Raw genomic sequence first — 227065 nt, forward strand, 5'->3', positions numbered from 1 at the left:
GTTTATTAATTAATCAATTTTGTATTTTGGGTCACACCCAATGAGGCACAGGGGTTACTCCTGGCTCTGCACTCAGGAATTACTCCTGGCGGTGCTCAGGGGACCATATGGGATGCTGGGAGTTGAATCTAGGTCAGCCACATGCAAGGCAAATGCCCTACCCACTATACTAACCCTCCAGCCCCTTAATTTAATTTTTTAGTTTGTTGAGGCCAGTATTGCAATCTGTACTAATTAAATCACCTTGAAGTGTGAGCCACCGGTGGCCCACACCTGGTGTTAATGTCAAGTTTTAGAAATTGTAGAAACAAAGACCAGCGAAGTCAGTTTCTCCAGCAATTTCCATCTGAGGGCCTTTGCCTGCATCCCTCACATTTGACAGTCAGGTGAGGAGTGGGAGGGCAAGGTGAAGGCCCCGGGGGCACCCTGCTGGAGGCTGGGCTGGGGCAGAGCCCACACTTGGCTTTCAGCCTGGGACTGAAGGTTGAAAACAGGAAGGAACGAGGGGCGGTGGCCGCTGGGCATTGCTGGAGTTGACTGCCCGGGCCGGCTGACAGAGAGCAGTGTGGGTTCCCACAGGGCCCCCCTCAAACCTGAATTCGGGTTCCCTTGGGTGATCCTAAAACTCAGCCGTGGTCTGAGAACCGTGGGTAGGGGCTGTGCCCGTGGAGAAGGTGCAGATGACTCGTGGAAAGCGGTGATGACCGGGGAGAGGGAAAACTGTCCACTCATTTCTATGAGAAAAAAATATTTGAATATTCCCAGGCTCCCCTAATAACCTAGAAATCAAACAAGTAGCAACACCCTACTTTCAGAGAGAAGGGACACATGTGTCCACTGTTCTTCGGGCAGCTGGGAATCAGGCCAGGTGCTCGGAAGAGCCATAAGTCTGTCACTTAGAACCTTGAACTTGTTATTTTTGTACGAAAGGGAGTGTTTTCCCTTCGCCTGTTCTCTATAATTGAGCAGAGAACAGTGAAAATGGCTTTTGCCTTCTGCAACTCATTTGGTGAAACACTCAGCATCGATCACCTCGGAATGGATAAGTGTGTTCGATGCACTCACTAGAGCCCTAGAGTTAATTAGCATCTGGATCATTGTTTATTTCTCATGGCTAAGCAAATGCTTTGAAAGGAATTAAAGGAGAACTCTCTTGCTAAGCTATAGACTTTTAAAATCATGTGAAAGTTACTAACCTGATTGTCTGTTTCCTCCCTCCCCCCCAAAAAAAAAATAAGTAACAGCGCCATGAGTAAATATTTGATTTTCTTCGATCCCAAAAGGACAAAAGCCACATATAAAAATCTTCTGACTAATCAATCTTCCAATTAATCTGGAATCACTATTTGAATTCTAGTCTTGAGTGACGGATCTGGGACACAATTCTGACCTGTTCTACTCAATGGCAGGTGATGGGAACAGAGTAATTGAATAATCTTTTTATGCTGTTATCTGTCCACATTAACTGTTTAGTTTCCCGCTTTATCTGTCTGTTTCTACATGGTTACGGAGAAACTACCTTGGTTTGGAAGGACCCTATCATTTTAGCTAGAGTTCATCGGTCCTGGCAAGCACCCCTATCTCCATGGCCTGCCAGCTCTCATTCAAAGAGGGACAGTCCCTGAGAACCAGCCTTTCAGTGTTAGAAAGTTTAACATCCACAACTTATTGGCTGCTGGGAAAGCAAAGAAGCCCAAAGAGAAGACTGAGGGGGATTCTGACCTTTTCAAGGCCCTTGGTTGCAATAGCTCCTGCAGCCAAGTTATAATCCTGGTCTGTTGCAATTTGATTGGCTCATTCTCCTTGCAATGCTGTGATCTGAGAATTCCTTGGGCTGGAGAGACAGTTCGATCAGGACGAAGCTTGCCTTGCATGTGGCCGATTCTTGTTTGATCACTGGCGGCCCATGTGGTCCCCTGAGCTCCACCAGGCTGATTATCCCTGAGCTTCACCAGGTGTGGCCAAAACCAAACAAAAACAAAAACTCCTTTTATGGATCAGAGGGATGGTACAAAGGATCAAGCACTTGCCTTGCACACCACTGATCCCTGGCACTGTATATAGTCCCCTAGGCACTCCCAGGAGTGATCCTTGAGTGCAGAGCCAGGAGTAACTCTTAGGCACCACTGGGTGTGTCCTGTCTCCAAAGAAAAAGGAAGATGATAAATAATTCCTTTCGGCTTCATCAAGATGAATTTTCAGTCTCTGGGCACCAAGAGTACCAAAAGTGATAATGTACCGAGATTCAAACTCTCCTGAGAAACCAGACCAGATCAGACCAGATTGAGCAAGAAGCTCAAAGGGGTGGATCCCCAATACCACATGATCCCCCCAATCCCCATCCCAAAGAAAAAGAATCTGCCCAGTGAGATGGTTCATTATAGGTTCAAGGTTTTCCCTGCCCCAACCCCCCCCCAAAAAAAGTCATATAGAAATTGTAACCCTCTATCCTTCAGAATTCAGCCTTCTTCGGAAGCAGGGTCACTGCAGATGTAATTAGTTAAGACGAGGTCGGTGGCGAGCCGGGGTCATGGTCTCAGCACAATGTGTTGTCATCAAAGACGAGACCAAGAGCCAGAGGGAGAAGGTCACACAGCACCAGAGTCATGGAATGCAGGGACAGTGGGCCAGAAGGCAGATGGAGGGAGGCCTGGCTATTCTCCCAGCGGGAGTGGGGCGGGGGAGCTTAGCTGACAACCTTGACTTTGGACCTCCAGAGCTGTAAGCCAATGAGTTTCTATTCCTTGAAACCCCCAGATTGAGATACTTTGCTTGGCAGCCTGGGAAATTATAATAGTCTCCAATTTTGTACTTTTTTGGGGGGTGTGGGGGTGGAGGGGACACACCTAGTGGTGCTCAGGGCTTTCTCCTGGCTCTGTGCTCAGGGATCAGTCCTGGAGGGATCAGGGGGTCACAGGCAGTGCCAAAGAGTGAACCCAGCGTGGCTGAGTGCACCTTAGCGGCTCTACTATACCTCTCGCAGCTGTTTTGTACTATTTTAAGCAGTGCCTGTTCCACATCCTTGAGAAATAAAGAGCCCCAGAAAAATCTCCTTTTCCTTTCAGTGTTCAGGAAATACATGTTTGAGGAAGCAGGTACTAAACTCGCGGGAGGAGGCTTTCCATCCCACGTCAAGGAGAGCGTGTCGATGGACGCTTGGCCAGGGGTGACCCGGAGGTAGCCCCAACGTAGCAGACCGCCCTCAGGGTCTCTTCTCTCATGTATCTTCTTCCAGGAACAACAACTTCCTTCTCCAAAGAAGTGTGCTTATGGCCTGGGAGACGGCTGAAGGGGTGAAGTACAAGCTCAGCACGCAGGGGTCTCAGGTTCCAGCCCCAGCACCACACTGTCCCCTGAGCACTGTCGGGAAGGACCCTTGAGCACAGAGCCAGAAGTAGTCCCCAGCCACCACCGGGTGTGGCCCAAGCTGCAATCTCACCCACAAAAGAGGGTTACTGAGAGTTGGACCCTCCAACCCCGAAACCTACCTGAGCTCCGAAAGACTTGTATTCACTTCTCTCTTTGTTTTTTTAAGCTTTTTTTCTTTTTGGGTCACACCCATAGATGCACAGGGGTTACTCCTGGCTCTGCACTCAGGAAATTCCTCCTGGCAGTGCTCCGGGGATCATATGGGATGCTGGGAATCGAACCCAGGTCAGCCGCATGCAAGGCAAATGCCCTACCCGCTGTGCTCCAACCTCACATGCATTCACTTCTTTATGGATTTTTGCTAACGTTTCAGGATATTAAGACTTCCTCTCTGCCTCCCTCCCTCTCTCTCTCTCTCTCTCTCTCTCTCTCTCTCTCTCTCTCTCTCTCTCTGCTTCTCGCTCTTTGCTATTTTGTTTTGGGGGCACACTCCACAACGCTCAGAAACTCCTGAATCTGTGCTCAGGGGTCACCCTTGGCAGTGCTTGGGGGAACAGGTGGTGCTGGGGATCAAATCCAAGCCCCTTGCATGCAAAGCCCTTACTGAGCATTGAGCTATTTCATCGGCCTCCAACCTTCCCCTTTAAGAAACGCTCATTCAGGAAGACTCGCCTTACCCCAAGCATAGGTAGCACTTGGTTGGTGTCATGCTCTCTAAACCAGAGGAAAAGTTTGCTGACAAAAACAAAAGATAAACCAACTCTGGTCTTCCTCACAGCCCCGCGAGCCCCCGAAGAGCAGTTTCTGACACATCTGCTGGTGTCAGACAGGCTGTGAGTGTGATCACACAGCGTTGGAAGATGAGGTCATGTGATCTGTGGCCGTGGGGGCGGACCTTCCGGCACCAGCCCTGTCAGTCAAGACTGACAGAGCTTCAATGATCCAAGACTATAATGTATTTACAAAGGTGAGAGGTGGACGGTTCCGTAGTTCCTGTAAGATAAGAAGAAGATATGTCAGGAACACAGGAGATCTGCAAACATTTTTCAGGACACTAAGAGAATAATTTATGACCAGGTGATTAATCTCCCATCCACAGTTTGTATGTAAAAAATATATAAAATTCAATATAACTGTTGTTTTCTTTGTTTTTGTTTTTTTTTTTGCTTTTTGGGTCACACCTGGCGATGCACAGGGGTCACTCCTGGCTCATGCACTCAGGAATCACTCCTGGTGGTGCTCAGGGGACCATATGGGATGCCGGGAATCGAACCCAGGTCAGCCGCGTGCAAGGCAAACGCCCTACCCTCTGTGCTATCACTCCAGCCCCATATAACTGTTATTTTAATATAAATATTTCCCCTTTTTTCTTTCTTGCATCTGGCATGGGGGAATAAAATGTCTTTAGGGTCTCACATGAATATGAATCAGGCTAACAGTTTCTGGTCGTCTTTTAAAGAACAATAGATTTTGGCTACCCTTCGGTATACTTTGTTCACTCTCCTTCCCCCATATTTTATACGACTTAATCTTCTTTTATGAAACTAATGTGAGCAATAGTGAGACAAAAGCCCCAAAGAAAACATTTCACCGCACTCTGACATCATCTGATCCACTTAATATAAATAAACATTTTCTGAAGCACTGAGCCAGGAGTAGCCAGGGACCGGCCCCAGCACAGGCCGGAGAGATAGTACAGCAGTCAGCTACTTGTCTGCACGCTGCTGACCCTGGCTCCATCCCCGGAGCTTCACAGGGTCCCCTAAGCATGACCAGGGCCACTCCTCGGCACTGAGCCAGAAGTGGCCCCTGAGCCAATGTGGCCCAAAGCACCCTGGGAAACCAGGGCTCCTCTGGTCGGGCTGAGCGTACCTTAGAGGAGGGAGTAGCTTCTGGGGCTGCCACAACTGTCTGCGCCCGGGAGGCCTAAGCCACAGTTGAATTTCCTCTCAGTTCCGGAGGCTGGGAACCTGGCTCAGGATGACAGCAGGGCTGCTTCTTCCAGAACCTTGGCCGGGAGAAGTTTCTCCTGGTGTCTCACATGGACTTCCATTGCACACCTCGATCCTGCTCTATTTTCCCCACCTCCTCTCCTCTTTCAGTCCCTCTCTCCTTTCCTTCCTTCCTTCCTTCCTTCCTTCCTTCCTTCCTTCCTTCCTTCCTTCCTTCCTTCCTTCCTTCCTTCCTTCCTTCCTTCCTCTTTTCCTTTTTACCTTCCTTCCTCACTTCCCTCCTTCCTTCCCTCCTTCCTTCCTACCTTCCTTCTTCCTTCCCGTCTATCTTCCTCCCTTCCTCCCTTCCTCCTCCCTTTCTCTCTTCCATACTCCCTTCCTCCCTTCCATTCCTTCCCTTCCTTTCTTCCTCCCTCTCTCCTCCCTCCCTTCTTTTATTCCTGTGTTCTTTCCTTCTTTCTGTCTCTCCTTACTGATTCTGGGCTGTACTCAGTGATCCTCAGGGGCTACAGCCGAGCTGGGGCCCAGGAGTGACTTTTGGTGGTGCTCGGGAGACCGTGTAGGGCCAAGACCTCGTCCAGGACTCCCATGGACAGAATACGCACTCCAGCCCCAGCAACAGTGTGTAAGCACGTGGGACTGCAGGGATTTGCACAGGTGAGACGCTGTTTTCCTCCAGGAGGAAATTCTGAGAACTGAATCAGGTGTAACTCCTGAGAATAGCCGGTGTGACACCAAAAAAGCAAAAAGAAAAAGAGAGGGGGAGTGAGAGAGAGGAAGGAAGGAAGGAAGGAAGGAAGGAAGGAAGGAAGGAAGGAAGGAAGGAAGGAAGGAAGGAAGGAAGGGAGGGAGGAAGGAAGGGAGGGAGGGAGGGAGGGAGGGAGGGAGGGAGGGAGGGAGGGAGGGAGGGAGGGAGGGAGGGAGGGAGGGGGAGAGAGGGAGAAAGGAAGGAGGGAAGGGAGAGAGGGAGAAAGGAAGGAGGGAAGGAAGAGAGGAAGGAAGGAGAGAAGGAAGGAAGGAAGGAAGGAAGGAAGGAAGGAAGGAAGGAAGGAAGGAAGGAAGGAAGGAAGGAAGGAGGGAGGGAGGGAGGGAGGGAGGGGAGAGAGGGAGGGAGTGGAGAGAGGGAGGGGAGAGAGGGAGGGAGGAAGGAAGGAAGGAAAGAGGGAAGGAAAGAAGAAATGAAGGAAGGAAGGAAGGAAGGAAGGAAGGAAGGAAGGAAGGAAGGAAGGAAGGAAGGAAGGAAGGAAGGAAGGAAGGAAGGAAGGAAGGAAGGAAGGAAGGAAGGAAGGAAGGAAGGAAAGCATACAATGGGGTCAATAGCTAGTACTACAGATAAGGTGCTTGAGTTCCTATTGGTCTGGGGAGAGGAGATTTGAAGGTGTGTAAGGGACACTCCATCCTGCTCTGGAGGGTGAGTCCTCTCAGGGCCAAGGGTAGAACAGCAGACAGCACCAGTGTTCCCGAGATAACAAGGCCTTGGGGGGTGGGAGGAGCGATGGTCACAGACTGACCCGGCCACTGTGTTTGCTAACCTGTTTAACCACAGACCCCATCGCAGCGAACATGACTTAGTGAAGACAGAATAGACAATGTGAGGCTGACCGAGCTACCACCAGCCCATCAAGTGGAATTCAAACTTGAAAACTCTAAAAAATCCATGCACACCTTTCATAACAGAAATAGAAATGTAAAGTTTGATAAGTGAGTGTGGGTACAGTATTGGATAAGTGGAGAGACTCCATGGGAAGAGACTGCCCTTGGGTAAGGAAACGTCCACTGCTAGTGAATTAACTATAAATTAATTCATAATTTAGGGCTTTAGGACACTTCCACCTCAAATGACAAAGGAAGCTTGTAGAATTTCATCTCTTTTGCAGAAAGAAGAGTCCAAAAGTAGGAGAATGGAACCAGAGCAACAGTACCACAGGGAGGGGGCTTGCCTTGCATCTGGCTGACCAGGTCCGAGCCCAGGCACCAGGCATGGTCTCCTGAGCCCCACCACGAGTAGCCCGAGCACAGAGTCAAGGGTAAGCTCTGAGCACTGTCAAGTGTGGCCCCAAAACAAAAACAAATGTAGAATAATGCTAACATTGTACAGGATAGCATAACAAATACATAACATAGAAATGAATTACTGTCACTGTCATCCCATTGTTCATTGATTTGCTTGAGCGGGCACCAGTAACGCCTCCATTGTGACACTTGTTACTGTTTTTGGCATATCGAATACGCCATGGGTAGCTTACCAGGCTCTGCCATTCGGGCAAGATACTCTCGGTAGCTTGCTGGGCTCTCCGAGGGGGGTGGAGGAATCGAACCCGGGTCATCTGTGTGCAAAGCAAACGCCCTACCCGCTGTGCTATCACTCCATGGTCATAATATATGTATATAAAATATATAGTAAAGCTATCATCATTTGTATTCTATATACTTTCCATCATAATCCTATTAAATTTCATAGTATTCAACAATGTGATAAAATTATTCAACTGAACAGACAGATCAAAGGAGCACTCTCTAAGGTTCACATATGACTTTGTCACAAAACAAAATCTACTAGGGCTGGGGAGATGGCTCAAAGGGCTGGAACCCCTGGTTAGGCCAGCACTGCCAGGGGGACCCCTGAACTTGCTCTGAAAATAGCATCCAGCACCACAGAGAAGTCTTAAAGTGAATGAAGAGGTAAAGGTGGTAAAGGAAGAGGAGGAGGAGAAGGAAGAGAAAGAATAAAATTAACTTTCTAAGATAGATCATTTGTTTTGGGGGCTCATCCAGCATTGCTCAGGGGCTACTTCCGGCCCAGGGTTTGGGGATCACTCCTGGTGGTGCTTGGGGGACCATGTGGTGCTGGGGATCAACTCTGGGCCTCCTACACTTAAAAACATGTGTTCAGCCCATTGAGCTATCTCTTTGGTACCTAACTATTCTTTTTTAAAAGCATCACCCAAATCGCTGGGGGCAGGTGGAGAAGGGGTGGGGGAAGAACAATGGAGCTTTCTTGGGAAATAATTGGCAGGCCACCTCAAAAGGAAATTCTATTAGTTATTCACTGTAAGCCTAGACCAAAATACATTCTTGATGATTTAAAGTGATATATTAAGATGCTCCCTAGATTTTGAAATATGAGAGAACTAAGTAGGTAGTGAACATCTGGATAGAGAAATGGCATTCAGTACTGAGAGGCAGTTGATGAACAGCTTATTTCCTAGATGTGAAATTGCTCTAGGTCAAAAATAAAAATAAAACCAACAACCAAAAATAAAACACCAACAGGCTGAAAAATGATATGAATAACATGACATAAAGTCAGCAGCCTGCCCATACATGTTCATAACAGAGACAAGAAAAGTAGATAAGGGGCTGGAGCGATAGCACAGCGGGTAGGGCGTTTGCCTTGCATGAGGCCGACCTGATTCCCAGCATCCCATATGGTCCCCCGAGCACCGCCAGGAGTGATTCCTGAGTGCATGAGCCAGGAGTGACCCCTGTGCACTGCCGGATGTGACCCAAAAAGAAAAAAAAATAGGTAAGACATTACTCCTGAAAATAAATAACCCACAAATAAAATTAGTGAGCACAAATGTGAGATGAGAGGCTGGATTGATAGTATAGCGGGTAGGGCGTTTGCTTTGCACAAGGCTGGCCCGGTTTTGATTTCCAGCATCCCATATGGTCCCCTGAGCATTGCCAGGAGTAATTCCTGAGTGCATGAACCGGGAGTAACCCCTAAGCATCGCCGGGTGTGACCCAAAAGGAAAAAAAGAAATGTGAGATGAGCAAACATATCAGTAGTCAAAGAAATACAAACTTTTTTTTGTTTTTGTTTTTGCCATTCTAGCCAATTTTTTTTTCTTTTTGGGTGTCACTCCCAGGGCTCACTCCTGGCTCCTGGCTCTGAACTCAGGAATTACCCCTGGCGGTGCTCAGGGGACCATATGGAATGCTGGGAATCGAACCTGGGTCGGCTGCTTGCAAGGCAAATGTCCTACCCGCTGTGCTATGGCTCCAGCCCTAGCCAATTAACTTCTTAAAAACAAATTCAAATGAAGTTCCAGCTAGCCTAAAAATGCGAAAATGTGAGGCGAGTTGTTCATCCAAAGAGATTTGGGGCGTTTTCATCGACAGTAGCGGAAAACCAATATGGCAGTGAATGAGGGACCTGGAGGAACAGCTTAGCACCTTTGAACTTCTGCTCTGCAGAGCTGTGGTTGAGAGTTCAGTCCCCCGTGTCCCATATGTGCTAAGTGTGACCCTGGCAACTCTTCCGTGTGCAACCATCAGCGCCAGTGTGTGATTTCCAAATGCACACATGGCACCACACCAAAAGGAGGCGAGAATACCTCGGCTGAAAGGTGAGCACTGGACTGGGGACTGGGGAGAGAGTGCAGCGGGGAAGGTGTTTGCCTCAGATGCGGCAAACCTGGGTTTGATCTCCGGCCTCCCCTACGGTGCCCCGAGCACCACCAACAGCGATCCCTGAGCATAGAGCCAGGAGTAAACCCTGAGCACCACAGGAAGCACATGTTCTATTTATTTATTTATTTATTTATTTATTTATTTATTTATTTATTTATTTAATTTTTTGTGAATCACCATGAGTTACAGTTACAGATTTACAAACTTTCATGATTACGTTTCAGCCATACAATGACCGAGCACCCATCCCGTCACCAGTGCCGATTCTCCACCACCAATGGTCCCAGCATCCCTCCCGCCACCTCCACCCGACCCCCCACCCCCCCCCTCTGTGGCAGGCACATTTCCTTTGACTCTCTCTCCTTTGGGCTGTTGTGGTTTGCAATACAGGTAGTAAGTGGCCATCATGTTTGGTTCATAGTCTATTTTCAGCACGTATCTCCCATCCCGAGTGGGCCCTCCAAGCATCATTCACTTAGTGGTCCCTTCTCTATCCCAGCTGCCTTTTCCCCCCAGCATGTGAGGCCGGCTTCCACACCTTGGAGCGATCCTCCTGGCCCTTATCTCTATTATCCTTTGTGTTACTCTTCCATTCTGTTACTTTATAGTCCACAAATGAGTGCAGTCTAGGTCTGTCACTCTCTTTCTGACTCATTTCACTGAACATGATACTCTCCATGTTGATCCACTTATATGCAAATTTCACGACTTCATCTTTTCTCACAGCTGCATAGTATTCCATTGTGTAGATGTACCAAAGTTTCTATAACCAGTCATCTGTTCTTGTGCACTCTGGACGAAAAAACACTGGGTTTTTTCCAGATTCTGGCTATTGTGAATAGTGCTACAATGAACATACAGGTGCAGATGTAATTTTTACTGTGCTTTTTCTTTTTTTACTCTCCAGGATATATTCCCAGAAACTACCAGGAGCACATATTCCTGCACCAGAATAAGAGAGGACAGCACTGAGGTGAGCCCTGCGGCTGTGCCACCACCTGATGTGCCCCCTAGGGAGCATACAGGCATACAGGAAGTACGAGCGTCACCATCAGTGCCATGGGAGCTGGGGAGGGGGTCTGCTCACAGCAAGAACAGCCACAGGGGAAGAGTTGTTCAGTAGTGGGAGACCCAGGTTGGCTTCCAAGCACTATAGGGTACCCTGAGCATCCTTGGGAGGGATCCCCCAGCACAGAGCTGGGAGTGGTCCCCAAGCCCCACTGGGTGTGTCCCCCACAAAAAAAAAAAGGGAGAAAAGTGAATGAGTAAGTGAGCGCACAATCCAAGACTTAGTTATGAGACTTTGTCAGCTTGATGTTGGAATACGGATTCATCGAAATCATTTCCTGGGAATTCCACGTCCTAGGCAAGAGGGTGGCGTTGACGCTCAGCGCGCCATGGATTGCCTTGTACGTGTGAGGCCTTGTGCTCAAGCCTTGGCAACCCCACGATGGAAAAATAGGAGAAACACGGGCTGGAGGCCCCTCTGGGTGGTAGAGCACCTGCTTCAGATCTCGACTGTGTGTGGCCCTGGGTCCCATTCCCCGCCACCACAAAGCAAAATGTGGAAGGGGATGATGTAGTGTGCCGAGGTTTTCCCAGTGCTCAGCTCAATGCCTGATCCATAGGATGGATTCCATGCAAACCACAACGGGACAAAAATGGAACTACACAGGATGACTCTTTATTTTTTTTGCTTTTTGGGTCATACCCAGCAATGCACAGAATTACTCCTGGCTCGTGCACTCAGGAGTTACTCCTGGCGGTGCTCAGGGGACTATATGGGATGCTGGGAATCGAACCCGGGTCAGCTTCATGCAAGGCAAATGCCCTACCCGCTCTGCTATTACTCCAGTCCCTACACAGAATGACTCTTGAACCAAGTAAAACAAAACTAATGGCAGAAGAAGGAATGAAAAGAATATAAACAAAGGTAAAAATATCCCAAACGTTGCCTAAGATACTTAGCATTGTAGGGACCAGAGCTTTAGTAGCATGTAGGGTGTTTCCCTTCACACGGCCTACCAGGTTCCACCCTGGCACTACATATGTTCTCCCTACGGTGGACCAGAGATCACTGTGGCACACTGGCAGTGCTCAGGGCTTATTCCTGACTCTGTACTCAGGAACTAGTCCTGCATGGGGTTGCAGAGGTGGGGTGTATGGGATGCCAGAGATTGAACCCAGGTCCATCATGTGCAAGGCAGCATGCTACCCTCTGTCCTCTGTCGTTCTGGCCCCAAGCCCAGCAGTTCTCAGGGCTTGTTCATATCTATCTTTAGGTTTAAGGACCATATCCAATGGTGCTCAGGGATTTCTCCTGGACCTGTGGTCAGGGGTCAATCCTAGCAGGGATCAGGAGATCATCTGTAATGCCAGGGACCCAAATGGAGTCGGCCACATACCAGGTGAATGCCTTGCCTGCTGTATGATCTCTCTGGCTCCAGAGAAAACTTTTGACATCTGTAGAGCAGAATACTTCTCTTGAGGTCTATTTAATTGAGAAATATGGGGGCTGGAGCAATAGCACAGTGGGTAGGGCGTTTGCCTTGCATGCGGCCAACCTGGGTTCAATTCCCCAGCATCCCATATGGTCCCCCGAGCACCGCCAGGAGTAATTCCTGAGTGCATGAGCCAGGAGTGACCTCTGTGCATTGCTAGGTGTGACCCCCCCCAAAAAAAAGAGAAATATGTGCTATCTCTTTTTGTCTTCACAGACAACATAAGTACACACACGCACATATTTTTCTGTATAAAAGAGAGTACAGAGGAAGAAATCACCAAATCCTACTGCCCAGTGATACCCCGCCCCTTACATTTTCTTTAAGACATTCTACACCCAGATGCACATACAGATTTATACACACAATTCCACAAACACATGAAATCAGACTGTATATGCTTTCCTGTAATCCTGCTTAGGCTGTTTATGTTTTTCTTGACTTCCAATTGCACTGCCTATCCAGAGGTCTGACTTCCATAAAGTCCCATTAAGTTCTGTTCCCAGGAGGCCACCAGCGCATTGGCTACATATGCAGATGATTAACTAGTAGTTTGTTATTTTTATGGCCAACCCCACGGGGCAGCTTCCACGGGGGTCTCACTCCAGAGAGCAAATCCAGAACCTATTATCTGAGCCTTTGAGGCTTCTTGAAAAATGATACATATTGTGTGAGACATCCTTCCTGTTGATTGGAACGGCTAAACTTGGTCTATTTCATCTAGCTTCACTAATCTTGTTCCAGAAGCTTACTCAATAGTTAGGAAAACATGAGAAGAGTGGATGTGTATGTATATTCAGGAGAGAAGCTAATCACCCAATGCAATGCTAGGATGACTTAATATTGATTGAGCTTTAATATAAATATACATTTATTTATTTATTTATTTATTTATGTCAGCTAGACATGTAGGCTACCTACTACACAGTTAGGTAGCCAAAGATTAAAAATACCAAGAGGAATATTAAATGACTTAACATATAATGAAATGGACTTCCAGCCCTGATTTTACCACTCAGAAATACAGCTATTTGGTACTGCAGGTATAGTACAGCAGGTAGGGGACTTACCTTGGAGGTGGCTGACCTCGGTTCAATTCCCAGCATCCCATATGGTCCCCTGAGCACTTCCAGGAGTGATCCCTGAGCCCAAATCCAGGCATAAGCCCTGAGCACCGTTGGGTGTGACCCCAAGGGTTTCTCTTTGGGTTTGTTTTGGAGCCACACCCAGCAGTGCTTTTGGAACTACTCCTGGCTCTCTGCTTGGGGCTTGCTCCTGATGGTACTGTGAGGTGCTGGCAACGGAAGCCACGCTGTCTGCAGGCAAATGTGCGTTCAGCACCTTGAGTTTTCCTTCTGGCCCTATGATGATCTGCTCTAAGAGTTTCACTCATGTCATCCTCAAAATAGCACTGCAAGGTACGATTCGTTTGTTTTTTGTGCCACACCAACAGTGTTCAGGGGTTACTCTTGGTTCTGTGCCAGGGATCACTGCCAGGAGTGATCACTCCCAGAGATCGTCTGGGATGCTGGGGATCGAAATGGGGTCAGCTGCATGCAAGGCAAATGCCCTCCCCACTGTACTATGACTTCGGTCCAACTAGGTACTATTTTTTTTTTTTTGCTTTTTGGGTCACACCTGGCAATGCACAGGGGTTACTCCTGGCTCTGCACTCAGGAATCACTCCTGGTGGTGCTCAGGGGACCATATGGGATGCTGGGCATTTCCAGGAACCCGGGTCGACTGCGTGCAAGGCAAACGCCCTACCCGCTGTGCTATCGCTCCAGCCCCCCCAGCTAGGTACTATTTTTATCCTCATCCTACAGATGAAAAAAACTAAGGCAAAGAAAGATGATTTAATTTGGGACCAGAGCAACAGTACAGGGGTCAGGGCACTTTCCTTGCATGTGGCCAACCCAATTCAATCCCCGGCACCACATGACCCCCAAATATCATCAGGGGTCTCTCCTGAGCACAGAGCCAGGACTATCTCCTGAGCAACGCCAGATGCGGTCCCAATCCCTACCACCTCCCCCAAAAAAGACTCTTGAAGTTGCCTAGATGATGGCTATAAATTAGCAGCTCCAATATTCAAATCCGATGCCTCAGTGAGCTGATAAACATACATCACATTGTTTCAGAGACGAGATTTGAAGCAAATAGCAGAGAGCATTTATTTGGAGCTAATCGCTGAGTTCAGAGTTTCACATGTGTGGATGCATTTTATCCATAAAGCCAGCATGTGCAAGTGATGTCATCCTGACATTTTCAGAGACCACAAATGATTCTGAAGAACCCAGGACCAGGGCTGGAGAGATAGCACAGCAGGTAATGTGCTTGCCTTTCACACGGCTGACCTGGGTTGGATCCTCAGAACCCCAGATGGTCCCTGAGCACTGCCAAGAGGGATCCTTGAGCACAGAGTCGGGACTAAGTTGTGAGCAGTGCCAAATGTGGCCCCCAGACCAAAAATAAAAATAAAAGGAACTTCTAGGGAGAGAGAAGGCCAAACCGACCTAGGGTTGCCCTCCTGCAAGGCATCAGAACATCTGGAAGTTCCAGGAGCTGCACTCCACCCACAAACCCAACTTCCACAGAACCGTTCCTACCTGTTCACTCAGCCTCCAGGCTCCGAGTCAAATCTGAATGCCCTTTGCTCTCAGTCCGTCTCCAGAGGGTTCAAGCCTAACTGATGAACGTTCACCCCAAGGGATGCCACAGTCCACAACCTGGAGATGGGAAATTGAATCCACAGAACTGAAGTGAGAACAATTTCACGACGGTTTCACGTTTACCAATGCTCTGCCTACAGTGCGTGGGGGACTTTTACAACAGGATTGTAAAAGGAGGGTGGGGACACAGTACAGTGGGTAGGGCACTTGCCTAGTGAGCAGCCTGCCCCGATTCAATCCCTGGCACCACACAGGGTCACCAGAACACTGCTAGGAGTGACGCTTGAGCAAGGAGCCTGGAGTAAGCCCTCAGCACCTCAGGCTATGCCCCTATGTCCCCCAAAAAACACCCCAGGATTGCCAGGCCAGGGATGTGGCCTAGTGGTAAAGTGTAAAGTGCTTTGCATGCATTCTAATGCATTCAATCCCGGGCATGGCAAAATCAATCAATCAATCAATCATGATCATGTTCTCAGAAATGAGCAGGCTGGGTCGGAGTGATAGTACAGTGTATGGGGCTTGCACGTGGCTGACCTGGGTTCAATTCCCATGTGGTCCCCCAAGCACCATCAGGAGTAATTTCTCCCTCTTCAACAAGTGGTGCTGGGAAAACTGGATAGCTACCTGCAAAAAAATGAACTCTGGGGGGCCGGAGCGATAGCACAGTGGGTAGGGCGTTTGCCTTGCACGCGGCCAACCCGGGTTCGATCCCCGGCATCCCATATGGTCCCCCAAGCACCGCCAGGAGTAATTCCTGAGTGCAAAGCCAGGAGTAACCCCTGAGCATCGCTGGGTGTGACCCAAAAAGAAAAAAAAAATGAACTCTGACCTCTGTCTAATTCCAGGCACAAAAGTCAGATCAAAGTGGATCAAAGACCTCAATATCATACATGAATCTATAAGGTTCATAGAAGAAAATGTAGGCAGAACTCTCCATGACATTGAAGCTAAAAGCATCTTTAAGGACGAAACAGCACTGACCATGCAAGTGGAAGCAAACATAAACAAATGGGACTACATCAAACTAAGAAGGTTCTGGACTTCAAAAGAAACAGTGACCAAAATACAGAAAGAGCCCACGGAAGGGGAAAGAATATTTACCCAATACCCATCTGATAAGGAATTAATATCCAGGATATACAAGATACTTGTAGAACTGTATAAGAAAAAAAACCTCCAACCCCATCAAAAAATGGGGAGAAGAAATGAACAGAAATTTCCTCAAAAAAGAAATACAAATAGCCAAAAGGCACATGAAAAAATGCTCCACATCACTAGTCATCAGGATATGCAAGTCAAAACAACAATGAGATATCATCTCACACCACAGAGACTGGCACACATTCAAAAGAACAAAAGCAACCAGTGCTGGCGTGGATATGGGGAAAAAGGGACGCTCCTTCACTGTTGGTGGGAATGCCGACTGGTCCAGCCTTTCAGGAAAACAAAATGGACAGTCCTTCAAAAACTAGAAATTGAGCTTCCATATGACCCCGCAATACTGTTTCTGGGAATATATCCCGAGGATTCAAAAGAGCATAGTAGAAATGACATCTGTACCTCTATATTCATTGCATCACTGTTCACAATAGCCAAAATCTGGAAACAACCCGAGTGCCCTAAAACAGATGACTGGTTAAAAAACTTTGGTACATCTACACAATGGAATACTATGCAGCTGTTAGGAGAGATGAAGTCATGAAATTTGCTTATAAATGGATAAACATGGAGAGTATCATGCTAAATGAAATGAGTCAGAAAGAGAGGGACAGACATAGAGGGACTGCACTCATTTGTGGAGTATAGAATAACATCACATGAGGCTGACACCCAAGGACAGTAGATACAAGGGCCAGGGGATTGACCCATAGCTGGAAGCCTGCTTCATGAGCGGAGGGGAGAATAGAGAAGGGATCACTGAGAAAATGATGGTTGGAGGAACCAGTCGGGATGGGAGATGCATGCTGAAAGTAGATAATGGACCAAACATGATGACTTCTCAGTGTCTGTGTTGCAAGCTATAATGCCCAAAAGTAGAGAGAGAGAGTATGGGGAATATTGTCTGCCATAGAGGCAGGAGGAGGGTGGGAAAGGGGAGATATACCCAGGATATTGATGGTGGGGAATGTGCACTGGTGGAGGGATGGGTGTTTGATCATTGTGAGATTGTAACCCAAACATGAAAGCTTGTAACTATCTCACGGCAATTCAATAAAATTTTAAAAATTAAAAAAAAAAAGAAGTAATTTCTGAGTGCAGAGCCAGGAGTAACCCCTGACCATCGCTGGGTGAGGCCAAAAAGAAAAAAAAAATTGAAATGAGCAGGCTTTCTAAGAAAAGGTTATGGAGAGGGGGCGCTGTCCAGACCCCCTAAAATCCAAATGCATTTAAGGCTCCTGTAAGCCTCATGCACCAGGCACAGCTTTAATTTCCTCTCCTCTTTTTCTTCCTCTTCCTCTGGGCAAAATCAATCATAAAGTTTACGTTCATTTTAGTATATACATTTAAAATCTACTCGGGAAAAACACACTTAATGAATTCAAGATGCCCCCGCACACCGCGGGGCTTGAGGATTTGCAGTCAATCAGCGGGCTTCGGAGTTTGGGGCTTTTTTCGGCAGAAAGAGACTGCAGGCAGCCAGGAAAATGTCCTGGGGAAGGCGAGGACGCTTCAAACGCTGTTTCCGACAGGGATTGTCCAGGAGCCTGCAAATGAATGACCAGAGGACACGAGCAGTGCCGCCTGCTCCCCTCTGCAGGGAGCGGGGTCTCCAAGGACAGAGAAACAGAATTCTGGAATTTTCTTAATAAAATGGAACGTGTGTGTGTGTGTGTGTGTGTGTGTGTGTGTGTGTGTGTGTGTGTGTGTGTGTGTGTAGGGGAGATGCCTGGGGAGAAAACTCTGGAGCCCATTGAGATGCGTCATCCTAAGTGACAATGACACCTTCTGCCCCATTAGGTAAGGACATTCCATTTTGCAGACCTGGATATTTGGGTTTTCATAGAGAAGTGATGAAGGCTATGCCATGCCACCCTGTTCCCATGCCAGCCTTAGAAGGGGTGTGATGGGGCTGGAGTGGAGTGATAGCACAGTGGGTAGGGCATTTGCCTGCATGCCGTTGATCCGGGTTCAATTCCCAGCATCGCATATAGTCCCCTGGGCACCACCAGGCGTAATTCCTGAGTGCATGAGCCAGGAGTAAGCCCTGTGCATCGCCGGGTGTGATTAAAAAAAAAAGCAGAAAAAAAAGAAGGGGTGTGATGTGGCAAATGGAGGGAGCTCAGAATCCTCAACCTCGGCCTGGCCTGTCCTACACGGCAGCCGCTGACCACTGGGACTGTCTCCACTGCATGTGGGGCTAGTCTGAATCAAGAGCTGATGTGATTTCAGAGATTTAGTATCAAGAATAGGAGCCGAGCAACAGGACAGTGGGTGAGGTGCTTGCCGTGCATGTGCTAAATCCAGGTTTGATTTCTGACCCCCTATATGGGTCCCCCACGCCCCCCAGGAGTGATCTGTGAGCACAGAGTCAGGAGTAAGCCCTGGGAACCCACCAGATGTGGCCGAAACAAACAAAAATTTTGATTTATTGAGTTAGAAATTATAAATGGACTCTTGGCCAGGTGAGACTCCATAACCCCAGTTCTGTGCCCTGACTTCAGCGGACCCCATAACCCCAGTTCTGTGCCCTGACTTCAGCAGACCCCATAACCCCAGTTCTGTGCCCTGACTTCAGCGGACCCCATAACCCCAGTTCTGCACCCTAACTTCACTAGACACCCTGGATTGTAACATGGCACATGTGTGTACTTTCCGGGACCGCTCCATGAGACGGGGCCAGAGGAATATCCTTCCAAGGGTCAGGCTGGCCATGGTTCTAAAGAGAAGCAGCAAGGGAGAATTCTTCCAGAAGGATCATTCCCGCCCAGGACCCCGAGAGCTGCTCAAAGGGCTGAGTCCATGTAGCACTGCTGGTAGGAGGCTTGGGTGTAGTCCCTTGCACCCCAAACGATCAGTGTGTGTGGGGGGGGGGGCTGGAGTGATAGTACAGCGGGTAGGGCATTTACCTTGCACACGGCAGACCCAGGTTCAATGATCAGCATCCCATATGGTCCCCCAAGCACCTCCAGGAGTAATTCCTGAGTGTATGAGCCAGGAGTAACCTCTGTGCATCGTCGGATGTGACCCAAAAAGAAAAAAAAAAAGGATCAGTGGGGAGCAGCCCCTAAACACCACACGACCCCCAAACTAAGTGTGAGCTCAGGTCTGTGGCAATGTGTCCTCACCTACTCCCCCACTTCCACTTTGTGGGGAAACCCTGACAAGGCAGGAACCCCTTCAGCAGCTCCCACCCCAAATCTCTGGCCCTCAGGGAGCTTGCGCTTGCTCCAAAGTGGAGTTCACCCACTCATTCCAAACAGCAAGGCTGTCTCTCCTCTCGGGGGAGTCTTTAAGAATGGGGGACAAAAAAAAAAGAAAAGGAAAGAGAAGAGGAGAAGAGAAGAGAGGAGAGGAGGGGAGAAGAGAGAAGAGGAGGGGAGGGGAGGAGAGGGGAGGGTAGGGGAAGGGAGGAGAGGAGAGGAGAGGAGAGGAGAGGAGAGGAGAGGAGAGGAGAGGAGAGGAGAGGAGAGGAGAGGAGAGGAGAGGAGAGGAGAGGAGAGGAGAGGAGAGGAGAGGAGAGGAGAGGAGAGGAGAGGAGAGGAGAGGAGAGGAGAGGAGAGGAGAGGAGAGGAGAGGAGAGGAGAGGAGAGGAGAGGAGAGGAGAGGAGAGGAGAGGAGAGGAGAGGAGAGGAGAGGAGAGGAGAGGAGAGGAGAGGAGAGGAGAGGAGAGGAGAGGAGAGGAGAGGAGAGGAGAGGAGAGGAGAGGAGAGGAGAGGAGAGGAGAGGAGAGGAGAGGAGAGGAGAGGGAGGAAGAGATGGATAGGAAGTAAGGGGTCAAGGGGACCCGTGGGTATCAGCGGTGTTAAGCAGAGGCGTAGCTAAATATGGAAACGCTGAGAACAGAGAGCCAAACTTCAACAGCCAAACTCGAAGCGGTGCCCGTGAGGGTGTGGGGCAGGGGCTGGGGGTGGCAAGAGAGAGCCCGGGATCCCTGGTGGAGGCACTCAGCGCCGGAACAGAGCGTGTCTGAAAGCCGACTACGAGTAATTTTGTAAATCCTGGGGCTTTAATAAAATTAAAGGGGCTGGTGTGGTAGCACAGCGAGGAGAATACTTGCCTTGCACACGGCCAACCCAGGTTCTAACCCTGGCACCTCATATGGTCCCCCGAGTACCACCAGGACTGAGCCCTGAGCACCGAGCCAGGGAAGTCCTGAGCACTTCCGGGTGTGGACCAAACCCCCCAAATAAATGAACTCAAATGTTTTTTTTAAATGTGGGGGAAAAGGGCTGGAGGGCGAGTCCAGCAGTGAAGGGATTTGCCGTAGATCCTGAGTCATGCCAAGAATAGCCCGGGCCCAAGTACCTCGGGGTGTGGCACAAACCCTCCCCTTCCAAAAACACAGGAGGGTTCTGTTAGCTCTCTGAGGGGGTCCCGTTTCCTGACTGCGATTTTCTCACGGACATTCGCGAATGTGGCAGGGCCCAACGCTTTGCCGTGCAAAGGTCCCAGTGATATGTAAGCTTTCCTTGTTACCCTGGAACTCCAGAGACGCTCTCAAAACACACTCTCTGCTCGGCCGGCAGCGGGAGGCAGCTGCTTGCCGCAGATGGAAGCGAAGACTGTGTACCCCCCCCACCACCAGCCCCCCATGCCTGGGGGAACACAGAAGGGCAAGATGTCAAAGCGAGACCACCCAGAGAAAATTAGAGACAGATCGACTTTCGATGGCTTGTGTGAACGCCAGGAGAGAGAGTTTTGATCTCCGCAAAAACAAACATCCCCAACTTTCCCCCTTAATCTCTGTTTATCGGGGCCCGGCCAGAGTAGCAGGAAGGGCCCCTCCCCGACCCCAGTGAGTTCAGGGCTTCTGTTTCTGCTGTCACTCAGCCCGTCTGGGGCGGCTGGGGTGCAGGCTGGAAGCCGGAAGGCTGAGAGAGCGGCCAGCCCTCAGTGGTCCGCCCTCCTCCCCCGCTTTCTCAAGTCCAGGGTAAGACCAGGGGTCACCTGGGGAACCTCCTTGGAAAGGGGGGCAGCTCAGCCACTTCTCCACCCACCCAGCCACCCCGTCTCTCTCTGCCCACCCCACCACCCCCCCATGGCCTTTCCCACCCAGGTTACAGGCTACTGACCCTCTCAAGCTCCAGGTTCCCCAAGGAGAGACGGTTACCCCAAAACCCACATGCAGCAAGGATGGGGTTTCACCCCCCGACCTCACCCCCTCCTAAGGCTCTCTTTCTCCCTTTCTTTCTGTTCAACAAGGTTCCTGGCAGTGGGGGGACCACCAGGCCACACGCAGGTGGCGTCTCACAGTGTCAGGAGCCAAGGCTTTGCCGGGTACGTGGCTGGGCCATGTTCAACCACGTTCAACCACGTTCAACCCTCTACGGTCCCACAAACCCTGCCAGGGGTGAGCCTTGAGCGGAGCCAAGTACCAAGTGTGAGCGGCCAGGTGTGACCCCCAAACCCAAACCCAACCACACAAGCAAAACCTTCGAACGTCCCAGTTTTTTAGTGCCCCCCCAAATCCGGGCCTGGGTTTTTGGGTTGTTTTAGGGCCACATCTGAAAGTGCTCAGGGGACCATGTTCGAAGCCCAGGGTCAGCCGCAGGTGACAGAATGCAGGTGAGGCAGATGCCTTTCCCCTGTTCTGTCTCTCTACCTCCTCCCTGCCTGGGGCTCAATATTGATGTCTTCGTTTCTCTGCTGGGATTACAAGTGTGTTCAGGAGTGATTTGATGGGGATTGTTCTTGCATGGGGGCGGGAGGTGGGTGGGCCATTCCTGGTGATGCTCAGGGGTTACTCCTGGCTCTGCACGCAGGAATCACTCACTCCTGGTGGTGCTCAGGGGACCATATGGGATGCTGGAGATTGAACCCACGTTGGCTGTGTGCAAGGCAAGCACCCTCCTCCATATACTGTCGCTCTGGTCCCTCTTGCATCATTTTTAATAGAAAGGATATATTTATGGAACTGAAAATCAAATGAACCTAATGTAAAATAATTTTATTGTTTTATTTTATTTATGTATGTATTAGTATTTTGACTCATACCTGTCAGTGCTCAGGGCCTACTCCTGGCTCTGTGTTCAGGGGTCACTCCTGAACACAGGTGACCGCTGGTCCTTTGAGGGCCCTTATACAGTGCTGGGGACTGAACTGGTGTCGGCTTCACACAAGGCAAGTTTCTAGCCCCTTGGACTATCTCTCCAGCCCTCACCATTTGTTGAACTGGGAGTCACAATTTTTTAACAATGAACTGGTGGTATTTTTCTGGGGCCACTAAATTGCCTTTTACTCCTATATGATTTATGACTGTTATAAATGAAACTAAGTTCTGTACACTGATGCTAATCAGAATATTTTATTTTTTAATTGGATTTTAATTGAAGTATTCTATTTTACTTTAAATTTTATTTTTTACTTTAAAATTTTACTTTAAAAATTTAATTTTTACTGAAATATTTTATTTTCAATTGGATTTTAATTGAAGTATTCTATTTTACAATACTAATTAAATATTATTTTATCATCATAAAACTACCACACCAATCCTTCTAGCAGCATTTCAAGACCAATTGTAACATTTTAAAGAGGAAGCAAATTCTATTTTAAGAGACACTTTGCTGAAACAATGCAGAGATTAGCTATTTGGGGATTAGACACTTTTATACCCTGAAGAAAAGACTATCCTGTTTCCTGGATAGCCGTTAACAGGAAATTTTAGCTATTAGGAAATGCAATTCTATTGTTTTGCTTGTTTTCTACAAATAATTTTCCTTGCCAGTCTATTGTGTTATCAAGATGACATTTCTCCTAGTGTCTAGAGTGTTAAGTTTGGGTGTGAAGAGATGGAACAGCAAGCTGGGCACTTGCCTTGAATGTGGATGATGTGGGTTTGATCCCTGACCACCCAGATGGTCTCCCAAGCCCCTCCAGGAGTGATGCATGAGCGCAGAGTCGAGAGCAAGTCCTGAGCACCACTGTGTGTGATGACCCACAAAAGCAAAAGCACAAATAAATAAATAGTATTAAGTTTGGGCGTGAGTAAGAGGACCAAATGAGATGCCAGAGACTGGGCATCAAAGTTAGGAGAAACATGTTTCACTTGTGGAAGCCCAGTGTTGAATCCCTAGCAATGCAGCGTCCCTCAGGCACAGCCAGATGTGGCCTCCAGATAGAATATTAAATTTAAGGGCCCTGACCACCAGGTAAAGGGTGCTTGGAGGGCCCGCTTGGGATGGGAGATTCGAGCTGAAAATAAACTATAGACTGAACATGATGGCCACTCAATGCCTCTATTGCAAACCACAACACCCAAAAGGAGAGAGAGAGAGAGAGAGAGAGAGAGAGAGAGAGAGAGAGAGAGAGAGAGAGAGAGAGAGAGCAAAGGGGAATGCCCTGCCACAGAGGCGGGAAGGGAAGGGGTGGGGAAGTGGGAGGGATACTGGGAACATTGGTGGTGGAGAATGGGCACTGGTGGAGGGATGGGTACTCGATCATTGTATGACTGAAATGTAAGCACAAAAATTTGTAATTCTGTAACTGTACCCCACGGTGATTCAAAAATAAATGATGATTTAAAAATTAAAAAAATAAATAAATAATCACGGTCACGATCACGAAATCCTGTTATTCACTGATTTCTCGGGCGGGCTCAGTAACTTCTCATTTCGTCCTTTCCCTGAGATCTTAGAAGTCTCTCTCAACTCGGCCCTCCCAACGATGTCGATGTCGATGTGTCGTAGCACTGGGGGCTCTTTCAGGGTCAGGGGAATGAGATCCAGCTTGTTACTAGATTTTAGCATATGAATACACCATGGGAAGCTTGCAAGACTGTCCCATGTGGGCAGGAAACTCTCAGAAGATTGCCAGTTTCTCCCAGAGGGAGAAGTAGGCTACAAGACATCACGCAGCCGCTTTGCGGCCGCGCCCTTCTGAGAGCTTGCTTTTAAGTCTCTCTCTGGATGTTAGCCATTGATGGGATTACACACACCTGGGTTCCTCTGCCAAATAAACAAATGCATTTAATTAATTAAATAAAAATAAATTTTAAAAAATAAAGGGCCCTGATGGTTGGCTCCAGTGACCAAAACAGCCTGTTTTATATGGGAAAAATATTCATCATCACTTGTTCTCAGGGAAACCCGAAGGGAGGCAACAACAAGATACCACCTCACCCCCGCGAGAATACACTTCTCAGAGAAATTGGGAGCAATTGTGATGGCAGGGATACAGCGTAGAAACAGTTCTTGCTGGTAGGAACGTTAAGCCTATGGAGAAGAGTGTGGAAATCTCTCAGAAAAGCAGAAAGACAGCTGCCATGTGACCCAGCAATCCCACTCTGTGGTATTTACCCCAAGGGCGTTGAGAAATGATTCAACCAACCAAGGTGCCCACTGGCAGATGAGAGGTTAAGGAAGGTGAGGTGTGTATACACAATGGAGCACTCTGTGGCTGCAGAACGAATAAAGTCATGCAATAGGCTGCACCCTGGATGGAATGGAAGTGTCTCAGGCCAAGTGGAGTAAGTCAGAAGGCCTTATTCCTGTCTCTGCACTCAGGTATCACTCCTGGTGGTGCTCAGGGAACCATATAAGAAGATACCAGGAATTGAACCACTTGCAAGACAAGCATCTTACCTGCTGTCCTATCTTTCCGCCTGCCCCTCGCCCATTTATAGTTCTTATGTATTAGACTCTTCCAGTTCCAAATATCAGGAACTTGGACTTGAGCTGAATGAAACTCAAATTAATCTTTTGATTCACTGAGAGGAAAGTTTAGAAATAACAGACAGTTTCCTAACCAAGGGTTGTTGCTATTCCAATTTTGACTTTTGGGATCAAGAATCTTTTATTTAAAAAAAATTCTTTTTTGGAGGGGCTAGAGCACAGAGGGTAGGGCATTTGCCTTGCATGCGGCTGACCTGGGTTCAATTCCCAGCATCTCATATGGTCCCCTGAGCACCTCCAGGAGTAATTTCTAAGTGCAGAGCCAGGAGTAACCCCTGTGCATTGCCAAGTATGACCCAAAAAACAAATAATAATAATAATAATAATAATAATAATAATAATAATAATAAATTCTTTTTCCAAAAAGAGCATCTTAAATTTTTTTTTAAAAAGCATCTTATTTGAGTTGCAATAGCCTTCTAAGTGGCTTACTAAAAAAAGGCCCAGGGATTGCTTTGTTTATGCTGCAGAGAGAGGCGGGAAAACTAAAGATTTGAGTGGGTAATTAGGTCAGAGTTGCTATTTGCAAGTCCCAGAGAGGAAATCTACCCAGAGACGGTCTTTTCTCAATCTGTGTACAAAATTAGGTTATTTTCTGCATCAACATTGTTGTTCTATTTTAGAGCATCCTTTGCGTCTTGAAGGATGAAGACTGGGCTGAAATGCAGAAGTGAGAGGAGAAGGCCGTTTCTCACAGCCAGGAGTCGCCGTCCCTCCCTACCTGCTGGAGCCACAAGGCGCGGGGCGGGGCTCTGCTATGCACCAGCCGCCAACTCACCATCGCTGAGTGAGGACGGGAGAGGGGAGCAAGGAAAGCCGCAACTCGCCGCGGTAAACACAGCAGCTTCCGGAATCCCAAGGCTGAAAGGCGGGCGGACGCAGAGTGGCACAGTGACCGTCATCCTCCTGGTCATAGCAACTCACATCAGCAACAATGAAGGGAAAACAATAAGTGGAGGGAGGGAAATAAAACTTCTGCCAGCGATTCAACGTCTGGGAGAAGTGGCATGGACTGGAATGAATGGGAGAGAAAATATGCGCGGAAAAAAGGCGTTTCCGGGGCCGGAGTGATAGCACAGTGGGTAGGGCGTTTGCCTTGCACACGGCCGACCTGGGTTCGATCCCGGGCATCCCATATGGTCCCCCAAGCACTGCCAGGAGTAATTCCTGAGTGCAAAGCCAGGAGTAACCCCTGAGCATCGCTGGGTGTGACCCAAAAAGGAAAAAAAAGGCGTTTCTAATGGCAACCATAGAGCACAGAACTCAAACAGGACAGGCCCGGACTCATGGTCCCCAGAGCACCCCTGAGAGAGGCCCTTTGAGTACCAAGCCAGGATGAGCACTTCTTATTTTAAGTTTTTTAATTTTATTGAATCACTGTGAGATAGTTACAAGTTTTCATGTTTGAGTCACAATCGTACAATGATCATGTTTCAATTACAATCATACAATGATCCAACACCCATCCCTCCACCAGTGCACATTCCCCACCACCAATGTCCCCAGCATACCCCCCCTTTCCCACCCTCTCCCCCGCCTCTGTGGCAGACAACTTCCCCCATACTCTCTCTCTACTTTAGGGCATTATGGTTTGCAATACAGAGCACTGTATCACTGTCATCCTGTTGTTCATCGATTTACTCGCGTGGGCACCGGTAATGTCTCCATTCGTTCCAGCCCTGAGATTTTAACAGCCTTACTCGTTTTTCTGTTTTCTCCTTAATTTCCTTACTTGTTTTTCCCAACGATTGGAGGCTCTTTTCTGGGCTAGGGGAATGAGATGTGTTATTGTTACTGTATTTGGCATATCAAATATGCCACGGAGAGCTTGCCAAGCTCTTCCGTGCAGGCAGGATACTACTCTTGCCGGGCTCTCTGAGAGGCATACACACACACACACACACACACACACACACACACATATATACATATATATATTCCCTTTATGATGATGTGTCATCATAAAGGAATACATTCACTCATGCGTGAGGCTCGATACTCGATACAGATACCGAAAGGTTATCATGTTTGGTCCTTTATCTACTTTCAACACACATCTCCATCACGACCCATCCCTCCAACCATCATTTTCTTAGTGATCCCTTCTCTATTCCAGCTGTCTTCTCCCCCCGCTCATGAAACAGGCTTCCAACTATGCAGCGATCTTCCTGGCCCTTGTCTCTACTGTCCTTGGGTGTCGGTCTCATGTGATATTATTTTATACTCCACAAATGAGTGCAGTCCTTCTATGTCTATCCTTTTTTTTGGGGGGGGGATGAGCACTTCTGGGTGTGACCCACATTTGGAGGGGGAAATGTGCTTCCCAGGGATCCCCTTTTGCCCTCACTGATGCTTTCACTAGGGTCTGGGGTAAGGAACTGGGGGCTTGAGCAGAGGGATGCGCCCTGTACACTCCAGAGGCAGGAGGACACGGCCAAGGGGCTGGCAGGGCTGCTCCTTCCAGGGCAGTGGAAGTTCTCCTCTTGCCACTCTCGTACATACAGGACTGTTCCCCCACTGACACACACCCTGGGGTTTCCGCACAGACATTCATTCATTCAGGGGTCTAGAGAGATAGCACAGTGGATAGATATCTGCCTTGCACTCGGCCAACCCATGTTCGATGTTCGATTCCCAGCATCCCATATGGTCCCCTGAGCACCGCCAGGAGTAATTCCTGAGCAGAGCCAGGAGTAACCCCTGTGCATCATCAGGTGGACCCAAAAAGCAAAAAAAAAAAAATCATTCATTCATTCTATGCACACCATTATTCATTGCTGTGCTCAGTATAATCACTAAGATACGGAATCAGACTAGGTGTCCAGTGACAGATGAACTGAGTGTGAAGATGTGGTAGATGTACACAGTGGAATACTAGACAGCTGCAAGGAGCAGCAAAATCAAGTAATCTGCTGCAACCTGGTTGGAACTGCAAGATAACAGGTTGAAAAGGTAGAGAGAGTATGGGAAAATTGTCTGGCATAGAGGCAGGGAGAGGGGTAGAATTGGGGGGGAATACTGAGGGCATTGGTGATGGAAAATGTGAACTGGCGGAGGGATGGGTGTTCGATCATTGTATGACTGAAACTCAAACAAAAAAAAACTCAAAAAAAAAGTTTTGTAACTGTATCTCATGGTGATTGAAAAGAGATCCGGTTGAGTGAAGCAAGTCAGAAGAAGAAAGACAAACACAGGATAATCTCGTTTATCTGTGGGATATTAAAATAACTGGGTGAGGAAATGTAAGGTGGAAAAGGGTGAATGCGGGGGCAGGCTGGAGCAATAGTACAGCAGCTAGAGCCCTTGCCTAACATGCAGCGGACCCAGGTTCAATCCCCAACATCCCATAGGATCCCCCAAAGCACCACCAGGAGCAATTCCTGAGTGCAGAGCCAGGAGTCACCCCTGAGCATCACTGGGTGTGGCCCAACAAAGAAAAGGGAGGATGCCTAGATCAGCCTTGAGTCACAGAGGTTAGGAAGGCAAGAAATCAAGGAGTGAAGGGAGAAGATGGGAAAGGGAAGGAAAGGGGAGGAGGGATGGGGGTTTCAGTCCCCCCCCCCCGGTGATGTGGGAGAGTGGTACGGCCATACATCCAAGGCACAGACTCAACAACAGTGAAAACAAGAGATCTAAGCTGCAACCACAAAACTTTGTAATGTGCTTGTCAAGGCAACAGGCATTGGGGGGTGGGGGGAGAAGCAGGGAGGCAGGTGGGAGGGAGGGGAGATGGAGCATGGGAACACTGGTGAGGGCAGTTGATACTTGATGGTGGGGTTTCTGTTGAAATTTTACCTACCTAAAACCGAACTATCAATTACTTGGTAAATCACAGTTCTTTTTTTGGCATTTTCTGTGGGGAGTCACACTTAGTGATGCACAGGGGTTACTCCTGGCTCTGCACTCAGGAATTACTCTTGGCAGTGCTCAGGAGACCATATGTGATGCTGGAAATTGAACCCGCGTCAGCTTCATACAAGACAAATGCCCTACCCACTGTACTATCGCTCCAGCCCAATCACAGTTCTTTAATCAGATTTTTATTTTAAATAGAGTCAGAGTAATAGTACAGTGGGAAGGCCACTTGCCTTGCACATGGCCAACCCAGTTCAACCCATGACATTACATATGATTCCCCGAATACTGACAGGAATAATACCTGAGAGCAGAGCCAGGAGTAACCCCTGAGCATCATGGGTGTGGCCCCAAAGCCTAAATAAATAAATAAATAAATAATAAAATAAATAATAAAATAAAACCAAAAAATACCCTATCTATGGCTATAATCATAAAAAACAATTAATCATCACAAATTGACTTTTCTTGATTGATTTTCTGCTAATTCCATTTGCCATTCCTCTAAGTTTTGTCAGAGCAAAAACAATAGGAAGTAAATTTATTATGTCTGGGTAGGGGGCAGGTTGGGAGGTGGGAAGGAAACTGGGGTCACTGGTGGATGGAAGGTCACTGGTGGGGCAGTGGTATTTGAATATATTGTATGCCTAAAAACATCCCTGTATTATGAACATACTTGTAAATTACGGTGTTGTAATAAAAATTTTAAGTATCGTAGCTCTGTTGTTCATCAATTTGCTCGAGAGGGCACCAGTAACATCTCCATTGCGAGACTCGTTATTGTTTTTGGCATATCGAATATGCCACGAGTACCTTGCCAGGCTCTGCCATGTGGGCGGGATATTCTCAGTAACTTGCCAGGCTCTCTGAGAGGGACGGAGGAATCGAACCCGGGCCAGCCGCATGCAAGGCAAATGTCCTACCCGCTGTGCTATCGCTCCAGCCTAAAAGTAAATAAACATCCTATCTAGAACCATATTCTGAGTCACTGAGTATTAGTGTTTCAGTAAGAATTGGAGCGGGGGCGCGGTGGAGAGACAGCACAGCGGGTTGGGCAGTTGCCTTGCACACGGTCAATCTGAGTTGGATCCCTGGACCCCATATGGTCCCTTGAGTCTCCCCAGAAGTGATCCCTGAGTGCAGAGCCAGGAGTAGGCCCTGAGCACTACTGGGTGTGGCGCCCCCAAACAATAGAACTTTGGGGGATTGGGAGTTGGAGGAAATACCCAGGGCCTGGGGGTTGAGGGAAGTTTGGCAGCTCTGGATGCATGTGTTATCTTGATTTTGGTGCTATGTGGGTGTTTACACATGCCAAAGCATATCATCTGTACTCTAAATATATCGAACAGTTTGTTATATGTCAATTAGACTCCACAAAGCTGTGAAAGACAGTCAGCAGAGCCAGAGTGGTGGCTGTCAGCTGTAACACAGACACTCACATTACCTAGTGAAATACGATGACGAGGGTGATTAACATAAGTATCCTCGGTACTGCTGGAATGCAAATTTATAGAGTCACAGCTACAGAAAGTAAGCAAAAATAACCACTAGATGTTGTAAAACTGAAACCTGCGGAGTATATCATGTGGCACAAATGTAATCAATTTAATTCTGAACTTAATCCTGTGAATGTGGCACTTCTATAGATTTTACAATGTCGTGTTGGGGGACTGAAGAGATAGTACAATGGGTACCAACCCAGGTCTGATCCCTGGCACCCCATCGGGTCCCCCAGCCTGTCAGAAGTCATCCCTGAGCACAGCCAGGGGTGGCCCCAAAACAAAACAAAAAAGCAAAGGAAGTGTTCAGGGAGTCGCAGGCCCCTCTTGGGAACAGGGGCAACCATCCGCTAGGACAACTGGTTAGGGCGATCGGGTTTGGGTGATCTGAGGTTTCTCAGGGCCGGCAGTGTTCAGGGCTGCACCGTGGGGTGTTGGGGGGAGAAGGACGTGTGGCTCAGAGGTCACACTCTGAGCCTCCTGCATGCATGGCGCCCACTCCAGCCCTTGCACCCTGTCCCACTCCAAGCACAAGCTTCTCACGTGTGAGGCCCTGGGTTTGATCTCCCTCTCTCTCCCTCTCAGGCCTCCACTTCCCACCTGCTGGGAGGAAATGCAGCACCTGCGTCTGAATGATGGAGTCAGTTCTCGGCAAATCTCCACAGAGGGCCCATTAGGAAACGTTCCATATTAAACATAAATCTGTCCTGCTCAGAAAGAAACCACAGGGGCCAGGGCAACAGCATGGCAGGTAGGTGCTTGCCTTGGGTGTGGTCAACCTGGTTTGATGCCCAGCCGGATCTCATGGCCAGGAGTGATGCCTGAGCACAGAGTCAGGAGTCAACCTTGAGTACTGCAGACTGTGGCAAAAAAAAAAAAGGAAAAAAACTAAAGAAATAACAGTGCCAGAGAGATAGTATAGCAGGCAGGGCACATGTCTTATACACAGCTGACCCGATTTTGATCTCCAGCACCACATATGGTGCCCTGAGTCCAGTGAGCACAGAGCCAGGAGTAAATCTTTGAGCACTGTTGGGTGTGGCTCAAAAAGGAAGAAAGGAAGGAAGGAAGTTAGGAAATAAGGAGGGTGAGAGAGAAAGAAAGAGAGAAAGAAAGAAAGAAATAGAGAGAGAGAAAGAAAGAAAGAAAGAAAGAAAGAAAGAAAGAAAGAAAGAAAGAAAGAAAGAAAGAAAGAAAGAAAGAAAGAAAGAAGGAAAGAAGGAAAGATAGAGAGAGAAGGAAAAAGAGAAAGAAATAGAGAGAGAAGGAAAAAGAGAAAGAAGAAGGAAGGAAGGAAGGAAGGAAGGAAGGAAGGAAGGAAGGAAGGAAGGAAGGAAGGAAGGAAGGAAGGAAGGAAGGAAGGAAGGAAGGAAGGAAGGACGGACAGTGGAAGAAATGCCACATTTACAGCCAACAGCTCTCTGGGGTCACTTTCACTTTCACCTGCAATTAGCAAGTGACACTTTCCCTTCCTGTGAGATATGAGTCCGCCTTGACATGAACGTGTAAAGGGAGAAAGTCGTCACAATGAAATTTGCATCTTTCATTTCTAGCTTGCATTTGCTCTTATCCTCTTATCTTTCAAGATTATAAATTTGATGGGGAAAGAGATCATTTATTTTTATAGCATCATGGTATCTAAAAATGTCAGGAAGCAAAAAAAAAAATCAGGATTCCATTTAGCCCAACACATTTAATGCACGCCATTTGCTTTTCGCTGATGGTTCTCTTATTTTATTCATATGTATGGCTATCAGTCCCCTAACCCCCTTACCCCCTACCCACCCCCCAAACACACACATTTAGTCGCTGGAATGAAGTGGCACCCGACAAACCACACACCAGTCTTTGTCAAAGCATCAGATTAATTAAGGCGGCTCGCTTAATTAGTGTCTAGTCTAGAAGGAATGGAAAACAGCGTTTGCAGGCAGAAAAGTTATTTGCAATCTGTTTCTCGAAATAAAAAGTCAGGCTTGATTTGTGCCTGTCCGCAGCACTCAACAATAGAGCTGGGGGTGCTTTCTGCCAGACGCGTTTGCAGTGAGGCGTTGGTGGTGGATTTATGCTTCCCTCCGATCTAAACAGCGACGCAGCAAGGCTGAGCCGTTCCCTGCAGGAGTCACAGGACACGCTGCAAGCACAGAGCATAGTTATGGCCAAATTAGAGAGAATCGCAAGCAGGGAAGAAAAACGATCAGATTCACAAATTAGCCTCCTGATTAGCCCAAGTACAATTATTTTTAATATATGAATTTAGCTGTGATTTGTGCATTTGGAGAAAGCCTTGTGTGGATGCAAACAAAGCTCGCAACGTTTCGTGTTGTTTCCTCTGCGCAGAATGAGGAAAAATTGGATCCTAAAGCACTTCGCAAATTTTGTTTTGTGTTGGGCCATTCCTGGCGCCTGCACTCAGGAATCACTTCTGGCAGCTTCTGGGGGGTTATATGGGGTGCTGAGGGTTGAACCTGGGCCGGCTGCATGCAAGGCTGGAGTCCTACCCGCTGTACTATCGCTCTGGCCCCAACACTCTCCATATTTTGACCCACAATGGAGACGGGAGTTATTGTTAGTGATTTCATTGTTGGTAAAGTGTTACTTAAAGGGAAAAGAACAAAAGAATCCCTGTAGTAGCTCATTTTCTTCATCTATTTTAGAATTTGGTATATTTTAGCTTTCATTTCCTAGGCATTTGGAGGAGGGGTGGGGTTACAGTGTTCGATGCTCGGGGCTGATTTTTGGCTCTGTGCTCAGGGAGCACTCGTGGCTGGGTTCAGGTTCAGAGGACCATATGCCAGCCCAGGGATTGAATCCTGGTTGGCCTCACTGCAAATGCCCTACCCACTCTCTGATCTCTCCAGCTCCTAATATTTTAACAGCTTCAGACAGAAAATCCATTTCTTTCCCCACTACTCTACCAACCACAAAACTTTTTTTTTATCACTATTTTTTGAATGAATTTATTTGTCATGGTAATTTGGGGAGTTTCGTTTGTTTGTTTTTCTTGGGCCACACCAGGTGATGCTCGGGAGTTACTCCTGGCTCTGCACTCAGGAATCACTCCTGGCGGTGCTTGGGGGACCATATGGGATGCTGGGGATCAACCCTGGGTAGGTTACATGCAAGGCAAATGCCCTCCCTGCGGTACTGTCACTTTGGCACTGCTGTGGTCATATTAGTTCACAGCATTTGACATGTTTCAGGAGCACCTCCTCATCTCAGCAGCTCTCTATTTTTGCATATTTGGGCCACACCCGGCAGTGCTCAGGGGTTACTCCTGGCTCTGTGCTGATGGAATTAGTCCTGGTGTGATTGGGGGACCATATGAGATGCAGGGATTGAGTCCCAGGTCAGCAGCCATGTACAAGGCAAGTGTCTTGCCTGCTGCACTCTCTCTCCAGCCCTGTGCAAAGATAGATAGATAGATAGATAGATAGATAGATAGATAGATAGATAGATATGTATCTGTCTAAAGACTGTAAAACCAAAGAGAGCTCCCGGAAGAGAGCGACGCAGAGTCTCTTACCCCCATGCCTGGCTGTCTTCTCCTGGGCCCCTTGGAGTTGGGTGGGTTGAGTTTCCCTCCCCACCCTCAGCAGAGCCCCGGCAGCCGAAGACCTCCGGAACCCAGCCACAGCCATGCTCAAGGCCCCTCTCCACAAGTTCGGACGAGCCTTATTCATGAAGGATCCAGCAGAGGAACCCAGGTGTGTGGGATCTCCAAGACTGCTCGAATTGGGACTGGGCCTCCTCCACCAGACCCCCCATTTTCCAGTAGCTTGGCAGCCACACCCACAAACTGCCCCAGGCGCCATGTAATCCCACCAATGGCCAAGATCCAGAGGTGATAAAACAAAGCTCCCGGAAGAGTGCGGCCGCATTTGAGGCCGTGCAACCCTTATAGCCTTGTTCTCCCTTCAGAGAACCTGGCAAGGTACCGAGAGCATCCTGCCCACATGGCAGAGCCTGGCAAGCTCTCCATGGTGTATTCGATATGCCAAATACAGTAACAATAATGGTTCTCATTCCCCTGACCCTGAATGAGCCTCCAATGTGGCACCGCTGGGAAGAACAAGTAAAGATAGGCTGCTAAAGTCTCAGGACTAGGATGAATGGAGACATTACTGGTACCCACTCGAGCAAATCAATGATCAATGGGATAACAGTGAAACAATGATACAGTATATATATATATATATATATATCTTGAAAAGCAAACAAACAAGGGACCTTTGAGATGGTTGAAGGGTCAAAATCTATGCTTTGCGTGTAGAAGCCCCAGTTCCAATCCTGGCAACACATTGTCCCCTCCACCTTCCCCCCACCCCCGCCTCCGCCCCCCACCCCTGCACCACTGCATGTGCCCCATCCCACCCCAAACCCCAAATAACAACAATAAAAGGAGAAGGAGCCAGTCCAAGTGGTAGAATACAAGCCTAGCAAGTAGGAGGGCCTGAGTTCAGTGGCTCCTGTCCAAATCATTAAAAAAAAATAATTAGGGGCCAGAGAGACAGTACAATGGGTAGGGTGTTTCCCATGCATGTGGCCAACCCAGGTTCCATCCCCAGTATATCCCACGTGATCCCCTGAGCACAGCCAGAAGTAGTTCCCGAGTGCAGAACCAGGAGTGAGCCCTGAGCATCACCAGGCATAGCCCAAAATCAAACAAACAACAAAATATTTGAAAAGTCAGAGAAATCCTCTGCTTTCTTGAGTCTCTGTGGGCAAGACAGGCCCGAGTGAGTGAGTGCGGGACATGCTCTGTGCGGACAGAGAGAGCACTCAAGGGCCAAGGAAACGGGAAGGAGGGCCGGGTCGGGCAGTGGCGGTGCTGACCGGCAGAGAGAAGGCCTGGTTGCTCTGTGCCCCACAGGAAGGAAAAGGAAGGGGAGAGGGAAGGAAGCTGGGTGGGGGAAGGGGGGAGGCGAGGCCGGCCCTTCCACTGGGCCGCTAGAGGCCGGCAGGAACGTTTGCAGAACAAACCCCTGAAGGCCCCGGAGAGGAAGGGCAGGGCAGGGCTGGTCGGTGTGGAGAGGGGCCGGGACCAAGGAGGCCCTGGAGGCTGCGAGTGTTCCCTCCCCGCCATTGTCCCCCTAGAGCACAGCAAGACCAGGACGTGGGAGTGCAGCTTGGATGGGAGCAGACAGAGGTTGGGGATCAAGCTGGGGACAGGCTGGGGACGGAGCAGGATTCAGAGAACACGAAACAGTCTGGAAAAACCAGCTCCGAGCCTAATGCCCAGAGGCACGTCTGAGTCTGGGTGCCGACGGGCGACCTGACCAAAACACACACGCCGGGTTGCTGTTAGACCCTTACAAAGCTGCTCGTGGTTGGGTTTCAGTCATCCAGTGTTCCAGCACCCACCTCTCCACCGGTGTACAGTTCCCAGTCCCCAGGTTCCCTCCCATCACCCCCACCCTACCCCCTGTCAGACTCCCCTGTCAGACTCTCTCTCTCTCTCTCTCTTCTCTCTCTCTATCCCTCTCACCCACCCCCGCCCCCGCATTGTGGTTTGCAATGTAGATACAGGTTGCTGTGTGTATCAGTTTACCTACTTTTTACATTCAGTTCTAACTCATTATCATCATTTCCAACTATTATCATCATACTGGTCCCTTCTCTTTCTACCCTCTACCCCACACGCACTTGTGGTAGATCCCAACCATTGACCAGTCCTCCTAAACCCTGTTTTCCCTGGCCTTGGATATTAGTCTTTATATATATATATACATATATATATATATATATATATATATATATATATATGCAGAGTCTCTTGCCCGCATGCCTGGCTGTCTTCCCCAGGGCCCCTCGGAGGGGATGGGCTCCAGCTTCCCTCCCCACTCCAAGCAGAGCTCCCGGCAGCCAAAGACCACCGGAACCTAGCTACAGCCATGCCCGAGGCCCCTCTCCACATGTTCGGATAGGCCTCACGCATGAAGGTACCGACAGAGGAAGCCAGGTGTGTGTAATCCCATCATCAACGACCAACATCCAGAGACTTAAAAGCAAGCTCCCAGAAGCGATATCCTGTAGCCTACGTCTCCCTCTAGGAGAAACTAGCAAGCTTCTGAGAGTTTCCTGAGGATTTCTCTAACGTTTTAATTATTTTGTTGTTTGTTCGATTTTGGGACATGGGACAGCCTTGCAAGCTTCCCATGGTGTATTCATATGCTAAAGCCAGTAACAAGCTGGATCTCATTCCCCTGACCCTGAAAGAATCTCCAGTGCAACATCGTTGGGAGGGCCAAGTTGAGAGAGACTTCTAAGATCTCAGGGAAAGGATGAATGGAGAGGTTACTGAGCCCGCTCGAGAAATCGACAATTAACAGAGAATTCGTGATTCGTGATTTTTCCTAACAGCTGTGTAGTATTCCATTGTGTTGATGTACCATAGTTTCTTTAACCATTCATCTGTTCTCGGTGCTCAGGTTGTGTTCAGATTCTGGCTGTGGTGAATAGTGCTGCAATGAATGTAGGAGTGCAGATGTGTGTTTTTGGGTCCTCAAGGTATGTTTCCAGAAGTGGTATCACTGGGTCAAATGGGAGCTTAATTTCTAGTTTTTTGAGGAATGTCCAGATTGTTTCCCCTAAAGTCTGGACCAGATGGCATTCCCACCAACAATGAAGGCTAGTCCCTTTCTCCCCGCATCTGCGCCAGCACTGGTTGTTCTTGTTCTTTTGCATGAAGACACACACTCTGGAGTCATCAGCAGACTGGAAGTCTGTGTGAAGGCTGGAGCACAGCCTGGCAGACGAAGACCTTGGGTTCGATTCCCAGTACTATGTGGTCCCTCAAGAAACTCTGGGGTGGCTCCCAGCACCGCTGGACCCGGCCAAATTTCCATGCCTGGCTCCTGGGCCCCCTGTAAACAAAACACATTTTATTTTGTTGCTTTTCTAATTGGGGCCTCTCCCAGCGGTGCTCAGAGCTCAGAGAGGCAGGGCCGGGATCAGACTCAGGGCCTTGCACGCACCAGGCATGGCTGCTCCCCCACCCCCACCCCCAAGCTCCTCCCAGCTCACAAAAGCCACTGTCGAGCCACAAGATGGTCGGAGTCAGCTGCAAAGTGGGTACAGTGTTGCTCTCCATGAATTTGGGTCCACACAGGTGGAGATCCTGAACAGAGAGCATGCCTGAAAGTGAAGACTCAGGAGATAGGAACACATTGGCAGCGACTGGATCGCAGAAGTGTATAAGATAACATTGGGTTTGTTCTTTCAGCCTTGCCACAGGGAACTTAGTTTACCTTAGAGCACTGTCCTTTCTGTATGGACACAGGCAGACAGTTAATATTATGCTTTGTAACTTGGGAGCTGATTGACTCCAATAATATTTACCCCTGGTCATCTTCTTTCTCAACTCAGTTACCCTTAGTTCCTAGCACCCCAAAAGCAAGATCCTGACGAGGGACGGAATGGACCCAGGGCAAGCTGTGAGCTACCCTGGCATCGAAATGGGCCAGGCCAAAGCACCACAATACTCAACTATAAGTTGAGAGCATGGTCATAGACAAATGCTGTCATGATCCAAAAGTAACAAGACACTAGGATCCTGCTGGGGTTGGGAAGACTAACCTGGCCTGAGGACTGTGGTCTGGAATATACAGTGAATGTCCTCAGGAAGAACCAAACTTGATATAGTCTGATATATCTCTTCCTGTGTCCATACAGAAAGGACATTGCTTTAAGGTAAACTAAGTTCCCTGTGGCAAGGCTGAAAGGACAAACCCCATGTTACCCTACAGAAGTGGAAAGGCAATAAGTCCCCGGTGAGCGGCGAGTTCGGAAGGGCCACTGTGGGTGCAGAGGTGGCCCAGGAGAGAGGGGTCTCCTGGGGCACCTAGGGAGCTTCAAGGGTGATGGCACAGAACAGGGGTAGGGGGCAAACTGGGGACCCTGGATTCTGTAATTAGGAGAATGGTGTTGATCTTAGAACTCAGAAGATGGAGGAGTAGGCAGGAAGGGAGCGCGCAAGGGAATAATTTTGTTTTGTTTTGTTTGGGGGGGCCATACCCAGCAGTACTCAGGGGTGACTCCTGGATCTGCACTCATGAGTCACTCCTGGTGGTGCTCAAGGGGCCATTAGGGATGTCAGGGATCCAACCTGGACTGGCCATGTGCCCTACTTGCTGTCCTGCCGCTCCCGCCCTGCAGGGCATCATTCTCTGCAAGGAAAATAAATTCCATCTTCCATCCTCAGCACCACACACGGTCCCCTTACACTGCCAAAAGCAGGCTCTGAGCACAGGGCCAGGAGTAAGCCCTGAGTACGCACGGGTGTGGCCCCAACCACCCCACCCACTCCCAACAGGAACAGAAGGTCAGGCTGATAGCTGGGTGGTTGACATCTAGTTTGTCCAGGGGCAACCAAATGGGAGCGGCCACTTGACCAGCTGAAGAGATGACTGTGGAGACGGAAGTTGGCAGAGCTCAGCATAGAAGCCACGCTTTGTTCGGATGAGGCCCTGCGTCTGATGCATCCCCAAGGGGAAGGGGGGCAGGGAGGAAGAGGAGGAAGATGAAGGGGAAATAGAAGAAGGGAAGTGGAGGAGGAGGAGGTGGGGTAGAAGGAAGAGGAGGAGGAGAAGGAAAAGACTTAGCCAGTGCGTCAAAGAAAGATTTTCTCAAGGGGCTGGAGCAATAGGACAGTGTGTGGAACTCTTGCCTTGCACGCACCCAACCTGGGGTTCAATCCCCGGCATCCCATATGGCTCCTGAGCACCGCCAGGAGTGATTCCTGAGTGCAGAGCCAGGAGTAACACCTGAGTATCAGTCGGCATGAACCCACCCCAATAAAAAAGATTCTCTCAGGGGTTGAAGTACTTGCCTTGTTTGTTGCTGACCCCAGTTTGATCGCTTGCACTCCAACAACAGCCTCTGAGTATGGCCAGTGTGGTCCAACCCTCCCCTCCCCCCTACCAAAAAAATTTTTTAAAGGATGTGCCAGAGAGAAAGTACAAAGGGTTGAGTGCATGCTTCCATGAGGGAGATTTGGGCTCATTCCCAGTACCCCTTATCTGCCAAGAAGTGCCGGAAATGAGCCTGAGCACCAAGCCAGGAGTAGTCCCTGAGCACTGCTGGGTGTGACCCTAAAGCAGGAAGGAAGGAAGGAAGGAAGGAAGGAAGGAAGGAAGGAAGGAAGGAAGGAAGGAAGGAAGGAGGGAGGGAGGGAGGGAGGGAGGGAGGGAGGGAGGGAGGGAAGGAAGGAGGAAAGGAAGGGAGGGAGGGAGGGAGGGAGGGAGGGAGGAAGGAAGGAAGGAAGGAAGGAAGGAAGGAAGGAAGGAAGGAAGGAAGGAAGGAAGGAAGGAAGGAAGGAAGGGAGGGAGGGAGGGAAGGAAGGAGGGAAGGAAGGAGGAAAGGAAGGGAGGGAGGGAGGGAAGGAGGGGAGGGAGGGAAGGAGGGGAGAAAGAGAGGGAAGGGGAGGGAAGAGGAGAGGAGGGGAGGAGAGGGGAGGGGAGGGGAGAGGAAGGGAAGAGGACACTTGGTTCCTCAGTGCCACCTGGAGTGATCTCTGAGCACAGAGCCAGGAATAAGCTCCAGTATGCTCAAAAAAATTAATTCATAAAAGAAAAAAAGAATTGCATGTCAAAATCTGTTTATCTATCAGTGTAGGTTTGCCAGTTCACGCCCAGGACTGCGTTGGAGAACCAGTGCGTGGGTGTTTGCTCGTGGGGCCACCTGCCTCCCGTCTGCCCCGGCCAACAGGCACGGGCCAGGGACTGCCAGCCAATACACAACACGCTGCCCCACCGCATTGTAATTCCCTGAGTGCTTGAGAATTAATGTCATCAATCTTTCTCTTCTGTTTTCTTTCTTTTTCACTTAAAAAAAAAAAAAGAAGTGCTAGGCAAGCCCACAGGAACCGTCCTGGCATGGTGATTAGCAATTTTAGGGCAAAAAATAAATAATCAAGATTTCCAACACAGCTGCAGGCAGACAGACAGCAGAACAGCTGGGGAGATCTTTTCTATTTTTGCTTCCATTCAGTTGGCAAAACAAAATTCCCTTTTGGAAAGAATCTTCCCTCCCGCCCGCTCCAGCTCATGCCGCCCGATTCACCCTCTCGCTGTTCTCAAGTTCCCTTTCCCTCTTCCTTGATCGCTGCTGTCTCACAGGCCATTTGATTTTTTTTTTCCCACCCATTTAACAGTGATTTATTGCAGGCGGAGGACTGGGCCAGCAGTAGGAGGCTGTATAAGGAGAAATTAGACATGACGGTAACATCTCTAGCATCTCAAAGTTTATTACCCGGGGCTGAGGCTGGCTCTAAGGCACGGAGCATATGCTTTGGATGCGGGATGCTGGGGTTCAATTCCCAGCACCACCTGGTCCCCAAGCATGCCAAAAGAGCACAGAGATAGGAGCACCCCCAAGCATTGACAGCTGTGGTCTGAAAACATACCAACAAAACACCCACAAAAAACACAAATTGGGTGGGGGGGTCAGAGAGTTGAATGGGTAAGGCACTCGCTGTGGCACTCAGTGTGATCCTGCCAGGGGTGACCCCTGAGCACAGAGATAGGAGTCAGCCCTGAGCACAGCCAGCTAAGGCCGCACAACACAACACAACACAACAGAAGCAACAATGCCAGCAAAGGAACACACTCCCAGCAAAGACAAGTGCGTGAAGAGGGACAAGGGGAAGCTGGTTTGCTATGTGAGCGGGTGAGGGTGCCCTTGGCATAGATGCCCGGCAGCGAGCAGAGATACGCATGGTGGCTCCGGGGCGCTGAGAAGGCTCGTGGAGGAGGGACCCCAAGGGCACCGGACCAGAGCCAGCAGCATGAGCGAACACCGGCATCAGTGTCCCTCAACGGAGATGCAGTCCTCAAGGACCACTCCGGACCCACGGAGCCCACCTCAGCGATCTGTGGTGGGACAAGCCCTATGGGGACCTAAAGGTCATGGCGGTCGGGGAATGGGGAACCAGCCCTAAAAGCTGGACTGAAATCATGCTGGGTGAAGTGAGTCAAAAGGAGAGGGACAGACACAGAACGGCTGCACACATTTGTGGGGTATAAAAAATATATATAGGGGCTGGAGCAATAGCACAGCGGGTAGGGCGTTTGCCTTGCACGCGGCCAACCCGAGTTCGATTCCCAGCATCCCATATGGTCACCCAAGCACCACCAGGGTAGTTCCTGAGTGCAAAACCAGGAGCAACTCCTGAGCATCCCTGGGTGTGACCCAAAAAGCAAATATATATATATATATATATATATATATATATATATAATAGATGTCTAATAATATCCAAGGCCAGGGAAAGCAAGGGCTGGGAGGACTGGTCCATGGTTGGGATCTGCCATGAGTGTGTGTGGGGCAGAGGGTAGGTAAGATAGAGAAGGGACCAGTAAGACAGTAACAGTTGGAAATGATCACACTGGACAAGAACTAAGTGTTGAAAGTAGGTGAAGGGATATATACGACAAGCTTTCAGTCCTCAAGGACCACTCTGTGTTGCAACCCATAATGCTGAGAGAGAGAGAAAAGAAGAAGAAGAAGAAGAAGAAGAAGAAGAAGAAGAAGAAGAAGAAGAAGAAGAAGAAGAAGAAGAAGAAGAACAAGAAGAAGAAGAACAAGAAGAAGAGGAAGAGGAAGAGGAAGAGGAAGAGGAAGAGGAAGAAGAAGAAGAAGAAGAAGAAGAAGAAGAAGAAGAAGAAGAAGAAGAAGAAGAAGAAGAAGAAGAAGAAGAAGAAGAAGAAGAAGAAGGAGGAGGAGGAGGAGGAGGAGGAGGAGGAGGAAGAAGAAGGAGGAGGAAGAAGGAGGAAGAAGAAGAGGAGGAGGAGGAGGAGAAGGAGGAGGAGGAGGAGGAGGAGGAGGAGGAGGAGGAGGAGGAGGAGGAGAAAAGTGCCTGCCAAATCCAACCAACCAACCAGCCAACAAAACAAACAAAAAATCAACCAATAGGGCTGGAGCAATAGCACAGTGGGTAGGGCATTTGCCTTGCAGTCGGCTGACCCGGGTTCAATTTCTCCGCCCCTCTCGGAGAATCTGGCAAGCTACCACCGAGAGTATCCCGCCCACACGGCAGAGCCTGGCAAGCTCCCCATGGCGTATTCAATATGCCAAAAACAGTAACAAGAAGTCTCACCATGGAGATGTTACTGGTGCCCACTCGAGCAAATCGTTGAGCAATGGGATGACAGTGATACAGTGAATAAGGGCTGGAGCAATAGATAGTACAGTGGGGAGAGTGTTTGCCTTGCATGCAGCTGACCCGAGTTCAATCCTCAGAATTTCATATGGTCCCCTGAGCAACACCAGGAGTAATTTCTGAGTGCAGAGCCAGGAATAACCCCTATGCATCGCCAGGTGTAACCCGAAAAGCAAAAATTAATTAATTAATTAATTAATTAAAATTTAAAAAATTAAGTTAAAATAAAAACAATAAACTAAAGGTTTGGAATCTCCCCCTTTGGGGTTAGTGGAGCAGAACCCCAGAATTTTTCTCTCTCACAAACCAGGAATTCTGCACTTACCGTTGAGCTGCCTCTCCCCTCTGTGCCCACCCACCTGACCCAGGCAGCCCCGCCCAATTTCTGCTGCTTTCTATCCCTCGTGTCCATGGAATGAGACCGTCATTGTCTGCTTTACCCGGCAAGTCTCAAGGCTCTTCCGGGGTCACAGTGATGGGGAGCAGTGCCCCCACACCACCCCACCCCACCCTCGAGGCAGGTGGTTTTCTTCCCCTGAGCCACGTTCTGGACCCAGTAGAGACGACTCTGGGGGGAAGTGGGGGCCAGGGGACACAACCAGCAGTGCTCGGAGCTGTCCCCTGCACTGAGCTCAAGGAACCATGCAGGGCTGGCAGGGGGTGGGGGTTGAAACCCACAAAGTGGGAACAGAGCGATAGGGCAGCGGGTAGGGCATTTGCCATGCACACGGCAGACCCAGGTTCAATCCCCGCCATCCCATATGGTCCCCTGAGCACAGCCAGGAGGGATCCCTGAGTGTGAAGTCGGGGGTAACCCCAGAGCATTGCCCGGTGTGGCTCCCCGCAAAGCAAAAGCAAAACCAAACCCAAAACCCACCAAGCACATGCCCAAGGACTCAGCGTTATCTTGTTCTACAAGATCCTCTACCTGCAAATTAAATGCTGACTCCTGAGGGGGACTGCAGGTGAGCAGAAGAGCACCCGCCTCTCAGGCGCTAATCCTCGGCTCAACCCCCGACACCGCACCAAAAAGTAAAAATGAATTGAATGTCAAAGATTATGACTCACTGAGGGCTCAGCTGATGAGTAGGGTGTAAGAATAAAATGTGGGTAATCATATTCACTTGGAAACCTCCAATAAAGATTAAATACAGTAATGAATGCATCTGAAATGCCCAGTTCCCTGTGTGCAGAACTGTAGCGCTAGATAATAATGTCACAATTATCTCCGTAAACAGCATACCAGGAGCGCACAGTTGGTGCTGAGTACGTGATGACAAAACCAACACACACACACACACACACACACACACACAATTTCTCTTTTTGTTTGTTTGTTTTTAGGCCAACTCAGTTGTCCTCAGGACTTAACTACCTTCTCTACCCTCAGGGATTATTCCTGGCACTGTTCAGGGGACTGTGGGATGCTGAAGATTGACCCCGTCAGCTGTGTGCTGAGCAGGCACCCTACCACCGTACTATTTCTCTGGTGCTCCTCTCTCTCTCTCTCTCTCTCTCTCTCTCTCTCTCTCTCTCTCTCTCTCCTCTCTATCTCGCTCCTCTCCCTCTGTCTCTTTCTCTCTGTCTCTCTGTCTCTGTCTCTCTGTCATCTCTGTCTGTCTGTCTCTCTCCCCCTTTATTAAGCAAGCCTTATGCCCCCAAACCCCAGATCTAATCCAGATGCCTTTGTTTTGAGCCCGTTGGGAGAACGAAGCAGGGTCGTAACTACACGTGACCATGGTGCCCCTTTACAGCCGTCACCGCCACCGGCCCAGAATCCGTCTGCTCGGCCCGGCTGCCCTCAGCCTCTGGGCGGCCACTGGTGCTCTGTGATTGCCCCTCGGGCTTCTCTCCTTGCCTTCCCTTCCCAGGAGCCTTCACTCTCTGGGCACTGGTCGGCAATGAGCTATGAAGGTCAAGGTCTGTGTCAGGGGCTCCGGGAACAAACAAAGGCTGGGTTTGATGGCCACGGGGGATGCTGTTTTCTGAGCTGAGGAAGCGAGGTGAGGGGAGCAGAGATCACTATTAATACATCTAAACCAGCGGGCAGGGGGGTGCTGGGCCGACTTCCGGGTTTCACAAAAGCCTCCCCCAGGACGCCGACCCTGAGTCCTCTCCAGCTCTGCGCTCTTGCTTTGCTTTGCTTTGTGTGGATCATTATCTCCTCGCTGGATTTTCCAGATTCCTTTTCTCTTCTCGGTTCCCTTGGTATTTCCACGGGGCCCTCTGCTACTCATTACAGATCTTTCAAGGTTATTTCTTTGATAGCAAAGACAGAAGGCACGTCGGACAGCCCTGCGGCGGTGGGGAGGGGGGGCGCGAACACTGAACAATCAACCCTGGGCACATCTGCCCCCCTGAGCTGTGGAGAGATGAGAACACGGCAAACGGGCAGAAGGTGGGCGAGGCTTGACCTCAGGGACCTTGGCCGGCTCTGGTCCTATCAAAGTCACACACTTCCTGTACGGCCATTTGGGTCCTTGGAGGGGCTGGGCTGGGCCCCACTGGGCAGTGCTCAGGACTTAACTCTGTGCTTCGGGATGACTCCTGGCATTGCTTGGGGTGGGGGGTGGAGGGACCATGGGAGGTGCTGGGAATCGAACCTGGGTCAGCTGTGTAGGCGGTACTGTTTCTGGCCTGGAGATTTTTTTTTTTTTCCTTTTTGGGTCACAACCGGCGATGCTCAGGGGTTACTCCTGGCTCTGCACTCAGGAATTACTCCTGGCGGTGTTCAAGGGACCATATGGGATGCTGAGAATCGAACCCGGGTCGGCCGCCTGCGAGGCAAACGCCCTACCCACTGCGCTATGGCTCCAGCCCCTGGCCTGATGATTTTAAGAATAAAGGAGACTTGAACTAGGTCCCTTACACTCTCCACTTCCTTGTGACAAGAGGAGGGTGTTTGTGACAATGAGAAGTGAAGACAAGAACATGGAAGAGGGTTCCGGGAGCCGGAACTCAGGCTCTGCAGCGGGAGTCTCGGAGTCAACCCCTGGTCCCACGTGGTCCCCGAAGGAAGTCCCCTCCAGGACCGAGCCCCACCCTGGCCTAGGAGTGGCCCCAAGCATCCCCAGGAGTGGCCCAGATACCAGAGGGAAAGAATTTAAACTACACGTGTGACCAAAATTGAGGCCTGACTCATCTCCCTGGGCTCTGGGGGCAATTCCGGGTTGGCCGAACACACGAGGGCCCCACGCCCGGCCTCCAGCCGGCCTCCCCCTTCCGGAGGCTGTCACGGGGTGTGGGAGGCAGGGCTCGGGGGAGTGGGAGGCAGGGCTCGGAGGTCCGGGAGGCAGGGCTGGGCTACCTGAGTCTGGAGATGCCTCCGCAGATGCTGATCGCTTTCCCCGTTAGATAAGGAGGCCAGCCCTGCTCTGGGATGAGCCGGGCTGGCCTCCCGCCCCTCCTCTGGCCGACTTGCCCGGCATCCTCAGCTTTCCAGGAACGGCAGACCACGCAGTGGGAGCACTGCTGCTGCTGCCCAAGAGGCCGCTCGGCCCAAATTAGTTTTGTGAGTGTTTCCACGGGGAAGGCAGTGGGCAGTGTTTTTCTCAAATGAAAAATGACTGGGCTGGGACGATCGCTCGGCAAACTAGTGGCCTGCTTTGTATGCGGTGTGTCGGTGTGTTGGTGTATGTCAGCGGTGGGGGGGGCGGGGCGGGGAGCCCTGGCTTGACCCCTGGACACTGGTTTCCTAGGACAGCAACCAGAAGCAGCTCCCAAGTACTGCATTGGCTGTGACCTCTGAGCACCGCTGGGTGTGGCCTCCACCACTCAAAAAAAATTCAAGAAGGAGGCAGGGGAAGGAAGGGGAGGGGAGGGAGAAGGGGAAAGGAAGAAAGGGGAGGGGAGGGGAAGGAAGAGGTGGGGAGGGGGAGAGGGGAGGGAGAAAAGAAAGAGGAAGGGGAGGGGAGGGAGAAGGGGAAGAGAAGGAGAGTGGGAAATGGAGGGTGAAAAGGAGGAGAGGAGAGGAGAGAGGAGAGGGGAGGGGAGGAGAGGGGGAGAGGTGGGAAGAGGAGAGAAGGGGGGAGATGGGAGGGGAGAGAGAAAAGAAGGAGGGGAGGGGAGAGGAGGGGAAAGGGGAGGGAAGGGGAAGGGGAAGGGGAAGGGGAAGGGGAAGGGGAGAAGAGGAGGGGGAAGAGAGGGGAGGGGAGAGGAGTGGAGGAGAGGGGAGGAAAGGGGAAATGAGGGGAGGGGAGGGGAGGGAGGGGAGGCTTCTCTTTACAAACTCACCCTTGGTCTCCAACTAGTCCAAGTGAAACTTACCCAAAGGGAAAGGAAGACCCTGGAGCATGTCGCCTCTTCCTGGCCCGCATCTGTCACAACAAAGCAGCCAGAGGCCCCGGGCAGAGCCTGCCCTCCCCCCACCTCTACTTCAAGAGCTCCATAGAGGTCATGGGCAAAGTTCACTGGCCCGAGGACAAAGGTTCCGTCAGTTCCAGAACACTGGGATGTAGGAACTACGCGTGGCTCTAACGGGAGTGGGTAGGACCAGTGGGCTGGGCGCTTGCCTCGCACACAGCCAATGTGGGTTCAGTCCCGGGCATCTCGTATGGTCCCCCCGGCACCACCAGGAGAGAGACCTGAGCACAGAGTCAGAAGTCAGGCCTGAGCACTGTTGTGAGAGTCTCCCCTGAGCACAGAGTCAGGAGTCAGGCTGGAGCTCTGCCGTGTGCCTCCCCCTCCCTAAAGAAAAAGGGGATTCTCTTCTCAACAGAGGGGACCGGAGGGGACTGTCAGGCAGCACAAATACCGCTGATGTCTCTCTCTCCCCGCGGTGACAGAGAAACAAACCAAGGGTGTGGACACTCTCGGTGGATGAGCAAACTTGGCTACTGGAGCGCAGCCCTGCGGGGCAGGTTTGGGGGGACGAGTGGGCTTACCGGAAGGAACCCTTGCTCACTCAGCGCGAGGGGCGTGAGGACCTGGTGCCACTGAGGTGACAGTAACTGCAGGGGGGAGGGGACCACAGAGACTGAGGGAGGGGGGTGCTCATAGGCACTTTGGTTGGTGGGGGGGGGGGCGGGCAGTAACTTAGTACATCAACACCACAAACATGAACACTGCTATGATCCTACCACCTGTCATAAAAAATAATTCATTTAAATAAATATCTATATAGTTTCCTGTTTTTCCTCTTCTTTATTTTTTATTGGGGACATATCCAGCAGTGCTCAGGGCTTACTCGTGGCTCTGTGCTCCAAAGGTGTGCAAGGAAAGCATCTTAACCTCTGCACTATCTCTCCAAAGTTTCTTTCTTTCTTTCTCTCTTTTTCTCTTTCTGTCTTTCTTTCTTTCTTTCTTTCTTTCTTTCTTTCTTTCTTTTTCTCTCTCTCTTTCTTTCTTTCTCTCTCTCTTTCTCTTTCTTTCTTTCTTTCCCTCTCTCTCTTTCTTTCTTTCTTTCTTTCTTTCTTTCTTTCTTTCTCTCTTTCTTTCTTTCTCTCTTTCTTTCTTTTGTCTCTTTTGGGTCACACCCCATAATGCTCAGTGGTTACTCCTGACTGCACTCAGGAATTACTCCTGGCGGTGCTCGGGGGAGCATATGGGATGCTGGAATCGAACCCAGGTCAGCCGGGTGTAAAGCAAACACCCTCCCCACTGTCCTATCTCTCTGGCCCCAACAAAGTTGGTTTCTTACACTATGTTCCACACTGTCTAACTTGGTGAAAATGACATTAGATACAGAACAAACAGAAAGGCCAGCCTGCACGAAGAGAGAATCAGAAGAAACACATACAGTGTTTGGAGCATTATGCAGAAGACAGATGTAATGGGCTGAGAATTAGTAAAGCGTTTAAGTTCCCCTGCCTAATTTGGTCTCTTTGCTTTTCTTATAAGCTAGCTAAACATTGTCACTGTCACTGTACCACTGTCATCCCATTGATCATCGATTTGCTCGAGCAGGCACCAGTAACATCTCCATTGTGAGACTTGTTACTGTTTTTGGCATATCGAATACGACACAGGGAGCATGCCAGGCTCTGCCGTGCAGGCGGGATACTCTTGGTAGCTTGCCGGGCTCTCCGAGAGGGATGAAGGAATCAAACCCAGGTCAGCCGCATGCAAGGCAAATGCCCTACCCGCTTTGCTATCGCTCCAGCCCAGCTAAACATTATTTTGAGAAAATCAAGAGTTACAGATAGTTTTAGAAATCTATTTCCAGGGGAGAGGAGTGATAGTACAGTGGGTAGGGCATTTGCTGTGCACCTGGGTTTGAAAACCTGCTTCCCATATGGTCTCCGAAGCATCACCAGGAGTAATTCCTGAGTGCAGAGCCAGGAGTGACCCCTGAGCTTCTCCGGGTATGACCCAAAGACAAAAATTTTTTAAAAAGCTATCATGCATATATCACTTTACCTCCTGTCAGCACTGGGTTTGTGTCCAGAGATATCATTTCCAACTCTGTAACTGTATATCTCATGGTGATACAATTTTTTAAAAGTTTAAAAATACATTTGAAAACTAAAATTAAAACAAAACAAATGAAATCTATTTCCAGATCAGGGCTGGGCCTGAACTGGAAAAAAAATTTTTTTTAATACTATAAGAAAATAAATAAATGAAGGTATCAAGTTGATTTTTTGGAAAGGCCAGTTCCCACTTCCCTTTCTCCTCTGCTAGTCTAGTCGGAGCAATACCCGGCCCACTCACCACAAGCTTTCCCGAAACCCATCCTGCTATGTGGCATCAAGGACACACAGTCACAAGGACCCAGGGCAGAAGGCCAAACCCCTGAGGCAGACCGGACTGTGAGGGGAGGGAGGCTGGGGTCACAGGAGAACCTCCAGCACATCCCACCCGGCCCCCATCACTGGGGCGGGGCACAGCGGCAGACCCCGAGCTGAGGTGTTTTTCTCCTGCCCTCCATCCTGTCCCATTCTCTACCCCGCTCCAAGGGGCCCAGAGAGCCCATTAAGCATTCCCCAGGGACTCTGGCAAATTAGTCTGCAGGCACCAGCGCTGCTTCTGCCGGCTCAGGAGAGGAGACCCCAACTCAGCCTACTTGGGGGATGTGCAGGAGTGAAGGGACTTTTTTTTTTCCTAATTGAATCACCATGAAATAGTTACAAGCTTTCATGTTTGGGTCACAATCACACAAATGATCAAACACCCATCCCTCCAGCAGTGCACATTCCCCATCACTAATATCCTGGGTATACCCCCCCTTTCCCACCCTCCCCCTGCCTCCATGGCAGACAATATTCCCCATACTCTCTCTCTCTCTCTCTCTCTCTACTTTTGGGCATTATGACTTGCAACACAGACACTGAGAGGTCATCAGGTTTGGTCCATTATCTACTTTCGGCATGCATCTCCCATCCCGACTGGTTCCTCCAGCGAATGGACTTTTTGTTACCAGGGACAGCATCAAAGCTGTTCCTGGTGGGGCTTGGTGGGGCTTAGTGGGGCTGGAGAATTGGAGCAGGGGTGAGGCAGGTAGTTCCCCCCTCTGGTTCTATCCCTCCGACACTGAACATGGTGCCCAGGGGCCCCGCCAGCTCTGCCAAGAGCAATCCCTGACCACAGAGCCAGGAGTAAGCCCTGAGCATCGCTGGGTGTGGCCCAAATCCTGCCCCCACCACGCGAAAGGAAAAATTGCCTTGGAAATCCCCTACAAACACCAGCTCTGTAGGAATTGTAGTGTTGGCTGGAGACCTTTCATCTGTTCAGGAGGTTGCCTTACCCCCACCTGCCCTCCCTGTTGGAGTCTCTCAGGGTCATTAGGGTCCCCAAGCACCAGCAGGGATCCCTCTGAGCACAGAGCCAGGAGTAGTCTCTGAGTGATGCCAGGTATGACCCCCAAAGCAAGCAACCAATCAAACCAATGCAAAGGACAGTGAACTCACACCCAATTTTATCTGCACTCCTAAGCCAAGGGTGGAGGGTCAGGAATAAAGCTCAGTGGCAGAGTGTCTGCATGTCACTGTCATCCCATTGCTCATCGAATTGCTCGAGCGGGCACCAGTAACATCTCTATTGTGAGACTTGTTGTTACTGTTTTTGGCATATCGAATACGCCATGGGGAGCTTGCCAGGCTCCACCGTGCGGGTGAGATACTCTCGATAGCTTGCCGGGCTCTCCGAGAGGGGCAGAGGAATTGAACCCAGGTCGGCCGCACGCAAGGCAAACACCCTACCTGCTGTGCTATCGTCCAGCCCGTCTACATGTCATGTCAGAGGTTCTGAATTCAACCCCCAGCACCTGGAGGAATAAAAAGGAAATTTGGCACCTAAGGGAAGGAAAATCTAGACCAACACACTTTTCGTGAGCAACAGTACAGCAGGTAGAGTGCTCACCTTGCCGGCCGGTGGCCCACGGGTGTTGGATTCCCAACACCTGCAATGGTGCCCCTGAGTCCCTCCAGGCCTGATCCCTGAGTGTAGGTAGAGCCAGGAGTAAGCCCTGAGCATCATCAGTGTGACCCCCAAAAAACAAAAAAGCGAAATAATTTTCCTGTAAACTAGAGGGACCTCGGGTCTTGTCATTTCCCTGCCTGCCTTCCTTTCCTCTTGTGGTTACACTTCTTCCTCTTGGAGAAATCAACTGTTTTGGCTTTTGAAACCCTTTGTTAAAGGTGGTTTATTGTCAAGTTGCCTCGCTGGACTTTAAGAGGCCAGGTTGCTACCCCAGTTCTTCCCCCAAGCCCAGCTGAGCCTCCCAGCGTTGGAGATGGGTGTCACGTGGTGTGTCCAGGTGTCGGGAAGTATCATTTGCAGCCCAGTAGCCAGAGAGATTTCACTAGCCTGGAAGCCAGAGGCCTGCCTGTTCCCTAGGAATTTCGTTGCTGCTTTGGGGCAGGAAAGGCTAGGTCAGCTCAGGCCCAGATAAGTCTCTCCTCTGTTCTCTGTCTCTGACTCTCCGTTTCTCCCCCCCCCCCCCCGCCCTTCCCCTCCCATCTATCCCCAGTGTCCCAGCTGTACTATCTTTCCAGCCCTCTCTGACCTTTCCAAGTCACTTTCAAGCATTCCGTGGCATCACACACTGTACTGTGCAATGTTGCAGGGCCATCAGTACTTTGCATTTCCATACTTTCTCCTGACCCCAAATTGAAACTCTGTATCCATTATACAATACCCGCATTCCACTTTCCCCCAGCCCTGCTGAGCACCGCCCTCCTTCCCCGCTCTGAGTGTGATAGTTCTATGGGCTTCATCTAAGTGGAATCCTGCAGATTTGGCCCTTCTGTGCCTGGTTTATTTCACTTAGCCTAATATTTTCAAGACTCGCCAGTATTATAGCATGTGTCAAGATTTCATTCCTTTTTAAGGATGAAGACTACTAGGCTCAGGGTCTTTGAAATGTCAACTAACCACGCGTAGAATGTAGATGAAAGTTAATTTGCACAGACACATGTCAAATTGTGTATGTCCTTGTCAAAGATGTAAGTTAGGACAGTGCAGTGGAGAATAATGAAGTCCCACATGAAAACTCCTGCAGCCCTGAAAATGAATGAAAGGGAACAAGTATCAAAACTTGCAGGCAACAGAATTTATCAAGTTTGACAACTGGGAACTGGAGAGATAGTACAGTGAGAAGGGCGTTTGTCATGCATGAGGCTGACCCGGGTTCAATTCTCAGCATCTCACATGTTCCCCGAAGCCCACTAGGATTGATCCCTGGGTTCAGAGTCAGGAGTAAACCCTGAGCATCTCTGGGTGTAGGAGAGAGAAAGAGAGAGAGAGAGAGAGAGAGACAGAGACAGAGACAGAGACAGAGACAGATAGACAGATAGACAGAGAGAGAGAAAGAGAGAGAGGGAGGGAGGAAGAAAGAAGGAAAGAAAGAAAGGAAGGAAGGAAGGAAGAAAGAAAGAAAGAAAGAAAGAAAGAAAGAAAGAAAGAAAGAAAGAAAGAAAGAAAGAAAGAAAGAAAGAAAGAAAGAAAGAAAGAAAGAAAGAAAGAAAGAAAGAAAGAAAGAAGGAGAAAGAGATGAAGGAAAGAAGGAAGAAGGAAGGAAGGAAGGAAGGAAGGAAGGGAGGAAGGAAGGAAGGAAGGAAGGGAGGGAGGGAGGGAGGGAGGGAGGGAGGAAGGAAGGAAGGAAGGAAGGAAGGAAGGAAGGAAGGAAGGAAGGAAGGAAGGAAGGAAGGAAGGAAGGAAGGAAGGGAGGGAGGGAGAGAGGGAGGGAGGGAGGGAGGGAAGGAGCCAGAGTGATAGTACAGCGGGTAAAGGAACTTACCTTGCATGTAGCCTACCCAGGTTCAATCCCCAGCATTTTATATGGTCTCCTGAGCACCTGCCAGGAGTAATTCCTGAGTATAGAGTCAGGAGTAACCCCTAAATATCACTGAGTGTGGCTCACAAACAAACAAAAAGTAATCCCTCAGCACCAGATGCCGCCCCAACCATCCCCACTCAAATAAATAAATATTCAGCCTGAGCCCTGCCAGGACCACTCTTACCCCTTTATTTATTTTTGTTTTTTCAAAATGAGAACTTTTAATTTCACAATCCCAAATTGTTAAGACACCAACAGTCATGCCAAGAAAAGCAATGATGAATGCAGAATTTGAAAACTTTATTCAGCCACAAATAATAACAAAGTTATGCACATATGAGAAAAAGTTAATAAAACAATAATTAGCATTGAGGCCAAAACCCCTGGGAAGGCTATATTTGATGACGGACTATATTATTTACCTCAGAAGGTGTTACCTCCCTCCCGCTCCTCCCAAGACTTATTTATATACAGGCTGGATTCCAGAAATGAAGGTTAAAGGAATAAATATCAATAATTTCAGCAATATTCAGAATGGTTTCAGAAACATGAGACACAGCAAATTAGAATAAAACAAAAGAGAATACCAATATAGTTTGGCTTATTTGAGATATACATATAGTACAGCAAATTATTCTCTTTAGGATCCTTCTCTTTCTCTTGAGGAACAAGCTAAAATTAATTCTTCTGATTAAAAGATGTCTTTAGGGGCTGGAGCGATAGCACAGCGGGGAGGGCATTTGCCTTGCACGCGGCTGACCCGGGTTTGATTCCCAGCATCCCATATGGTCCCCTGAGCACCACCAGGAGTTAATTCCTGAGTGCATGAGCCAGGAGTAACCCCTGTGTATTGCCAGGTGTGACCCAAAAAAGCAAAAATTAAAATAAAATAAAATAAAATAAAAAATAAAAGATGTCTTTAGATATTAACAAAATTTAAAGTCAGAAAAGACTAATATATATGTACATGTGTCGGAACTTAGAATGCATGTGTATATATGTGTATATACATATATACATCATATATGTATACATTCACATATACTTTTATTTGCATTCAAAGAGGGGCACACTCCCCAACAAAGCCCTCCAGGTCACCCCCTCGTTTTGTTTCGTTAGATGGCTTGAGTCATTCACTCTCACAGAGTAATTGACCTCTGCTGGACAAAATTTTTCCTGGGAAAACAGTTTTCACCATTCCTACCAAAGCCTGGCTCATGTCTTTATCTTGTGAAAACAGGTCTCTTCTTCACAAGCTACTCCCTAAAGCAACCTCCCAGCCACTCACACTCCCTAACCTCAGGCTCCTCGTTCCCTTTCAGAGTCCATCCGACAGGTCCTCTTGGCCTTCATGCCACCTCACAGCCACTCACGGTCACTGACCTCAGGCTTAGCTCTTCCACTTGCATTTCCCTTTGTAGGTATCAGCTGTCCACTTGGGCCTGAGGCCACTTCAGCCCTGGGCTGTGCGTCCTTGCTTTCCCAAAGGCCTCCAGCCACTCTCAGCCTGTCCCGGAGGGAGCCAGGGGCAATCCCAGCTGAAGATTCAGTGATGGCCGGAGAGAGGAAAGGTAGGACAGTGGGCAGGGCCTGCAGCTGACCCCAAGTTGCTCCCCAAGCACCTCAGGGAGGGAGCCCTGAGCACAGAGCCAGGAGTAAGCTCTGGAGCACTGCCGGGCGTGCCCCCTAAAGCAAAGCAAGGAGCGGGTGAGTGTGTTCACCCCTCGAGGGTCAGGTTGGCAGTGAGGGTGTGACACCCCGCCTTGGGGGCAGCCACAGCCGTGGCGTACAGCCCTGTCGGCACTGGCTGCACGGAGCGTTTCCTGGGTGTCTGTCTGCGTAGGAACCCACAGCCGGGGCCCCTCATAGCAGCGCCTGCTGTGGTGGACAGACGTGTTCTGGGTTCTGCCGGGTCCCGAAGGACCCTGTTCCCCAGGCAGGCACCTGCGCGGCTAGTTCTGAAGCCAGTGATGCAACAACCTCACGGAGTTTGTGCCACCACATGGTGGCCCGAGAAGTTCTGGGGCCTCAGCTCACAGGGGACTAGCGGCCAGTCAGAGCGAGTGGCCACCTCCACTCCCCTATGGACACCCAGTTCCTTCTCAACTTCTCCTTGACCTGCCACTTTGCCCTCTGGTAACAATTCTCTCGTGTTCTTTTTTTTTTCTTTTTTCTTTTTGGGTCACACCCGGCGATGCTCAGGAGTTACTCCTGGCTCTGCACTCAGGAATTACCCCTGGCGGTGCTCGGGGGACCATATGGGATGCTGGGATTCGAACCCGGGTCGGCCGCGTGCAAGGCAAATGCCCTCCCCGCTGTGCTATCGCTCCAGCCCCTCTCTCGTGTTCTTAGGGGCTGTGCTGACTCAGGGGAAAGAAAACTAGATATGACGTGTTCCCAGGCCAATTCTGAGTTTCTGGTTATAAAGGACAAGTCATTCTCCTCCACTTCCTCCTCTCCCCCGCCAATCCCCCTGCTCCTCCTCCTCCTCCTTCTAGGTTTTCAGGTTACTCCTGGCTCTGCACTCAGGAATCACTCCTGGTGGTGCTCGGGGGATCAAACGTGGTGCCGGGGATCGAGCCCAGGTCAGCTGTGTACCAGGCAGGCACCTCACACTCTGTTCTATCTCTCCGGCCCCAGAGCACAGCCCACATTTCCTGTGGGCTTGACTGAGAAGACTTTCTTCATCTTCAGCAAAGGGGTCTCCGGGGCTTCTGATTGCATTCTCCATGACGTGGGGTGTGAGGAGAAGTGCACACCTAGCAGTGCTCAGGGGCGATGCCTGGTGGTGCTCAGGGGGCCAGACGTGCTGCCGGGGATTCAAACATAAAGCAGGCTCCTCTCTCCTCTGCTCCCCCCCCCCACACCTCTCTCTGTCCCTCCGTGTGTTTTCCTTACTGTTTGGTTGGTTTGGGGGCCACATCCAGCTGTGCTCAGGGCTTACTCCTGGCTCTGTGCTCAGAGATCACTCCTGGAAGTGCTTGGGAACCATGTGGTGTCCAGGGATCACACCCCAGTCAACCATGTGCAAAGCAACTGCCCAACCCATTGTACTACCTTTCTGGCCCCACTGTAGCACTGTCAGCACTGTCGTCCCGTTGTTCATCGATTTGCTCGAATGGGCACCAGTATCGTCTCCATTGTGAGACTTGTTGTTACTGTTTTTGACATATCGAATATGCCACGGGGAGCTTGCCAGGCTCTGCTGTGCGGGCGGGATACTCTCGGTAGCTTGCCGGGCTCTCCGAGAGGGATGAAAGAATCAAACCTGGGTCAGCCCTGTGCAAGGCAAACACCCTACCCGCTGTGCTATCGTTCCATGAAAAATTTTTAATCAGCTTTTCAGATCTGATCCACCAGTTAGTTTCTTATGAGCCCAGGGCTTCACACATGCAAGACCTGTTTTTTACGCTTGGGGCCACATCCTGGACCCTGATATACGGATTTCTCTTTATTTAAAATACCGTACTCAGGGGCCTGAGAGATAGTACAGGGGTTAAGGTTGACCCAGGTTCAAAGCCCCAGCAGCACATTTGGCCTCCTGAGCACCGTCAGGGGTCACTCTGGAGCACAGAGTCAGGAGTCACCCCTGAGCACTGCTGGGTGTGACCTAAAACTCAAAAACAAAACAAAAATATTGCACCTGTGTTCCTCTGTGTGAGGTCTCCGGCAGCGTACTCAATGATAGGCAATTTGGTTGGGATGAGACTGAATGCAGAGAAATAGAAATTTTCGGGTTTCCTGCTTTCCTGAGAGCTGTCTAGCGATTCGGGGAGGCCCCTCTGAGGGAATCTCACCCTCGGAGTTCCTGTGGGCTGAGAAATTAGGCTGGCAAGCGCAGAGCAAGCTACCGAATGGCTTCAGATAAGGCTGTTCCCTGACTTTTCAGGGCGAACCAGAGGCCAAGATGTGGGGGGGATTCCCACTCAGACCCTCCCCCAAGCCCGACGCCTTCCTGTCGGAGCAGGAAGTTTGTTTGATGCCCCAGTCCTGGACTTTCAGGGCTGGAGCGATAGCACAGCGGGTAAGACGTGTGCCTTGCTCGCAGCCAACCCGTGTTAGATCCCCAGCATCCCGTATGGTCCCCCGGAGCACCGCCAGGAGTAATTCCTGAGCATGGCCAAGTCAATCGCACAAGTCCCTCAGCTCACAGCTATGAGGCAGGGCTGAGAGCCCACGCGTGCAGAGGGAAGGGCCAGGATGGTGACGGGATGCTGGGGCTGTAGACCTCTGTCAGTTTGGTTCCAGGGGAACTTACCCTGGGAAGCCAACCATGCATTCAGTCATTCATTCGTTGTCGTGCCAGGGATCGAACCCAAGGCCGCACACAGTCTAAGACAAGTGCTCGGCCACTGAGCCACCCCCCCTCAGCCTTCTGGATCTTTCCATATACTCATGGGCCCTCCCGACTCTGATATTGTGGTGTTTTGTGACTAGAAATGAAAAAGGGAAGGCTCTTGAGAGAGTGCTCCTTGGCAAAAACTGTGCCCCCTCACTGGCCTCAGTGTGAGTGTTCTCTCGGCATTCCTCCTGGGATCCGATTCCTTTGTGGCCCATCAAATGGGAGAGTTAGAGGCGGAGGGCTGGTCGATTTTTTTTTTCTTTTTGGGTCACACCCGGCAATGCACAGGGGTTACTCCTGGCTCATGCACTCAGGAATTACTCCTGGCGGTGCTTGGGGGACTATATGGGATGCTGGGAAACTAACTCGGGTCGGCCTCGTGCAGGGCAAACACCCTACCTGCTGTGCTATCATTCCAGCCCCAAGGGCTGGTCTTTCTATGAGGCCAGCCCTGGTTGGATTTTGGGGGCCCCCAAAAGGTCCCCCCAGCTCAGAGACAGACAGAAGCCTAAACAGAGACGTGGGAGTAAACCCTGAGCACAGCAGGGTGTGGCCCCCACGTAAACAAGAAGCCAGGGCTACCTCTAGGTGGGTCCAGCAATGCCTCATAGGACGGTCCACTGTTTACACAGCAGGGCGAAACCAGGAAACGTATTGTCGCTGTCTTTTATCAACTCTGATTGTTTCAGGGTTAACAAACAATACGAATTCTCCTATCCCTCGCCTGTCCCTTGACATCTCAATGTGGCTTAGTTTTCATTTTGAAGGGTATTGCAAGGACCCTGGTAATTAGAGGAGACAAGAATGGAATAACGATCCCCTATTTTAAGTCTTTGTTTCAGCCATTTGAAAACCTGTGTGTAATTACTCTCCCCTTCTTTTCCAGTTAACCCAACGCGTGCATTGGTTGTTAAGAAAAATAACGGGAGAAATCCCATACCCCCAGTTACCCAGCATTCCCCATGGAAAGCATCTTGCAAAACTCTAGCCCAGTATCACAATGGGGCTGGACATTGATACAGTCAAGGGACAGCGCACTGGGGTCCCACAGGACTCTGAGCAAAGCCCACCCTCCGCCCCCTCCTCTTAACCCTTGCCTGCCCCTAATCTCTTCCCCGTTTCTCCAGGTTGTCATTTGGTGAGTGATACCGACCTGGGGTCACTCAGCACAGAACCTGTGGGATTCACCGCTCCTTTCAGCAAATTCTCTGGGGAGGTTGTAGCAGAGAGCAACTATTTGTTTCTTTTGCTTGGTGGGTGATTTTTTTTCAGGGGATGATTTGTTTAAGCATTCAACATGTTCAAGGCCATCTGGATTGTCTCCACTTTGGGTCTATTACAAATTCAGCTGCTCTAAACACTCCTTAGAGTGTTTCCAGTCAATATCAGTCTGTCCACGTCTGCAAACTCAGAGCTGGGTCCTGGGATCATTGGAGATTTGGTGCTTTTAAGAAACTCTTTTTCCAGAGTTTCTGCCCCAGAGCGGAAGGGGATAAGGCTCTTGCCTTGCCAAGTTCAAACCCTGGTTCTGACCCTGGACATTCACTACAGTGGTCCCCAGTGAACTCCTGCCAGGGGTCACCCTGAGCACTGTAGGGTGGAGCGACCCTCACCACCAACTCAGAGTCTGTCCCCTTGTGCAGACTGCCACCTCATCAGCATTCGAAGTTGTCACAAGTTTGCATTTCGCTATCCTGCCTGCTAGCTATGGTGTGGCATCTCGTCCGGTTTTATTTTGTTTTTCCCAACTCGCATGCTTTGGACTTCCTTTTTGAAATGTGTCGAACTAGTCTTTGGCCCATTTCTAACTGGAATGTGCATTTCTGGTGTACTTTTTTTTTTTTTTTTTTTTGCTTTTTGGGTCACACCCGGCAATGCACAGGGGTTACTCCTGGCTCATGCACTCAGGAATTACCCCTGATGGTGATCAGAGGACCATATGGGATGCTGGGAATCGAACCCGGGTTGGCCAAGTGTGCAAGGCAAACGCCCTACCCACTGTGCTATCGCTCCAGCCCCTCTGGTATACTATTGACTCTTTGAGAATTCTATGTCTGCCTAAGACTAGGATATTTTTTTTAGTTTGTTTGTTTACAGTTTGGCTTCTCGAGCCCCACCCGACAGTTCTCGGGGCTTGTACCCGACTCTGTGCTCAGGGATCACTCCTGGTGATACCCAGAGGGAAAGGTACACAGTGCCAGTGATTAATCAGGGCCAGCCACATGCCAGGCAAGCTCTTCAACCCTTGTAATGTCTCCCCCGCCCCAAAACTAGTTTTTTATTGCATGTGCAGTTTGCAGATATTTTCTTTCTCTGTATAGCTTATATTTTTATTCACTTAGGAGGGTCTTACACAGAACAGACTTTTTTTTACGCAGCTGACCCAGGTTCGATTCTTCTGTCCCTCTCGGAGAGCCGGGCAAGCTACCAAGAGTATCCCACCCGCACAGCAGAGCCTGGCATGTTACTCGTGGCGTATTCAATATGCCAAAAACAGTAACAATAAGTCTCACAATGGAGACGTTACTGGCGTCCACTCGAGCAAATTGATGAGCAACGGGATGACAGGGACAGTGACAGTGAATGAAATTTAGTTGATGAGTGTTTCCTGTGATGAATCATGTTTATCATGTCACATTTAAAGATTTTATTCATTTTTGGAGGGGGGAAGGGGGCACACCTGGCTATGCTCAGGGATTACTCCTGGCTCTGTGCTCAGTGATCACTCCTGGTGGGGTTCGATGTGGTGCCGGGGATCGAACTGGGTTAGTCAAATGCAAGACAAGGGTCTTTCTCTGCTGGATTATCTCTCCAGTTCCCATATTGGAGACTTTGTGCCTTGCCCTAGACCTCTAAGGTTGTCTCTGATTTTTTAAGATAGCTGCATTTTATTGGTATATTGCTGGCTCTGTGCTCAGGAGTGAATGCTGGCAGTGCTCATGGGGACCCTATGTGGTGCCAGGGATCAAACTGAGGTCAGCTGGATACAAGACAGGTGCCTAACCTCCTGTACTATCTCCTGCAATTGTTACAAAATTCGTTTTGTTTGTTTACTAGAGCGATAGCTTGCAGGGTGGGCATTTGCCTTGCACGGACCCAGGTTCGATTCTGTCCCTCTCGGAGAGCCTGGCAAGCTACCAAGAGTATCCCACCCGCAGGGCAGAGCCTGGCAAGCTACCCAGAACTGTATTCGATATGCCAAAAACAGTAACAAGTCTCACAATGGAGATGTTACTGGTGCCCGCTCGAGCAAATCAATGAACAACGGGAAGACAGTGATACAGTGCTGCAGTGTTTGCTTCTGTACCACTCACAGCAATGTCCCAGAGTTACTCCTGACTCTGCACTCAGGAATTACTCCTGGCAATGCTGGAGGGACCATTTGGGATGCCAGTGATCAAACCCAGCTTGGCCGCATGCAAGGTAAGTGCTTTACCTGCTGTACTGTCACTCTGGCCAGAGAGACAGCTCAGTGGCCTGTACATGCTTTGCACGTAGGAGGCCTGGGTTCAATCCTTGGCACCTCAGAGTAGCACTAGGACTAACCCTGGAGCACTGAGTTGGGAGTAGCTCTCAAGCATTGTCAGGGATGAAAAAAAATTTTTTTATTTTTCTTTGAATTTTACCTCTATTTTAAAATCATGTAACAGGTCAATTTCAAGGAATGCAAATGAGACGTCAGATCAATGTATCTGCATCTCTTCAGTGTATCCTGGTTAAGATGTTTATCGATTCACACTGATAATCTCCTGTCTTAAAGCACATCGGTCTGACTCACCAAATACTTATGATAGCTTTTTTCTCTCGCAGGGGGAGGGGTGTCAAACCCAGGTCCCCACAAGGAAGGGCAAGTCCTCGACTGCTGGGCTTCATCCCAGCCTCACTATAGTTGTCCAATTCTATACCCACGAGCAAATATTCAGTATTGCACAATACGGTGGTTTTTCTGTCTAGAGATAAGGAGTCTATATTTCCTATAGATGATTTTATATTTAAATATAAAATTTAGAATATGCATCACCTTTGGTGCGATTTAGAAACTACAGCCTTTCCTTCAAAAACTAGAAATTGAGCTTCCATATGACCCCTCAATATGATTCCTGGGAATATATCCCGAGGATGCAAAAGAGCACAGTAGAAATGACATCTGTACCTATATGTTCATTGCAGCACTGTTCACAATAGCCAAAATATGGAAACAACCTGAGTGCCCTAAAACAGATGACTGGTTAAAGAAACTTTGGTACATCTACACAATGGAATACTATGCTGCTGTTAGGAGAGATGAAGTCATAAAATTTGCTTATAAATGGATAAACATGGAGAGTATCATGCTAAATGAAATGAGTCAGAAAGAGAGGGCAGACATAGAAGGACTGCACTCATTTTTGGAGTATAGAATAACATCACATGAGGCTGACACCCAAGGACAGTAGATACAAGGGCCAGGGGGATTGCCCCATAGTTGGAAAACTACTTCATGAGTGGAGGGGAGAAGGCAGATGCAATAGAGAAGGGATTACTAAGAAAATGATGGCTGGAGGAACCAGTTGGGATGGGAGATACATGCCGGGGGTAAATAATGGACCAAACCTGATGACCTCTCAATGTCTGTGTTGCAAGCCATAATGCCCAAAAGTAGAGAGTATGGGGAATATTGTCTGCCATAGAGGCAGGGGGAGGGTGGGCAAGGGTGGGTATACCCGGGATATTGGTGGTGGGAAATGTGCACTGGTGGAGGGATAGGTGTTTGATCATTGAGTGATTGTAACTCAAACATGAAAGCTTGTAACTATCTCACAGTGATTCAATAAAATAAAAAAAAAAAGAAAGAAAAAGAAACTACAGCCTTGGGGCCAGATAGTACAGTGTATAGGGCACTTGCCCGGCAAGCAACTTAACCCAGGTTTGATCCCCAATACTCCATAGATTGGGAACGGGGACAGATCCCCTGAGTCTGTCAGGAGTGATCTCTAAGCGTTAAGCCAGGAATTAGTCTGAAGAAGCAAATGGGGAAGAGGGAGAGGAGGAAGAAAGAAGGAGGAGAGGGATGAGGAGAAAGAAGAGGAGGAAGAGGAAGAGAAGGAGGAGGAGAAAAAAAGCGTAGAAGGAGGAGAGGAGAAGGGGAAGAGGAAGAAGAGGAGAAGGAAGGGAAGGGAGGAGGAAGAGAAAGAGGAAGAAGGAGGAGGGAGAAGAGGTTAGGGAAGAGAAGAAGGAGGAGGAGGAGGAGGAGGAGAAAGAGGAGGAGGAGGAGATGATGACTACAACTTTATCCTGAGCTATTCTTACTGTGAAACAAGCCGTGTTATTGTCGTAAGACCCTCTATGAACCCCTTGCGTGTGGATTGATTTCCTTGGAAGGACCAGATTGAGTATAAGTAATTATAGTGATTTCAGAGTAAAGACCTCTCCCTCTCCCGGTGTTATTAAAAAGTAGTGCAAAAAGGAAATTGCTTTTCTCCCATAGCCTTGTTTAGCTGGCTCTTTATTCCCACAGGAACCTGGGCAGCATTGGGAGGATTCAATCGCAAGGTCCTAGAGCGGTGGTCTGCAACCCTGGCTACACTTTAGCATCGCCCAGGGAGCTTTTTACAAGCCCCGTACCCAGGCCGCCTGCTCGGCAAATTCAATCAGCTTCTCTGGGGTTGAGATTCGAGCTTCGGGGTCTGTTAACACTCCCTAGTTACTGCAGGATGCAGTTTGAGTTGCGGCTCTGGGGCTGATTTTCTTGCTGTGTTTGCTTCTCTGTACAATGTGATGTCAACACGATCTCGCACTGAATATGGTACCAGGTTGTCATAATGGATTCTATGCACAGTACCTACTTCAGCGTTTCATCTTCCTTTGATAGCCCTGTAGCACTGTCGTCCCGCTGTTCATCCATTTGCTCGAGTGGGCACCAGTAACGTCTCCATTGTGAGACTTGTTACTGTTTTTGGCATATCGAATATGCCACAGATAGCTTGTCAGGCTTTGTTGTGTGGATGGATACTCTTGGTAGCTTGCAGGGCTCTCCAAGAGGGACAGAGGAATCAAACCTGGGTCGGCCGCGTGCAAGGCAAACGCCCTACCCGCTGTGCTATTGCTCCAGTCCCATCTTCCTTTGATAGTTGAAAGAATTCTAACATTTAAAATATTTAAATGTTAGATATTCCCAATGCTCCCACACACATCGGGAAGAGTCCCCGAGCATTTGCAGGTGTTGCCCCAAACAAACAAAAGAGTCATTTTAGAACCAGAGAGATAGTACAATGGGTAGGGCGTTTGCCTTGCACGAGGTCAACCCAGGTTCGATCCCCCGTATCCCATATGGTCCCCCGAGCACCACCTGGAATAATTCTTGGGTGCAGAGCCAGGAGTGAGCCCTGAGCTTCACCAAAAAGCGAAAATAAATAAGTAAATAAATAAATCAATAAAGCCTCACTTGACCTGGTCATAAACAACATTTAAAGCACCTGACTGTGCTTTCCAGAGTAATTTCTTTCTAAATTGTCAGATGACTGCTGGTTCTACTTTTATTGTATCTCATTTGAAATTATGGTGAAAGTACTCAATTCTCAGACAAACTAAGAGCTGCTACACTGAGATAGCAAAATGATCACTTCTCCCCTAATTCCTTTAGCCACTAGAGCGAAAATAAGGATATCCACCAGAAAAAATACATAAAGTGAAAACAGGCTTACTACAGAAAATAAAAATCTTCCTCTATACAGACGCCAGTAGGTTCTATTCCTGGAGTTTCAATGGGGGGAGCATTTATACATGCGTATTTCATGTGAGAAATCCTTAAGCCTTACTGTCACAGGGGGAAGTTCAACACAATTTCACTACTGAATATTTAGGAAAGCCTTACAAGCAACATTTACTTCCATACATATATGGGTGTGGGGGGGGGAAGGAGAGGTGGAGGGTGTGGGTGTGGGTGTGGGTGTGTGATGTCAGAAATCAAACCCAGGATCTCAAATAGTCAGGGCATGGGCTCTGTGGCTAACCCATCACCCAGTTCTGACACAGTGCATTTTAAGCAATTATGCTGAATAAAATAAGTCAAATTGGGGGGGGTGGGTGCTGGAGTAATAGCACAGCAGGGAGGGAGTTTGCCTTGCACGCAGCCGACCCAGGTTCAATTCCCAGCATCCCATATGATCCCCCGAGCACCGCCAGGAGTAACCCCTGTGTATCACCAGGTGTGACCCATAAAGCAAAAAAAAAAAAAAGTCTAAATGGGTTGGATAGTACAGGGTTCATGCTCTTGCATGCAGCCAATTATCCTAGTTTGATACCCAGCACCACATACGGTCCTCCAAGCACCTTCAGGAGTTAGGCCTGAGCACTGAGCCAGGAAAGAGTAAACCCTGAGCACCCCTGGATGTGGCCAGAAGGAGGAGGAGGAGGAGGAGGAGGAGGAGGAGGAGGAGGAGGAGAAAGAAGAGGAGGAGGAGGAAGAGGAGGAGGAGAAGAGGAAGAGGAGGAGGACAAAGAGGAGGAGGACAAAGAGGAGGAGGAGGAGGAGGAGGAGGAGGAGGAGGAGGAGGAGGAGGAGGAGGAGAGAGACTGATATCTCATGAAGCAAAGATCCATAATCTATTTCTATGAATCTCAGTACACTTCAGACAATGCAAACTAATGTATAGTGACAGGAAACAGGTCCTGGTTGCCTGGGGAGGTCCGTGGGACCAGAAGGACCAGCCAGAGGCATTACCAGGATGCAGTGGTTTTTTGTGGGTTTGTTGGAGGGGGGTGGGGAGCACACCCAGATGGCCTGAGAGGCCTTGTCCCAGCTCTGTGCTCCTGGTGGTCTTAAGACCAACCTGGAACCCAGAGATCAAGCCTGGGCCTCCCGCATGCAAAGCCTGAGCACTGCTTGCCGAGTTCTCTCCAGCCCCGCGATGCCACCTCAACAGAGCAGACACAGAGACTGGCAAGAGTCTGCTGGCCACTTGCACGCATGGAATTTGTTCTGTCAAATTTGGCTTCCGGTACTGGATATTATTTTTCCTAATCCACCCTCATCAAATATTTTCCCTGCTGACTTTCTCATTTTACTCCGGAAAGCACTAGGAGATCGCCAGTGTTTTCTGTTCCCCATTCATCATCATCATCATCATCATCATCATCATCATCATCATCATCATCATCATCCTGTTGATCGTTGATTTTCTCGAGCAGTCTTAGTAACGTCTCCATTCGTCCTAGCTCTGAGATTTTAGAAGCCTCTCTTTACTCACCTTAGGATGGAAAATATAGTCCTTTGAGTCATGATTTCTGGGGTGCCGCAACACCCCCAGAGCACTCTTCCCACGTGGAGTGATGGATTTAGTACAGCGCAGATTGCCGCGGGCTTGGGGACTTGTCCTGCCATGGCCTGTGTTCCTAATGACATCTGGCAAGGGGTGAGGCAGAGGGCCAGGAGGAAGTGTCATCAGCTTTCACTAGTGACCCGCTTCCATGCTGATGGGTCAGGTCAGACCTATCAGCCTCAAGAGATGGCCTTTGTAGAAGCGGGTGGAAGTCACTGGGAGAGAAAAATCAAGAGAGTGCCCTACTACGGATAGAATAGAGGAATCCCCAGGAATGCAGGCTCCCCAGCACAGACTGGGCTCTGGGTGCAAGTCAGGATAAAGGGGGAGGGGGAGGGAGAAAGCACAGAAATGATGGCACCTGCCCTTTCCTTCCTGGCAGGGCTCATGCCTCACACTCCAAGGGCTAATGCACATCCTTCTGTGTGAGTGACACAAGTTCAACAGAGGAAGGGAAGAGAAGGGAGGGAGGGAGGGAGGGAGGGAGGGAGAGAGGGAAGGAGAGAGGGAGGGAGGGAGGAAGAGAGGGAGAGAGGGAGGGAGGGAAGGAAGAAAAGAAGGAAGGGAAAAAGGAAGGAGGGAGGGAGGCTGGAAAAGAAGGAAAAATAAAAGGAGGGAGAGAGGGAAAGAAGGAGAGAAGGAAAGAGGGAGTGAGGGTGGGAGGGAGGGAAGGAAGGAGGGAGAGGGAGGGAAGGAAGGTAGGAAGGAAGAAAGGAGAGGGAGGGAAAGAAGGAAGGAGGGAGGGGGAGGGAGGGAAGAAAGGAGGGAGAGGGAGGGAAGGAAGGAAGGTAGGAAGGAGGGAGAGGGAGGGAAGGAAGGAAGGTAGGAAGGTAGGAAGGAGGGAGGGGAGGGAGGGAAGGATGGTAGGGAGGAAGGAGGGAGAGGGAGGAAAGGAAGGAAGGTAGGAAGGAGGGAGGGGGAGGGAGGAAGAGAGAAAGAGAAAGGAAAAAATGCATCATGCAATTGTCTATATTAGCCCCATCCTGAACAACCTGGTGGCCACTCTGTCAAATTCTCTGTATAAATCATTGCTTTTGCTGACAATCAGATCCAAGGGTTCATGCACACCAGGCTGGTCCTCTGTCACTAGGTCACCTCCCTAGCCTGCGACGAACCGAACGCTTCCCCAAAGGCTTCTACAGTGGCTGAGAAGTAGAAATAAAAATACAAAAGTCAATGACATGCGAATTCCCTCTTCTGTGACTTTAGCCATAGATTTGAGTTAAGAGCCAGTCTTATGGGGCCGGAGAAACAATAGGGTAGGGCAATGGGTAGGGCACTTGCCTTGCACACAGTCACCCCGAGCCCCCAGATGATCCCCTGAGCCCACCAAGAGTGATCTCTGAGCACAGGGCCAGGAGGAAGCCCTGAGCACTGCCTGGTGTGCCCCAAAAACCAATACAATAAAGCACACAAAAAATCCAGAAACAAACCCAAAATAGGAACCAGTTCTAAATTCAGATAAATGAAAGTGATTTACAAAGAGCTTTATTATTGTGGGGTAGGGGGGATATAGGGGGACACACCCAGTGGTGCTCAGGGGACCACATAAGTGGTGTCCAAACAGGGTCACGGTCATTGCAGCTGCTTACGAGACAAACGCCTTCTGCCCTGCACTCTATCTCTGGTCTTGGTTATTGTTTTGGGGGTCACACTTGGCAGCATGCAGGGGCTACTCTTAACTCTGCTCTGGCGTCACCCCTGGTTGTGCCCTGAGGACCATCTGGTCCCCGTGATTTACCCCAGGCCTCCTGCAGGCAAAGCATGCAAGCTGAGTTAACCTATCTCCCTGGCCACAAATACCTGATTTTGTACGCCCCAAACAATAAATCCCTTAAAAGTTCGAACAGCATTTGCCTGCCAGATATAGGATGGATATCAAGAAATGGTTCATCTTTCAACTTCATCTCTATCTGGAACTTTTTTTCCTGCGTTTCTATGTAAATGTCCAATCTCCAGGTACTTGTGAGTTGAATAGAATCGGTTATTCTTCTAGTTTTTCTAGCCTGTGATTAGCAAATGCCAGAGGGAGGGGGAGTTGGGTTCCCGGGTGATTTAGATAACTAGCTGGAAGCAATTGGTTTAGATAAAGGTAGGCCTTTGTGTTTAGGGAAAACAAAGAAGTGATAAGTGGTCCTTTGAAGGCCAGAGAGTTTTGGTATTCTAAGTGTAACTGCCTGAAGCCTTCTAGTTTTGGAATCAATCGGAGGTAAAAGTTCCCCTTCACTTTGCAGGCCTGAAGCTGTGGCTAAGGAGTCACTTGCCTTGTCAGGGTTTGCGCCACTAAACTGTAAAAATAATAATCAGATACAGTTCTGCTTCCGTATTATAAGACCCTGACTTTGATCCCTGGCATCCTCCCCAAATCACTGTATCACTGTCATCCCGTTGATCGTCGATTTGCTTGAGCGGGCCTAGTAACGTCTCCATTTGTCCTAGCCCTGAGATTTTAACAGCCTCTCTTTACTAGTTCTTCCCAACAATGCTGCATTAAAGGCTCTTCAGGGTCAGGGGAATGAGACCCATCATTGTTACTGGTTTTGTGATATGAATATGCCAAGGGGAGCTTGCCAGGCTTTGCTGTGTGGGCAGGAAATTCTCATTAGTTTGCCAGGTTCTCTGAGAGGGAGAACTAGACTTGGGAACTTGGTTTTATAGTCTCAGGGTGTTGGTCGTTGAATCCAGGTGTGCAAGACCCGGGGCTGAGATCTCCAAGCCTGCTCGGATCAGGACTGGGCCTCTTCTGCCCAGATCCCCCGTTTTCCAGTAACTAGGTGGTCACACCCACAAACTGCCCTCAGTGCCGTGTAATCCCTTCCCAAATAAATAAGAAATTTCTAGTTTTTCAAAATAAGTTTGGTTTTGTTTTTGGTTATTGGGCCACACCCGGCAATGCTCAGGTATCTTTGGCTCTGCACTCAGGAATGACACCAGGCTGTGCTCAGGGGACCACATGGGGTGCCAGAGATTGAACCGTGGTCAGCCACATGCAAGGCAAATGCTCCATGAGCTCCAGCTTCAGAAATCTGCTTCAGTCGTTGCAATTGCCATTGCTCTTTGATATACAAACTCAGAGGTAAAATGTTTCACATTTGAAAGTATTTTGTGTTACCCTGGATTTCTAGCCTCCACTCTTCACTTCATCTTATTTTCTTTTTTTAGTTAGACTGTGCTCACGGCTTACTCCTGGCTCTGTGCTCAGGGATGACTCTTGACAGTGCTCAGGGGCCTATATGAGGTGCTGGGGATCAAACCTGAGTTAACCACGTGCAAGGCAAGCACCGTAACCATTATACTATTTCTCTCGCTCCGTCTATTTATTTTAAACTACTGGGGCTAGAGCGATAGCACAGTAGGTAGGGCATTTGCCTTGCACGCGGTCAACCTGGGTTTGATTCCCAGCATCCCAAATGCTCCCCCGAGCACTGCCAGGAGTAATTCTTGAGTGTAGAGTCAGGACTAACCCCTGTGCATCACCGGGTGTGACCCCCAAAAAGCTAAAAAATAAATAAACTACTAATTTATCGGACTATTGTGAAAAAACATATTGTGGAAAAAAGGCCACTCCTAGTGGCGTTCAGAGCTTACTCCTGGCTCTGTGCTCCCTTGGGCCAGGGGTGGTGATGGAGAAGGGGGACAGGAGGGACATGACCATATGGGGTGCTGGGGATTGTAGCCAGGTCAGGTTGGCCGACATGGAAACCAAATTCCTTACCCACTGTACCATCTCTCTGGACCTGTGACCCTGTTATTTGGTGTTTGGGGGAGGGGGACACACAGGCGATGCTCCGGGGTGACTCGTGGCTCTGCACTCGGGAATCACTCCTGATGGTGCTCAGGGAAGCGTATGGGATGCCGGGGATCAAAGCCAGGCAGCTGTGCGCAAGGCAAGCGTCTTACCTGCTCCTGCTGTCCTGTTTCTCTGGCCCATGGCTCTCCGTTATATTTGTTCTTCATCATCATCATCATCATCATCATCATCATCATCAAAATTCTTAGCATCCTACCTGCTATACTTGCACTCTTTCTATAACCCAGTGACTCTCTGTTTAATTAGTAAATCTTACATAGTCCATCTTGTCGGAAAAGCCAAGATGTCAAGTGTCAGCAGAGGTCAGCCTGCTCTGCTGTGTATTTGTTTTTGAGAAGTTTCAACTGTTCGCATGAGCCCCTCAACCCCCTCAGGGGAGCAGCTCGACCACCAGGCGCCCCCTGGGAGAAGAGGTGGGCGGGCAGCTGCATCCTGCTGTTCCGAAGCAAAGGGGCTGCTGGAAAGATGTTGGGGTAACAGGCGGTCTAAGCCCCTGAAGTGGAAACAGAACAGCTGCTGCCCTTCCCCACCACTGACAGGCAAACAGTTCTGCAGTGCCTGGGCCTGCAGAGAAGCTCAGGAACAAGGGGCTTGCCTTGCGTACACTGAGCCTGCTTTCATCCCAGCACTGCTGGGACTGAGCCCTGAGTACTGCTAGGTGTGGGCCCAAACCAAAAAAAATTAAAGGAAGGGCAGGAGAGTTAGCACTGCTGGTAAGGCCCTTGCCTTGCACACAGCTGACCCCGGTTTGATCCCCAGAACCAAATCTGGTCCCACTAGCTCTGTCGGGAGCGAGCACAGAGCCAGGAGTAAGCCCTGAGCACCACTGGGTGTGGGAGGAGATGGAGGTGGGGAGGAAGGAGAAGGAAAAAGTGAATGGATTTTGCCAGGATCTGAAACATATCCAAAAGGTCAGACAGTTCCTCCTTAAGGATGAAACAGAACCTACCTACACTTTTGTTTTCTTTGGTTTTGTTTGGGGGTGACACCCAGCAATGACTCCTGGCTCCGCGCTCAGGAACACTCCTGGTGGTGCTCAGGGGACTGTATAGGATGCCAGGGATCGAACCCGGGCCAGTGGCATGCAAGGCAAACACCCTACCTGCTGCACTACGGCTCTGAACCCTACACTTTCTTATTTAAAAAATTGCTGGAGCCTGAGTGATAGATTGTACAGTGGCAGGGTGCTTGCCTGGCACCTGGCCAACTTGGTTTCAATCCCCGGCACCCCGTATGTTCCCCTGAGCCCACCAAGAGTGACCCCTGAGCGCAGAGCCAGGAGTAAGCCCTGAGCACCACCGCCAGGTATGCCCCGCCCTCACCCCCCATCGCCAGAAAAAAATACATTGCTTTATAAAAGCCACAACCAATAGCCTGACAGCTGTAGGGGCCACCGGGGCTGTACCCGGCATCCAGCTGACTGTGCTTAGTGGGGGGCGGGGGGGGGGACTGAGGTCACACCTAGGGGTGCTGGGAGGCCCCAGGCTAGTGGTGTGGGGGCAAAGGCGGTGTGAGAGGCACATATGTGCTCACCGCTCGACTTAGCGCCGCCGATTTCCCTAGGGGACACTTTCCTCAGCAAAAATAGCTCCCAAATTAAGTCCCCTGTCTATAAGAGGGTTGGGCAGGATTTCTTAATCAGCCCCCAACCGAAGCTAATTACATGTGTTCCTTTCCTCTTTCTTTTGAGTTTGGATCACACCTGTGGGTGTTCAGGGGCTACTCCTGGCTTGGAGCTTGGGGCTTGCCATACCTAGTGGGTTACTCATGTGCCCAGGGATCACACATGGTGGTACTGGGGGATCCTGTGCAATATCGCTGATGGACTGAACTAGGGCCAGCTGCGTGCAAGGCAAGTGCTTTACCACCTGTCCTCTCTCTAGTCCAAAAGGCCTGTTGGGAGGGGGTGGGAAGGAGGTCACACCTGGCAATGCTAAGGGGCTACTCCGGGCACTGCAGTCAGGAATCACTCTTGGCAGTGCTCAGGGGATCATACGGCATGCCAGTGATCAAACCTGGGGCAGCTGTGTGCAAGGCAAACGCCCTACTGGCTGTACTATGTCCAGCCCAGTGTTCTTACACTCCCTCAGCCTGGAGCTGCTGTTGGTCTAGGAATTGTGGAAAGCACACATTCCTTATAACTGCAACAGTGTAGCACTGTGCTATAAGAAAGCATACGTTGTAAGAAAGCACAGTTATAAGAAAGCACAATTTCTTATAACTGTAGCACTATAGCACTGTGGTCCAGTTGTTCATCAATTTGCTTGAGCGGGCACCAGTAACGCTTCCATTGTGAGACTTGTTGTTACTGTTTTTGGCATATCGAATATGCCACGGGTAGCTTGCTGGGCTCTCTGAGAGGGGTGGAGGAATCAAACCTGGGCCAGCCGCGTGCAAGGCAAATGTCCTACCCCCTGTGCTATCGCTCCAGTTCAAATACATTAAATAATTTTAACAGCGGCCTTTGGCGCATTGGAGGTCTTTGGCCCAATGCGGCATCGCTGGGAAGGACGAGTAGAGAGAGGCTTCTAAAATCTCAGGGCTAGGATGAATGGAGACGTTACTGAGACCGCTTGAGAAGTTCGACGATCCACGGGATGATGATGATGATGATGAACAGCGGCCTATGTTCCCAGCCTGGGGGAATCGCAAGCAGTTCCTAATCTCAGCTGCCCCTGGTGATATCTCCCGCAGGGCAGGCGAGCGGGGGCTCTGCAGTTGGCTCAGAATCTTTGATCTCCTTGTCCTCTCCAAATGTACCTTTTTGTTCTGCTCTGGTTTTGCTATCTCTCCTGCCCAGCACACAGCCTTTTGTTTGTTTGCTTTTGCGGATCACACCTAGCGGTGCTCAGGAGGCATTGCTGGCTCGGTACTGGGGGTCATTCCCAGCAGCGTTCAGGGGACAACTAGGACAAGGTCTTCTGCGTGCATTCAGCCGTTCAGCCAGCTCGCTGACTGGTGGGGCCAGAGTAACAGTATAATGGGTGGGGCGCTTGCCTTGTACCCGACCGACCTGGGTTCAATTCCTGGCACCCCATCTGGTCCCCTGAGCCTGCCCCGACCATTTAGCACAGAGCTGAAGTAAGATACAATGGGCAAACCCCCCCCACAAATTTTTTTTTCCCTTGAGGGCTGGAGAGATAGTACAGTGGGTGAGGGGCTTGCCTTGCATGTGACTGACCCATGTTCGGTCCCCAGCCCCCTAACTGGTTCCCCAAACCCCACCAGGAATGATCCCTGAGCACAGAGCCAAGAGTAAGCCCTGAGCACTGCTGGTGTAGCCCATGACTCCCTCTCCTCATTTCCCCCTATTTTCTTTATTTTTGGTTTGTGGGCCACATCTGGCTGTGTCCAGGGCTTACTCCCTGCTCTGTGGCGAGGGTCCACTCCTGGTAGGGCTCAGGGAACCCCATGCAGTAGTGGGGACCAAACCCTGGTCCACTGTGTCAAGACAAGTAGCTTATACCCTGTTTTATCTCTCTGGCCCTCTCAGAGTTTAGAGAATAGCACGTATGAAACATTTTGTTAAGAACTTCCCAGCAGAGGGGAGAAGGCAGATGAAATAGAGAAGGGATCACTAAGAAAATGATGGCTGGAGGAACCAGTTGGGATGGGAGATGCATGCCGAAAGTAGATAATGGACCAAACATGATGACCTCTCATTGTCTGTGTTGCAAGCCATAATGCCCAAAAGTAGAGAGTATGGGGAATATTGTCTGCCATGGAGGCAGGGGGAGGGTGGGAAAGGGGGACGTATACCCGGGATATTGGTGGTGGGGAATGTGCACTGGTGGAGGGATGGGTGTTTGATCATTGTGAGACTGTAACCCAAACATGAAAGCTCGGTAACTTTTATTGAATCAATCTCACGGTGATTCAATAAAATTAAAAGAAAAGAAAAGAAAAGAAAAGAATTTCCCAGCAGAAATTTAACTTTGGGGGCCAGAGCAACAGTATAGCAGCACACAGCCAACCTGTGTTTGATCTCTGGCATCCCATGTGGTTTCCTGAGCACTTCGGGGAATAGTTCCTGAGTGCACAGCCGGAGTAAACCCTGAGCATCACTGGGTATGCACCCCCCCAAAAAAAAAAAAAAACAACCAAAAGAGAAAAAGAGATTTTTTTCCCAACAGGGACTAGAGAGATAGTCCAAGGTTGAGGTTCTTGCTTTGCACGGATGACCCCAGATTCATCTTCCCACCCCCACCCTGGAATGACTCCTGAGCACAGAGCCATGAGTAGCCCCTAAGCACAAAAGGTGTGGCTCAACTCTCCCCCACCCCCCAGCCCCTAAGAGAATTTCCCAATCTCACAGACCAGGAACAGGGAGTATTTGTTCTACAGACTGATACATTCTCTTCTGTGCTGATTTTAATCTTGCCCGAGCAGGCCAGCTCAGCTCTGCACGAAGGGCTGGGGAGATGACCAGTTTCACGAAACTCCCCGGAACACAGAGAAAATGTTTCCTTTCAGCCGGAAGCTGCACCTGAGTGTTCCCAGGGGGCCAGCCCAGCCTGCTGGGGGTATCCTGAGTGCTGGGGAGCCCACCCCCCACCATATGCATGCAGGGCATGAACTGTCTTTGGGTGGGGTGGAGACGGTGGGTCACGGCCAGCTGTCTCCCACCTTACTTCCAGGTCTGCACTTAGGAATCACTCCTTGAGGGTCCTTGGGGGACCATATGGGGTCCTGGAGGTCAAACGGGGACAGACCAAGTGCGAGGAAAACTCCCAAATGGGTTGACTCTCTCTCTAGCAAGATACTGTTTTTATTTTTAAATTCTTTGCTAATGGGGAAGGGTGGGGGGTGGGGGTGGGCAGGGCTTACTCCTGGCTCTGTGCTCAGGGGAGGGGGGCCGTCACTCCTGGCCAGCTAAGGGGATCTTACAGGGAGCTGGGGATGGATCCAAGGTCAGCTGCATGAAAGGCTGTATGCACTATTGCCCCAGCCCCAATATACTGTGTTTTTTTTTTTTAAATAGATAAATGCCAAAGAACACGATCTTCAAGTACTCCTTCACATATAAACAATTCAGAAAAATCATTGTTTTTTCTGAGAATAATCTATGGCTCCCAGCACACCATGACAATTAGGCCCAGCATATCCTGCTGAAACGCGCCTGGGATTAAGTCCTTACTAAATAGTGCCGGACTACGGGCAAGGGGACTAAACCTGCTGTCCAGTGTCAGTACCTGAAAGTCCCCTCGTTCATAATGGCCACTTCAGAGACTTGGGGAAGACCAGGCCCTGAATTGCCAGTTAAAACCGGCCCAATTTGGGGCGGGGCTCAGAGGGCTGCAGCCCCTGCTGCGCGCGCACAGCCCTGGCGGTATCCCCACCGCGTGGCCCTGAGCACTGCTGGGTGTGATCCCCCCACAACAAACCTACTGGGAGACAAAACAACAACGGGGAGAGTATCTTTTGACCCCATCAGTTTTGGCCCATGGGCCCCCAAACCAGCATCATTCTGGTCGGGGTGTGTGTCGGGAGGTGGGGGTGCGGGGACACCCGCCGATGCTCAGGAGTTACTCCTGGCTCTGCGCTCAGGAATCACTCCCCGCGGTGCACGGGGGACCATAAGGGATGCCGGGGGGATCAACCCAGGTCGGGTACATGCAAGGCAAACACCCTCCCGTCTGAACTTGTTAGTTTGTTTTTTTTAAAAAAAAAAAAAAAAACAAAAAAAACTCCAATGTTTATGTCCCGCTGCTAGGTTCTGCTGAAAGAGCGGTGGAGAGGAGGAGGCGGCGGGCGCCGTCGGCGGGGCTGAGATCAGGGTAGCAGAGCCGCGGCGCGCTCCGCATCCCTCATCCCGCGCCCGCATCAGGCAGCCCCGGCGCGTTGCCAGTCACAGCCGCACTTCCCCGAAGTCCCCCGGGGGGACGCTGACATCACCGGCTCGGCTGGGCCCACCTCCTCGGCGGTGGCCTGACTGTGACCACCTCTCGGTGGCCCCCGCCGGAGCCACGTGAGGTGCCCTAATATGGCCAGAGCCCGCGGGAAGCCGGGGCGGGGAGCGGCCGCCGTCGGGAAGGACCGCGCGTAGGGGGCGCTTCGGGCGCCGCGGGCAAGTCGGCGGCTCTGCACCAGCTCCCGCCTTCGGGGGATCCATCAGGAAATTAAGTCCAGCCCCCCGCAGGCTCTCTGCCCTCTCTCTCGGCCACCTCTCACCACCCTCACCTCTGGCCACCCGGGTACGGTTCCCCCCACCAACCCCAACACACACCGTGGGCGCGGCTGTCCGGTTCCCCGCCGGGGACGCGCCCAAGGTGGGGGGCGCGGAGGTCCCGGCACTGGGGGCGCGGGCGTGCATGTGTGTGCGTGTATGTGTGCATGCATGTGTGTGTGTATGTATGTGTGTGTGTGTGTGTGTGCGCGCGCGCGCGCCCGCGTACGGGGCGGGGTGGGTGGGGGTGGGGGATGCTGCTGCAAGGCGTGTCCCGGGCTGCGCTCATGTGATGAAGCGAGGGAAAAGCAGGGGGAGGAGGAGGAGGAGGAGGACGCAAGAGGTGGCGATTTTTTTTTCTTCCCTTCTTTTCTTTTAAGGAGTTTGCAGCGGGAGCGTCTCCCTCATTCGCAGTCGCCGCGCGTCCGGAGCGCACGGTGGACACGGCCCGGCGTTTCGGGAGCTCGCGGACGCCCGTCTGTCCGTCTCGTCGCGCGTCCCCGGCATTTCGGGGGAACCCCGAGCGCCAAGCCGAGCCATGGGAGCCGGGAGCTCCACGGAGCAGCGCAGCCCGGAGGCACCGGAGGCTGCGGGCAGCGCCGAGCCGGCCGAGCCCCAGGCGATCAGCGGCGACCCGGCGGCCGAGGCGACCCCGGGACAGCCGGCCCTGGACCCCGCCGAGCCGGCCACCAAGGTAGGGGCGCGTCGAGCCACCTGCCCGGGAGTGGCGGGCGCGGGGAGGCGGGGAGGCTGCGCTGAATGGCCGGCCGCGAGCGCGACCCAGCTGGCCTCCCGGCAGAAGTCAGCGCCCGGAGAAGCCCTTTCCGGGCTGGGGAGGGTCGTCCTGGAGTGGCCGGGGGCAGCTTTGTCCCCAGCTGGCATCTTTGTCCCGGGACTCCCGGGGGCGGAGTGTGTGTGTGGGGGGGGGATGCTGGCCGCGCGCTCCGCAGCCCTCGCACCCGCCCCTTGCCGGGACGGACTGGCTGCTTTCTCGGGGCGACCGGCCCGCCAACCGGCCGGGCGTCGGGAGCCCCTTCTGGCTCAGATGCAGAGTCCGCTGGGAGGTCGAGACCCCCGCTTGCAGCCAGGCGAGGCGCCCCCGCACCGCTCGACCCCGAGCGCCCCGCGCTGCCGGCTGCAGCCCGCCGCTGCCGCCGCCTTTGGTACCCAGCCCCGCTGCGGCAGCTTGGGCGGAGGCCGCCTTCCGGATGCAGAGAAAGGGTAGGGGTGTAGCCCGCTCCGAGCGCGAGACAACCTGGGCGGATGCGCCGGTGCCAGAAGGAACGGCAGGGCTGGAACACCACGCTGCGCCCTCCTGTTCCCCCTCAGCGGCGTTGGCTTGGCCAGGGTCCGGGACTGGGCTGGCGAAACCCGGGCCAGTAGTTAGTTCTGCAAGGACGCGACCAGAGGCTCCCGCCCCACATGCCCTGATGCTCCTTTAGCGACGCAGTCCGCTGCCGCCTAGGAATGATGTGTTTTATAGCCTCCAGTCTTCAAGGCGGAAATACTCATTCCTGGCCCTCTCCAGCCGCCGCGGCGGACCTGTTCTGACTGTTAGGGAGTATCTAGATCCCCGCCGCCCCCAACACGTGCTCAAGCAGCGAGGTGGCATCACCAAAATCCTTTTGTAGTATCTCAGTAGGAAGATGGAAATAACCATACTTACTACTCGGGGTGGGGGCGGGAGGCAAAACAAAAAAAAACACAACGTTGGCGGCTCAAAGAGTTCTCAATTAGGGGACTTATCTCAGGCGGTATAAATGTTTACCATGTGAGAAGAAAATCAATCGCAGTGTTGGTACATTTGACAGAATTCCGACTTCTCCGCTTGGACCTGTTAGCTGAGATCTGGTGTGGGCGGAGACTGCTCTGGGTAGCCAGACCACCGTCTGCTGAATTTCTTGTAAAACCTCTTGGCCAGGCAAACGCTTGCAAAACCCAGAACTGTAGTGCCCAGCAAGTGTTAGGCGTTGGACCTAAAATATGTAGTGCCTTTTGGAGGTATAACTCACATATAAAATTAATTTGGGGGCCACTCCTAGAGATGGTGCAAAATTCACATGCTCTGGCTTTGCTTTGGGGCCACACCCAACGGTGCTCAGAGCTTACTCCTGGCTCTGTGCTCAGGAATTGGTCCGGACAGTGCTTGGGGGACCAAGTGGGGGGATTAGGAATCAGATCCAGGTGGGCCACATGCAAAAAGCCCTACCTGTTATACTATGGCTCTTGCTCCGGGAAAGTCATTTTAAGTTCTAATCGCTAAGTGCTTGCAATCTGGGTGCATTTTCCTTGTTTTCCTTTTTACCAAACCTTTAGGTGTTTTTTTAATTTGGTTTTGGTTGGGGCTCACACCTGGTGGTACTCCCTGGCTACTCTCCAGGTCTTCTGAGGTGGGTGTGAGAAGGAAAATCATGTAGAGGGGGGTACTGATGAGGGGGACCCCAAGGTTCTTGCATGAAAAGCATTAGGTCTGATGCGCAGTTCGTGCTGAACTGTGGCACTTGCTCCTTTCCCAGTAAATTAGATGTGTTTGTTAAAAAAAAAAGTCTTTATTCTTAAGAGTATAGCGGGTAGAGTGTTTGCCTTACGTGCAGCTGACCAGGGATTTGATCCCTGGCACCCCAAGTGGTCCCCCGAGCCTGCCAGGAGTGACCCCTGAGCATCACTGGGTGTGGCTCCCAAACAAACAAAACCCCAAAGTCTTCCCTTTTTGGGGTGGGCAAGATAGCTTAAAGGCCTGAGGGTGTGCTTTGCTGGGACAACTCCTGATTCTTCCAGGGTTTGTCCCCCCCAAAAAAAAAATCTCAAAGGAGAATAAATAAATAGAAAATATTCCTTCATTCTTTCATCCTTCTTCCATAACCTTGCCTTCCTCCCTCCCTCCTAGACGCCGCCATCTTGAGATAGACAATCTCCCTGTGAAAATGACTTTGGTAACATCCACAAGATCATGGAACTCTTTGGCAGGCTGCCCAGTTATCAATTTGGCGACAATCAATGTGCTTCCTCATTTCCTTGGGAAATGGGAGGTCGTTTCCCCCCACCCCTGCTCCGATCAGCCAGCAGAATTGATCACTCAAGTTCGGGAGACCTTAGTCTTTTTTAGGGAAAAGGAGCCCCCTCGCCTAATTCAGGATGACTCAGCACGCAGTGCTCGACGTGTGAGTCATCTCCTCGGCCATTATGGGTTCCCACCATACCGGGGACCCTACCCCGGTGGCTTAGAGATCAGCCTGGCTGCTGGCAAGTGTCCCATGGGCCGCCAAGGCTTGTGTTTCTCCCAGGGCGGTTATGTTGCTGGCATTCTCCACGCGCAGGAGATGGGAAGAAGGGCAGAATCCCGGCTTCCCGGTCCCTGATTGATGTAAACCACACCCAGCAGTGCTCAGGACTGTCTGCTGGCGCTCAGCTCGGGCCCTGGGCAGCAGTGCCAAGGGAGTGGGTGGCACTGCTTTTGCACGTAGAGCACGGAGCTCCCGCCCATGACTTCCTGATGGTCAGTGAAGGCGACCAAGCTGGACGTTTCGGGAGCCCCCATTCCGTTTCATTGTTTCACGTTTGACCTTCTCCTTCTCCTCCTCCATCTCAGTGCCCTTGGCCTCCCTGCTCTTTATCGGGACCGACTCTTTGTCTAGAGAGGGAGTAAGACACACCAGTCTTGTTTGGTTATTCAAAAACAGACAAGTGAGGGAACCTGGAGATTCTATTTCTCTTAGACACACCAGCCTTGTGCACCTTGCAATTTGGAATTCCGTTTCTCTCTCTCTCTCTCTCTCTCTCTCTCTCTCTCTCTGAGAGACACATTTGTGCAAGGTGAGGACCTTAAGTGAGATCACTTGATTCATTCATCTGGAATGAGTTCATCTAGAATTCATCTGGACTTGCATCTAGAACCTCTAGGAATTCATTTAGAGGTTCTTTGACTGGGTCTGGAGTTCTACTTTTATCTTGGGAGAGTGGAGGCTTAAGCTAATACAGGCTTAAACTCTGCCCCTCGCTGGGTTTTTTGTTTTGTGTTTGCTTGGGGGGCACACCCAGCAGTGCGCAGGGCTTATTCCTGGCTCTGCACTCGGGGATCACTCCTGTTGGGCTTGGGGACCATCCAGGGTGCTGGGGACTGAGCCCGGGTGAGATGCGTGCAAGGCAAGTCCTTCCCCTGCTATACCGTCTCTCTCCCCTCTTGCTGTTAGATATTTTCCCATCTAAATGAGAGTGTTTATAGCATGTCCCCACCAGCCAGCCAGCAATACAGTTTCTTTTTTTTCCCCTCCTGCTAACATTAATCAGTGACTCAGCAAGCCAGTGCTCTCACATTAAAGACTTGAGGCTAATTGAATTATCATCCTTCTCAGGCCTAATGGAAAGTTGAACAAAAGGTTCCTCTAGCCTAACATTTAGATGCTGGGAGACAGCAGAAGCCTGGTCTTATCTACCGCCTTCCTGCAAATTTGCAAATTGGTAGGAGTCTTAGCTTGCAATCCATGTTTTACAACCTTAATCTGTAAATTCTGGGGAGAAAACTTGTGAGTTATTTTTCAGGTTTCTGGTTGAGACTGGACTACCAGGGGCAGAAATGCTGGACTTCTTATACGTGAGTGGTAAATAAAGTCCTTTTATTGACAGTTTTATAGATGATCCCTCAATTGCCTTATTTATTTTTTTTAATAGAGCAAACTAGTTTTTATTAAAAGAAATGTAGAGAAATGTGAGGAGAGAGAGAAAGGGAGAGAGAGAGGGAGGGAGGGAAGGAGGGAAGAAGGGAAGGAGAGTGGGAAGGAGGGAGGGAGGAAGGAAGGAGTTCATTCAAGAAAGAACACAGGCTTTTTCATAGTGAAAAAATAGCAACTGAGAGACAGTAGAGCAGGGAAGACCTTTGCCTTGCATGCAGCTGACCCGGGTTCGATTCCTGGCGTCCCATATGGTCCCCAGAGCACTGCCTGGAGTGATTTCTGAGTGCCCAGCCAGAAGTAACCCCTGAGCACCAATGGGTGTGGTCGCAAAACAAAACAGTTGCCTTTTCAAAAAAATGTGTCACTAGGGCGAGAGAGATAACTCAGTGGTCTGGAGCTGTGTTTTGTCATCAGGGTCCCTGGCACCACATGATTGTCCCGAGCATCAATGGGTATTGCCCCAAAACAAACTAAAAAAATGTGCTCAGGTGGCAATATGGGTGGGGTGACAGGTGACACATTTCTCTGGTTCCCTGACAAACCTTACTCGGTGAGGCTCACCTCCAGGCTGCTTCTGGATCCTCTGGTGCCTCTATTTTTCTGATTTTTTTTTTTCAACCAGAAGACCAGGAATGCGCAGCTGGAACTTGGTTGACACCAGTGCGTGCCCCTGGCAGATTCACAGCGGGTCGATCCCAGGCCGGGCCCCTCCGCCTGGTTCTGTCTGCGTAGGGGGACTGCAGAGTCCCCGAACAGCGCGAGGAACTGCGTTAGAAGCAGCGCTGTGCGGCGGGTGGGAGGGTGTGGGTCTCCAGCCCCGGGTGCTCTGCTTGCTTTCCGCTGCCCTCCCTTCCCGGGGGCGAGTGGACAAGGTCGTGACTCCACTGGCTTCGAGCCCCAGCTTTGTTTGGGGGCCACACCTGGTGTGGTCAGAGATTGCGCCTGCACTCAGGGATCACTCCTCGCTGGACCTGGAGGGAACATACGGGGGTGCCGGGGGTCAAACCCGGTTCATTGCCGGCCAGGCAAGTGCCCAATGCGCTGTCCTATCTCTCCGAGCCCTCGAGCACTGACAGGCTGGAACTGGCAGAGATGAGAGAGTGTCCGTTCTCAAGCGGTTCCTCTGCGTGTGTCTGTGCATCTTCTCCCCACCCCCCCCCCGCCCCCCCGCCCCCCCGGCTTGGAAGAGATGCTACTTTCTGATGAGAACAGTGCTGGAACAGTACTGGAGCGGGGCTGGAGCGATAGCACAGCGGGTAGGGCATTTGCCTTGCACGCGGCTGACCCGGGTTCGATTCCCAGCATCCCATCTGGTCCTCTGAGCACCGCCAGGGGTGATTTCTGAGTGCAGAGCCAGGAGTAACCCCTGTGCATTGCCGGGTGTGACCCATTAAGCAAAAAAAAAAAAAAAAAAAAAAAAAAAGAACAGTGCAGGAGATGGGAAATGGGGGTGTGAGGCTGGATGCTTCGGAAAGTTGTCACCTGTGCGTCATTCCCGTTACGCCACTTTAACCTTTTAGGGCAATCGATGTGTGAGAGAGGTGAGACTGCTCTTTCTGAGGAGCAGTGAGGGGCTGGGGGGGGGGGGGTTGGGGCCAAACCCGGTCATGCTGGGGAGTCGCTTCCTGCAGAGCTCAGGGAATTCGTTGTGCAGTTCTGGGGACTGGGTCAGGGCAGGCTGCATTCACCCCTGTCCTAATCCTCCAGTTTTCTGCTCCAAACATTGTCTTCCTTGAGGAGCAGACCTCGCAGGGTGTGTGTGTGTGTGTGTGTGTGTGTGTGTGTGTGTGGGCGTGTGTGGGCGTGTGTTGGTGGGGTGCTGGGCAGTGAACCCAGGTCTCGGGCATTCATGATACGCGCTTGGTTTGTCATGTCCGGTTGTGCCCCTTTAGGAGTGGGTCCGTGAACCTTTTTTTTTTTTTTTTGCTTTTTGAGTCACACCTGGCGATGCACAGGGGTTCCTCCTGGCTCTGCACTCAGGAATTACTTCTGGCGGTGCTCAGGGGACCATATGGGATGCTGGGAATCGAACCCGGGTTGGTGCAAAGCAAACGCCCTACCCGCTGTGCTATCGCTCCAGCCCCCAAGGGTCCGTGAATCTCTGACTTGATCACTTGGGATTGAGTTTTCTTTCTTGGTTGGGGCGTGGGCGTGGGGCGTGCCGCTCTTAGTGTGGGAGTAGCTCAGGGGTGACTCCTGGCTCTGCACTTAGGGGTCACTCCTGGAGGACTGGAGGGCTACAGGGGGTGTCGGGGATTGAACCCTAGTCGGCTGTGCACAGGGTACATGCCCTACTGGCTATTCTGCCTCTGCAACCCCCAGACTGATTTCTCCTTTGTGTTTTTGGATTACGCCTGGCTCTGGGGCTGCCCAGAGCACCAGCCTTGTGGGACCAATCGAAGCCAGGCCTCCAGCCCCGACATGAGGCCTGCTCTTGGCCCATTGAGCTAGCCCTCCAAACCAGATATTTGGGTTTGGGTTTTTTTTTTTCTTTTTCAAGAAGGGTGGGGCACATCCAGTGATGCTCAGGGCTTATTCCTGGCTCTGCACTCAGGAATTATTCCTGCAGGTGCTTGGGGGACCATCTGGGATGGGATGCTCAACCCTGGGTTGGCCGCATACAAGTCAAACATCCTACCTGCTGTACTATCGCTCCGGCCTCTTTGGGCTTCAGTTTACTTGGGTTACGGTGCCAGGGACAGAAGCAAGGACCTCTCACGTTAGAAGCTTATACTCTGCCGCTGAGTCACATCTCTGGTCAATACAATGAGTATTCTTCTTCTGGGGCTGGAGCGATAGCACAGTGGTAGGGCATTCACCTTTCACGTGGCCGACCCGTGTTCGATTCCTCTGCCCCTCTTGGAACTCTCTCTCGGCAAGCTACTGAGAGTATCGAGCCCACACGGCAGAGCCTGGCAAGCTACCCGTGCATATTGGATATCCCAAAAAAAGTAACAATAAGTTTCACAATGAGAGACATTACTGGTGCCCACTCAAGCAAATCGATGAGCAACGGGATGACAATGATCAGTGATTCTTCTTCTAGTTCGGTGTGGAAGCAATACAGTGGAAAGACGGCCTGAGGAGACGGCTCAAAGGGCTGGAGCACATGCTTTGTACTTGGAGAAATCCCAGAGCACTGAGCCAGGGAGTAACACCTGAGCTCTGCCAGATACGGTGCTGGGAATCGAACCGGTGATTGCATACCTAACTCCTGCCCTATCTCATCAGTCCCAGACTTCAGCATTTTTTTTTTGTTCCCATGCGCCTCCTTCACCCTCCTCATCCAACACGTATGGAATGATTTCCAAAGCACAAAGATTATGGTTTTCACTATGACTATTTTTTTAAGGATTATACTTCCTCCCCCAAATGACTAAAATAGGGGGAAAGCAAGTTTAAGGGCAAAAGTTTCTCTTAAAAGTTCCCAAGCAACCCGTCCTTACCGTTTGCCCCGCCCCGCTCGGCAAACGGCACTTCTTGCCTTTGGACAGTGACCTACTTCTTTAGCCATCCGTTTAAAAATGTCTCCGCTGGGAACAATCTCGAATGATCTTGTTTGCCAGACATTTCTTCATCCTTGTGATCCATGAAATGCTGGAGTCAGGGACTGGGAGCGGCTGAAGGCAGGAAGGCTCCGCAGCCTGCAGTATCCTGGGAAAAGCGTCAGCCCTCCCTCAGCCCTCCCCCTGGGGGAACCACTGCAGCTGGGCTATGGGCTCTGGATGCGGGAAGAGACCTTCTCCCAGAAGGGTCTGGGGGCTCCGAGTCCAGATGCAAACAAACCGCAGGGCCTTTCCGGCTCTAGCACCCGGAAGCCGCTCTCAGTCCGAGCCCACCTTCAGACTAGTAGGTTTTGTCTTGTATTTACTCCGGGTTACTTGGGGGTGGAGGGGTGGGGGGTGGGGGGTGCTGCCGGAAGAAGCTCTGTCTGTTCCCTTCTGTCTACTCTTAATCCTGGCTTTAGGAAAACGCCAATTCTTCGGTCTGATTTGTAAACGAGAGAGGCCAGCATTCAACAAGGGGAGATTACTGCAAGGCCTTGGCCGCTCTCCTGTGGGTGACATGCAGACGTGACGAATGGCAAGGAAGACTGAGATTAAATGTACTCTGGTGGGTTCCCCAGTAGCCTTGTGCAGCCTGATCACCTGGGGAAGTTTGCATACAAGTGGACAGGGGAGGGGGAGCCCCCTAGGAGGCTCCCCAGCCCCTGGGGGATTGAATCATCATCCCAGGTCAGCCTGGGCTGAGGTTTTCAAGGCTGTGTAAGGCTTCATGCTGATCAGGTCTTCAGGCCTGTTGAAGAAGGTCCCTGAGTTTAGAGGAGTTTTTTTTTTTTCCCTCTCTTATGCGCAGGGAGTTGGTACAGGATTTGGGGTGTAGATTTAGGGGGTGGGAGTAGGTACAGAACCTTCTGTGGCATTGAGTGGAGAAGGCGGTTCCTGTTGAGATAATAAGCGATGCCCAGGATGGGGGGAGGATTAGGTGACAGGCTCCTAGGAATGGACACAGGGAAATATTTCTCCTACAAGTGAGTTCCACCTTTTTTTGTGTGTGTGTGTGTGGAGGGAGCTTTTTGGGTCACACCCGGCCATGCTCAGAGGTTACTCCTGGCTCTGTACTCAGAAATTACTCCTGGCAGTGCTCTGGGAACCATATGGGATGCCGAGAACTGGACCCAAGTCGGCAGCTTGTACGGCAAATGCCCTCCCGGCTGTACTATTGCACCGGCCCCTCATTTTGTTTAATTTTGGGCCACACCCAGTGATGCTCAGGCTTCTGCACTCAGGAACAACTCCTGGCCGTGCTCCGGGGACCAGAGCGGGTGCTGGGGACCTGATCCAGGCTGGCCGCACGCAAGGCCCGCTCAGCCCCTGCAGTAGGAGAGCTCGGGCGAGCTTCACTCTCTGGGGGAGTAGGGGCCAATGTCCTGCTTTAACTCTGGGGAGTGAGAAGGCCGCTATCTGTCCTTCTCACACCCAGGCTGCCTCTTAGACTTCTTCCCTCTTCCATCAACTTATTTTTTGAGTTTTGTTTTGGTATCGATCCACTCCCGTGGGTATTGATCCACGCCCATTGATGCTCAAGGCTGACTCCTGGCTTTGCACTCAGGGATCACTGCTGGCAGGGCTCAGGGATTTGTGGGGACCAGATGGGCTGCCTGGGATGGAACTTGCCAACAGCAAGGCAAACACCTTAACCACTGCAATACTCTCTGCCCCCCCCCTCATTGGTCAATTTATTTATTTTGCCTTTGGGGCCACACCCAGATGGTCAGGACTCACTCCTGGCTCTACACTTAGGAATCACTCCTGGCCCACTCAGGATACCATATGGGATGCCCGAGATCGAACTCAGGTCTGCTGCGTGCAAATACTCTACCCTCTGCACAATCTCTCCGGCCCCCGTTTGTCAATTTAAAACTGGCTTTGTGGGAACTCAGTGGACATTAGCCCAGAACCTCTCTTATGGCACTTGGCAGATCCCAAACCCGGGAAGGCAACTTTGCACCTCACCAGGCCACAGAAGATCTTGGTGAGGCCTGGCTGCTCCGTGCTTGGCACCTCAGTCTTGATCATAAACATTTCTTACTGCTCTTGCCGTCCAGGAAGCCAGTTTGGAACAAGAACTCACAGTTTGTTTCATGTAGTCAGTCAGCTCTTAAATCACCTGGAAATGGATTCAGAGGTCTGGAGTGAGAGCCCTAAGCTCATTTTCCCTTCTGCTTACCTGTCCTAGTACTATGAACTGAACTCTATTCAACTTCTGAAACTCCTTTACTGTAAATATATCCATTTCTTTTTACCTAGAAAATGTCCCTACTACATCCATCTGTACGCTGAGTGTCTTTGTTTGCTTGCTTTTTTGCCTTTGGGCCACATCTAGCAATGCTCAGGGGTCACGCCTGGCTCTGCACTCAGGAATTGCTTCTGGTGGTGCTCAGGGGACCCTATGGGATGCCAGGGCTTGAACCTGGGTCAGCTGCATGCAAGGCCAACACCCTACCCACTGTACTATCTTTCCAGTCCCGTGTACACTTCAAATGTTTAAGCATTAAGAGCATGGCTATGCATCTAGGCGAGCAAATCAAAAATACTTTTATAAGGGGCCTGGGGAGGTGGCCTAAAGGCCGGAGCACATGCTTTGCAAGGGGCAGACCTTGGCTTGATCCCTGAGGCTGCATAGTTCCCTCTCGGGCTTGAGTGTAGGCCCTGAGCATCCTTAAGTGTGACCCCCAGACAAAACAAAACCATCCAACAAAAAAAGCCCTTTCATAGGGATGAAGCTCCGTGGCAGAGCACCTGTATGAAACCCTGGGTCTGATTCTTGGCACCTCAGACATGAATAAAGAGACTGACACATTTAAAAAATATTTTTATGTATACGATATATCATATTCCTGAAAGTATAGTCTGGAGCGATGGCACAGCAGGTAGGGCATTTGCCTTGCATGCGGCCGACCCGGGTTTGATTCCTCTGCCCCTCTCGGAGAGCCCGGCAAGCTGCTGAGAGTATCCCGCCTGCACGGCAGAGCCTGGCAAGCTCCCCGTGGCCTATTGGATATGCCAAAAACAGTAACAAGTCTCACAATGGAGACATTACTGGTGCCCACTCGAGTAAATTGATGAACAATGGGACGACAGTGCTACAGTGCTATATATCATGTTGAATATGTGGGATTGGGATGAGCACATACTTTGCATGTGAAGGGTCCCATATCTGACACCACTTGGTCCCCTAAGCACTTCGAGGATCAAGCCCAGAGCAGAGTGCTGCCGGGGTGGCCCTCCGAAGCAAGGGATAGGTCACGATCACGATCACGAAATCCCGTTAACCGTCGATTTCTCAAGCAGGCTCAGTAACCTCTCCATTCGTACTTTCCCTGAGATCTTAGAAGTCTATCTCGACTGGGCCCTCCCAATGATGTCACACTGGAGACTCTTTCAGGGTCAGGGGAATGAGATCCAGCTTGTTACTGGATTTTGCATATGAATACACCATGGGAAGCTTGCAAGGCTGTCCCATGTGGGCAGGGAAACTCTCAGAAGACTGCCAGTTTCTCCCAGAGGGAGAAGTAGGCTACAAGATACAAGCACTTTGCGGCCGCTTTGCTTCTGGGAGCTTGCTTTTGTCTCTGGATGTTGGCCGTTGATGGGATTACACACACCTGGGTTCCTCTGCCGGTACCTTCATGCGTGAGGCCTGTCTGAACGTGTGGAGAGGGGCCTCGAGCATGGCTGTAGCTAGGTTCCGGTGGTCTTCGGCCGCCAGGAGCTCTGCTTGGGGTGGGGAGGGAAGCTGGAGCCCATCCCCTCCGAGGGGACCCGCGGAAGACAGCCAGGCATGCGGGCAAGAGACTCTCATGTCTTGTTTCAAAGCAAGGGATAGGTAGACAAATAAATTTAAAGCTGGGGGACTGGAGTAATAGATAGTACAGCGGGTAAGGTGCTTGCCTTGTACATGGCAGACCCAGGTTCAATCCCTGGCAACCAATATGGTCCCCAAGCACTGCCAGGAGTACTTCCTGAGCACGGAGCCAGGAGTAACCCCTGAGCATGGCAGGTGTGACCCTAAGACAAAGAAAGCAGGGAAGTGGTGGGCTGCTGATGCAGACCGAGTGATCAGTTGTGCAGGGGCAGAGATCCCAGGCATTCCGCCTGCCCCTCCAGGCTGGGCCGGGAGGAGAGGTCAGGGGTCAGGGGATAAGGAGGGTGGAGGCCACAGTGAACTCTAATGCCCCAGAAGATTCGATAAACAGATGCCTCTGCTGAATAGCTCCGGGCTCCCTGCTTCCTCATGCAACTGGGACTGCTTCGTCCCAGCACATCCGACTCCCCCTGAACAGGGCAGTGTGCGGGCTCGCTCGCATTCCTTCCCTTTGTACTCTGGGAAACCCGCTCTCCGGCAATGTTATCTTGCGGTTCAGGGAAGATCTCTCTCTCTGCCACTGTTTCCCGTCTCCAGGGTCCACCTTCTGTTGGGCGTTCAGAGGACAACGTATGGTCCGCGCTGTTCTTTCTCTCTCATCAGTCCGTGTTTTCTTACTGAATGGACCCATCAGGTGTTTTTTTTTTCCCCCTCTGGTTTTGTCTGCCACGGTGATCAATTTTCTGTTAGCGCACCCAGGTATCGACCTGCTTTATCTAGGACGTGCTTCATTGAGTGCTTGATGGTTTTCTTTATTGGAAAAAAAGAGCACATCGGGGCTGGAGAGAGAGTCCAGTGGGGGAGGCGTTTGCCTAGCTCAGAGCTGAGCGCGGTCGGGTCCCCAGCACCACGTACTGCCTCCCTTCCCAACTCTCCTGCGACCCCCACTTCCAGCCCCGGGAGGGGGGGCATCCCGGAGCTCAGAGCCCACAGTAAACCCCGAGCACAGCTTGCATGTGTCCCCCCCACCCCCCAAACATAATCAACAAAACAAAACAAAAAAAATGCATTGGTCCAAGATGGGACGTGATAGATTGCTTGCCTGCACGTGGGAGGCCCTGGGTTCGATCCCTGATACTGCAAAACCGAGAAACACTCCTTAGGGAAGCTGGGGAGAGAGAGAGTGAGAGAGCGTATAGGGAGCTTGCCGTGACTCTGCAGACCCAGGTCTGATCCCCGGCACCCTATCTGGTTGCCCAAGCCCCGTCAGGATTGATCCCTGAGCACAGAGCCAGGAATACACCCTGAGCACAGAGCCAGGAGTAACCCCTGAGCATGGCAGGTGTGACTCTAAGACAAAGAAAGTAGGGACATTCCCGAATATGAACACCCCTCCCCCAGAAAAGAAAATTAGTCTCTATAATGAGTTTTTCCTAACTTTGGAAATGCCTTGTTTAACCAATATTTTAGACATGAGTTCTTCATTTCTATAGTGTTTGTCTAAATATGTTATTTATTTTATCTATTTATTTTAGCTTTTTGGGTCCTACCTGGTGATGCTCAGGGGTTCCTCCTGGCTCTGTACTCAGGAATTACTCCTGGCAGTGCTCAGGGACCATATAGGATGCTGGGGATCGAACCTGGATTGGATTACTATCTCCCCCAGATAGTATCTCTCCAGCCTCTGTTCATCTAAATATTGAAATGGGAAATTATTTTTGGTGGGGTCACACCCGGCAATGCACAAGGGTTACTCCTGGCTCTGCACTCAAGAATTACCCCTGGTGGTGCTTAGGGGACCATATGGGATGCTGGAAATCAAACCCGGGTCAGCTGCATGCAAGGCAAGCACCCTACCCGCTGTGCTATCGCTCCAGCCCCTGAAATGGAAATGGAAATTTTTGTCTTTGCTGTTGTGGAGCTGATGGAAAGCAGTGGACAGTGGTGTAACTAAAGTTTACGGAGTTGGAGCGGGAGAGACAGTGTAGCAGGCAGGTTGCTTGGCTTACATACAGCCGATCCAGCTTCACTCCCTGGCAGCCCGTAACGGCCCCCCACAGAGCCAGGAGCCAGCCCTGAGCACCACCAGCTGTGGTCCCAAAACAGAAAAATTAAGTTTACTGAATTGGTCTTGATTATGAGTCTTGGGGACCAAAAAGCTCACAGTTGGTTTTTTTTTTTTTTTTGCTTTTTGGGTCACACCCGGCAATGCACAGGGGTTACTCCTGGCTTCTATACCCAGGAATCACCCCTGCTGGTGCTCAGGGGACCATATGGGATGCTGGGAATCGAACCCGGGTCAGCCGCATGCAAGGCAAATGCCCTACCCCGCTGTGCTATCGCTCCAGCCCCACAGTTGATTGGTTTTATATTTGATTCTCCCCCTCCCGCTTAATGCGTTGACTTAACTGAATTTGTGGGCGACTTTCAGCTTTGTCTCTGTGCTCACGGTGTGGAAATTTTGTTTTTGCTCAGGTGGAAAGAAAAAAAGTCAATGATTCTTTTTTTTTTTTTTTGAAGTAAATAGATTTTATTTAGAGGTTTCTGAGGGAAGGAGGAAGGGATAAGTGGGAGAGAGAATAGTAAGAATAACGCGCTCAAGAGAGACCGCGGGCTTCTCCAAGGGTGGAGAGAGCTCTACACACATCCTAGCACTGGACACGAAAGCATGAGCCCATGTGCTGCTTGTGCCCACCACGTGGCCGAGCACACGTGGCGCCTGAGCACATGTGTCGCCCGCATCTCCCCTCTGGAGATGTGTACTTTCATGCTTTCGTGTCCAGGGATTCTTTTGATACGCATCACAGACCCTACAGCCTTCTGAGGGCTTGCGAGGTGTTTGCCTGGTTTGGATGTTCTGTGGGGGCCGTGGAGAACCTTCCCTGCCATCTAGAACTTTAACAGCGACAGAGATTTCAGTCCCTTCTGGAACAGAGCCTGATAAACAGTCACGCCGCTACTGGGAGGGATGCAAGGAATGCGAGGGCTTCGGGGAAGTAGGTCAGGGTTGCACGGAGTCCCGTCGGCCAGAGGAAGTTTCTCAAGCCCGCTGTCCCGGACGCCCCGCTGGGCCCTGCGGCTGGGCCTTCAGTTCACGGGACGCTGCAGCGGCTTCTTCCTCTCTGGGCCCCAAGAACGGATACACACAAGCCATCGGCTCGTCCCTAAACTGCCTGTCAGCCCCGGATTAAAACTCAGGGGCCACACCTGGCAGTTGCTCAGGGGGTCCTTCCAGGGGAGGTGGGGACGTGCTCCCTGAAATGATGAGGGGGGGTGTCTGTGCGGTGCTGCGGGGCCCACCCAGGCCTCCCACCCCGTGGAGCTGCCTCTTCTGCCCAAAGAATGTTTTTCCAAGTCCGGCCAGTGGCAGTGGCCAGTGAAAACAAACCTTGAGATTCTATCTACAGAGCTGAGGCTTCCAGGCGGCGGGGCGCGGGGGTGGGGGAGAGGGGAGAGGACCCGGAGGGGCCTAGGATCAGTGGTGGGGAGATTGGCAGGCGATGGTGGGTGTGGTGCAGTAAATATGACATCACAACGGTGAAAGGAGATTTCTTGGGGCCGAAGAGATAGCGCGGAGGTCAAGGCACTCACTCTCCTCCTCGGAGCCAGCCAAGAAAGGTTCAGTTCCCAGCACGGCTGTGACCCCACCAGCAGAGTCGGAAGTCAGCCCTGAGCACACGCTGTGGGTGTGGCTCTCAGACCCACTCCAATTAAAAAAAATTAACAAACATTTTGGGGCTGGAGCGATAGCACAGCGGGTAGGACGTCTGCCTTGCTTGCACACGGCCGACCCGGGTTCGATTCCCAGCATGCCATGTGGTCCCCCGAGCACGGCCAGGAGTAATTCCTGAGTGCAGAGTCAGGAGTAACCCCTGAGCATCGCCGGGTGTGACCCAAAGGGCAAAAATAAGTAAATAAATAAATAAAAATTAAAAAAAAAAACATTTTTATTTGGGGCCCTGTGATTTATAATACTGTTGAGAATTAGGTTACATACATATCACGTTCTAACCCCACACCCCCAACAGTCACCCGCCTCCCCTCCCTGCCTCCTCAGTCCCTCCCTTTTTTTCTACCATAGTAAGCTCAATTTTAGACCAGTTGTCAGATATAAAAGATTTCTCTTAGGGCCAGAGAAATAGTACAGCAGGAGAGTGCACTTGCCTTGCACACAGCCGACCCGGGTTCAATCTCTGGCATACCATTTGGTCTCCTGAGCACCGCCAGGAGTGATGCCCGCGTGTGGAGCCGGGAGTAACCCCTGAGCATCACTGGGTGTGGGCCCGAAACAAAAACACAAAACCAAAGTGAAACAACAGTCCCTGTCACTGTCGTTCCTTTGTTCATTGACTTGCTCGAGCGGGCACCAGTAACATCTCCATTGTGAGACTTGTTGTTACTGTTTTTGGCATATCGAATACGCCACGGGGAGCTTGCCAGGTTCTAGCCATGCGGGCGGGATACTCTTGATAGCTTGCTGGGCTCTCTGAGAGGGACAGAGGAATCGAACCCAGGTCAGCTGTGTGCAAGGCAGACACCCTACCCGCTGTGCTACTGCTCCAGTCTGAAACAACAGTATTATATGTAATTTTTTGTTCTTGGACGTAGGGTTTTCCAGAGCTCTTGTCTCCTTCTCCCGCGATGCTAGGCTTTGAGCCCCGGTCTCATGCCTTCAGGTAACACGCTTTAGCACTGAACTGAATCTCTGCTCCCCAGAGCCTGGACTCCGACGAGACGCTTCACTGTGGCTCTTCATCAGGAGACTCAGACTTTTGCATCCTGACCCCGACATCATTGGGAAAGAGCCGGGTAGGAGTGAGTGATGATGTGTCTCCTCGTGAGGGAAATAGTGCCGTGAGTGATAGGCAGCGGCCAGATGGTTTTGCTCACGAGCAAGAGCAAACCGGCGCCCTGAGGGGAGGGAAGCGGGCGGAGGAGGGGCTGAGGGTTTGGGTCGTGGCAGGAGAGTGCCCCAACCTGGGTGATAGGTCGGGGGTGACAGTTACGGGAGAAGGGGTGAAGTTTGAGAGGAAGTTGGTGCTGAGGACAGGAGCACGCACTCTGCATGGGGGAAGCCGGGCTTCCATCCCCTGTACCATCTGGTCCCCCGAGCACTGAGCTGGGAGCAGCCACTGAGGCCAGCGCACTCTGGCCCTCCCGAACCCAGATAAATACATCATGAGAACGAATGCCAGACTGGGAGCTCTGCGTAGGACTTGGGGAGGAGACACCGAGTGTGTATAAGGTGGGGGACCCCCAGCATTGCAGGTACCTTAAGTGTGTGTGACTCCCCGCCCCCCCCCCCCCACACACACAGCAGAAGAAAGCATCAGCCACGAAGAGAAAGGGGGAACGCTGATTGATCGATATTCACTGATTGATTGTGGGGGAAATTTCCTTTAAAAGATTCAAACCTTGGGGCCGGAGAGTTAGCACAGTGGAGGAGACACTTCCCTTGCACGTGGCTGACCTGGGTTTGATTCCCGCCAGGAGTGACCCCCGAGCACAGAGCCAGGAGTAACCCCTGAGCACTGCTGGGTGTGGACCAAACAAGCAAATAAAAAAACAGTAAAAAGATAGTACTAATCATAAGGGGGCTGGAGAGATAGTGCAGTGGGTAGGGCACTTGCTCTGCATATAGTCAATTCGGGTTCGATCCCTGGCACCACCAGGAGTAATTCCTGAGGGCAGAGCCAGGAGTAACCCCTGAGCACAGCCGCGGGGGACCCAGAAATCAAATAATAATAAAGTAAAATAAAATAATAAAAGACGCAAACGTGAACACACACATGCACAGATGCACATGCGCGTGCGCGCGCGCGCGCACACACACACACACACACACACACACACACACACACACACACAGAGCCCAAAATATTGGCCCAGGCGCCCAGGGGCAGACGGTGCAGGATGCTGCTGTGCTATTTGCACCCCGTGGCACGGCTGGGTGTGCTCAGGCCTGACTTTCGGGCGCCGTGGCCAAGTGTGTGGTCTGTAGGGAGCACCAAAGCCAGGTGTGCACCCCAGGGGAACCCTCGCCCCCATCTTATCGCAGCAGCAAAGGGAAGGGCTGGAGGGGGGAGCAGGAGCACCCAAGGGGCTGAGGAGTCCACTGAGGGATTAGGCAGCCCCTCGTGCAGTTTCGATTTGCTCCGCAGCGTGAACACAGTTGTTTGCACCGGGCTGGGGTGTCAGGTGTCTCTGCTCAGGCCGAGAGGATTGTTCTAATATAAAGGGGTGTGTGTGTGTGTGTGTGTGTGTATGTGTGATGTATTGAGACCATACCTCCTATTGGTGGTGTGTGTGTGTGTGTGTGTGTGTGTGTATGTGTGTGGTGTATTGAGACCACACTTCCCGTTGGTGCTGTGTGTGTGTGTGGTGTATTGAGACCACACCTCCTGTTGGTGCTCTGTGTGTGTGTGTGTGTGTGTGGTGTATTGAGACCACACCTCCTATTGGTGCTGTGTGTGTGTGTGTGTGTGTGTGTGTGTGTGTGTGTGTGTGTGTGTGTGTGTGGTGTATTGAGACCACACCTGTTGGTACTTGGGGCTTACTCCTGACTCAGTATAAGGATAATTCCTGGTCTGGCTCCGGATCATATGGGGTGCCAGGGATGGAACCCAGGTCCATTTCCAAACAAATAAAGGGCACTTAGTCTCTTTCATTTAGAAGAGGAGCAAAGAAGATGAATTTTATTAATATGAAAATGACAGTACTATTTGGTTCATTCATCTCATTTTTGGTGTGGGTCACACCCAGGTGTGCTCAGGGCTTCCTCCCGGCTCTACACTCAGGGACCACCCCTGGTGGTGCTTGGGGGGGGCCATCTGGGTTGGCAGGGATTGACCCAGGGTCGATCAAGTGCAAGGCAAGTCCCTTACCTACCATACTAGGTCTCTGGCCTCTGTTCATCTTTTAAAAATTGTTTGGTGCTGGGGATTGAACCCAGAGCCTCACATATGCCAAGGCAAGTTCCTCTGAGCTACATCCCCACCTTCCTATATTTGAAACTTAGTATTACTGTTATTATTTTATTGGGGACCACACCTAGCAATTCTCATAACTCAGTTATTTTTATTTTATTTTAGTTTTATTCAATCACCATGAGATACACTTACAAAACTTTCGTGATTGAGTTTCAGTCATACAATGATCGAATACCCACCCCTCTACCAGTGTACGTTTCCCACCACATGTCCCCAGTATCCCTCCCCTGACCCGTCCCACCCCTCCCCCTACCTCTATGCCAGACAATTTCCTTCTTTCTCTCTCTACTTTTGGGCATTATGGTTTGCAATACAGACACTGGGAGGCCATCGCGTTTGGTCCTTTATCTACTTCAGCTCACATCTCCCATCCCGGGTGATCTCTCCAACCATCATTGACTCAGTGACCCCTTCTCTGTCCCAGCTGCCTTCTCCCCTGGCTCCTGAGACAGGCCTCTAACTGTGGAGCGATCTTCCTGGCCCTGTCTCTCTGTCCTTGGGTGTTGCTCTCATACTATCTCATGACTGACTTCTGGCTCTTTGTTTAGGGGTCAGTCCTGGCGGTGCTTGGGAGCCCCTACGTGGTGCTGGGGATCAGGCCCCGGTCAGCTGCATGCAAGGCAGCACCTTGATGAATTGTTCTCCCTTTCTCCTGCCCCTGCTTATCTAACTTGGAAATTAACCACAGGGGGAAGATTCCTGCTCTCTAATTAAAAGGGAAAAATACAGTATATCCTGTAGATGCCTGAGCTTTCATTTCATTTCTTTTTTTTTTTCTCTTGCTTTTTGGGCCACACCCAGTGATACAGGGGTTACTCCTGACTCTGCACTCAGAATCACCCCGGATGGGGCTCTGGGAACCATGTGGGGTGTCAGGGATTGAACTCAGGTTGGCCTGACTGCTGCATTGCTTTCTAATTTCTTTTCTCCTCCTCCTCCTCCTCCTCCTCCTTTTCCTCCTCCTCCTCCTCCTTCTCCTCTTCCTCTCCTCTTTGCTCACTCACGCATCGTGTGTTCTTCCTCGAGCCGTCCTCCTCCTCCTCCTCCTCCTCCTCCTCTTCCTCCTCTCCTCTTTGCTCACGCACGCATAGTGTGTTCTTCCCCGAGCCATATCCCTGGCCCCTGGACGACTCCTTTTGTTCCTTCCCTCTCTCTGTGTTGCAGCGGCCGGCGTCACGCCCCTTGAGAGTTGTGTCCTCTCTCACGTTCTGGTTGTGGGGCGCATACGGGCCCTCCCTGGGCCATACCGCCTGGCCGTGGTTCTAGCTGCACAGCGGCTCAGGCTGACCCGGGCTTGAGTCCTGCCACGGCCTGTGTTCTCCTGAGCTCCGCCAGGAGTGATCCCTGAGTAGTGCAGGGCCAAGAGCCAGCTCTGAGCACTGCGGCTGTGGTCCCCAAACAACGCCTCCCGCCCCGCCCCACCCCGGCAATCACATCTTGATGACCCTTTCTACTTACATCTAGATTTGCTGATTAATTATAGGCGAGAGTGAAAGAAAGTAGAGGGCGGGAACGAGACGACAGTGGCTAGGGCACTTGCCCCGCAGGTGGCCATATGGTCCCCCGAGCCCCAGGAGTGATCCCTGAGCACAGAGCCAGGAGCCAGCGCTGGGTGTGGCCTTAACAAACTAATCCAACAACGTGAAAAGTGGAAGCAGCAGTCAGACTTACCACAATTTGGAGGTTTGAGAGTAATTTCATTATGCTGCAGCAAGTATTATAATGCACTGTAGCACTGTCATCCCGTTGTTCATCGATTTTTGCTCGAGCGGGCATCAGTAACGTCTCCATTGTGAGACTTGTTGCTGTTTTTGGCATATCAAATATGCCATGGGTAGCTTGCCAGCCTCTGCCGTGTGGGCGGGATACTCTCGGTAGCTTGCCGGGCTCTCTGAGAGGGACAGAGGAATCTAACCCGGGTCGGCGCGTGCAAGGCAAACACTCTTCCTACTGTGCTGTCGCTCCGTTATAATAACTTTATAAAATCCCTTTCTTCTTTTTTTTGGGGGAGGGGGATTTTGTTCTTTTTTTTGTGGGGTGGGGCCACACCTGGTGGTGTTTGGGGGAACCATATGGGCTGCTGGGAGTTGAACTTGGGTTGCTGACTGCAGGCAAGTGTTCTGTTCGCTGTACCATCCTCCGCCCCCTTTTTTTTTTTTTTTTTGCTCTTTGGGTCACACCCGGCAATGCTCAGGGGTTATTCCTGGCTTTGCACTCAGGAATCACTCCTGGCGGTGCTCGGGAGACCATATGGGATGCTGGGAATCGAACTTGGGTCGGCCCTCCGCCCCCTTTTCCGTGTCACTTAATTTAAAAGACCATCCTTGCGTCTGCCACATTAGACTTTAAAGACGCTTTTCTTTCCCCCATTGGGCTTCTGTGGAGTTAAGCGTTGTGAATGGTTTGTCCTGCTCGGGTGAACCCTGGAGGGCTGGTAACTGTGTGAACTTGAACTGAGGATCAGGGTCAGAACCAAACTTCTTGAATGGAGCTACAAATTCTTCCTCCGGCCACGAAGGGGAAAGGGAAATGTCACCGTTTGTTGCTTTTTATGGTCATGAAGAAGGAAGAATCCTCAGCTTCTGGGTGCTGTGCTCGGAGCTGAGCAGCTGGCCTCTTTCTGCTTCGGATAAGAAGTTGAGAAGGAAACTGATTTATTTTTTCCTCGAGTCTGATCAAAGCACAGAAGTGCATTCTATAACTTAGCTAATTTTTTTTTTTAAAGGAAAGTTCCTTCTTTGGAAAAATCTTAAGAATCAACGTATTCTTCTAAGATGACTTCAGGCCAAAATAAGCGGGTGTAACTAACGCCATCTAGTCTATACTGATTGCTGCTTAATAAATCTTTTTAAATTTTCCTCCCTTTTTAACTTGTGTCGGAGATTCAAGCATACAAGGCAAGTGCTCTAGGGCTGAGCTAAACCCCCAACATTTTCTAACATTGTGATTAGTTTTACATTAGGATATAATTTTTTTTAATTATAATTAGGGGCTGGAGCAATAGCACAGCGGGTAGGGTGTTTGCCTTGCACGCGGCCGACCCAGGTTCAATTCCCAGCATCCCATATGGTCCCCCAAGCACCACCAGGAGTAATTCCTGAGTGCATGAGCCAGGAGAAACCCCTGTGCATCGCCGGGTGTGACCCAAAAAGCAGAAGGAAAAAAAATTAAGAAGAAGAGGTGTGTCCTGTTGTGCAGGGTATTTGACCAACATGCAGACCCACCTTTTATTATAAGGGGATGGAAATAGGAGCTTGGGGCATATCGTAGCTGAGTACGGTGCGAGCAGTATGGTTAAGAGTGACGGCCGGCTCTGCCAGGCCTGCACAATAACGCTGATGGATGGGCACGTGTGGACCGCAGGGGGCATCTGAACTCGCCACCATCTGCTTGCCAGGGCGGCATTCTCCCTCCAGGCCTGCCACACAGGTATTCTACAGAACTGGAACATAGATATTTTTCTCAATTTTCTCCTCGGACTGGAGCGATGGCACAGCGGGTTGGGCGTTTGCCTTGCATGTGGCCGACCCGGGTTCAATTCCTCCGCCCCTCTCAGAGAGCCCAGCAAGCTACCGAGAGTATCCCGCCCACATGGCAGAGCCTGGCAACCTACCCATGGCATATCTAATATGCCAGAAACAGTAACAACAAGTCTGACAATGGAGACGTTACTGGTGCCTGCTCGAGCAAATCGATGAACAACAGGACGACAGTGCGACAGACAGACAGTGCTATTTTTCTCCTTAGATTTTTCCTATGTTTCACCTTAGATTAGGATTTAAGTGTTTTTGTTTGTTTGGGGGCTAAACCCTGCAGCGCTCAGGGATTGGTTACTCCTGGCTCTGCGCTCAGGAATCGCCCTTTGAGCCGGAGCCTTAGTACAGCAGGGAGGGTTTGCTTTGCCTGCTGTCAAACCCGGTTCAATCCCCGGCGTCTCATTGGTCCCCTGAGCACCACCAGGAGTGATTCCTGAGTGCAGAGCCAGGAGTGACCCCTTGAGCATCGCTGGGTGTGACCCTAAAAGCCAAAATTAAAAAAAATTTAAAAATAAATAAAGGAATCATTTTTAGCTCAGAGGACCAAATGGGATGTGGGAGATTGAACCCTGGCCTGTTGCATGTAAGGCAAGCACCCCACCTACTGTGTTGTCTCGCCAGGCTGATTTACCGCCTTGCCAAAGACAGACATAACCTTTCAGTAGCTGAACCATAATACCAAGTTCGATTTTACTTTATTTCATTTTACCAAGGACTGGAGCGATAGCACAGCGGTAGGGCATTCACCTTTCACACGGCCAACCAGTGTTTGATTCCTCCACCCCCTCGGAGAGCCCGGCAAGCTACCGAGAGTATCGAGCCCGCACGGCAGAGCCTGGCAAGCTACCCGTGCCTATTGGATATGCCAAAGACAGTAACAATAAGTCTCTCAATGAGAGACGTTACTGGTGCCCGCTCAAACAAATCGATGAGCAATGGGATGACGGTGACAGTGACTCATTAAAAAAAAATGGTGGGAGAGGTGTTTGGGCCACACTCAGCAGTGCTCAGGGCTTACTCCTGGCTCTGCACTGAGGGGTCACTCCCGACAGGGCTCGGGGACCAATACCAGCAGTCGAACCCTAGTCTGCCACTTGCCAGGCAAGTGTCCTCCCCACTATACCGGGCCGCGGATTTTTCTATAATTTTTAACTTACTTTCATTGGACATTTTCCATCTTTATCTTTTGATTTGGAGCCCTGTGATTTACGAGACTGCTAATGATGTGGGATTCATGCATGCGATGTTCCAACACCGCCCCCTCCCTCAGGGCGTTCCCTTCCCTCCACCGCTGGCCCAGGGGTCCCTTGCAGTTCTGACCCCCCGACCCCTGAGTTAAGGGTTTTTTTTTTTTCAAAAAAAATTTTTGGCTAGCCTTCCTCCAATTTTTATTATTTAGTGCAGAATTTCTCTTAATAGCACTTCAGACTTGTTTGTGTTCCTATCTCCCAGATTTAGTGGAAGAGGCGCTTTCTCTCCTCATGGCTTGCCAAGACATCTGTGGAGGCTTTCATAATTAAAGAATGTATTTTCTTTCCTTTAGGAATCAACACCACTGAAAGCTGATTTGTTATGACATTTCCCTGTTGCTTAAGAAGCCGCGTTGCTCTCGTGTGTGATTAATAGGAAATGAACAGTTGCAGCCCGGGTATTTTTCGCAGGAAGGTATCTATAGGCAATTTCCCCTCGGAGCGACTTCCTAGTCTCCGTGGCTCGAAGAATATTAATTGTTCCGGGTTTTGTAAGTAACAGCTTCATTAAGACAGTCGCACATCACACAATGAAGGGTACAATTCACTGATTTTTTTTTTCGCGCGCATTTGCTGAGTTGTGTAACTATCATGACAATTAATTTGAGACCATTTTGACCTCCAGAAGAAACGCCGGACTCATTAGCAGTCCATTCCTGTTTCTCCCTCCCCTCAGCCCTTGGGAACCACTAATCTACTTTCTGTCTCCAAAGATTTGCCTGTACTGGACATTTCACATAAATGGAATTTGACAGTATGTGGCCATTTGTCACTAGGTTAGGTTCCCCGCTCCCTGCCCCTCCCCACCGCGCTCGCGCACACACACACACACACACACACACACACACACACACACACACACACTTAGTGTAATGCTTGCAAATTTTATCTCGGCTATATGTGAGTAGCATAGATGAGTATGGGACGTGGCATCTTTTGCTTGCCCTAGAATGCTGTGTTTTATGACCATACCCCACTTTTTATTAGCAGTGTATCCACTGATGCATGCTTACATTGTTTCTGCTCTTAAACAATTATAAAAAAAAAAATGCTGTCTTGAATATTTGGTTTGGGTTTTTCCTGGCATGCATGTTTGCATTTCTCTTAGGCGTTCACCTAGGCTAGAATTGGCGGTGCAGTGTTAATTCTGTGCTTTACCTTTTGATGAACTGTCAGATTGTTTTACTTTCCCACCAGCTGTGCCTGAGGGTGCAAATTTTTCTCCTTCTCCTCAGCCCTGGGATCTGTCCTAATTAGTCGTCTTACTGAGTTTGCGGTCATCTCATTGGTTTGAGTTTTCTTTCCCTGGCGGTTGATGATGCCAATCCTGATCATCATTAGTGAGCTGAGTTTCTGGTTCTTGGGGGTATTCTTAGACAAACCCCCCCCCCCACCGCCCACCAGAAGAGCTCAAAGTTATAGACGCCTTTAGAAATTAATGTGTGGGCCGGAGCGCCAAGAATAATTCCTGAGTGCAGAGCCAGGAGGAACCTCTGAGCATCACTGGGTGTGACCCAAAAAGCCAGAAAGAAAAAAAAAAAAAAGAAATGAATGCGTGTAGCACAAACCTCTCAGTGCGACCAGGGAGACCCAATTTGTGTATCAACGGTCATACAAACACAGGCTTTCCTGACTTCTGAAAAGTGGCTGGTATTGGCCTGACTTCAGAGCTAAGAAGCACATTTCTAGGGGCTGGAGTGATAGCACAGCAGGTAAGGCGTTTGCCTTGCATGCAGCCGACCCAGGTTCGATCCCCGGCATCCCATATGGTCCCCCAAGCACCGTCAGGAGTAATTCCTGAGTGCAAATTCAGGAGTAACCCCTGAGCATCACTGGGTGTGATAGAAAAATAAAAAAAGAAGCACGTTTCTAGATCAGGGTGTTTCTTGGATGATGAACTTCTTTCATGTCATGGATGGGTGACGGTGAGGAGAACTTCTCTCAGTTAAATTATGTTTCTCACTAAATGGACAGAGGTGATTTAATCTGCACCCCGCTCCCCTCCCCGCAACCCCGCAGATTCTGACTTTGCTTTCCTTCTTTCTCTTCTTGGTATGATTTCTGGGTTGTGGTTGGACACTTTGAGACATCAAGATGCTTCTCGTCCTGAAGATTCAGCCTGTCTCCAAGGAGTAAATTCCTGCGTCTCTATTTAGCCACAATTCTGTTATCACACTACAGGGATCGAACATGAATTTAGTGATATCATCTAATCGAGTCCATATTCCTACTTCGGTCATTCCTTAAATATGTTTTATTATTGGCTTAAGAAAAAAATTGGATCTAGGATCTAATGAAGGTTCCAGGGGGACTGAGCACATGTATCACATGTGAGATGCCCTGGATTTGAGCCCCAGTGCTATTTCCCTTAAAAAAAAAAAAAAAGCTTTCAATTATGTTTTGTTTGGTCTCTTGAACTAGAGTAGGAAATAACTCTTATGCCTCCCTATTTTTCATGGGATTTCTTGTTTATGAAGAGCCAGGAGCAGCTCTCTTGTCTCTCAGGAAGGATTAGTTTTACTGTTTTTGAAGTCAGAACATTTTTTTTTTTTTTTGGACTGAGGAGAAAGGTTTGGGCCCTACCCCGCTGTGCTTAAAAGAGTTACTCCTGGCTCTCTGCTCAGGCATCACTCCTGGCAGTGCTTAGGGGACCAGATGCAGTGCCAGAGATCAAACTGGGGCCGACAGCTGCAAGGGAAGCCCCTTACCTATATCTCTGGCCCACAGTGAACCTTCTCAGCAAATCTCCCCCCGGGTGGTATTGACTGGCCAGAGCCCACAGCACCTGGCTGCCTGTTATAAGTGATGACGAGTTTGATGGTCTCGCTAAGCCCCTTACCAGATCTCTTCACTCGATAGGTATGCTTTAAGGGGGCCAGGGGGCCCCAAGGGGGAATGTGATTCCAGCCATTCTGTGGCCAGCTGATGCTTGCGCCTGCGTTAGGTGATCTCCGCCGGAATCCCAGGGGGCTTGGAAAATGATGGCATTCTCATCCATCACTCGCCGTCCCTCCATCTGGTCTTCTTCTGGGTGGAAGAATTTCCTTTTCACCTGTTTTTTTTTTTTTCCCTCCTTTCCCCTTTCTTTGTTGTTTTTTTTGTTTTTTTGTTTTGGGTTTTTTTTTTTTTCTTTTTGGGTCACACTCAGCAATGCACAGAGGTTACTCCTGGCTCTGCACTCAGGAACTACCCCTGGAGGTGCTCAGGGGACCATATGGGATGCTGGGAATCGAACCCGGGTCGGCCGCGTGCAAGGCCAACGCCCTACCCGCTGTGCTATTGCTCCAGCCCCCTCCCCTTTCTTTGTGACTTGTGCCTCACCTCATTGAGGTCACAGTGCACTGTGACAGGGTCCGTCTCAGGGAGCACTGTTGATGGATGTTGGCTAGATCCGGACCGCATTCAGGACCCCACTGACAGCTCACTCTCTGCTCTCCTCCAGCGGGCGTGGTCCCGGCGTCCCTCCTGCCCTCTCCCTTCTTTTCTGCTGACCAGTCATTGGCACGGCGGCCGAGAGCTCCTTGGCGTTGTGTTTGTTTGCTTCCTCTGTTTGTTTTCTTTAGATACTGCACATGAGTGCGGCATATGGTGTTTGTCTTCCCCGTCTGGCTGATCGCGCTCAGAGAGCGCATGCTCTCCTTCAGGTCCGTCCACGCTCTTGCAGATGGCAGGCTTTCTTTCATCTTCCCCATGCCAAGGCTGCCACTGTGCAAATACGCGTCTATATATTTTGCCTCTAGCCTTCGTTTAGTGGGTGGCCCATTGGTTCTTTCAGGTTATTGTCTGTAATCCTGCCATCAATGTGGAGCGTCATAGAATCTTTCTTTTTTTTTTTTTTCCCTTTTTGGGTCATACCCGGCGATGCTCAGGGCTTACTCCTGGCTCTGCACTCAGGAATTACTCCTGGTAGTGCTCGGGGGACCATATGGGATGCTGGGAATCGAACCTGGGCTGACTTGTGTGCGAGGCAAACGCCCTACCCACTGTGGTATCGCTCTAGCCCCTTCATAGAATCTTTCCAATGAGAACTTTTGTATGCTTACTGTTGTTTGAACCCACGCCCCGGGGTGCTCAGAGGTTACTCCCAGCTGAGCTCAGGTACCATGTCATGCTGAGGATGGAACCCAGATTTCCCACATGCAATATTGTCAGTTCTTTGAGCTGTTTTGGTCTCGGGGGTTGGGGCTGGACAGATGGCACAACAGTTAGGCGCTTACTTAATGCATGAAGCTGACCTGGGTTCAATCCCCGGCAGCCTGAGCAGTGCCCGGAATAATTCCTGAGTGTAGTCAGGAGAGATCATTGGGCTACACTAGCATGTGACAGGGACGAATGGAGACATTACTGGTGCTCCCTCAAGCAAATCAAAGATCAACGGGATAACAAGTGATACAAGCAGTCAGGAGTAACCTGTGAGCTCCAGTGGGTGTATTGCCCAGAAAAAAATTTTAAAAAAAGAATGTCTTTTGACGGTTGATACCCAAAAGTATAACTGGATCTTATGGAATCTCTCATTATATTTTGTTTTCGAGAAATCTCCAAGTAGATGTGCTTTAAGGTTGTTCTGCTACCACCTACCCCCGTCCCACCAACAACGAGGTTATAATTTGGAGGAAGGGGGTTGGGGCTATTGTTAGTAGTGCTGCTCAGGGCTTATTCCTGGCTCTGTGCTCAGGGATCACTCCTGAAATTGCATGAGGAACCATATGTGGTGCCAGGGATTAAACTGGGGTCAGCCTCATGCAAGGCAAGTGTCTTACTTCTGTGGCTCCTCCAAATTTTCACTTCATTTCAGGGAGGGGAACCAGTTTCAGGCCAAATTCCAGTACTCCTTGGGTTTTGGGGGGGTTGTTTGTTTTTTGTTTTGTTTTTTGCTTTTTGGGGGGTCACACCCAGTGATGCTGAGGGGTCACTCCTGGCTCTGCACTCAGGAATTACTCCTGACTGTGCTTGGGGGGGCCATATGGGATGCCGGGGGGTTGAACCCAGGTCAGCCGTGTGCAAAGCAAACGCCCTCCCCGCTGTACTGCTGCTCCGGCCCCTCCATCACACCTCGGGGTGGATGTCAAACAGAAGCAGAGAGGGAATGATTTGACTGTCTGGGCTAGAGCAGAATTGGGCTGAGGAGGTACTGTGAAGGAGACTAAGATCCAGGGCTTCGTTTCATTCATGGGTATCAGAAAGACTAGGCCAGAATATTTCCTTTCCTGAAATTTAAAAAAAAAACAAGAAGGGGGAGGGGAGTGGCTTCCATGATAATCCAATGACAAAACTTTGTTCCCTGACCAGCCAGGGGTCTCTAAATATGACAAACTGGAGGTAGAACTGGTAAGAAGTTTGCTTCCCACACCTGTTAGCCTCTACAGTGTGATCTGAGACAGGGGAATGTGACTCGGTGCTCCTTCACATCCTTTGCAAGAGTGTTGAATACTCACACCAAAGTGCTCATGGAAACCGGTACAGAGCAGGAAGGTGAGAATTCCACCCGGTGCTTTTACAGCCACTTACAGCCCACCAGGCTGTCTGCCCCCAGTCACGGCAGTGCTGCTTCTCCCTGGCTCCCTTGCTGTGTCTGGAAAACACTGCAGCTTCCCAGCAGGTCTGCACGGGAGAGGACCCAGCTCTGTCACGCCTGTTTCATGCTGGAAGTTCTAAGGCTGGAGAGACTGTACCGGCATCCAGGTGCCTGTCTTGTCCCCGGTTGAACCCTCTTCAATTCCCCGGGAGCATATATAGAATCCCCTGAGCACTGCCGGGAGTGATCCCTGAGCCTGGTGACCCCAAACCAGAAAGGAATACATGAAAATCAAATTGTGCAGAACCTGGAGGTTTCCATTCTGGGATCGGATTCCCTCCAGGTAGAGAGAACGCGTCTGCATTTTGTCCTGGCACAGGGAAAACAAAACACCACCCACCAACCCACTGAGGAATAGAAACTCAAGTTTCTGTTGTGGTGGTTCTGGGGATGTACAGCTCGGGGGTGGAGCACCCTTGAGCACTCTCTGGAGCACCCCCTGGAGCACCGCAGCCGAGTCTGCCATTCGCTGTCAGGGCAGCCATCACCGAAGGGAGGGAGAGAAGGAGTTCTGCCGGGCCTGGGAAAGCAGCCTGCCTAGCATTGGAGACACCCTGGGTTTGATTCCTGGCACTTCAGTGTAGAAAAAATAAGACCAAATAAGGGCAGAGACGTGGTTCCAGGGGTAGAACACACGTCTGGGACGTTTGAGGCCCCGGGATAAGTCCCCTTGCTGCCCGCCAGCCTCCTGTCCAGCCCAGCAACTTTGGGAACGCCTCTGAGAAGAAAGGCATCAGCAAACGCAACACATCAGGGTTCTGAGAACACACACACACACACACACACACACACACACACACACACACACAAAATTGCCCCTCCAAGAAGATGGCAAATGGAGCAACTTGCTTGAGCGTTCCCAAAAACTCTCATGATAGGAGACATCACATTTCCAAGGGTCACCTTTGTCTTTTTCATTTGGGGGTCATGCCAGGCAGTGCTCAGGGGCTACTTTCTGCTCATTGGGGCTTGCTACTGGCAGTGCTCAGGGGACTGGAGATGCCAGAGAACCCACTGGGGCCTCTTGCCTGCACAGGGTTCTCCGGTCTGTTGAACTCACTCTCTGGCCCGAGACTCTATGTTGCCTATTTGGCCACACCCAGTAGGGTGCGGCCAACTCTGCCCAGGAATCACTCTTGGAGGTGCTCAGGACCCATCAGGGGTGCCAGGGATAGACCCAGGGTTAGCCTTGCACTAAGCAAGACTATCTCTCCAGCCTTTCACGTCTTGTAAAAGATTCATTTAAAATTTTGATTTAATGAAGAATTTAATTTTATTAAAGTACAGTGAGGGGCCGGAGTGATAGTATAGCAGGGAGGGCATTTGCCTTGCACATGTCCGTCCTGGGTTCAACCCCCGGCGTCCCATATGGTCCCCCAAGCACCACCAGGAGTAATTCCTGAGTGCAGAGCCAACAGTAACCTTTGAGCATAGCTGGGTGTGACCCAAAAAGGAAAAAATAAGTGATTTATGCTGTGATATTGTACGAAAGCAAAGTTATTCATGTTGGGCTTCAGACATCCAGCGTTGTCAACTTCCTGGTCCCTCTCCCACTTCTCCCTCCCCACCCCCCAGCTCTCAGCCTGATATCTGTTTTTTGTTTGGGGTCAAACCTGGCGGTGCTCAGGGGTTGCTCCTGGCTCTGTGCCCAGGACTTACTCCTGGTGGTGCTCGGGGGACCATATGGGATCCTGGGGATTGAGCCTCCGCCTGCCCTCTGAACAGGCACCTTTTGAAGATTGGCCATCAAAGTTTGGGTCTCCTGATTTTAGTGCTGTTGACTCTGTGGTTGAATATTAGCTTCTAAAAGACCTTTGCATGAATTACTAACGGGGTGGTGGTGGTTTCGTTTTTTTGAATCTGTCAACACTTGATCCCTTTTATATTGCTGCAGTGGCTTGAGTGTTCAAAACGAGAAGTCTTACTTGGTGACGCCATCTCTGGAAGGAGGCAGGCGTTTGGGGAGTTTCTTTCTGACAACCCACACCCCATTTTCTTTCTCTCTTTTTTTTTTTACTTTGGTTTTGGGGCCACACCCAGCGGGACTTGGGGAGAGCCCGGCCTGGCTGGCAGCCTCTAAAGCAGGCGCCTTCCCTGCTGTCCGATTGCCCCGGCCCCTGCTCCCCCGTGTTTATCAGCCAAGTCGTGTGCGAATCTTTCGTCCAGGGGGAGTCTGCAAGGGGGCTGCTCGGACTCTTATTTTTGTAGAATGACTTTTTTGCAGTTTCTCCCCACAGAACCTCACTGCCTGGGGAATCTGTAATCATCTAGGCAGGAAAGTGGCTTCGTGTAATTGTTGAGCGTTTAGCTGGGCAGGAGGCAAGTAGCGAGTAAAGAGTGAAGAAAAATAATGACACAGTAATTAGATAATAAGGGAAACAGTCAAAGATTGCCAGCGAGACTCCTTCAGAAACGGCGAGGGAAGGAGACGGCCCAGAGGCCTGGGCACCTGCTCTGCAGGCAGCAGGCAGGAACCTTCTTTTCTTTTCTTTTTTTTGCTTTTTGGGTCACACCCAGCGATGCACAGGGGTTCCTCCTGGCTCATGCATTCAGGAATTACTCCTGGCGGTGCTCGGGGTACCCTATGGGATTCTGGGAATTGAACCCGGGTTGGCCGCGTGCAAGGCAAACGTCCTACCCACTGTGCTATCGTTCCAGCCCCAAGAACCTTCTTTTCGATTCCCAGGATCTCATGGTCCCCTGAGCACCACCAGGCTCGGCCTCCACGCACTGAACCTGGAATCGCCCCTGAGCAGCACTGAGTGTGACCCCCAAAACCAACAAGAAAGGATGGAGCGGGGGCTGGAGCGATAGCCCAGCAGGTAGAGCGTTTGCCTTGCACGCGGCCGACCCGGTTTGATTCCCAGCATCCCATAGGGTCCCCTGAGCACCGCCAGGAGTAATTCCTGAGTGCATGAGCCAGGAGTAACCCCTGTGAATCGCCGGGTTTACCCCCCTCCCCTAAAAAAAAAGAAAGGATGGAGCAGTGACCGGAATTCGTGGCACCACTGGGCACTTGTCCTGGCCTGACAATTGTCTGTTCAACAAGTTAGTCAGATGCAAAATGTGTGTGTGTCGGCCTGGTTCACGTTGAGCCCCGAGAGCAATCCAGTTTCAGACAGAAGGAATCAAGCACTGCAAAGATTCTCCTATGATCTCGCACAACTCTGCACAGTAGTGCGCACACTCGCGGCTCCCGTTGGAGGCTCCTGCGTTCTCGGGGGTGCGAGTGCTTCCCGTATGCTTGTGAGCAGAGGGTGGGGGTGGTGGAAAGGGAGAGCAGGGCCTTACACCCTGTTTCAGGGCTAGGGGACACTCAGGGCTGCAGGTTTGGGTTTGGCTCAGGGCTCCCGTGGCACTAAGGAAGGATGGCTGCAGAGACCCACTAGTCAGCTGACTGGGTGGGGGGGGAATTGCCCCCCCCCCAGTCTCACACTCTGGGAAGGACACAGGGCTGGGTGTGGCTCCCAGAGCACCTCAGACACAAGACACCAGGGGATCCAAACTTCACTCACAGGCCTGAGTGATAGTCTAGCAGGGAGGGCATTTGCCTTTCACGGAGCGACTGGCTTGGATCCCCGGCACCCCACACGGTCCCCCAAGTCCACCAGGAGAGATCCCTGAGCACAGAGCCAGGAGTAAGCTTTGAGCACCGCTGGGTGCCCTCCACCCCCACCAGAACAACCCAAACGAACAAAAAGCCTTGACTCACGCCTCTACTTGCTTTATCATTGGCTTCGCCTTCCCGTCCCTTGGGGATCTCTGACTGTGTTCTCGCCCACCCCAAGGTTCACATGTGCCCGAGGATGCCTGTGCCCCTTGTTTGGGATGTCACAGGAAGAGCAAGAGGACCTCTGTCCTTGGAAGATGTGAGATCGGCACAGGGAGGGTCGGGCTCTTCTTGGCAGTTTTGATGTGGGATTGTCTGCCGGCCTCTTCAGGGGTACATGTAGATGTGAACAGCCAAACCCTTTCAAACAAATCTTGGTGAGATTTTTTTTTTTGATGTTATGGTGAGATAGAGGAGAAGGAGTCTGTGCTTTCTGGGGACAGGGGCTGGGGGGTGTTTCCTCTGTATCTGGTGAAGGTGGGTTTGGCACCCGGCCCCTCCAAGTCTCCGCAGAGCTGGTGGAGATGTGGCCGAATAATGCCTGAGTGTGCACGTTAATCCACAGGGCGGAGCGAAATGCTTGTTGGGTACAGACCAGACATAGAGAAGAGTGCTGTACCGAGTCACATGTGTTCCACATGCCCCAGGAAAGCTGGACTGTATCTTGGAAGGAGTACTCCTCTGATAATTTTGCTTTGTTACATAAGACTTACTTCCGGGGTGTTGGAGCGATTGGACTGAGGTTTGCATCCAACCAACCTGAGCTCAGTTCCTGGCACCACTAGGGTCCCCTGAGCTCTCTGGGAGTGATCCCTGAGCACGGAGCCAGGAGTAAGCCCAGAGCATTGCTGAGTATGGCCCCAACCTTCCTCGTCACCCCCCCCCCGCCCCTCACCAAACAAGAAAACCCAAAAAATCAAAACCTACTTTCTAAAACCACTCTTCATTTTTATTTTTTGTTATTTAAAAAATAAATTTTTATTGAATCGCCGTGAGATACAGTTACAAAGCTTCCATGTTTGAGATTCAGCCATATAATGACCGAACACCCATCCCTCCACCAATGCATGATTTCCACCACCAATGTCCCCAGTATTCCCCCAACCCCCCATTCCAGTCCTCATCCTGCCTCTGTGGCAGACAATTTCCCCAATACTCTCTCTCTAACTTTGGACTTTAGGTTTTGCTCAAATTTTCCCACCACCATTCAAGCCTACCTGCCAGGGGCAGACGCTAGATAATTTATTTTCCATTGTTCTTTTTGAATATCATGAGAGCTCTTCTGGAATCCTAGGGTGTAAATGGTTGGGTTCCAGAGACATCTCTGTAGGGTACTAATCTATTTTGGGATTCAGTTGGGAGTCTCTGGGCCAGGGCTGTTGGTGTGCTAAGATGGTGCCCGGTGGCAGATTGTGGGCATGACAGCCAGGCTGCTGAGTGGGAGGGGAGCTGGGGAGGGACAGCCGGGCCCCTCTGCTGCTGTGCAGCCTGGAGACTTAGTCCTGGAACCCGATACCTGGGCCTTGCTTGTGGAAGCTCTTGGTCTCCAGGATTCCACCTCGAGTGGGTGGGGAGACTGCACCTGCTCCATCCGGGTGACCCAGTATGGAGCCCGGAGAGATCTCTGGCGCTGTGGTGAAACTACTCTCCTTAAGAAGAGTTTTCCAGATGCCAGATGCATTTGGGAACGCTGCAACTGGCGTTGCTGGGCTGTGTAAGGTTCCATAGGTGATGCCAGGGTAGAACCGGGATCAGTTGCATGCACGGCAAACACTTTAACCTCTGCAGTATCTCTCCAGTCTCCTAAAATGTATTTTTGGGGTGGTTTTTTGGGGGGGTGGGAGCAGGGGTACACACTCAGTGATGCTCCGGGGTTACTCCTGGCTCTGTACTCAGGAAATACTCCTGGCGGTGCTTGGGGGGAACCATATGGGGTGTCGGGGATTGAACTGATCAGCTGTGTGCAGGGCAAATGCCCTCCCTGCTGTACTGTCGCTATGGTCCCTAAAATGCATATTCTTTTTCTTCTTGGGCCACACCAGGCAGCGCTCAGGGGTTACTCCTGGCTCTGCACTCACGAATTACTCTTGGGAGTGAGCAGGAGACTATGGGAATCCGGGGATCGGACCCAGTTGCTCCTACGTGCAAGGCAGGAGCCCTAACCACTGTACTATTGCTCTAGCTTCTTAAGCACATTTAAAAAAAATTTTTTTTTGCTTTTTGGGTCACACCCAGCAATGCTCAGGGGTTACTCCTGGCTCTGCACTCACGAATTACTCTTGGGGGTGAGCAGGGGACTATGGGAATCCGGGGATCGGACCCAGTTGCTCCTACGTGCAAGGCAGGAGCCCTAACCACTGTACTATTGCTCTAGCTTCTTAAGCACATGTTTTTTAAATTTTTTTTTTGCTTTTGCTTTTTGGGTCACACCCAGCAATGCTCAGGGGTTACTTCTGGCTTTGCACTCAGGAATTACTCCTGGCAGTGCTTGGGGGACCATATGGGATGCCGAGGATCGAACCCGGGTCGGCCGCGTGCAAGGCAAACGCCCTACCCACTGTGCTTAAGCACATTTTTAACAAGTAACATGCCAACTATATTTTGCACCTGTAGGTTGTGAATGCCAAAGGCGTAGAAGGAGGACTCAGATAGAGGAGAAGGAATCTGGCCCAGATGGGTACAACAGAAGAGCTTTATAGACTGGAAATAATGTAAAACAACGTTTGTTCAATTCCATTAGCCCAACATTTGACGTGTGATAAATAAGACATTCAATAGAAAGTCATTAATTAGATTAACACTTAGGCCTTAAAAAGTAACCTGTTTCTTTAACAACTAGAAGGTTTGCATCTGCAGTTAGGTTATTGCTTCCTATTTAATCATTTCCTTCTGTATATTATATTTAACAAGACTATAAACCCTACGTTTATAGCTTTTCCTGTGTGTGAGTGAGTGTGTGTGTGTATGTGTGTGCACGTGTGTGTGTGTGTGTGTACACGAATTTTGCTGGCATCAAACTCAGGCCTCCCACATACAAAGCATGCATTCTGACTTGCTTACTATCTCCCTGCAATTACAAAAGGCGTTCTGTAATTCTAAAAATCATCAACAATAAAGACTGTGCGGAGGAGGCCGGAGAGACAGTGCGGGAGTCAAGGCGCCTGCCTTGCATGTAGCAACCCTGGTTCCATCCCCAGCACCACATACAGTCTCTGGGTCACATCCAGGAGTCATCCCTGAACCCAAGCCAAGTGGTCCCTGAGCACCACTGGGTGTGGTCCATGCCGGCCTCCTTCCTTCCATATAATTTAAAAATGAAGAAGAACAAGCGATCTTCACCAGAACTCATCCTTGGGGGCCAGAGAGCTGGCTCCATGGGCCGAGTGCCTGCTTGGAATACAGGAGACCCCGGCTCGAACCCCAGCAATGCAGGGTCCGCCGAGCACATCCAGGAGAGACCCTCTCCCGCAAGCACCAGAGAAGCTTCCGGCTGCTGCCGGGTATGGCCCCGAAACCAGAACTACAACAATTTACTCTTTGTTTTGGGGTCACACCCAGTTCACTCAGGGTCACTCCTGGCAGTGCTTGGGGGCCCCTGCGGGGTGCTTGGGGAAATGGTCAGTTAGGGTCAGCTGCATGCAAGGCTAGTGCTGTACCCCTGGGTCATCTCTTGGGTCCCAAATCCTTATGCGTTGCCTTTCTCTTTCTCTGTGTTTGGATTTCTGATGCCCAGGTCTTACTTCTGGCTCTGCTCTCAGGAATCACTCCTAACAGTGCCCGGGGGACCGTATGGGACGCCGGCATTTGAACCCAGATCCGCTGAATGCAAGGCAAATGCCCTACCTGCTATTGTTCTCCACCCGCCCCCCCCCACACACACACACTTATTCTTTCATTATTGTTTTAGTTTTTGGGCCATACCAGGTGGTGCTTAGGACTTACTCCCAGCCATGTGCTCTGGGATCACTCCTGTTTGGCTTGGGGAGACCATGTATGGTGTTGAGAACGGAACTAGGAGGGTCAAGTGCAAGGCAAGTGCCCGACCCGCTGTACTGCCACTCTGGTCCCCACAGCTTATTCTCTTCATCTTTTTTTTTTTTTAACTTTTTTATTGAATCACTGTGAGAACCTTACAAAACTGTTCATGATTGGATTTCAGTCATACAGTGTTCCAACACCCATCCCTCCACCAGGGTACATTTCCCAGCACCGGTGGCCCCAGGTTCCCTCCCATCACCCCCCACCCCCCATCCCTTGCCTGCCTCTATGGCAGGCGCTTTTCTTCTCTCTCTCTCTCTCTCTCTCTCTCTCTCTCTCTCTCTCTCTCTCTCTCTCTCTGTGTGTGTGTGTGTGTGTGTGTGTGTGTGTGTGTGTGTGTGTGTCTGTCTCTCTGTCTGTTTGTCTTTTCTTTCCCCTTTTGGGCATTATGGTTTGCAATGTGGATACTGAAAAGTTCTCAAGGATATCCCTTACCTACTTTTAACCCTCAGATCTCATCCAGCATGATCATTCCCAGCTATTATTGTCATACTGGTCCCTTCTCTATCTTACCTACCCTCAGCGCCACACACACTTGTGACACTTGTGGTTAGTTCCAAACATTGACTAGTCCTCCTAAGCCCAGTTTTCCTCGGCCATAGAGGGTATCCCACAGCTTATATATAAGCTTCTAATTTTTTTTTTTCTACAGGGGGTCAGGACTGTGGGGGGAGGGGTGAAGGAGGGAGGGGGAATTACACAAAGGACTGGAGCAGGCGTCCTGGGCACTGTCTGTTCCTGGAGCTCTGGTGCAGGGAGGGGCCCCTGAGCACCACCGCATGTGGCCCCCAAATAAGACAGAATGCGTCAAATGGTGCAAGAGTTGCCGCCGGCTTGAAGTGAAGACATAGAACTTCGGCTGTCTTGTGTTTGTCCCAGGAGCTGAGTGCCTGGCCCAGAACCCTGCTCACATTCTTGGGAAGACGCTCCTCACTGTTTCCAGAGAGAGAGATTGTGTGCCTGGTGTTATCTTGTGCCGGTGTTATCTTTCTGCAAAGTAGAGATGCAGAGCTCGAAGACAGTCTGGTGGCCTGCAGGCTGAGCGTTTGGGGGTGTGATTTCTTTTCCCAACAAGGCCTGTGACCTTGGACAAGTGACATTCTTTCCCGGCTCGATTCTCGGCAGTGGAATGGAGAGAATGTTCTAGATGACCTGGAGACGAAATCGTTTAGGCTTGACTGTTTTATAATTTGACGCAGTGTTTTTTTTCCCCTCTTAAATAATAGTATAAAGTTTTTAATACTTTTTATATCTTGATACTCAGGCCCCCCTCAAACTTTATTCCTTTGTTGTTGTTTTGGTTTTGGAGTCATACCAGTATGTTTTTGCAGAGTACTCTGAATTATGGCATGTAGGGTTTTTTTTTTTTTCCTTTTTGGGTCACACCCGGCAATGCACAGGCGTTACTCCTGGCTCTGCACTCAGGAATCACACTCCTGGCTGTGTTCGGGGGACCATATGGGATGCTGGGAATCGAACCCAGATCGGCCACGTGCAAGGCAAATACCCACCCTACTTACTGTGCTATCGCTCCAGCCCCCATGGCATGTAGTTTTAAGTAATTAGTTAAAACATGTGTACTTTTCTTTTGAGGCCAGAGAGAGTGCAGCTGATACATCAGGCCTTGCATATGCTTGACCAAGGTGTAAGCAGTGGTTTCTAGCTGTTCCCTCGAACTCCTCCAGGAGTGACCCTGAATATAGAGCCAGGAGTGACCCCTGAACCCTGCCTGCTGTGATACAATAGTTTGGGGGGCCATATGGGTTGCTGCGGATTGAACCCCGGCTGCAAGGCAAGAACCCTGCCCACTGTACCATGGCTCCATTAGAAATTCCTTTTTTATTTTTTAAATTTCTTTTCTTCCTCCCACTCCCTTTTATTAGTGTTTTCCTGGTCGGCTTCCGGAGGTCCTGGTTGTGGTGGGGTTGCACACACCTGGGCGTGGTGCTTGCCAAGGGTGGTGCATCCAGTTATGGGCTCATGCGGGTGCTCAGGGCATTGGGCATCGTGGGCAACAGAGCATCAGCCCAGTAACTGAGCTGCTGGGATGCACATGTGAGACACACAGGGTTTGGTCTCATGACCAGATGCTAACGGGCAGGCACCTAAACCTTGTGCCACGGGCCAAACCCTAACTTCTGTTTATTCCATTTTATATATTTGAAATTTTTTTTTTTGGCTTTTTGGGTCATACTCGGTGGTGCACAGGGGTATCTCCTGACTCATGCGCTCAGGAATTACTTCTGGCAGTGCTCGGGAGACCATGTGGGATGCAGGGAATCGAACACACGTTGGCCGCGTGCAAGGCAAACGCCCTACCCATTGTGCTATCGCTCTAGCCCCTATATTTGAATTTTTTTGTTTTTGTTTTTTTTTTTTTGGGTCACACCTGGCGATGCACAGGGGTTGCTCCTGGCTCTGCACTCAGGAATTTCTCCTGTCGGTGCTTGGGGGGGACAATATATGGGATGCCGGGGATCGAACCCATGTCAGCCGCATTCAAGGCAAATGCCCTACCTGCTATTCCAGCCCCTATATTTGAGTTTTAATATATGAAAGCATAAGCTTTGTGTTTTTATTGGGTTGCAGGGCCACTGAAACACTGCCATTTTGCTTTCATCTGAGAACCACCGTTTCCATGTCATCTGAAGAGTACATTAAGTCACGGCACCAGAGCCCAGCGGGCAGGGCTCTTGCTTGGCACGTGGCTGACTGGGTTGGCTTCCCCGCATTCCATATCCTCCCCTGAGCACTGCCAGAAGTGATTTCCTGAGTGCAGGGCCAGGAATAGCCCCAGAGCATTGCTGGGTGTGGCCCCCAAATAAAACCAAACCCAAAACCCATGAAATAACGACACCATTCTCTGTTTCAAAAACGGCTCCTTTCCACTGCTCCAGCCAGCTCTCGGCCTTTCTTCCTGTCAGCGGAGATGCTGATGGCTTATCCACGGGCTGCTGCTGGGAGTGGCTTTACCCCAGGGCAACCTCCTGTGTATTCCTGGGGCTCAGTTTACAGGCTTGAGGATAAACTCGAAGGAGCCTTGGCCAGGAGGCCTGGCCACCACATTTCCGAGGTGAGAGGCTGGGCTTATCTACACCGGCCCGCCCACCCCAGGACTGTGAGAAGGGTTGCTCTCTCGGATCAGGTGCAATTTGATTCTGTTAAGAATAACTGTTTAGGGGCTGGAGCCATAGCACAGCGGGTAGGGCGTTTGCCTTGCATGTGGCCGACCCAGGTTCGATTCTCAGCATCCCATATGGTCCCCTGAGCACCACTGGGAGTAATTCCTGAGTAATTCCTGAGTTCCTTTAGTTTATCAGAGCAGATAAATATCTTTCCACATGTTAACTCTCTATTGATTCCATGTTAGGGAGAGTGACCTGACCACTGCTTGTTTTATTTGTTGCATTCTTAAAAGTTTTTTTATTATTATTATTGAAGGAGGGAGCTGAGAAATAGTCTAAGAGGTTAAGCACTTACCTTTTGGGGGGTGTATTGGGGGTGGGTCGATATTACACCCAGCAGTGCTCAGGAATCACTCCTGGTGGGCTTGCAGGACTATAAGGGATGCGGGAATTGAACCTGGGTTGGCTGCGAGTGAGGTAGTGCCCCCTCCCCACCCCAATGTACTATCACTCCAGCCCCAAGGCACTTGCTTTTTACTTGGCTGCAGTGGCTGTCGTTGTCATTTGAGTCCCCTGCGCCATGTGGAGTCCCCACATCACTACCAGGGGTCACTCCTGAGCACAGAGCCAGGAGTAGCCCCTGAGCACTGCCAGCTTTGACCCTCAGCCCGTACCCGCTGCCCCCACTCCCAGGTACATGTTTTTGGTCGTTGTTTGGTTTCTCTGCCACAGCTAGGGGTGCGTGAGGGCTCGTCCCAACTCTGTGCAGGGATACGGGTCATTCTGTGCGGGTCTCCCGGGACCGTGTGTGGGGCCAGGGCTGGAGCCTGGCTCTCCCACTGGATGAGTCCATAGTCCGCCCCTTGAGCTCTCGCTCTGTCCCCCTGACTGATGCCTTAAACCTCGTCGCTGGTGGTGGAGGGAAGTTGACGCTGGCGGTAGGGTTGGTGCACAGTATGCCTGCACCACAACTGTGAGTAACTTTGTAGATTGCCATGTTTTTTTTGGGGGGTGGGTTTGCTTTTTGGATCACACCTGGCGATGCACAGGGGTTACTCTGGCTCAGCACTCAGGAATCACCCCTGGTGGTGCTCAGAGGACCATATGGGATGCTGGGAATCAACTCCGGTAGGCCACATGCAAGGCAAACGCCCTACCTGCTGTGCTATCGCTCCAGTCCCTCCAATTCCTTTTTTGAGCCTTTCATTTTAGTAATTTGAAAAGATCATATGTTGAAATATTTTAAACAGTGAGTCCTATCTGGACCAGAAGGCTTGGCCAGTGGACTGGAGTGAGAGCTTTGCATTATGGGAGAGAAAGTTTTGCTATAGGGAGTGAAAGCTTAGCATTCTGGGAGTGAGAGATTAGCATTAGGGAGTGAACACTTTGCATGACGGGAGTGAGTGCTTTGCATGATGGGAGTGAGTGCTTTGCATGATGGGAGTGAGCGCTTTGCATGATGGGAGTGAGCGCTTTGCATTAGGAGTGAAAGCTTTGCATTGGGAGTGAGAGCTTTGCATTATGGGAGTGAGAACTTGGCATTAGGGAGCGAGAGCTTTGAATTCTGGGAGTGAGAGCATGGCATTCTGGGAGGGCCGTTTTATCCCTGACCTTACATGGTCTCAGAAGCATCTCTAGGTTTGGCCTCAAAACAACCACCATTGGGTTGGAGAAATAGTACATCGGGTAGAACCTTTGGCTTGTAACCAACCGACCAGGGTTTGATCGCTGGCACCCCATATGGTCCCCTGAGCACCGCCAAGAGTGATTCCTGAGTGATTCCAGAGCCAGGAGGAACCCCTGAGCATGCCAGGTGTGCCCCAAACAGCCAAGATAGAATAAAATAAAATTTCTTAAAAAACCACCACCACCAAAACAAGCTGTGCCCCTCCCTCCCAGTCATCACTCCACACCCTTGGCAGCCTTCGACATCCCGTCGGGTCCCTGGAGCACTGCTAGGAGTGATTCCTGAGCGCAGAGCCAGGAGGAACCCCTGAGCATCTCCATGTGGCCCCCAAACCAACCAACAAATCAGTGTTGCCGCCTGTGGATGCTCTCAGGAGTAGTCGCTCTCCCGGCCCCCCTGTCTCCGCCTTCCCCCATGCCGCTCGCCTGTGGGCCTGCCCTGGTGCTTCCTGGCCAGCCCCCGCCCCAGTTTATTCGTTTCTGATCCCTGTTGGGGTTCAAATGTGAATCTTTCAAATGCACCATGTCTTCAGCGCTGGCTGTGTGCAGGAAGGCTGTTCTCTGCCGGTGATGATGCAGCCCACACGGTGCTCTCAAACCCGGGTGACACGCCAAGGCTGCTGCTTCCTGTCTCCACGGTCTCCCCCGGGCCCTGCTCGGGCTGGGTGGATGTGGCCGCTGCCTCTCTGCCCGCCAGATGGACGGTTTGCCCAGGGTCTGTTTGCAGCCAGTGACGCACGTGGGCGGCCAGGCGACTGCTCATGCGAGGGCCCCACGCCAGCCAGCGAGCTCAGGTCTGTCTGCAGAACAGCGCCGGGCCCCAGAAGCGCCTCGTCCCCTTCCAGACCTACAGCTCCTCCCTGCTGGGGGAGTCCTGACCCCCCGCCCACCCCATTCATATGAAACAGGCTTCCCCCTCCCAGTGTGACTATTTGGAGGAGGTAATTAGGATGAAAAAAAGAAAATTTTTTTTGGCTTTTTCTGGGGGTGTCACACCTGGCAATGCTCAGGGGTGACTCATGGCTCTCAACTTAGTAATTACTCCTGGCGGTGCTTGAGAGACCATATGGGAAGCCGGGGATCGAACCCTGGTCTGCCAGGTGCAAGGTAAACGCCCTCCCTGCTGCACTGTCCCTCTGGCCCTATGATGAACTGTATTTAGGGTGGGACCTGGTGGGAAGAATTGTGTGATCGATTTTTATTTATTATTATTATTATTATTATTACTGTCATCCCGTTGCTCATGGATTTGTTCGAGTGAGCACCAGTAACGTCTCTCATTGAGAAACTTATTGTTACTTTTTGGCATATCCAATACACACGGGTGGCTTGCCAGGCTCTGCCGCACGGGCTCGATATTCTCGGTAGCTTGCCGGGCTCTCCGAGAGGGACGGAGGAATTGAACTCGGGAAGCTATGTGCATATTGGATATGCCAAAAACAGTAACAATTAGTCTCACAATGAGAGACGTTACTGGTGCCCGCTTAAACAAATCGATGAGCAACAGGATGACAGTGATCTCATTATTATTATTATTATTATTATTGTTATTATTATTTTGCTATTTTGCTCTGGGGCCATACCCAGGGATCCCTCCTGATGGAACTTCGGGGACCGCATGTGTAGCAGGGGCCAATCTGTGCCTACCTGTGTGCAGGGCACATGTCTGACCCACTGGACTATCGTTGCCACCTTTGGTCTGGGGTGATGGTCCTTCCCTTTAATGGGATTTGTCCAGCTGGCCCTGAGGTAGGAACCCACAGCCCACCTCAGGGACTGAGCAGGTGTCACCTGGGGACAGAGGATGGGAGTAGGGCTGGTGGGACAGAAAAGTCAGCATGAAGCAATGAGCAATGAAAGCTTGTGTGTGAATGGCTACGTGCAGTAGGTGGTCAGTGGCCGGGGCTGTGGATGAATGGCTACATGCAGTAGGTGGTCAGTGGCCGGGGCTGTGAATGAATGGCTACGTGCAGTAGGTGGTCAGTGGCCGGGGCTGCTCACTTCTGAACTTAATTCTAAAAAGATTTGCGTGGGGAGCACAAATTCCGAAGCGACCAGTGGGAGTGCCTTGGGGGCCAGGAGGACGGACAGCTCCAGCACCAAGACCGACACATCACAACAGAGACGGCCTCCCGCCCCGCTCCCCAGAGGTGGGAGTTGGCAGGGTGCCAGAGGACGGTGGCCAGCGGACAGATACAGAGATTTTCCCTGGACACCATCTGCCCATTGTTCCCCCAAGGCCGGAGAATGTTGCTCTCCCCAGCGCTTCCCACGCCGAGGCTGCGGCTGAGCTCATCTTCCCTGCCAGGTGGTTACAGTATCGGAGAGGAGCATTTTAGTTTCTTTGTGTCTTTTTTCTTTTCTTAACTGCACACCAGAGCGCTTACAAGCCTCATGACCAGAGGAGGCCGGGGCGTGCTGGATGGGAATGGAGGGAACGGAGCCCAGGCCCCGCATGGCTGGGGTTCAGTCCGCAGCACAACACACACACATACACACACACACACACACACACACACACACACACACACACAAAGAATACTGGGCCTGTTTGAGACAAAAGAGCATTGAAAGGGCCACGGTTTTGAAGAAACTTTACCAGGCATTGTCTGTTCTTGAGTATGGACAGAAAATTGAGGTCCATGTAAGGGAAAGGACGGGAGGGAGGAGGGAGGGGATGAAGGAAGGAAGGAAGGAAGGAAGGAAGGAAGGAAGGAAGGAAGGAAGGAAGGAAGGAAGGAAGGAAGGAAGGAAGAAGGGAGGAAGAAGGGAGGAAGGAAGGAAGGAAGGAAGAAGGGAGGGAGGAAGGAAGGAAGGAAGGAAGGAAGGAAGGAAGGAAGGAAAGAAGGGAGGGAGGAAGGTAGGAAGGAAGGAAGGAAGGAAGGAAGGAAGGAAGGAAGGAAGGAAGGAAGGAAGGAAGGAGGGAGGGAGGAAGGGAGGAAGGAAGGAAGGAATAAGGAAGAAGGGAGGAAGGGAGGAAGGAAGGAAAAAAGAAAGGAAGGAAGGGAGGGAGGGAGGAACGGAAAAGTAAGACAAAAGAAAGAGGAAGGAAGAGAGGGAGAAGAGAGAGAGAGAGAGAGAGAGAGAGAGAGAGAGAGAGAGAAGGGGATGAGGGAGGAAGGGCTTGAGGTAAGGACGGGAGGAAAGAGTGCAAGTGTTGGACTGTAGCATTTGGCTGATGGGGAGAGGGTGGCCCAGCAGTCTGTGCCCTGCCTGTGATGTCCTTCTCTGATTCTCGCTTGAGGATGGGCCTCGTTTTCTCTCTGAGAGGATGTCCGCATGCCTGGAAGGCCAGCTTCTGGTGCTCTGGGCTTCTGCGCAGGGACCCTGTTGCCATGTCCCCCTCCAGCCCTTCCTGGGAATGATGGGTCTCGCGTGTGGGAACTGGAGCTACAGGACAGCGGGCAGGCGTTTGCCTTGCACGCAGCTGACCCAGGTTCGATCCCTGACATCCCAGATGGTCCCCTGAGCACAGAGCCAGCAGTAACCCCTGGGCATCATCGGGTGTGACGCCCCACCCCAAAATAAGGCCCCCAAACTAGGGCTCAGGGTGGAGGTGATGACTCAGGAAGGGACTTCATGCCTTGCCCGCAGGAGGCCCAGTCTCACCTTGGGTACCCCTAAGGACTTCCAGAAGTGACCCCCCCAAGCACCTCCGGGAGTAGCCCCGGAGCACTGCCTGGGGGGACCCCAAAAGCAAAATCCAGATGAAACTAAACAGAGTAGGAAGCAGTGACGGTGTTTTGTTGTTGTTTGAGGTGGGGGCCACACCTGACGGTGCTTAGGGGGGCCACAGGCGGTACCAGGGATGACCCGCAGGCCGGCCACATACAAGGCTGTCTGGGGCCACACTTCTTGGTGCTCGAGCCTGTTTCTGGCTTTGCGCTCAGGATTCACTCCCAACAGTGCTCAGGGGACCCACCCTGTGTAGGGCCGGGATGGAACCCGGGCCGGGTCTCGTGCGAGTCGGCGCCTTTACCCTGTGCCAGCTCTGGATCGATTGGGCCCTTCACAGGCGGCGGGAGGGCTGGCCACCGGCCGACTCGCCCCCCTCGCTGGCTTTCAAGGACCAAGATCAATAGCAGTTTCCCGAAGGCCTTTCTCAGCAGCTTGCCCGCTGCCTGCCTGCCTCGTGGGGACCCCTCCCCTGCCCTGCCCCCCAGATATTGACCGGTGCCCGCAAATAACGCCGCCTTCTTTCCCTAGCCTCGCAGGGGACGCGCGTGCTAGCGGGAACTCGGCTCTCTGCTGACCAGGCTTCCACGTGGAGCCGTGTCTGTGCACATGACCCTGGGCAGCTCAGAAGCATTTGAAAGCTGAGGTAGCCGCCTTCTCCCCGCGTCAGTGAGAGTGTCCAGGCATAGTCAGGGGGTCCTGGCCGAGAGTCAGGGCTGTGAGGGGGTGCAGAGACGCTCAGGCTTCAGTTTTCTTCCTTTGGGGTGGGGGTGATGGTGCGGGCACGACAGCTGACTCTGCCCCAGGATCTCTCCTGCCTGGGCGTGAGGGGCAGAGGGGGCGTCTGGGAGTGAGTCCAGGCGGGCTGCACGCCAGGCAAGCGCCCTAGCCGCAGTGGTCATCCCCGCGGCCCTGTGTTGGCGGATTTGTTTTCTGTAGCGCCCAGAGTGTGACTCACGGGCGTCAGGTCTGCGGAGACGCATGGTTGTCTGCCCGGAGGATTCTGTGCAGACGGCAGCGCCGTTAGAGTGAAGGGAAACAGACGTCCAAGCCGCGGAGTGCAGGGCAGCGAGGCCAGACACTAACCCACCCACCCCCAGCGCCAGGGAGCCCAGAGGCCCACACGCACCCCACAGGGAGTAAATGTCGAGCCATAGAGTTGGCAAAGATAAATACAGCAGCACGTAAAGATATCAACCTCCGAGCCCGGGGGTGGGAGGATGCAACGCAGAGCAGGAATAGAAATATTCCACCTACCGGGCCCGGAGTGATAGTACAGCGGGTAGGGCGTTGGCTTTGCGTGCACCGCTAAGAGGGATTCCTGAGTGTACAGGCAGGAGTAACCCCTGGGCATCGCCAGGTGTGACAAAAAGCAAAAAGAAAAAATATTAAAAGAGAAGAAAGAGGGGGCTGGAGTGATAGCACAGCGGGTAGGGCGTTTGCCTTGCACGCGGCCGACCCAGGTTCGATTCCCAGCGTCCCATATGGTCCCCTGAGCACCGCCAGAGGTGATTCCTGAGTGCATGAGCCAGGAGTGACCCCTGTGCATTGCTGGGTGTGACCCCAAAAAGAAAAAAAAAGAGAAGAAGAAAACTTCTACGTTTAGACATCAGGACTTGGAGTACTCTCTCTCTCTCTCTCTCTCTCTCTCTCTCTCTCTCTCTCTCTCTCTTATTTTATTTTTAATGTATGAGTACTGCTACTTATTCAGCCATTGATATTAAGCTGACTGAGCTGGGCATGAACTCCACATTATTTTTTTTTTATTTTTTTAGATTGGATATCCATGGCATAGACTATCACAAAGCTGTTCATAACTGGGTTTCAGTCGTACAATGATCCAGCACCCATCCCTCCACCAGTGCACATTTCCCACCACCAATGACCCCAGTTTCCCCACCACCCACCCTCAGCCTCCCTCTATGGGAGGCACTTTCCTTCTTGCTGCCCCCCTCCTTTTCCTTTTTATGCATTGTGATTTGCAGTACAGGTGCTAAGAGGTCATGGTGTCTGTTCAGGGCATTCGGTATTTCTATCAGGACAATAAGGCTGGAGTAACTTTTTAATTAGTTGGCAGCTTTGGGCTGTGGATGTGACTGCTGAGGCTTCTGGAAGTACAGGGAGGTGGGGGGGAGGTAGCCCATCCCGATCCCGAGAAAGCCTGGAGATTTCAGTTACAAACCCGCATACCAGAATTCTCAGCAGAATAGATCTTGGTGAGGTCTGTCCTGAGACGGTGGGGTCAGGCCAGGAGTATGGCGGTGATTTTGGATTGTGGAAGCAAGTGGCTGTGGGTGCCGGGGGGGACGCTCTGCTTGGGCGGGCATGGGCTGGAGCACTGTTCTCCATCCATTTCTGACTCTGGCCCCTTCCAACTGTGTTTCCTTCCTGGGGCTCCCTGTCTAGTGCCCTGTTCCCCCGTGTATGTTCACCCGCTGGCCCCCAGAATAGTCTCCCTGGGGCACATGTGGACCCCAGCTGCGCACCACTGGTGTTTCTATAGTAGAGGAAGCAAATGACCCGCCATCGCTCTTCTCCCTCGGAGCGTGGGGCGCTTCCTGGCCATTTACTTGTCGACATAAGTGAGGGAACGCAGCAGAATGAATGCTTCACAGCTTCTGTTTCCCGGCAAGGCAGGTTTGCTGCTGTTGTTTAGGGGCCACACACCCAGCGGTGCTTAGGAGCTCCCCCGCCTCTGTGCTCAGGGGACCAGTGGGGGCTGGGGGCTGGAGGGTTCAAACCTGTCAGCCTCGGGCAAGCCAAGCGCCACAACCCCACCCCAAGTTGGTTGCCCCCGGGATCTGTCCCAAACAGCCCTCATTCCTCTCACCCAGGAGCTGCCCACAGCAGCTGAGGGCTTGGCATTTGGAGGACAGACTGATGTCCCCAGACGCCTTTGGCCGTGGATGGAGGGAGGCAGCTGGAAGGCAGTGTGGACCTTCCAGCTGCCTCTGTGTGTGTGTGTGTGTGTGTGCTCGCATGCATGTCTGCATGTGTGTCTGTGTGTGTGCATGTGAGTGCGTGAGCATTTGTGTGTGTATGTTCCAAGAGCGTGTGTATGTGTGTGTGCATGAGTGTCTCTGTGTATGTGTGTGTGCATGTGCGTGAGCATTTGTGTATGTGTGCATGCGTGCATGTACGTGTATGTGTGCGTGCGTGTGTCTGTGTATTTGTATGCATGTGTGTGCATGTGTGCGCGTGCATATGTGTGTGCATGTGTGCATGTGTGTGCATGTGTGCGTGCGCATGTGTGTGTGTGCATGTGTGTACATGCGCACAACTCTGTGTGTGTGTGTGTGTCTGTCTGTGGTGGGGGGACCATTTTGCCCCGCCGTTGGCTGATGGAGGGAAATAGAGTGCAACTCTGAGAGCTTTCCCGGCTGGAGTAACTTGATATCTCATTTAGATTAACGGGCTCTCTTTTCAATGACATCCTTGCCTTCCATCGCTTACCCTGGGGCGAGAACTGGGCACTGGCCGCTGTGCTTTCCTCTTAGGCGTGTGTTCTTCTCAGCGTGCTTCTTACCCAGCATCGTGTAGCATATGGACCTGTCCCAGAGCTGTCACGGAGATGCACGTCCAGGGCTAAGGGGAGACACGGTTACACACTGCAGATGGGCGTGGGGGAAGGAGGGAGGGGGAGGGAGCACTATGGGCGGGTGTAGGGCAGAGGTGGGGGTGAGGACTATGGTGGGCCAGAGGGAGGGTGAGGACCGTGGTGCTCGCTCGTCTCAGCTCCTTCCAGGCCTGTCCGAGGCTTCCCTTCCGGAGACATCAGCCTCTCGGACCATCACGTCCTTCCTCCGCCCCAGGAGCTGTGTCTGCGCTCCATGGTTTGGTCTTGTTGGGTTTTGGTTGGGGGTCGGTCCACACTGCCTTCCAGCTGGCTCTGATGTGATTAGATGGGGGTGGGGGGTCTGCCTTTTATTTTGTTAGTTCTTGGGCCACACCAGTGATGCTCAGGGGTGACTCCCGGCCCTGCACTCGGAACCCCTCCCAGCGGTGCTCGGGGCGCCATGGGGTGCCGAGGTTGAACTTTGGGAGCTAGGGAGAGAGTCCTGTGGGCAGGGTGCTGTGCTTGCACGTGGCTGCCCGGGCTCAATCTCCTGCGGCTCACAGGGTCCCTGGCCGAGTGGGAAGCAAGCGCCCTCCCCGCGGTGCCCCACTGGGCCCCAGAGTGTCTCCCACTCAGCACAGTTCTCTCTCCCTTTCCCCTCACACCCCTTCGGAGGAGGAGTCGAGATAACAGGGGTCACGCAGGGCCACACACCCACTCTGTTTCGGGGGCCCGTGCACACCTGGCTGAGGTGACAGCACCAGGGGTTCTGGGCCCATCTCCAGGACGATGCTCAGGAGGCAGCACCTGGAATCCAACTCGAGGCCTCGCGCCTGCAACCCCGAGCCCCCCACACTCCGGATTTGTAGGGTCGGGGGTTAGCTCAAGTACAGGACAGCCCAGAAGTGGTACTTGATCCCGTCTCCCTCCCCACGGGTCTGGCTGGGAAGTGTCCCTTTGTCAGGAGTGTGTCTGCCTGTGCCTTGTGCCAGACTCTCTTCCCCAGCTGGGGGGGTCTCCCGCAGTGCTGCCGCCCTCTTGGGCAAGACCCTTGTTCTCTCCTGACCGGACTCAAAGCCAGGAAGCACTGTCACGCTGGAATGACATGGCTTGTCGCTGTTCCACGCCAGTCCCGCACATCCCGGCGAGGACAGAGCTCAGCACGCATGCCAGAGAAACCGTTTGTCTGTCCTTTGAATGATGCGACCAGCCACCTGCCAACCTTAAACGGAAGCTGTCCGAGTGGTATCTCCAAGTGCATTATCCGAGCTAAATGGTTAAGAAAATCATGAAATCATGTGTGCCAGGAAGGAGAGGAAACTCAGGGTTGTTTTTTTTTTTTTTTTTTTCATAGAGAGAGGGGCCATTTCTAGCAGTCTCTGGGGGTGGCTTAACACATCTCTCTGTGGGGGGCTAGAGAGATAGCACAGTGGATAGGGTGCCTGCCTTGCACGTGGCTGACCCGGGTTCCACCCCCAGCACCGCATGTGACCCCCCGGGCCCCTTCCTGGTGGTGCTCAGGCCTCCAGATGTGGACCAGACCAGAAGGAAAGCGCCTTGACCCCTGTATTCTCTCTCTGGCCCTCAGTGCACACCTTTGATTAAGGAACTACTAGCCCCCAAAGATTTATTCTTTGTTTGGGGGCCACACCCAGTGGTGCTCAAGGATTGCTCCTGGCTCTGTGCTCAGGGATCGCTCCTGGCAGTACTCAGGGCACCGTATGGGGTGCCAGGGATCAAACCCAGGTTGGCTGCGTGCAAGACAAGTGCCCAACTCGCCGTACTGTCGCTTTGGCCCTGTGCCCCAGAGATGTCAAATCCGAAGAATCTAAGCCTGAGAGGACGGTCCCGCTCACCTTGGTCAGAGCCGTTCCTCTCTCCGGCTGGGGAATGCTTTCCTCTTCTCAGTGGATAGAGAGACGCTTTGTATTATCAAATTCCTCGGCAGGGGGGTGATGTAATTAGGTTATGACCACGGGCAGATCCATCCTGGGAGGCAGCCTCTTTGCCTGCAGGGTAACTGCTCGGCGCTGACACCACCGTGAGTGGGAATTAAGTAGAAATTGGGGTCTTGACTTTTGTCTATCGCCAAGGAAACCTGGTACGAACGTCCCCCTGCAGGAGCTGGCCTCAGGATCGCCAGGAAGCTTCTGGAAGCCACCCTGGAGCATGTGTGTGAGTGAGTGTGTATGTGTGTGTGAGTGTGTGCGTGTGAGTGTATGTATGTGTGTGTGCATGTGAGTGTGTGAGAGTATGTGTGTGTATGTGTGTTTATGTGTGTGTGATAGTGAGTGTGTATGAGTGTGTGTGTGCGAGTGTGTGAGAGCATGTGTATGAATGTGAGTGTGAATGCGTGTGAATGTGTGTGTGTGTGAGTGTGTGTGTGCACTCAGGATGGCTTTGGAGCCCACAGCTATGCTCAGGGGTTGCTCCTGGCTCTGTGCTCATGGACCATATGCAGAGTTGGGGATTTGAATCAGCATCAGCTGCAGGTTTTTTATTGTGGCACCCCAAAATAAAGCAGCCCCCCCAAAAAAACCCTTTCCCCTTCTCCTTCTCTTCCTTTGCTGTTGCAATTCCACAGGTTTGCGTTTGTCTTCTGGGCTGGAGCGCTTTGCGGGCCCGAGTGAGAGCACAGCAGGTGGGGCACTTGTCTTGCATGTAGCCAACCTGGGTTTGATCCCTGGTACCCCAGATGGTCCCCTGAGCAGCGGCAGGAGTGATTCCTGAGTACAGAGCCAGGAGTAAGCCCTGAGCATTGCCGGATGTGGCCAAAAAATTAAAACTAAAATTAATTAATTAATTAACAAGATAGCGCATTCTACTATTTCTTGGGGGTCCCCCCAGGACATTTCAGACTCCCCAGGGTCTGGGCTGTTTTTGCAGCCAGATTGTCCTACACCTGCCTTGGGGACCCAGGGGCCCAGGATCAGGAGGGCAGAGAAGTGTGTGTGTGTGTGTGTGTGTGTGTGTGTGTGTGTGTGTGTGTGTTTGTGTGCGCGACGGTTCAGAAGGTGGGGAGCATTGCTGCAGACGCGCCTGAGGCAGCCGTGCCGGGCCCCTCGCATGCTCGGACCTCCGTCTGTGTCCCGAGATGCTTCAACTGGACGGGAGTGTCTCGTGGCCACTGTAGGGAACCAACCGAGGCATGCGCAGACCACAGTGGAAGCTCACACTCGGCGTCCCCTTCGCCGGACGGTCCCGACAGCAGGGCGTGCCAAAATTTCATCGTACGCTTTAGTTGCAAAGAAGAGCACTATTCCTTGTCCCCAATGGGAAGCGGGGAGCAGGCACACCTGCAGTGCTTACAGCTTGCTCCTGGCTCTGTGCTCAGGGAGCACTCCTGATGGAGCTCAGGACACCCTGTGGGGCACTAGGAATAGAGTCTCCGTCAGCCGCTTTCAAGGCAAGTCCCTTGTTGTTTTTATCTTAGGTTTTTTTTTTTTTTCCTTTTTTGGGTCACACCCAGCAATGCTCAGGGATTCTTCCTGGCTTTGCACTCAGGAATTACTCCTGGTGGTGTTTGGGGGACCATATGGGACTGCGGGGATTGAACCCGGTTCGATTGCGTGCAAGGCAAACTCCCTACCCGCTATACTATCGCTTCGGCCCACCCCTTACTGTTGTATGGTCTCTCTGACCCCCCAGCCGCCAGGTGGTAAAAAACACAAGTTACAGTGTCAGCGTGATAAATAAACATGAGAGTTGAGTGTTTCTTTGCAGCACAAGAAGAGAATAAGTCAAGTGGGCTTAGGGCTGCTTGTTCCCCCCCACTTCATGCAGCAAGCTACTGCATGGGTGGGTTGCTGAGTTCCCCTCCCCCCCGCAAGGGGACACCACAGTTCAGCCACAGGTCACTGGCCAAGAAGACTTAGGGCACTGCACCAACGTGATAGACTGGGGAATGCGTTTTCTTGGTTTCAGACAAGTTGGAAAATGAGAAGCCAATTCTTCAAGCTTGTCCCCAAGAGCGTGTTTTGTTTTGTTTTGTTGCTTTCATGGAGTTGGGGGGTGGTTCTGAACCAGGAATGCTCGGGCCACCTCCCTAGAGAGGTGGCTGTGCTTCGGGGGGTCCGCATTAGAGTCTGGGGTACCGTTTATGGCTCTCGGTCATCTGTCCCGGGAACAGGACAGGTCCCGGTGGCGGCTGGCCCGGTGGCTTAGCCTTCATGCCGTGAACCGCCCGCCTTGTGGAGGGAGGGCGTGACGCCCTTCATTCTCATCTCAAGCAGAGATCTTAGAAACTCCCTTTGCCTTTGGTTGCTCTCCCCTCACTGGATTTAGAGTTCTTTGTTTTCCTTCACATTCTTTCCCAGAGAACCCAGGAGTGTTTATACCGGCTATAACAATGGTCACATTTTAAAATCGGGAGCTACTTGACCACCGGCGGGCTGGGTAAAGCCAGACCCCATTTATTATACAGCTGTTCGCAGCCATGGAGGGCAGGGGGGAGCTGTTCGTTGAAGACAGCCCCCAGAGAATTCCTGGGGGGGGGGCGAGGACAGGGGGATGAAGGGGCGTGTGTTCTAGAAAGTGCTTCGGTGGTTTCTCTGTAGAGGGTCCCGAAAGGAATCTGGGAATCGAAGCCACTTGCCTCCATCTGGAGGTTTTCCCCGCGTCGGGCGCAGACAGTGTCCACTTCTCTGATGGACCTGCTCGGGGTGGCTCTTTGGAAGATGCAGAGCCTCGAGAGCTGGGCCCTGACTTGCAAACTACATTCCTAATCAGCCGCGTGCGCCCTAGTCCCCGAGGGGCTGCAGGGCTAGTCCAGTGGGTAAGGCCCTTCCTCTGTGTGCATCAACCTAGGGTTTGACCCCTAGCGTCCCGTATGGTCCACTGAGCCCCGCCAGGAGTGATTCCTGAGCACAGAGCCAGGAGTAAGCCCTGAGCATTGCTGGGTGTGGCCCCCCAAATTAAACAAAGCAGGGGCCTAGAGCGATAGTGCAGTAAGATGTTTGCCTTACAATGGTCGAGCTGAGTTCGATCCCCAGCATCCCTTATGATCCCCCGAGCACCGCCAAGAGTAATTTCTGAGTGCAGAGCCAGGAGGAACCCCTGAGCATCACCAGGTATGGCCCCAAACCAAAAAAAAAAAAAGAAATAAAGAATAAAACAAGGGCTGGAGTGATAGCACAGCGGGAAAGGCATTTGCCTTGCACGAAGCTAACCCAGGTTCAATCCCCGGCATCTCATATGGTCCCCTGAGCACCGCCAGGAATAATTCCTTAGTGCAGAGCCAGGAATAACCCCTGAGCATAGCCGGGTATAACCCAGAAAGAAAAATAAATAAATAAATAAAGGGGTGGGGTGATAGCACAGCGGGGAGGGCGTTTGCCTTGCACGTGACTGACCCGGGTTCGATTCCCAGCATCCCATATGGTCCTCTGAGCACTGCCAGGGGTAATTCCTGAGTGCAGAGCCAGGAGTGACCCCTGTGCATCGCCTGGTATGACCCCCCCCCCAAAAAAAAGCAAAAAAAGCAAAAAAATTAAAAGCAAAAAAGACCCAGTCGAAGAGGTCCTTTTCCCTTCCCCCTCCCTGCCCTTGTTGCTGGGATACCTCGGGTTGAGCTGGTGGCTGGGGGCCCTAGAGATGACTGAGACCCTCGCTCTGGAGTCGGACAGTTTGAAACTCGGTCCAGTGACACAATGGAGGTGCAGTCTGCGGAGCTTGGTGGCGGCAGGGGGTTAGTGATGCCAGGGATTAGACTCGGGGCCTCACGCACGCCCTGGCAGCTGCACCCAGAATGAGGCTCTGGGCGTAGCAAGCGCAGAGGGAGGGAGGGAAAGGGCCTCAATCAGAAGTCTTTTTCTGCCGGAGTGATAGGACAGCAGCTAGGGCACTTGCCTTGCCCGCGACCAACTCCAAACTTTGGTTTGGTTTGGCCTCAAACCAAACCAAACCAAAAAAAAAAAAGCAAAAAAAAACCAAACCTATCCAGAAGCCCCCTGAAATAATTAATCTATTTTAGCCAGCATATGCATTGTCTCATAGATCTCTGGGTGGGTGGGGTGTGTTTTACTGAATGGCAAAAAGTTTAAATACTTGGTTTTCTGATGCTCTCATTTAATCCCACGAATCTTTCCATTTAAAAGTGCATGCATGGGGCTGGAGTGATAGCACAGCGGGTAGGGCGTTTGCCTTGCATGCGGCCGACCCGGGTTCGATTCCCAGCATCCCATATGGTCCCCTGAGCACCGCCAGGGGTAATTCCTGAGTGCAGAGCCAGGAGTGACCCCTGTGCATCGCCAGGTGTGACCCAAAAAGCAAAATAAATAAATAAATAAATAAAAGTGCATGCAGGGGCTGGAGCCATAGCACAGCGGGTAGGGCGTTTGCCTTGCATGCGGCCGACCCGGGTTCGATTCCCAGCATCCCATATGGTCCCCTGAGCACCACCAGGGGTAATTCCTGAGTGCAGAGCCGGGAGTAACCCCTGTGCATCGCCGGGTGTGACCAAAAACTAAAATAAATAAATAAAAATAAAAGTGCATGCAGTGCTGGGGGGGAAGGCAGCTCAGATAGAGAAGGGACCACCAAGTAAAGCACCCACTCGGGATGGGAGATGCGGGCTGAAAGTAGACCATAGACCAAACATGATGGCCACTCAATACCTCTATTGCAAACCACAACACCCAAAAGGAGAGAGAGGACAAAAGGGAATGCCCTGCCACAGAGGCATGGTGGGGTGGAGGGGCCAGGGTGGGGGTGGTGGGAGGTATACTGGTACCATTGGTGGTGGAGAATGGGCACTGGTGGAGGGATGGGCACTCGACCATTGTATGACTGAAACACAAGCATGAAAGTTTGTAAGTCTGTAACTGTACCTCACAGTGATTCGCTAATAAAATAGTGCATGCAGGGCTGGAACAAATAGCACAGCAGGTAGGATGCTTGCCTTGGATGCGCTGACCCTGGTTCGATCCCTGGCATCCCCATCTAGGGACCCCCAAGCACCATCAGGAGTAACTCCTGAGTGCAGAGCAGGAGACCCTGTGAGCATTGCCGGGTGTGGCATAAAAATTTTAAAAAAGGCATGAACACCATATTTTGTTCAACGGGACATGTACCATTTCTTTTTATAGGCTGTAACAGGTCTGTGGAAGGCGTAGGTTAGAAATCAAGTTTCATTTATTATTACGTCCAACGTCGGTAGCACAGGCTTCGGCTACGGGACGGCCGTCCTCGAAGGGGGACCTTTGTGTGGGGGTTTTGTTGTGCTGAACGGCAAGGAGCATGAAGTGAAAAACAAGCGGGGCTTTTGTTTCAAGCTCGGAAGTCTTGGGGCGAGAGTATTTTAGGAGCTGGCAGTGACCCTCACCTCTTGCAGCGAGGCAAGAGGGGCTCACAGCAGCGGGAGATAAGGACCCTTGTGCTGAGAGGTCACAGAGGCAGCCGGGACCTGCGGGCATGCCCTTCTCGCGTTCATGTGGTCCAGAGCCTTCGTGGTCCAAGGCTTTCACAGGAATTTGATCATGGTTCAGAGGCTCCCTCTCTGAAAAGCCCAACCAGCGCTAAGGCCTTCTCACACGTTCCCTTGGCGACCGGGTTGTCTTCATTGTGTTGGCTTCTGTTGTGAGTTTTCAGCCATGCTGAGGGATGTTCAGCGCTTGCTCCTGACTCTGCTCTCAGGGACCACTCCTAGCAGTGCTCAGGGGACATACGCAAGCTGAGGGTTGATCCCAGATCAACCACATGCAAAGTAAGTGCCTGTCCAGTCCGAGAAAGATGCTTTAAGTTCATGGAGTAGAGCCTGAGAGGTAGTCCAGGCAGGGGTTAAGGCACTTGTCTTGCATGTGGCTGATTTTAGTTTGGCCTTGTGGTGTGTGTTTGGTCCTCCTGCCATTGCCAGGAGTGCTCCCTGGGTATAGAGCCAGGAGTGAGCCCTGACACTGCCCCCAAACCAAAAGAAATTCACGGAATATTAATGTATATAAATCATCATCATCATCATCATCATCATCATCATCATCATCATCCCTTGATCATGGATTTTCTCGAGCGGTCTCAGTAACGTCTCTATTCATCCCAGCCCTGAGATTTTAGAAGCCTCTCTCTACTCGTCCTTCCAACGGTGCCACATTGGAGGCTCTTTCAGGGTCAGGGGAATGAGACCCATCATTGTTTCTGGTTTTGGCATACGAATACACCACGGGGAGCTTGCCAGGCTCTCTCATGTGGGCAGGAAACTCTCGGTAGCTTGCCAGGTTCTCCAAGAGGGAGAACTAGGCTAGAAGATGTCTCCTTCCGGGAGCTTGTTTTTATAGTCTCTCGATGTTGGCTGCTGATAGGATTACATGGCACCGGGGCAGTTTCCAGGTGTGACCACCCAGGTACTGGAAAATGGGGGATCTGGGCAGAGGAGGCCCAGTCCTGATCCAAGCAGGCTTGGAGATTTCAGCCCCGGGTCCCACACACCTGGGTTCCTCTGCTGGTTCCTTCATATGTGAAGCTCATCCGAATGTGTGGAGAGGGGCCTTGAGCATGGCTGTGGCTGGGTTCCTGAGTCTTTAGCTGCGGGGACTCTGCTCGGGGCAGGGGAAACTCAACCCACCCGCTCCGAGGGGCCCTGGTGAAGACAGCCAGGTGCGGGGGCAAGGGATTCTGCATCTCTCTCTTCCGGGAGCTTGGTTTTATAGTCTCTGGATATTGGCCGTTGATGGGATTACACGGCGCCAGGGGCAGTTTCTGGATGTGACCTCCTAGCTACTGGAAAATGGGGGGATTTATGTGTATAAATATATGCGCATATATATCTATATATTATATATTCCTGTTGGCTTTTACTTTTGCTTCAGAGCACTTCTTAGCAGAGCTCGCACAAACCGAGGTGGTGTTCTTTCGGGTCAGCAGGAGCAGAACCTCGAGACACGGGGCTAGGTCTTCCCCGCAGGTGACAGCTGAGAGCCAGGGGCAAGACAGCTGTCGTGAAAAAAGTGTTTGAGCTGATTGCTTTCCAGTTTGGCCGTGGAGAGTGGGGCCACACCCAGCGGTACTCAGTCACTACCCCGGCTCTGTATTCAGGGGTCACTCCTGGCATTGCTCGGGGGACCATATGTGGGGATTGAATCACGGTTAACTGCATGCAAGGCAAAGCACCTTAATGCTTGCACTATCTCTCGGGGCCCCGGAAACTGATGCCCGCCATTGAGGCGGGAGTGGATAGCATATGCAGGCTGTGTTTCAAAGTTTCTTGAAACTGGTGGATAGAATGAATTCTCATCCCATTTTACAGAGGGAAGGTGGTTAGATAATGGTGGGAGATGGCTTCGCAGTTTCCTAAGTACTGCTTGGCAGGGCCCCTTTTCCAGGCCACAGGACCAAAGGAACAGAGCATCCGAACCTTCTTCCCCAGGCGCCTTCTGTGTGCTGGCCTAGAGCTGCTGAGTTTCCGCCTGGAACGAAGATGATGTGTAAATACTCCATTTGGCTTTGGCTCTGGCCCTGCGACCCCTCTAGAATAAGACAGTAGCTCCTGAAGTGTGACTTCCCTGTTCATCCCTGTCCTCAAACGATTCCACTTTCCCATGCAAATCTGCACATCTGATAGAAGAATGGAATCCCGTTGCGTTACTGTGCGGCAAAATGTTCTCAGCTGTCTGCTCCGTAAACAGATGAAAACACAGACTGCACGCTCACCACCCACGCCGTGAAAGACACTTTACAGCTGCTAATTTGACGAAGAATAGACAGAGAAAGCAGGAAGTTAAGGCCGACAGATACCCACGGCCCTTCCGCAGCGATCTCTTGGTCTCTGCCACCGTGAATAGTGTGTGCTCTGTGGCATGTTCCTGTCTCTATTTGTCATACTGTAGATGACGTATTTCCTGCCATGCCACACTGTGCCTTAGACCTCGTCAAGTCCCGTCCTGTTTCCCCCTTTCCTTTCTCAGTGATGGGGGAGGGGCATTTGCACACACTTGCTTGCACCCTTGGCTACCCGGGGCTGGGGTGCGCTGGAGAGGACCCACTGTCTGTCTGCCCCTTGCTCTCTGTCCTCAAGGTTTACTCCATATTCACACTTTGCAAAGCCTTTTTTACTTTTTTTTTTTTTAATTTTTTGGGTCACACCCAGCAATGCAAAGGGGTCATTTTACTTTTTTGTTTGGTTTTTGTTTTGGTGTGGGGGCCACACCTGGTGCTGCTGGGGGTTACTCCCAGCTCAGTGCTCCCAGAAGTCGCTCCCAGTGATGCTCAGGGAACCGTGGGGGGGAGGGGTGCCAGGGATCAAAGCCCACCCCACAAAGCACAATGCACACACTCAGAGCCTTGGGCAGCAGACGGATCTCTCAGGTTCCTCCCTCCCCCCCCACTCCCCGTTCGGAGCTTCTGATCAGCGTCCATGGCTGCGCTGGAGGCGAGAAGGGGTTAATTGGAAATCAGGAGAACAGAGAAGTCCATGAGGATGCTTTGGTGCACGCCCATAGGGAAAGAGGCATGGAAAGAGGCGAGAGCTTAAGCCCGAGAGCCTGCGGGGTCAGGAGCGCCCTGGACTGGATTCCTCTTCCTTCCCGCTTAACGCCGCTGTGAGGACAGCCGGTGGCACTCACGCCGGGCAGCGGTGCTTGCCAGGGGGTGCGCTCGGACACGCACCCGGGAGTGCGCGGATGCTGAGCCCCGGAGTCGGATGCTGAGCCCCAGAGTCGCAGGGCTCCTGCAGGACCAGAAATGGCTCGTGCACCGGAAGTGCCTGGTGTCTCTTGGCTCAAACGTGTGATCTTAGATTCACAAAGCAGGTGCTTCTCCCATGGACCAAGTCATCCGTAGTGCTCAGTTTTTATTCTCAAAAATAAATAAATAAAACAAAGGGGAGATTTAAACAAATAAAAAAAGAAACCTACTCCTTCCCTGTTAAAGCCAAACAGCAAGAATTCCACTGAGGTAGTCACTGGTAAAGTTTATATTATTCTAGACTCCCAATGCTTTTGTCAACAGACATTAGAAAGAGCCTCTCCTCCCCCTTCCTCCTTCGCTCCCTCCCTTTTGATGTTCATTTTTGTTTATTTATTTATTTTTTGGCTGCTTGTTTGTTTTAAACATATCAAGGAGTCAGACATCCTCAGCAACATGATTTATTTTTCCACCTAAATTAGCATGTCTGGATTGGCCTCATCGCGTCCCATCCTGGTGATTATATGAATATCCCATAATTTAACTTCCCTCACCCTCTAATCGGCTCTCAGAAACCTTCTCCCCTCCCCCGCCTCCCCCACCGAGAATAACCTCGGATCACTCAGCCCTAGCCCTCACCTGCGAGGTATGCGCAACTGTCCAGAGAGCACGTCCAGGGCCCACAGCAAGCACATTTGAAATGTCTGTAACTTCCCGCATTGCTTTCCAAAGATACTGTAAGCCGAGAATCGAACCTGGGACCCAGGGTTAGCAGTCTGTGAGGCAAGCTCCTTACCCACTGCACTATCTCTTTGCCCTTAGTATCACTGTTTTTGTTATGTTTTGTTTTTTCTTTTTTCTTTCTTTTTTTTTTTTTTTTGCTTTTCGGGTCTCACCGGGCGATGCTCAGGGGTTTCTCCTGGCTCTGCACTCAGGACTCACTCCTGGCGGTGCTCAGGGGACCATATGGGAAGCTGGGAACCGAACCTGGGTCGGCCACGTGTAAGGCAAACGCTGTGCTATCGCTCCAGCCCAGTACCAGTTTTCTTATATTTGAAACTCTAAAGACATACTTCCAACACACTTCCTCTTTAAAGTGATGAAAATTATATAGCAGAAGGTTCTTTGCCAGTTTTGCCAGTGGGTTTTGCTTTAAAATTCCATCCAGATAACCTTATTTTGGTGGGGGGAGGGGCACACCCGGTCATACTCTGGAATTACTCCTTGCTCTGCACCCAAGAATTACTCCTAGAGTGAGATGCTGGGGATGGAACTGAGTCAGCCGCATGCAAGGCCATTGTATTGTCTCTCTGTTCTCTTCCTTGGAAGAATTTTTGTTGTGGTCCTTGGAGAGTGATTGATGCTGGGCCACAGCCTGTACCACGTGGTTGGCAGTTGTGACCACGCCCACCCGCGTGGCTCATCCAATGAGAGACGAGAACAGGATCCCTGTGATGAAAACCTGCCACTTGCAGGCCCATTTCCTGTCCACCCCCAGCGTTTGGATGCTGTCAAGAGCTCCTCGGCTTGTATTTTTTTTTTCCTTTAACGCATTCATCATCCCAGAGCTTACTCCTATTGCAGTCGGGGTGCAAAGCAAGCTGTGGGCAGGCCTGAGGGGAAGGAGGGAGAGAAACTGGGGGTCATCTTTCTGTACCATCTTGGTGACTGTTTTGGACAGTCTCGGTTCTTAAAGGTCGGAGCGGAAGGCACTTGCTGGGAGCATTTGAGAGGGTGATGTTTTTCGGTTGTTTTTTTAAAACTTGTTTCATTATAATGTGGTAATACTTTAGGGGAATAAACTCTGGCTGACCCGCTCGAAGGATATAAGCTTGCAAACATGTAGGGTTTTATTTTGCTCCGAGGAGGCGTTCACACTTTTTGAAGCTCAAAGCCAGTGGGAAGATGAGTTTTCTGGGGCTTTGTCTGTTGACGGGCAAGGAGCTTATCTTTCGGGTCTGGTTTTCGTCTTAGAAGAAAGAATAATTCCTAAAACTCCAACGTGGATGGGTGAAGCTATGTGACGAGGCTCTAGAGTGAATGGGTGGGATAGAATTTTGGTTTTTCTTGCCTGTTTGAAAACATTACTTTATTCCTCCAGCTCTGTGGCACCCAAGTGGACCTCCAGTGCTCTCAACCCCTCCCCCAGGGGCCCTGATGTGGATCTTGTGTCTTTCTGGGTGCATCTGAACCCAGCTGGTACATCTTTGTCTTTCCTTGAACATCTGAATCCCAGGAAAGTGGCCAAGCAAGATAGGATGTTTTTTCATATTTGTAAATATATATATTTATATTTTAATCCTGGAACCCGCATACCTGGGCCTTGCTTGTAGAAGCTCTTGGACACCGGGATTCCATCTGGAGTAGGCGGAGAGACTGCACCTGCTCCATCTGGGGTGCCCCAGCGAAATTGGCTCAGTTATGGGGCCCGTTGGGATCTCTGGTTCTATGATGCCACTGGGACTGGTTGCTGTGTCTCTTGCAAGATAGGGTGTCTTTGGTAAAGAAATGCACCTGCTATAAAGCAGCTCGTACTCCTCATTTTTATTCTTTGACAAATGATGCACATGTGCCTAGAAATAAGAATACATATGTGCGGGGCTGGAGTGATAGCACAGCGGGTAGGGCGTTTGCCTTGCACGCGGCCGACCCGGGTTCGATTCCCAGCATCCCATATGGTCCCCTGAGCACCGCCAGGGGTAATTCCTGAGTGCAGAGCCAGGAGTGACCCTTGTGCATCGCCAGGTGTGACCCAAAAAGCAAAAAAAAAAAAAAAAAAAAAAAAGAATACATATGTGCATATAGATCACTGTATCACTGAATCACTGTCATCCCGTTGCTCACCGATTTGCTCGAGCGGGCACCGGTACCGTCTTCAAGTGAGACTTGTTGTTACTGTTTTTGGCATATCAAATACGCCACGGGAGCTTGCCAGGCTCTGCCGTGTGAGCGAGATGCTCTCGATAGCTTGCCAGGCTCTCTGAGAGGGGCGGAGGAATCGAACCCGGGTTGGCCACATGCAAGGCAAACACCCTAAGAAAGCAAAAAAAAAAGTGCATATAGATAAAGCATGCATATATACATCTGTGGAAAGACAGGCGGGGGGGGGGGGACTTTCAGGAGTGGTACCTTTTGATTACTGCAGAAACACTTGTTTTTTTGAAGGAGAGGAGTGTTCAGTCACAGTTGATGGTCCAGGAATTTTTCTGGCTCCATCCTCAGGAGTGACCCCTGCTCAGGAGAATGACACAGTGCTGGAGGTCAGACTGGGAATGCTGGGATGTAAGACAAGGTCTTTAACCCCTGTAATATCTCCTCAGAGAGTAGCAAATTTGAGATGCTTGGAGGTGGCAGAAATGGCAATATATTTTTTTCGTGTGGAACAAGTAAGGACACCAGATTTTGCAAAGTTCTCTGTAAGGGAAAGGACACATATAGAAATACTCATAGAGGCCAAGGAACAAAATTTTGTTTGGAGAAGTGAGACTGGGCTCACTCCAGGCACCCCCTTGAGGATCAAGGGCTAAAACCACCGGCTGGAGCGGAGCCATGCATAGAGTCACCACCTCAACCCTTGGTTCCGCGATGTCATTGTCATAAAGTGTCACAAAGCTAACTGACTCGTGCTGACGTTCTTGTCTGGATAGTCATTGTCCCATGACAGGGGTTAGTGCAAAATTGATTGGTCATACTTGGGGTATAAATAAGGCTCGGGTCACTTCCGGATCAAACTCACGGCCTCATACTTGGAAGGCAAAGTTGCTTTTCTTGCCACTGAGCACCCCGTCTCCTTGTGGGGAGCATTTCTGAAGGAGGAAAGGGGTCTGTCCAAGGGACTGGTGGGTCCTTCACAGGTGAAGATACTCAATTTGATTCTGATTAAAAAAAAACAAAAGCTTCCCTATCAGAACTCAAAGGGCATTAAGGACCTTGCCATTAGACCAGAATCCATAAAATCCATGGAAAAAAACAGCAGAACTATCTGGGAAATGACTGCAGAGGTGTTTTCAACATGATGACCACAGAGGCAGAGATAACAAGAACAGAAATAAACAAATGGAACCATATCAAATAAAAAAGCTTCTTCACAGCTAAAGAAACCCAAACTCTAGTTGAAAAAAAACAAAAACAAAAAACCCCACCCTACTAAATGGGAGAAAATGTTTGCACATAATATAAAAGATAAAGAGCTAATGTTCAAGATCTATCAAACCCTCACGAAATTCAACAACAAAAAATCCTAAAGGGAGGGGGCTGGAGTGATAGCACAGCGGGTAGTGCATTTGCCTTGCACGTGGCTGACCTGGGCTCAAATCCCAGCATCCCATATGGTCCCCTGAGCACCGACAGGAGTAATTCCTGAGTGCAGAGCCAGTAGTAATCCCTGTGCATCGCCAGGTGTGACCCAAAAAGAAAAAAAAAAATCCTAAAGGGCTAATATTCAAAACCTGTAAAACCTCACAAGACTTTGCAACAAGAAAATCCTAGTACCCCATCCAAAAATGGGGTGAGGAGATGAATAGACACTTTCCCAAAGTAAACAGTAGGCAAATGAAAAAATGCTCTTTGTCCCTCATGATGAGGGAGATATAAACCCAAACATAAACCAAAGCTGAAGGAGATATCCGCTTGTGCCAGTGAGTATGACACGTATTGAGAGCAGGGTTTGTGAGATAGGACAATGGGTAGGGCGCTGGCCTTGCATGTGGTTGCCTCGGTTTGATCATGGCACCACATAGGATCCCCTGAGCCTTGCCAGGAGAGATCCCTGAGCACCACCAAAATAAACAAAAAGTCTGAAATGGACAGTGTTGGCAGGATTTTGGTTCAAAAGGAACCTTCGCCCACTGTTGGCAGGAGTTGTGGTTTGGTTCAGTGTGTATGGAAGCAATGAGATTTCTTTACAATACAGGAATACACCCTCCCTGGCACGCTTCTTCTCACTGTCTATCACACACACACACACACACACACACACACACACACACACACACACACACAGAGTAATTTTCAGGGATACATGCCCAGCTGTGTTCATCACAGCCAAGATGAGGAAACACCCCAGATGCCCGATCACGGATGAGTGGATCCAGAAGTGGTGGCATATGTATGTTATATGTATGGTATATATATGTGTGGTATATCCAGAAGTGGTGGCATATGTATGTTATATGTATGGTATGTATGTGTGGTATATCCGGAAGTGGTGGCATATGTATGTTATATGTATGGTATATATGTGTGGTATATCCGGAAGTGGTGGCATATGTATGTTATATGTATGGTATATATGTGTGGTATATCCGGAAGTGGTGGCATATGTATGTTATATGTATGGTATATATGTGTGGTATATCCGGAAGTGGTGGCATATGTATGTTATATGTATGGTATATATATGTGTAGTATATCCGGAAGCGGTGGCATATGTATGTTATATGTATGGTATGTATGTGTGGTATATCCGGAAGTGGTGGCATATGTATGTTATATGTATGGTATATATATGTGTAGTATATCCGGAAGCGGTGGCATATGTATGTTATATGTATGGTATGTATGTGTGGTATATCCGGAAGTGGTGGTATATGCATGGCGTGTGGTATATGTACACAATGGATACTATTAGCAGCTCCAAGAAAGAGTGAAATCAATCAATTTTCCGTGCCAGGGATGGGACTAGAGGGGATCATGCTGAAGAAGTGAGCCAGAAGGAGAGTGACAGATACAGAGTGATCTCCCTCCTGTGTGGGACTTAACGGGACACAGGAAGCAGCAACAAAGGCAGAGGGCAACACAAGGAGAGGACTGAGGCACACACTGAGTTGGGCAGTGGACATTGGGCCCTCGAGGGAGGGAGGTGGGCACACTGGTGATGGGCGTGGTGTTGGAATCACGGCCACAGGAACCATCACCCGCAAATACTGTAAATCTTAGAACCTCCACTTTAAGGAAGTCACTGTGAAACATTAGTGCTTTTCCTGCCTCCCTCCCCTCATGTCCACGTTACGAATCAAGTGAACCTGCACACAGAGCTAGCAGGACACAGTAGGGTAGTAGTGAAAATGCTAGTTTGGAGGCCGGAGCAAGAGCACAGCGGGTAGGGCATTTGCCTTGCGCGCGGCTGACCTGGGTTCGATCCCCAGCATCCCATATGGTGCCCCGAGCACTGCCAAGAACAATTCCTGAGTGCAGAGCCAGGAATAAGCCCTGAGCATCGCCGGGTGTGGCCCCAGACCAAGCAAACAAACAAGGCTGGCTTGGGCTGGAAGGCCAGCTCCAAGGGCCGAGGTCGTGCCCGGTGTCTGTGAGGGTTCAGGCCCCCTCCCCTCCCCAAGGATCGCTAGTTTGCCGTCTTTGAAGCTGGCTTTTTTCTTTCTTGCGGCTGGGATCATGGTGGTCTCGCCTTCCTCCCGCTTCTGTCTTTAGGTTCCATTCCAGATTCCCATCTCTCGTATTTGGGTAAGAGAAGACTTTCAGGGGAAGTGTAACCCGAGCACGCTGGCCGATCTGTGCTCTCTGCAGGGGACGTCTGCCATCCCATCTCTGAGTCGGCCAGAGCTGAGATACTCTCTCAGGAGGACGCCGGGGACAGGGAGGGCACCGGGCGACTGTCTGGCCCCGCTGCCCCTTCCAGCTTGGATCCGAGCCTGTGGTTTGGCCAGCGTGCTCCACGGGCTGCCAACGTCCCGGAGTGATGCCCAGCCAAGTGTCTGCCCAGGACGCTTCCTTGGGACAGGCAGGCCGGGCTTCTGTGGAATGTACTGAATGGCACTTGGTGGGGGCCGATTGTAGACGGTCCGTGGTGTGGCGAGAGCCAGCACCTGCCTCTGTGGGTTTTCAGATGGGTGAGAAATGGGTCCGCATGCCCAAGCAACACCTTCAGGTTCCTGATGGTCGCTGTGCTGTTTTTATGCCTCTCAGGACTGTTTTTATATTCTGAGGATTCAAAATGTATATTCTGAGGCCCGAGCGATAGTAAAAGCGGGTGGGGTGTTTACTTGGCAGGCGGCTGACCCAGGTCAGTTCCCAGCATCCCATATGGTCCCCGAGCACTGCCAGGAGTGATTCCCAAGTGCTGATTCAGGAGTAACCCCTGAGTATTGCTGGGTGTGGCCCCCTCAAACTCATATTAAATTAAAAATTTATATTCTTAGGATTTAAAAAAATGTATCTTCAGGACATGTCTGTGTGTCTGTTTTTTAATGACATGAATGCACAGATCCCGCACGGCAGAGCCTGGCAAGCTCCCCGTGGCGTATTCGATACGCCAAATACAGTAACAATGATGGTCTCATTCTCCTGACCCTGAGAGAGCTGCCAGTGTGGCACTGCTGGGAAGAATGAGTAAAGAGAGGCTGCTAAAATCTCAGGGCTAGGACGAATGGAGACGTTACTGGTGCCCACTCGAGAAAATTGATAATCAATGGGATGACACTGGCAGTGATACAGTGAATGCACAGGTTGTCTGTGGAGGAAGATTGTAAGTGACAGGGGGGCCACTCACAGCTCTGTGTCTATATCAAAGAAGTTTAATCTGCATCTAATCACAGACAGAAAGAGAGAGCGAACATGTGTGCTCAGTGATTGGCGGTTACTCCCAGTAGTGCTCAGGGAATTATGCATTGCTTGGGATCAAACCCAGGATTCCTGCATGGAAAGTATAGTCTCTACCCATTGAGCTTTCTTCCTGGCCCTTGTGGACTTTTAAAAGGTTTGCATTCTTTTTTGGGGGGGCGGGTGGGGGGATGGGAATCACATCCGGCAATGCTCAGGGGTTACCCCTGGCGGTGCTCAGGGGACCATATGGGATGCTGGGAATCGAACCTGGGTCAGCCGCATGCAAGGCAAACACCCTACCTGCTGTGCTATTACTCCAGCCCCAAGCTTTGCGTTCTTAAAGTTGCTGTTGATTCTAGCGTGGTCGTGAAGGCTAACATCCACCTTTGCTCTCTTCCCCGTAGCTGCTACAGAAGAATGGCCAGCTGTCCACGGTCAATGGCGTCGCTGAGCAGGAGGGGCCCAGCTTGCAGGAGGGAGTGGTGAATGGCCAGGAGGAAGCAGTTGTCGTCACCGACGGTGAGTTGCTTTCCAGGCTCCTGGCAGGAGCAGGGACGGGTGAGCAACCCTGCGTCCCAGCCAAGGAGAGTAACGCAGGAGTAAACTCCCACCTGGAGTGGGTGAGGTTAACAGCCAAATAAACCAAGCCAGGGGCCGGAGCGATGGTACAGCAGGGAGGGCGTCTGCCTTATACGTGGCCGACCGGGTTCAATCCCCAGCGTCCCCCTGAGCCGCCAGGAGTGATTCCTGAGTGCAGAGCCAGGAGGAACCCCTAAGCATTGCTTGGTGTGACCCCAAAATAAAAAAGAAAAGAAAAGAAAAGACCAAGGCAGTAGCTGGACAGAGAAGGAAGAGTTTGTCTGACTGTTTAGTTAGCCACTATACATGGGCACATTTTTTTCAGTTTGTTCTGGGGCGATACCTGGCAGTGCTCGAGTCGCTCCTGTCCCCACGTTCAGTATTGGGGCTACGGGGGGACCCTATGTGGTCCCAGGGATTTGAGCAGGGGGCAGCTGTGTGCAGGGAAGTATGTTCCCTCCTGTGCTATCTCTCTGGCCCTTAGTTTGTTCGGAGGAGGAGGAGGAGGAGGAGGAGGAGGAGGAGGAGGAGGAGGAGGAGGGGCAGGGGGGCCACGACTCAGCTACTGATCATGCCTTGGATATGAGTTTTCATTCTTAAACACCTGAGAGAACCACACCTGAGGGAGTTTGCGGGGGAGGGGTCACTCCCAGCAGTGCTTGGGAGACCCTTCAGTGTTGGGGATACATGTGGGGTTCCCTCATACAAAGCTTGCTTCTTGGCACCATCTCTTTGGTTCTGTGTGTGAAATGTTGTAAAAACCGATCACATTCAGTTCCTCCTCCACCCCACCCCCTGGCCCCCCCGAGCAGCCACTCAGAAAAGAGCCCAGTAGGGGGTCGGACGATAGCACAGTAGGTGGAAGCTAGTCTTGCACACAGCTGACCCGGGTTCGATCCCCAGCATCCCATATGGTCCTCTGAGCACCGCCAGGAGTAATTCCTGAGTGCAGAGCCAGGAGTAAGCCCTGTGCATTGCCGGGTGTGACCCAAAAAAGCAAAAAAAAAAAAAAAGAAAAGACCCCAGCAGCCCGGTTTACCAGTCCCCAGGCTTCGGGTAAGATGCATTTCGAGGTGTCCAGCCCGGGTTTTCTGCTCTTCTCCGAAGGGTGGGTCTTGCGGGGGATACTCAGCTCCCGACTCTCACTGGTTTGATTTCAGCCCACACGGGGGGCAAGACAACGGTCCTTGGGGTCAGAGCCAGGCACCGGACCTGGGAGGCGTTTCATGACCCGGAAGGACTTTCCTGGTCCCTTGCCATGCAGCGACCCTCGGGTGCAGAGAAAGGCATGCGGCGGGCTCCAGGAAGGACGGCAGTGGGGGGAGACCCAGAAGCGCCCGGCCCCGGGCCCTGGCGCTGTGGGAGGAGCATCTTCTCACATGTGGAACCCGTTTCTGCCTTGTTGAAGCCCCGCAGAGCGGCCTTGGGCAGGGAGCTGCTTTTGAAGTTGGTGGGAAGGCCGAGCTCCGTGGCACCCCAGGCTCTGTCAGACAGCTCGCAAACACGCTCAGATGGCGCTCTCGGGCCCCGGGTGGGGTGGAAAAAGGATTCCCACCAGAGAGACTGGGAAGGCCCCAAATCCTTCTGCCCTTGCCGTGGCAACTTTGAGTTCAAAGCCACAGAGATTCTGGAAACTTCTCTGCCCTAGCCACCAGGCTATCGGCTTGCGGCAGCAGCAGAAGAAGAAAATTCAGAGGCTGGAAGGGTGGGTGGGTGGGTGTTGAACGCCGCCTGGTGATCATCTAATGGTGCGGAACAGATACTGAGCCGCCACTGAAGGGTGGGTGGGCGGTGGGTGAGAATGGGGGCAGAGGGAGGTGGGTGGCTTGGCTCGGCTGTTTGGGTCTGTCTGAGGAACGGTAATGGGCCACGCTCAGGAGCCTTGATTGAAGGGCTGCGCCTTTAGTGCGGTCTGGTCTGGTTGATTTTGGGTTTGGGGGCCAGTGGTGTTCATGGCTCACTCCTGGCTCTGCACTCAGGGATCACTCACTCCCGGTGGGACTCAGGGGGCCGTATGGGGCGGCAGGGGTGGAGCCCAGGTCAGCCGTGTCCCAGGCAGGCGCCCTCCCCGCTGTACCACCCCTCCGGGCCCAGAAGACGGGCTTTGGCGCCAGTGCGAGCAGGCTTCCTCCGTGATGACGGGGACAAGCTGTTTCCCCAGGGCCCCTCCCGCCTGCTCAGCACCACCGCTCCCGCATCTCCCCTCCCCCCGTCTGTGCAGGACCAGCCATCCTTGGTTGCGTTCGAAGACCCAACAGCAGTCCCCAGGCTGGACTACCCAGCTTGGCGTTTGGGTTGGGTTTGGGTTTGGGGGCCATCCCTGGCAATGCTCAGGGCTGGCTAGCTCCTGACTCTGAGCTCAGGGCTCTGAGCCCACGGATCACTCTGGGGGGGGGGGCCGGGGATCAGATGGGGTGCCAGAGATCGAACCCAGGTTAGCCGCGTGCAAGGCAAGTGCCCTACCTGTGGTGCTTTCTCCTCGGCTGCCTGCCAGGTGCTGCCCGCCTAGGTGCGCTGAGCTTCTGAATGCAGGTGTGTGAGTGAGACTCTCTGAGAGAGTTGCGGGTAGAAGGGCGGGAGGGCAGAGACAGAGGGAGAAGACCCCGGCAATGTTCTCCCACCGTGCCAGGACACCAGGTGCGCTTTCTGTCTTCCCCACACTACGGGCTCCCGAGTTCTCTCACGCTGTTCCTGTTTGGGAGTGTTTTGAAAGCTAGGCATTCGCGCTCGCACCCTTGGCCTTGAACTTCTGCAGCCGGCCTCCTATCGGTTTCTGTTTCTGGGGGCAGGTTCGAATTCCATATATTTTTAGCGTGCCGCTCTGACATTATTCATGTCATTGACAAGCGTCTGGTACCAAGGCTCCACGGCTTTCATCTTTAAAGAAACATTTATTTTTTAGCAACGAGCCGCCAGAGCTGTGTGAGGGATGAGTTCTCCCTCTGAACTGAGTTCAAGTCTGTCAGGGCTTTATTTTTCCCTTCAAACTGGAAGATCGTGGCTCTGGGGCCAGAGAGGGATAGTACAGCAGGTAAGCTGCTGGCCTTGCCCTCGCCGACCCGGGTTCGATCCGTGGCATCCTGGATGATCCCCCAAACCCTTCAGGAGTGATTCCTGCAGGGCAGAGCCAGGCTAAGCCCTGAGCATGCCAAGTGTGGCCCAAACCCCTCCCCCACCCCCCAAAATAGTCTGATTTTGTCCATCTTTTTCTATGCCCCTGATTTAAAGCCTCCTTTTATCTCATTGAGATCCGTTTTCAAGCTCAATTTGAGCATCCCCGTCCATGTTTGAAATTCTCCAGCCAATACCAGAACTGCTAGTAATCCAGGCACTGATCCCAGTGGCCTGCAGCAGGCAGGAACCAACTTCATCACTTCATGATGCCTTTCTAGAAAAATAATTTGAGATCTTTCTTAGTCTGTTCTTCAAGTCATCTTCAAGTCATCTTCTAGGTTTGAATTTAATTAAAAAAGTTGGCAGGGAAAATGCAGCCAAGGACATTTCAATACATAGTAAGTTGATGTAAAGAATAAGGTAGGGGACTGGAAGGCAGCCTTTGAATGCTGGAAGCCTGGGTTTAAGCCCAGCACTAAGTGATTCCCTGAGCACTGTACTGGGAGTAGCCCTTGAGCACCAGGTGTGGGCAAAAAAAGGAATAGGAAGAAGGTAGGTAGCTTCAATTCTTATTGCATGCTTGGAGTAACATAGCTCCTATATGGGAGGAGATTGGAATTATGCATTAGGGATTAGTTGTGACCAGGGATGTTGGTAAATGCCACATTTAGTTGTCCTAAAGCACATGCGTGCATGCGGGAACACACAAACACACACACACTTTATATATCAAATAAAATATATCCGGTTTTATTTTGTGTTGAGGCTGCACCAGCTGTGCTCAGGGCTTACTCCTGGCTCTGCACTCAGGAGTCCCTCCTGGCAATGCTCAGGGGGACTAGATGGGTGCTGGTGCTGGGAACTGAACCCCAGCTGAGTGCATGCAACGCAAGTGTCCTACTGCTGTCCTATCGCTCCGGCCCCTGAATGGATATTTTTGTCACTGTGAATTCCAGAGGCTTTCAGATGGGGTTTCAGGCACACAGCATTCCAGCACCAACACCAGTCCCTCAACCAGGATCGTCTTCCCCCTGCCAGTGTCCAGGTTTCACGTACCCCCACCGTCTGACCAGCACTTTTTCCATGATAGCCTCTATGGTTTACCGTACTGACCGGGCTCGATGGCCATCAGCAGCAGCTTCCTCCCCAAGACCAGTCTCATGTCCTCTGTTTCTGCGTCTCAGGGCATTCGTGATCCCCCCGTTGTTTTCTCATCCCCTGCATAGAAGAGAGATTGTTCAGTATCTGTCCCTTCTCTCCCTCTGACTGACTTCACTCAGCACAGTACTCCCCGGGTCCAGTTTGTAGTAACAGATTGCATGCTTTCAGCTTTTCTTTTTTTGCTTTTTGGGTCACATCCGGCGATGCTCAGGGGTTACTCCTGGCTCTGCACTCAGGAATTACTCCTGGGGAACCCTATGGGATGCTGGGAACCAAACCCAGGTTGGCCGCATGCAAGGCAAATGCCCTACCCGCTGTGCTATGGCTCCAGCCCCTGCTTTCAGCTGTTCTTTCTGCCACATAATATTCCGTTATTGTGTGTATACACTCTAGTGTATCTTTTCTTCTCTGCTCAGCACTCAGCTTGTTTCCAGATCCTGGCTATGGTGAATCGAGCTGCAGTGGTCATCGGAGTGCCGATGGCTTTTTCTGCATTGAGTTTTTGGGGGGCCCTTGGGGTATATCCCAAAAAGTGGAATTGCTGGGTTATATTGTCAGTCCATCTCAGATCCCTGCCAATGTTTAACCTGTGAGTGGAGGTGACCCCCAGGGGACGGCAGCCCATACCCCAACAGGAGAAGCACAGCCTGGGGGGGGGGGCGGCGCAGGGCCGGCGGCCTTGTGACAGCCTCAGCTTCTAGCCCTTTCCTTGGAGGCTCAGAGGGACTGTGCTGGGTCCATCATGAACGGCTCTCAGACTTGTGACTAATGGAAACACTGGAAATTGTTTAGCCATTTTATTTATTGAATGAAAATGCTTTGGGTGTTTTTCTCAAGAATTGACTCATCCTTTGCACAGGCGTGGTTGGGCCCACTGTGGCTGCCCCCAAATGTCCTTGCAGCGACGTCTTTTCTGGAGCACACTGTAGGGAAGCCTCGTGGAAGCCTCATGTGTCGCTGGCTCCCTGGAAAGCTGCACCCTCCAGCTCTAGGGCCACATGTGTTAACATGTGTTAGCCTGTCAGTGGGCCCAACCCACTTTGGATGCATTCAGACTGCTTTTCTTTTTCTCTTTTTATTTATTTATTTATTTATTTATTTTATTCTCTTGGTTTTGAACCTTTGAACTGTATCTGCGGGTGCTCAGAGCTTACTGCTGGCTTTGTGCTTAGGGGTCACTCCTGGTCGAGCTTGGGGGATCACATGTGGTGCCAGGGGTTCAACCAGAGTTGGCATGAGCAAGGCAAGTGCGTTTTTCCAAGCTGTCCTACCTCTACTGTTCTGGGTGTTGCATCATGCCTGGTGTGCTCAGGGCTCAATCCTGGCAGTTGAGATACAGTGCTGGGTTTTGGGCCTGGGTCGGCTCTCTGCAAGGCAAGTGCTTAGTCTCTGTACTGTCTCCTGAGCCCATTAAGATGTCTTGAGGGTGTGTGTGTGTGTGTGTGTGTGTGTGTGTGTGTGTGTGTGTTCACCCTTGGCCATGTTCAGGAGCCACACCTGGCACTATGCAGGATCACGCCCAGCAGTGCTTGGGGGCCCACTTGGGCTACTGGGATTTAAACCAATGTTATGGGGCTGTGTCAGTACCTTCACCTCTGTACTATCTTTTGAGTCCCAAGATGTCCTTCAAATGTGGGCACACAGTCTTTGGGCTGACACCGAGCCCAAGGGGTTAGTTTGTGGCATTTCTTTGCGTGGGCTGCCCGGAATAAAATATCAGCAAAGCGGGCGCTGAAAGAACAGAACTCAGGGTGGAGGCCGGGTTCAGGAGCAAATGTCTCAGACATGGCCTCCTCTAGGGTCAGGGCTGGGGGCAGGGGTGGAGGTGGGGGTCACCTTCTGATATTTGGTTGTTTTTTTTTTTTTTTTTTGCTTTTGGGGTCATACCCAGTGATGCTCAGGAGTCACTCCTGGTTCTGCACTCAGGAATTACTCCTGGCGGTGCTCAGGGGACCATATGGGATGCTGGGAATTGAACCCGGGTTGGCTGAGTGCAAGGCAAACGCCCTACCTGCTGTGCTATCGCTCTGGCCCGGGTGTCACCTTCTGGCTCTGCCTTCCTCGGCCTTTCTGGGTCCCGCCGCTGTAGCCCCGCGCCCCTCCCCCTCCCCCTCCGCCCTTAGCTTACTCATATCATTATTTCATTTCGTGCTTGGTACTGGGGCCACACCTGTCTTGAGGGCTCCTCCTGGCTGTGCTCGGAGGCTGCTTCTTGTGGAGTTACAGGCCCTGCAGAGCTGGTACCAGGGATAAACCCAGCCCCCGCCCCCCCCAACCCTTGCAATATGTGTGCTCGGCCCGCCCGCTGGGCCCTCTCAGGCCCCTCTCCCAGCTGTGAAAGCTCCATCTCGGTGGCCAGAGTGACAGTAGTTCAGGGGTTAGGGCGCTTGACCTCCAGGAGACTGACCCGGGTTTGATCCCTGCCATCCCATATATGGTCCTTGGAGCACTGAGCCAGAAGCAAGTCCTGAGCACCATCAAGCATAGGACCTCCAACACACACACACACACACACACACACACACACACACACACACTTTTTAAAAAAAAAATACAAACTATCTCCTCAGATGCAGTGACACTCTGAGGCGCTGGGGTGCTGAGGTGACAGATGAGCAGAGACAGTTGTTCAGCCCGTGAAGGCAGGGCAGAGGAGACCCCAGGAGGGAGCAGGCGGAGGGGCCCAAAGGGACTCGGCACTGAACTCTGGCTGGTGGAGGAGCTTCTCCCCCTCCCCTCAGGAGGCTGTTGTTCCGCCAGGGAGGCTGGCTCCGTCCGCCCCCCCTCCCCCGTGCCGCGCCCGTCCACCAGGCTCACCTCCTCTTCCCTCATGGAAGCCCCCTAAGTATTTGAAAACATTTATCATGTCTTTCCTTTCATCTTTCCTTCCCTAAGCAAAACATCTCCAGAGAAAATAAACCTCGCACATGAAAAGAAGAAGCGCCAGGCCCCATATATATTCCAGCTCCGAGGGCGCTCTGTGGACGCTTGCCAGAGGCAACTGGTTCCAATTCCGATATTCCTGCGTTTAAAAAAAAAAAAAAACCCACGTTGATTCCTCAGGCTCCTCCCCCGCCCTCAGTGGCTTTTGGGTTTTGCTTCGGTTTCCCTTTGTTCGTGTGGTGGCGGGGATGGAACCCAGGACCTCGCCCGAGATGCTTCCGGCAGAGCTGCCTGGCCGCCCCCGGGCTCAGGCACGGCCGTCTAGTTTGCGGTCAAGGGCTATGACTCGGGATCGGGGCGAGCTCCGGGGTCTGTGCACAAGCTTGGCAGGCGGGAGGCCCGGACTCGGTTGGTCCCACATTATCCCTCTGAGCATCCCTAAGAGTGAGCCCCGAGCACTGCCCGTTGCAGCCCCAGACTCAACGGTGTCTCTAGGGTAAGTGGAGGTGGCAGTTCCGAAGATGCCCTTGTCCTCCACACGAAAGACCCACCGGGATGGGGGGTATCACCAAGAGAGGAGATGGATTTCTTCTTTTTTCTTGCTTTTGTGTTTTTGGGGTTTATCTGGCGGAGGGCACACCCAGCTGTGCTCAGGGCATACTCCTGGCTCTGTGCTCAGGATATGCTTGTGACTGCTCTCAAGGACCACTCCTGGCAGGGTCTGGGGAATTATATATATGTGGTGCTGGGGATCGAACCCCACCAGCCTCGTGAGGGCAGGCACCTTACCCACTTTCGCTCTGGCCCGTACTCTTCTTTTCTTTTTTCTTTCTCTCCTTTCCTTTTTTTTTTTTTCCCTTTTTGGGTCACACCCAGCGCTGCTCAGGGGTTCCTCCTGGCTCTGCACTCAGGAATTACTCCTGGTGGTGCTCGGGGGACCATTTGGGATGCCGGGGATAGAGCCTGGGTCAGCCATGTGCAAGGCAAACACCCTACCCGCTGTACTATCGCTCTGGCTCCTTCTTTTCTTTTTTCTCTATCTTTCTTTCTCTGTGTGTGTCTTTCTCTTTCCTCTTTCTCTCGGTCTCTCTCTTTCTTTTTTGGGGGGCCACACTCAACTGGTCTGGACACACTCCACTGGTCCTGTTCATTTCCTTTCTGTGTCAACCCCAGGAGAATTGTTGCAGTGCCACCGTGTTTCTGCCGTTGGGGTTGGAGTCGAGCAGAGTAAGGGTGTTACTCTTCACGGCGTGGACAGCCGCTGATTCCCTTTGCCCTTGACTTCTGAGCACCTTCTAGTGACACCCCCCCTCCCCATGTTAATCCTATTCTTCAGCCCTTGGTGTTCCCATGGCTCTTTCAGACAGGAAATACACGCATGTCATGCTTGGGAAATTCTTCCGTTCCCTGAGCATTCTCTTGACAGAATTAGTACTAGTCAGAATTCAGACCTTCTCAAATGACCCTAATTGAGAAAAAGTGGGCGGGAGAGACCCCTGGATGCTTTGCAGGAGGGAGACTGTGCTTCCAGCTCACCTTGGCAGGGTGGTCCCCAAACACGGTTGGCAGTGGCCCCAAAACAAAATAAGCCCTCCCCCTATTCACTCCCTCCCACAATTTTTTTTTTAACCGCCTTGCATTTTGGCTTTCTTTTCTGGGAAAATGTCCTTGACTAGATTCCATTTTGTTACTGTGTTTCATTTCTCAGAACTTCTAAATAGTCCTTTTGAAGTACCCTGCTTTCTCTTTGGCTGCGTTTCTGCGCTCTCTCGGAGGACGTCTTCAGTGGTTCATTTCTGGGCACTCCTGTGGCTCTCCCAGCCTCCCACAGTTGCTTTCTTAGTTGCTCTGCGTCTTTTGTGTTCCCTCGGGATGGGGGCTGCTGTCCTCTGAAAGTGGGCAGGAAGCTGTGTCCAGGTAGAACCCAGGGGCGGTGGCTGTCTCTGAAGGATGCTCGGGCCAAGGGTGTCACTTTCTTTTTTCTTCCTTTGTTTTTTGGGCCACACCAGTGGCTTCTGAGGACTCCTGGCAGTGCTGGGGATTGGACCAGGGTCAGCTGCACGCAGGGCCAGCGCTGTGCCCCTGTTCTCTCTCCTGCCTCTGACATTAACCTTTCTTTTCCATGTGTTTGCCTAGTGGACCTGGTGGGGAGAAGTCTCAGAGTGGACCCTATCTGGGCAGCCACAGAAACTGTTCAGTGGGCAGAGTATTTGCCTCCCCAAGTGCAGAGCCCGGAGTAACCCCTGAGCAGTGCTGGGTGTGTGTGACACAAAACAAATTACCGTCTTTAACTGTGTTTAACCTGTGACAGACATTCTGGTTATTCACGGTGGACAGCCGTGCTCAGAATGCTTTCCGCCTTGTAAAACGGGGTCTCTGCCCCATTGACGGTCCCTGGTAGGGCTAGAGATAGCTGGGGGGGGGGGGGTCGGTGCTTGCCTTGTCTGCAGCTGTGCACCCCGTGCGGACTGCATTCAGCATTGCACACACACACACACACACACACACACACACACACACACACACTCGGCTCCTTCTAACTGAAGCTGTTGGTGAACCCGAGTGTACCCTGTGCGGACTGCATTCAGCATTGCGCGCGCGCACACACACACACACACACACACACACACACACACACACACACACACACACACACACACACACACACACACACTCGGCTCCTTATAACTGAAGCTGTTGGTGAACCCGCGTTCTCCAGGGGGAGGAGAAGCACGAAGGTCTGTTCTGGGAATCGGCTCCAGGCCTCAGAACAAGGCACACCGCTCCTCCTTTCCACACGGACTGGGGTGCCCTCCCCCCTCCCCCCAACCGCCTGTTTGCCGGAATAGAAGCTGGGAAGCCCCTTGGGAGAGGCCCCAGCGGAACGTTCAACAAGGTCTGGTTCCCCCCGGCGGTGCCTGCGCGCTGCCCCGTGGAAGGCTAGTATGGTACGTTGCGCCCCCTGGTGGCCACGGGAGCCGCCGCGTGCCCGCATGTGCGGGGTTTTGTTCTGCTTCTTGATCCTTCTTGATCCGCTCCCCCCCCCCGCCACCACGCTAATCCCTTTTTCTTCACTCGGCCCATTTGCCCAACGCAGGCACCCACTCGCCCATTAAAAGAGCAATGAACGAGATCCTTGAAGTGAGGAGCAAAAAAGCCTTGTTCGTTCGTTTGTTTGTTTGCCTAACGGGAAGGGCAGGTGCTATTGGTGGTGGTTGTGTGGGGGGGGGAGGGGGGTGTTTGTCATGCGGGCTGGGCATAAAGTGATGGAGAGGAGGATAAGGGGAGATGGGAAGGGGGCCCACCCCGTTAGCACCCAGAGGGACCGCTATCAGCTCTCAGAACATTCTGAAATCCCGCATGGGGTCCCCCTGAGCACGGTCGGGAGTGATTCCTGGGTGCAGAGGCAGGAGTCAGCGCTGAGCATCACCGGTATGGCCCCCAAATAAGCAAGAAAACGAACCAAAAAAGAGCAGTCTGAACATCCAAGAGGGAAAGATTGCAAGAACTTAGGGCTGCCGGAACATTTTCTGACAGTTTCACAAGTACGATGACCCACTTGCAGGCGGTGTGCTTCGCGATCTGGCCGCATCTGTGTCGTTGCAAGGCGTAGGAGCTGCAAGCTCGGGGCTAATTGCTACAAGGAGAAGAAGGAAAGAAGGAAGGGAAAGAAGACAAATTCGAGAGTCCAGACCCACCCAGGGTCGCCGAGGGCAGCGCGGCGCGCGCGCGGTGGGGGGTGGGGGAGCTTCTCAAACGCGGTGCAAACAGATCTCCCTCCTCGGGGCGCTACAGTGGGAAGCGCGGGATGCAACCCCCCCTCCCCAACCCCCGCCTTTAAGCCGACCCCAGCCCACAGCGCACAGCCAGAAAAGATTGTGCGGGAGGATTTCCTCTGTGCGCGGCTCCTTCCCCTACGTGCGAGGGGAAGCTGGGATGCAGAAGCGCACCGGTGCCAGGAATGATGTAAGTCGAGATAAAAATCCTGCTGACGCCGGGCCTGACTCCCGCCTGCAGCTCCCCCCTCCCCACCCCCGCACGGCCTCCCCACACCTCGGCTACGCGCTACCCACTGGACAGGCGGCTTGAAACCCGACCCGGGAGTAAGCGGGCGGCAGCAGAGCGGGATAAACCCCGCCCATAAGGGGGCGTGACAGCCATCGTACCATCCCATTTATGGGCGTGGTCTTATAGACGGACCCGCTCATTGGTGGCAGGGCGTGGCGGTACCCGCGCCCGCCTACTGAGGGGCGTGGCGTGGCTGCCTATAATTAGCCGGCGCCCCGCGTCCCCTTCCCAGCTTTTCGCTGCAGCCGCTTCCGAGGTGTCTCTCGCACTCCCGGGTCCTCCGTGGGTGGCTTGGTGCCTGCTTCTCTCTGAGCCCGGCCAGCCTGCAAGGGGAGGGGTCTGGGCCCTGGAGGCGCGCTGCGCAGGATGCTGGGGATCGTGACCATCACAGGTGAGGTCCCCTGGCCTCCCCCTGCGTGCGCGGCAGGTGGAAGAGAGCGCGTCGCTTTCAGGCGTCTGACCAGCCCCGGGCGCTGGGGTGGAGGGGCGGGGCGGGGGGGGGGCGGCGGGGACCCCGGGATGCAGGTCACGGGGCGGAGATTTATTTCTCTCAATGGGCTTTTGTGTCCTTTACACTTGATCAAAGCAACTTTTAAGAAGAACAAATACTTGAGCGTTTGATCTGGGTATTTTCTGTTGGTTTGTTTTTTACTGGTAGAAATTAGCAGAGACTCGGCCAGACAAACCCAGCATTATTTTTAAAAATTAAAAAAAAATTTTTTTGCACGGGTTTTTCTGTTAGTGGGGGAGGTGCGGGGATTGGGGGGAGGAGGAGGGAGGCAGCACTTGCAATGAACTTGGACGGCCTGTCCCCTTTGCCCTGGTGGAGAGGAGAGACTCTGACAAAATTGATACAGTGTCACTTTCGGGGTGAATTCCATTTGCTGCAATCATGAAAAAAGAGAAAAGGCTCTCTTTGAGAAACTGCCTTTGGCTTTCTGCTGCTTTTGTAGTGCTCAGGGCTAACTCCTGACTGCGCTCGGGATCAATCCTATCAGGGGCTCAGGGGACCATACTGGGTGCTCTGGTCTGCCGAGTGAAGGCAAGCACCTTCCCCACTGTACCCTCGCTCCTGCCTTAACCCAGCCTTTTTAGGAACCTTTAAGGCAGTAGGATTAAAGGATTTAGGGGAGTGAAATGTTAGCTTTACTAGTGATTTATTAATAAGACCATCCGCACTGTAATGCCTAGAGACACTTGCACTGAAGCCACAAATGGTAAAAACGTATTTTCCCTAAACTTGCTGGCTGTATGAATGGTCACCAGTTCATCCGTGCTTGGAACTAGCACATTATGTCTGTGTCACCTAGAGAATGCCTTCTCGGTTCTTACCCTTATTGGTGTCTGATTATTTCATGCATTTCTGTCTGAATTCTTAGGAACCTGATAACTTTCTTTTAGCTTCTCCCATCAAACGCCATTTAGTTTTAAAACTTGGTCTTTAAATATATACGTGTTAGGGCCAGAGCAAAAATACAGCAGTGCGATTGAGGCATTTATTTTGCTTATTTTGCTACGGCCAGCCTGAGTTTAATCTCAGGCATCCCCTGAGTATAGTGGGTGTGGCCCTAAACAAACAAAATACACACACACACACACACACACACACACACACACACTTGCATTTCTGGGTGTGGCCCAACCCTTCCCCAGGATGGAGATTAGATGTGTGTGTGTGTGTGTGTGTGTGTGTGAGAGAGAGAGAGAGAGAGAGAGAGAATGAGAGAGAGAGAGAGAGAGTTTATTGCCAGATCTCCATGTTTTCACACAGGTTATGGTATAGAGTTGTGAAGCTTAAAGTTTTCTCACTGTCTTGCTTTCCAAAGACTCATCCTCTCTGGGAGTTTTGAATTAATCTGCGAGATTAGCAAACCTAAAAATATCTCTTACTTCCTATAGATTAGCTTGTTTACTTTGTGATTTTTGTATAATTTCCTTCCTCCCAGTGAATGCAGCTGGCCTTTGTACTATTTACCTTGCATGAAAATTTACATGGTACCTATAAACAATGAAAGAGGTCGGGGCTGGAGTGATATAAACAGCAGGTAGGGCATTAGCCTTGCACACGGCCGACCCGGGTTCGATTCCCGGCATCCTATATGGTCCCCTGAGCACCGCCAAGAGTAATTCCTGAGTACATGAGCCAGGAGTAATCCCTGTGCACCGCTAGGTGTGACCCAAAAAGCAAAAAAAAAAAAAAAAGAAAAGAAAGAGATTGAAGTGATACATTTTTAAAAATTAAGTTGAACAATTCCCAACATCAAAGAGTAAAATAGAAAATCTCTGCTTCTCATTTTGCGAGAACTGTGTCCACGTGATTCATCTCCCCGGGTTCGAATGTGCGTGCACCCCATCTGGTAGTGGCAACCTGGGAGTGAGGTGTTTGGGGACCCCAGGGGTGAGGGACACTTTTATGGTCATGGCATTTTTCTGGGTGCCATTGTGGGCAGTTTGATTTGATTTGATTTTGTTTTGTTTTATTTTATTCCATGATTCCATTCATTGCTTTCATGCTGAGTTCTTTGTGGGAAAAGAAGGTGGTCCCCGGTACCAAAAATGAAAAATTAATAAACTTGCTACTTGAGAGGACTGTTAAAATTTGTCTGGCATATTCCCAGTGGAAAGACAGAAAGAGGGAAAGGCTTGGGAGAGGGCACCTTTTGAAAGTGACCGCTAGCAAACCAGTGGGTCTGCTGATCCTGGAGTTTCACTTTCATTACCATGGCCGCCAGGATATTGAAGCTGGGTACTTTCCCCTGGTGATAAGGAAGAACACAGAAAACCTTCACTGGGGTTGGAGAAATAGTGCAGCCAGGAGGAAGACACGTGCATTGCAAGCCAACGCGCATCCCATACGGTCCCCTGAGCAGCCCGCCAGGAGTACTTCCGGAGTGCAGGGCCAGGAGTGACCCAATTCTTTCGTATTTAGTAGCAAGTGCATATTTCATAGTGGATGGTGTTAAATAGCTTTTTCTCCCCCCTTCCCCCTTCTTCTCTTTTTCCTCCCTGCTACCCTCCCTCCTCCCCTCCCTCCTTCCCTCTCTTTCTCATTTTTAAATAATTGGTTCGAGTCCTGCAAATCAACGGGAAGCTTTTATTTATTTATTTATTTATTTATTTTGCTTTTTGGGTCATACCCGGCATGCATAGAGGTCACTCTTGGCTCTGCACTCAGGAAGCTTTTAAAATTGGTAGTAAGGATTAATTTAATAGCTAAGATTTGTGTGTGTGTTTGTTTTGTTTTGTTTTTTTGAGGGCGGCACTCCTGGCATTGCTCTCAGGGCTTAGTCCCAGCTCGGTGTTTCGTGGTCTCTCCTGGCAATCCTGGGGGAACCATATGGGGTGCCAAAGATCAAACCAGGGCCAGCTGTGTGCAAGGCAAGCACCAGTCTGTTGCACTATCTCCCTGGCTTTAAAACGTTTCTCTTAACTTGGGAATTACTCATTTAACTAATATTAAAGAAAGTTATCAGGGGTACTAGAGAGATATTACAGGGGTTCAGGTTCTTGCCTTGCATTCAGCTGGCCCCACTTTGATCCTTGGCTGCACATAGCCCCCTGAGCACTGTGCTAGGAGTAGCCCCTGAACACTGCTAGGTGTGGCACAAACAGCCTCCTGCAAAAGGGGGGTGAGAAGTTATTTTTGTCTTCTAGTACCACGTTATTGGGAGCAGTGTGTTTCAGTATCAAAATTAACGGGGTGCAAGACAGAAATTTTGGTAAAACTGCTCAGGAGTGAGGTTTCCGTCCTGACGGGAGGGGGCACTGCTCTTTACACTGCTTTATACTGCTCCTGTCCTGCCCTCATGATGCAGGACACACTAACCAAGAACAAAGGCAGGGGAACTGGAACTGGGACTGAAGCCCCTCCCTCACTTCAGGCTAGTAAGGGCTTGACTTCGAGGCTAGGAGAGGGGGCTGGAGCAATATACAGCCGGCAAGGTATTGCCTGGCATCGGCCCACCTGGGTTCGATCCCTGGCATCCGAGATCAGATCAGACTTCTGTGCTGGTCCCCCGAGCACACTCAAAGTGATCCCTGAGCACAGCTGGATATGGTCCGACTCCGTGAATTCATTGCACATATTACTAATAAAGTGAACAAAGAAAGATTCCTAGCACTCCAGCAAATTCCGGATTGTCTACAAAACAACTTCTCAATAGAAATCATTTATAAGATAAAACTACATAGGGGAGGGGCTGGAGCAATAGCACAGTGGGTAGGGCATTTGCCTTGCATGCAGCCGACCCGGGTTTGATTCCCAGCATCCCATATGGTCCCTTGAGCACTGCCAGGGGTGATTCCTGAGTGCAGAGCCAGGAGTAACCCCTGTGCATCGCCAGGTGTGACCCAAAAAGAAAAAAAAAACCTACATAGGGGCCCATAATACCCAAAATTAGAAAGAAGGATGGTCCCTGCCACAGAGGCAGGGAGTAGCGGGGGGTGGGGGTGGCGGTGGGACACTGGGAACAATGATGGTGAGAAATGTGCCCTGGTGGAGGGATGGGTGCTCGAGCATTGTGTGACTGAAACGTAATCGTGCAGGTTTGCAGCTGTATCTCACGGTGACCCAATGAAACTTATTAAAAAACAATAAATTAAAAAAATAAACCATATGGGTGGAGGAATAGTACAGTGGGTCGGGCACTTGCCTTGCTCCCTGGCACCCCATATGGCCCCTCGAGCACTGCAAGGAGTGACCCCTCAGTGCAGAGCCAGGAGTAAGCCCTGAGCATCGCCACTTGTCACCCAGAACAAACTAATAAGCCAGAGCCAGGGAGCAGCTCCAAGGCCTCGGACACATCATCGTATGGGCCGCTGAGCACCGAGGCTGGAGTAGCACCTAAACAGCACCAGGCGTGCCCCCAAAGCAGGGCATGGGGATGACGGTCAGTCAGTCAGTGAGACACAGAACGAACAGCCTCCAACAGCTAGAGTAGCCACCACTGGGTACCACCAGCTGTCACAGGAGCCCTGCGAAGAAGGATGCTTGACCCCTTCCATCATGGAAGCTAGGTTTCTCTCGGTGGCCTGCCCCGAAGCCGGCTGCGGCGGGCTGGGCAAAGGAGGCGAATATCGGCCATGAATAGTCAGCATTGGTCGTGTGCTCCTGCGTGCCGGGGCCGGCGCCTGCCTGCGGGGTGTCGGGTGGAGAGGAAACATCTGTCTGGTCCAGACAGGCGCGCTGAGAACCGTCACCTGTTCGCTGCGGCGCAGGTCTGGCTTCTGAGCGCAGACCCCAATTAGACCGCGCTCCTTGGCGGTTTTGCGGTTAATGAGCATTAGAAGTGGGCGAGCCGTGTGTGTGTGTGTGTGTGCGTGCGTGCGCGCGCGCGTGTGTGTGGGATAGAAGAAATGGATTAGAATGCAGAGAATTCCTGGAACACTGCCCGGGCAATGCTGCAAATCAGGGCCCGGGGAGTTAAGCAACTCCAGATGCCTGGGCCAGCGGGCCGGGGCCGCGGAGCAGGGCTCCTATGCGCGGGGCGGGGGGTGGGGGGTGGGGTGAGCCCTGCAGCGCAGGGCTGAAGACAGCCCCCCTCCTCCCAGACAGAAATGATACGGGCCGGGCACAGCACACAAGGGCTTTGCTCGTGGGACACTGGGTTTAGGGCGCCGGACTAGCAACAGCGGAAAAGATTTCCCCGGATCACTGAAGTGGGATCCTGAATTTTGGATACATCTGAGTCCTAAAGGAAAAGAAAATTAGTGACACTTTTTTTGGGGGGAGGGGGGCGGGTTGAGCTCTCCCCAGGGGTGCTCAGGGCTTACTGCTCACTCTGCTCTCAGGGATCGCTTCTGGCAGGGCGCAGGGTGCCGGGGAGCAAACCCCGGTCAGCTGAGTGTGAGGCAGGAGCCCTACCCACTGTACTATCCGTCCCTCCCACCCAATCATAACTTACCATTTTGTGGTGCGTGGACCTTTCAAAACTTGGGAGACGAGAGATGTGTTATTGTTGCCAGCAAAATGATCATACAATTTTCTGAATCTTTAAATTTTTTGGATTGATTTTTTAAGGATTGGGATGAACTGGATGTTCGGGGGATAAAGCGTAAGGCTTGTCCGGGTTAATTGGAAATAGGGAAACCTTCGTGATTCTCAGCCCCAGTGAGGTGTCTGTGCACGCAACGATTGCAGCCTCTGATTTCCCATTCAAAAGACACAACTTTTCAGGGCTGGAGTGATAATGCAGCGGGTAGGGCACAGATGACCCCGCGTTGACCCTTGGCATCCCAAAGGGTCCCAGAGCACTGCCAGAAATAATTCCTGAGTGCAGCAGAGCCAGGAGTAAACCCTAAGCATGGCTGAGTATAACCCAAAAACCTAAAGGAAAAAGAAAAGGAAAGAAGAGAAAAAAGATGCTTTTCTTGTATTTCCATGTGCATTTGATCCTATAGTTGTGAATCTACCCTTGAAAAGGCTCCGCAGGGCAGACAGGTCCCAAATAGTAACAGTCACTCAGGGTATTATTCCTAAAGATGTGGGAAGAGTGAGAGAAGTGGGGGCTGGAGTGATAGCACAGCGGGTAGCGCGTCTGCCTTGCACGCGGTCGACCCGGGTTCGATTCCCAGCATCCCATATGGTCCCCTGAGCACCACCAGGAGTGATTCCTGAGTGCATGAGCAGGGAGTAACCCCTGTGCATCGCCAGGTGTGGCCCAAAAACAAAAAAAAAAAAAAAAAAGAGTGAGAGAAGTGCAGAGGTTGCGGCATTTTCCTTGCATGAGGTACTTACTAGGTACCAAGCCATGCCAGGGGTCTCTCCTAAGCCAGGACAAGGCCCTGACCACTGTCCGGTGTGGCCCAACCTCCCCTCCCAACACACACACACGCACAATATTTCTTTTAATTTTATTTTCAACAATGTAATGGAAGGTAACATACTGTTAGTTCTTAAACAATAGAAAAAGTCAGGATGCTCACCCTCTATCACACGGGGAACTGCGGACAGCCAAACAGAACTTAGCATGCTGCTGATCAGATGTCCTATCAATTACACAGTTAACACACAGTTCCCTGTTGTACTTAACATCATCATATTCCTACCATAGAGAAGACAAAAAAAAAAAAAACAACAACCTGTGTTTTTGTGGTGGTTGTGGTGTTTTGGTTGTTTTGTCTTGGGGCCACACCCCACAGTGCTCAGGAGTCCCCCTACGGTGCTGAGAGCCAAGCCCGGCTCTCACATGCAAAGCCTGTGCTCTGCCCTTGTCCTGTCACCCTCACCCCCAAGGACGACGATTTTTAAGAAAATCACAAGGGGGGCCGGGAAGGTGGCCCAATGGGCATAGCTTCCGCTTTGCATGCCGCAGCCTTGGGGTTCTGTCCCTGGCATTGCGGGCTTCCCGGAATGCTGTCAGGAGTGGCCCCCCAACACAGCCAGCCGCAACAGAAAAGGGAAAGCACGAGGGAGAGAAAATACACGGCCAGTGCTCCGCTGTGCTTTATCTTTTTAAAAATGTTCATTTATCACGTTGACACCAGCGGGGCCCGTCGTGGCTGGCACGTGGCTGTGACGGAGTGAGCACAGGTGGCCGGCTGGCCGGCGTCGCTGAGGTCCAGCTGCTGGGGTCCAGGGGTCAGCTGTAATAAATACAAGCAGCGACAGGCGTCCCCTCCAGAAGGAATGTGCTTCTGGGGGTCACTTTCGTCCACTCGCCTCCTGCCCTGGCCACTTGTGTGTGCCTTTCATTTGTTTTAGGGGAACCCAACGGCCTGGGCTCAGCCGCGGGACTGCGCTGAGGAGGCTGCAGGAGACTCCTGCCCCGTGTGTCTCCCGAGAAGACACTGTCCCTGTCTGCAGGCGAATTAGGGCGAAGGGGCTGGAGGGATAGTCCGGCAGGGAGGGCGTTTGCCTTGCACACGACCGACCCGGGCTTGATCCCCGGCATCCCATATGGTCCCCTGAGCACCGCCAGGAGCAATTCCTGAGTGCAGAGCCAGGAGGAACCCCCTAAGCATCGCAGGGGGTGACCCAAGAAAGGAAGGGAGGAAGGAAGGGAGGGAGGAAGGAAGGAAGGAAGGAAGGAAGGAAGGAAGGAAGGAAGGAAGGAAGGAAGGAAGGAAGGAAGGAAGGAGAGAGGGAGGGAGGGACTGGAGATTTAGAGGAGCAAGTGAGGCAGTTGCCTAGTCCGGGGCCAACCCAGGTTCAAGCCTGGTACTATTTATGGTCCCCTGAGCTCCACCAGGAGTGACCCCGGAGCACAGAGCCAGGAGCAAACCGGGAGCACAGCCATGTGTGCCTGCCCCCGAAAAAAAAAAGTCAGTTAATCAATTAATTTGAAAGGGGACGGTGGGGGCACAGGGATGGATAGTACAGGGGTCCAAACCCTTGGCCTGACATGAGGCCACCAGGAGAGATCACGGAGCACAGAGCCGGGAGTAAGCCCTGAGCGCAGTTTGGGGCTTGAAATGCTCGTCGGACTAGGCTGGCGGCTCAGAGGGCTGGAAGAGAGCCATGGGGTTGCCGCTCCACCCCCCCCCCCAAAAAAAAAAAATAAAAACACTGGGTGTGGCCCCAAACACACACACACACACACACACACACACACACACACACACACAGGCAATGTTTATGGGTGGGGTCAGAGCAATGGGTATTGTCTTGCATGCAACTTAACCCACCAGGTTGAATCCCCAGCATCCCATATGGGCCCCTGAGCACCGCCAGGAGTGACCCCTGCGCACCCTGGGGGGTGGCCCCAGAGGAAAAATAAATGCTTGTGGAGGCTGGAGAGGTGGTGCAGTGGACAGGGCTCTGGCCTGGCAAGAACCTGACCCCAGGTTCGATCATGTGGACCCCCCCCCCCCCCCCCGGCCCTGTCAGGAGCGATCCCTGAGTGTAGAACAAGCGTGAGCCCTGGTACTGCTAGGTGTGGCTCAAAACGTGTTTTGGAAGGTTACATTGGAGGTCAGAGAGATTAAGGAGAATGGAAGTGTGTCATCTGCGAGGACAGAAGGCACGGGGCAGCTGCCTGTTCCCGTGTCTGAGTTCGGAAGGAAAGAAGGGCGGAGTCGGGAGAGCTGACCACGGTCCAACACTGCCCTCTGCTGTCCACAGGCTGCTGGGGCTCTGCACCGTCACAGCCTTCTGCCGTGAAGAACTGGACCAAGTGTCTGGCGGTGGAAATGGGCTGGGCAGGCTCTGGGGCTTCTGAATCACCGGCCCCTGGACGCACGTGTGCAGATGCCAGTGGTCCAGCACGCGTTGGTTAGCCCCAGTTGTCTGCATGTGGACATTAGTAGTTCACAGACTGCTTGTGGAATGGGTCAAAAGTAATTAAAAGTCATGGGGCTGGAGCGATAGCACAGCGGGTAGGGCGTTTGCCTTGCACGTGGCCGACTCGAGTTCGATTCCCAGCATCCCATAGGGTCCCCTGAGTACCGCCAGGAGTAATTCCTGAGTGCAGAGCCAGGAGTAACCCCTGTGTATCGCCGGGGGTGACCCAAAAAGAAAAAAAGAAAAGTATTTAAAAGTCAGTCTAAAGAAAATATAGGAGCCGGAGTGATAGTCCAGCCAGAAGGGTGTTTTTTTGTTTGTTTGTTTTTTTGTTTTGCCTTGCATGTGGTCGATCTTGGTTTGATCCCCGGCATCCCATATGGTTCCCCAAACACTGCCAGGAGTCATTCCTGAGTGCAGAGCCAGGAGTAGCCACTGAGCACTGTCGGGTGTGACCCCAATCCCCTGTCCTCCCCCACCCAGAAAAGAAAGAGGCCCACAAACCAGCCGTCCAGGGTGCTCTGAGGTGGCTTTGTCCCCTGATGGGCCATTGAAGGAAGCCCTACTCAGGTGAGACACGCCACAAGGCCTAGGAAACTTCCAGGGCTGATCTGTCCTGCTCTTCCCCGTACCCCAGACCAGGAGAGCATGGGTTGGCCGCCCCCTTACACAGACCCAGCAGGGGCAGACTGCGAGGCTCCACTCGGGCCTCCTGTGGCCAATCAACCGTCTCCACCTTTGTTTTCCCCGTTTTAGTTGGCTGCTTGTTCATGCTAATCAAGTTTAAAACACAGTATTTTTTGGGGTTTTTTTTTTCTTTTTGGGTCACACCGGCGGTGCTCAGGGGTTACTCCTGGCTCTGCACTCAGGAATTATTCCTGGTGGTGCTGGGAGGGGGGGACCATATGGGACACTGGGGATCGAACCCGGGTCGGACACGCGCAAGGCAACCGCCCTACCCGCTGTGCTATTGCTCCAGCCCCAAACACAGTACATTTTTGGGATGGGAGCACTCCCAGCCTTGCTGGGGGGACAGGCAGTGCCAGGGGTTGAAATCTGGGGCTCCCAGAAACCCTCTGAGCCCCCTCCCAGGGGCTTGTTCTGTTCAGTTGGTTTCTTGGGATTTTATTGGGGGGGGGAACGAGAGAGGGGGCACAGTGGTGCCACCAGTGGTGCTCAGGGGTTACTCCTGATCTACCCTCAGAAATCACTGGCAACAGGGTTGGGGCCATATGTGCCGGGGGTCCAGCCCAGGCTGACCTTCTGTACTTGGGGCTGGCGCTGTCTTACAGCGAGGAGGGCGTTTTCCTTGCAATGCGGCTGACCCGGGTTCAATCCCCCACACCGCATATGGTTCCCAGGTCGGGAGTGCGTCCCATCCCCAAAATGTATGTACCCTCAGGAGTGCTTCCTAAGTGCAGAGACAGGAGTAACCCCTGAGCACCTCCGGGTGTGACCCAAAAACCCAAAGGAAAAAAAATAACACCTCTGTACTATTTCTCTTATTTCTGCGCCGCCAAGTGGCAGCACCGCGGGGTGTGCCCCCCCAAAGCCAATAAGTAAATAAATAAATACCCCTCTGTACTATTACTCTTATTTCTCCGCCCCCCCAAGTTTTTTTTTCTTTTTGGGTCACACCCGGCAATGCACAGGGGTTACCTCCTGGCTTTGCACTCAGGAGTTATTCCTGGCAGTGCTCAGGGGACCATATGGGATGCTGGGAATCGAACCTGGGTCGGCCGCGTGAAGGCAAACGCCCTACCCGCTGTGCTATTGCTCCAGCCCCAGCCCCCAAGTTTTTTTATAAGCGTTTTCCGCTCGTAAAACACTTGGAAGTTGGTTTATTCTAAGAAGCCCAACACCTGCCCCGCAGGCGGGCCCGTGGGATCCAGGTGGGCTACACTGTCTGGCCCCCAGGCTCGATACTTCAGCGGAGCTGGCCGCTGGCCTTACGCGCAGCTCCGCTCCCCATGTGGTCCCCCGCGCGCCCCATCCCCTTCCCAACGTGAGCCTTGGGGATGCCAGCCCCGCCCTGGCCCCTTTCTCGTCCCAAACTCTAGGAGGCGAAGGGTCCCCGCCCCTCCCCCCGGCTTGCGCAGCGGGGCCGGGCGGGGGGGTGAGCAGCGCGAGGTTTAGCTTTAGCAGCGTCCAGCAGCGTCCAGCGCCCCCCACCCCCCGCGGGGCTGCATGGGGACGCTGCGCCCTCTGTGACGCGCGGCGCGGGGGGGCCCCAGGGGCCGCCCCACCCCCAGTCAGCTCCCGGGCCCGCCATTGGGAGTGTCCATCCAGAGATGGGGCAGCGGGGGGCGGACGGGTGGGCCTCCAGGGCCTCTGTCGGGCAGCCCCTGCCGGCCAGCGCAGCGCGCCATGCCCTGGTGGAGTAACCTTTGCTGTGAGTAGCGCCCCTCCCGCTCTCCCGGGACCCCCACGGCTCCCCGCAGCCCACTCCTACCTCCACCCCCGGCTTGGGGCTTTCCACCCTCCTTGCCCTTCCCCGGACTCGGCCGCCCTTCCAGGGAGTAGCGAGGAGAAGGTGTTAGTTAGGACCAGGAGCGTCGGGTGTAGCCACCCCCGCGAGCCCCCCGTCCAAGGCTTTTTATCTGCAGGTGCAGACGCAGCTGCATTTCTGAAAAGTTCTGCTGCACCCGGGCGGTGGTCGGCAGAGTTGCAGGAGGGTCCTTCAGCTGCAGGCTTGCACCCCCAGGGCTTGGGGTCCCCTGTGCCGACAGTGAACCCAGAACCTAGAGATCTTGGTACATGATTGCATAGTTTAACCCCTTATTCCTTGCAAGGAAAAAAAAAAAACAGATACAACCCACAACCGGGAAAGATTCCGCCTGGGAAGGAGGCTTACTTGCCTTGTACAGGCTGGCCTGGGGTCAGCCCCCGGCACTCCGCGGGGTTTCCCCAGCCTCCCAGAGCACTGGTAGGTGTGGTCTGAAACAAAATAGATAAAAAAAAAAAAAGAATTTCCTGGCCGGAGAGACAGTACACAACGCAAGTGCAGGGAACTGATCACGGTTCCGTCCCCTGCATCCCATATGGTTCCCTACGCCTGCCAGGAGGGGTCCTTAAGCGAAGAGCCAGGACTTAGCCCTGAGCACCGCCAGGTACAGAGAACTTCCCCCCGGGGGGGGGGGGTGCCTGTATATCCTGTGTACATTCAGTGTCTCTGTGGAGACCCTCTGGCTATGGCTAACCTGTCCAGAATAGCAATAGCTGTTTTGTTCTGTCAGCTGGTAAGAGTGTCTTTGTCTCTCTAGTTTTGACTGGAAACATTGCAGTGAACCCATGCTTTTTTGTCTTTTAATTTTTTTATTTTATAAAATAGTTCACAATATTTGATTCCATTTAATATTTAAACACCGATCCCACCACCATAACACTTCCCACCACCATATTTCCGGTGTTTCTATCTCGAACCCCAGTCCCTACCCCAAAGCAGAACCGAAATAATATATTTCCCTCCAAGGTTGGTTGCTTCCTCCTTGGAATCCCATCAGATGTGGTGCGGTGCTCTTGGAGCATGGGTAGGGTGTGTCCTATGAAGTGTTGCTCGGAAAGGTTCACTCGTGAGTGATGCTCGGTCCAAGCATGTGGAGAGAGGCTGTGAGCGGGGCAACAGGTGGGTTCTGGAGGTTTTAGGCTGCCAGTCTGGGTCCTTTGGGACGGGGAGGGGTCTCACCGCATCCCCCCCACCCCCGTCCGCTCCAGGTGAAACAGCCTGACACAGGATCGGCGGCATGGTTATGGCGAGCATCATGTTGCTCCTTTCCGGGAGAAGAGGACGTGTGACCTGGATGGTGGCCGATGACGAGATTATCTGGCGCCAGCCAGGGGTGGCTTATGAGCATGACTGCTGAGTCGCCGGAGATGACCTCATGATTTTTTTTAAAAAATAATGTCTCCAGGGCCGGAGCGATAGCACAGCGGGTAGGGCGTTTGCCTTGCATGCGGCCGACCCGGGTTCGATCCCCGGCATCCCATATGGTCCCCCAAGCACTGCCAGGAGTAATTCCTGAGTGCAAAGCCAGGAGTAACCCTTGAGCATCGCTGGGTGTGACCCAAAAAAAGCAAAAAAAAAAAAAAATAATAATGTCTCCAGGGACCCGAATGGTAGTATATTGGGTAGGGTACTCGCCTTGCACACGGCCCACCTGGGTTCAATCCCCGACACCCCATAAGGTCCCCAAACCCACTAGGGATGATCCCTAAATGCAGAGCCAGGAGTCAGCTCTGAGCATCGACAGGTGTGGACTCCCCTAATCCCCTCCCCACAGATAGTGCCAACAAGTGAAACACAGATTTCAGAGGAGGGGGTGGGGAGTGGGGCGGCCAAGGCCATCAGCTCCTGCTGTGTTGGCAGAGTGCGCCTTGCAGTGGATCTAGAGAGGCTCAGGGTTTCACGGTTGGGCTTGCTGACGGAAATGAAGCCTTTATTTGTTCAGTCTTAGAAAAACGGGGTTAGAATGTGGTGATGGGCTCGGCCTTTCTCTCGGGTGTAGATCAGTGAGCTCAGCCGCCCTTCAGAGGCGCCCGCCAAAGTGCTGGGCGCCTTCGCAGAAAGTTTTCTCGAGTGTGTTTTTGTAGTTTGGAAAGCATGTAAGGTCAATCCTGGAAATCACTTAAACCTTCAGATTTAATTATAAAGACTTACAATAAGAATAAATGGAGGGGCTGAGCAATAGCACAGTGGTAGGGCGTTTGCCTTGCACACGGCTGACCCAGGTTCAATTCCCAGCATCCCGTATGGTCCCGTGAGCACCAACAGGAGTAATTCCTGAGTTACTCCTGAGTGCAGAGCCAGGAGTAAACCCTGTGCATCACCAGGTGTGATGCAAAATACTACTACTACTACTACTAATAATAATAAATAAATAAATGGAATATTAGAATATATATGCATACATATGTGTATGTATATATTTTTTGAGGAGGGTGCAGTGAGATAGTATAGCAAGTAGTATAGCACTCTGGATTATGGCTAACCTGGTTTCAATTCTCAGAGCACTGCCAGGAGTAATGTCTGATCACAGAGCCAGGAGCAAGCCCTGAGCACTGGCACCAAAACCAAAATATAGAGAGTAATTATTTAAATGTACTGGAGCCGGAGAGATACTACAGCAGGTAGAACATTTGCCTTGCACATGACCATCCCCGACATCCCATATAGTCCTGTGAGCACCACCAGGAGTAATTTCTGAGTGCAGAGCCAGGACTAACCCCTAAGCATTGCCAGATGTGGCCCCAAAACAAATTAAATAAATGTATTAAAATATGTATTAAAGTTTTAATATTTTTCTTATGAATATATAGAAATAATGTGTGCATGGTATCTATGATTTATTTATTCACTCCCTTTCCCTGTTCTTTTTTGCTGTTATGATTCACACGCCAGCCATGGTGCTCACACACCCCTGATGGTGCAGTACTAGAGATTTCATTCTGCATCCTTGGGGATCTTGAATAGTGGCGCCAGCAAGATAGCAGTTGGCACAGTGGGGCAGTGCTGGGGATTAAATTTGTAGCCTTCTGCTAACCAGGCACTCGAGAGAGACAGACACAGAGACAGAACACTTTATGTATACTTCTGCTACAGACCTGTTCTCTTATTGGGGGGCATACCCGGTGATATTCAAGGGTCACTCCTGGTTCTGTGCCCAGGAATCACTCCTGGCAGTGCTCAAAGGACCATATGGGATGCCGGGGATCAAACCCAAGTTGGTTGCTTGCAAGACAAACGCTTGCTTGCAAGACAAACCTGCTGTGCCATGTCTCTGGTCCTTACTGAATTATTCTTTTTTTTTTTTTTTTTTTTTTGCTTTTTGGGTCACACCTGGCGATGCACAGGGGTTATTTCTGGCTCTGCACTCAGGAATTACCCCTGGCGGTGCTCAGGGGACCCTATGGGATGCTGGGAATCGAACCCGGATCCGTCGTGTGCAAGGCAAACGCCCTACCCACTGTGCTATCACTCCAGCCCCCTGAATTATTCTTAAGCTCTCCCCGCCCCCAACAAACTTGGAGCATTTTCTCCCCCTTTCAGAAGATCATACATGCTCGTTTTGTTCTGTTTTGTGTTAGAGTCACACCCACAGTCCGGGGGTCATTCCTCGGGGTACTCGGGGCGCCGTGTAGCAGCCAGGCCTCCCAGGTGCAAAGCCTGCGCTCCAGCCTCTGAGCTGTTCTCTGGCCCAGATTAAACATGCTCTTTGAAACGCAGAGGGGAGAGCGTAAAGGCCTAATGCTGGAGGTCTGAGCTCTCTCTCCCGGGGAATAGGTGTGTCCGTGTAACGTGATTGGGTGGAAAGTAAGTTGATCACAGATGTGTGTTCTGCAGGGTTTTGTTTCTGTTTGCGGGGGTTGAAGTCATCTCCAGTGGTACTGGGGGCTACTCCCAATTGTTGCTCAGGGACCTTGCAGGGCTGGGGATAAACCGAGGGCCTCTAGCTGGGGAAGCACGATCCCCTTTGAACACTCTCAGGCCCTGGAGTGACTTTCCCCCACAAAATCCTTTACGGAGCAGACCGAATCCAGAGCGTGAGGCCTGTGGTTTCACAGCATTCTGTGCAATGTGGAAGTCTTTTTTTTTTTTTTTGAGCTGAACTATTCTTTTTACTTATTTTAATGTAGACAAGAGCCACAACTGTTGTTATAGTCCTAGAGTTGAAATCGATTATGTGACAAAGCTCCAGATTGAAATCGATAAGGATAATTAAACTTTTTTAAATGGGAAAGTTGTTATAGCTTATCACTGGTTGTTCAAGCCCTTCTCCGAGCTCTTTGCTAGCTGAGCCTTCTGTGATAATTGGTTTTGTTTGTTGAGTTCAGCTGGCGTCTGTCACTTTCCCATCTAATTTGCTGTGGAATTTCAGTGTTTAGAAATTAGGAGGGGTCTAGAGACTTCAGGATCTCTGGTCTGGGCCAATGAGTTGATATGGCAGAGGTGGTGGTAGGTTGGTGTGGCTGCGTGGTGGCGGGGCTCATGGATTGGGCGTGGCTGTGTGGTGGGCGTGGCTGATGGAGTGGGTGTGGCAATGCGGTGGCAGAGCTCATGGGTTGGGTGTGGCTATGGGGTGGGCGTGGCTGTGTGGTGGCGGGGCTCACTGATTGGACATGGGTGCGTGTGGGTGTGGCTCATGGAATGGGCGTGGCTATGGGGGTGGGCGTGGCTGTGGTGGCGCCCCTCATGGATTGGGCGTGGCTCGCGAAGTGGGTGTGGCTATGGGGTGGGCGTGGCTGCTGGAACTATCTCAAGTAGAGGCGTGGGGGGAGGCTGCCCACCCAGACTCTGAGAAGATCCCAAAGCCTGCACACCACACCCAGATAGCTGCAATTCTTGACAGTTTGGCGTCTCTGCAGCGAGTATTTGTGAAGCGGTGGAGTGTGAGGGCTGCAGCAGGGCGGGGACCTGGCTCGCCCCTCTTTGTGGAGATCTTTTTCTGTGCCTCCCGTGCTGCTCGAGATGCTGACGTGAGGATCAATAGGAGTGTGCTACCCCCCAGCTCTCTAATGGCTCCCGGGGTGGGGGGGGTGGTCACCATGCCAAGGCCAAGCATTAGCATGCCAGCTCAAACCTGCCTGCCCTGCTGCAGACTCAAAATGCAGAGAGGGGCAGGAGAGATGGTGCAGCGGTAAGGAGCTTGTTCGCCTTGCACGCAGCTCACCTGGGTTCAATTCCCGGTACCACACACATATGGGTCCCCCAAGCCCGCCAGGAGTGATCCCTGAGCGCAGGGCCAGGAATTAGTTTGAGAGTGGCGGGGTGGGGTGAGAGCCGAGGAGTGGTGAAAAGTGCCGAGAATCCGCAGGCTTCCTCTCCAGGTAGCCCTGAATCTTGTCTTGTTTGAAAAGGAAAACCGAACCTTTTAGGACCTCACAGCCCAGTCCCCACTGGGGCAGTGCTGAAAACGCCCTCACATGCCTGGCTGTGTCAGGCCTGACTCCTGGCTCAGCTCTCAGAGATCACTCCTGGCTAAGCTTGGGGTACCAGGGGTTAAACCCGGGTGTGGTGCCAGGGATCGAACCCGGGTCTGCTGCGTGCAGGGCAAGCACCTTGCCTGCTGTACTATCTCCCAGCCTCTGCCTTGCACTTGTAAACTTCCATGTGCCATGAAGAGAACCTTTGAGCTGAATTTTTGTCCATTTGGGGCCCTTCTGAACAGTGCTTGTCCCTGCAAGGACCTGAGCTAGGCAAGCCCCGCAGTTCAGTGAAGAGGCCTGAGGGTGCCACATTTCTTGGATATGGTGGTGCTGGGGGTAACCTGGGCCACTCTGGTGGTTCTGGAGGGACCCAGTGATGCTTCAAAAACTATATCATGCTGGGATTCGAACCCAAGTCCAGTGCATATTATAGACCCTTGCCCTAACCACTGTATAATCTCCCAGTCCCGAAGCTGAATCATAGAAGATTATTAAAAAGAAGCTTTTTAGATTACCCACGTAGACCGGGTCCTTATTCACGACCGGTCCTGGACTTCACGTGCCGTGAAAGAATGTATTTTAGCAGCCGGGTATTCTTCCGGGGTGTCCGTTTCCGAAGCAGTCACCGTTTTCCCCCTTGTCTCTCCCCGCAGTTGGACAGAGAGAGGCGGAGGATGTGAGCGAGACAGGCTCGGAGAGAGAGATGGCGATGAAACCCCCGGTGGCCGACGACCTCGGGAAGGACGGGCCGGAGGAGCTCCCCGAGATCATCGACCCGCTCCCCTCTTCCGAGAGCAACCTGGAGGAGCTGGCCCAGGCCCCCGAGGCCCAGAACACCGACGTGGGCTTCAAGAAGGTGTTCAAGTTTGTGGGCCTGAAATTCACCGTGAAGAAGGAGAAGAGCGAGAAGTCGGACACCGTGCATCTCCTCACTGTCAAGCCAGAGGAAGGCGAAGGGGCCGGGGACCACCAGGAGGCCGGCAGGGAGGCGGAGGAAGCATCATCCCCCAAGGAGAGCGAACTGAAACAATCCACAGAATTCCCCCAAGAGGCCCAGAGAGAAGACGGGCAGAACACCCCGCAGCCGGCGCCCCACTCCGACTCCGCCCCTGCGGCAGCAGCGGTGACAGCCGATGCCGGCCCAGAAAAGCAAGATCCAGAGTCCAGCCAGTCCCCCGAGCCGCCCACCAGCCCGCCGCCCAGCGACTCCGCCTCGCCCTTCAAGAAGTTCTTCACGCAGGGCTGGGCTGGCTGGAGGAAGAAGACCAGTTTCCGGAAGACCAAGGAGGAGCAGCTAGAAACTTCAGAGAAGAGAAAGGAGCCGGAGAAGGAGAAGGGAGAGGCGGAGGAGAAGGAGAAGGAGAAGGAGAAGGCGCAGGCGCAGGGAGATCTCCCGGCCGAGCCCCCTTGCCCCCCGCAGGGGACCCCCGAAGCGCGATTGTCTGCCGAGTATGAGAAGGTGGAGCTGCCCCTGGAAAGCGAGGCCCCGGGCTCCCCGGGAGAGAGGGCGGCCCCGCTGGCCACCGAAGTGTTCGACGAGAAGGTGGAGATCGTGGCCCAGGTCCACGTGAGCACGTCGCAGGCGGAGCTGGTGGACGCCCAGCCCGAGCCCCCGGCGCCGGACAGACCTGTGGAAAGCCAGGAGGAGCCCCAGGAGGTCCCCAAGGGGCCGGGGACACCCCCAGAGCCCCGGGCCACGGAGGCAGACACCCTCCCCAAGCCCACAGAGCTCAGCCCCGACGATGGCAAGACCCCGGCTGTGGCCGCGCCCCCCGAAAGCGTCGTGAGCGAGGTGGATGCGCTGGTCTCGCAGGAGGCCAGCAAGGCGCAGGGCAGCCCCCTGAAGAAGCTCTTCACTAGCTCGGGCTTAAAGAAGCTGTCGGGGAAGAAGCAGAAGGGCAAGAGGGGCGGCGCGGAGGAGGAGGCCGGGGAGCCGCTGGCGGCCGCCGCGCCCGAGTCCCCCGAGGAGCCCAAGGGCGAGAGCTCAGCGTCGTCCCCCGAGGACCCCGAAGGCCCCGCGGGGGACCTGGCGGTGGCCACGGGAGAGGCCGAGGAAGGAGCCACCTCAGACGGCGAGAAGAGGCGCGAGGGCGTGACGCCCTGGGCGTCCTTCAAGAAGATGGTGACGCCCAAGAAGCGCGTCCGGAGGCCCTCGGAGAGTGACCGGGAGGAGGACGGGCCGGCGGCAGCGGAGAAGGTCAAGAGCGCCACGCTGTCGTCCACGGAGAGCGCCGCGTCTGAGCCGCCGCCCCCCGAGGAGGAGCCCCGGCGCAAGGTGGACACGTCGGTGTCCTGGGAGGCCCTCATCTGCGTGGGCTCGTCCAAGAAGAGAGCCCGGAAGGCCTCCTCTTCCGACGACGAGGGCGCGCCCAAAGCCCCCGCCGGAGAGGGCGCGCGGCCCGAGGAAGCGGCCCGAGAGGACCCGGAGCCCGGGGACGCGCCGGCCCCCGCCGCTGGTCCAGTCCCCGAGCGGGCAGCCGCCGCGGCCACCACCGCCGCCACCAGCAGCAGCAGCACCGGCCCTGGCAGCGCGTCCCCGGAGCAGGCCAGCAGCCCGACCGAGGGCGACGGCGTGTCCACCTGGGAGTCCTTCAAACGGTTGGTGACCACGCGGAAGAAGTCCAGGACGAAACTGGAGGAGAAGAGCGAAGACGCGGCGGCCGCGGGGCCGGAGCGCACGGGCTCGGAGCCGGAGGCGGCCAGGGAGGAGTCGTGGGTGTCCATCAGGAAGCTCATCCCGGGCCGCAGGAAGAAGAGGCCGGACGGGAAGGCCGAGGCGGCCGCTGGCCCCACCGACGCCGCGGACGATGACCCCGACGTGCCCGCCGTGGTCCCCCTCTCCGAGTACGACGCGGTGGAGAGGGAGAAGCTGGAGGCGCAGCGGCAGGAGGCAGCCCCCGGGACCCCCGCGGCCGTGCACGTGCCCCAGGAGCTCAGCGAGACGCTGGTGCACACGGTGGTCGTGGACGTGGTGGACGGGGCGCGGGCCGTGGAGGAGCGGTCCCCGTCCTGGATCTCCGCCGCGGTGTCCGGCCCGCGGGACCCCACGGAGGGGGACGACGCGCGGGTCCAGGTCCGAGAGCTGCTGGCCGGCGAGATGCCCGCCGAGGACGTCTCACTGCCCGGCAGCGGCGGCCAGGACAGCAGCGAGGCCGCTGTGACCAGCGAGGCCGCGGTGACCAGCGAGGCGGAGGGCGTCTCCGAGGCCGTGACGGCGCCCGAGAGTGCGGGGGCCTTCGGCGCCGAGGAGGCCACGGAAGTGTCCGGCGCCGAAGAGACCGCCGAGATGGTCTCCGCCGTGTCCCAGCTCGGCGACTCCCGCGACACCACCGAGGAGGCCACCCCGGTCCAGGAGCCCGAGGGCGGCCTCCCCGACCCGGACGAGCTGGAGCGGCGCACGCACGAGGTCCTGCAGGCGGTGGTGGCCGCGGTGGGCCAGGCCGGGCGCGAGGAGGAGGCGTCGGCGACGGCGGTGCAGGACCCGACGGAACCCGAGGCCGAGGCGCCCGAGCAGGCGCAGGAGAGCGGGGCGCCCCCGGAGTCCCCGGGGATGTCCCCCCACGCCGACGACAACGGCCCAGATGGGGCCAGAGCCGAGAAGCCGCTGGAGCAGGCTCCCGACTCCGCCGACACCCTCACGGACAGCGAGACCAACAGCAGCACGCCCGTGGCGGAGGTGGACGGTCTGGGGGCACTCGACAAGCCTGCGACCCCCCGGGAGCCGCCTCCGGCCCCTCCCTGCACTCAGCTCCAGGAAGGAGTTCCGGAACATTCCACGGCCGTGGAGAGTGAGGGCTCCGTGGAGGCCGCCGCCCCTGGCCAGCATGTGGAGGCGGCCGCCGGGGGCCTTCCCCGGGAGGCCGGACCCCTCAGGGAGGAGGAGGAGGAAAAGAAGGAGGATGAGGACGAGCATGAGGACGAGCCCCCCAGGCCCGGGGAGCCAGGGCCGGAGCCCGCCGAGACAGGAGCAGCCGTGGAGGGAGGCAGGGAGGAAACGGAGGCCCAGCAGCCCGCGCCGAGCCCGCCTCCTCCCCTGGACCAGGAACTCCAGCATCAGGAGGCGGTGGCGGCGGCAAGCCCGGTGCCCAGCCCGGAGGCGGCGTTGGTGCTGGTGGCCGCCGCCGTGGAGGAGCAGGTCTTACAAGGAGCCATGAAGATTCTAGAATCCGAGGAAGAAGAGGCCAGCCCGGAGGTGCAGGCAGAGTCCGTGTCTGTGCGCGAGTCTCCAGCCGACCCGACTGTGGTCAGCAGCGGCGCCGCGGACGGAGACCCAGGCGCGGCGCAGGCCCAACAGGTACCGGCAGGCCCGCAGGGGGCTCCGGCCCCACAGCTGGTGGAGAGCGTCCAGCCAGACGCAGCCCCCAGCGCCCAGGCCCAGCCCGCCCCCGCCGACGGGCAGGCGGCCGTCGAGAAAGAAGAAGTGACCCCACCAGCTTCTGGCCCTGAAGAGGCGCCTCGGGCCAGCGCACCCCCCAGAGAAGGGGCCCCCGGGGAGCAGGCGCACCCGGGTATCTCCCCAGACGGCAGCGAGGCTGCGGAGGGAGGCCTGGCCTCCCCGACTCCCGGAGGCCCGCCCCTCCCGGCCCCGGGGAAGAAGGCCGCGGCCGGAACCACGGCGGGGATGGAAGGCGAAGGGCCGCAGCAGAGCGGGGGCCCCGAGACCCCGGGAGCGCCCCCCGGAGCGTCCCCCGATACCAGTGAACTGACGCTGCAAGAGAAGGAGGAGGGAAAGGTGGAGGGGCGCCCGGAAGGCATCGCGCCGAGAGAATCCGGGGACGGGCAGCAGACGCACACGCAGGAGACCCCCCAGAAGCAGGGGCAGGACCCCACCAGAGCGGAGCTTGCGGATTCCTAGAGCGCCAGGTGAGGCTGCTGCTCAGAGACGGTGTCTGGAGGGGCTGCCGCCAGAGCACACCGGGGAGGGCGTTTGCCGTGTACGTGACGGACCCGGGTTCGATTCCTAGCATCCCATATGGTCCCTGAGCACCGCCAGGAGCATTCCTGAGTGCAGAGCCAGGAGTAAGCCCTGTGCATTGCTGGGTGTGTCCCCCTGCCCCCCCCCCCAAAAAAATAAAGATGGTGTCTAAAAAAAAGAATAATACAAAAAATTAACATGGATTTAGGGGCTTGAGTGATAGCATAGCGGGTAGGGCGTTTGCCTTGCACGCGGCCGACCCGGGTTCAAATCCCAGCATCCCATATGGTCCCCTGAGCACCGCCAGGAGTAATTCCTGAGTGCAGAGCCAGGAGTAATCCCTGTGCATCGCCAGGTGTGACAAAAAAAAAAAAAATTAACATGGATTTAAAAATTGTGGAGTTGATGCTCAATTCAGTCAGCTAAATTAATGGCTGAATACATAGCAGTACTCCTACATTTGAAAAAAAAAAATAAAGGCCGTGTCTGTCTCGGCTGCTGCGTTTGTATAGTGGGGAGGACGCTTGCCTTCCGACTCGGTTCTATTCCCAGCACCACGTATGGTCTCTCGAGCCCATCAGGAGGGATCCCTGAGCACCTCCAGGTGTGGCCCTGAGGCCAAAACGGAAACAACCACAAAATAAATAAATAAATAAATAAATAAATAAATATATGAAGTGGGTTGGTATCCATTGGTACACACAGGTTTGTCTCCTTTCCTCTCTCCTCTCCCTCCTGGTACTGGTTTGTTTCGTTCATCTTTTGTTTGGGGGCCCCACCTAGTGGTGCTTGGGGGCTGAAGCCATAGTACAGTGCCTAGGTACTTGCCTTGCACGCAGCCAAGCAGAATTTGATCCCCAGCATCCCATCTGGTCCCCCGAGCACCACCAGGAGTGATTCCTCAGTGCCCAGCCAGGAGTGACCCCTGTACATCTCCTGGCCCACGGGGTGTGTGTGTGGGGGGGGGGTAAATCACCCAGCAGTGCTCAGGGTTTAGTCCCAGCTCTGCACTCAGGGATCACTCCTGGTGGTGCTCCGGTGGGGGGGGGGCAGCAAATGGGACGCCGGGATTTGAACCCGGGTCGGCCGTAGGTAGGCAAGGCCCAAACACCTTCCACGACTTGTCCTACAGCTCCTGGATTTTCATTTCTCACTTCCTCCCGCAGGTCACCGTCCGCCGCAGGACCAGAATGTGAACGAGAGGAGCAGCAGGACCCCCTGCAGACCTGAGACCCCCCCACCACCCCCATTGCCCCCTCCCAGAACTCGGGGCTCCGAGAAGGGGTGACGGCCGTCGTGTGTCGCCGAAGCCCCGACAATCCTGAGGCTTCTTCAGGAGCTCTATAGCCTTGTACCGCGGCCCCCTGGCAAGACCAACCGTGTTCTCCTCCCCGTGCATACAGCGTTTCTGATTTCAGGCTCTGAGTCCATCCCTGGGAACTGGAGTTGGCAATAACCTAGCTCAGCTTCTCAAACTGGATGATCGTCTCTTTGTATTTATATGTATGTTTTCAGTCCTCCTCCTCCGCCTGTATCTATTGTATATTTTATTTTTCTTACTAGGGAAGTGCATTTCTGGGGTGGATATCTCTCCCCCCTCCCCCCCAGTGTAGGACGGGGCACGGAACCATGGTGAAGCGCAGGGAAGATTCCATCACTGTGCCCAGCAGAATCAGCACCCAGGAAATGACCGTGCACATCAGAAGAGCACTGTCTTCCGTTCACGTTCCCTGACGAGTAGATCTGAGTTTACTTCGCGTTACTCTGAAGTCCATCACATTCCTCTCATGCAATGTGCGCAGAATAAAAAGCTTTCTTTCTTTTTTTTTTTTTTTTTGGAAACCCTACAGAATGTTCTGATAGTTACTGTGAAATGTTTTCTTTCCAGCGCAGTGGATGGTGGTTTTTTTAGTAGCCATTAACTTCAGTCTTTCCTCCTGGTTGTCGAGGCTGTTTGGACAGGTGGAGGTGTTCCCTGCAAGTATTGTTTCGTGTTATGAAAGAGAAGGACGGCTCCGGTTTTTAATTCTCTTCCATGCGGGGCCACAGGCATTCACGCTTCCCAGGAAAGGAGTCAGGTTCTTGTCAGAGGGTGTTTGGTAGACGCTGCATCTTGACTTTGCCACATTTATTATGCTCACTCTTTTTTAGAACAATATTGCATTATGTCGGGTTGGATACTTTGTGATTTGACCACTGATTTAAATAAAATCTTTGCTTCACTTAGATTTGCTGGTTTTATTAGCGATTAGGAAGCCTCTTGGGCCATGTTGACTGTGTTCCAAAAGCAGGTCACGTAGAACTTTCTGATGCAGTGACCACTTTATAGGGGTTGGTGCCGGGGAAAGAGGGGGCGTTGGCTCCGCCGAGGGCGCTCCCGAAATAAACCAGCTTCTGTTGGGTGAGCGAGACTGGTGCGGTGCTGCCCCCTGGTGGCGCATTTCTGAAAAGGTCCGTTTTCTGCGTTGCTTTTGGTTTTTAAGCCGTTTTGCCTTTGGAAAGAAATTTTTTTAAGAAGGCTTAGTTGTAAAATGCCTTGCTTGACAGATGCTTTTGGGAAAGTTTTCTATGTCAAGATGATTTCAGGTTTATGCTGATATACAAAGGAGTTTGTCAGAATAGGCGCCTCTACCTATCTGTAGTGAAAGACTCTCTTTTTTTGGACTCAAAAAAAAAAAACTTGCCTGCCATCTCTGCTTCTGCAGTTTTTACTTAAATTAGATCCTCCTGTTCAGGGATTTAAACTGGGACGGCCAGGCGATTGTGAAGCCCCAGTTGGACCCCCAGATCCCACTGTAATAGTCACGCCAACCGGTCATTTTAACACCAGACCTTCCCAGGTAACTACTCTTAGCCAAAAGACAATTTTCTGTTCAAACTGGAAAGTTGCTTCTCTCAGGCCAATTAGCCTGATGCCACCCTCCTCTCCCCCCGCCAAAAAAAAAAAAAGGCCATCGTAGGAAAAGACCTCATTTTAACAGGTTCCTCAGTTCACCTTACCTGGCCTGGCTTACGTTGATTTCTTCCTGTGTTCCCCTCGCCCCATCTTACCAATTTGCCCTCTCTGTCTTGTGCCATGGCCCCCAATTTTTTGCCTATGATCCCTTGGGATATCTGGGGTCCATATGACCCCCTCCGTTGGAATTAGAATCTAGCCTTTTAAGTTATTTCCAAGCCAACATAATAACCAATTCTGCTTAATTATTAAACTTTTAAAAATCCCCCAACTTGAAAAAAAAAAGAGAGAGAAAAAGCGGCCTCACTGAAATCCCTTTCTTTGGCCATCGGGAGAATGAAAAGCCAACGTGCTGTTGGATATTTGAAGGATGAGAACACAGTGGCCGTGACTGGGACCGGTTCTGACCGTCGCAAATACCAGCCCGTTTCCTCTCGGGCCCGTTTTTGAACAGCTGGAAGATCTGGCCCGGGTGTGGCAGACCCATTTCCTGCTTTCACGTTATTCTGCATTTGCATGTGCAGTCCACCTGTCCTCGTGTGGCCGGCCTTTCGGTCTGGCTGCTGGGTGACCCCTCTGGATGAATCAGACCCCTTCGGTCCCCGTGTTCCCTGCAGCCACAGGTTAGTAGCAAGAGAATGCTATCCACAGTAGCGGGAAATCCAGTTCCGTATTGTTAATTCTAAACAGCTGCTGTTAATTTATGACGTAGTAAGTTGTCCACTGTAAACTGCTGAAGTTGGAGCAAGTGCCTACATTTTTGCTATTTTTTGGCCTTCCTACAGAGCCACGTGACAATAGAAAATAATGCAAGACTTGTAAACTCACCACTTCTGGTAATCCGGGGAAGAGAAACTGTTCCCCCTCAGGTTGTTTTGCTAACCGCCCACGAGTTGCCTGTCTCTGTACACCTGATAATTTCCATCCCGATATTTTCCTTGGATGTATGGAGCGACCGCCAAGGGCTGGACATTTGGGCTTTCCCTGTAAGCTTCAAGTACCGTTGTTTCTTTTTATCTGGGACAGTATTTGATTCCTAGTTCTGTTTGGGGGCGGGGAGGGGCAAATTTTCACTTACCTAAATAAAATGCAATCTAATTTCACTTTAATTCCATCTTGGTTGCTTTTTCTCTTGGCGGTGCTGATAGCCATCACACTTGGCTTCTCCTTTTAGTCCTGTGCATCCTTTGTGGCGCCATGTGACACTGGGACATGTAAAGCGCATAGAAATCCCGCTTGTCCAGGGCTGGGGGGAGGGAGGATGGAGAGGGGAGGGGGGCAGAGGGACCTCCTCGGGCCAGAGTGTGTCTTTTCCATACTTAGGGCCTGGATTCCCACCCGAGTATCCTACAGCCGCCTGAGTCAGTTCCCAGCATCACTGAGTGCCCCCAATAATAAGAAAACAGGGTGTTTGGGTTTTTTTTTCTTTTTTGGTATCAGAGACTACTAACCCTTTCGTTAGAATCTCATGTAATAAAGCCCAGAAGGAAAGAGTGAGAGGATGAGGGTGAAAGAAGGCAAGTGTCTGCCATAGAGACAGGCGAGGGCCGGGGGAGGGGGGGCAGGAGGGAAACTGAGGACATTGGTGGTGGGAAATGGACACAGGTGAAGGGCCTGGTGCTGGAACATTGTCTGACAAACCAAACCAGACACAAACTTGTAACCGTTTCTTGTAGCGACTCAATTTTTTTTAAAAAGCCATTTGAGAAGACAAAGCAAAATGATATCAGACAGCAATGCCACAAAAAAGTTGAATGTGATGCCAAATAAATGAGAACGAAAATTTCTCAGAAATAATAAAGTGATATAAAAATGGGGAAAAAAAAGGACCGTCTGACCCCTTCTCAAACCATAAACAAACCCAAACAACCTACTGTACATTTTACACACACACACATGCATGCGTGCCGAGGAAAATAGAAACGTGTATAAAGCAAAGAAAATCCTGAATAGGATGGTTACTTAGCTTGTCAGAAACGCCCAGGACTGTCATCAATAAACTTCATCGTTCATTTTATGCTACAAAAAGAAAAAAATCGTGAAAATCATAGCAAATCTCATGCCCCTCAGTGAAGCACACTTCTCTGTGCACGTTCTGGAAGCCACACAGCCGCCCGAAATCCACCCGCGACCAGAGCCACATGAGAAGACCTCAACAACAGGGTGGGGGCTGCTTGCCTCGCACACGGCGGGCCCCGGCGTCATCCCTGGCGCTCCAGAGCCCTGCCAAGAGTCATCCCTGAGCACAGAGCCAGGAGTAAGCCCTGAGCACCACTGGGTAAGAAGGGAGGGAGCAGAGTCGTAGCCCAGCGTGTCGGGCGTTTGCCTTGCATGCAGCCAACCCAGGTTCTATCCCCGGCACCCCCTATGGTCCCCCCCCCCAAGTCCACTAAGTGATTTCTGAGTGCGGAGCCAGGAGTACCCCCTGAGCACTGACCTTATCCCTGCATGGGGGGAAAAAAAAGTCAGGGTTGGGCCAGAGCGATATAGTACAGAAAATAGGGTGCTTGCCTTGCACGCCCCAAGCTGGGTGCTCTCCCTGGAGCCCCGGGAATAAGCCCTGAGCCTAAACACCAAAGATCATTGCAGGCAGGAGGGCGGGTTCAGGGGTTGGGGGTCTTGCCTTGCTGCTGGCTGGCTAGGTGTGACCCTCAGCGCCACCCACTGCCCCTCAAGCATGGCCAGGAGAACATAGAGTCGGAGCACCGTTGGGTATGTCCGCCCTCCCTCGCCCCTGCACACACCTGTGCCCCATGTCCTGCCCCTACACTCACCAAAAATGGAAAGAAAAGAAAATGAATCCTGGCCGAGATTCACGGGCAGCCGGCCGCCGCTGTGGGAGCTGGTGTCTCAGAACAATCTCCACTCCTCGTTCGTGCCGTCTTCCTGCCCTCGCACCCCTGCCCTTTCACTGTCCCTGCACTTGGGACCACAGGTGGTGGTCACACATCGTCTTGGGACCTGGTGCTTACACCAGGAGTCACTCTTTCCTTTTTCCTGGTGGGCTGGGGGGGCACAGCCAGTGATGCTCAGGGCTTCCTCTTGGCTCTGCGCTCAGGAATTGCTCCTAGTGGTGCTCGGGGGACTCTATGGGATGCCAGGGATGGAAACCCAGGTCAGCCACATGCAAGGCAAATGCCCTCCCCGCTCACATTTGTTTTGAGGGGTTTCTGCAAGCCACCCTAGGTCTCCGGCCAGGCCTGTGCCTTCACCTGGCCAGGCGCAGGGGGCCCCGGCCCCATCACTTGTGTTCACTTTTGCAGCATTGCTCTCCAGGGGCTGCTAGTTGCAGTGTTGGGACTCGAACTCACGGCCTTACGGACCTCAGGCAGGTGCTTTTGTCGCCGGAGCCAGCCCCAGGATAGATCACGGCTATTGATGCCACGTATGATTTGGGAAACCAATCTGCTCACCACAGATTCCTCCCCACAGCAGCCTCTCGCCCTGGACGGTGGGAAATGATCTGGGCCCGGTCATTAGGGTTACTATCACGGCAGGGTCCACGCTCAGTGGTGCTTGGGGGTCGTGCGGTGCCAGGGGTGGAGTCTAGGGTCTCGCGGGCACAGTGGCAGCCTCTCCTGCAGCTCCTCTGGGCTCCGTTTCCGTATGGGACCCCTCCCCCCTCCCCAGTTTGGTTGTGACCCGGAATTTGGGGATATCATGATCACAAAAGATAATTGCGACTTTGTTACCTATTTTTGGTTGGGGGGCTACCCAGCGGTACTCGGGGGTTCTTCTCGGCTCTGCACGAAGCAGTCACTCTGGACAGTGCTCAGGGGACCATATGGGGTGCTGGGGATCGAACCTGGGTTGGGTGTGTGCCAAGCAAGTGCCCTCCCTGCAGACTGTGCTACTTAATGCCACCACGTTTGGAAACACACGGGCAGTGCCAGGACCCTGTCACTTTGCCCTCCGTGGCTTGTTGCCTCATCCGGGGAAGGCAGGGGGGCAGGTGGAGGGTTTGGGCCACCCCTGGCTTGGCTGGAGCGGTGCTCAGGGGACCAGGTCATGCCGAAGACCAGCCAGGGTCCGCCGCTTGCAAGACAAGTGTGCCTCACCCCCTCCCGGCCCTTCGGCCCAGGACCTCATCTGGATTCTGCAAAGGCAGGTGAGGCAGCACCTAGAACTTAACACCTGGAGGACATGCGCAAGTCCCCACAACACCCTAGACTCCTTAGGGTCTTGAGCTACTTTGGCTCTGCTCACTGTGCTCTGCGGTCATAGGGCATTTATTTATTTATTTATTTATCTATCTTTTGGGGGTCACACCCGGTGATGCTCAGGGGTGACTCCTGGTTTTTCACTCAGGAATCATTTCTGGTGGTGCTCAGGGGACCATATGCGATGCTGGGAATCGAACCCAGGTCCGCTGCGTGCCAGGCAAATGCTCTACCCGCTGTGCTATCGCTCCAGCCCCTTCACGGGGCATTTAGAAAGAGAGGAGGGAGGTTTTTCCCGGGGGCCGTGGAAAAACTTCTCAGCACCCATGCCTGGCTGCAAAGGCTGGACAGGTCTCGAAGACGCAGCTTATTAATTAGTATGACGATGGGGGGGATTGTCTGGGGGATACACCGGTGGTGTTCAGGGGCTACGTCTGGCTCTGGGCTCATGGGTCGCTCTCAGCGGAGTTTAGGCGAGTGTGTGGTGCTGGGGGTCCAACCCAGCCTCCTGCATGCAACCCCCTCGGCCAGCTCTGCCGGGAGCACCTTGTTTTAGAGACAGGAGCGGGCAGGGCTGGAGAGACAGTGCCGTGGGCAAGGCGCTTGCTGTGCATGCAGCGAACCCGGGTTCGATGCCCCAGCACTCCACAGGGTTGCTCAGCAGTGAACCCTGAGCACTGCCAGGTGTGGCACCCAGCCCAGCATAAACTAAAGCCAGTGGGGGATGCTTGAAGTGACCTGGGTGACCCCGTTCTGGTCCTGTATTAGCATCTCTGGGGCTATTAAAATTCTGGCACGCTGAGTAGAACCCAGCACCGCGAAGCCACAATACATCAGTGCAGTGGCCTCTGGCATCGTAGCAGCCCATGGCACCGTTTGGAACCTGCTAGAAAACACAATGGTTTCCACTGGCATCTTTGCTTTATTTTTGTTCGGGGGCCACACCAGGTAGCAGTTGGGTATGTTGAAGGGGGGGCTGGGGGGTAAGAGTGGAGCCTCCTGCTCTGTGCTCACGGATCACTCCCGGTGGTGTTTGGGGGACCATACGGTGGCAGGAATATTGTCTCTGGAGCCCCAATTCACTGGGGTCAGAGAGATGATACAGCAGGGAGGGCGCACGGTTCCCTGAACCCCCACAGAAGTGAGCCCTGAGTGCAGAGCCAGGAATGAACCCGGAGCACTGCTGGGTGTAACCCCAAACAGCAGCAACAACAACAACAAATGGAAGAAAAAGAAGGAAGAAAAATTTCTCTTCCCTCCCTGCCTTGTCACTCTTGCTGTTTGGATGACTGTACCTAGGCTGCAGGGGGGCGTGGAGAGTTGTGAGTAGGTTTCTCTGCAGGTGTGGTGCCCGCCAGGACTGGCCCATCAGAGCTGCTCTAACAGGCTCAGTGCATGTGAGACCCCCGCGGTTTGCACTCGGGGCCATGCGCCAGCAAGGAGAGCGAGAGCCTCCTCCGGGCCTGTTGCTTCTGCCCCCGCGGTGCTCCGCTTCCTCCTCATTCTCCTCCTTTGCTCTTCTCCCTCCTTCACCTCTTCTTCTTTTCCTCCCCCTCCTTGTCTTTTAAAATTATATTTAATTTTATTTTGCTTTTTGGGCCACACCCAGTGATGCACAGGGGTTACTCCTGGCTCTGCACTCAGGAATTACCCCTGGCGGTGCTCAGGGGACCCTATGGGATGCTGGGAATCAAACCCGGGTCAGCCGTGTGCAAGGCAAACGCCCTACCCACTGTGCTATCGCTCCAGCCTTCCTTGTCCTTTTAAATTTTATTTGTTTATTACATTTTTTCATGGGTGGTTACTTCTTTTTAAAATTAAAAAAAATTATTTTTTAAAAAAATGATTCACTGGGGCTGGAGCGATAGCACAGCAGGTAGGGTGTTTGCCTTGCATGTAGCTGACCCGGGTTCAATTCCCAGCATCCCATATGGTCCCCTGAGCACCACCAGGAATAATTCCTGAGTGCATGAGCCAGGAGAAAACCCTGTGCATCGCCGGTGTAACCCACAAATCATAAAAAGAAAAAAATTTTGATTCACAATGAGATACACAGTTACAAGGCTGTTTATGATCGGGTTTCAGTCATATGATGTTCCAACACCCATCCCTTCACCAGTGAACATGTCCCACCACCAAAGTCCCCGGTTTCCCTCCCACCCCACCTCTGTGGCAGGTACCTCTCTCTCTCTCTCTCTCTCTCTCTCTCTCTCTCTCTCTCTCTCTCTCTCTTCTCTCTCTCTCTCTCTCTCTCTCTCTCTCTCTCTCTCTCTCTCTCTCTCCTCTCTCTCTCCCTCTCCCCCCCCCTTGGGCATGGTGGTTCACAATACAGACCCTGAAAGGTTCTCATGTGTGTCCCTCTCCCTACGTTCAGAGTCAGTTCTTGTCCAGAGTGATCATTTCTAATGATCATTGTCATTCTGGTCCCTCTCCTTTCCCCTCTTTCTCCTCCATCTCCTCCTCCTCCTCCTCCTCCTCGTCCTCCTTCGATTGATTGGGGGCCACATCTGGTGGTGCTCAGGGGCTATTTCCAGCTCTGTGCTCAGGGGACCATGCGGTGCCAGGGATGGAGTCCAGGCCTCCAGCACACAAAGCATGCACCCAGCTCGTCTCTCTCCCTCTCTCCCTCTCCCTCTCTCTCTCCCCCTCTCTCCCTCTCTCTCTCTCCCTCTCTCTCCCCCCTCTCTCTCCCTCTCTCTCTCCCTCTCTTTCTCACTCCCTCTCTCCCTCTCCCTCTCTCTCCCTCTCTCCCTCTCTCTCCCTCCCTCTCTCTCCCTTTCCCTGTCTCTCTCCCTCTCTCTCTCCCTCTCTCTCCCTCCCTCTCCCCCTCTCTCTCTCTCTCTCTCTCTCTCTCTCATTTACTTCTCATGCCTGGCCATTTCCCAAAGAAGAACAGGAGTCTGAGCCAAGGAAGTAATAACCATTGCCTGTGCTCACAACTATTTTGATCTGCGTGGAAATGAAATCTTATCCAGTGATTTCACACCGGCCCCCTGCTTTCCGATACAAGCCTAACATTTAGAGTGTTGTTAGGAGTGTAGCTGATAGTCTTACACAATGCATGTTTTATAGGGCCACACCTGGGACTTCCGAGGAGATGAATTCACACCCCACCCTCCTCTCTCTCCTCTCCCTTCTGTTTCTCTCCTCTCTCTTCTCTCCTTCTCTCTCTCCTCTCCCTCCCTCCCTCCGTCCCTCCCTCTTCTCTCTCTCTCTCTCTCTCTCTCTCTCTCTCTCCCCCTCCATGCTCTGTGTTGGAAATGAAAGCCTGTGCTTCACATGTGCTAAGCATGTGCCCCACTACACCACACCCCTGACCTAGTTCACCCTTTCTGTTTTATTTTGGGGCCACACCCAGGAATGCTCGGAGACTTATTTGTGACTCTGTGCCCCAGGGCCCCTTTGGTGGTGCTTGTGGGCATTGAACAGGGGCCAGCTGCACGCAGGCCAGCACTTTAACCACTATGGTATCTCTGGCTCCCAATCCATTTCTCGTGTGTGGGTGCCGGGGATCAAACCCAGGTCCCACAAGGCAAGCACTCCCCTGCCAAGCTATCGCCCTGGTCCATGGTAATTCATGTTTCAGTGACTTAGAGGTTTCCAAGCCAGACTGGAGAGACTGCACAGGGGACTGGGTGCTTGTCTCGCACTCAGTGGACCCAGGTTCAATCCTTGGCTCGTCACAAGGTCCCCTAGGACCACCCGAGAGTGACTCAGAGAGCCAGGACCAGTGCCTTAGCACTGCTGGCTGGGGCCCACCCAAAACTAATTTTTCCAAGCCTAAACCAGTCTTAGCTGCAACTAATGAACAACAGTCATTTGTTCTAGACCCAAATGGGGGATCGAAATAAAGCAAAATGCAGCTTAGGTATCTGGAGGGTCTGAAACCGTCATTAAAGGCAAAGTTGACCTGAAGAACAGCCGAGTCCTGAACTACATCCCCTGAGCAAACGGAATGTCGACGGTCCTCCTCACTCGTCCTCAGCGAATCCCTCCCTCACGCGGGGGCTTGTGGGCCCCTAAATAACTCCCCCGTAAACTACAGGTGCTCCCCCCACATACACACATGCACACATATGCACACAGCCCCCCACACTACACACATACCACACACACACCACATACATGCACCCCCCCCACACTACACACACCACATACACCACACACATGCACACACCACACACCATACATACGTGCGCATACACGCACACACCACACATGCACGGACACACACCACATGCATACACGCACATACCACACACATGCACACATGCCCTACACACACACCACACACACATGCACACCCCCCACTACACACACGACACACATGTACCACACACACCACACACATGCACACACACTACACACATGTGTGCGCACACATGCACACACCACACATATGCGCACATACACCACACACAAACACACACACACCACACATGCACACACACCACACACATACATACATACACACTACACACATGCACACATACCACAGACACATACACATGCATGCACACACACATACACACACACTCCCCTCCCTGTTCATCCTTCTGTCTCAGCACGGGGAGCAGGGCTGGGCCCCACGGAGGGTCGGCGGGGACTTTACTCTGTGGGGCCGCTGGCTCTCCGGGGGGCCGTGTCTGGGGCCGGGATGGGGCCGGGGTGCTGTGTCTGTCTCCTTACTTGGCTAATCGCAGCCACTTGTGGGTTTTTTTTTTTTTTTTTTTTTTGCTTTTTGGGTCTCACCCGGCGATGCACAGGGGTTACTCCTGGCTTTGCACTCAGGAGTTACTCTTTCAGGGGACCATATGGGATGCTGGGGATCGAACCCGGGTCGGCCGCGTGCAAGGCAAACGCTCTACCCGCTGTGCTATCGCTCCAGCCCCAAAACACACACAAAAAAACTTGTGTTTTTCTCGAGATCCATGGCCCAGGGCTGGCATTCTGGACTCTGGGGCTTGTCTGTTCTGGGGGTCTGTTAGTCCCCCTTTCCTTGGGGGGTGGGGGCTTGTGGGGTCTCCACACTTGGTGGTGCTTGGGAAACACTCGCTGTGGTTGTGCTCAGGGTACTGGCGTGAGGTGCTGGGGTTGGACCGAGTGCTCCCGCCTGTGGAGGCGCCCTAGTGCTCCTTGGCCTTCTCGTTCAAGTCTTAATTAGGGGGCTGGAGCGATAGCACAGCTGGTAGGGCGTTTGCCTTGCACTCGGCCAACCTGGGTTCTATTCCCAGCATCCCATATGGTCCCCTGAGCACCGCCAGGAGTGATTCCTGAGTGCAGAGTCAGGAGTAACCCCTGAGCATCGCTTAAAAAAAAAAAAGGCAAAAAAAAAAAAAGCAAGTCTTAATTAGAAAACAACAGTGATTATCTTGACATTATTAGATTATTACTATTATTATTATTACTTGGGGTGCTGGGGACCCAACACAGTGCCTCAAAGACACACCCTGACCTTTTTACTGTGTTATCAGTCTGGAGTCTGCGCTTTGTTCTTTTTTGTTCTTTGTTTTGCCGGGGGCACACCTGGGGATGCTCAGGAGTTACTCCTGGCTCTGTGTCTCATAATCACTGCTGGTGGTGCTCAGGGGACCACATGGGATGCTGGGGAACAAACTCAGGTCACTTCGCGCAAGGCAAGCACCCTACCTGCTGTATCTCTTCGGGCCCTTGGACTCTGTTCTTTGGATTCTTCTTTTTTGTTTTTTGCCTTTTGGGTCACACCCGGTGATGCTCAGGGGTTACTCCTGGCTCTGCACTCAGGAATTACTCCTGGCGGTGCTTGGGGGACCCTATGGGATGCCTGAGATTAAACCCAGGTCGGCCATGTGCAAGGCAAATGCCCTACCCGCTATGATATCGCTCCAGCGCCATGGATTATCCTATTTTATGCCATTACCCAGTGCTACCCCATTCATTCATTCATTCATTCACTCATTCATTGATTTACTTTCAACTTTACAATTTGACAAATCTTTCTTTTGTTTTTGGCTGAAGCTGGCATCAGTACTGGCAGGAGTACTCAGGGTGTACTCCTGGCTCTGTGTTCAGGGATCACCCCCGGCTGGGCTTGGGGAACCATGTGTGGTGCCAGGAATCGAAGCCAGGTTGGCTGCATGCCAGGCAAGCACCTTACAGCGCTGTACTATGGCTGTGGTCGAATATTTTATTGTTGTGTTTTTGCTTTTGGCCATACCTGGAGATGCTCAGGGTTACTCCTGGCTCTGCACTCAGGAATTGCTTCTGATTAGGCTTGAGGGACCATATAGGATGCTGGGGATCAAACCCAGGACAGCCACATGCAAGGCAAGCACTCTACCCATTAGCCCCAAGGTTGACAAATCTTTTTTTTGTTCTGTTTTTATTTATTTATTTATTTTTTGTTTTGTTTTTGTTTTTGCTTTTCGGGTCACACCCAGTGATGCACTGGCTCTGCACTCAGGAATTACTCCTGGCGGTGCTGGGGGACCATATGGGATGCTGGGAATCGAACCCGGGTCGACCGCGTGCAAGGCAAACGCCCTCCCCACTGTACTATTGCTCTGGCCCCAGGTTGACAAATCTTAATGCAATGCTTTCTCCCCACTATGTCCGTATTCCTCTGGGAAGATAAAAATGCTGTGCTAGTTTTACAAGTCTATTTTAGCAGCACTGGTTGAGTGAGTCACTCTGGCTCTCCCGGTGAAAGGGAAACTCGAGAGAATTACACAGCAGCCCAAGTGAACGCTGAAAGCCTGGGGCTGGACCGTGCCGTCCTTCAGCGGAAACTTCACAGGAAGAACAGGGGCCGGGGCGATAGTACCACAGGGCGGGCATCTGCCTCGCACACGGGCAACCCAGGCTCAATCCCGGATATCCCATATGGTCCTCCGAGCACCGCCTGGGGTAATTCCTGAATGCAGAGCCAGGAGTAACCCCTGAGCATCACTGGTGTGCCCCTATGTGGAAAAAAATAATTCAGGACAGGGGTCAGGGAGAAAATTCAATGGGCTGAATTCTTGCTTGGCACGAGGGATGCAGAGGTTCGAGCACCATGGGGCCACATGTCCTGAGCTGGGAGTTGCCCCTTAGCACTTCAGGGTGTGACCCTCAAATAAAAAACAAACTCAGGGGCCGGAGCAATAGCACAGCGGGTAGGGCGTTTGCCTTGCACGCTGCCGACCCGGGTTCGATCCTCGGCATCCCATAGGGTCCTCCCATATGGTCCTCTGAGCACCTCCTGGAGTAATTCCTGAGTGCAAAGTCAGGAGTAACCCCTGAGCATCGCTGGGTGTGACCCAAAAAGCAAAAACAAAACAAAACAAAACAAAAACAAAAACAAACTCAGAACAAACAGCACTTGCAAGTTCTTGGCGAGAGCAGACTCAGCGCTGCTCGGGGCTGAGGGGCTGCCGCACTGGCCTGAGCCCTGGGGTCAGGAGGTTGGTGGTTTTGTGAAGGTTTGCCACTCATGCCACTTAGTATAGCGGGTAGGGCACCTGCCTTGCACAGGGCTGACCCAGGTTCGATCTCCGGCATCCCATAGGGTCTTCCGAGTCCGCCAAGAGTGATGCCTGAGTGTCGAGCCGGGAGGAACCCCTGAGCATCACCCATTGTGCCCCCCAAACAAAACAAAATAAAAAGATTTGCCACTTCCACTCACTGACTCATTGCACACAGTGGAGCTATGAAAATCTGTGTCCAACCACAGCTGAATGGTTCAAGAAGTCGTGGTACCGCCAGGAGTAATTCCTGAGTGCATGAGCCAGGAGTCACCCCTGTGCATCGTCGCCGGGTGTGACCCAAAAAAGCAAAAAATTAAAATAAATAAATAAAAGCTGTGGTATAGGGCTGGAGTCATAATCCAGCGGGGAGGGAATTTGCCTTGCATGCAGCTAACCCGGGTTTGATCCCCAGTATCCCATATTGCCCCCTGAGCACTGCCAGGTGTGATTCCTGAGTGCAGAGCCAGGAGAAACCCCTGAGCATTGCCAGGTGTGACCCAACGAGAAAAAAAAATCCCCCCAACAACCTTGCTTACAAAAGAGGGGGTAGGGGACGGAGGGTGGGTGAACCCCTGCACCCCTCACAGTGACTAGGGGGGAACAGTCTTCCCTTTCCCTTTCCCTCCACCACCAGGAAGAGCCCTCGCCCACTGCAGTCTGCCTCTCCAGAACTTTCTGGTCTTCCAGGCACAAGTCAGTCCCACAGCTACTCAGGGCAAGTCCCGAGACTCATTTGACTCACTTGATTAATGTAACTGAGGTTTAATAAACAAGATGGGGGGAGGGGGACAGGCTTTGCATGTAAGAGACCCAGGGTCCATCCCTGGCATCATATGTACCCAGAAGTGCGGCTAGGAGCAATTCCTGAGCACCAAGTGGGGAGTTACTCCCCAAACAAAACCCAAGTAACCCCAGGAGAAGTGGGTGAAAACTACCCGATTTTGAGTAATTTGTATTTATTGGTGTGAACTTGTGTTATCTTGGCCCAAGCAGCTTCAGTTCTCTGGTTTTGGGGGGGTGGTGGGGCGGTGGGCTACACCACCATACAACTGTGCCGGGGATTGAACCTGGGCCGGCTGCACAGAAGACAATGACCGGCCCTACCTACTGCACTGCCTCTCTGGCTCCCAGGCTTTATTTGTTTTGTTTTTTTTTTTTTTTTTGGTGGTGGTGGGGGGGGGACACGACATACTGTTGATGCTCAGGGCACTCATGATCACTCCCGGTGGGACTCGGGGGACCGTGTGTAGTGCCGGGGACTCAACCAGGTCAGCCTCGGTGGAGGCAAGCACCCTCCTTCCCCGAAGTACTACTGCTCTGTTCTCTACATCCTTTCTGGGGGAAGGGACAGATAAAGTAACACACAAAATCGCACATTCGTTTAATTAAAGGTTTATTCAATGAAAGTATGTATAAAAACTTACAAATCGCGAACTCAACTATACATGTCATAGGACGACGGGATACTGAGCTTTAAACATGTACGTACAACACGCTATCCACTGGCCTTCCCTTCCCCTCCACTCCTGGCCCCTGCTTTACTGTGTAAGACCCCCGCCCCCCCACCTGACACTGGCCCCCGGGAGGATAAATGGACACCCAATATTTCACTGTTTTCAGGCCCCTGGAGGAAATCTCAGGTATTAAAAATTAAAACCGAAGACTCAACATCAAAATCTAAGTCTGTGTTTTGTTTCTGTATTTCCCCCCCAACAGCCATCAAGTTTTTTTTCCCCCCCCATGTTTGACATTTCCTGACAGACTGACTTTGTCAATAATCAGCCTTGACTCTGGAGGTCATGAAAGGGACGACTCATCCTGTCCACTACCCCCCCTCCCCACCCCTCTGCCGCAGGACACTCCATTCCCGTCCCTTTTCCTGTGGTCCCCACGTGGATTGAAAAGCGGCTGGTTCGGTGCTGTTTCTGCACCAAAAGTACCATCGGCAAGTACGAGACTGGCCTGTGTCACTTTGTGCCCGGCAAGAATGTAGAATGGCGCTCCCAAGTCGGATTGGGACAATAACCACACGCGTCAGAAAGGAAAATACGGTATTTTGGTGGCGGTTGCCTCTGGAAGGAGCCAGCAATTAGGTAAGGCGTGTGTACTGATCAAATTGTGGAGTGTCTACATGTTTTCTGACACAGGCGCGCGCACATGCACACACACACACACACACCCACCCCACACGCACCCACACAAACACATACACACGGCTTGTCATGCTATATCCCCAAATTAAGATTGCCATCACATTATTACTTCTTCTTTTTTTTTTTTTCTCTTTTGTGTTTTGTTCGAGTAGATTTCTTAAAATTCTCTCGACTGGACATAATCTCAAAGGATGCATTCTGAAATCAGACGCCCGGGGCGGGGGGAGGGGGGCAAATGATAAATACTGAGAATGTTCTCTGGGGTTTTAGGGCTTCCCCCCTCCCCCCCACCGTCTGGATTTCTGCAGAGCCCAGAGCCCAGCTGGATCTGTAAGCACCAGGCACGCTGCTGCATCTGAGGGCGTTGGTTTTTTTTTTTTTTTTTTCCGAGAAGGAAGACAAAAGTATTACCCAGGGAAAAGTCATAATTCGCGTTTACCAAATAGCTTTCTAGTGGTTTGGCTTGGTTAGAAGACCCTTCATTAGCTCCAAGTATGCTTTTTAAAATTCTCTAAAAAAGCCTGGAAACAAACAGACCAAAAAAAAAAAAATCGATTTGACGGTACAAGTACTACTGACCATTATCTTTCTGACATCCCCTGAATGAAAGCAAATATGGTCCAGGTTTATAATGCACAGAGCTTGGAGGGGAGGAGGCGGGGGTTGAGAGATGGGAGGGGGGAGGGGAAGAGGGGAGGGGTGCTGTTCGGATCATGCCACGGAGAACCCGAGTTCTCTACCCGGGTGGGGGGAAGGGAAGGCAAAGGTAGTCTTTGTAAAAACGTCAGTTTTTTTTTTGTTTTGTGTTTGTTAAAAAAAAAAAAGAAAGAAAAAAAAAAGCCAAGAGCAGCCGGCGACAGGGAGTGGAGGGGGGGGGGGCGGTCAGTCCAACAACACGGTTTCCTGTTCCTTTTTGATGGACGCCAGCACCGGGTGGTCGGGCTCGGGGACCTCCGAGTCCCCCCCGGCGCCCAGCAGGAGGGCGCGGCCCTCGTCCAGCGCGAACACGTCCGCGGCCTGGCTCTGGCACGCGTGCTTCACCACCTCGCTGGGCGTGGCGAAGGTCTTGTCGCACAGGTTGCACTTGTAGGGCTTGCTGGCCTGCACCAGCAGGCTGTCCATCTGGCTGCCCTCCTCGAACGTGCACAGCTCGAGCGTCTGCTTGTCCACCACGGTGTAGGTGTCGATGCTCTGGTTGAGGCACACGTGGCGCGCCGCCTGGTTGGCGCGGCAGAAGCTCTTGTCGCACGTGCTGCACTTGAAGGGCTTGCCCGTGTGGATGTACATGTGCTCGCGCCAGTGGCTCTTCTGGATGAACTTGCGGCCGCAGATGGTGCACTCGTACTTGCGCCGCTTCACCTCGCGCTCCTGGTCGGCCTGCTCCAGGTTGTCGATGTCCGCGATGTCCGACGGCGGCGGCGTCTCGGATGGCGGCTGCCCGTCCAGCAGCGGCGAGTCGGAGATGTGCGGCAGCTCGCTGTCGCTGACCATGCCCGCCTCGGGCGCGTCGGCCGCGTCCTTGGCCAGCTCCTCGGCTGCGGCCGCGGCGGCGGCGGCGGCGGCGGCAGCGGCGGCCAGGGCGCCCCCGCGCGCGTCCCCCGGCGGCCCGGCGCCCGGGAAGGGCACCCCGGTGTGGATCTGCAGGTGCTCGCGCAGGCTGCTGCGCAGCGTGAAGCGCCGGCCGCACAGGTGGCACGCGTAGCACTTGGGGAAGCTGCCGTTGCGCTTCATGATGCTCGGCTTCACGTGCGCGATGGTCAGCGGCGCCGGGTGCTCGTCCGACGGTGACGGCGCCAGCCCCGCCTCGTCCCCGGGCATCGACGAGGGCGGCGGCGGCGGCGGCCCCACGCCCGGCACGGGCATGGGCATGGGCACGGGCGCAGGCGCGGGCGCGGGCACGGGCGTGGACACGAGTTCGGGGGACAGCGGCGTGGGCAGCAGCGGCTCCGAGGGCGTCAGATGGGTCCGGCCCCCGGGCAGCTGCGACAGCGGCGCGGCGGCGGCGGCGGCGGCGGCTGCAGCGGCGTCAGGGCCTGGGTCGGGACCCAGGCGGGCCGGCCGCGCGTCCCGCGCCAGCTTCTCCGGGGCCGGCGCGAGCTTGGAGGCCTGGCGCAGCTGGTGGTCGGCGATCTGGATGCCGTAGAGGGACGAGGCGAGCGGGAAGACTTGGTCCGGGTGGGAGAAGGCGCCCTGGCTGGCCAGGCTGGCCTCCTGGATGAGCGGGTAGGCGTGCAGGAACTTGATGCCCTGCTCCAGGCGCACGGGGTCGATGAGCTGCGGGGCCATCTTGCCCGTGTACATCAGGTGCAGGAGGTAGCTGAAGATGTCGGGCTGGATGTCGGTGGGCTTCAGGCGCACGCACTCGCTGCAAGAGAGGAGCACAGGACCGGTGAGGGGGGCCCCCCCGCCGCCTCGCCCACGACCCGGTGCGCGGGAGGGGCTGTGCGTGTGCGGAGGGTGGCGGGAGGCCCTCCCGTGGCAGTGCTCGGGGAGTGTTCCTGGCTCTGCACTTAGGGAACCATATGGGGTGCTGGGGATCAGGCCCACAGTATTCTCTCTCTGGCCTTGGGGGAGAGGGGGTGTGTTTACTTATCCACCCATCCTTTTGGGGTCACACCCAGTGGTGCTTAAGGGTCACTCCTGGCTCTGCACTCAGGAATTACTTCTGGCGGTACTGTGTGTCTGTGTGTGTCTGTGTGTCTGTGTGTGTGTGTGTGGGGGGGTTCGAAATGGGAAGCAGGGATTGAACGTAGGTCAGCCATGTGCAAGGCAAGCGATATTATCGCTCCAGCTTTAATTCTTAATTTGTTTTTTTGGGCCACATCTGGCAGTGCTCAGGGAGTTACTCCTGGCTCTCCACTCAGGAATCACTCCTGACAGTGCTCAGGGGCCCTACAGAAGGCCGGGGTTCGAAGCCTGGTCCTCCACAGGAGGGCAAACGCCCTCCCTGTTACACTAGTCCTCTGCCTGGGGAGGCAGTTGCTTTTAAAGCAAACGGAATCCGAACATTTCCCATTTATTTCTTCCTGAGAGTAAGTTTCAGAGAGTGCGAAAACTCAAGAGCTAACCAGAATTCATGTTTCTTTTAGAAATCTGATTTTTAAATTTGGAACTGAGGGAAATGCCATCGTACGGGTGGAGGGAGACCAAGATTACGTTAAAGGAACCTGCTATCTTAGGCCTGCCCTGGTTCTTCTCTGGGAAGCCTAGATGGACGCGACCTGCTGTGGGGGGGAGGGCCCAGACTGCAGGTTCAATTCTTCAAGCCCCGAGGAGAGCCCGGCAGCTTTGCTTCATGTGTACGGGGAGACGAGGGCACCGGGAATGGGTAGCGAAGAGCAAGGGAACAAATGGAACAGAAAAACAAAACCCTGGGGCTGGAGCCATAGCACAGCGGGGAGGGCGTTTGCCTTGCACGCGGCCGACCTGGGTTCGATTCCCAGCATCCCATATGGTCCCCTGAGCACCGCCAGGGGTAATTCCTGAGTGCAGAGCCAGGAGTAACCCCTGTGCATCGCCGGGTGTGACCCAAAAAGAAAAGAAAAGAAAACAAAACCAAAACCAAAACCCAAGTCTCTGCGCTCTGAGAAACTCGGCTCCAACTCTAGCAGGGAGGCAGGTCAGGGGTCAGGGGCCAGAGGTCAGGGGGAAACACAGGGTCCTGAGGCAGCTCTGATAGTTTGTGGGGCAGCTACGGAAAAGAAGGTCTCCCTCAAGTGAAGTGATTTATCTGTGGCCTCTGAATGCAGGGTGGTTGCTGGCTCTGTGGACACCTGCGTGTGCGTCACTCCAGAAACACCCCTGCTCAGAACGCGGCGACTCTGAGGGTCTCCGAGATCCACGGAAGCTGTTAAGCATCAGTGGACATTAATGGCGTATCTCTGTACTACACTCAACACCACTCTTATAGAAACAACACGTCTTTTAACCTCCTTGCATACTTTTATTTTCTTTATTAATTTTTATAATTTTTGTTTGTTTCTTTTATGGGTCACCCATGCCTGGCGATGCTCAGGGCTAACTCCTGGTTCTGTGCTCAGGAATTACTCCTGGTGGTGCTTGGGGGAACGTATGGGATGTCAGGGGACATAAGGGATCGAATCCGGGTTGGCCGCGTGCAAGGCAAACGCCCTACCCGCTGTCCTATTGCTATGGAGGTTTTTATTTTTTGTTTTGTTTTCTTTTTGGGTCACACCTGGCGATGCTCATGGGTTACTCCTGGCTCTGCACTCAGGAATCACTCCTGGCAGTGCTCAGGGGACCATAAGGGATGCTGGGAATCAAACCCAGCATGCAGGGGCTGGAGCAATAACACAGTGGGTAGGGTGTTTGCCTTGTACTCAGTCGACCTGGGTTCAATTCCCAGCATCCCATATGGTCCCCTGAGCACCACCAGGAGTAATTCCTGAGTGTACGAGACAGGAGTAACCCCTGTGCATTGCCGGGTATGACCCAAAAGGAAAAAAAAAAAACAAACCAGCATGCAAGGTAAATGCACTACCCACTGTGCTATCACTCCAACTCCCCAATTAATATTTTAGGAATAGCCCAAGTAAACAGAGGCAGTGGAGAATGAAGTATTTGTCTTATGTTATAATAGAAAACCTATCAGAGCCCAAGCAGTATGTATGGATGGCTCAATAAACCTAACAGGAATTACAGAGGCAAAAGTCATATTTGGAGATTGGGTGCCTTTTAAACTTTGTGTCTAAAGTAAAACTATCCTGGGGCTGGAGTGATAGCACAGCGGGTAGGGTGTTTGCCTTGCACGCAGCCAACCCAGGTTCAAATTCCAGCATCCCATATGGTCCCCTGAGCACCGCCAGGAGTAATTCTTGAGTACAGAGCCAGAAGTAACCCCTGTGCATCGCCAGGTGTGACACCAAAAAAACAAAAAAAAAAAACAAAAAACAAAACAAAAAGGTAAAGTGAAACTATCCCCCATCAGGTAACTCTCCACTAAGCTAACTTTTACTGAATAATATCCTACTAGAGTTGGGCATGAGGAAATCGATGTAAAGGTGAAAGAATTATTAAGGGAAAGTACAGTGGAATGAACTCAGTCCTTCCAGGATAACAGCCCTGTACGGTCATAAGCACCAAATGGATCGTATAGGTTCAATATTAACAAAAACGCTGAACAAAATGCCTGGAAATTTACCAGATGTTGAAGAAATTTGTCATAAGTTAAGGAATGGTAAATCTGAACTCCTTGCAGCTATTGATCTATCTGACGTGTTCTCTGCAATACCTCTACATGAGGAGAGTAGTGATATTACTACATTTACTTGAAATAATAAACAAGAAAGGTTTTTTAGGGATATAAGAGCAGCCCCATATTGCACATAATGTGTTGCAATGACTCCTGGATAAATTACCAGAGAACCTGAACACCTTGGTCATGAGTTATGTGAATGACATTGTAATTGCAAGGGAAGACCAGGCAGAATGTTCAAAATTCAGTAGGAACACTAGTAGAGATTCTGAGGGGTGATGGCTGGACCCAGATAATATCCAGCAAGCAAATACCTCAGTCAAATGTTTAGGAATTGTATGGTTCACGGTGGCCCTGGTGTTCCACAAGGTGTAACTGATAAAATACAAACTTTGCTTGCCCCTAAGTAAAAGAGCGAAGCTCAGAATCTAACTGGAATGTTCTGTACCGGAGGACACGTATTCCTTACTGACAACTCATTCTTAACCCTTTTTACAAAGAGTCAGGGACTGCTGAGGAGTTTGCATGGACAGAGGAACATAAACAGGTTGTAGGAATGGCAAAGGTGTAGATACGAATCTGTGCCTAAAGAAAAAGATAAAATTATTTCAGATATATGTTTTAGACAAGGATATGGCTGCTGGGGCGAAAGCCCTCACAACACAAAGCAGCTGGGAGCATTCCACTGCGAAAGGCTTCCGTCCTCAGAAACAAAGTATACAGTTTTAGAAAAGGTGGCCTGTATGTGGCTTTTACTAACCAACCCATTCCTACGGACCAATGGCAACATGTCGGCACACTTCTATCATTGGTGGAATGGGCTAAAACACCTGGGGCGACCCATTCCTACGGACCAATGGCAACATGTCGGCACACTTCTATCATTGGTGGAATGGGCTAAAACACCTGGGGAAGCAAAGTAGGGAACCCAAGATACTGCAGTGGAAACTGTTTATCGATGAGGTTATAAAAAACAGACAGGTGATGTTCAAAGGAACACCGGATGGTCTTTCAGAGGAAGGTCTCTTATTGACATCCCTGTCCCGATAAGGCCTCAGTTTAACCCCAAGCCCACTGGCAGATGGGGTGCCACTGCCTGGGATAAAATCTCAGAGTAGGGCTGGAGCGATAGTGCAGCAGGTAGGGCGTCTGCCTTGCATGCAGCTGACCCCGGTTCAATTCCCAGCATCCCAGATGGTCCCCCAAGCACCGCCAGGAGCAATTCCTGAGTGCAGAGCCAGGAGTAACCTCTGAGCATCACCAGATGTGACTCAAAAAGAAAAAAAAAAATTCTCAGAGTAATGAGATTCACAGACTGTTCCTCAACCACCAGAAACGGGGAACAGCATTGGAAGAGTGAAGGACAATCCTTACTGATGGAGGGTCAGGGATGTCATCGCAACATACAGAAGGACAGGCGGCCCGGTCAGCACTTAGGAGATCTAAGGAGGAGGCTGGCAAAGTTATTTGCATATATTCTGACTCATGGGGTCTCTGCCATGGAATCACCGTGTGGTCTGCTAAGTGGGAACAACCTGATTCTTACTAATTAACGGCCACTATGGCCACAAAATGATCAGAAGGGAATCAGTGACTCTGGACTAGTAATATTTTTTTTCTTTTTGGGTCACATCCAGCGATGCACAGGGGTCACTCCTGGCTCTGCACTCAGGAATTACCCCTGGCGGTACTCAGGGGACCATATGGGATGCTGGGAATCGAACCCGGGTTGGCCGCGTGCAAGGCAAGCGCCCTCCCTGCTGTGCTATTGCTCCAGCCCTGGACTAGTAATTTTTATCTCCCAGGTGAATTCACATGCTCGCCAACAAAATCCTACAGCTATTCATAATGATCACTATCATCCCACTCATCGATTTGCTCAAGTGGGCACCAGTAATGTCTCCTATTTTTGGAATATCGAATAGGCCACAGGTAGCTTGCCAGGCTCTGCTGTGCGGGAGGGATACTCTCGGTAGCTTGCTGGCCTCTCCGAGAGGAGCGGAGGAATCAAACTCGGGTTGGCCGCGTGCAAGGCAAATGCTCTATCCGCTGTGCTATCGCTCCAGCCCATTCACAATGATAGAGCAGACACATTGGCAAAATGTAACTGCCACTTTCCCAGCCTGGCGAATGACACCTCAGAGTCCATTACAAAATAAAGTTACTAGAAAACGTAAACCTTTGAAACTATTGAGACCAAAAGATGACTCATGGTCTCCAATCAAAAGGGGGCGTGCAAGTCTGATATCCAAACAAGAAATATTAAATGACACAAAATATTAAAATGACACTAAACCTTGGGATGTAGAGGCACACCAATGGACTGTTCTAATGGAGGATCAGGAGAAACCTTCCTGTCACCTGGATTACTTGCAGAACTGGCATACAGTCTTGGGAGAATTGCGCAAAGTACAGCAAAGAATTCGGAGAAACCCGCCATCCACTAAGTATAAACCTAATTCTTTTCATTCCACCTTACAAGTTGATTTTATTGGACCCTTCAAGGAATCCAGGCGATGGTACGTATGCGGTAGATGTGGCTACAGGCATATTCCCAGTAGAGGTCCAGACCAAAACGCCACTATCAGGACAATTAAGTTGGGGTGTGTGCCTGTGGCCCACCAATCATCATCCAATCTGACCAAGGCTCCCATTTTACAGGTAGCAAAATCAAACTCTTAACACAATGTTTAGGTATTCAGTGAAACTACCAACTAAGCTATAATCCAACTGCCACACAAAGTACTGAAAGAACACATGGATCACTGAAAAGAAAATTATTACAATACAAGGACTTACAACGGCAGGATGCAACCACAAGTCTTGCTTAGGCTTGAACCAAAGATCTCGATTATACTGTCCATCAGCAATGGACGAAATGTTCCAAAAGACGTAATGTTACTTACGATTTTTCTCGGATGGTAGCAATCATGCCATCACTAACCACAAGGGCAAGTGGAAGTTGGATGACAAAGGGCTTCTTTCCTTATGGGAAATCGTCACACCCGGACAAGAAAATGCCCTACAGGACAGCACCCAGCAAAGGCCTTCTCCAGCTGACCAAACTGCATGCACTGACTCCAATAGAAGATCACCCTACTGGGTTCCTCGATCAGACGGATGACATCTGTACAACTGCCACTTGTGGTTTTGTCCTAGCCAGACACTACACCTTCTGGACGCTACACCTTCTGTAGCCAACACATTTGGGATAACTTCTCCGACCACTGCGTTCCCTCTCGGCAATGTAAAGTTGTGACTGATTAATTATACTCGGTGCGTTACTGATACACCTCACAGGGAGTCAGCCGACCGACTGAGACAGCAGTTACCACCTGGCACTGTGTGTGGTACCACGGCAAGTTCTTTCCAGGGCAACCACCTTGGTAGTGACTGTCCCACATCAAGGGCCGGATCAAGATATAATGTAAAATCCTGTTCTCAAACAGGGTCTGCGGCTGTGAGAAAACCTAAGACAACGGCACAGTTCTGTCCTGCTGGCATGGCTGCCACATCCCTAATTGTTACAGATGTTCCATTTCCGATAAATTCCTTGCAAAAGCTACAGTGACACCTCCATGACAGCTCATGACAACTCAGCGGGAGGCTATGGGTCCGGAACTCACTTGGTTCCGTGCTGGTGGTTCAGGACCAGAATGGCAACTCCTGAAAGCCACAGTTCAGACCCTCTCCATGCTAGCAAGCCTTCCCAGGGTGCTCTCCTTCAGAACGTTAAGGGGAAACAGACACCAAACTGAATTCCAACCATTGTCCTCCTTATCTGTCTCTGCACAAGAGGACACGAAAAGGCTTCTATATACTGGATTGGGCATGAAGATTCCTCACAATAAAACCATCCTGAGCCTTGTGGAAGAACCTTACTGTGACCAAGGTCGGTGTCACCTACATTTTCTTAAGGTCTTTACCGGGTCTGTGAGGCTTGGATTTAACACAGTTGCTATCCCTGGAAATTTGGGAAATATTGCAGTCCAAGTTTTGGGTTCGTATTACTGGACCAACATATCACGTGACCTAGTATCACGGCTTCTAATAAAAGTACTACCCTTGGGCCCGGCAAGCTACCGACAGTATCCCACCTGCACGGCAGAGCTTGGCAAGCTACCTGTGGCGTATTCGATATAACAAAAACAGTAACAAGAAGTTTCACAATGGAGACGTTACTGGTGCCCACTCGAGCAAATTGATGAACAACTGAACGACAGTGCTACAGTGCTACCTTGGGCCACAAACTATTCTAGCAGTTGGTTACTCAGATGAACTACAATTAGCTGATATTAAACTAATATGGGTTCCTATTCCTGTATCACTGACTTTGGCAATTGACTTGCAGCTTTCTGTCACTATGCATGCTTTCTATAGTGTCTCCCTGCAATCCGCTATCTCCACACCTTTAGATAATACTTGTGTCCTAGTGAAGAATCCGGGCTGGCGGGCACTGCAAGCTGGAGAGTGCCCCGGACCCCAGACGGGCCAACAAAACCGGGGTGTCAGACAGAGAAGGTGCAGCCACCCCGCCTTCTCCAGCTGGAGTCCTGGCGACACTGAGCTTCTATTAACACGGCTCCGGTATGTGGGACTGGGATATCTCTCTATATACAAACAGACGCTGATATACAAAACAAATGCTCAGGAACGGCTCCGCCATCTCTGAGTGTCCATTATCACAGAGGCACAGAAACCAATCTCGGAACGCAGCGGCTGCTGGCAGTTATACTCCTGGACTATGAACTAAGCTACGGCCCTGTGCAGCCCCGGGAGGGGAAGGGTTTCTGTCCCTTGGCCTTTTCCCCCCTGGACAGCATGGCGACCGCCACTGTTCAGAACCAATTGGACAGAGAGGCAGGAGCTTGCAGTGATGGGACGCACGGGGAATCTTGCGATGTGGGGGGCAGAACCGGCCCTGTCTCCTGCCCAAATGAGACCCCGAGCGGCTGCCCAGGAACAGCTCCTCCGCTCCTGAACAGCCATGATCCCAGAGGCACACAAACCAATCTCGGAATGCAGCGGCTGCTGGCAGACTTAACACCAGAATCCCAAAACTGGGCGGCCACTTTCGCGACCGTGCAACACCATATGCTCTTTGTTACTGACAAGAGAAAACATAGGATCTAATGATGCCATTCCACAGGTCTGACTGCTGGGGGAAAAACTCCAAATAATGATAGTGAGTTTTCTGTCGAAAAGTGAATGTAATCAAAGTAAAGAAAGAGTAAAGTGAAAATCATCTGCCACACAGGCAGAGGGGGAGTGAGAGAGGGGTATGCTGGGGTTCTTGGTGGTGGAACATTTGCATTGGTGAAGGGATGGGTGTTTGAGCATAGTATGACTGAGATTTGATCCTAAAAGCCCTGTAACTGTTCTCACCGTGACTCAATTAAAAAAATAAATAAATTATATATAAAAAAACAACAACAAAACTTGTGTCCTGATAACTGGTGCTTCTATGTGTACTTTACAAACCTCTTCATATAATATGACCAAGCTTCTAACCTTACCCTCTGCTCAATGGCACAATGAGTAAGAACTCTGAAGCCCTCCATCACTCTGTGGATGCAACGTGGAACCTTGTGTTTCAACATCTCCAGCAATTTGACTCTACACACACAAGTGCAGAAGGAACTCACACATGCGACAGACCAGATCCACGCGGTGGACCATGAAGAAGCTGTGTTACACACACAGACCTTGGCCTTAAAGGAGAATGTGACCCGCCACTTTGACTTCCTAGATGCATTATCCGCATTGATTACTCTCAACTTTGTGTTTGGACTCGGAACCCCTGGCATTGGTGTAAGCAAATATTTTTTGCTTAGCAAAATATCAGACTAAGGGGCCGGAGTGATAGCACAGTGGGTAGGGCGTTTGCCTTGCACGCGGCCGACCCGGGTTCGATCCCCGGCATCCCATATGGTCCTCAAAGCACCGCCAGGAGTAATTCCTGAGTGCAAAGCCAGGAGTGACCCCTGAGCATCGCTGGGTGTGACCCAAAAAGCAAAAAAAAAAAAAAAAAAAATCAGACTAAAAGACATACAGATGTTCCCCATTAGTCTGCTTTCTTGAGTCCCCTTGCGCCACCCATGAATGCTTTGTGCTTCGATCTATCTTTTCTGTGTGACTCTCACGTATTTCCTGTGTGGTCATCGATGACTTATACCTTTCTTCTGAGTGTCCTTCGTCACTGGGGGGAGGGACTGTTATGAACAGAAGGCACTCCATTCCGTGTGAACAAAAGTTACACCATCTTGTTATTCCATTCTGTGTGTGATCAGAGTTAGCTAGTGTGTCGCTTACAGGGCCAGACACGGATGCGGGCCCTCACACACCTGGTCATCAGTGCGGGGCAGATACTCTATGCCTTGAACTCGGACCGGTCAATTCAGTTGGTGACATTCCGAATGGACTGGTCAGTGGCCCCTTCAATGACAGGCTCCTGGCAGACAGGGCCTCTGGGCCTCCTCCCTGTCTGCAATGTACCTGGGGCCTGGCAGGAAGCCTGGAGTTCTGCCTTGTCCCCAGGGGGCCAGAGACCGGGATGGACTCTGTCCCGCCTATCTCCCACTCGTCTGGGGACGGTGCTGCTGCTGACCCCGAGCTGGCAGGGCCGTGGCTTCAGCTGGCCAGAGGTGAGCGTCGGGTGTGAACAGTGTCTTAGTTACAGGCTGTTCTGAGCTGGGCGTTGGCCTCCTGATATACACGGTTCATATACTCTGAGGACACCGAGACATTGTTACTCAAGAAGTCAGCAGCATCCGACTCCTCTCGCCTCTACCCTGCTCGAGACAAGGGGACTCGCGAGAAAGGGACTCTGGAGAAAAATGCAATTCGGGGGCCCGTCAGAAGGGCTGGACAGAGAGTTTAAGGACTGGGAAGTCAGAGGCCTCCAGGGAAGCCTGGGTGTGGTTCTGCTGGCCGCGTGAGCCAAGAGGAGCACGTTCCCTTGTGGAAGCCCAGTGGGCCGCGTGGAGCCTTGGCCGGAACTTCTAACTGCTCATTTCCCATGGGTCCGAGGAGAGGGAAGATCTAGGAACAAGATTCCCCCTCCCCTGCCACGGGAGACAACCCGAGGCCGGAACTTACCCCACTCACTCGTGAGGGGCCCCAGTTTCAGGGCTGGGACAAGGAGGGCCCTACCCTCCCGCTAGCAGGACAGAGGATGGGGAGAAGACGCCGGATGGGGCCCCTGCAGGCAGGCCTGAGGCTCTCGGGTGCCGGGTAGCAAGAGTGTGGGACGCGCACGGGACATCTGGGCCAAGCCACTGAAGGGCTTTCCAGAAAGCGAGTGGAGGGGCGCCATCTGAGGCGTGGGGTGGGGAGCTTGAGGCTTCGGAGATGTGGCGGTGGGAAGTAGGGAAGGAAAAGGGTCCAAGAGAAACGGGGGTCGGGGAGGCGCGGGTGGGTAACAGTACGAGGCACCTTCCTCAGACACGAGGCGGTTTAATCTTGGGGGGGGGGGATGGACAGAAGCCCCCAAAATGGACCCTCTGCAGTAGGAGAACAGGAGAAATCCTGGAAGCCGGCAGGTGGAGGGGGCTCCCAGGGGATGGTGGAAGGAGAGGGAGGGACCGGGGTGGGGTTGCTGCCGTGTTATGCCCACCTGTGCAGGGGACCCCCAGAGGGGCATGTTGACAGTGGGGGTGCTGCTGGGGGTGCTGCTCGGGGTCACTGGAGGTCAGGGACTGGGAAGTGCTGTTTGGGGGCGAGAGGGCATGAGGGGGCGTGGGGCGAGCTCAGGGTCTGGGTGAGGGTGAGATGTTGGGCACGGGGCGGGTGGCCGTGGCTGACGCGAGTTGGGTACCTGGTCTGGTGGACGAACAGCATCTTAAAGTAGTTGGAGAAGGAGGCAAGCACTGATTTGTGGGCCTTGAAGTACACATCGCCGATGGCCACTGTGCAGTCACACAGGAACCCGAACTCGCGCTGGGCGTTTAACTGCTGCAGGAGAATAAGTCCATGGTTGGCCAAGTCCATGTTTTTTAACAAACCTGCAAAGCAAACAGCGGGTCGTTTTAAGGAAGGTGGACTCACGCAGAACCGGACGTCCCTGACAGTCACCATGGCACCAGTGGCAGTGACGGGGGTCGCCAACGGGAACTGCACCAAGCTCGGCGTCATGTGAGCCCTCCGCAGCCCCCGTGCCCTGGGATGGCGCGAGCGGAGAGGCAGCGAGGTGGTCTCCCCTGGAGTGAGCAGAACGTTCCCGGGGTCACTGAGTCCCGGGTGTGGGACGCTCCGTGCCAGAAACTGTCGCAGCTTGGGGAGAGACACAGGTAAAGGGGCTGCAAGGGGGCCCACAGAGGGCAGGGGGAAGACTTGATTGCAACTGGGGGTGGTGGTTGGGGGACACGTCTGGGCTCTGCTGCCCCTTGGGGGAGGGGAAAGCGGGTCCCAGGAAGTCCGTCTTTCCCCCAGGTCAGCTGGCCAGGATGGGTGGGTCAGTGCACACGAGTGGGCTCTAAGAGCGTTGTGGCTCCTTCACCCAGGGCTCTCGGGAGCCGTGCATCCAGCCGCACGCTGCTCCTCTCCTCCGGCCCCTGAGCACCCTTGTGGCACTCAGCAGTCGCTCCGTGTCGGAGAGGCCGGGGTGCTCCTGGAGACAGGGAGCGAGGCGGGACCGTCTGCTCCCCCTGTCCCGCACGGCACTGGGGGTTGAGCCAAAGCACCAAAGGACACCAGCGGGGCGAGGAAAGGACACAGTCCCCCAAATCCACAGGAATCCACGGCGAAACTCCCACATGGGCCGGGGGAATGGAAACGTTGATCATAAACTCTGTGCGCTAACTTTGAACTGGTGGGCCGAGACGTTTAGAAATGGTGCCGTTTACAGTCGGCCCGAGAGAGAGAGAGAGAGAGAGAGAGAGAGAGAGAGAAAGAAATGCGTAAGTGTGAGGCTAACAAAACGGGGACAGGACTGTGCGATGGGCTGACAACTGCAGGATGCTGATGAAAAACGGAAAAAAGAGACACGCTTTACTCATGGCTTGAAAGGCTCAGCACTGAAGAATGTCAAGAAATTTTCAAGGGATATATATATAAGCTTGCCACAATTCTTTTTTGGATTGTTTCTTTGTTTTGTTTCTTTGGGCCACACCCAGTGATGCTCAGGGGTTACCTGTGGCTCTGCACTCGGGGCTCACTCCTGGCAGTGCCTGGGGGACCATAATGGGATGTTGGGGACTGAACCTGGGCAAGGCAGTACCTGCTGTGCTATCGCTCCAGCCTCAGTTGGTCACAATCCTTATAAAAATCCCAGTCTATAGTCACGAATGAGAATATTCTAAAATATACTATCAAGGAACTGTATCACTGTCATCCCGTTGCTCATTGATTTGCTCAAATGGGCACCAGTAATGTCTCCATTGTGAGACCTGTTGTTACTGTTTTTGGCATACTGAATATGCCACAGGTAGCTTGCCAGGCTCTCTGAGAGGGGTGGAGGAATCAAACACAGGTTGGCCTCGTATAAGGCAAAGGCCCTACCCGATGTGCTATTGCTCCAGCCCATCAAGGAACTAGAATAGCTGGAACAAAAATTTAAAAAGCTGTAAGGCGGGAAGAATCAAGCTGACCTCAAACGACTGTATTCTGGATTTGGGGTGTTATTTTTTTTTTCTTTTAGGATCACACCCGGCGATGCACAAGGGTTATTCCTGGCTCGTGCACTCAAGAATTACTCCTGGCGGTGCTTGGGAGACCATATGGGATGCTGGGAATTGAACCCGGGTTGGCCACGTGGAAGGCAAACACCCCACCCGCTGTGCTATCCGCTCCAGCCCCTGGATTTGGGGCGTTAGGGGTGGAAGGACAAACACATAGATCAGTGGAACAGAACCCAGAACCCAGAAAAGACACATCAATATGCACAACTCATTACAGACAAAGGGACCACCACACTGCAGTGGGGGAGAAAGGCCCATTCCACACCCTGGGGGGCTTGATCACAGAATTTCCGAAGGGGAGAGGGCAGAGGACATTGACCAAAGTCTCAGATCCTAAAAAAAAAATGAACTCCAAGTGGGTCACAGAAACTCGAAACACGGAAAATCTGGCGACGAGCGGGGAATGACATCTTCAGGGACTTAGAGTGAGACAGTTTCTACACTTGACATCAAAAGTGGAATCCATACAAGGAGAAATTTATTTCTCCCCACAAAGAAAAAGCTTTTGTTCTGTGAAAGATCCTGACCAGAGAGGGAAAGATCGAGCTTACTGCTGGCCGGACTAGCTGCAGACCTCAGCAAGCGAGGCCTTTGGTAAAGGACCAAGAGCTGGAACACATATATAATTCTCCCAGTGCACATGGAAAAAAAACACCGCCTTCGAAAATGAACAGGAGGCTCCGAGAGACATTTCCCCAGAGAGGATGTATGGAGGAGGGCACGTAAACACACAGGAGGATGTTCCCTGTCACGACCTGGGAGCGAAGGCGAGTGAGAACCACAGGGAGCCATCACGAGGCGCCTGTCAGATAGGAAAACTCAAAAATCCTGTTACCACCCCGCCCTGGCAAAGGGGCAAATGTCCAGACAGCTCACTAGGCTGGCGGGAAGGCAGAGAGGCAGAACCAGCTTGGAAAAATGGTGTGGGGCTGGAGCGATAGCACAGCGGGGAGGGCGTTTGCCTTGCACGTGGCCGACCCGGGTTCGATTCCCAGCATTCCCATATGGTCCCCCGAGCACTGCCAGGAGTAATTCGTGAGTACATGAGCCAGGAGTAACCCCTGAGCATCGCTGGGTGTGACCCAAAGAGAAAAAAGGAAAAAGAAAAACGGTTTGGCAGACAGAAAAGAAACGTGCACCCACCATACCGGCTAGCTGTTGCACTCAGACTTCTCTCCAAACCCCACCCCATGCTGAGGAGAAAAGTCTGTTCACATATTTAATCCTAATAGTGAAAAGCCGGAAATATCCCCAATGTCCTTCAGTCCGTTAGGTCAGGAGTTAGACGCCGTGCGGTTTGCCCCTCACCATAGCTGACTGCAGCCCAGGGCTGCGTGCAAACGCCCTGGGAACTCACCTATGCAAGTCCTGAGCACGGCAGAAATGGAGCCCTGGAGTGGGCAGGGCTGGAGGGGCTGGTGGGGACGGTGCTAGGTCCAACGGTGTCAAAGTCAATAACCTGGGGTGTTTGCATGTGTGTGTGTGTGTGTGTGTGTGTGTGTGTGTGTGAGTGTGTGTGCGTGTCTGTGTGTACGTGTTGTGATGGGTGGGGTGAGGGAGGACCTAGACATCAGTGTGTTTTCCAGATGTTTCATTTTGTGACTGGGGCCACACCCGGCAGTGCTCAGGAGACCCTCAGGCAGCCCTGGGGGTGGTCCCTTGGGCTCTGTGAGGCATTCCTCTCTCACGGCACTGCTCAACTTCCCACAAATACACGTGAGTCCAACACCATGTCCAGACAGAAGCCCCGCCCGCCGTAGCCATGGATTAGCCACAGTATAGAAAAGGAACCACGATGCTTCATTTCAGGGCGAGGAAAGCTACTGTGGAGAATGCATTGTCACTTTTTTGGGGGGAGGGATTGGGTCTCCCCTGGAGGGGCTCAGGGGATACTCCTGGCTCTGTGCTCCAGGATCACTCCTGGTGGGGACTGGGAGACCAGATGGGGTGCCAGGGATTGAATCCAGATCAGCTGCAAGCAGGGTAGTTGCAAAGCAAGGCTGTATATATAAAAAATTATATATCTCAAACTTTATTAGATATAATTCTGGATATATAAAATCTTGGGTTTGGGGGTCACACCTAAGTGGTGCTGAGGTGCTGGGGACTGAACCCGGGCCGGCCATGTGCAAATGTCCTATCCCTCTGGCCCCTGGAAGGAGCCTTTTTTTGGTTTGTTTTTTGGGCCAGAGCCGGTGGTATTCAGCGCTTACTCTCGGCTCTGTGCTCAGGGATCACTCTTGGCAGGCTCAGAAGACCGTATGGGTGCTGGGGATCGAACCCGGGTTTGCCTGCAAGTTACGCATCCTACCCACTGCAATCTCTGTCCTGCCCCTAGCTTTCTGCTTTAATGTCATTACATCTTTCAGCGTTCTGAAGGATTCTGAGGCTCTCAGTGCTCACATGAAGAGATGCATGTTCTCTCATTCCCTCCAACATTTCCCTTAGAATACAGCTTAAAACCATGTTGCAATCCTTCTCTTTCTTCCACCACACCCAGCAGTGCTCAGGGCTTACTCTGTGCTCAGAGATTGCTCCTGGTGGAGCTCGGGGGACTGTATGGGATGCCGGTGATCGAACCGAGGTTGGCCTGGAGCCAAACAAACGCTCTCCCTGCTGTGCTACTACTCCGGCCCCGGCAGTGCGTCCTTCATAAGGGCGTTTCAGACCCTCCAGACGAGGAGTTGCTGGAGACTCCCAGTGCAGGCGCGGGGGCCTCCCCGAGAGAAACCCGACGAGGAGCCAGACACTCACAACCCCCACAGCGGCCGCTGAGCCCTTCTGGCCTTGCACAGGGGCCCAGGGTCCGACACCCAGGACTACCCCCACCTCTAACCCTGAAATCAAAAAAATATCTACAGCATAGATGTGCGAATTTCTCATGGGGGAAAAAAATACCCACATAGATCGATTACAAAAATAAAACTATTTTAATGGGTGATGCGTGCTGAAAGTAGACTCTAGACCGAACATGATGGCCACTTACTACCTGTATTAACAAACCGTAACACCCAAAAGGAGAGAGAGAGTAAGAGGGAACGTGCCTGCCACAGAGGCAGGGGGTGGGAAGAGGTGGGGGAGGCAGGAGGGATACTGGGAACATTGGTGGTGGAGAAGGGGCACTGGTGGAGGGATGGGTACTCGATCATTGTATGACTGAAATGTAATCACGAAGTTTGTAAGTCTGTAAGTGTACCTCACGGTGATTCATTCACTGTATCACTGTATCACTGTCATCCTGTTGTTCATCGATTTACTCGAGCAGGCACCAGTAACATCTCTATTCCTCCCAGCCCTGAGACTACAGCAGTGATTTATTAAAAAATAAGTAAGTAAATTAAATAAAATAAATAAAATAATAGTAATAAAAATGGGCTGGAGCGATAGCACAGCGGTAGGGCGTTTGCCTTGCGCGCGGCCGACCCGGGTTCAATTCCTCCGCCCCTCTCGGAGAGCCCGGTAAGCTACCGAGAGTATCTCGCCTGCACGGCCGAGCCTGGCAAGCTCCCCGTGGTGTATTCGATATGCCAAAAACAGTAACAACAAGTCTCACAATGGAGACGTTAGTGGAGCAAACTGATGAACAACGGAACAACAGTGACAGTGACAATAGTAAAAATAAAACTATTTAGAGACCCAAAGCCTCCCTGGAGAGGAAAACACAAACCAGCCCCTTTGCCCACATCTGAGAGAGCGAATGGGGTGGGAGAAGGGGCTCCCACTGCAGGGCCCCCACCCAGCGGGCCACACTGGCCCTGGGGTGCCCTCGCATCCCTTCAGGGGGCTCTGCTTTGGGGAAGTCCCCGGGGCGCGGCACCTGTGTGTCCGCCTGTCCGTCCTTCCGTCTGCGGCCGGGCCCCAGGGCCAGTTCCTTCCTCCTGCTCACCAGAAGCCCTGACCCGGAGACCACGGCGTCCCGCCTCTCACCCCGTCCTCTGCTCAGCGCTGGCCCCTGGGGCGGCCCGGGGGCTCCCCTCTTCGCCGCCTGTGCAGGCCAGCTCGAGACAGGGCCTCCCCGCAGAAGAGGGGCAATAAGCCTCGGATGCAAATGTGCTTCTTTCTCTGTCCCCCAGCAGGACGCGGTGGCCTTCACCCACCCTGTGACGGCGCCAGGAAGCGCCACCTGGGCCCGAGGCTTCCACTCCTCTCTGGGCCCCGTTCATGGTTCCCACCTCGGGAATGAGGTTTCCCGGGGCTGATCTGAGGTTACCGCTGCGTGGCTGAGGCCCCAACCACAGTCCCCCTCCCCCCGGGCATTGCCCGCTCCCCGCTGCTGCGAGGGTGTGCAGACTCGCCGGCCTCACAGCACGACGGACATTCACAACGGGCCCCTGGGCAGTGCTGGGATGGTCCTGTTAGCCCCCGGCATCACAGGCCCTGAGTAGCCGCACATCCTAGGCCCCTCGCCCTGAACCACCCGCCCAGGTGGCCTTATATCATTGGGACTGATGTCTGGGCCTCCTGAGCACTGTTTGGGAAGAATTAAAATGGGGTGTGTGGGCGGATATAGAGTACTGGGTCCCAACGGGCCCCCACGGAGCCCGGCTGCCTCTGGACTCTACAGACAGGACAGAGGGCTGACCTGCACTCAATCCCCGGCACCCGTGGGGTCCCTGATCCCCGCCAGGAATGATCTCTGAGCGCAGGAGAAAAAGGAAGCCCTGACCACCGCTGGGTGTGGCCCCAATAAGCCCCCCAGCTCCCCGCCCAATAAAAAGAGAAGGAAAGGCAGAGACAACATTCACACACCAGGTAACAGATAAGGCAGGGGCAGGGCTTTCAAATACAAATAGGCAGAAAGGGCAGCATTTCAGAATGTGTGTCACTCCCCCCCCTACCCCCATCTTCTTTTTTGTTTTGTTTTTGGGCCACACCTGTGCTCAGGCCTTACTTCTGGTTCAGCACTCAGGGATCACTCTTGGCAGGCTCGGGGGACCATATGGGGTGTTGGGGATCGACCCCTGGTCAGCCACGGGCAAGGTAAAATGCCCTTCCTTCTCCAGCCCCTCTTCTTAAGCTTTTTTTTGAGTCATACCCAGCAGTGCTCTGGGGTTACTGACTCCTGGCAGTGCTCGGGAGACCATATGGGATGCTGGGGACTGAACCCTGGGTCAGCTGCATGCAAGGCAAATGTCCTGGCAGCTATACTATCTCTCCGGCCCCCAGGAATCACTCTTGATGGGTGTTTGGGGGGGACCATATAGGATATGAAGATCAAGCGAGGGTCGGCTTTACGCAAGGCAAGGCCCTACCTGCTGTACTATATCTGCAGCCACCAGAAAGTCCTTTTTCTTTCTTTTTTTTTTTTTTATTAATTTATTCTTTTATTGAATCACCATGTGGAAAGTTACAAAGCTTTCAGGTTTAAGTCTCAGTTATACAATGCTCGAACACCCATCCCTTCACCAGTGCACATATTCCACCACCAAGAAGGTCCTTTTTCTTTTTCCTGGATTTTGGGCCACAACCTGCAGTGCTCAGGGCTTACTCCTGGCTGGGCTTGGGGGACCATATTCAGTGCTGGGAACTGAATCCCAGTCGGCTGCTTGTAAGTTAAGCATCTGACCCAGTACTCTATGCCCACCCACCCACCCCATTTTAATTCTTCCCAGACAGTGCTCAGGAAGCCCAGGCATCAGTCCCAATAAGGCCACCTGGGCAAGGTGGTCCAGGGCGAGGGGCCTAGGATGTGCTGCTACTCAGGTCCTGTGATCCCGGGGGCTAACAGGACCATCCCAGCACCGCGCAGGGGACCAGGTGGTGCCAGGGATTGAACCGGGATCAGGCACAGGCAAGGCAAGGCCAAAATCCCTGTACGAGCACCAAGCACACTAACTCCTCTCTTAAAAAATTCATTGATTGGGTGGGTTAAGGCCCTGCATGTAGCTGAGCCAGGTTCAATCCTTGGGATGCATAGGGTCCCCCAAGCCTCATCAAGAGTGATCCCTGAGCACTGCTGGGTGAGCCCCCTTCCCCAAAATTATTTATTAATTTCCTTTTATTTAGGGTACCATGACTTAAAGCCCTAGTAACAGAGCTATGCAGATTCAATGTTGCAAGATCAGAATCTCCTTGCTAAGAAAAGACAATTGGCATTATATTCAATGTCATCGAAAAATTAATCTTTGCTTCTCCATGTGAAGAAAAAAAAAGACAACATGCAATTTTTCTGTTTTGGGGCCATATCTGGTGATGCTCAGGGTTCCTCCTGGCTGTGCACTCAGAGATCACTCCAGGTGGGCTCAGGGGACCGTATGGGGTGCTGGCCATCAAAGGTCAGCCATGAGCCAGGCCAGCATCCGACCTGCTGTACTAACTCTTTCAGCACCACAACACGTGGCGTCATAAAGTTCACTTTATGACAGTGGGCTGTACCTAGCTGGGGTTCGGGGGGCACCCTGGGCAGCACGCAGACTTCCTGTTTTGGGGTCCGAAAGCCCGTGTGGTGCTGTTGAACCTGGGCCTCGGGCCTGCAAAGCACGAGCTCTCTTCTGGAACCATCTCCCTGGCCCTGAACTCTTCCTGAGACTCAGGGGGTCTCTCGGGAGAAGGGACAAAGGGCTCGGTGAGTGCGCAGCCCGCTCTGAAGGCCACACGCTCTGCAAACCCAGTTTCAGGGGAGCGCCTTCACAAGCCGTCTCCCTCCCTCTGGGCCCCGCCGCGCCCACTCCTGGGGTCCCTCTGACCAGCCACAGAGGAAGGTCAGGCCTCGAACACCCTCCCCCCACTGACCTGGCTCTCCGCGGAACACCCCTCGGGCACAGTGGGAAGGATACCAGGCTCCAGGATGCCTAAGTTTATTTCCTACTTCATCACCCCACGCACAGGCCGAGAACTGGCGTCCAGGGTCGGCCCACGATCTCTTTAGAGAGAAGAGTGTCCATCCACTTGGGTTCCTGGCCGCTGGGGAACTGGAGTGGAGGCTCAGTTTCTGTTTTTTCTTTCTTTTTCTCTTTTTTCCCTCCCTCCATCTTCCCTCCCTCCCTCCCTCCCTCCCTCCCTCCCTCCCTCCCTTCCTTCCTTCCTTCCTTCCTCCCTCCTTCCCTTCCTCCCTCTGTCCCTCCCTCCCTCCCTCCCTCCTTCCTTTTTCACCCAGTGATGCTTGGGGGGGTTATTCCTACCTGCACTCAGGAATCACTCCGTTGGCTTCAGGGTACCATATGGGATGCCAGGGATCGAATTGGCTGTACTACCTATCACTTTGGCCCCCTAAAAGCTCAATTCCTAATTATCCTAGATTCACCTAGAACAATTCCTATCTGGACGAGGCTTGAGGCTCAGTGGCAGAGCTCATGCCTGGCATGTGTGAGCCCCTGGGTTAATCCCTGCCACCGAAGAGCCAAAATCCTCGGGGCAGGAGAGGTATAACAGCGGGGAGGATGTTTGCCTTGCTTGGGGCCAACTCAGGTTCAATCCTGGCATCCCATAGGGTCCCGCGAGCACCTCCAGGAGTGATTCCTGAGTGTAGAGCCAGGAGTGACACCTGAGCACTGCCGGATGTGGCCCCCAAAGCAAACAACAACTAAAAACCAACCCTCCCCACCCCAACACGCATTAACACATGCATCCTTTAGGTCTTGGGGCCATCCTTGGTGGTGCTCAGGGGTGATTCCTGGCTCTGCACTCAGGAATTGCTCCTAGTGGTGCTTGGGGGATGCTAAGGGATGCAAGGGATCAAACCTGGGTCTACCGTGTGCACGGCAAACACCCTCCCTGCTGTACTATCGCTCCAGTCCCCATGTGCTACATTTCAGAAGAATCTCTCCATTCTGAAATGTCCCTTTGTGTTTTTCTGTTCTGAACACTGCTGCTTTTTTTTTGGGGGGGGGGTGTGGCTGGGAAGGGCGTACCTGGCAGTGCATCGGGGCTACGCTGTGGGTCTGTGTGTCTGGGGGTCACTCCCAACAGCACTTGGGGGAATCGTGAGGTACCAGGATGGAACTCCGGGCTGGTGCCTGCAGTATGCTCTCCATCCCTCTGAGCTGCGGCCCCGCCCTCCGAACGGTGCTACTTATCGGCAGTAACGCACACCGCACTTTCGGCTCAACACCAAAGCTCTTAATGTCATTATCACAATCGCCGCCGCAGCATTAATCACGGGTGACCACTTAGCCTGGGCCAGCTTCTTTCCAGAAGGAATTTAGGGTTGGGTTAAGTAACACGCCCACACAGAGGGCTTGTTCTTGAGGAAGCAGGGTGAGGGAGCGGCCGTGCATCCAACAAACACTCAGTGAGGGCTTCCGCTGGGCCAGGCCCAATGCACGCAGTGGTCCCCAGGCAAGGCTGGACCTCAGGTGGGATGGAATGTTTGCCACGCGAATAAGAACTTAGTCGAAAGAACTCTAAGGTCATGAAACGGCCTCTCGCTTGGCTCGGGGAAGGCTTTGGGGAGACAGTGCCTGCTAAGGAGAAATTGAAAGGTGGGGACATCGCACAGGCCTTCAGGTGCTCGCTGGCTGTGGGTCAACCCCTGGCATTACGTATGGTCCCAGAGCACTGCCAAGAGTGATGCCTGAGCACTGGAGGGTATGGCCTGTCCCCTCTCCCCCCCCCCCCACTACAAAGGAGGGAGCATGAAAACGAGAAGCATTAACGGGGCATAGACGAGTCACCCAGGTGGTGGGAGGGATCGACATTTGCAAAGGCCTCAGAGGCAGCTGGAACAAGTGCCAGCAGAGAACTGAAAGAGGAGGGTGTGCAGGACGGGCAGAGAACTGAAAGAGGAGGGTGTGCAGGAAGGGCAGAGAACTGAAAGAGGAGGGTGTGCAGGAAAGGCAGAGAACTGAAAGAGGAGGGTGTGCAGGAAGGGCAGATTCTGGTCACGGAGCTCGGTGTGGACAGGGAAGTCCTGGAGGGGATGGCACAGTGAGAGGCGCAGAGGCTGGGGGGCGGGGGGCAGGAAGGGGAGGGGAGAAGGGGAGCGCAGTGACAAGTGGCGGAGAGGGCCTGGGTGGCTGAGACGGGGTGTGGGAGGGGAGGGCCAGGTGACAGGTGAGGAATGACCCAAGACACAAAACCCCGAGACCTGATGCAGGGGAGACTGGGGGGGCTCCAGGCACCCCTGGGGTGTAAACCTGGATGTCTGGGTAGCCCACAGGACCCCTCGAGAGAGAAACAGGGATGTGTGAAGACGGTGAGGGTGGGCTCACACGTGCGGGGAAAGAGGCATGTTCGAGACCCCTGGGAGAGAGCAGGATGCTGTGTGTGAGATTTGGAGCCACAGCCACAGTGCTCGGGTTTATCCCTGGCTCTGTACTCAGGGGTGATGCCTGGTGGTCTGCTGGGAACCAAACCGGGGGGCTTGGCTGTATGCAAGAAGGCGGGCGTCTTCACCTCCGGACTATCCCTCCGGCCCAGGGACTCAGTCTTTTTGGTTTTCTTTTTTGGGGGGGTGGGTGGGGGCACTCACTGGCCAATGCTCAGGGGTAACTCCTGGCTCTGCACTCAGGAATCACTCCTGGTGGTTTTTGGGGGACCATGTGGGATGCCAGGAATCAAACCTGGGTCAGCTGCCTGCAAGGCAAGCGTGCTCCCCGCTGTCCCATCGCTCCGGCCCCAGGAGCTCATAACCTCAACTGGGGTTTATGTCTGAGCGTCTTTCGGGAAGTCAGACGCGCGTGACCCCAGGAGTCACATCCTCAAATCACTGCATGAGAAGCCAGAGAGATTAGCCTAGAAGCAAACAGGAGCCAGCATATTCCCCGCCTTCTGGGTGTCTGTTTCCTGTTCTTCCCACCTCACTACCTTTCTCTCTAGGTCGCTCCTAAAAGCTGACAAGCCTGTTACTTAAGTTCTTGTCCCAAAGGGCTGACAGCGAGACAGGAAGCGGAAGCCCAGGGCTGGCCAGCAAGTTCAAGGGGCGAGAGCTCACGCTCTGCATGCAGGAGGCCCAGGCCTCATCCCTGGCACCACATATGTTCTCCCATACCAGGAGGCTTCCCCCAGCCAAAGAAACACACACACACACACACACACACACACACACACACACACACACAACTTCTTTAAATCATACTAGTGAGGAATCTGAAGGAAAGCTGAGTGGGAGAGGCGAGACATTTCCTGACAAAGTGAGACTTGAGGGGCGAGGCTTCGGCCCAAGGACACTCTCCATGTTCAAGGCCCTGGGTTGGAACCCTGGCACTGCATGTGCTCCAGGGCTAGTCCTGCCTTTGTGCTCCGAGTGACTCCTGGCCATGGCATGGGGACCGAATGCTGGGCAGTGGATCTACGTGGTGGACACGTGCAAGGCAAGCGCCTTTCCCCTAGGTTATCTCTGGCCTACAAACTCAGTTTCCATAGAGCTTTTCCTCATGGATGTATCTATCTAGGGAGCCTTTTTTTAAAATTCCTTTTTGGTAAGTAAATCCAGAGTAAGACAGACATCATGCTGAAAGAAGTAAAACGTCACTTTCCCAAGTCACGTGCAATGATGGTTTATGATTTAAATTGATTTGGCTTATTATTATTTTGCTTTTTGGGCCACACCCTGCAATGCACAGGGGTTACTCCTGGCTCATGCACTCGGGAATTTACTCCTTGGCAGGTGCTCAAGGGACCACATGGGATGCTGGGAATCAAATCCGGGTCGGTTGTGTGCAAGGCAAACGCTCTACCCACAGTGCTATCACTCCAGCCCTTATTATTATTTTTAAATTCATTTTTGTGTTTTGGGCCATACCCAGGGTACTCAGAGGTTACTCCCAGCTCTGTGCTCAAGAATCACTCCTGGCCTGCTTGGGGGCCATATAGGATGCTGGACCCAGGGATCAAACCTGGGTGGGTGGTGTGCAAGGCAAACCCCTTACCTCCTGCACTATGGCTCAGGCCCCTGCCCTGGCTTGGTTCTTTATTCCTGCCCCCACAGAGAACAGACTCCCGGCACCTAAGTCTCGAGTGCTTTAGGCTGCCCTCATTCAGCCAGGGCCTTGGGGGCAGTCTTGTGAGGCTCTGGATGAGTGTGGCTGAAGGGGACCCGAAGTGTCACATGACATGACATGCGGGCAAACCCCTCCCCTCCCCCCAGCTCTTCACTTTCCCCCTCCTTAGGAACAGGAGACCAAAACAGCTCTGGGGGATGGATGATTCACCCCTGAAGACAATAGCTCTGCAAGATGCCACTTAGATAACCTATTCAGGGGCACTAAAAGGGTCCACTGAAGTCCTTGCTTTTATTTAAGGCACGAGAATGCACGGGCTCCTTGGGAACGGAGAAAGCACTACCCACAAGTGAGATTGATCCTCGCTGGTGCTTCAGACCACTTACCAGGAAGGAGAAACTGTTGTTTCAATTAGTACTGTTAATAATTAATGGGAGGGTCCGTGAAGGAGACCTGAATGAGGCAGTCATTTGCATTTTATATACCTTTTATATTATTCATTTCTTTATTTATTTGGACGTGGGGCCGCATCCGGCAGTATCCGGGGCTGACTCCTGACGGGCTCGGCAGACTGTATGGGGTGCCAGGCATTGAACCCGGGTTGGCCACACGCAGGGCAAGCCCCTTGCCCGCTGCACAACTGCTCTGGCCCCAAGCTATCGTTTAAGCTGCCCTGCAAAGCTAAGCACTGTGCCTTATGTAGTCGTGGCGACAGGTTGGCACGTTCTTCCAAACACCAGAGTCACTTCTCTTCTCTGGTAGCCAGCAGAGGACAGAAAAGAAACAGCTGCTCTCGAGTGATGGGAAAACTGCATGTGTAAGTGATGCATCTCTTCTTCGACTGCGTCTGCTTCAAAGTGACATTCAAATGAGCTCCGACTTCTGAGTGCAAGTTGGGGTGGGAAGGAAGCTGACCAGCTTAGGCGTGAAGCAGGGCAGACACTGGCAGCCAATAAAGAGCTGAGGGGGTGGGGGGAAGGAGGCTGGAGCAACAGCACAGTGGGTAGGGCATTTGCCTTGCACACGGCCAACCTGGGTTTGATTCCCAGCGTCCCATATGGTCCCCTGAGCACCGCCAGGAGTAGTTCCTGATGCAGAGCCAGGAGTAACCCTGTGTATCACCGAGTGTGACCCAAAAAGAAAAAAACAAAAATCAAAGAGCCGATATGGAAAGGGATTGTTGGAGAGCAAGGAGTGCAGGCTCTGCACGCAGGAGGCCTGGGGTTCACCCAGCGCCCCACGGTCCCCGCCGCGTAAGCACTGCTAGGACCCCTGAGCACTAAGGAGTATGGCCCCAGACAAAAGCCAAACCTTCCATTTCCGGGGAATGATCATAGGACGGTATAGTTAACAAGCCAACCAACCAATAAAAGCCCACTGGGGTTACTGCCCATGGCATGGTCGTGCAGAGCACGTGCCAGGCCCGAGTTTGAAGCTGGCATCATATGCCCACTCCGACGCACAGCTGCTATGGGCAGGCCTCTTGCATGCTACACCACCAAGTGACAAGGGGCAGTTTCTTTCTTTTTGTTTTGTTTCTTTTTTTGGGGGGGGGCCACACCCAGCGGTGCTCAGGGGTCACTTGCGACTCTGCACTCAGGAATTACTCCTGGAGGTACCTGGGGGACCATATGGAATGCCAGTGATTGAACCCGGGTCGGCTGCATGCATGCAAGGCCAACGCCCTCACCGTTGTACTATCGGTCCAGCCCATGTGGCAGTTTCTTTCTTCTATTTATTTTCTTTGTCATACCTGGTGGTGCTGGGGGCTTGGGGGATCCATGCTGAGTCAGGGATGGAACTTGGGAATCCCCAGGCAAAGCAGGTGCCCCAGCCCTGAGCCGTCTCCCTGTCCCTGACAAGAGGTAATTTCTTTTTTCTTCTCTTTTTTGGGGGCTAGTAGGTGGGTCACACCTAGTGGTGCTCAGGGCTTAGTCCTGGCACTGTGCTCAAGGATCACTTCTGACAGTGCTCCAGGGGCTGTCTGCGGGGACAGGGATTGAGCCTGGGCTAGTCAAGTGCCCCTAACCTTTTGTGCTCTGGCACCTGGACCAGTGGTAGTCTTTTAAAGGTGAGCTGAGTGAGCTAAGAGCACTGCAGTGAATGAGATTTTCTTTCTTTCTTTTTTTTTTTTCTTTTTGGGTCACACCCTGCAATGCTCAGGGGTTACTCCTGGCTCTGCACTCAGGAATTACTCCTGGCGGTGCTGGGGGACCATATGGGATGCTGGGGACCAAACCTGGGTTTGCCGAGTGCAAGGCAAACGCCCTACCCACTGTACTATCGCTCCGGCCCCCAGATTTTCTTGATATCACTGTGGTAACGTCCATGGATCTAACTTGCCCTTTCAATGAATCTTCCATGCATGAGTACATGTATTTTTTTTGTTTGTTTTTAAGCCTTGCTCAGCATTGATGGGGGCTACTCCTGGCTCTGAGCTCAGGGGTCCCTCCTGGCAGGACTGGGGGACCATGGGCGATGTTGGGGATCAAAGCAGGGTCAGCGGCATGCGAGGCAAGGGCCTTAACCCTTGGACTTTCTCCCCGCTGCCTGCCGTGCACCCACAGGTCATTCCAACGTCAGCTTGGGAAACTCCGCAGATCTTAGTGCTGGGACATTGACCAGCATCAAGAGGCTGATGACATTTCAGCACTACCATGAGAACAGTTCTGACCTCGGAGCGCCTTGCAAGTGCCCTGGGGTTCCCAAGGATCTTGGGATCACATGCAGACGTCCCAGTTCAGACCCGCTGGTGGGGGGACTTGGAGAACCCAGAGGGCCAGACGTGACACCAGACCATCTGGGGTGCACAGCTGGGTGCGTGCTATTAAAAGGAACTGCATTCTCCACCCTCTTGCGGAGTGAAGGTTCCTAAGCCCTGGAACAGAACCATGAGAGCACTTCATGAATGCCTATCTTTGCACCCCAAGCTCTCAAGGGTAAGAAAGTCACGTGGCATGTGTCTCATGCTTGCCAACTGGAGATCATGTGTTTGACACCCTCCTCTTTAAAATGTCTTGAAATACTTTGAACTGCCAACTCCTGTAAGTGTTCTGTGGCTATGCAGGGCGCTTCTCAGTGGCATGCAATACTGAATCTGATTTAGTCTCAACTCACAGTAAAAATTCCATTGTTGGGGCCGGAGCAATAGCACAGCGAGTAGGGCGTTTGCCTTGCACGCGGCTGACCTGGGTTTGATCCCCGGCATCCCATATGGTCCCCCAAGCACTGCCAGGAGCAATTCCTGAGTGCAAAGCCAGGAGTAACCCCTAAGCATCGCTGGGTGTGACCCAAAAAGCAAAAAAAAAAAAAAAAAAAATTTCATTCTTTGTCTTTAATTTACTAATAAAAACACTGACAGGGCGGGGGCGGGAGGCGGGAGGCAGAAATCATACTTTGCATTGATCCCCGGGCACAAGACCACACAGGGTCTGGGGAGTACAGCGGGTTGCGAGCAGCTGACTGGGGGTTTGATCCCAGGTACCCCACAGGGGCCCCCAGCCCTGCCAGAAGTGAGCTTGAGTGCAGAGGAAGGAGTACGCACTGAACACTGCTGGGTGTGGCCCTGAAACAAACCGAAACCAAACCAAAATGCAAAAAACCCAAGTAAATAACCCTTCCCCCGCCTACTGAAGCTTCAAAGAAATGTCTCCAGGGGGCTGAGAGATAGCACAAAGGTTAAGGCGCCTGCCCAGCGTGCGGCTGTGGCCTGAATCTTGGCACAGCTTCTGTTTCCCCCAGCACAGAGCCAAGTGTGCACTCCCTTGCCCTGACGTTCTCACTCAACGCCTAGCAAGTTTTTCCCCTCAGGAATATAATTCCTGGGGCTGGAGTAGGACAGTGGGTAGGGTATTTGCCTGGCACGCAGCAGACCTGGGTTCGATCCCCAGCACCCCATAAGGTCCCCTGAATCCACCAGGATTGAGCCCTGAGCATTGCTGGGTGTGGCCCAAAAGCAAAAAATAAAAGAGAAAGAGAGAAAAGAGGAATATAATTTCTGAATTTAAGATTTCATTTTATTATTTAATATTGAATCGATTCTTTTAAATTTAATTTATAAATGAGTTTTACCCCCCTGGGAATGTAAAGAGAGTCCATTTGGTTCAGGGTCAAGTTTGGATATCGAGTCCACAAGGACACAGGAAAGGTAGCAAGGACCCTTTCCCAGGGAGTTCTGAAACTTCTCAAAATGTCCTCTGAGTCCTTCTGTGACAATGACACTGGTGTGTGTGGGGGAGCCAGGGGCATGCTTCTTGCCCAACCTTTCAAAGTCATTTCAGGGCAAGGTGAGGGGTCCAGGGATGAAGGGTATGATGAGATGACAGGTGTCTTCCTTCACGTCCGAGAGGCTTCTCCGAGCCACAGCAACCATCTGCCTTAGGCACCTCCTTCCCTCTCATCGCTAATTCACAGGTTCTCAAGTTGGCCCAAACCCCAAGAATTGAGAAGGTGCATCTTCTCACAGAATAGGGGAAATAAATATTTATTTACATTGCAAAAGTACAGATTTGGGAGTCAAGTGTGAAGGTCACACTACTCGCTACTCTCTCTAATACTCATTACTCTGAGCTCAATGGGAACTGTGGGGATGGCTTTTGGGCCACACCTGGTGGTGCTCAGGGAGCACTCCTAGTGGTGCTTGGGGGACCTTATGGGGTGCCAGGGATCAAACCTGGTTGGGTGCAGCAAGGCAAACACCGGAGCCTCTGTCCTATGGCTCTGATTCTTAGTGGCAGCTGTCAGGACCTACAGCACCGGAGTTTAATCTCGGCCATTCCAGGATTGAGCCTGAAGGGGGAAGCTGGCCAGTGAGGCAGGGGTGGCCCAACAAAGCTCAGGGGTTCTCTCTCTGCCGGCCTAGAACGGGCTCCTTTAGGGCTTACTACTGGTTGCATTTAGCACCCCGGCCGCACCCCTCCCCTTTTAGTGGTGCTGGGGATATAAGCCAGGGTTCCACCATCCAATGTCGGTGCTTTCCCTCTGATATCTCTCTAGTCTGCACCATAGGGTCTTAAAAACAACTGAGTGGGGCTGGGCAGTAGAGCAAGTAAGGCACTTGTCTCGCATGGAGCTGGCCTGGCTTTGATCCCCAACACCCCATTATGGTCCCCAGGCCCCACCAGAAGTGATCCCGAGCACAGAGCCAGGAGCAAACTCTAAAGACCCTGGGAGCGACGGAACTACACATATACACACTACGACGCTTTAATGCCTGTTTGCCTTTGGAAAGAAAATAAACTATGAAGCACAAACCAATTTAGTGGGAAGTACCCAGTTTAAAGCAAAGTAAGTATCAGTGAAGCACTGACTTTCTTAAAAAAATATATATATATATATATATATATTTGCTTTTGTGTCACACCCGGCGATGCACAGGGGTCACTCCTGGCTCTGCACTCAGGAATTACCCCTGGCTGAGCTCAGGAGACCATATGGGATGCTGGGACTCGAACCCGGGTCGGCCGCGTACAAGGCAAACGCCCTACCCGCTGAGCTCTCACTCCAGCCCCAAAATATATATATTTTTTGAGGTGCCAGAATAAACCTAGAGTCTCACTCACAGGAGACAAAGCACTGACTTATGAGCCCACATTCCTGTGGTTCAATTCTGTCCCCTCCCCCGCCAGAGAGGAGGTGGGGGAGGGCGCCCCAGCACAGCTCCGAATCCTGGAGGACGGAGGGCGCTCGGGGTGATGCTCACGTGACTGCTCAGAAGCTGGTGCTCAGGACTGGTGGGGGCTGGGGGGGGGCACGACCACATGAGGTGCTGGGGATGGCGGTCAGGTGGTCTGCGCGCGAGGCAGGGCGTCACCTGCAATACCATCTCTCAGGCCCACGCAGGGCTAAACTTTGCTTTAGCGACTAACTTTGGTTTGCGGCAAGGCAGAAGTGAGGAATCAATGGTGACTACATCCAGCTGTGATGCTGCCCGGGTCAACACCTAGTGGAGAGCTCCTTTATTATCAAACCGTTTTTCTTTTGGTGGGGGGGTAGACGGGAGGGAAGTCGGTGACGCTTGGCCAGGGCTGGGATCCAGCGCTCCTGCAAGCAAAGCAGGACAAGCAAACGCCTCCCTCCCAGGCATGTCTGGGCCCAGGGCAGCTCCTTGAGGGGAGCCCCTAATCTCGCCCTTCCTCCTGCTTCCTTCACTCACTAGCCGGCTGAGATGAAGGCCCACAGCCTGGACGGGCCCCCGGAGCTGCAGCGGGGCGGCCCTTGCACCAGCGGCGGCCCGGGGGGCGCCCAGAGCTCGGCCGCCCTCGCCGTCTTCCCGCCGGCCTGCGCGGGCGCCGGGCCCCGGGCCCCCGAGCTCCCCTGCGGGCGGCGCTTCTCTTCCCGGCCGCCGGCTGGGCAACCAGGGGCCGGGGGCGCCGGGTGGCCCGCGAGGCGCCCCCAGCCGGCTGCCGGGGCCGCGCAGGCCCCACGCGCCCCCCAGGCCAGGCAGCCGGAGACCCGCAACACCGCCCCAGAGGGCGGCAAAGACCCCCCCCCGCGGCCGAGCGGAAGCTCCGCGCGGCAGGCGGCGGCGCGGCGGCCCCGCGGGGACGTGCCCCGGGAGACGAGCAGTCGCCGGGCTCGCCCCGGCGCTGCCCTATGGCCGCCCGGCCCGCCCACGGGGCGGAGCCTCCCTGGGGCAGGGCGGGGCCGAGGTCGGGGCGGGGCGGAGGCGGGGGCGGAGCCTCACCGGCGTCGGGGCGGGACGGAGACCGGCGCGGGGGGCGGGGCCTGAGACGGCGCCGGGCAGGGGGGGGCGGGGGAAGAAAGCGCGCCGGGGCCCCCCGCCGGTCTGGCTGGCCCCGCCCCGCCGGCCCCCGAGGGGCCGAGGGGAGGGGGGCGGGGCGACGCACTCGGGCCGCGCCGCACGCTCGCCGCGGCCCCTCAGTGCCCGCGTTAGCGTGCGCGCGCGCGCACGCCCCAAGCCCCGCGGAGTGGAACACAATGCCGACGCCTACGCAGTGCGCAACGCCCCGGCGGCGGCCGCCACAGGCCGGGCGCCGGGGGCGGGGGCGAGGCGCGCGCGGGGCGGGGAGGGGGAGGGGCGGGGAGCCGAGCGCGCGCGAGAGCCGGAGACTGCGCGAGAGCCGGGGAGGCCGGAAGCGCGCGTGCGCGCCCCCGCCCGCGAGCGGGGAGGCGGAGCCGCAGCAGTAGCGGCAGCAGCTGTAGGAGCCGCTGCAGCTGGGAGAAGCGCCAGAGAGGCCGGGCCTGCTCCGGTCGGACCGGATCCCTCCCCTCCCCCCTCCCTCCCTCCCCGCTCCCCTCCCCTCCCCCACAGCCCACTTCCGCAGCTCGCGGCCTGGCCGCCGAAGGCAAGCAGCGGCGGCGGCGGCGGCGGCGGCGGGAGGACGGACGGACGGACACGCACCTTGGCCGGCCCGTCTCGCTCCTCGGGGCTCCGACGCGGGACGCTCGCCGGCCGCCGCCGCTCCGGGACGCGCTCCGCCGTGGCGGCGGGAAGGGAGGGACCGGCGCCGGGGAACGGAACGCGGATCGCCCCCCTCCCCTTCCTCCCTCCCTCCCTCCCTCCTCCTCCTCCGATCCGCCGCCCGCCCTCTCGGCTTCCGTCCCCTCCCCCTCCCGCAAAGCCCCGGATGGAGCCGCCGCCGCCGCCTCGCCGCCGCCTGGCTCCGGGGGATGGTTTTGTCAGGCGGCCAGAGCCCCGGCGCCAGGCGCGGCCGCCCCCGCCCCCCCGCGGGGCGCCCCTGGCCCTCGCCGCCCCACCCGGGGGCCACCCCGCTCCCCGCGCGGGCCCGGGCCCTCCGCCTGCCTGTCGCCCGGCGCCCCCGGGACAGGGGAGGGGGTCATTCGCCGTCTTTGTTGCCACCGCCGCAGCCGGAACCGTTTGCGGGCTCCGGGAGCCCCCGTGCCGCCCCCGCCCCCCACCCCCGACCTCCGCCTCCCCGGAGCCCGGGGGCCCGGGGGGATGGGGAGGGGGAGCGGCACGTGGGCACCGGCCCCGGGAGGCGGAGGCGGTGCGCGCTTACCTGTCGCCGGTGCTGCTGCCGCTGCCGCTGCCGCTGCGGCGGGGGGTGTGGAGCAGGCGCCGCTGGGCAGCGCCGGCCGTGCTCGCCCCGCCGCCGCCGCCGCCGCCGCCGCTGCTGCTGCTGCTGCCGCCGCGGTCGGTGTCTCCGGCGCGGCGGCGGCGGCGGCGGCGGGGCTTTTCCTGTCCGGTTACGTTAAGGTCACATGACCGAGAGAGCGGAGCGACTAGTGCAAAGAGGCGGCGAGCGGCTCCCGCCGGGGGGGAGAGGCGGCGAGAGAGCCGCGGCGGCAAGGGGCCCCCCGCCGCCCCCCCTCCCTCCCGGCGGCCGCCTCCCCTCCCCCTCCCGCCCGCCTCCGCC

General features: G+C 52.5%; 2 protein-coding genes across 4 annotated transcripts; one reads left to right on the top strand and one right to left on the bottom strand.

The window, feature by feature from the left end:
* The first annotated feature begins 74955 nt into the window (after positions 1 to 74955).
* AKAP12 (A-kinase anchoring protein 12) lies at positions 74956 to 180266 on the top strand. Of its 2 annotated transcripts, XM_055135268.1 has the most exons (5): positions 74956 to 75117; positions 75470 to 75783; positions 142743 to 142857; positions 171940 to 176149; positions 177368 to 180266. In XM_055135268.1, exons 2-4 carry the CDS (start codon positions 75628 to 75630, stop codon positions 176139 to 176141), a joined length of 4473 nt encoding a protein of 1490 aa, XP_054991243.1. In that variant the 5' UTR covers positions 74956 to 75117; positions 75470 to 75627; the 3' UTR covers positions 176142 to 176149; positions 177368 to 180266. The 2 variants fall into 2 exon arrangements, with proteins under 2 accessions (XP_054991243.1, XP_054991244.1); XM_055135269.1 differs by lacking the exons at positions 74956 to 75117; positions 75470 to 75783; positions 142743 to 142857 and adding an exon at positions 154394 to 154534.
* Positions 180267 to 193768: 13502 nt separating this feature from the next.
* ZBTB2 (zinc finger and BTB domain containing 2) lies at positions 193769 to 226852 on the bottom strand. 2 transcript variants are annotated; one of them, XM_055135365.1, is made up of 3 exons: positions 226709 to 226852; positions 205986 to 206172; positions 193769 to 195319 (listed from the first exon to the last, which is right to left on the bottom strand). In XM_055135365.1, the coding sequence occupies exons 2-3, from the start codon at positions 206156 to 206158 to the stop codon at positions 193837 to 193839; spliced, it is 1656 nt and encodes a 551-aa protein (XP_054991340.1). In that variant the 5' UTR covers positions 206159 to 206172; positions 226709 to 226852; the 3' UTR covers positions 193769 to 193836. The 2 variants fall into 2 exon arrangements, with proteins under 2 accessions (XP_054991340.1, XP_054991341.1); XM_055135366.1 differs by lacking the exon at positions 226709 to 226852 and adding an exon at positions 226090 to 226643.
* Positions 226853 to 227065: the final 213 nt, after the last annotated feature.

Source organism: Sorex araneus, chromosome 4, assembly GCF_027595985.1.
Source record: "Sorex araneus isolate mSorAra2 chromosome 4, mSorAra2.pri, whole genome shotgun sequence".
NCBI classification, from domain to species: domain Eukaryota; kingdom Metazoa; phylum Chordata; class Mammalia; order Eulipotyphla; family Soricidae; genus Sorex; species Sorex araneus.

Coding starts and splice junctions, on each gene's coding strand:
- AKAP12 (XM_055135268.1), top strand. CDS start 75,628: ATGGGAGCCGGGAGCTCCACGGAGCAGCGCAGCCCGGAGGCACCGGAG. Junction 75,784..142,742: donor CCGCCGAGCCGGCCACCAAG/GTAGGGGCGCGT, acceptor TCTTCCCCGTAG/CTGCTACAGAAGAATGGCCA. Junction 142,858..171,939: donor AGCAGTTGTCGTCACCGACG/GTGAGTTGCTTT, acceptor CTCTCCCCGCAG/TTGGACAGAGAGAGGCGGAG.
- ZBTB2 (XM_055135365.1), bottom strand. CDS start 206,158: ATGGACTTGGCCAACCATGGACTTATTCTCCTGCAGCAGTTAAACGCC. Junction 195,320..205,985: donor CTGTTCGTCCACCAGACCAG/GTACCCAACTCG, acceptor CCTCTCTTGCAG/CGAGTGCGTGCGCCTGAAGC.